Source organism: Anser brachyrhynchus, assembly GCF_964034855.1.
Source record: "Anser brachyrhynchus genome assembly, chromosome: 8".
Lineage (NCBI taxonomy): Eukaryota > Metazoa > Chordata > Aves > Anseriformes > Anatidae > Anser > Anser brachyrhynchus.
In genome coordinates this window covers 27,544,534-27,832,891 of record NC_137702.1, presented here as the reverse complement: position 1 = coordinate 27,832,891, position 288,358 = coordinate 27,544,534, and the positions used below count along the sequence as shown (strand labels likewise).

Here is a 288,358-nt window from a genome sequence, read left to right as displayed (position 1 = left end):
GAAATGGGATCTTATTTTATGACCATAGAACTATGGACTGTCTCTTTTATTATTTAAGGGGTCTTGCTTTTCTGTTCTGTTAAGAAGACTTCAAGGTCAAACTGTCTGTGTGTTTAATGCCACTTTAGATGCCAATGAAGGGAGATTACAAGAAAAATGAGAACCCTGGGGCTTGCCAGGCCTTTCTGGGATAAATGCACCTGGTAAAGGCAAGGTTATATAAATGAAGAGAATCGATCATCTGATATTGCTGTGGTGGATTTATTTACATTTAAAGAAAAAAAAAGAATAATATAAAGAAGTGAAAGTTTGAAGATAGTCTGTACTGAAAAAGAATTTAACAGCAAAGAAAATTAATCTGTATAAGTGACTAATTCTTCCCTCATATCAAGGGGTGAGATGGGGCAATTTTTAGAACAGAGGAAGGCATAGTTTTGATAGAGAACTTCAAGCGAGGGTAAACCTTTTTCAAATTGGCATAGTCTGTTCCCTGGAAACATAAAGACCTGCGGAAGAGAACTTGGTTGGAATCCAAGAATGTAGAAGAAATCCATCTGAAAACCATAGTTTTAAATCTATTAGTACCGGAAAAATTTACCATAGTGTACAATCCAAGGAATTATTTTGAGCATATTTCCAGTGTTTGCCATCAAGGCAGACACAGATGTGGAGAGATGCTTCCCTGCCCATGGAACTGCAGCATTTTATAATGATCAGAAGTCTTGTCCAGAAAGGTACAGTAAGAGCCACCTCTCTTGCCTTATTGTAGAAAAGCCAAATGGATCTCCCAGGTCTCCACAAGGTCCAATTTTCCTCAAGGATAAAGGCTTTTTTTCCCCCATCTCAATCCTATTAAGCTGTTGGAGATGAAGCCTCACGTCTAATTGGTCATTGTCCTATCTTTTTATAACCAGAAGCCCAACATACTGCAGCATAGACAATTTATTCTGTTAGGTATAAATGCTGCATTAAACTCAGCAACTACAGTTCAGTAAAGAGAGTACAGATGTTAAGCCATTTAATTTCCTTTTCTCAATACCCTGATGGAAGTAAAAGATGGTTCCCTGGGAAGTTCAAGGTCCAGCGGGCATACTTTCCATCCATTTAGTATCCGTCATGTTCAGATTTGGAGCAACGTCCCCCTCTGGTACACTGAGCTAACTGAGGCTGACATCAACTACATCAAAGAGGGAATTATTCCTCTAGAATTTATAGCAAATTTCACTGTCACTTGAAAAGATTATGCCTTTGCTTAGGAACTATAGCCTGCTATAGTGGGGGTTATACATTTAGCAACGCAAAGAAAGAGCTGGTGCAGGTGTCAGGAAACAGTTTGTACACAGCTTCAAGGAGTAAGAGGTGTCAGGGAAGGAAGAGGAGCCTTTGGGGGGGGGGGGTGTTAAATGAGGAAAGAGACTAAGATCAGTAAGAAAGACAGACATAGTGCAGACAGAGGGGCTGGACAGAAGATTAAGGGATCAGAGTTTGACTGCTGGTTCAGTGGGAACAAATGGCTTTAGTTACAAAACTTTTCTCTGCTAAGAGAAAACCCGCCACACTAATGGAAATTTAGACTTTTACAAGCACATGCAAAAAAAAATGAAACAAAGCTAATTTCTTATAAGCTACTGTGGTATCCATCTTCCACTACAGGAACACAGCAGCTCTTGTCCATAAAACCTCCCTTGAAATCTTTTCACCCTGGTGCATCTTTCATGGAGGAAGTATGGGCAGAGTATTTTCTGCCAGAATACTGTCCACCAAAAGTCCACAAAAAGACTTTAAAAACCACAGGATTTTGTTTTGAACTTCAAACCAAGTTCTCTGATTCAGCCTTAGGGATATCTGATATGATTCATTATATAAAGGCAGACATAGAACATGTTTGTTCTACAAGTTTCTGCAATAAGGAGGAAGGTACCCTTCGCTGAAATCTGCTGTCTTACTATCAGTTCTGGGGATACAGCAGAGACAATGGTTCCCTGTCCTGTCTGTGGTTTGCTCCTGGCTATATCTTCATTTATATCAATACTCTTATTGTGAATGTCACAAGAGGCAGAACTGTCAACTGGAATAAGACTCTTAGCAAATTTTCTCCCACCTACTTTCATTTTCAGGTTCATCAGATATGGCATTTACTTCTGTCATTACCCAGCTGTACATATGAAACAGGAAAAAAACACATTCCCATTAATTACAGAGGCAAAATGAGAATATTTAAACTGAAGGAGGCTGGGTACTTCTACTGTACTCTTTTTTCAACTCCAAACACAGCTGAAACCAGTTTGCAGTGCTTTTGAATTACGTTGAAAAGGCAAATTTATTAGCAGAGTATTATTGTAGCTTAACATTATTCCCTCTGAAAAATCAATATTCCCATATATGGCTTCCTATAGCATCCACAGAGGAGACAGACAGTCCTGCAAGGTAAGCTAGACACATGCAGTACCATTTGCAAAGTCAAGACCCTGCTCTATTCATGCATTCCACCAAGGTGAAGCTGCTCTTGTATGAGAGCTAGGACAAGGCCTACAAATTGCTGGAATCCTTCCCAAACCTCAGCTGCACAGAAAACATTTAATGCCATAGATGCAAAAACTGGCTATGGTAATATATCTGTTGGCACCAGGAACAGAAATGCCCGTGATTTTTTTTTTTTTTTGATTTCTTTTTTTGATGGTTGAAAGCTCAAATCCGTACGCACCTTCAAGAAACTGACAAGTGCTGCATTTGAGAAAGAGCAAAAAAATCTGAACTTACATTGATGCATAGCGATAAAATATCTGATTTTAGAGACAAAGCCACTTGCTGTTGATTTCTCTGACACCCTGAGCTTCTATAAAGCTATTTTGCTAAGTGAGATGTTGCTTTCTATTCTTTGTAGTTGCTTCCCTTTGAAAACCTTAAAGGAAAATAAGTCAATTGAATTTCACAGCACTGCAATTAGATATTGGATTATTGGCACTCAAGGGTTGTTACACACCTGATATTTAGAAAACATCTTTCCATGTGACTAAATTCAAGCAGTAAGACTACGACCTAGAAATAATCCAGATCCTGTGACATGGAAACCTATGCCTAACCTTTTGGAAGGTTTAGATATGAACAAGATAGAAGTTCTGGATTTTATCATCTTCATTTTGGTATAGAGAGACCTTGCACACAGTTCTCTATAAGAGAAGAAAAAAAAAATAGAGGAAAAGTCAATGAGTCATGAGGGCATGATTTAGTTTGGAAGGGGTCACGTAAGATTAGTACCCTGGGTTGCCCAAAGCAAAAATTTAACTATCATTAACTGTGAGCATCAGATTTGAAAAGGATGAATGGGTGAGAGAGCTCAGGAGGGGGGTTTCTTTCATTTTCCCTGCTTTTGGGAAGAGGGATATGTGAGAAGAATATAAAATGTACTGATTCATACCTATCTATTAGTCATACCTCTGTTGTGCTGGTTGCTTATTCTGTAGCCATTCTCTGTTGTGTAAATAAGGTGCATTGCCTCAGGGCTTAATATAGTATGTCTTTATACCTTTATTTTCTAGTTTTCTTTCTAACTTCTGATCATTTTGCACTTTCTTTCACACATTTTATAATTCTCGGCTGAAACAAAATTCTTTAGCAAGAATTTTAACACAAAAAGTTTGTACCACTCACTAGTACTTTCTAACAAAATATTACTGAATTTTTCAACAGTGGATGACCATGACCTAAATAAAAATGTTTCTTTTATGAGTTTTTAGAGGAAAAAAAAAAAAAAAAAACTTTCACCTAATGTAACCATACAAGAAATGGTGATATTATCTTCTTTAAAATACATTATGAGGAAAAAATAAAAAATAAACTGTTGTTTTTATGGTTTTGTTTTTGTTTGGTTTTGTTCTTGTTATAAAGCAAGCCTTACACCTGGACCAACATGAAACAATATGTTTTTAAACAACAAATTTTTAACAATTTTTTCCCTTCTGAAAAACAACAACAAAAAAAAATAAGGAAAATACATTGGCTTGGCTACAATTTTTGAAGTAAAAATCTATTTTGCATTAGGCTAAAGGATATGCCATGATATAATCTAACCACTCTTCAAAGAAAATATTGGGGAGGGGTATATAGGACAGAATTCAGAACTGTCTTGCCAGGGATTTCTAATCTCTCTGCATATATTATTTAAGGCCTTGCAAAAGACTGGTCTGCAGTGCTGAATAATTATTTTGCATGTACTAGTTCAAATATTCCATCTTCTGTTTGCTTGTGGATTTGTGGGGTTTTTGTGTTTTTTTTTTTTATTATTATTATTTAATAGCACTTTTAAGTAAAAAGGAAAGTTTTATGCATTTATTTAACCTAAAGCACAGAAATCATCATAACACTGGTATTTTAACCTCAATACCTGTTCATCCTTGATGAATGTAGAAATCACAAAATTTACATAATCAAACTTGCAGTCACAAACTCATTAGTGATATGTGATTTGACAAGGAAGAGCTTTAACAGTGTTAAGTGATTGTTTCTACATTAACCTTTATGTTTCAAGTCAAGGGTACAAAAAATGTAGCTGATGCATTTTTAAACTTATTAGTTGTGATTGGTGCAGAGACGTAATGGTGGTGTACTTTACCTCATGCTGACACTGAGGTTTCCTAACTAGTATGCTCTGTCCTTTCAGCCCTGACATGAAAGTAGGTAAACAAAAGAGTTAACACAGCAATTTCCTTTTGGAATTTTTTCTGATAAAAACATGGGGGAAAGACACTCCTTTTTTCCCTGACTTGAATGAAACCTCAAAATTTCTCTTGTATAAATGTTGTCAAATAAATATTTATCCAAAGCAAAACAGACTAAATTCAGAGTGATTATTCAAGGGAAATATGCCCTAGCCGCATTTGCAGATTAGTCCAAGTACAATTCTACCAGCTTTCTTTAGGGCTCTAGCTTAGTGAACATTCATCCACACAAGAGCTTCCCAATGACCAGGCAGACCAGTTTCATGTGCCATGTTTATGGACTGAAGCATTTAGAAACATATTGATAATAGCATAATTACGTGCTTGGTTCTACCTAATTTAAAGGAAAAATTAAGACAACACTAATCTGAAAGTACGCTCCCTGGGTGGGAGATCTATGTTTAAATCCTCCTCTCTCCTATGAGTACTGCACAGTTGAATTCTCCTGGAGATTTCAAGCAAGAGTAACCATCTAAACATCTATAGCATTCAATACAGACCCTGACTGTGACTAATTCTAACTTCAGGTGAAGCAGATCTGAAGCCAACAAAGCTTCCAACATTATCCCTTAGGGAGGGGGACATCACATATTTGGCCAGACCATTACTGCATCAGCAGCACTGAAGTCAATGGGAGTTTTTCCACTAACTTCGATAGACACCAGATCAATCAAATAGACTCTATGAAAGCCTAAATCTCAAGCTTCAAGAAACCATCCTCTCTCTTCATCTGGTTACTTTTTGCTTTCACTCTTTGCCAGGCAGCAAGCTGCTGTTTCCAGATTCTCTTTATGTAGAAGACATCTCTGTTGAGGTCGATTGTCTTCTTTGATGTGTTTGATTAATTATCGTTACAGAAATTGCCTGCACATTCATCCCTCATGTCTTGGACAGATTACGTCCATTGTATATAAGCCTAGTCATCCTTTACTGCAGTTCCCATTCTTGAGGGGGAGGGGAATTGTCATTTTCAGTTTAGTTTTCTCAGCCTTATTCATAGAGTTTTTTCCAAATCAATTCCTCTCCCTCATGGCAAGAACACCCGATCTTTGGGTCTAGCCTAAAGAACATTCTTTGATATATTAATTGTCTTGGCTAGAGGTATCAAAATCCTTGCCTGTTTTGCATCCTGAGTTTAAAGAGAAAAGATTTGCCTATTCTTTTAATTCTCTTAACATTAATTCACGTCTGTGTCAAACATGAATCATTGACAGATTAAAGTAAATCTGTCACAGTGAGATTACCACGAACACAAAAAGTTGCTCAGCATGTGCCATTTTCCTTTGCTGTGGGCTCAGATGAAAGTATAGAAATCATGAAGATCGGTTTGACTTGATACAAAACATAGGACCTCTTATTTATCCAATGCAAATTAACAGGGAAAAAAAGAAGTCAGATTTAATATTTTCTGTAATTCACAGTTTAAATTCCTGAGTATTCTATATTAAAATAATAATAATAATCTTATGTCTTTGCCAAGGTTTATGAGTTTTAGTTTGAGAGGGTTGTATGTACAGGATAGGAAGGCTTAAGGAAGGTTTCTATAACACTTTAAACAGAACTGAAATGCACCAATAGAATACTGGGATATTTCCCAGTACATATTTTAACTTAATGAAAGTGAGTGGCAATGCTTTGCATTTATCTGGCAGAATACATGAATAAAATTTGAATAAAAGAAAAATGAAACTGGTATTAAGTAATATTTAACCAGGCATTAAATAGAAATTCTAAGTTTAAGTCTTGCAGCAGAAAAGTTACAAAATAAATATTGAATCAAGAAAAGAGAACGATGATGAAACACCTTAACATTATTTTTATTTAATAAATACCTAGGTTTCCTTTTAAGTCTTTGCAGACCGTATGGTCTCCTCTTAGTGCCTTTATTAAGAATTCTTGGCTAAAATTATTGAAATTATCAAAATTATTCCCCATAGTTACAATGAGTTTGGAATTAATTTGATCAGCTGGGATTTCAGAGTAACCAAACTAGTCAATAAAGTCCTGAAAATGACACTTTACTGCACTGGAGCAGCCACATATTATAGACCCTTTACTCATCTATACTCAAACTGTTTGCCTCTTGACAAAATCACTTTCATGGAGAGGAATCATCAATAGAGATAGAGCAAGAAACCTCTCTGACAAGCAGTAATTTCCATTATCAGCTGATCCTATTTCATACTGCCAGTGACATGTCAGGTCATTTTGACACATACTGTAAACTACCAGTCCAGGGATAATAGCTGTTAATGCTGGACCTATGAGTCAGGATGATAAGGTTTTTGGTGTCACTCATTTACATCTGCATTTCACTCTGTGGTACCTTGTTTCCACAGAGAAAACATTACTGGATACATTTGACCTTCTTCCATTCCTAATGGACAGAAATCAGAGACATTATAATCCAATCTGGCTGTAATCCATAAACAATGAGGAGAAAAAAATCCATTACAATTACAACCTATACAAGGCAGTTTTCACTGCTCTGAATTTGCAAAGCAAATGATATGATAAGGAAGAAAAAAACAGTTCGTACCATCATCAGAATATGCACTGGTAAGAAGTGTGCTGTTAGACAAAGAATCATCCGTGCATCTGTGACTTTGAACTTTGTCATTTACATGACTAAGTTTTCTTGCAGTTTAGTATGTTAGCAAAATGCCTGAGCCTTTGAAAGTAAGCATATCAGAACACAGAAGCACACTGAAGGGGAAGATGAAAGTTTTCCATAAAATGTTTTGCCACATGCAAGGAGATACTGGGTAACCCCATACTGTGACTTGGTACATTGCATGAAGGAATTTGAAAATATCCCCAGGCCATCTGCAGAAAACAACAGAAAAGTATGATTATAAGAATTCATTCTAGACCTCCCATTTTGGATCAAATCCTCCCTCAGCATAACAACTGATTCTTTAACACCAACATTGACTACATGAGAAGCTTGAGTCAGTTTTCTGGTCACTACATGATGTTGTTCCATTCTGCACAGAGACAGCTAATGAAGAATGACCAGTCATATCCCTGTACTTGTGCTTCACTTTTATCCTTTAAAATTTTTCCTAATTGGTTTCGGTACAAGACAAGATGGGTCCTGGGAAGGAATGACCTTATGTCACAAGAGACTGACGGCTCATTATGGAGGATTCCCTGTGCTGCCAAAAAATAAATCTATGTAGACTAATCTGCTTTTTTTGATTAACTATGGGAAAGAGGAAATTCAATTTAACACCTAATTTTGAAAAACTACTTTCTTTTAAAAAATGTATTTTCCCCTATTTTATTTGCATTCAGGGATGAAGAACAGTTTTAATTTATTAGAAATATGCAGTTAGAATTAGAAAGGGCAGGTTTGTTGTGTTTTTTTTTTTCCCTAACGGTTATGAGGCATAATGTATTGTACTACTGACACCACTTAAGACTAAGGCGATTGAAAGAACTACTAACACCACAAAAAGATGAACCATAATCATTGGCTGTAAATACTGGCATTTTCCCTATTGCCCTTAGAGACTCCTCTAGCATTGTTTTTTGATGTTGTTATTGTTGAGTTTTGTTGGTTTTGTATTTTTGTGGTGGTGGTGGTTTTTTTGGGGGGAGGGATTTTTTTTCATCTTTATTCTCTCAAATTTATATATATTTTTACTTATCTAAGTATAGAGGTCAACTCTCAGCATGGCATCTCACAAAATACTGAAGCTTTGTGAAAAGTGTTAGGCAGAGAGCAAAGGTCCTATTTTATTTTATTTTTTCTAATGTAACTCAGTGACAGATCTCTCACTGACTTCAAATGATCAAGCTCCATTTCCTTACTTGTTAGTCCACCTGAGTCCTAGACTGATCCAAGCAATAAAGGAACCATATAGTTCCCTGAATAATACAAGCACACAAGTTTGGTATTTCCAACAACATGTTTAGGCCCCATTTCTTGGACAAATAAGACCCAAATGCTTAAACAAATATTCATAGGCTGCGTTCATCCCACCATTGTGTCAATTTTTTTTGCTTATTCTTCCATTAGTTGTTTGCAACATAAGTTTCTGCAGGACTTATTTCTCTAGACAAAAATTTGAACTTATTGCAACCCATGTTTTTAGGGCTTGGAATTCTGAATTTGTGAAAATGAGTTCTAATAAAAAAATATGCTGAGCTACACTACTAGAATTAGGAAACAAATATATCAAGTGACCTTGATGCTTAATAAAAGAAAGGTGTAAAGATTGGTTTCTAAATGCCAAATATTGGTGATATTCATTACTGCTTCGTATTTTATTGCCCATATCAACTCACATCAGTATAAGATTCAGTACTTAAAGTATTGTACAATCCGAGCAAAGGCTATACATAGGAAGATGAAAGTATTACTGTACTCAGTATTTTTTCTTGTACAAAATTTGATCAAATAAAATATTCCTATTTTGATTTTTTTCCTTAATAACTTAATATATTCTGAATTACTCCATTGCTTCAACACTGAAATATTTATAGACTTTCAGAGAGGAAGAACAACCTACTACATAGGGCATCAAACTGCTATGTCTGCAAACTTGATTTTTTTTTTTATAGCATTTTTCTACCCCAAGCTTGGAGAAAGGATGGACCTTTGAGGCAATTTCCCTAAAAGAATATGTTTCAGTGAGACAGCAGGGAAAAGGTAGGTATTCTCTGGATAACATTGTCTTACGCTACAGTGAAAAAATAAGAACTACTGTATATGTGCAAATGTGTAAACACAAAGGAACATTCTTCTAGGTAAATTCAAATCACTACTGCCTGAAAACATAGAAGACATAAAAGGTCAAAGAATGGTGACAAAGCCTGCATACATATTTATTAGACAATTTCTTGCTTACTTTGTCTTATTTAAGATCAAATCAAATACTGAATACTAACTTTAAATAAAAATGAAATATCACAAGTGATGACAAATGCAGAAGCATTATCATATGACCCAATAACACCTATCATCATTTTAACTATTCAAATAGCTCAGTTATAATCTGGATGTAAAAATACAATCTTCACCTCAGGTGACCACAAAAGCCCTGGTTAATTCACAAGAATGAGCCCTTGTTCCTGGTCAACTGTTCCATCTACCTGGGGTCAGCTGGGGTTGTATAGCATAAGAAGGGTACTGGTTGGTGAAGAGTAACCAGGCTATGCTGAGCATGCTTCAGAAATCTCTGCTTCCTTGGCTGAAGAAAGAGCACTGCAAGTCTGACTGACAGCAAGCCCCTACCAACAAGGGCTATTTCTTTCACGGTATTTAAGAAGTGAAAAGTTTTGAAGGAAAGTAGAGGATAGCAAATTCATAGAAATTAATAATTTAAAACCTAGGATGCTGGGAATTCTCTTCTTCAACTGCTGAATGTTATAGCTCTCTGTATACTCAGAGCAATTCTTTTTAAATTCAGATTACATATTTCCACTAGGGTCCAGATTCTGAAGTGCTTATTCAGAAATTGGTTTAGGTAAAAGTCCTACTGAAACTGCTGGGAATTTTATTTCGATTGAGACTGCATAAATATTGAGTGCGGCTTTCTGGATTTCACCCCCTAGAGTAATAAACAGTGTAAACTAGAAAGAACTACTGTAGACTCCAGTAAGCAAGCAGGCTCTTAAGTAATTAATATTATTCTTAAGAAAATACTTATCATTGTGCTTCCTAGGAAAATTACTGTCAGGAATAAAAAACAATATATTTTTAATTTCTAGATACCTTGAAATTGAAATCTTAACTCATAAGACTGTCTTCTTGTTGTATCAGCATCTGTCCATTAAATAGGTAAGCAATCCAATTTAGTATATTTCTCTGCTCCTGTAATTCATGTATATTTGTGTATTGACCATAGTACTAGAAATTTCAGATTAAAATGCAATTTCACTAATGATTAATGTACAGAACCCAGTCTGTTTCTCTAGAAATAACGTACAACAAAACAAAAACACACCACGCAAAACTCAGCATTGACTGAGACAGGACCCAAACCCAAGAGTTGTTGATCCCTACTGTATGTTGTTTTTCACAACAATCAACAAGCAGACAGATGTATATTTGTACATAAACCAACACTCCCCCCCCCCCCCGGATTTGTGCTTGTGAAATATGACCTCCTGCTACTCAGACATATTCCATACTAACTGTGAAAGCACGAGAAAGGCCAGGTTATATATATCTTATTCAAATGGACAGTAACTGCAAACACCATGTCTAGGTTTATTAGTATGAAATATTGATCAAGGCTACAAAATATTTTGGCCCTCTGCATATCCTACTATCCACACATTAAGATGTGTTATAATATATTCACATAAAACATTGTAGCTCTGGCAAGAGTAGGCAATAAGTGGAAGGGTGATTATCCTCAATATACAAAGGTATGAAACTCAGGAACATACGTCATACATGCTTCAATAAAACATGGTGAGGTCAACAGTTTATAGAATGAGCTCTTGAACGTAACTATTTCTTTTTAATGTTCAAAATAGCCATCATAAGTTTTTCCCTTCAATTTTTTCCGTATAAGTTACTACCTTGTCTCTCATTCTATCTCTATATATAGCAAACTGAAATTAATTAATTAATTAATTAATTAGAAGCTTGTTTCCATTTATTTCCACAACAGAATGTTGACATTCATTTCAAATTATTTGAATTTCCTATTTGCTTATCAGCTATGGAAATATTGTTGAAATTTACATATATTATTATATAATTATAAATATATATAATATAATATAATATATAAATATATTATATAATATATTTTAAACCAGTTCACCACTTTAAATTTAGTCACGGAGTAGCATGCTATCTTCATACTAGCTATATAAAAATACATCATATAAATTCTTCTTTTCATGCAGTCCACTAATCATTGCTTTAGGATTCCCAAAATTAGTTCTTCTCAATGAATAATTTTAACTTCAAGGAAAATCACTTGGTGGGAACCAGGCAATATCACAGATAATGAATTTCCTTTGCTTTCATTAGATTCTCAGGAATCCTTTTTTCCTATTGAAAGATTTGCCCCAAGAGGAGTGCAAAAGAAAAACAGGAACAAGAAACTCAAAGTTCCATCTGGAACCTTTTAGTTCACCGATGATAATCTTCTCACCTCTTCCATTACCATATATAGTCTATATACTCTCTATTCTGTTTTGTATCTATCCAGTTCATGAGAGCAGCACTCTGCCCATATCAAAAAGGATTTTATTCTTGCAGAGACCTGGGGCTGCTTTGGGCCTAGACACCTCTGATGAAAACTGTTTTCAAATTGAGCAACTCTGCTTGCCATAAGCAAAAATAAACTGCCACTTTCACATCCTTTTTTATTAAATATTATATCACAGAAGATTTTCCAAAGATATTGTAGGGTTTTGTTGGTTCCTCTCCTCCTCCACATAACTTATCATAAAATTTATCAAAATTAAAGTACATCTCAGCATAAGGCCAGAAATATAAATGTTCTTAAGTCAACTATTAGTGTGTCTTTTCTCAGCAGTGGCTTGACTGTCCACAATCACCAATCAGCCCAAGTAAGAGCGAAAAAAAAAAAAGATCCTCTGAAAAGCTTGGTATGAATGTTTGAGAAGTTCATAAACTTGTCATACAGAATTAAATTATTAGAAAGTGTAAGCAGTCAAATACAATCTACAATACAATCTTACAAGGAAAAAAAAAAAAAACATAATTCCCAGATCATTATAAGAGACAGCCTCTTTCACTTTTATCTTGAAGATTTTAGAATATAGATGAATGTATTTCTTCTCAATAACACAGTTAAATTTGGGATCAAACTTCAACAAAATGCAAAATACTGCAAAATGTTCCAAAATATTATGAAGTTTTCAAAGTCACTGATGTGTTAACATATGATTTTGTGGCATGCTATATATTTTAAAGATTATTTCATAGCCATAAGAAGTTGTTTTCTTACTCTGTGGAAGGGTTTAGTTTTAAAAGTCTCTCTGTAAGTAATATAAAGTAAGTAATATAAGTAATAGAAAGCTGTCTTAAAAAGTCAGGGTGCCCAAATATGTTTTTCTAATTTCAGCAATAAAACAAATCTAGTTTCAATAATTTTCATTAAGAGTAAGTAAATACTTTCCAGCAGAAAAGTTCTTCTACAGTTTAAGTTGCTCACCTCTAGCAAATACATATTTTTATACCTGTTTATTCATTCACTGACATGCTTACCAAATCAACGCTGAGCTTACCTATGTATGCATATTTGAGACCAAAGCCACTGTAAGTACCTTTTATTTAATAATACTTTGTTGGGGAGAACTAAGAACATTCTTCTCAGGTCTTTATGAAGGATTTATGTAGTAAAATACTACCCAAATTACTTCTACTACTCTTCAAATATGACTAAAACTTACTCTAAAAATATTATGCAAAAATTCTTCCCAGTGTTCAGATCCTCTCAGCAGAGAAACGGGAAGAGCCAACACCAATACATTCATGTGTTCACAATCAGCTGCGACCCATTTGTAGTCCAGAAAGTGCTTTTATGCCACCATTTTTTGAACTATCTATTTGTGGTATAGGCCAGAGAGCACCAGAAGGCCTTCTTTTTCCAGCCATCCTTATCTGCTCCTACCCAGCTCCATTTGCTCTAGGCTACCATCAGGATTTGCTATTAACTTTGTGACATGAAAGAAGAGAGATTATCATTAGCTTCTGTAAGTGAAGAAATACTAGCAGACTTGATTACTAGGCTGTTTTGATGTAGTATTTACTGAGTGTTAAAATATTGTTCACGGAATGAAACAGAGACGGCAATAAACTGCAACAAGTATTTGTTGCTTGGACATTCTTGTTATTTTTCAACAACACGCCTGTTTGTATTATCTTGAAAATAATGCAAATATTTGAAGGAAATTTAGCAGGAAAAAATACAGAACAAAGATATCTGATTCTAACTAAATCTAAACATCCCTAAAATCATGCCACATAGCCATATTTAAGCTACAGTTCTTCTTGAAGAAACTGCAGTCTTCTGATTTAGTTTAACTCCATTAGGCCTCTTCTGGTTCATTAAGCAGCAAAAGACTAATCACAGGCTGTCTAGATTTGAACTAAAGCTTCCCAAAATATGGAGGTTGTTTCAAAAACAGAACATAAACCCACTTAATCAGAGATGTCTTTTAGGTTACTTAGCATTAGCCTCCCCTACACATTCTTCAATTACTCGCATCAGCATCCTTGTTCATTTGAACTGAACAAAAGCTTAAGGGCATGAATGTTTGTGACAGGACCCCAGCTTAGCGCAAACTTTCAATTAGACCCACCTGGACTTTCTGCCTTTATAGTGGATGACCAAAACACTTTAAAATTCAGAATAGACAGATGTTTTTAGAATATAACTTTTTTAAATAGAGAAAAGCCAAAGCATCTGAATTAGACAGAATAAAGAAAGGGCAAAGTGACTGGACAGGACAAAATAGAAGCAGAAGGGGAGGGTGAACAGTTCTGTCCACTGCAGTTTCATGGCTCTGGGGTAGTTTCAGGTGCTCAGAGCTTCCTACTGTTAGAAGCTGCACAGACCTTCAGCACATCCCCACAGGAGATGCAGGTGCAGCTCCTCACCGCCACCTCCCCACTGATAACTGCGGGCTGAGAGCTTCCCCTGGCCAAGGCTGTTTCCTCCTCTGCAGGGCCTCACCTCAGTCACCCACGTCTCCTGAAATTAAGGCCACATCAAGGATTCGAAAACATACTCTGCCCATCACAGATGCTCTCACTTGGTTTACACTTGATAAAGACAAACATTGGAAGTGAAGCACATGGCCAAATGTCTGATTCTGCAGAAATGTTTGCAGAAAAAGAGAGGACAGTACAATGGTACCCCAGAGGTACTTCCAAAAACTTACTGCAAAATCAAAATGATACTAAAATCTTCCACAGAAATATAGTTTTTTCCTTATATTGTTCCATTTACAGTACACACGCATATGCTTTCCAGAAAGAGACTAATCATTTTATCCTTCAAATAAAGCTAGTCTTTGCCACCTAATTGCAATACTAAATTATAAATTACCTTTAGGTTGTGTGTCTATAATATCTGGTCTGAAATACTTGGTCTTGTTACCAGACTAGACAGGTGGATAATTTTTTTGTGCTGTATATTTTCAAGCATTAATAGTATCATTTGCATGCTAAAGAAATGAAATTTTGATTTTACAGAGGCCACTAAGGATTAATTTAATGATTTGGGTAGAGTTTAGATTGCTTCCCAGGAGAAGTGAAGGTTAAAAGTTACATCTTGTTAAATATTTAAAATCTTTAACCTTTTCATCGTAGAGCCAACTGATTTGAAGTCCACCATTCTGTTACTTACATAGCAAAGTTTTAGCTTGCTTTAAATTTATACTTCTGATCTATAAATCCTGAGGTTTTGTACATGATTGATTTTTTTATGTAGTGATTTATGATAACATTTTAATCCTTCATTTGAAGGATTTTCAATATCCTTACTAAATTCACTACTATGTTGTTCCCAATAAGAAGAGAGACAAGACTTCTCTCTCCAATAATATATTTTCCCTTGAAGTTCAAGATACAGCCCAAGTCATAACCAGTGTGGTTGTTGAATAGCCTATTCCAGCCGCTCACAGGAAGAAAAAGAAAAAAAAAAAAAAAGTAACTTCTTATTGGTAAATGTGTTCTTGGAGTTTCAGTATACATTGATTAGTTGACATCTGGTATCCCCTCACACACTGTCAAACAGAGAGCCAGTCCATATGCATGAAGTTTTTGGCAGCAAAAACACACTTTGTAGAGCATCAGATTTCTTTTCCTATCAGATGAATTCTCCTTTCACTATAAATGATACATAACAAGAAATCTGTCAAATATACAACTAAACTGAGTCATCTTTGTAAATATCTCCAGAGGACATCTTTAGATAGATTTATAAGGAATGTACAAGTTCCATGTATAAGCAAGAAATTATCTTCCTGAATATATGCAATGATCTCATAAAACAAGCAAGGAGAATATTTGGTTGTTCAACAAAAACATTAAAAGGACAATAGCTCAAAGAGAAAAGCTGCCTGCTGCAGCTGATTTGCACCACAGAAAGAGCTTACTTGTAATGCCTAGTATGGATGCTCATGTACTCCAGGTGCACAGATCGAGTGTTTGCTCAGTCAGTCTTAGCTCTTTCAAGTAATATTTTTCCTGACCCTGAGTCTCTCAGACACAGACAGTTCTTCCAGACTTTGAGGCTTTCAGGACTTCTTATTTAAATGCTGTTTTGATATTAAACTGAAATCTAAAATTTACTCTTCTATTTTTTAATCTTTGTGCAGATTTCAAGTTAATTCTCTTCTGACAACCTGCATCTCTGAAGTGCTTTAGAGTTACACCTATTGAAATCAGTGGGTGACTACATAAGGGCACCATGCTGAAAAATAATGAGCTATTTGTAAAGGAAAGTACCTCTTCAGCAATAACAACACAATCTGTCCCTTAGAACATATTACCTTAGGTATTTTAAAATATATTAAGGTATCCCCATGAGATTGCCAAAATCAAGCAAACTTGGTACAGTGCGAAGGTAAGGCTTGGTTCTTTTTCAGATGCCTTAGAATATCCAGCTGTATGCATATCTACCTCTTCAAAATATGTATACAAATATATATTTCTGCTCTTACTATCCCCAAAGTGACTCAAAAATATACTGCCATATGAAATTATAAGAGATTAAGAATAATATGAACATGTATAATGTTATATGTATTAAAATAAATCTAGTGTACTGATCTTAAATATTGATCAACAACACAAAACTAATATTTAAAATACAGATTGTTATTGAATACTGTGGAACAGTGAGTCCCTGTAAATTCCCAACTACTGAGTTCCATAAATATCTGCACACAGCAACAGGCAAAGATAAGGGTGGGGAACCATCCTTCTATGGCTGAAACACATGATGAACCATGCCTCTGGCGTAAGCTTAGCAGCAACAATCACGATAACTTTGAATTATCTTTAATTACCAGAGGTGAAGATGATTGAGTTTTAACATTTTGATTCTTACTAAGACTTCAATTTTAGTTCTGGAAATGTATTCTGGAAGTGACTTTTAAGAAAAAAGGCTTGGATAAAAGTTTTGCTTATCAATGAAGTTCTGGAAATAGTCACAGTAATTAAGAGAAATTCATTTAAAATACTCTAAGGCACTTTGGTAAATATATACTGTTAGCATACTACGTTTCCTCCAGCATTATTTTCCTGTTCTTGATCTTGTTATTAAAATGCATACTCCTAGGTTTTTTTGTTGTTTGTTTTTTTTTTTTTAAATCAAGATAATTCTTCTTTAAAAGGAAAAATACATACAACCATTCTGACTGCCAGAATTTGAGTCAGTGACAATATGCTTTATGTTATGCCTTGACAGAGTCCAAGAGCCAGAAGCTACAAGAAACAGAATCACAAGTTGAGTCATGAAAGACAGCTGAAGTAAGTGGTTTAAGAATCTTTTAGTTTCCAAAAAATTAAGCCTGCTTCTAATTTCCTGGCTGAAGTCATCATGATTGGTAGCTGGATGGCAGAACTGGTTGTAAAGCCATGGTGATTTGTAGATAGATAGCAGATCTGGCTTGATCTTAAATACAGCAGGAAGGAAATAAGTTTAGGAAAATTAATGGTAACTTATGGCTACTAAAATCAAATTATTTATTTATTTATTTATTTTAGGGAATAGAGACATGAGGCAAGCTTCTAAAACTGTCTTTCCAACACTGCCTTACTGAGAACTTGTGGACATAGAGTTACCTTTAAACAGCTGGAGAAATATGCCTGTTACTCTCTTTAGCAGAAGCAACTGCAAACCTGGTCATTTTAATTAATCCCAATTATGCAATCCCTTTAAAAAAATCACTTTAAAGAATTAAGAAATATAAACAAACTAGATCTGATTGCCTCCGTACTTATAGTAATGAAAACTAGTCTAGTAGTAGTTTTGTTAAATTATTATTTAGGTGGATTGTATAAAGTAGATTATGACAGACGAAAACCTGGCAGTCAAAATTACTATCTGATTGATAATACCGGGAAAAAAAGACCCTCCCCCAATAAGAAAAACATCTTCATGTGCACAAAAGTATTATGCCATTGTGTAGAGACTGCCAGAAATGCCTCTGCAAGCCTATAAATGTTGCAATGCTTGCTCTAATCTAACCATGCTTATGAGTACTTTGATTTTTTTAGTGTTGTTTGTGGTCAGCAACTGATAGAGCTCCACTCAACTATTCCTAAAAGGCAAACAGTACTCCATGAGCTGGAAGTATGACCAGTTCCAGGAGGTAAGGGGTCAGCTTTATTCCAAATCATCCTTACCTGCTTTCAGAAGTGAAGTAAAACCATCCTAACTGCTGGTAACTAATACCTGAGATATCAGGGTGTGGATAAGCCTCCAGCAGCAATCTAGACTCAGGATCAGTGGGGGGAAAAACCTCTCCCCTTCTTCCCTCTAAAGTGTTTTCCACAGAAACTGAAACTTTTCTATCTTAAACTATGTCTCTCTGGATGTACAGTAACTCCCTCCTAATTTTAATTCACCCAGCTCCAGATCTACTGAAGAGACGACCCTAAATTTAATCAACTTCTGATCACTTTCAGTATTTAGGGAACATAAAAGGAATCAAGAAATCAAATCAAGTTGAGCATTGCTCAACTTCTCTACAGGCAGAAGCAGGTAGGAGAAACTGTATGCCTCATGACAAGGATGTACACAGTTACATTAGAATTACAGAGAGCTCAGCCAGACATGACAACTAGTAATAACGTTAGCAACTGAGAATGGAAGGTGTAAGCTATCATCTTTGTAACACTGCGTCTATACTCACCATTTGCATTTTATTTCATTTACAAAACAATTCTTTGCAGACTTGCTTTTAAATGACTGTATACTGTGGGTATTTGTTAAAATGTGCTTAAAACAATCGTTTGTGATGAATACAATTCTGCCTCCGTGAGAACACAGAAGAATGCATGTTGTGAATGAATAAAAATACTAAGCAGTATTTAGAAAATTCAAATTAAATGTTCATTTGAAAAGCAAGTGAGAACGAAGTGTCATAAAGATCAAGACCTGATGCTTTTATGAAATAATCCTTCAATAAAAATGTGGATTTACTGCTCCGATTTCATCAGGACCTCCATACCAGACAACAGCTGTGCATTTAATATCACTTGTTTGTGTAAAGATTTCATCAGGCTTCTGAATACACTTGGCAGACTTATTGTCCAGTGATGCATTCTTTCAACAGAAATTGATTGTCAAGTATAGCAGAGATCTTCCCAGAGATCACAGACCATCATGTTTTGCCTCTCTTCGTGCAGATTACCTACAACTTGAACATTTTCAGCCAGTCCTTACCTAGCAGCTATAATCAAGGCTAGACAAGTCTCTCTCCCTAAATCTTTCTTCTCCCTTATGAAGTCAAAAAAAAAAAAAAATGTATCCTCTTTCCCTGCTCAGTTCAACCTCCCTGTTATCACAGTACCATGTCTCATGTTACTCTGTTCACAGCTCTTCACCAAGTGCTTCACCTGGATGAGCTCCCTGGTTTGGTGGCCCGCAGTGAGCCACCACTCCAGCAGTGCTCACGTTGCTCTTCCCTTTAGCTGTCACCCAAAGATCACTTTCAGCATGCCTATTGTCTTTTGCCCTCTTTGGTCTGTCTTACAACATGTGCACATGTTTGATGCACACAGCAATAGAGAACAGCTCTTTCCTCACAGGCTTTTTTTTTTTTTTTTTATAAACAGGGTTTATCTTTGTTGAACAAGCTCTCCAGTATGTCTGTCACAAATTACTCCATAAAACTAAATCTTCTGTACTTTCTATAGGTATAACAAAGACACAAAATGCAATTTGACTAACCTACTATTGTTCTCTGTCACTCCTTTAAGCTTGTTATAAAAAAAAAAAAAAATCTGATTTGTAGTTCTGGACCAGGGGCTCCTACTTGCCAAATCTTATCATCCTCGCTCCATAGATGCTAGATTAAAGCAATGCTCTGAAGACAGGATGCTCATGAACAGGGGTGTAATTTCCACACGGAACCAAGGGATGGTGCTCCAGCAGAAGAGCAAACAAAAATAAGGATTTACAGTGAAGCATTACCACTTTACCTGGTTATTCACCATCTGCTACTTCTTTCTGCTTTATCACACCTAACATATAAATGAAAGCAAAATGCAATAACACACAGAAAGGAGAGAAAATTAGAAGGATCTCAATGGTCACAACCCCTACTCTCACATGCCGTATAGAATTCCATTAAGATTACACTACCGTATTATTTATATCCCCTTTGCATTTAGTTAATCACTGTAGGAATATGGGGTTCACAATAATTTTCAGATTTGTGAGATTCCTTTCTATATTAATAGGGGGGGTGGGGGTGAGAAATTTTATATACAGGCAAATCATGCTAAGTCTGTATACATATTTATCTCATATAAATAGGTAGATATCTTCATATATAAGGTACGTCAAAGGATTTATTGGCACTAGGCATTAAAGACAAAACTGTACACCACAAGCAAGTTTGGCCTTCTACTGCATTATACTTCTGCATTGCCTGCAAAGGCATGAGTGATAAGTTCTGTACCCAAATTGTGATTGAAAATTGCAATGGTTCAATGTGTGGCTGAAATATTTGCACATAGTTTAGAGACTCCATAGATGGTGCCAAGACTTAAGGCAGCCTTTTGATAGAAACTCAGGGACAGAAAACCCCCTTTTGAGAGACCGCAAGCAGAAACTCCTCTTCCTTTTAGAAACTGTGAAGTTCAAGACAGGAGTACCACCCCCACACATATTTCCAGATCTCAAAGCATCAAAATAAGCTCATGCGTTAGCCTCCAAGTCTTGCAACAGAAAAACTTTAAAGTAAAATTCTTGTCTTTCATTAACTTGAATCAAAGAAAATTTCAAAGAGCCACAGCTTATTTAAATTTAGCTTCTGCCACACAATTCTCTAAGTCCATTAATGCCATGGGGTGGGGGGGGGGGGGGGGGGGGCAAAACAAGCAGCACTTAAAATGAAGGTGCAGATAAAAAAAAAATGTAGTAAACGAACGCTAGAAGTCTGCACACAGGCAGGGGAAATGGAAAAAACAGGAAACTCACTGTACGTCTATTTCCATTCCAGTCAGATTTTATTTTTCTTTTCTTTCTCTCTTTTTTTTTTTAAATAGGGTGAGCATTACCTTATATATTGCTTTTTCATCACAGAGGAAGCTAGCCTGGGGCTGACAGAGCCATTACTTATGCAGAAGGCAGAGGAGAGCAGGCAGCAACCCCCAGCCCTGCCTGCCCTGGCTGCCCGCAGCCCCCCAGAGCCTTCATCCTTGCCTCGGCGTCTCCATGCTGTGCGGGAGCAACTTGGGCAGTTTTCAAATTCTGTTTCTTGTGGAATTCTAATTGCTTGGCAACCAGGAGAGAACACGATCACCATCATCCTTTATGTGATCGTTTAGGTAATAATCATATTAAAAGCAAGCGAAAGGATTATTTAACAAACCCCTCCCTGCAGTAACCGCTCTGTGGCTACACCACACAAAGTCCACGTTAGTTTTCTGTTTCTTGTCCTGCTTGGATTAAAAACTACAGCCACTAAATCAGGTGATGAAAATCTGAGTAAAACAACATTGCCTATTTAAGCCAATTAAGCCAACCTAGTTTTCACCAGCTGAGGATACAGCCTCAATAATTTTATTCCCTGTAAGTATCAGTCAAGTAACTCATTTATATCCACATACTCATCACCCACTTTGTATTCCATGACCTCAGGCTGTTTTATGAGATCCAGTTTCTGATATTATTCTGGTACCATCACTAATGATGGAAAGTATGATCACTGTTTCCCTGTCTGCTTAAAAGCCCATTTACACAGGTAGTCCTCCTGAGTAGAAAAATCATTTATCTGGTAAAACTATTAATTTCTCTTCATCTTGCTCTACCTGTGAAAGACATGGTGCGAATCATATGTACAGGCAGAGTATTTCAGCACTATTACAGCTGGTGTTGCACTGCTTTAACCACACCCCTCCTGCGGTAGAGTTGTTTCCCAGCACGCTGTTATAAAATGAAGCAACATCATGTTACTGAAAGAAGTTTCTGTAAAACACAAACCATTTGGTATATCAGTGATCTGAAGAACATGGCAGTTTGTGCATGCTACATCCTGCTGTGTCTTGCTCTTTATCACTTCTTTAAAATTATAATTACTGCCCAACAAAACAGAAATTTGCAGGAGCCTACGGTCTGTATAATCTCTTCATTTGAAGTACTTTATGCAGGACTTCACGGTGCTTTGTATTTGATGTTATCTGAGTCAGGTGTTTGTGTCAGTAGTTTTGCCTTTTACTCAGTTCCCCTTGATGGGGCAGGTGGCAGGGGGCTTGTGACTATCTGTTCCTATCACAGGCCATTAGTTAGATCCTGAAACTGAGACAGGACAATCTTTACAAGAAATCTTGGTATTTTACAATAAGTGGATTTCTCTAGTTTAGAGGCACAGAGCAGCATCTAGAAGAAGAACAGAACTGGGAAGCTGTCATTCCTTTAGGTTTCATAGACAAACTACTTCCTTGATTTCCTACAGCACCAACTCCTCAGGGTGACTCGTCTTCCTGTCACCAGCCTGTTCCACTATCTCACCTTACCTATCTGAAAAAACACAGCATGACCCACCTGCTTTCAGCAGCATCCCTGGTGTCCCCAGTACAGAGTCAGTCATCTTTCAGTACATGATGCACGCTGGCACAAGCCCTGAGATTCACAAGAAAAGGATGCCACAGAAGGAGACGAGTCTCAAAGGTGTGCCTCAACGACAGCGAGAACTGAAGAGCCCACATGCAGAGGGTCACACTGCAGCTGAGAAAAGAAACCTGAATGCTCTATGACTCACTAAATGGAGGAACTTGACAAAAAAAAATGGAAGCAGGGCTTAAAAGGGTTACATTCAGGAAGAATTTTGTGTTGGGTCTTATATCTAAGATACCTGTTCCTCATGGCCAACAACATATCAGAGGTAAAGTATTAGATGGGCAAGTTACATTTCCGGTCTCTGAATCTGACACTTACTTTCCCCCTTCAGTCTTCTTATTCTGTGCTGGGTTATTTTTTTGCCTTTAATTCCTTTGGATTTCCATCTAACATTGCTCAGTCTCTCAGTTTTAGTATATTCAGTTTTTCTGGGCAAAGTTTTAATGTTTTAAAGTTTTAAATCTGGTGATTTTGTGAGAAGCTTGGCTTTTGGTTTACAGGAAAAAGGAAAAATCCTCATGACTACAGTGAGAAACTGAAAACACATCCCCTAAGAAGCTCAAAAGCTCCATTAGAAGGAACAGAAGTTTTCCAAAACATCCTTTAAATTACTGGCTCAATTTTGAGGCCCTTATTCATTTTTGAATGTTTGCCAATGGCTATATTTTGCCTGTATAGTTTTCTGGCTCATTTCTACCTCACCAACTCCATTCCAAAAAGGAAATGAAAAGCAGTGAAACTCAAGTTGTTTGTATTTTCTTTCCTATACTACCCTCTTGTCCAAATTAATTAATTATCCAAATTTCACTGCTTCAAATATACATTCGTGATAGTTTTGCACACTCCCCAGTACTATGAAAATAATTTAACGTAACATAAATCACAAATAATCTTATTTTGATCAGAAACAGACAAGATCCAGTCCTCTCCCCATTTTCTTTCAAAAGAAAAAAAAAAAGGGGGGGGGGGGCAGGGACAGACCTGACAATCAGAAGTGTTCAAGAAGAAGTGTTCTGATGTTTCTGTGGGGGGAGCACTGTCACAGGGATACTCATTTCACTAGAGAGTAGAGGGTACCTTCAGCTCAGAACTGCCACAATGGCTGGATTTCCTGTCACCTTTCATTTTATGATCTTTAGAGAATATAGGTTTTTAAGTGTTATAATAACCAGATTTCATGTATTAAAAATATGGATATTTTTTTTTTATTCCCCTATATAAAAGGAGACAGGATAAGTTACTGATACCACTTGTTAAAGCCAAGGGACTCCCTCTCTGTATATAAGAAACATTAATAGCCCTTTTCAAAATTATACTTTCACAGCAGAGTATACAATAAGTTTATGAATGAGGATGCTTTTTTGTTTTAAGCAGTTACTGTCAACTGCGAAGTTCCTGAAATTACAGATGACAACAATTATGCATTTTTATACCTAACATTTCATATTGTTTATATGTTGTTTTGGCAGTCATAAAGCATGTGTGCAAGTTCCATAATCTTTCTAAGTACTGACCATTGAAGTCATGATTGCGGTACTCAAAAGTCCATTCACATGGGCACTGAGTGCACAATCCTGCAAACTCTCTCCTTCGATATATTTGGGGAGACTGGTGTTTCTTTCTCTCCACCTTTGCGGAAGATGACTAGAGCTTCCAGAAGACACAAGCTCAAGTTAATACAAATGACATCACCTTGTAATGAGCTGGGGGGTCAGCCCTGTAACATCACCGTGCACCCTGCTACTTCACAGCACTAATGGATTCCACATAATAATTGTGGAGTCTTGGGGTTAAAAACTACTTATCAGTTTTCTTTCAGCTCATTCCCTCCTTACGCCTGGATCCGCTTTTGTGTGGAATGGGATCATTTGCATTGGAGTTCATTCCCCTTTGTTTTATTACCTACGTCTATAGCACCTGGGTCATTCTTGGTGCCATACAAATAAGAAATAATAACACATAATATTCTTTTTCTTTGGTAGAAGACATGATTCATCCCTCTCATCCCAGATGCAATGATGTGTCCCTGAACAGCTGAAATCATGAGATTTTTAGTTAGATAAGCTCTATCAGAGAAAACCAATTAGTTTAAGATATATTTGTGGGAAGAATGCTTTTAATCACAGCTTTTTAGAAGCATAAACTATGGTATTATAATAGACAGAAACAAAGCAATATTGATTGTGTGGTCTGATGTAAAAAAACATTAATCTATTAGAGAATCTGAAAGCCATTTTACATTGTTACATATTATACCCCTATATTCATGTTGTTTTGCACATTTAAAAGTTCCTTTCACAGCATCTGTCGATAGGTATTCTTCCATCAGTAAGTAGGATGATGTTTTAATAACTCAGATTGTCTACACTATGCATAGAATTTACATATATTTTTCTTTCATAATTCAATAACAGTTTGGTGTGATCCATGGGTTTTCAGTAACAGTAAAACAAAGAACAAGAGAAAATGAAAGAAAACTGAGCAAAACACATTCACATGGTGAAAATTACAGCAACTGATTCAGTGGAGTTCAGCGATTCTGCTGTACAGATACAATAAGAAAAACAATCAGGACAGGAGTAGTTGTATATGATCTACGATGCATAGCTCTTTTGAAGATATATTTTACTGGCCCATCTTCATAAATTCTGTCACAAATAATAGTGTCTTTGCTGAAATTTTCTCCAAATCCTGACTATGGTTAGTTAAAAATTAGCTTCTACTCTATAGCACCTACTGAAGTCTGGTTCTGTAATCAACTGATGCATGAAGATATCAGACCTATGCCATTTTACCTTTTTCTAAACATTTAATTTAGGTGTGACCACTTCAGTATTTGTTACAAAAGTAATCAAAGAGATAAAAGGAACCTGAAGAAGTCATCCCATTCATGCTCTGAAACTGATATAAGGTCAAGCATAGCTACGCTGTTCTGCGAGGTATTTGTCTAACCTATTATTAAAATACTACAGTAAAGGGTATTTCACAGCCTCCACAGGTAGCCTTTTATGGTTCTTACATATCCATATAATTAATACATTTATACTTAATCTAAATAAGTTTTTCTTAAAGTTAAGGCAATTATTCCATTTTTCAAAGCCTTTTAATTCTTAGAAATTAATCGACCTCTTCCTCCATCCTCTATCTTGGTTAAACAAATACAATATCTTAACACTGAGTTTTCAAGCATTTTATTAATCTTGCATATATTCAGTGCTGTTATCCTTATTTAGTAACAACCCTAAAATAATAACATTGCTATAATGTGTTTTGAACTTGCAGAAACAACATTTTTATAATATCTCATGAAAAAATGTATGGTTCATTCAAAAACCTACAAATAGTTGATGTTTGAGACAATATGTTCCAATGAAAAACAAAGCAACAGAAGAAAATAACTGACTTGCTCTATGGCCAGCATTAAAACCGTCCAAGCAATCCTAAGGTACAGATTACTTACTAGAACTAAGTATTATTTGTGACAAATGCTTTAAAAATCTGGGCTTGCATCAGGTAATTTTCTCAGATTCATATGTTGTTAAAACTCTTCATAATGACAGTCCCATGTCCTAGCTCCGGTAGTCCTAGATCCTATAGTACTTTCTAAAGGAAATTACCTTTTCCACCTTACCAGGTTCTTAATAGAAACAATATTGCTTAAAAAGCTTTGTAGAAATGCCCTCAGATCCAAATTATTTAGTCATTTCCTACATCAAAATTGAAGGTGTTTGCTGAAGGTGTTTGACTAAAACAACAGCAGTGTTCTGGACAGTTTTCTTTTACAAACCTCAGCTCCAGCTGATGAAGTTTTACCCAGACAAAAGCCAGCACTACTACAAACTTTTGGTCTATTATACCATATCACGTCATGCATACATTTAGATACCCTCTTTCTTGTGGGTCCACATCTGTTTATGAAGAGCAAAACAGAAATGAAAATTTTAGAGCAATTGGCCTAGCTTCTATACACAGAAAAAAACTGGAACTTTTATTAAAAAGTACTTATAAGCACAAGGACAATAACAAGGAGTTCAACAGCAGCTAGCATGTATGTCAAGAACAATTATCAAATCAGTTCAGTTTCCTTTCAAGACATGCTAAAAAGGAGTAGGTGTCATATACCTTGTTTTTAGCAAAGCTTTTGATGCAGTTTTGCATTACATTCTCATAGGGAAGCTTTAGACATGCAGTGCGAGTGAAAGTACCATTAGGTGGATGCAAAATTAACTAGATCAATGAGACCAAGTAGAGAGCTACTGCAGATAATATTAACAAGCAGGATCAGAGTTTGATAAAATCCTGACAAATTTTATGATTTTAAAAATAAGACACAATTCTAAAGTGACAAATACAAGTTGCTGCACTTCGGTGAGAAAAACGAGCTGCAAGAGTGGAAGCACCTGCCCAGAGAGCCGTGTTGCAGGGACGGGTCTCAGAGCTGCTGCACGCTCATAAACCAAAAGGGAGCCACCACCACCACATGTGCTGCTTTGGGCTGTAGTGGGATAAGCAAAGCATGCAAGACACACAGCCTGGGATTCCTCCCACCTAATCTGACATAATTAATAATTGGTTGCCTGCACTACTCACACAGGTTCTCAACATTTTGAAGACTCTGAAGAGATCATATAATGACAAGCCCTTTCTTTTATACCTCTGCAGCTGGCAGTTCCAATGGGGCAATTCTCTCTTCAGAGTCAAGGAAGAGAAACCAAGTGCTGCTGTTGCTTGGAAATGTATCACTTGTACGAGCAACTGAAAACCTTGCAGTAGTTATTCATTTGCCCTGCTTTTTATCATCACTAAAAAGTCTGGAGTAATAAAAAAAATGATCAGTGCGCTAATAAAATGAAATTACTGTGTGTTATTTGTCTAAGCAGATCATAAAATGTGATCAAGGGGATTAGGCCCCGATATGGAGCAATTTAAGTCAAAAATGGATGCCTTGTTTGGCATTAGAATTAACTGAGCAAGGTAAGAAGGAAAGCTCATGGCTAGTATAAGTTTATGGGGGAAAAAAAGGTTAAAATTCAAGTCTTTCTTGGAAAGATTATGTAGCTCCTTTGACCTATTGTGTAAAGCGAACTGATTTAAGTGAAAAAGCACTGAAAAATTTAGTTTAGGTTAGACTCTTAGCTCATTTTTTCTTCCCCTCATTTGCTGTATTTCAGTCATCTTCCTTTTAAATCTGATCTTTTCAAGCGGGTCAGATAGAGTATATCCATTGCACTGAAGTTCTTGTGGGCTGATCCTAAGTGACCCTAAATCAACAAGTCTGAGTCACTGCCTGTACAATCCTTTTAAATCTATATTTCAGTGCCAGCTTCACTGAAGCTGGTACAGAAAGTTAGAAACTGGAACTCCAATCTCTGTGGGTTGCATTTCTTTTCTCACCTACGCTATGGGGCTTCCCCTGAGGAAGAAAGACAGATCCCTTCCTTGGTGTGCTTGGGAGGGAAAGCTTGTGGGTTGGATGAGGTTTGCCCATGGCCACCAAAGGCTGCTGATGAACTGTGCTGTGTCTGCTGAAAAATAAGAGCTCTGAGTCAGCTTTCCTGTTTATGCTCATCTAGTCACCCAATTTATTGTTGTGTGACTTGAATTTGGCTGTTAGCTAAGGCAAGGAGGAAGAACAGTTCTAGACATGAAGCTCAAATACATGTGGTCCACACAGAAGTGAAGGCAATACAATCTTTTGTATTCCAATATTTTGTATTTTGTATTCTGTATTCCACTGAGCTGGAATAACCAGTGTTTCACTACATGCCAATGAACACAAAAAAAACCCTTGCCCCAAGCACCATGGGCTGTTGGAATAAGATACCTGGAGTTTGCTACTGTCCAGTCATCCTATCTCAGCTTAAAGCTTACTTGGGTTTAAGAATATATTTCCAAGAACCAGTTGGCTCCTTGCTGAATATTCCCAACACACACACAAAAAAAAATTCTTCAATAACATCTTAGTTTTTCCAGATGTGCAGATGAAATTGTATAGCATTAGATAAATATTGTATAGTATGACTGCCATCTTTTTTCACACCAAGTGATGCCTTATTCTTTAAACAAACACTGCTGATACCATGAATTCAACAGTCTTCAACATTGGTAAAGCAGCAGAATTTAGCTCTTAGTTAAGACACTTTCGAAAACATGCCAGACCAAAAATCAATCCTAGCATAGACAGTGGTTGAATACAATCCCAGTCACAGATACTCTGCTCCTCAGGAGTCACAGACTGTCAGGTCAAATAATTATTTAGCCAAATTATATGAGTGACTTGGTCTACAATAAAAGCAATACTCAGCAGCTCCGCAGTTATTTTCAGCTGCTGAAAAATCTGTCTGTCGGTGGCAGTTGTCTTACTCTGCCTCATTTGAAAGACGACCTTGGACAGTAAAAATAATTAAAAACTATACTGCATTATTTCCTCTGGAAAGCTCTGGAGTTTTAATGTTTGTTGATGTTATACATCTAATTGAATAAAATTCGGTGACAGAAAAGATGCAATATTTTGTAAACTGTGTTGACATTTTGCAGTTGGTAGGGAGGATACCTTCAATAAAACAGGATTTGAGCACTAGAATCAATAGAATAAAGAATGTGAGCAGAATGAAAATTCTGCATTGCAGAGAAGTACCTCTCATTTCTATTGAAAGTAGAAGAGGTATCATTATTCTGAACATGATATTGTTATTCCACAATTTCATCCACCCTAGTCTCCTCAAGGTGGCCTTTGACTTGCTTTGAGTTTGTGCAGGTAAAAAGACTTCCCTGCAAGGACCAAATGAGTGTCATAAAAGAGCTCACAAATGCAGAGTAGAAACATTTGGCAGATAAGAACAGAATACTGAAATGAAGTAAAAGATCTGTCCGAAAAAAGTTTTAGTATTTAACAAAGATACAGAATCAATTTCTTGAAGCAAAAAGGGATTTTTTTTTTTTTTTTTTTTTTTTTGCTATGACAGACAATCTTGCTGTTCCACTAGTGCAGCTGGATACCAGGGCAAAAATACCACCTCAACATTTCCAGAGTCCCTGGGACAAATGGATGAGTTGTCATACTTGTGATATGGCCATATATATGCAGTGACAGTGGAGAAAGTATGACAATCCTGTAGCTCCACATGTACTTCCTGATGCCCATTCCATAAGCAGCAACAAGAGCAGGAACTTCTGCCCTCTTCGCTGGAGGAGGGCAAGGTGCCACTGGGGTAACAGCTGGTTGAAGCTGGTTGAAAGAGGGCTACTAAATTTTACAAGTTAAGTGTGTCAGCATGTTTTGCTAAACCATAGCCTATGTGCATATTAAACTTCACATGCTTAAAACTTTGATTCAACTTACATAGTACAAATTTAGTCTGCATCTAACTGAACTGGATGAAGATCAACACCAAGTCAAGACTACTTGTAATCATGCAGGCGTCAGAAAGTATTTCCACAGACTTCATTTCTAGACAGATTACTGGCATAACTGTGAGGAAAAAAAAAAAGATGTGAGGTGGTTTAATAAAAAAAATGGGGGAAGACTGACAAATGGTGAAATTCAGGGTACAGTTTTTAAACAAGCAGTTTAAACTTAACTTTTAGTTGTCCAGAGACAACCTGCATCTTCTCACCTTTCAACACCACAGTCCTTTGGTTGTTCACATCCAGTTCCCTCCATGTGCATTAATGCCTGCAGAAATGGGTCTGGCCTATCCTTCATCATGTTGTATTCCTCCACCCACCCTTTGGGCCTCTTCAGAACAGTCTCACCTTCTCCACAGACCACTAATGACTACTCCCAAGTGCCACAAAGCCCTTAGGACTGTATTAACTCACTAGGAGGTGTAATACCTCTTCCCACAATGGAAATACTCAAAGCTCATGTAACGCAAGTTCCTTTCCAGATCCCCCTCCCCATGAAATTTACTGTGGCAATAGTACTTCAGTCAGATATTAAGTGTGCTCGTGACCTGTACTGACAGAGCAGCCGTGACAGTGACCTTGTCGTGATAATGGTCTCAAGCAAATGAATTTAGGAGTTAAATGGTGTTCTTACAGTTTCACATACTACTGTATTTACAGTTACTAACAACGGTTTTAAAACATAAGAGCTATGCACTTTCCGTTTGAGTGGAATCCAGCTAGTACCAAAATTACAGTATTAAGCTTTCATTGTTGAAACTGCACTGTCTTTAAAACTCTCACATGAAGAAGCCCTGAAAGCATTCCACTGAAACACGAGCCAAGCCCCAGAGCCACACGCTCTCCACTTCTGTTATCTTTCCAGCGGACATCAATGAGGAAATGGCAAGTTTCATACCAGTCATTTATAAAATACACACCACTTAGTAATACTTGACTGAGTCAGGTTCTATCAGTAAGTTTCATGCAACTCCACATAGACTTCACTGAAATAGTTGTTCTTGGATTTCTGGTAGTTCAGCTGAGAGCTAAATTTGACCAAATTCTCAGCAGGACTCTCAGCAGAATTGGACCCTTTTTGCTAGATGTAGGATCAAAAATGAATGTGTTAGAACATAATTCTGTAGGTTCAGAATCTCTATTTTCCCACTAAAATTAATCAAATATTGTATTATCTGCCCTGTATCCACTATAAATCACAAATCCTTCAGGCTTATCAAAAAGATTGGATAGATTCAAATCCATTCAGTGTCAGATAACATGCTTACCATATCCTTGTTCTCCAAGGATCTGTCAAATGATTCTTCGAGAATATTTTCTGAAGCCAAATTTACCTCAGGGATTACAGTTTTCTGTCAACACATTATGTAATTTGTTTTCAGAACTGTCCTATTCAAGGGCAGAACCAGAGCATATGTTGTAGCATACCTCCCCCATGTACTGCTTCTACTGCTCCTTCCAGTTGGTGGCTTTCACAGAGATTAATTTAGCAAGTATATAGTAAAAATCTGGATAAAATAAGATTTTACTGGATTTGGGCCAAATGACTAGATATAGCACTGTTTTGTCCATATTCAGTAACTAACATATATTTGACAATCAGATATTTATTTACTCCTGTCTAGAACTTCAGGAGGCCAAACCTTTAAAATAATTTGGATTTGAAATTTCCAACCTGAACCTCCCCTGGTGCAACCTGAGGCCATACCCTCTTGTCCTGCCACTAGTTACCTGTGAGGAGAGGCTGACCCCCAGCTCCCCACACCTTCCTCTCAGGTAGTTGTAGAGAGCAATAAGGTCCCCTGGGCCTCCTCTTCTCCAGACTAAACAACCCCAGTTCCCTCGGCCGCTCCTCACAGGACTTGTGTTCCAGAACCTTCACCAGCTTCGTAGCCCTCCTCTGGACACGCTCCAGGGCCTCGATGTCCTTCTTGTAGTGAGGAGCCCAAAGCTGAATACAGTACATATTCCCATGCATCTCTTTACAGTCAGACAGGGCTGCAGCAATCCTATCTGAGATTGGGGAAAAACTGGTGAAATTCCCATTAAGCAGGCACACCAATACCAGACTACTCTGCAATGCATTGAAGTATTGATAAAATAACAAAAATCTATGGAATTTCAGTTCTCATTGTAACAAGTCATGACATATTGCAACTTGATACATTGAAAGTTTTCTATTTGTTCTCTTAAATCTGTGTCTTGTTATGCTACCACTGCTTACTGCTATCAAGATCAAATATCAGAAAGTATTTTGGCAAATTTAATAAAGTCCTGGTGGCACCAGCTATCCTCTAACTGAGAGCCACCCTCTCCCTAAAGTCATTTCAATCAGTTTTGAACAGAGCCAGGTCCTCTCAATTTCCAGTCACTCTGACACCTTTTTCTCTGGGCTGGTATCCTAGTTGCACCGAGTCAGAAAACTGCTGTGAAAATAATTCCACATCTGCTGCTGTAACCATTGCTCTTTGCTCAGTAAGAACTCTCTCTCTACTCAGAAATAGATTTCAAAGCAACATATCTGGCAAGGCTATATAATTCATTTAGTGTCTGAGCTCTAATGAGTAATGTAATAGAGAAAGTCTGCGTATGAAACAGCAAGATCTAACTAGCTGATACCTAATCCTGCAAAAGCATAGGTCTTCCCTTCTAGCCCTCATCTATCATCCCAGACATACCTGGGCATTTCTCTTTTGGGGCTTTCTCTTTCACAGCAGGATCTAGATCATCCACCAACCAATCCCTCCTTCCTGGGCTCCAAGGATTATCTCCAGCTCTAATAGTCCATAGCAGATGTTTAATTCCATGAGATTGGTCCATCATATTTATCACCCACAATATCCTGTAGCAAGAATTAATTTATTTACGTTCATATTATATACTACTGATTTTAATTTTTTGAAACTCCCTCTTGATAGTGGCCTGTGGCTTTGCAGCAACCAGTAGCTCAAATAGGCAAGCAGAGTTTACACAGTAGGGTCTCTGTCCACGTAACAGCCCAGCACCAACATCTGGGACACAGCTTGTGTCTCTATATACTGCAATACATACTGTATGCTTTCCTGTTGGCTATGACCATCTGTGTTGACCAGTCCTTTCTTAACAATAATTACATTATCCACATTTTAAATTACCATCAAGTTCTAGTTTATGTCCTTGCCATCAGTTTGTTTGCTATGTATTTGCACATCCCCACACCATATTTCATGGTGCAATACCTTGGCCATGCAGTCACACAACCAGACCATACATGTCCTGACCCGTCACACGTACTGTGATTGTCACCAAAATGATCATTACTGAAGTTTTTACCTGCCTCCACTACAAGCTTATTTTGCAAGCCTATTAACATGATATCACCAGTTTCTTATTCCAATCTGTGCAACAAGCTAATTATCTCTAACTTTCTATGGCTAGTTTCAGAAACAACATTCCTGTCAGAATACAGAAACTTTTTTCATTAGAAAAACCTTGCTTTGGTATTTCTTCAAAAGTGATCACTCTATGCCCTGTTCGTTTCAGCTCCTCACTGTGGAAGCCTTAGGGGAGTACCTGTAGGCGTTACACCCATACACCCATAGGCAAACTTTGGTAACAGTTTAGGGGAATTTTTTTGTTTAGGACAGGGGGTTGTTTGCTGGTTTTAGAGGTTGTTTTTTGGTGGTGGTGGTGGTCTTTTTTTTTTTTTTTTTTTTTTTTTACATTTTTGGCTAATACAGTTAGGCACTGTATTTAATACTTAAATATCTCATTCGAAAATTGCAATAGCAAAACACAACTAGCTACCACTGAGTGAATTTGCCTTGAACTTTCCCTTAAGTCCTGGCCATAAATATTAGTTTGGAAGACTGCAGTGAGCATAGGATCTGCTTTCAGTCCCTGCCCTTTAAGACTTTCTAAACTGAAATTTGTTTTGAGCATTCCTTAGTCCCACTATAAGAACTTGTTTATAAACCACTGAACATTTGTAATTACTGGGATTTTATTCAGGTTTTTCTGTGAAGCAATCCTTCCTTTGAGATAACAGGACACTCAAAGAAATTCATTCTCTGCAGCTCAATAGGTGCAGCAGAGCGATCCTCTCTCTGATTTGCTTTAGCTTTGCATTTTAAACCACACAGTGTGAAGCAGGCTTAATTACCAGCTTGACAAGCCCTCTTCTCGCATTTCTTTTACAAAAGGAAATAGGTTGGAGGACAGTTGTCCTTGCAGTCCCACTAGGAAAAAGAGAGCAGTCTCTTGGTTCACTTTTTGAAAAGTGATGTTTGGTTAAGAGTAACTTTTTAGTTTCACTCACCCCTGACCCCTAACCCCAGAAATCTGGGCTTTATTTTGCATAAAAAGAAAAATCACCTTCAAATATAGTGTGTTTTATTTAGTTCATTAAAGAAATTAAAGTCAGTCGTGCTGTAAATTTTAGTAAAAATTAAACCTTTCAGTTATTAACTCAGCAACTTAAATTATTTCCACCAAGCTCTCAACTTCTACCTTAATAAACGTAGAAGAGTTTTCAAAAATCTTAACTAAGTCACAGTCAATATAGTCCTTGGACACCTTCTGCTTCAGATCCTCCACAATCCATTGACGCTCCTGTTGCTTCTGCACATTCCCAGTTTGATTCCCTCATATACACACCCACACTACCACTCCTTACAAATTCCTTACTTCCAGCCCTGCTTGGGGTGGCTGTCATGGTTAGGTGCTGTTAATGAAGCCCAAATCTGAATGGGTGTAAGGTGCCTTTATTTCCTTCACTCAGATTCTGCTCGGGGCAATTCTGATCAGGGTGAATTCATGAATAATGACTTGATTTATCACAACATTTATGTATCACACGGGAAAAACTGAATACAGCAGAAACATGCTAACTATTTTCGTATCAAACTCTAAGATGAAGATACTTAACGTTTTGCACTAATCTGTTGCTCTGAATTTTTCCTTCTTTTGTTGTGACCAGTAATGCCACCTTGCCTTAATATCACATTATTACTCCTCTTCTATCCTTGTATTCATTATAGATTTTAAGGTAATTTTTAAGACTTAACATGGGATTTTTGTTTTTGAATTAGCACTATTACTAGTATTTCTTTTATTTATACGTAATTCCAAAATTCTTTACAGAGCCTTCCCTTTTTAGCTTTTCATTGTCTGACTTAGAGGGACTATGGCTCTCTGAGTCTTATTCTGTAGTTTGGGTTAGAAAGGAGTTAATTCATTTCTTACTTTTTAAATGTAATCATTAAATCAATTTACACTACAAGCATTCCATCATTTGAGACTAATACATTCTCTTTGTTTTTGCCAATTTTCTCTCATCTCTTACTTTGCTTACCTTTGCATATTTAAATCTGCAGAGTCATGTATGGACTGCTGCCATATTCATCAGTCTCAGAATTCCCAAGGCCCCTGATGGTGTTAGTTCTTTATTCCATACAGGTTCTTTTTCAGTGATATACTGAAGATAATTATCAATGCTGCTAGGAGATTCAAGGCAATTCCACTGAAGAGGCACAAACATGATGTCCTAAAAACACCACGGCTATGTAAATATATAAATAGCTATATAAATATTCTGAGACTGACTTGTGCATATTCCACAGCCTAAAGAATTTATAATTTTCACTTCTCCTCTGTCAGCATGAATTTTTCAACAGTGGGGTTATGAAAGGGTCTTTAAAACCAGAAAAGAGTAGCAGACCATTTACATTTGAAATGATCTGAAACAGTCAATGCTAAAGAAACATGAAAAGTGGTAGTGTCAGAAAACCTTACGGGTGAAAATGGGGGAAAAAGTAGTAGGACTGCATATCTGAAAGAACACAATAAAGAAGAGACCACTGCTACTTTGGACTTTATACAGAAATAAAGCATCAAAAAGCACAGAGTTAATAGACAGTCCATTCCTTGATGACTAATGAGACTAGATAGACCAAAGTCAAAAAAAAAAAAGTGCTTTAACAAAAACAAAACAGAAAACAAGAACACCAAACCTCTAAATTACTAGTTGGGAACTTCTTAAAATAATTTAATAGCAAGTCTCTGAATAGCACAGTTAAGCACTGTTCATGGCAGAAGTACATCAGCGTGTTTCGGGGTTGTAATCCTAAGTGACTATCAACATATGGTGTTGTTCTTTCATTCTTTTTTCGTATCTCTTCTTAAGGGCTCTGTTTCCTGTTTCAAACCCAGTTCATTATTTTGAAATTCAAAGCTTATTAATAGGAGCCTAATGACTATGCTCAGATAATAAGATTTTTGTTGTATGTATAAACATACATTGTTGTATGTATAGACACCTAGAATACAGAAAAAGTTTCAGTGACTTGAATGTGACTTTTCCATACAATTTGATCTGTACACATTGGATCAAATTAAGAATACGATAAAAATTGGCAAAATAGCCTGAGACAGTTACAAAAAGTACTAGGTCATCTAGACCCCCTGTGTAAAACTAGACAGAATGAAGAGAAACAGAGATAGCAGGAGAGGGAAGAGAAACTGATTGACTTCTTAACACCCTCTTTTCATCTCTAATATTTTTAATTCAGCAGTTCCCACAGAAACAATCTCAAAATGGGTGTCCTGTTTCTGGTCAGTTAGTTATCTGACTGTATTTATTTCAACTGAAGCAAACTACTTGGAGTGAAACTGGAATCAGAGTGGGATTTCTAGAGTTATGAATTTAACGACTATTTCTCCCCTCTTGTCAATTTCAAGATTTATGACTTGGGCTTTAAAAAAGCTCAGAAATAGTGTACTGAAAGCAAATGAAAGCATTCTCATTAACAACAAACTTAAGCTACTCAAGATTTTTTTTATTAAGTTTTCTTAACAGTATTTGTCTTCTGTCTGTAGCTCTAATTTGCTAAAGCATGGTAGAAACAGGTTAATTCAGAATGACTGGAAGCAGTTCAAATCCCTTTCATTGAAGGAAGATTCAGGGAAGAAATGTACAAATTCATATCCTTGTGGTATGGAATTTATGTTTTATTTAATAGGGGTACTTGCTTATAAGTGTGTACATACAAAAAAACCTTGAAAAGTTCCCAAAAGCTTTTGTCATATTTGAGTAGAAAATTGAAGAACATTCTGTGATTGTATATGTATACCACAAAGTCTTTCTGAATGCAATTGCTCGTCATGCTTCCAAGGCATGGATCCAGTAAAAGATAAGTAATCAGAAATAGTAGCTATCAACAACTTTCTAGAAGCCCCATCTTGAGATTCTCTGGGAGTTACGTGACAGTGCCAGAAATTCTAATGGTCTGGCAAAAACAACTAATTAGTAGAGGAGCATTGCAGTAGTTCATAGTGTTAGAGCTTAATTTGGCCAAAAATATAGTGCATAAAGGGAAGAATTCAAAATGGATCTTCTGAGTAGGAGTAAGCAGCAACTTTTTATCATTACACTGGATTTCAAAACACATAGGTGTAAAAATATATATCTTATAAGGATTCTTGACTAGTAATATTATATAGAAGAAATCTATATTTTTATGCCATACCTTGAAAAGAAATATTTTGAATGTTTTTTAAATATATTGCCTTGATTTTTCGTTCCTAAAATCAAACATGCTACCAATGTACTTGTATACTTTCAAAAGTTTTACTTTGACAAAACCACTCCGATTATTAATAGCATGGTCTACACCTAATGTTCACCAAGATCTTATATTCATTGCTTTAGAGAGAATTTTAAATACAGATTATGTGGTTCCTGCCTTGTAATAGTTTCTGCGTAATGTCCTTGTACTGCAGGGAATTTCATTAGCATGTGCCCTGATCTTGTCCTCCAAAGCCTCATTGCTTTAGACAAGCATGGATTTAATTGAGAGAAAACCAAGCTGTGACTGTGGCTCAGGTGTGAAGGCTGTTTCCCTTGGCAAATTAAATCCAATGTAATGACTGAGCTTTCTTTTTCTTACTCTCCACTTATGAGAGATTTAATACTGCATATTAATTATTATGCTGGGCTTTCTTACTATGATGTTGTTTTTCCCATCATTTTGTGAAAGATTGATGCAGAGATAAAATTGACTGTTTAATGTACTGTGAGGATGATTAACATCCAGAGGATGGATCACAAGGTTATTATATGTCACTGATTTCTACTTGACTTCTACTTTAAACAAAGAAACTCAGCCAAATGATAACCCCTGCTGATACCATGTTATGTTTGGCTGAGCCCCAGAGCCCTCACCCATGAGGTTTCCACAGAAAGGCCTATCTCTGATCCTCCAGATTTGTGGGGAGCTGTTAAAGTACCATGAGCACCTACATTCATTTCAAACAACTAATGCCCATTTGTCAGCAGTACTGACCCAAATACTCTGAGCTAATAACCTCAATCAAAATGCAATTTATGATACCTCCAACCCCATAATAAAATATACACATACGAAAGAGCTGTCTAACTTTGAAAAACTGGGAAAGGATGTAGCCCACTGGAGTTATTGCCCCAGTGCACTGGATACGAGATGTCTGAAAAAGAGGGCCACTTCCTGTATGGAAAGTATTTCAGTAGCATGAAACTGAACTGCCAGGCCCAGCGTGCCAAGATACACATTACGTTTACTAAATGTGAACAAAGGAGCTAAACATCTCTAATATATGATAGGATGAGTATATTTCCATACATGCACACATGTACAGATGCACTAAACATGAATCTAAAAGGTGAAGTGCTTTATTTCTCAATTCCAATCATATGGAGTGAAGCAATATAATCTTTCTGCTGAGAATGTAAGCAGTAGCTATACCTGCATGCAAATCCTGTTTATCACTATTGTCATCAAGTTTATGGGCACATAAATTTCTTTCCATAATACTTTTTCATCACAGATCAATAAGCAGCCAGCAGCAAATCACCCAAAAAGAAATGAATATATATAATTAACTTGCTATATTACATTCTGGAAATCATTCTAAAGAGTTTGCTATACAGCATGCAAACTCTCAGTTCTAAGGAATTTAGTAAGCAGCACAGGAATTTAAGGAAGATCCGCTGTAGTAAATCTACTGAGCCTTTCATCTTTATGGATTGAATCCAAACTCATTATTTGTCTTACATTGTAAGATCTTTGGGTCTTGGACCGTATCATTAAGCATGTTAGAGTCCAGCAGATAGGGCCAGCTATTTAGGTTATTAAAAATGAAATGGAATTATAATCTTATAGGATATAACCCAGTATAGAGAATTTACCTAAGTTATAAGAAAAACAAAGCTCATTAGCAACTCTATCATCTTGGAGTCATTGCATTTAGACAATAAGGCATTTTTACCACTCTTGGTCAGCGATTCCCAGTCTGCAGGAAATAACAATACTGTTGGCTGGAAATAGAGACTTCTGTTCTGACCTGTGTGACCCCTTACCTTTCAACCATTCAGAAACAGCCAGAGGTGGTATTAAAATCTTACAGCTTATTTCACAGCCTTTGTGAAGAAGGCTAGTCCTATAAAAAGAGGTGGGACAGAAAAGTGCTGAGGCCTAGGAAAGAATGAGACTAGCAACTAGGAAAAGGCCTAGACTGAGTAGCTTCAAGCCAAGCCCTCATAAATCTGTTTCGGTCTTCACCTCAACCGCTCAAAGAATAACTTGTGCTGGGCAAAGATGCGCTGCTATAGGTGGAAGCTAAATATGCCCAACCTGTTCTAATGCAAGGCTTCAAAGGCCTTTGTTTTGTAGGGATGACTTAAGATGAAATGTAAAGATTAAAAGGTTACATATTTCCAGAAACCTGTATTAAAATAGAAGTCTTCCAATGGAAACAGAAAGAAGCTGAAAATGAATCGAGTGACTAAAATACCAAATGAAATACTATGTCTTCTCTCCTGAACCCAATGCTAAGAGGTAAATATAAACTATATATCCTTAAATGCTTGAATTGATAACAAAACTGATCACACACAGAAAAAGGCTGTTATAAACTGCATTCTTTCACTACCCATCTCTTCCAAACTCTTCCAATGCTCCTCACTTTTTCCCCATCTGTATCCCATTCTTGCTATCTTGGGACTTGGTCCTTTAGAAAAAATAAGAATTGATCATGTGGTTTAGAAGTCATTCAGCATTTGATTTGCCTCAATTTTCTCCATTCAAAAAACCAAGTGTTTGCAAACATCAGGTGACAGATTCCTGAAAACTCTTATAAATCCTTAAGGCTCTGATCTCAATGAATAAGCTCCCCAATGAATAGATCTGTTCCGCAAAAGAAAAAGACACTAGAAAACAGTTCATTAGTGGACAGCCTAAGTTTCTGATGACTTTAAAAAAAAAAAACACACAACTAAGCCTCTATTGGCCATGTGGTAGCAGCAGCCATATTTGTCTATTCTTTCTTCATAAGAATCAACTTGGAATACTCAGCTAACACCAACTGGCATAGGCTATTGCTTTCAAAAGGAATGAGACTACTTGCCTTAGCTGACAATCTAGCCTTAAGCATAAGGCAGACTTGCTATAGACACTTTATAGGACAACAGCATTTTTGCACACTACATTACTGGTGCTCCTCCTCTTGGGTTAATCCCCGAACTATGCAAAAAGCTGTTTGTAGTCCTACTAACAAGAACAGTACAGAAGTTGGCTAGAGTGACCTCAGCTGTGCACCTCCGTAAATCAGAATTCTCTGGTTTCATTGAAAATCTGCCTTGACAGTACATTTGGCAGCATTTTAAGCTTTGTGAGAATATTATTTATATACATACAAATAAAAATACTTCCATACACATATACAAAATTGAACAGTATCAATATGTACAATAAGTAAGCAATATTCTTTTGATGTTCTTCATCCTTAAATTACTCCTGTGTTCTCCAACTTCTTAGCACTTTAACAAGGTATGCTGCCTGGGAATAACAGCAATTGTAAAGCAAGAGATCAGACACTTCCTCTCTGAGATTTTCTGAAAAGCCCAAAATGACAGAACTGAAGGACAACAGAGAGGAAAGTAAAGACAAGGAAAGTGAGAAAGCCTGTTGAATCAATAATAGACTATTTCACTCAGAAGTACCCTGAAGAGACTGCTCTTGGGTCATGAGCCTGGGCAGGTTTTTGAACACCCTCCTCTTTGGAGGATTTAGCCTCTTGGCTTTCCTTGTTCAGTGTAAAAGTCATCTAGCTGCCAAGACTGTAAGATGGTATCTCAATCAATATCTGCTTTAAATATTTCTGGCAGCCACTCTCCTCTGGTTGACAACAATCTAATTTTTTGTGCTGATTTCAGCCAGAATTTTCTGGCTATTGAGTGTTTCATAAGGAAAAATACCTGTGGAAAGTAAGTATTCTGATTAGGCTTTAAAAAAAAAAAAAGATTTAAGACATTTTCATAGCATCAAGAAATTAGTTAGCTGAGAACAACCTGCTTCTTTTTTCACTGTTGTCAGTAAGAATAGCTTTTCAAAGTCAAATTTAATTTATATATGAAACTTAGTAAACTGTTTTACAATAAATAAGAATAGCATCTTTTAAAGAATTAGAATTATTATTAGTCACCCAAAACAGATATCAGCCCTTGTACAGTTCAAATTTACGAAGAGAAATTCAGACCTGCAGAATGCATGATTTAGGCTGTTCTTAACTGGCTAAGAATCCACCATATTGTTTCACAGAGCAGAACACCACCTCCTCACTTACAAAAAGCAACACGAGTTCTCTAACAGCTCCACATGCTGTCCAGGACTACAAGTTTACTTCCCATCTGAAAGAGATGGGTGACAACCAAAGTTCCTGAACTTGTTCCCAGAAGAATGTCCAGATGAGTAGAGCCAGTGGCCTTGCATTAATCCCTAGGAAAACATCCTACTTTTTTTTTTTTTTTTTTTTTTAAGTATTTACTTCATAAAATGCTTCATTTGTACTTATTTTTATTTCTACTCTTATCTCTAGGTAGCTAGAGAGCTTTAGACCATGATTTAGTAAAGCATTTAAATGGGTAAATGACTCCTAACGCATGTATCCAGTGAGAAGGCTTAAATGTGCTTCAAGTTACATATATATTTTCCAATAGCTGAATGTTTTCTCTCTTTTTTTTTTCAGTGCTCTTTATAGTTTGAGTCTCTGTTTTGCAATATTTTCATCAAGTAATTGTATAGCAGGCAAAGCAGACTAGCTTAATTAATCAGCATGTTCTATGATAATAGCTAATTTGGGATGTGTAGATGTTTACAGCTATACTCATTTTCAATCTATTCTCTTTATTCTGTCAATTATTTCTGTGTACAGTTTTCTTGACAGAGCATTTCTGATCTACAGGAAAATAATGTCAACAAATAATAACCACAGAAAAAACATGGTTAAGTGGCTAAAGTGGGGCCACTCTAAGCAATTGTAGTTTTAATATAGCCAGTAGCACTTCAAAAAAATGTTAGTATTTGCAGCTTTGTGTGCTTCCATCCTGTCCTGTCCAAGGAAAGCAACCTGCTCTGGGGAGTCTGGGACCAGCCATTTATTTTAGCCCACAGTCAGCCACCTTTCCAAAAACACCCTTTCTGAAGAATTACACCATCAGTTTAAAACTTGTGTCACAAAAGTTTGAGTACAAGTCATGTTTGGATCCTTAGGAAAGAAGGAACTACAGCAGGAGTCCTAAACAGTGCCAGTAAACAGGAAGCCGTGCAAAGTCTATGTTTTGAGGGCTTACTGCGCTTCATTACCACCAAAAATTGAATATGAGTTGCTTCACACTTTTGGGGAGCTGTAGGAACAACCCAAACTCCCAGGCAAGTGGGATTTCTCTCTTTTTTTTTTTTTTTTTTATTACAGGCATGACTTTATCACACTTTTATCCTGTCTGTTGCTCCCAAATGACTTCTTATTGCTTGAGTTTGTAAGTTTATACAACCTCAGGGATGCTGGCTAAAAACAAGTTGTTACACCAAATGTTTTGATGATGTGCTTGTGGCTCCAGAATCATCAACTTAACTGACCTAGTGAAAAGAGTTACAATTTCACTGTACTGACCAAAAAAAAAAAATTGGAATACAAGACTACATTGACTAGATTCACTGCCCAGTCAATCCCTCCCAGGTCCAGAATCACAATTAGCCTGCAGCCTCTCCACCACAGAGGAGAAGCCAACATCTCCACCAGGAAACAACAGCACCGGTACAGAAGCAGGTGGCTCCTGCTTGACCAAGACAGACACAATTCTGCACCTGCCCCTGGGCAGAGGCACCTCCCTTGGCAGTGCTGCAGCAGAGCCTTGAAGAGGCTTGTAAAGCCACGCTCCCATCAGAGAGCTGCTCCTCCGCAATGCAGCTGCTCTCCAAGGGTGCAAACTGGTGCCAAACTGCCTAAGGCCAGATTCATAGCTAAGATGCAGTTTACATTTGTTTGAATCACTTTGTTTTCCATTACACTCTTGTTACATTTTTCTCCAGACAGAAGCCCACTGATTTTAGTAAAAGATGCCTTGTTAAATACTGTTTAACACTATGATTGCACCCATAGGAGCTATTTTGCCTATTTTAAAGTGGTGCTAGAAAGCTTTTTTAAAAAGTCTTTCTTCACTTAATAGCTTACAGGTGAAATAGTCAGCCCAGGTTCCTGAAATACCTATAGGGAAATAGTGAACATGCCTTTATAAACACTTTTTTACAAATGAGTTGTTATGCGGGTATAGTCATGTTTCCACTACTGAAGTGTGTAAGTGACAGAAGTTCAAGAGCCTTCAGAACAGCGAAGCTCTTGAGGAACCAGTATGAGCAAGCCCGTTTCACAAGCCCCCCGGAACTCAATAGCATGCTGTGCAGATCTGCACGTGTGGACGTGACAAGGATTCAGATCTAGAGAAAACATGTTGCACAGCAAGGCACCAGATACACCCTAATACCATCTGACAACACCTATTGTTATTCCCTATTTCACTGGAGTCCTTGCCTCCTGCACAAAAGCACTTTGTGTGCCTACTAACCTTGAGTATAAGAGAAATATCCCCTGTTGCCACAGGTGTCTGCAGAATTCCACATTCCTCAAACCTGCTCCCCAGGACAGGGATAACTGCAGCTGCATGTACATTTTCTTCCTCCTCTCTCCATTTTTTCCCTACTCCATTCCCCTGAAGCAGTGAAAACAAGTCAGGACACACTGTACAAGGATTTGTCAATGTCCTCTGAAATTGTCAACTAGAAACAATTTGATGCAGAATTTTTATATATGAAACAATGGCCTTTTTTTTTTTTTTAAAGTGACTAAAATAATACTACGACAAGGCTGTAAGTCAAACACAACCTGCTCTAAAAGTCATAGAAGATGTTTCTCCAAACTAGCTGTAACCACCTAGGAAAAAAGTTAGGAATGGTATGGAAATGCTATGAAATGCAAAAGTAAATCCAAGAAGTTTCCATGGTGGTATCCCTCAAAAAGATATCCTGAATTACTGTGCAAAGAACAATACAGTACTATAGTAACATTTCGGTGGGGCACATCAAAATTATATGTAAAGGCAGTGGCAGAGAAAACGTATGTTTTGCATTTGAAATCAATCACCGTAACAAGCAAGGCAAGCCCTGGGATTAGATCCTCTCATTTCCAAGGCTGATTATGAATGAAATCATGGGTTTGTTTCTTGCCTGTCAGAAACACTTCTGCTTCTGTTTTGATTGGTATTTAGGTTTCCTTCACTTCTTGTTTTCTCTTTTTGAAAAGACACCGCATGGATTTACTGATTATTCTGTGCTAGGTCAATGAAAGCCTGAAGCTGCGCTGCACTCCAGGAATTGCACTGCCTTCTGCAAGTGCCCTGGGTTATGTCAACATTAAACCCATAACAGCATGTGAATCTCTTATCTTTGTGTAACACCCAATCCACACTACCCTTTTTAGTTTTTCTTCATATTTTGCTGCCTGAAAACTAAGACATAGCTTCTTGCTAACCTGCTTCTACAAAAAAAAAAAAAAAAAAAAACAGGAACCATTTACACATAGTCCCCAGCAACGATAGCCTATGAAAACTTTCAAATAGTGACCTACTCGCAAAGGAAGATTAGCCCAAGACCCAGACTAGACCCAGAAATGCATCAACTTGCAGGCAAGAGCATAAAACTGTATGGAATTTCCTGGAAAAGGTCATTTTCCATAACTTACAGCAAAACTAAGGTATTCAAACAGCAGAAGTTACTTTATAAAAAAGGTCATTGTTAACCTCTGCCATATTCACTGGTGTAAAAGAGAGTTAATAACACTGACCAGCATTTGCAAAGTACCTGAGGTTCCGAGAAAAAACGCTTTCCAAGTGCTAAGCAGAGCCAGGAATGCTGCTAAGTAACCAAGTCACCCCCTTTTACCACACTTACAGGCAGACTGCACTGGCTACATTCAGGCTGACTCTCCAACAACATAACAGAAACAGAGAAGTAATGCATACCATATAAGCAGTATGTGATGGTTTACATCCGAATTGTCAATCAGCATAATAAAAGCCTACAGAATGAAATTAAAAGTTTTGAAAGATTATAACTAAAGTCTTGAAAGTACAGGTTGAAAGTGTGTTATGGTTTCTAATGAGTTAAAACTCCATTTTAGCAAAACCACAGATTATTTATAACAACGAGCAAAGTGTATCATTAATAGCCACAATTGCACACACGGGTTGGACTCTTTCAGCCAGAGGATCACTGAGTGTTTTACAATCTGTATTTATGGAACGAACCCGCTGTCTGCATAAGTGGGTCTTCATTCTGGAAAATGTTGAAGAAATAATTGATTATAGAGCTCATCCTTATTCTCGCATCGATGACTTGTGCTTGACAACTGCTAAGCTATTAGCTTGTCTGCATTCCCCCAGTGCGGGCATTTGTTCTTAGGAACTCTTTGTGATATCCCAGAATTTTTGTGGTTACAATTGAAGTAACAAATTAAGTTAAATATAATAAATTGGGCAAAGGCAGACCACACACTGAAGAGAAACCTTGTACCCTGCAGTGACCTCCCAATCTGCTGAAGCTGAAAGGGAGTTCTGAGAAGTTTTTAAATCAACTTCACCAGAAATTAAACCAGGGACTGGATTTTTTTTTTTTTTTAAATGCTCTCAGGTGCAATCTACTTCTAACTGATTATCGCTTAAACTTTGCTGAAGTTCAACAAAATGGAAAGGTGTGGAACAGCCACTGTCTTAGTAAAATCTGTTCTGCTGACGGGGAGAAAAGTTCCTCTGAACATTTAATCAACTGAACTATTTGTTGTGAGACAGATGCTTCAAACAAAATATGAATGCTACAGAAAGCTCCAAAGATTTGTAATAGTGTGTTAACAGATTAATAATAGTTTTCTTCCTCCCCAAATGTATTTATGCTTCTAACATACACAGCATAATAGCAAAGTGTGATAACCAATTGTTAACGAATTCAGCAAGGAACACAAATCTGCACAGCAAGAGCTCACTCCCAGCACTTTCAGATCTAACAGATGCAAGACCAGGCTTTGGTAGGAGCCTAAGGGTCTGTTTTCAAGGGCTTGGCACCCTCAGCTGTGGGCAGTTTTTCAGTGTGCCACGGTTGCATTTAGACACTTCTGTGAGGGCTAGATCAGCACAAGTATCTCCCACCCAGCTGCCCCGACAGTGCTGCACATGACACTGAGCTCTCTCTGGAATATGATCACTTTGTTTTACAGCCTAAACTAGAGATGAGAAATTTTTTGAAGAAAGTCTGGCTCACATTGTGGACATTGACTTTTCCTTTTAAAAATCTGGTCCATGGAGCATTCTTTGGATTACTGACGAGAATCTTCTTTCTCATCTAAATCCAGCCAGACCAAGAGGATGACCTGCTGTGCACAGTTACATGGAAGCTGAAAGCTTATTGCTCTGAACTGTACACTGGCCGAGCAGCCTAACTGTAAATGAACACGAGTAGTAGGTTCTCCTCTTCAGTTTATTAGTAAAATTCTCATGTCTCCCCTCCTTCTAGAAGAGGTTACATGGTGCTACAGTGACACCTGACAAGCCTTTACAAACTGAAGACTAACCGGTATCAGGTCCTAACACACTAGTTGTCGCAGAAACGATGTTGAGAGGGGTTCATACAAAAACATTTATTAGTAGGGTCCATAGCTAATAGCATACATTGACTCTAATGGTCAAAAGGTCTTAGGAAAAAAAAAATGAAAGAAAAGGGCAACTAAAAAACTTCTCTACCATAGCCAGATGGGAAGAGAAGACAAGCATCCTACCCTGGGCATCGTCATGAGTGTAGCAGGTTGCCCACCCCCCCACAGTAACCACCCTGTTTTCATCAGGACCTTCTCAAACTCCCAACAGGTTGTTCCTGCTTACAATGCTGCTTGCACTGACTGGAGCGCATGTTAACCTGGACAGCTGCTGCACAGGCTAATTTTTTAATTTTTGTTTTTAGTCTTCATACGTGTCATCTGGGCCCTGTGCTGTAAATCAAATCCTACAGCCAACTGCCAGAAGCAGGGGATTGGGAGGTGAAGGTCAAAGAGACAAGCCTTTTGCTGACTGTGATCACTCACTTCCCATGAAACCAGACAGCCACCAGCAATGGAGTTTGCAGGTACAAAGCCAGCAAAAAGGCAGCACAAGAACAAGGGGAAAACTCTGCCACAGCAGCTCGGGGAAAGGTACAAAGTAGGCTGCAGGTGCAAGGCAGGCTGCAGCAGTGCACCAGGGGCCTTGGCAGGACAAAGGCTAAGGCACCTAATGCACAGTGCAGCATCACTGATGTTTGGTCACTGAGATGGACTTTCTTTTAGAACAGAAGACTCACTAGAAAAGGCCTTTAAAAAGTATGAATGGAAACAGAAACACAAGTACAATGTCCTGCCCAAAATGTCACCATCATTCAAGTACAGAGCTGGAAAGGGAATCGAAGCAACACTATCAGCTGAGCATCCCAGCTGAGATAGAGTATGCCTTCCAGGTCTTTTCAGATCTGTGTCACTTACATAGCAGTGACTCTATACAAATACTTTCCACACTCACAATATACTCTGCCTGCACTCCAAAATGAGCAGGAGCCTGGGGGCTGCAGTCAGTGCAGCACCAGTCTGAGCTAAAAAGATAGATGTGGCATCAGGCAGCCCAAATGCCTAGCTTCCAATTGGCTCACAGCATGAAGAGACCTCCTGCGCCTCCACTTGCACAGGAGCAGACTGAACTGACCTGTCTGAGAAAGACTGTGTCAACAGATCTACCATATCCCGAGGAGCAAGTGCAAACATTTGTTCTGATGCTACAGAAATTGCATACAGCAAGGGAGAAAGAATTGCCTATAACATTTATTTTGTGCTTTTCGTACATTCCATGAAAAGTTTCACAGCCTTCCAAGAGACTGAGAGGTAGAGGTATATCTGTCTCAAGGTGGTATAATTCATACACTTCCATCCCTCAGCACCACACCACACATAGACACTGAGAAGTTTTCAGATAGTAGGAGTCATTACATATAACATTTAACAGCATGATATTTTCAGCTACATGAAGTTATGTTTTCTTCTTGGAAACAATACTGTAAGGCAGCAAAATTCCCAATTAGCCAATAAAACAATGAATACCTTACCAAGAAGATATTTACAGATGCTAGATGTAAAGACCTTTCAAGACCTGATATTTTGTCAGGTCATTTCCTAATATGTTCTGTGAAATGGTATCTACCAAAGCCCTCACATATAGCAAATGGACTGTGAATAAGAAGCTATTAACAGTTACCAGACTCCATGAGGAAACAAGTACTATAAGTACTAGTGTAGTATGGGTGTTCTGCTGTCTAAGCTCATAAAGATTATCTATGCCAATTCAAACACCTTTGTTAGATCTTCACAAAATCCTCAACATAAGTCATTCATGGAAACCCCACAGGGCAAATAAACTCCACACAGCAGGAAACAACTGAGCAATTACATCATCACTAAAACTGGAAGCTGCAAGCTGTGTAAGGGGAACACATTGCATTTTAGACACGAACGTGACATTTTTACATGACGGCCTGCCCAGTGTGGATAGCCCACTATACTTCAAACTGCACAGAGAACCATACATTTAATTCTGTAAGGTATAGACACTTAAAATGTCATTCAGAACAAAGATTAGGTGAAATAGACCCTATTTTCATCCCCTCTTTGCACCAGACACTATGGAAAAGGCAGCAATAAATTGCTATTGTTGTAGTATGAGAAAAAATATATATAACTATATATACTAATGCTTTCTGCATCAAAAACTGTCACATTTTGAATAGCTGTGCATAATACTGGGATCTGTATTAAGTTATAAACTCTCTCATTCTCAGAGAATGCTTCGTTCAATTATTTGCTGTAAGTACACAGAAGCCTCAGATAAGCCCATTGGGTAAATCAACATAGAAAAAGGACACTGACCCCCTTGAGCATACATATAGTACACATATTTGGAGAAGACTGGGCAAGTCAGGTACTGCTTGCAAAACAATTTAAAAAAAAGAAACGGGCATCTCTTTCCCATTTTCATGGAAACAACCTTGTTTGATATGCAGGAAAGCCAGCTTGTCAAAATAAAAAAGAAGGGGTCTATACTCCCCAGCTTACACAGACAGCTCCCATTCAAAAGGGTTCACAGGTGCTCGGCTGTGTTTGTACTGCACTTGGCTACAACTGAGCTCAAGCCAATAACTACTGCTCCTCAGCAATATTGCAGTAAAAAAAAAAAAAATCTCTGCCATGTTACAGGATATGTCATGATGTACTTTCTTCACTCCTCCACTCATCTCTCCTGAGAGTGGTAAAACTCAGATTAAACAGTATTCACTCCCACTCTCCTGTTAAGGATGTTTTAAGCTTTAACTTTTCGACAGGCTGCTCCTGTTCCTCCTTCCCTGCTGCTCTCTGTGTAGGTGTGAAAGGCTCTTTGTGGACAAGCACTCCTCTCGCTTATGAGTCTGCTCCCTCACAGGCGGCTGGGCCCACCGCATGCCAGCCTCTTGGAGGGGTTTCTGAATTCAGCCTGCTAAATGGGACAGACAAAGCTAATCCTTCTGTCCACTGAGACACAGACGTGTTCAGAGCTTGCGCCTGTGACTAGATTAAATCCTACAGGCAAGGACACTTGGATCAACCCAGAGGCAGGCGCTCACAGTGGAGAGGCAGCTGCTTCTTGCCCTCAGGAAGGAGGGCTCAGGCCAGAAGCAGTTCTCTTCCTAGGCGTGTCCTCAGAGCCCTTTTCTGGATTTCTGGGCTAGTGGTTTCTTTCTGCCCTCCTTGCCGCATGGCCACACCCATCACACCCCTCTAGAAAACGGGGTCAAGGCAGAGGCGGTTCCACAAACTGTTCCCCAGCAGATGCTGCACGGCCCAGAAACTGGCCATGAAACTTCACAGAAACTTCCCCCTTACCGAGGGAAGCCACCTGAGCTGGGCAGCCCCTGTGGTTCAGCAATTTCTGTGGTGATGAGGCCTCAGTGTTTCCTGGGCTGAGATGAGGGCGGATCTCATTCTTCCTCAGCAAAGCTGGCTGAGTGCACAGCCCCGCATGCCACCTCAGTATCTCGGGACACAGGGCAATTCCACAGCCACCTCTCCCCCCTCAGCTAGCCCCAGCACTTCTCCTATATCTGCTAGGTTCATTAAAGTCACTAAAACACTGAGGGCAGAGAAGTGACATTTTCAGCTTAAGACAACCAAATCTTCCTTCCCACACTGAGACAAGACAGGAGGGAGAGGCAGGCCAGGCCCCTGGAAGGAAGGGGAAGCAGGCACAACATGGCAGCAGCATAAATCTCAAGGGCCCTTCCTCAAGGGCATACACCAGAAGCATGCCTCCACAACATCATCAAAACAACAGATCCTAGGCTTCTGAAGGTTTAACAAAAAAAAAAAAAAAAAACGGCACAGACTCCTGCATGATTTTGGAAAAATATCCTTGATCTTTGTTTTAAGTCCTCTTCATTAAAACATATATATCACATTGTTGTGTGGAGGGAGGATGTGAGGAAAATCAAGGCCTGTACTTGAATACTACCTCCCCAGCAGTGCTTGTAACAACTAATAAGGCAAATAATGCACTTCAGACAGTCAAGCTATTCACCCCCCAGAAGACAGGAGTCAGCTCACCAGACAGAGGCTCCAGAAGGATTGGTCCAGCTCTGGCCCCATCTGAGGGGGCTCAGTCAGGAGTGCCCCAAAACTAGTTGTATGGGTTGATATTTCCTGACCTAGGTTTCTCAGTCTTTTCAAAAAGTCTGTCATGATCTATTTGTGAAGTAACAAGGCTGGTATACCAAGAGGCCTGTTACACTAAGGGTGATGAAAGCCCAGGTTTCCACTGCTGATAAATCAGCCATGATCAGCAGAGATTTTTTTCATCCTATTGTAATGTTTTCAAATTACTTTAACACAATGACTAGCATGAAAATTTTCTTAAATTACCATAACTATTACTATAAAAACACTGAAAGATATCACTCCTTTACTATCGCTTTCCCTAAATAAAATTGGAAGCTACAAGCAATAGTGTTATAGAAAAAAAAAAAGAGAAAACAACTGTAAATTGACAAAAATATGAATATTTGAAAAGAAATTACTAAATCCCACTTTCATTTCTGTACTGATAAATACTTATTTCTTCTGGCAATGTAAGTGCTTAACAAATATAGTCAATGCCTTGGGGCTGCAAGAACCATATCTGCAGTACAGAGAAACACATTTTGATCCCCTTTCCCCCCATACAAAGCTGCAACAATGACTGACTTCTTTGGTGTTATTCTACATTTACCCTAATGCAACTAAGTCTAGACCCTGGCCCTTGAATTGTTCATTGTGGTATCAAGAATCAAATGCGGCCCTTATTACTCTTGAGAATGGTCATGTGTTAGTAAGTGGGTACTTGAAATCATGCAAAGTGCCTCTTCAGTAATGCTATTTGTGAAGCTACATTGTGTTTTTTCCATAATGGATAGCTTCAACCCTGGTTCAGCACTGGGGAAGAGTTCTTAGAGAATGCAACAAAGGCGATTCATGTAGCTGCGCTACCGGAAGAAATAGAATCATTTTGAAGAGAAACAGCCAGATGGACAAGAAGAGCCAGCAACAATTACACAGTGACCAGCAATTTTATGAGATACCCAAAACAAAAATCTCTACACACAAAAAAAAAAAAGACAAAAAAAAAAAAAAACTTATGTTGACAACGCTTTTAAGAAACTTTTCAGAAGATACTCTTTGTTCTAGGACCACAATGTTTTTCAGGGACATTACATCTTCTAGGCTCCTCATCCCCTTCATTTTTAATTAGCTTTTTTCTTAGCTGTGCTTGGTTCCATTTCCTCCATAATAGCTCTCTCTTTATTGCTGTCCTCATACTAAAAATGTTAGCAAGCAATCAGTGCTCTTGGAACAGGGACTTGGATTACACAGAAATAGAGAAACAGGTTTGTGGGCAAGGTTTGCCCTGCCTTTGGGCAATAAACTGATCTGAGTGGGGGATTTAGTCAAAAGTAATCAAACATCACACGAGGGTGTACCTAGATATCTCCCTACAGATCAAAGCAGAGCTTGTTCAGACAAATTATGACAAAATTACTTGAACATTTACTTCTTTAAGAGTAAACATAACTCTAAAAGTTGGACAGAGTCACCACAGCCACAAGGTTAGATTTCATTCTTAGTTGCACTGTTGAAATCCCGTTCATTTTTTAATGTGACTCCTGGCTTCTATCCCTGTATCTTAGTCCAGAACCTGATCTCTAACTTCCTCTGATAGAAAATATTTTTTGCACTCTTCTCCCTTCCCTTATTCTCCAAAAGAGTTAAACTTCTCAGAAGATTGATCCTGGGAATTTTGGTTTAATTTCTTCAAGTTCCCTGAAATATTCAGTAATTCTGTAGTTTTATACCCTCAGTTACAATTGTCTACTCTTTCCTAAATGGATTCTCAGCCACTAGCTAGCATTCTGCAGTAAGAAGAGTAAGGCAATATGGCAGACGTAGACTTTAATCAACATCCAGCAGCCATTTTTGCTGTTCTAATTGCACTTGAGCACAGAGTTGGTGTAAGCTAGATTTTGTGCTCTCCATCTCTCCATTTTCAGATTACTCAGTTCTGTTGTCACTTCTGGTAAGAAGCATACCAGAGGGAATGAAGAACCAGGATTTTTTTTTATTATTTTTTTTAAACACCACTGACAAAGTAGGTGGTGCACCATTCCCAGAGGCTGCTTGGTTTCATGAACACCTGCAGGCATTTCTTTCTCCAGGAGCTGCTGCTGGGATGGTGTTCTTCCATCATGTTTCCTACCATAGCAATTTGTCAACACAATAGCAGAAAAAAAAAACCACTGCATCCAGAAAGCCCAGTGCAAAGACTTGTTTCACGGTGTCCACACTCTACAGGTTTTTCCTCCCTTATGTGTTAGCAAGGAAAGGTGCAGTTTCTCTTTTATGCTGCTGAATTAATATACCGTTATTTTGTAAAAGATTTAACAGTAGTAACTTTGCCAAAATTATCTTGCAATTATGCAACTTAAGTTACAATGACAGATAACCATTTCTGTTACTGCAAAATTAACAATATGGGCATCAAAGGGCTGTCTTCCTGAGCCTGTTTATTCTCATCTACTGATCTTCTAGAATTCTTATCAAAAGCATGATAAATTATTAAGATGTATGACAACAAAGATTCCTCCTTGAATGATACTACAAAGACATTGTTCTAATGCTAAAATTCTGCTCGTTACCAAAGAAGCTGAAGGAGGTAGGAAGATGGAGGGTCCTGTGTAAGATTCATTTAAGGAGGATGTGTACTTAGGGTCCTTTAAGTAAAGAGAAGCCAGTCAAGGGAGAATGTTGATTCTAAAGCTTTTCAACCCCAACGCCATCCCCATCTTCCATTCAGACAGTGACTGTGGAATGTGCTGAAGGAAAATGGTCCAATATCCTGTTAGCAAAACAGAGTCACTGTCATTTGTTTTATCATAATAGCCCTTGGCAGGCTATCCTTCACAGTAATACAACAAACACTGTAAATGCCTTTTTAGCTAAGCAGTTTGGAGAACTGTACAAAAATAAACCACAGGTAGTTTCAACTCAAAAGTTAAAGCAACAGTAATTATTACTTAATTCGTACTCATTTGCAGCTCCTGTTGTGGCACAACAGAGGAAATAGCTAGTGGAGATTCATTGCTTAAGCACAGGTGACAAAAGCTATCAGCTGCTTAGTTGTCAACTAAAGTAATCAACAAATTTTCACTAAAGGGATGTATTTTCTTAGTAGAATAGAGCTGATAATCCCTTGAGATGCAAAGACAGTGATTGACAATGAATACTAATTGACTAATAAAAAGATCTGCAGATTGAGAGTAAACACGTTTGAGATCACTAGCACTAGTGTGTACTGTACCTCAATCAGCAAGGTTTCAGCCCACAATGTTTTCTTAACTTTCACTTTATACTTAAAACTTCAGTCTTCTACAATACAGTGCATATATTATCATTTTTTCAACAACATGTTCAAATCACTTACATTGAGGAGATATACCTTGTTGCTGTGTGTAGGAAAGAGAGGGTTTTCGTGGAGAGGTATCAAGGACAGGAGACATCACATTGCTCAGTTACAAGAGCTAGTAGCTTGGAGTAGAAGTGATTCCTCCACACACACAGACTGCACTCAGATCTTGGGCAAGTCACAGCTGCAGTCTCTGTTCCTGTCTGTAGCATTAATTTGATAAGCCTTCAAGACCCCTGTTCCAGATCAAGAGGTTAGTAACATTCAACTCTACCTTTCCTGCTGATTTAGTTGGGATAGGACTCAGCTATCAATGCATGTTGCATCCATAAGTAGGAAAGGAAGTCAAATCTATAGAGTTAGACAGTTCACCTGATAGGTAGTAACTGAATGCACAAACCTAGACCAAATTCCTCCACACCGCACATTCTCCAAATGCTACACTAATGCAGAAGAGGAGCTATGCTGAATGCAGAAGCAAAGACTTTGCCCTCCAGAGTATGACCAAATCCACTCAGACGCAAAATAGCAAGGAGAATAATGTGTTTGTTGGGATAAAAATTGCAGAGGACTGTAACGACTCAAACCTGGCCTAGTCCTGGCCCAAAATTACATGATTATCCTTCTAGCTGATTTCCAGTTTAAGATCAAGTTCACCTCCCCTTTTGACAGAAAGGTGCCACCATACCCACTAATAAGAGTGCAGAGCCACAGCCAAGCTTGGCTGCTTTCTAGTAGAGGCCAGAAGGAAATGCTTGCCTCCTCTTTCAGCCCCTCTCTGCTTTCACCTGCAACCATATGGATGCATCCCTCACTTGCTGGAAGGATGCCCCAGAGGTCCTTATCTCAGGAAGATCAGAAGCCTCTCTCTAAATCAATCTAAGCATTCAGTTTATTCATTTTTCTTTTCTTGACTTTTAATTAAACATGCATGATGTTTCCAGTCCTCATTTATTTGTGATTCTCCATTACCGTCTCCTTCATATACTCTTGAAGAATACCCAACAAAAATATTTTACTGCTGATCAAAGTGATGAAATACAGCAAATTCCCTTTGTCAGTCATCTTATCAATGTATGACAAAAGCTTGTTCTACTATCAATGCCCTAATGTTGATTTTATACTATTTATGCTCCTCTCACCTTCAGGTATTGCCATTTCACTCTTTCAAAAGGTTTTACAGAGAACTGTAAGCTATTCCAGGGCCAGACAAAGAAGACTGTACTAGTTAAGTTGCTAAAAACTATATTTTTCTAAAATGACTGAATTTAACTGATTAAGTGCCTGTTTTGTGCTGTAGTTAAATAGCCAGGTGACATTCTGAATATCAAAGTTAAAAAAAAAAAAGACTTCTAAATTTCATTCCTGAAAATATATTTCATTCCTGAAAATATTTCCTGACCCCTACCTCTAAAAGAAAGAGCTGTAGGAATGTTTGGGCTGCTTGAGAACAGGCCCCACAAGCATGATCTTGCAAGGTGATGAGTCATTAATTCTGACTGAAATTAATGGGATTTCAAGTTCTCAGCAAGTTTCCAGTTACAGCCCCAAGCTCAGAACCAAACACTTTGGTGAGATGTTTTCAGTGAACATCCACTGTGCAGAGCAGCCATAGAGAACAGGAAGATTGAGGAGTTTACAGAAAAGGCCTGGAAAACTGGAGAAAAATAATTTGAACATAAATCTTTAAACACCTAAAAAAACAAACTCGCAGCCAATGCATATGTTGAATAAATGAGCCATTTTTCTTACTCAAATAATCACAGCAGCATGCATTTGGGTGCCTGTTTGAAGAGATTAGAGCAGTGATAATATTAGAATCAGTAAACAACTAGTGTATGTATATTAGTATTCTGCATCTTATTTCTTAACCCTTTGGAATAGCAATTAGTCTTCAGTTTAATTGACCAAATAAAGCTGGTAGAAAATTTAAAATGTCTTTTGCAAATGACAAAACTGAGGCACTTTATTGATCATAAAGGTTTTTAATGCAAACTGAGGACTGCTGAGGTAGCAGAGCTGTCTACAATAGGTTACAGTGTACAGCGATAAACTTCCCATCTCCTATCAAGCCTTCAATGTGCTGTTCACTATGCAGTCTTTATCTTCACATGCTGACACACGTAATCTAACATTCTCACTTTGCCACAGTAGGAGCAATTGCTTGACAATTTGATTATGGTTTCCTGTCAGCTCATACACAGAATATTCTTTGAGCTTTCAAGAATTGCAAAATATTTTGATTTTACAATGATAATAATCTTCTGGGGAAAACATCATTTAAAATATTGATTTCCGATTGCAAACCTACTACAGATCTGCATACAGAAACCGCTCTGAACATCTAGAAGCTGATATGCTACATTCTAGGAGAGAGGCAGAAATGACAGTAATGTGCAAATAACAGGGGGGAGGGATGGTGAATGAAAGCAGTTACTGCCTGACAGCTGTTCTGTGCCCTGTGTGCAGTCAGTTGATAGTCCCAGTCCGGACCGCAGGAGACTGGCACCCTCCCCACAAAATTCCAGCTCAACCATTTGAGCACAGAGGCCAACTCCAGAAAGGATGACTATACCTTCATCTCTAAAAGTGACTTCAGCAAATACCAGGCAAATTTCATGGGCACAGGGAATGGAAGACTTGCCTGGGTGCTGCCTTTTTGTTTCCAGTAATGAGACAAATTGCTCATTTGCTCAATTGCTCAAATCCACAACAATTGCTGTCAGTCTAGTGCATTTGGTTTGTTTTTCAGGACAACATGTTATATAGCTCTTTATACGCGGGTTACAGACAGAGAGCTATTGCCTAACCCAGAGGTAGAGGTCAAAACTGAACTGACACCACCCCTGTATTCCTTCTGTTTTGGCTTGGTATTAAATGGCTCCCTTCAATTTGTTCCATTTTACATTAATTGTCAACCCCCCACAGCGAGCCAAGGCGGTATCTCATAGCACGCAGGAAAGTCTGTTAAACTGTTTGGTTCTGGCCGTGTCCTAGGAGCTTAGAGTGCTCACACTGATCTCTTTTGGTATGAGCCAGAGCAGCCAGGTAGACTAGCAAAATGGCAAGAGAAGCTGCAACACACTTTGTGAACCAACTCTGTGCAGTTATGTTTGCTGCCTTCAAGTAAGATTAAAAAAACTAATAATAATAAAAGTTTCAATGAATGTCAAGTGATATACGAATATTCATTCTGAGTAACAGATTGCGTGACCAGTTTAGAGACCACTGTTTTTCACCACATAGTCTCAACTTCTACCTCCCATTGGAGCAAATTGAATATAAACATCTAAATACTTGTATTTATGTGGCTACTGAGCATTTGTGAAAACATGATCCTAAATGCCAAATTGCCTTGTCACAAAGTCAAAGTAGACCTTTAACTCGCTTAAAAAGTTTTTTGTTGTTGCTGTTTTTGTTTAAATTGCTATTTCAATCAAAGCACCAAAATACATTCTCTTCATTCTTCTTCTTGTCATTGTCCCTGAGGTATAACAGTTACACGAAAGAACAAGGGAATTACTACAAAGGGAGTGATGCACGACAGGACAGTGTTGGATGTCTAGAATCACACTGAAAAGTGAAGACATTAAAATGGAGGAGCTATCACTGAAAATAATCGTATTACTGAAACTGCATGACTAACAATAATTTATATGCACCCAGGAACATATGTGCTCCCCCAGAACACAATCAATCACTTCACCTGGAATTCAGCCACTCAGCACTATAATATTCATACATACAAGCTGTTAGCTACCATTAATCAAAAAGCTTTTAACTAATTACTTAAACTTTTAAACAACAGTTTTGTGAATTTACCACTAAATCACCAAATTACCATTTTATCTCACTTTATCAGTAGGTATTCAGCTAATATCCCGCATTCTGCCAAATGGTAGATACAGTCTAGATGTGTCGTGAGAGACAAATATGTCACATTAGACAGCCAGTACTACAAAGACCTCTACAAGTCGGAAGAGCTGTGACATGCTGCAAAAAGGAGAAGCCCCAGTAGAGACTGAGCCACATGAACCTCAGCAGACAGAGCTCAGCTCACTCCCTACATCTAAAGGGATCACAAGAATTCTCCAAATACAAAACACCTAAAAGAATGTTAGTGTCTTCACTTGCACTGCTGTATATCGCAATCTAGTGAAGTCTGTTAATTTTTGAACAGGAGGAAGAGCTTAGGAAGCTATTTGCTTTATATTACACTGGAGAGTAACACTGAGGAAGTGTATCGTTTCTGTATACCAACAACTGCAGAGAAGAAAATCTTCTTTCGGCCTTGTTAGATGAAACTGTCTAACCTGCTGCACTATAATTTAAAGAGGAAAGATGAGTCGTAACCAGTTGATTCATTGGCTGCACTATAGCCAGGCTTGCCAAGTATGTGTTAAAATATCATCACTATTTCAAGATAGATTTTTGGTAAGAAAGAAAACGAGACGGCCTGCATGAGAAAAACTACTACAGAAGAATACTTTGACAAAAGGAATTTCAGATAAAATAAACATAATATTTGCAATTAATTTACATGTAATTATGTCTACATTTGTAAATAAAGCTGCATACAAATGGAATGGAAAAACAGAAAGCAACACTCAGCAAAATGCAGCTCAGGTTTTTGAATATGAAAATTCCCATCTTTAAAGTGATCAAAAATGTAAACTGAAATGCTTTTCTAGTTAATTTCTAAATGGCCTAAGGGGCTTCTTTTTCTGTCTTCTAACTTTTTCTGTCTTTTTTGATGAGCAATATAGTATTTTTCAGCAATCACCAAACTGTTCTTTTCAGAAGTGACCCAATGTCTGAGGCTGCACTGACCAGCTGTGTGCATAAGAGGCTGTCGTGAAACGTTCCTGTAGTATTTTTCTTCCATTATTCTGTTTTCAATACTACGAAGGCACCCTTCCCAGAAACTGCAGAGAAGCCATGACTCAAGTGGCCATCAAAACTGTATCACAAGTCCCTTGAGGTCAGATCTAATGAATGTGCAAAGTACGTAGAGCGTTAGCAAAGAACTGCCTCTGATCTCTTTGGTTGAATCCCTGAAGCACACGATTAGTTTTAAAAATGAAGAAAATAAATTTTTATAATTGCAGCAGGTGCGAAATATAGATGGCTCTTTATTTATGCTAATAATTAAAAATAAAAGTCAGGCCTACCACATCCCTGATCATTTAAGTCACTTTAATGATACATGAAATATAAAAGACGACTTCACTAAAGGTCTCTAAAGAGAAAAGGGCAACACCACTAAATAAGAAAGGATTATCACGCTGGGGCAAACTTGAAAGGAGATGGCATTCATACAAAATGCAATATACTTTGACAGTAATTTTCTGTATTTCTCCTGCCATTATTGAAGATGTGTGTTTGAATAAGAGCTTCACTCTTTGAAAAGCAAGCTGTTCACTCTCTTTGGTCTGCAGTTAAGTCGTAGTTCTGTTAATGACTTCACCATTCATTATCCAAAATGATTATGATGTCATCAATTCATCAGTTAGAGCCCTACTGGGTCAAGCAAGAAGGAATTGCCTTGAGAAAAAGCATTTCTATCAGAACTTTTGGGGGAGGTTTATTTTATTTAAATGTTGAGGGAAAAAAAAAAAGTGAAAAAATGTAAAAGCACTTCCTCAAAAGTACATGCTTGTACACGAATGCTACAGAGATATTTTAAATGCCCATTTTTCTTTCTCTCTGCCTTAATGTTCTTGAACACCCTGTTTTAAGTCAGGACAAATTCTTTCCTACCTCTTTATTCAGAGTGGTCAAATGTGATTACAAATGTCTTTATAGGGTTTTAATTCTGAAATTTTAATGAAATATTTGACCTGCAGCATTCCCCATAAATCAATTTGTTCTTTCTAAAAAGCTCTGTCCCCATACAGTGGAAGTTATCTAGCTTATTTCTCATGCCATACCAACAGTACATGCCAGTATTGTTCTGCCTAGAACAGCTGTCCTCATTGCCAGTGTTGTGGCATCGAAAAACTCTTCAAACTGTCTGCAAATACGCAAGTCACATTTCAGTGCCTTCTCAGTCAGTTCACTGTACAGAGAAGCCAATTGTCGGCTTCTAGACGTGGTTGTACTGAATGCTTCCCATGTGAAGTGTTAACTGACATTGTGGAGAAAAAAAACGCAGATCTAATTTAATTTGTCATCATTGAAATTCTTGAACTGATTTCAAATATGCAGTCTTAAAAGGGAAAAATAGTTGACCCCATTAACTGCACTGTCTTTGGATTCCATATATCCCCAACAGAGCAGATGAGATTTTACCTTAAACTCCTATCCAAAATAAGAGACTATGCACATACAAACAACTGAAAGGAATGAGTTCAGTCATGTAGTCTTTAAATGTGAATGGCAGATGCACAGCCATTTCAGAAGCCTTATTCTACCCCCAAAATTAATATGCTAAAGGCAGGTAATTAAGAAGCACATTTCCAGAGACTGCTTCTGAAGGATCATGGGTGATTATAAATACATGCTAGCTCCTGTATTTTTACTTTCAGGGACCTCAGATGACTCCAGGAGAACTTTAAGGATAAAACATTAATCTAATCACACTCATTTGTGAGCCCTTCCCAGAAAAAGTCACTGTTTGTCATTGATGGCAGCGTAGGAAGATAGACTTCTATGTCCACTCAAGCTCTAACCTGAAACTATTGCATATATACAGTGGATGTCAGCGTAGCTTGGAAAAATTATCTTATTTTCATCATCATATTTTCATCTGATTTACCGATTTGTGATACACTTGGAAGAGAAGTTCATGGGGATCAGTATGCTCCTGCCTTGTATAAGCCTCAGAGGAAAGCAAAGGCAGAAGTGTCCATCTTTCCCTTGGTCAACACAGTCCAAAACCAGACATGTCCCTCTTCTGGAGTCTGCACACTCCCCACCACCTCCTGGCCCTCTCAGTACAACTGGCCTGCTGCCATCAGTACCAGCTCCGTAGCCCTCTGCTAGCTGCAGCTTCTGGCCTTAGCGAGACCAGTGCTCTGCATTCAATTCCATTCACCCTGCTTTTAGACTAAATCCTCTTGGTGCAGTCCTCTGAACTGAGTTTCTCTTGATTTTTTTCCCCTCGCTGTTCACATTCACAAGATGTAGAAGATGCAGAAGATGTAGAACAGCCCTTTCAGGGAGTACTTTTAGCAACTGCACTGGCTCATGGTGTGCATATGCAAAAACCAGAAGCAGTAACACGTCTTTGTTTTAATGTTGTTGTTATTCTTTTCATAGCTTTTATAAATGACTTCCATCTATTGGCAACCATTTAAGTCCCAAAAAAAGCAGCTCCCAAACCATAGCACTGTTGACTTTGCTTTACCAGTGTGCTCTCATACTTCTGTTCTTACAAAGTAAAATTAGTACAAGTGGCAGCATGTTTTTACAAGGCATAGCAATGAAGTTGTCATATCAGAAAAGCTGGTTTGTCTCACAAAAAAAAACCACAGAGAATACAAGTCACAGAAGGCTTTTGCCAAGAAGCCATCTGCTTTAACAATCAGACCATTTCCTGCTCACTATCTTATGCTATCGCAGGGGTAAGGACTGCAAAGAATTTCTCCCCCTTGCCAAGCAGTCTCCTTGCACAAGAGCCTGAGCTGCAGACAGCTTAGGTATGACTCTTACAACATTCATGTTTTGCAGACTGTATTAAAAACTAGAAAGTGTCAGAGCACTGGTGAGGAGGAATTTTTCCCTTGGCACTAAAGAGAAGGTTGTGGTGTTTTCACCCTGATGGACATCTAAACTCCACCACAACCACCCCCCTCCACAAAGGAGGGCGGGGGGGAGTTATCAACAGATGGAGAAGGATGTCTGATCACCTACTGAATACATCTTGCCTGCAGAAACCCTTAGTGTAAAGCCAGTAATACCAGCAGTCTTGTACATTTATCAGAATAGCTAATATTGCTCACTGGAGTTGGTCTCCGTTTATCTGCAGTAAGACAGCCAAGCCAGAGCTGCATTTAAAGTAAGGATGTGCTGTGGTCGTACTGCTACTTCCCTGTGGAAGGGTTCCTGATGCAGAAAGAGCTAAACAACACGTCTGTCCCACCCTGCCACTTCCGCTAGTGCCAATATCAGCCCTGCTGCCATTAGATCACCCTTTCCCACACAGGAAGCACAGAAGGGACATGCACACTCTTTCCCTTGGATGCAAAAGCTCAGGAGTAACCTATATTCTCAGGACTTATTCTCAATCACTTTGGCCCATAACAAATAGAGGCCCAGGTCTCTCATGGTTAAAATGAAATACACACAGTGGGGAAAAATTAAAGCTGTTGAGCCATTAGATGACTCATAATTATGTGCATAAATGTTCAGATTTCAATCGTGAAAGGTGTGAGTGTTACTAATTAATATTAGATGTTGCCAGTAAAGATTAAGATTAGTTATCAGAACACAGGTTGACCTCTTGCAACTCCACATCATTGCAAAGGAGATCCTTTTTTCATTACAGTTAATTGTTCATAAACCGCATCCTATTTCTGATGAATATAGCAGGCAGAACAGGTATTTCTTACAGCAATTTCCCTACAGGTTTGAGAAGCCTGGAGTGGGAAAGAAAGAATTTAAACAACTAGCTGCTGACAAGTTGGTTTATACCATAATTACTACCATAAATTACTTTTACCTGAATATTCTGCTCTGTACTCGAGCTGTGAAACTGTTGTTTTTAACACTGTTTGGACTGAACATCTGAACTACGTAGCATATAATTTACATACTACGTGTTATAACTCTTGCTCTAGTTTTCTATAGGACATCTGCAGATTTAGGGAAAATACTTCATACCTTTTCCCCAAGTGACAATTTTGGGCTGCTGATCATACAGCCCACAGAAGCAGATCATATAGAACAGTCTCTGGAGCCAAGAGAAAGGTATCCTCCACTACACTCTGCTGCTAATGTAAAAGTAGCCGCTGTATTATTCTCCTGCTTGCCGTTTGTTTCTATTTTCTGCAGAAGGCAGTAGGCATATAGTATAATGTTTAATTCAGCACAGCAGCTAGTGGATGGATGGTCATTTCCTTCCTTCCTCATCTTCTTAGGGATATGATCTGCTCTGGATCCCATCAGACATGGGAGTGAGGGTTGTGCAGACCCCCACAACGGCACACACCCACCCTTCAGAGCCTCTGTGGCAGTGACTGGGGCAGCAACAGACATTCCCTTTTATCTGGCTCATGGTACCAGCACGCAGTGAAGGAGTGCTGTTCAGAAAAACAGCAAGGGCAGCAAACCAGGAGAAGCCAGTACAATCCATGGATGCCTCTACCCATCAGTACACCAGTACCTGGGAACTACTGCGACCTCATGCTGTGTATACAGCAACAAAGGAGGTGATCCCAGCCCAAGAAACACTGCTGGTGCCCACACAGACACAGCAAAACCCCAGAGAAAGCCGAGGGCTCTACTTCCCCAGCTGTCCTCATGTCTCAGTGTTATTTCCAGAGCAACCCTCTCCAGACTGACCTACCTACTTCCCATTTTTCCATGCCTCTGTCACCAAGTTTTGTTCAGTTCAAGTTATGGTGATATGCAGAGTACTTACAAAGATGTAAGCTATGAAAATCAGTTAATTTGCATTGCCCATTTCAAACCTGACAGCCATGCTTGAATGACCTGTCTGCTCAAGCCTTCTCACACAACTGTTGTTTTGCTGCAGCATTCAGTTCATTCTGAAGCTGGGGAAATAGGATTCATTCCACGAAAAAAATGGTTTTTTTTTTTTTTTTTTACATACCAGAACATTTTAAAGTGCAATAGGAGAAAACTGCATTAAACACTTCAATATATTTACTAAATAATTAATCTAACAAAAGCCAAGTAAAAACATACCACTTTTTTATTAATTACCTGAAAATAAGTCTCCTGTTAGCTTTCTGTAAGACTCACTATCGTTTAGAAATCCTCATTCTTAAGTAAGATAAATTGCTTTGTAATTAACATAACTTGTAATTCATCATGTATGCAAACTAACATGTATATTAATGACACTGTTTCTACGAATACTCCTTGTAAGAGCCCACCCATTGTATGCTATACAAGAAACCATGCTGGGCTTTATGCTATGCAAAATAGTCCCCGTGGCTGAAGTAGGTCCTGAGGTTCAGAAAATTTATGATTATGCTTGGCTCAGAGGGAATACAGTAGCTCCTCCTCACACGATAGCTTTGAAATGCTGTTTCTGGCTATCCTCCCTAACTACTTGTCTCAGAAATACAATACCAAAGCAAAACTTCCTATACCCTTGGATACAGAAAAAAGGGAATGGCTTTTACAGGCAGCTGTTCAGCATGCTTCACTGTACAGAAGTCAGCTACAGCCTCCTCAGAGGCTCCTCAGACTCCTGTACTGGGGAAAAGACTTGGCTCTTCAGCTACAGCACGCTCAAAGAATTTACCTTGGGGAGGCAGGCAAGGTCTTTCCAGGGTAGTGAGACAATACTTACCAGTATACATGACCAGGCCAAGAGTTTTCTTCCTACTACACAGTTACCTGTAAAAGGAAGTACTAAACCAAATGGGAAAGCCTTCCATCTACACGCTCTTGAGCAATTCCTCTTATTCCTACCATAGCCTTATAAACCTAGATTCTCCCTGTAGCTCTATCCTGGTCCTGTTTACTATACCTTCTCAGATAGCTTCCTACCCAATATTGCCGTTAAAAGAAGCAATATTAAAATAAACATGCAAACAAACTCTTCTATTCTTTCGTAATGAAAATCCATGTTCCAGAATACACTCCACCAGTCTTTGAAGATACTACTTTCTCAGTTTTTGTCTTGTAAAGTCTCAGATTTGGAAGAAAGTATAGTATAAACTAAGTAAGTTTCTGTAACACAGATATTTATCTACCATCATCCATGCCCTTGTTGGAGAGGAATCCCCAGGCTGGCGATGGAAGAGCAATGTTGCATTTGCAGCATTACTTACCTGAACTGTATGAAATCTGCACTATGCCCTGCAATACTCTTAGGAACAGTTATTTGGTAAGAATACCGTATTACTGTGTCAGTTACTAGATGTCAGTCAGTAGAAAGACATAATATTACATGCCTCAGCAAACTGAAATTCAAGAATTAGGTGTCTATTTGTACATGAAAGCACCCAGACAATAGATCACCTGATTCTCCTGTTAGATGCCATTTACGGCAGAACTTTTCTACTAGAATTTTTATTTATATTTTTCTTGGTTCTTCATTTTTCCTCCTATCATTACCAAACCCTTTTCCAGCTCAAAAGCACAGGCAGGACTTTCTGATAGAGACACAGCTGCTAATGACAGCAGAGACATCTGGTACTGCTCATACCAACCTCACTCCCTACAGACTGGCATGGCAGAAGGTTCAGATTATTTAGGACAAGTGGACATCAGCATCCTCTCTGCAGGGGTTTCTTACTTTGGCACTAGCAACCTGGAATCCAGCTCTGCACCCACGTTACTACACCATTAGTTCATCCAGCTATTAGAGAGGCACAAGAGTTGATGCTATGTCTAAGATGACAGGCTCTGCTACCTCTGCAGCAGATGCAACTAAGTCCTGCTCTCTCAACACCAACATCACTGCCCTGATTTCTACCAGAGCTGGGCATTGCTTTCACAACCACAAAAATACTTCAGATAAATAAACTAACTATCCTGTCTACATTGTTTTAAATAGCATACACTTTGCCCTGACCAATGCCTTCACAGTGTATGCAAATATTAGTTGATCTAAAATACAAAATTAACCAAATACTACCTGAAGACCAAACTCCTCAGTAGTTAAAGAAGGGGTGAAGAAGCAAGACTGACATGAGTTTTAGAATACCAGTTTTGAAGTGCCAGTTAGCAAGAGATAGCTTTCCTACAAATTTATTGTTGACTCTATTGATGCATAACTCATGCCTGTAAGGGTATAAGCTCGGATACCTCCAGGTTCAGGCCTAGAAATTATCTATTCAGTCCTCCCCCTCCTCCTCCCTTTATGGGAATTGCTACAGAAATGATCTAATAGAAGTCTTTGTTTTAAAAACCTTTTTTTCTCATTAGGGCCTGCTCTTAATTCTATAAATCACTGAGCTGCACACGCAATTGTGCCCTGCCATACAACTCCAAATACAGAAATAGACAAATGAAGCTGTTACCAACCAATACTATTTGACATTTTTAACCCATACATTCTGAGAACTTTTTAATTACATATTTACTATGACTTCTGATTAAACCAAAATTGCTTTCGGTGGCATGTAATAAATCACACCACAGAATTACTCACATTGTTCCAAAATATGGTGAAATTATTTGCCACATTTGTGATTGAAGCCCATCTTCCATCAAGAAAATAATAAATTAAAAGGAAGTACTTCTAGATAATCTGATAACTCCAGATTTTCCTATTTCTTGTTGTGCCCTATCTCTCTTGCCCTCCAAGGAAAGATTTCTTCATCTTCTGTAGGCAAAAGACGACTTAACAGCAGTTATGTTCAGCATCGCCTGCTAGTGAAGGTGGTCACGTCTGCTGCTTTGTACCATAGCCCAAGTACACCTAGAAAGATGTGGTTTGTGGTCAACTTTCATCCACATGAAAGTATTACAAAAAATAAAATTCAGAAATAATTCTGCTACAAAGTACAGATACTTCACAGCCAAATACTTTGAAAAACAGTGAAGCATAAAGTAGTCAGTAACTTATTTTGCTCATCTATCCAAGCCTTGTTTCTGGTAAGACTAACTTTCAGACTTTTCTCACTTGCCCAAGCTCCTAATTCTCTCTTATTATCGATAATCATTTCAATGAATCTGCAGCCAACTTCTAGAAATACTTAGATATGAAGAAAAATTGCTCAGAGTCTTTTATGGGAAAATACGGAATTAATGACCACAGCATTGAAAACTCCTTTTATACTGATCTGAAAGAAGTCTCTTTTGATCCTTTTATCATCTGGAATACACAAACAGCTGTATTAAATACAGCTGCAATCACTTTTGCCCTCATGGGTCTGTAGCCTTATATTTCATTGCAACAAAAAATACAGCCATCGACATCTAAAGAATAGGAACTACAGATACATGGAAAGAGGTGTAGTTTTCTTCAGCACTCTATATGTGCAACAGCTCTTTCTTCCTCCTGTGAGTGTCATATCTGTGTCTCAGAACTTCATAATATAACACTACTGAGCTGTTGTGCAATTCTTCAGTAGATACAGTTGAGTTCTGACTAGGAAGAGGTTTTATTTAGTGACTTAGAGAAGATTACAAAATGAACAATACAGACTGATAGGGGACAAAGGTGTGCATACTCAGCATTAATTTATGCTTTAGAAGCCCCCTTCACACTAAATATTTGGGATTTATCTACCTCTAAGACTGTCTAGTTACCATGGAAGACAGAAAAGCTGGGAAACAATTACTGTACACCCACCATAGAGAATATCGGCCACAAAATTTCTGACAGTCCAGTGCAAAATGGAGCAGCCACAACACAACCAAGCTATAACTTGCTGGCTTGTTGTGGAGTAGAGGAGGGGACTGGCAGTGCTTATTAACACTTCACAAATGCTGCTGTTCACACTACTGCTACAAGAGAAACAGCTGTCTCTCTATATCACAACATATATCCTTCAGTCTGCTACTACAGCTGAGCTCCTTCCCACTCCTGAGGTTATGGGTAAATTTCTGGGGAAGAAAAGGAGCCATCAACAATTCAAATTTTCTTCCTCAGCCAAAGCCAGAGTAAATTCCCTCAATTGCTTACTTCTTCTCCTTAGAGAAGGTCAGGTGTATCACTGCTCTTCGCTGCCACATTGTCATTAAGATACAAAGCCATTAGATAAAAGCCAGAAAGAGCAGAGCAGCATGCACCTACCCTGAAACTTCACAGGGCAGCTATGCCTAGGTAACTATATTGGAGGTCAAAACCCCAGAAATAAGTATCTTTAATTTGCCTTCACCAAATACATTAAGGTAGTCTAAATATCTCAAATATTCCAAAGCAGCATATCCTAAAGCTGCATATGTTACAAGCTTGAAAAACTTGTTTGAAAAATATTAAGTTTGGGAAAGAAGGAACAAAATACCAGACAAGACAGTCTGAAAACCTGGCAAGCAGAACTTTTAAACTCTCCTGCTCTTTCAAACGTTGGTTTAATGCTTTTTCATGAGAATCATGCCTCAAAGGAATTTTAATTTGATACTTCTCCTTTACTCCCACTACCTATTTTCAAGCTGAATGGCAGGAAACAATCAATGCCTTGATGAATAAACTGTCAATCAAAGCATATCCCTACAATTGGTTACTGTGATCTTCCTTAGCCAGAAGAGCACTGTGCAAAAATATGCCCATTATTAACCTTATCTGCAGTGTCAAGAATCTGACGATTAATCCATTTTCCATCTATCCTTAGCACCACTGATAAAATTCACTTCTCATAATAGTGATCGCTTCTGCTTTAGTCCCTCATCCTGTTACTTAAGACATGCTTACAAAAACATTTTTCAGATGATCTTTCTCTACTGATCCATTTCTAGCATGGTAAGTGTTAATCATACCGATCCACTTTGCAATATACACTATTCAATTAAGCAGTACATAACACTAATGGTGATTACTAGAGACCAAAACAAAGGGCAACCAGAAGTCACTTGTCAATGCTCAAGTCTAGCAACCCCTTCGTTCCTTGCCAGGGCATGTGAAGGAACAGATTAATCAAACACAATGGCCATATGTTTACAATTCTTTTATTCTATTTTTAAGCAGACTTCCACAGACAGAACAGCACTGACAAGTTGATGCCTGATTTTCTCAGCACCCAAGGCTCAGAAAATCTAGTTTGTAATCAAACTAGCAAACAGATGTAGCTCTACCAGTCACCACAGCTCAAGGATGGCATAAGCAATATGCAACTATTACTCCCACGATGTATTTCCGTGTGCTAGAAAGCCATTTGACTAAAACACACTCATTTATGGTTGCTGGACTCAGAGTGAGACAGAAAGGCAGATGGATGACCAAGACATCAGAGAACTACTCTAAGAGCATCAGTATCTGTCCTATATTTTCATGCGAAAAGTCACTAATGCAAGATATTCTTAAGACCTTTGACTGAAATACCTCTAACATTTCAGTAAGATTTATAACTTGAAAATGATTCTTCCCTGCACCCCCCAACTTCATTAATGGGGAGATGGGGCAGAATAAACACACTGATGAGCAGAACATTATATTAATGGATTGATAGAGACAGTTTGGTGGATGACGATACAACTGAACTTATTCATTTTTAATCTTAATGTATTAACCTGTGGTACAGAAGGCCAAAGTCAGCAATGCATTTAAGGAAGTCTTTAAATCAAAGCCAACAGCCACACTACTGGCTACTACCATCAGATCATTAAGATGCTTAGAATTGAGCGCAAGCTTAATATATTGCTGGGTTGGGACCATAATATTGGCAGAGCAGAATAGCAGAAAATCCAGAATATTTAACTCAAATTTTACAAATATGTTCTATCATTGCAGGATAGAGTTGTTCAAAAAAAGAGTTCCCATATCCCTCTGGAGTGAAGCTTGTGGGTTTAAGTTTCCGAATTTCACTTGCAGTGAGTGCCATTTGAGTAGGATGGTCAGACAGCATGCTTTACAGGAATACACCCCAGCTTCAACAGCTGCCACTGTGTCCAGGAGATTATCTAGAACAAGGGTTTTGGGCCAGGTCTGGCATGACCATTGTTAAAACCTCAACCTGCAGCTGACTGGCTCTCCTGTTTTTGCCTCTTTCTCTTTCCATTCTGTGTGTCTTTTCTATCTTTTTTTAAAAAACAGGAATTTTTGTTCCAGGCATGCTGCTAGGGACCCTTCCTGATGGAATGAATGCATTCATTGATGCCTGGTGCATTTTAAACCCTGGAATAGCCAGATGGTGAAAAGTCTGCCTCTCTGCAAATGCCATTATAGCAATGAAATCAATGTCCCTGCAGACAGGACCCATCGCTTGGGATATGAAAGCAGGAGAGAGAATAAGCTAATTGGGCCAGTTTTCCTAAGGGTCAACTGCTTATGCTGCTAGAAATCCAGCACACCATGCAGAGTGCACAAGCTGGAAATCAGCAGGTACGCAAATAAGTGAGCCTATTCACAATCCTACTACTGAACTGCCAAAGGATTGCCTCAAAAGCCATATTACACAGGGGCCCAAACAACAGGTGGTTTTGTGGAGCTTCAGGATTACCCACTTAATCTTCTTAAAGAATGAAATAGAACAGCCAGAGAGGGCTCTTACAGAGGAAGATCACAAAGTTCATCAGCTGAGATGTGATTATAAGAGAGCTAATCTGTTTAGCCACAAAGTAGATGATACTATTTGTTCTTTGGAAAGCTCCTCAGCTTCCTCTGAGAATCTCTTTTCTCCCCTTTTCTGTACTTGTCCGTCCTTGTCCCCTATTTACTCCCTTCTGTCCACATGCACAGACTAACACACTAGCTTAAATATTTCACATTAACCAAGGAAGATGAAGTGCATAGTAGGAATATTTTCTACATACTAGTGGCACTTCAATATACACAATAAAACCTTAAAAATCTAGGGAAGGATCACTGCAAAATCATCGCTTCCACTTGTAATTCTCACATCCATTTGCATCTATGTTCACTGTGCTGCTGCATTCAGTTTTCAACAGAGATCAGCTCCAGGGTTTGCACAGCAGGCAATGTCATGAAATTGCTGAGATACCATACATCTGCATGGCTAACCCAAAATCAGGCAGTCCACAGAAAACACTTATATTGTGGCAAAACAAAGGACTGTTAACATGTCATCTCCTAGCCCAGGGTTCTCCAGAAGCTTTGATCTCCTGCCAAGGTACAATTCTTCAAATGTCTAGCTGCTCATTTAAGTAAGAGCTTTCAGATGGTGCAGTAAAATGTTCCTCCACAGAATTTCAATTCCTGTGTCTTATTATAAGCAATCTTTAGCTATAAACAGAAATAGCACCAAAGGCAATAGCACCAATAGGTCAAATAAAATTGGAAGCTTTCTTGACAGAGTGATCACTACACTTCGCTTTCTTTTCTCCAGCCTCAATCAAAAGCTACACTATCAGGGAACTTCTTCTAAGATTAGCAGAACAAAAGGAATAATAATTGCAGGGTTTGTTATCTGCACGCTTATTGGTGGGGTTTGGATTAAAATCACAAGTTCTTTTCACTTACCACTCAGTGAAGAGTTTTCTGTAACTCTTCCAGCTGTTTAGGCATTGAGGCCACATCTGGAAGTTAAAACTGTTTATGATCCCAGGAACCAGCTAAACCTACCACTGTTTCAAATACTTTGCTTCCTAAAGCCTGTTCTTAAAAGCTCTTACCAATCAATGACTGACTAGAGGATTCCCTGATATCACTTAGGATTTGGTCTGATTGGCCACTGTAAAATCTTTACCACCTGCAGACTGATAAGGATGGGGTGACTCAGCTGCCAGACCTTGGATTTCATTTTGTCATCTCATGGGCTAAAGAAGAGCCCTTTACTACCTGGTATTATTTCCAAGTGAAAGTACTCATATTAAGCCCCTACTCTGGGGAACATCCTAAAAGTTCATTTTTGCTATGTTCTTATTTTCTGTTATTTTTATGCTTGCACTCACTGAACCAGTATCAAGAAGATCTGTAAGACAGCTGTAAAAATCATGGGATATACTGATAAGTCTGTATGTGTTAAAGAAAGAAAACGGTACAGAGTCTAAAGAGGAATTCTAAATTGGTATAACTTGCATAATAAAACTTTAGCTTCAATTCATTTTGACTCGATTTTCAGCCATCTGTGAGTTTGGTTTAGGTTTAAAGTTGCAGAACTCTCAGCTACTGTTTGCTACTTTACACTAGTCACCTTATATTAACTCTAAAACTGTTAATAATGTCTAACCACTGGGACCAATTTAAATCAATCTACGGACTCACTCAGCTGCTTTCCTAGGATCTATGAACTTCTTTGATAACATCTGTCCCAGCTCCCTGTGTAAGGTAGACAGCATGGGTTACCTACACACGTAACACAGCCAGAGAAGGGCAGAAGTAGGCAGCCTCTGGGTTGCAGAATGGTGAAAGGGCATCGCATCAGTCCTGGGGCGCTCTGTGCGCAATCAGATTTTGCATGCACGTCTATGCAGCAGATTAAGAAATTAACTGATGGAGGTTTTCATTTACACTTCTAGAGAGAAGACTAGTGGTAAAGCTACCTGTTTAAAAACTAAGAGAAATTTTTAGAAGGCCAACCTTTATAGCCATTCTTATCATCAGAGAAGGACTCTGTAAAGAGAGTCCTATTATATCTGTATCTTCCACAAAATGCAATACAAGACAATTTAAATCAGTTCCCCAGTTTCATGGTCCTACTTCTTAGCTGATACTATTTGTTGCACAGATCTAGCAGTACCGTCACTGAGCCACTACAAAAAATGACTAGTTTTTCAGGTTTCCTTGTTTTTCCTGTTCTAAGGAGATTTACAAGCAGTACTACACACATTCTCTTTGATCTTAGTTCAAGAAAGAACTCGCATGTTCTGAAGCCCACCTCCTTTCAGGGAAGCACTTAAGTATATGCTTTTTGTTTAAGTGCTCTCCTAAGGATATATCCTTGAGTCAGGACTTGAACTGAGATCCACAGCATGTGGTTTTCAATCATATATTTCTTCTACACACATTTATTTGTGGCTGAGTTGAAGTAATTTGACATTAACTCCCTGAGAAAAATCTGAGTACTAGCCCATCCCCCTAAAGTCACTGGGAAACTCAAACGAATTCTAAATAAGAGAATATTGTTTATGTAGAGCACTCTACATGCTGGTTATTATTTCTGAGATTAAATTAAAACCATAAAAAATTTTGTCATGCATTCCTATAGTCTCTTCAGGCAGGGCTTTATGATCAACTCTGATGGTGTTTTACTTGCATAGAAAAAATGCAAGTAAACTTGCCTAACTAGGCAGCCAGATTTATCCTAAAATGCATTTATTTTCAGTGAGCTGTTAAATAAAAAAGGCATGAGAAACTCTATCTGTAGTCTTTATTGAAAACAAAAATCAGTACATGTCTAAAAATGTTCAGTGTTACAGGAATTGTTAGAAGGGAACCAAAATCTGAATCCCAAACTACTTGTCTTTAATATACACTGTACTCTAGATTGCCTGTCAAGTTGGGGAACACTGCAGATATGAATGCAGCCAGTGCATATGCTGGCTTTCTAAATAAAACCTGTCAGCTTCATATTCAAGGGTCTGTTTTCCATGTCTGTCTTCTCAAGCTAACCTCTCTCAGAACTCTACTGTAAATTAAACAACTAAGTTCCCAGGAGTGTGGCTGCTGCTCAAGAGCAGAGGGAACACTACAGATTTTTGATGGCTTCCACTCTCTTGGGCATGAACCTATGTAGGCTTCTGGCATGAGCTGTGGGGACTTTGCTCTTCTGCCCCGTGGTGATGTGCTCTGCACCATTCCCCTCCATCTATTCACATCTGAGCTATTTCAGACCCTGCTACTGAACTCAAACTGTTTCTGAAAGGGTCTGTACTATAAATTATCTCTTGTGGCTGAAATTGTGGTCTCCTTGAAACCAATGATAAAAACCAATGAATTTTCAGAATTTTTGCTACTCAGCTAAGAAGGGTCAGTTTGCATTCATGAGTTACGTTGTTGTTGTTTTAACCAATTTATTGAAAACCCTTTTCTGTAGAGACTTATAAAGGAAGTTATTGATTAATTAAAGTAGCTAGGTACTACCAAAATAATAGTTTCTTTTATTTCAGAAAATATTTGAGTTCCTGCTGTTCCCAGATTGCCACCCACACTAGCTGATAGTCTCGGTATTTCTCTGAACTCCTCTAACTCCAGTGTCTCCCATCTCACAGAAGAAACCATTTCAGAAATCACTGAGGACAAGCTTTGCCTTTCTGTCCTGCGTGTACCTAACACACCAGGTCCAGTCTGTGCCTGGAGCTGCAGCTGCAACAATAATTCAGCCTGGAAATAATAACTGTGAAAGTGAACAGAGCCAAGGGTCATTTCTAACTCACAGGTGTGAGACCCGTGAGCTTGGTGCCAATAAAAGACCTAGCTTTTAGTGTCACGTGCCATCCTCTGCCAGTTGATAGTTGTGTACTCATTCAGTGTATTAGCGTTATAATCTCGTGGGCAGCTGGAGGTTCTACATAGAGGGCTCTGAACACAAGACAGAAATCATGAACCGGACCTCACTCAACAGGAGCCCAGACAGCACAGCGCAAGGTGATACATTGATGGTAATCTGCATTGCTAAGCCAGTAAATGGCTTGCAGCAGTTAGAGGGTTTTCAGAGTATTTATCTTAAGACCTTGATGTAATGAATTGCAATACTGAAAGTTAATAAGCTTATATACCCGGATCATGATTTCTAGACCTTTCTAATAAAAGGAGGTTCAATCTCCAATCTGATCACTGGCAAACAGAGATAAGTTGCTTTAAATATGACAGTACCTCTGGATGAACCTTCCGGATCATTCCCACCACAGAGACACTGCGGAAACAAGGCCTAAATTCATACCTTGAGAAGCCAAATGGTTAAATTACAGTATTACCCTCTTAAATGAAATACTTTGTTAAAGGAATAAAACAGGATAGAATCAATTTTTATTGCTCTATCATGCCTCTAAACCGATTGCAGCTGTAATAAAATTAGGGATTCCATTTCATTTAAAGCAAGGAAAGTAATTTTACTTACTTTTTTCAGTCACACCCCCACACAAGCACACACATACACAGAGCTATCAGCTGCTGCACTTGTTAGTTCGCTGATTAAATACTTTGTCACTTAACTCTGAACTAATTAAAGAGGATTGAAGCTGCCTGTGCATCAGCCAACATGGCATTCACTTTAACTGAAATTCCTATGCTTTACTCATCCCTTGCCTGCAGAACTGGGGGAGGGCCTCCTTTCTTGTTTTGCAGGCAGCATTTTTACTCACAGATCTATCCTCAGCTGCTGTGATTTCTCTGGTCAATTGTCCTGGTTTCAGTTAGGACAGAGTTAATTTTCCTCCTAGTACTAGCTGGTAGGGTGCTATGTTCTCTGATAACATGCTGATGTTTTAATTGTTGCAGAGCAGTGCTTACACCAGGCCAAGCACTTTTCAGCTTCTCGCTCTGTCCTGCCAGCGAGCAGGCTGGGGGTGCAGCAGGAGCTGGGAGGGGACAGACCCAGGACAGCTGACCCAAACTGGCCAAAGGGGTATTCCATACCATCTGGGGTCATGCTAAACAATATATAGGGGTGGCTGGCCGGGGTGGGGGGGCCGGCTGCTCGGGGATAGGCTGGGCATCGGTCAGCGGGTGGTGAGCAATTCCATTGTGCATCACTTGTTTCATACACGTTATTATTATTATTATGTTCCTGTCTTAATAAACTGTCTTTATCTCAACTCACAGGCTTCACTTTCCCGTTTCTCTCCCCCATCCCAGAGAGGGAGGGGGGAGGGTGAGCGAACGGCTGTGTGGTGTTTAGCTGCCAGCTGGGTTAAACCACAACGTCAATAACTTTTGATAGCTGTGCTAAACCAATAATGTTTCCTTGTGTCTGCAGTCCTATCAGCTGAGTGGCCCACACGTGCTCGGTGCGTGCGCGGTGGCAGCACAGCAGCGGGAGGCAGCTAACAGTTTGGTGCTGCAGGTCCAGCTAGTACAGCATACACGCTGGTGATGGTGGAAGGCATACAGACCCTGGTGTCCTAACTGCTGAAAATGCTTGTCGAGATCATTGCAAACTGTTAGAACTCGTTCAAGGTCTCAGCTCCTCAATATCGACTAATTTGTGAAAATCTTAGCTATGTTTTTAAGGTTTTTTTTGTTGTTGTTACATTTCAATTTTGAGACAAATCTTGAAGCCTCAATGTCTAGGATCTAATTAAAAAGTTTTCCAAATCTTAACATTTGAAAAGTCAATTTGCTAGCCAATGTCAGGATTGCTGACAGCTTGACTCATCTACTTGAAAATTTGTCACCGAAGTGGAATTACAGCCCAGCAAAAACAATATAGCCTCTTAATTCCAGCTTTAATTACCCTAAGCACATGCATTTCCCCCCTTCCCTCCAAATGAAATATGCTATTGATAAATGAAGTACAGATCAGTTAGCTACGTAGGTATGTGTCTGTGTTTGTAGTTTATGGAGCTGATAAACTAATCTAGACTGACACTTAGACTATACATATTTCACAATCACGTTTTTTGGAATATAATCAAACAGATGGTGCGTGAACATCATAAAATATATTCTCAGGTTCCCAGAAGGAGTTAACATTTCTTTTAGAATGGCAGCTCATGATATAATCAAAACTAAGGTTGTGTCACCCTTTTCCCTATAAACTATGATTTTCAAGGGTTTATGATGTAACTATAAAAAGTCACTCAAGCTAGAAAAATTGCCTGAAACCAAGATCTCAGCTCCTGTTGTGAAATGCCATGCCATCCTATCAGTTAAAGTTCTCATTTTTCAGATTTTTCCCACGTATTCAAGTAAACTGGGAAGGGGCAGGGGGAGAGAAAAAAGGAGAAGGTCCTAAAAATAAATAAGTTCTTTAAATAAGGTAAATACTCTGAATTTTTATGTCAATTTTTAAACAAGTATAGGACATGCCAAACAGGCTTTACTACAATTGTACATGTTAAAAGCCAGCAAAAGATGGAAAGCTCAAAATGAAGAACAATCCTTTTTCTAAGCCAAAGCATTTTTTAAGCCTTTGAATTAGAGAGACTTTAGAGTACAGAAATTCAGCTTTTAAAATATCTACATGGACTGCACATCCCAACATTTGTTTTCCCTCTGTCATCTCCCATTTTCAAATGCCCCTAGGCCATTTTAAAATGGTGGTAAAGTCCCCTAAGAGTGCATCAATACCAACCTTAGCCAGTGCCATGTCAGGCTGAAGCAGCAACACCTCGCTCCCACTACATGACGGGTCGACTCCACTTTTCTTTCACCTCCCTTTCACAGGTAAAAGCAGAAGCAGAATAAGGCCTGGAGAAGGAAGTAGGAGTTCTTCCTTGAGCTTTTAAATCTACAGTCACAATGACAAAATTTTATTTGGGATTTTATTTTGGCTAGGTTCAGGTCTGTGCATACACACAAATGCACGCATGCCTTTTGCTACAATACTTTGTTTTAAATTTGTCAAGCCTGCTCTGCTGAGCAGCTCTTGTTGCCTGTCTCAGTGTTTCATTCTGTTCTGTCAGCCCTGTGGCATACACCATTATCCTGAGATTTTCAGGGCCCTACGCAAAGTAAGATGCACAGGGCCATAAACACCTCAAAACTTGCTCTCCTTCATTCCACAAGCTAAGCTGTGTGTTACTTCTTTTTTTGAAGCACTGCAGGTTAGACAGCAGATGAGATGAGAGGGAAAACAAAAACATGCAGCATTTCAGAACTGCCTTCCTTGTCATTGCACTCTGCTGTCTCTCCAGTTTCCATCTCCCTGATGGTTTTTGTCATTTTTCCTTTTGTTGTTGTTGTTGTCTGAGTCTGCCAAATGGGTTTCTCTCTAAAATTCCTGACACCCATGTGAGAAGATCCCAATGCACACTATAAGATGTGGCTTGGTAGAAAGGCACATGGCACAACCACGCTGGCAGCGCACCAGTTCCTGGCGAGCACACCACACACAGCCCCCAAAGCTGCTCCTGGGCACTGCTGCGAGCGCCAGCCCAGGCCAGCCCGCACAACAGGATGGCACAGAGGGCCAAGGCAGCCTAGGGAAATGAGCAGATTCTCCCAACTGCAGAACAGAATTACCTGCAGTGGGAGGCCAGCGACACGTCACCAGCTCTGCTGAGATGCAGCTCAGCGCTGCCATGCAGGCTACAGCTTACTCACTTTGCTTTGCGGGGCTAAAACACAGGCTTGCCCCAAACAGCCTCTCTGCACATACCTGTCAGGAACACAAGTCATATAAAAGCAATAGTAGCATACAGGCCAGAACTGGCTGACCCAGAAACAGGCAAAACCAAGGAAAAACAATGATCGGTCTCCAGCCCTTTGCCTCCTGCTGTCCTAAGAGGCCAGGGGTTCACACAGCTAAATTAGTGCCACAAAAGTAATCACAGTGACTGGCTGTGAACTGGTGAATGCACTGCACACCCCATAGCAGCCTGGGGGCTTGGTCATGGTCCCCCAGTTTGTGGCTGTCTGCTCTGACTTCTGAGACCTGTACATCAGGATGATCCTTGGCTCTTCCCTTACAGCAAGTTCTGGCCAGGCTGCACCAAAGCAGAGGTCAAAAATGGGCTTCAAAGGACACGTTTAATCCAAGATAAAAGTTGTATGCACACGAGACTAGACACAGCTGTTGCAAAACAGGATTAATTAGGTATTACTTTAGATGACGAATCCTGGCCCATTCCCATGTGAACAGTTGGCAAATGTACTGTTCCCATCAGGCTGGCTTTGGGGGGGCTAGGGGTGGGGTTGTTTTTTTTGTTTGTTTTTGTTGTTGTTTTTTATGTTGTTTTGTTTTGTTTTTTAATAAAGATACTTATCGTATAATCACAGTTTATCAAGACTTTTTCATTAGTTCACTCAGATTTTTACTTGTTGTCCACATGAGCTATACTGGGTGCCTCATGTCCCTCTGAACAGTATGTATATTGAAAGTAAAACAATGGTACTAGGGGAAAAAAAGGCAGCTAAAATACAATTTAAAACCTGTTGAAAGTGTAGCCTTAATTTGCACTCTTGGTGATCATTTAAGTGATTAAAGACTTTTGTCCACAGCACCCTTGTTTTATCAGATGGTTGATTGCTCCATGATCATGATTTCTTTTGTTTTCCTCACACAGCATATGTTCCATGCCTTGTAAACCGCATACCTGTACGAAGCATCCTATCTTGTTTAGATTAAAGAGATTTGTACATACTGTGCTCTTTTTCTGAACAGATTTGCCTGGAACAATTTCAGGCTGACATTAACAAGGCAATATGCAATAAAAAGATGTGCTATACTACTTAAAATCATCTTTGAGCTTAGTTGTGTACAAATCTGGGTGGGTTTGGTTTGCGTGTTTGGTTTTTCCTCACTTAATGTAGTGAGACCCACACCTAGCAATGATGTTAGTGATGGTCAGTGATTCTTTTTATACACAAAATTTGATCAACTTTTACCTTGATCTGTCCCATGGCAGAGATAGTGAAATTTTTAGCCTTGGCATACTGAGGGAAAAACTTGGTTCAACAGTTACTAAATTATAATGTAGTAAAGTTACAGCAGGTCTTGGTGTTTTCTCGTATATATAGCTGTAATATACAATAAGATACTAAATGCTTATAGTTAAATGCTTATAAACTACTAAAATATTCACTTTGTATGTTCAGCACTTATCTAGTGACATCAGGAGAAAGTATTTGTACCATTGACAAAAGAATTTGTTCTTATATATAACACTCCAGAAAAATAAGTAAATAAATAAATAAAATCGGAATAAGACTGGCTTTGATGACAAACCCTTTGGGGCAAAGACTGTCTTCTCACACAGTACTTACACTCTGAACCCTGGTCGTGACTCCAACTTTTAAGAACTGGCACAAAAAGTAATAACACAACAATACTCATACTTCTTAAACTAAACCACCTTGTTCAAAGAAGGCATGTACTCTATCAACACAAGAATAAACTAAAATGTGTTGCAAATAGGAGTGATATCTTCTGGCAAAAGTTTTTATTTAATCTCTCTAACCATATTGCCCATCACAACCATTTTGTGACATCCTTTGGTGTCTTTGCTGACACCTTGCATATGGACTACATATTGCCTGGATGCCTTAGAAGACATGAAACTCTGCGATACCTGTTTTCACTGGCTTACCATGCACGTCATTTAATATTTTTAAAATCCTTACTTTGACAATTGCAATTTGTCACTGAGTAAAATATGGGAATGTAACTTATTTTAAAAGACTATATTTAACACACACAGAAATTGCGTTCAAATGCAGTTAAGGTTGTGACAAGCCATGAAATGTGTAAAATTACAAATAATGCAATTTAGGCTTCTTAGAGGAATTAAAGGTTTCAAAGCTCATGATACCTTTGCCTCGCTCCCATGTAACGCAGCAGTTTAGAGCTTGTGGCAGGCTGAACAGCTGGTAGTTTGCTATGCCATTGGTAAAGAAAAAATATTTCTTTTTATTCTCTTTCCATGGAAAATTATCTTCTATTTTATTATAATGCAATGCAAGTATCAAGTTTATTCTTAGCAGCACGTCTCTTCAGTCATGTTGTGAAAGTAATTGTAACAAAGGGAATATAAAATGTATTAGTAGTAATAATAACAGCTTACATCTATGCAGATCATTCCATCCAGAAGGGTTCCTAGTCACTCTTGCAAACCACTGGCAGCATCTTGTTTGCAGACCCTGAAGGCAGATCACAGCGCCAGTATTTGGTCTGACCACATGTGCAGAGCCCAGACAGAAGAATCTGGTGGCTCAGCACAGGGGAAGAAGTCAGCATGCTGAAAGTCACATCATTTCTGTGAATTTGAGATATTAAATTTGTTTTTACTTTTACCTCTGCAAAATGCTTTGTGTATCATCATACCTGTCTCCCACAGGCTCCCGAAAAAAAAAATAAAAATAAAAACCTCTATACTCTTATACTCTATGCCCTAAGAAAATGCAGTATTATGTGACAATTTAGCTTATTTACAGAAATTATTACATCTTGCTAAAAATTTGTGCAGTCACAAATGGATCTGTGTAACTATCTGCTTAGAAATCTTGAGAGGAAAAAACATAAATGAATAAATCCTTATGCAATCATAGTTTTCTGTCCCCTCCAAATGATGGTACCTTCAACAGGCTACAACACTGATTTTATAGCAAGTTCTTATTAAACTTATTTGGATGTTGGGGGGAGGAGTCTGGTAAATGTCCTCTGTAAGTAGGACTTCAGGTTTTAGACCACTCTGCCCTATCCAGTCAGGAGCGCCCTTCAGTCAGAAGCTGGAAAGTATATAAGAAGGGCAGAGAACTGAGATGTAAAATTGCCTGTGGATGACAGAGGACAGAAGGGGCCATCAGATCAAATACAGACAAAATGTTCAGAACTGGCCAAGAGGATTCCCCTGGAGCAGAACAGGGAGGACAGAGATAAACCATACTTCTGAGGATACAAGGAACAGAAAGAAGAGAGAAGAGCAAAAACGTAAACAAAGGAGTTCTAAGATAAGGAATGCAAGTGAAGAACAGGCAAATGCACCCTCAAGACTCAGCCTCCTGTGCAAGCAGTGGCATTTTGGGGAAGGGGGCTAAGTCTGCACTGACAAAAATATGTATCTTCCTCACTTTTGTTTTTTTATTATTTACTTAATTTTCTGGCTAGAAATAAATGGCTTGGCCACAATACATTGTCAGAAGAAGTAACATCTGTTATGGAAAAGCAAATTGGCAAGGACTACATTAAAGTGGGATTTGAATTATGGTTGTTTTCCTCAAAATTAAGACTAATTCCAATTTTATTTTTTTTTTTATAATTAATAAATTCATATAAAATCAGGCCACACTGTTTTTATTCCTGGACTCAGATTTCAGCTATAAACAGTTATATCTGAAAATACATTCTGATGAGAATCAAGCCTGAATTGCAGTCCCCAGAGTTCTTCTCCAAACTGGAGAGGGCTCAAAGTTGGGGCTTTATTTGCCTTCAGTCTACAATTTTTTTTCACCTGGAAAAATTCTGTGGAGTTGTTTCTGATTTATCCTTACACCCTTATGAAGAAAACCCTTGTAAAAAATTTAGTCCCGGATACCCGCTTGGTATCTTGTTCTAAACTTACTTGTTGCATTGACCTAGAGTTCATTGTCTTATTTCTCTTCCTGATTTTCATCAGCGGTATATCAGCCACAAATATGATAAATACACAGGCATATGCTGTATTTTTATTTATTGTATCATGGAAAAGTACTTTATGCTGTGATAAAAACAAGCATATGTATATCAGTAAGAATTAAAATGTTGGATTGTTTACAGTCACTGTATTTTGAAGAAACACTTCTTATTTCTGCTTGTGTGGACCTACACATATTATAATAATGACCACGTCAGAAAGTGATTCCAGTTGTATATATTCCTGATATCACCATCTTCGTTAAAACAGTGCAGTGCAAACAACGTACATGTCAATGCTAATGATCTTTTTTATGCATTCTACTATTATATAGGAATGTTATGTTTACATTTAATCCAGACACGTTTAAAACAATTTACAAGACCCAGGTAGGAATATGTGCTTGTGTCTGCAGAAGTTTCTAATCTGAGCCAGGATTCCGGTAAAAGCAGCAACTCTGGCGGTGATGCTCCAGAGTTTGGTTTGTGCTACCAAAACTCTACAATGAAATTACAGTCACAGCATACTTGCATACTGGGGAGAAACAATTTATTGGTACATAGTATAAAAGCTACTTTCGTCCTTCCCCTAATCGTTCTCTTGGCTTCCTCTTCTTCCCATTTTGTAAACTCCAAATAATAAATTGTCACAATGAATCTATCTTTTTTCACTAAATTAAAATTGGTTTGAATTTAGCTCCTGTTGTGCTTACCCAGGGGAGCTGCCATCTTCCAGTCCCTTTACACTCCTCAAGTGAGATTTTTGCCCAAGGGAGTCCTACCACTTGCTAAAATATAATTCAGATTTTTTTTTTTTTTGTCATAAGGAAGCAAGTCAGTGCTGCCTGTGGTAAACCGAAGTACAGAAATGCCAGTTGGTGCACTCTCCACTTTGCAAGAGGCTTTCCCCACCATGATTTGCTGGCAATTTAATAGGAAATATATAAAACATGTCAACCAAAACCTTTTGTTAATGAAAGAAAAACAAGATTCCCCAGGTCATATCAATATTTACCATGGGAATCTCAAGTCTGGGTAGGGAACATGCGACACCAGTCTCGCATGTGATGATAGAGCTGGCCAAACCTGCCCATACAGAACACAGCGAGGACAAACCCGGATGGAAATCCCCGCAGAGAGGGACAAGAGGGGCTGGAGCTGGGTAAGCTGAGGCTGCCATCTGAGGAAGTCTCTCTCATTTCAGCTGTACTCCAGTGCGGGTGCCACCAGCACGTGGCCCAGGTCAGGGACAGGGAATTGACTGAATAACATTGCCTCTGCCCCTGCGCCAGCTCCGGTCTCTGCATGCACCAGCCTCACTCTGCTAGCGGTGGTTTGCCAGTGCTACATTAAATTCTCAGAAAACGTGGCTAGACTGCAGCTTCAGCTTCAGTACGTGATCACTTTAAAATGTATTTTAACATGGTCTAGCAGTACAACTTTAATTCTTGTTCCAATTTCACATCTTTTTGGCTGAAAGATTCTTCCTTTCGAAAATACAGCATTGTCAATACACTATTTCCCTGCTGGAATAACTCAATTTTGCTTAAAGGTCTTTCATCATTCAGTCAGGACAACTGAATAATAATTGCTTCAAAGGAACACTTCAAAACAGTTATTATTTTAAATAAAATTTTAAATAATTATTTTATTTTTGCTTGCTGATTCTAACTGGGAAATTTGGTTTTGCGATGTGAGACTGCATCTGACCGATGGAGCAGTCAGCCCTCCTGCTTTGACATTTCTGATCTAAAACTTTTTGGAAGTTTTTCTCCCATGGAAAGATCAACTTTCACTCTAAATTGAATCTAAGGTAGCACCAAATTATAGCTATCTTCCCATATACGGATTTCAGGCTGGGGTGGGAGCAGGGACAGGGAATAGTAAATTGCTGTCATGAATGAAATCAGGAACTGTTAGTGCTTTTCTGATTTTTGCATTTTCCTACCGTCTGTGACCCATCTGTGACTTCACCTGAGCAGACTGTCTTTTTTAATGAGAACTATGTATGCAGTGTATCCCACAGTTTTAGTCTAACGCAGCTTTTATACTCAGCATTTAAAGGCACGAGTTTCCATTTTGCATCTAATTAGTTTAGGGAAATAAAGTGTAAGAGTTCGCAGCGCTCTCCAAGGCCGGAGAAGACACTTGCCCAGCCTGGCTATGAACCCTCTCCCGTTCAGCGCACGCCTGACAGCGCGGTTGGGCGAGCTGTGCCAGCAGTACGAGAGCTGGCAAGCCGCCCCCTCCGCTCGCGAAGCGCGCTGCGGTTCACTGACTCACAAGGCAGAGGGGAGGCCGTGTAAACATCTCCTGAAAACTGTGCCACTGAGCCACCAGGAAATTCAGCTTGTTCCAGGAACAGGATCCGAAACCAGAAGGTAACCTTGGAGCCCCGCCACAGCTTTGCTGTTTCCTCACGAACGCAGCCAGAGCATCGGGGAGGCAGGGCAAGGCCAGGCAGTTGGCACAGGGAGGCACGCAACCCCTTTTCCCTTCAAGCATCAGAAAGACATAGGAAGAGGGAAGGCGGTACCACTCAAACAGGCCCTCTGAGGGCTTACATGGCCTGCCCAGAGCACAGCGCAACGTTTGTATAAATGCCCCCAGGGCAGGGGATGCGGGCCCAGTGCAGGAGAGCAGCTGCCCCAGCCCCTGGCCGTGCCCCTCGGCCACCATCTCAAGGTAGAGACCTTGGCTGGCTCCGGTGCCAACAGCAGCACTATGAACAACAGCAATGACAAGAGGCCTCAGCTCTAGCAGGGAAGCTTCTGCTCCTGCCCCCCAGGAAAAGGGTCAGAGAGAGAAAGACCAGTGACTTACCAGGGTCCCTCAGGGGCAGCCACAGCGCCTGTGCCGCCCAGTACGCCAGCTTCTGGGGGCACAGACAGCCCAGGTCCCCGTGTAATGACTGTTGAAGAGCCTGGGGCATTTTTTGCAAGTGTGGGAGTGTTAAACATAACAGTATCTGGGAGGAATTTCAATTTGAATAAACTAAATTACTGCTGGATTTACAATGAGATGCAGCATTATTTTCCCTTTCCGTGCCAAACTGTACTGAAGTATTTCCAAGCTACTGTGGCCCAGACCAGAAGCAGGTGAAACGTTTCCCGCCTAAGAATGAAAAGTGTCTTTTTATTTTATTTTAGACTTAGAGATATGATTCCTATTCACTCTATTTTGTATACAATTAAAGAAATAATACATAAGACTGAAGTGCTGTTATGGTATGCTCAATTACTTCTAACAGTACTCCTGTGGGGGTGACTGTTAGCTCAGCTCCAGGATGAGCACATCCATTGTATTCTGAAAGGAACCAGAGAGAGGTTATTCTCCAACTGGAAACTTGTATCTGTGTTACTCAGGACTTTTATGGTTTCATTTATTGTTTCTTTTCTGGTAGATTTCCTACTGTAACCCTTGGCATTCAATGGATTAACACCAAGCAGGTAACCTAAAGGGTATGCTTATATTTATTTTAAAAGATGGTAACCTACTTATTGTCTGCACGAAATTGCTAGATATTATGTTTTGAAACGTGCTTACAATCTGTGTGCTTGATTTCTCTTTGCAAAACAAAACAGGTAAAAGCTTTAGAGATGGAAAATGCTTTCCAGCAAACTTGTGCTTGTGACTTCCAAACAGTTAGTTTGTTTTGCTCGTAATTATTTTTTGCTGTTGTTGTTTAGGTTGTATGGGAAGCTACTACATTGAATGAGCCATTTCAGATATTTTATGCATTGGACCAAAGTCTGATCATCTAAAAAAAAAAAGTGCTTCACTTCATATACTCATACAGATGGAATAATAATAAAGGGAACCTGAAACTTAATTTAAATATTTGTTAAGTCTTGTGGATTTCTCCTGTGAATACCCCTATGAAAGAAAAAAATATTTTATGCAGGAATACTAAATTGCAAACCATCCTATTCTGTGATGGAAAGCAACAGAGAATGTGACTGGCTGAGTTGTGCTTCTCATTGACTTCTGTATCACTGATTCCTTTTGGCACTTTCTATCTAGAACACAATTAAGTTGTTCAATCTTCATCATCACACTACCTGCCAAGCTTTGCACTGCCTGAATTGTGCTGCTCTGTTTGGAAAGAATTAAAAATTATGTACTACGAAGTGTGAAAGTGTTTGATGTTCAGGTATCGGAATGAGTGGCTGTTCTCATATTCATCCATCAAAGTATCAAAAACACATTATTGTTGCATGTGCTGTATATAAAAGAATTCACAAAAACTGTGGGAGAGCCAAAATAAAAAGTGTAGTTCATGAAATTTGCCTTTAAAGCCTGCACTCGTTTGAGAGATTTTTCATTACCATAGCATCACCCACCTGATTGTCTCATAATCATCAGATTGTTATCAAGACATTACCATATGGGAGGTGGAGCAATCCTAGCTCCTTTACTTTATAAAATCTTGCAGATATCAAAGTCAACAGGAGATTGTGGCCATGGCTCTTCTAAAAATTACTCAAAATCAGGTTACTTGCATTCACAGCAGATGAAGTCATTGCTCACCAGCAGAGGTACACGGACAGTAACAAACAGACTCTCTAACAAAAAACAGATCATCTAGTGATATAAAACACTGCCTGGGAATTACAGCATTTGCTACTGTCTTGATCCTATTGCATGAGTTGTGAGATGAGGAGTATTCTGCAAATCAATTTTAAGAAAAGAGCAGTATGCTTGAAAAATAACCAAGGAGAATTGTGGACAGTCATAAATAGGAAGTCTCTAAGCAACCTATACTGCGAGCACGCCTTTGGCGAGAAGGGCAGCTGTCAGAGTTTTACTCCCACAGATAATTACACAGAGGTGCAATTTGATGCAACAAAAATGGGCTTTTAATTGTTCATGATTAGAGGGGGAACCCAAGCAGTAGTGTAAATAAAAAAGAGCCAAAAGAGTGTGAGCATTGCACTGAAGAGGCATCAGTGTTACAAGGCAGATAGAGAATTGTGAGATGAAAGTTTGCTACTCTTCTCCACGTATAACCACTGATCTAATGAAAGACATTATCTTTCTGAAAACCTTGCCCATTTAAGTCCTTAGATCATCATCACCACAATAACAAAACCATTATGCTTTTATATATACACACATTATAAATATCTGTATCAATACACAAATAGTTTAGGACATTTATTCAGGTTTTTAGCATAGGCTCATCCATTATCAAGGAGGGGCAGGACAGAAAAGAATTTGTTTAGATCATTTATTATGAATAATCATCTATCCTTCTGAATTATGATTTATGACCAGTTTGGGAAAATGTTTGTTTAAATTTGAGCTGTAGCAGCTACCTCTCATCCAGGACTGATAAAACTACCAAATTCCTATATTTATCCACAGTTGAAACTACAGGAACAGCACCTTAAATGCAACTATCTGGTCTTCAAACCCAAGGAATGAAGGAAGCTTAAGGACTACTTAAACTGCAGACAGGTCCCACTTCTCAATTTCTGGATACCTACATGACCCAAAGGCTCATGGAAGAGAAGTGGGGGAATTCATACAGATGCTCCAGAGGAGAACATGAGCAACTGATCACCAGCAGGACCCCTCCTCTCTATCCCAGCTTCCCACAACACACCAGAGAGCAATAGGAACCAAGAGAGGACTTCTCTTCGCTCCCAAATATACTTACAGAGGGGAGGGATAACAGTAAGGGAAGAGAAAGCCAATTTTTTTACTCCCTCCCCCCAGTCTTTTAGGAGCACTCCTCCCTTGTACTCAGCTCTTCAGTCTCGTTAGCTGGAAAGTGCCAAGGCCTGTCCTACAGTCAGCATTCCAGTGTCCTTTAAGACAAACCCCCTTTAGAGCAGTTGAACAGCTGAGTTCACTTCACAAAAAACAAAACAAATGCCCCATTTGGAAGATTACTTTCAAGGGTTCCCCAAACACAGATGGTAAAATTTAACATGAGTACTGAGGTGTGTTTGTATGGCAATGAAGAAAAAGCATAGTTGCTCATAGAGAGCTAGCTTTTGCAAAGCAAAGTCATTTTTTTTCCTCTCCTTTTCTATCTCCCCAAGCCTTTTTTTTTTTTTTTTTTTGAGAGAGAGAGGATAACTGGAATTGTTTGCACTCACTTTGCAAAAGTTCAGTCTGCATTAAAGTAACAAGGAGCAAAGCCACTAAATCCCAGTGACAGCATTTGGCAGGAACAGCAGTGAGAACAGGGACCAGAACAGCAACAAACGCCCTCCCAGACAGCTCACGGGCAGAAGTCCGGCTTCCCAAGGCAAGGTGAGCACAGTGCTCTACCTTGGATCCTCCTTCCCGACCCAGCCCAGCAGGGCACAGGACTTTTGGAAGGATAAAGTTATGCCCAGCCTGTGGCACTCAGGTACAGGATTTGGGAACAGCGCTGAGCGAGGGCAGCTGCTGACTCAGTGTTTGTCAGTGCAGCAGGTCACTCCTGCACAGGAGCCAGCAGTGACCATGGGCTGCAGAACGACGATCTGACAGAGGAAGAACAAAGGTTATTAAAACACTTGCAGCTAAAAAAAAATAATAAAAATTCAGCTTGGCAAGCTTGGAAACTGCTGTCGTCAGTAGAAATTCATAAAATAAATCTTATTGTAAAATATATCTTCCTGGGGTTTTCTTTTTATAGCAAGCTTTATTTTTTGAAAATTGATATTCAGTCTTACGAGATATTTACAGCTCTTATGAGCACAGCGATTCCTGCTTTCCTTACTGTTTTGATGTTAGAATTTGATGAACACCTTCGGATGCGTCGATCTTTATCATCAGCCCCAGCTACATTAAAAACTCAAAGGGAAAAGATGTTGGCTCACCTGTCTGCTGGAGTCATTCATTAAAATATGTAGAGAACTGGGCTGCGCACAAACTCAAATCACGCTAAGTAGGAGGCTGGAGATATTTACCATTGCTAAAACAAAATAATCTCAAAATCAGAGACGCATTTTTATAATTTATTTATTTTAAAACAGCTGAGGTGATTCTGTTCTTCAGACACAGAGCTCTGTGCCCATGAAGCCAATTAGCATAGTCACTATTTGTTCATTACTCAAACCTATGTCCTCCAATTTACACTACCCATATGCTAGGCTAATTTTGTGTGGAACAGGATGCCAGAGAAAGGTGCCAGATCACTAATACATAAAAATTACAGATACTGCAGTGGCTCAGCTGACAGGCAGGAGTGGTTCCAGGACGTAGCTCTGGACCATTTTGTCACAAAATTTGCCCTGCCCATATGAATCCTTTAAATCATTTTTTCCCAGACTAAAATTGGATTTTAGCAATGTGAGGGGGCAGAAGGGGAAGGATTTTCCATGATAACTGATTTTGGTGGTGACTGCACAGAATTGTATGAGTGGTATTGCAGAGATTAAAAGAGATCATTCTCTAACAGTCTGACAGGGTGTGTATGTGTGTGTAAACATGCTTTTATCACAGCAATAAGTCTTAGAAAACAGAAATCTCTACTTTGTGCCACCGACCCAATTTACATAAAATAAGATAGCCATGTAACTAAACCTAGAAAACAAGGTGCTGCAGATGTGCAGTTCAGGTTAGGTCTGAAAAGGGAAGTCCAGGTCTTCCCAAGATCTTAGGAGGAAAACATCTTCATATTTTAAGACCCTTTGACACTGTCATGCACAGGAGAGTGTCACCAGCAGGAATTAGGACACGGAGGTTTTCATGGCTGATACAGAAGGCAACAGCAAGACCTTTCTGTGTCTGGAGGAAAGAATCTGTTGCCCCTGTCTAACCCCTTCAAGGCTTGCAGGAGCTCTCACCAAGGGAAGGGGATGTGGGCACCAGCAGAGTGGCCCAGCCTGGATGAGAGCTCAGCCTCCCCCCGGCAGCACACAGCCTGCCGCAGGACAGAACAGGGCACTGGGAGACTTCCCGGGGCTCCTCTCTTACCCAGCCCAGGGTCTGAGGCTGTAGCTGCTCCCTGCCCTCCTGCCCTTTCAGGTGAGCTCCGATCCCTCCCCACCCACTTTCCGCACACCTCTTACTGCAGACGTGCCAGTACAGTCCAGGGAAAAGCTCATTTCTGTCTACTACAGCAAAGATATCCAGCAAAATTTAAACTCTCAAGCTAAGTAGAATATAGAGAGAAATTTATGTAAATAAAAGCTGGATTGGTTTTTATTTTTTCTTTTCCTACTGAGGAAGACAAAGTAGTGGCACAGGGGCTACGTGAACTTCACATCATGCATTACTGCTCATTACAGAGTACAATCCAGCAGGGAACACCAATCAAGCAGACCATGTGAGAGGCAGAAGCACCATTAGCACCCGAACAACAGCTCACAAGGGTGAGCCTCGGGACTCTGCCAGGGCTGGAATTCAGGTGCGCAGCCTCCTTCATCTTCATTATCACATAGCACAACCACACACCGTTGTAAAAGGAAGATCCTCCTGCCGAGACAGACCGCAGATGCAAACATAACTGTCTACAGAAATTAGCAAGGCAAATAGATCAGCAGAGTCTTACACAGGCCTGTGACCGCTATTATATTTGGCTGCAGCAGCTTTCCTGGTGGATAGCAAACACTAAGTGAAGGGAAGAAAAAAATCTATTGCACCTTCCCTGTCAGTGAGCCATGTGCAATCTAGCCAGTAAATAGCTGAGCTAATTCACAGCTGTCACATTTTAAAATGCCACTGAAGTGCAGAAGAGAATGCAGAAATCCAGAGCCGTGCATTGTCCCTGATGTGCAAGAATACTACTACCAACCTCTGGTCCTCTTCTGCCAAATGTCACTGGGCTAATATGGCTGATAAGAGTAATTCAGAAGGCCAACTGTCATAGCAGATGAAATGCATGTTTTCTTCCAAGCCTTGTAATGCAAATCAGTATGTCCTGTTGAAAAATGACAATTTCAGGTTTCCTTCTTGTACTCGAATGAAAAAGGTGCTGGTTCTCAAGACTTGCAGAGTCATACTCTATGCACAGGCCAGCAAGGGCAGATAGCTACACTATGAGCCTTGCTAATTTACCTTGCCAACACTCTTCACGCCAGATGTAGAGCATGTGGGGAGAGGTTGCGTTGTGCTGAGCCTGTCAACCAAGGTGCCCACCGCAGGTCTGATACACAGTCATGTCCACTGGGAAGCAGCTGAAAGCACAAACCCCTTACACATATGTTGCTGAACAGCCTGCCGGAGAAAAATGAAAACCACCTGCTTGTTGCTAATTGGAATGCAATAAAAATCTACTCGGAAAAAAAAAAAAAAAGTATATTTTTGCTTCTTGTAACCTTGTCAAAAAGCAAATGTCATCTGCTTTTCCCCGCACACGAAAATGTTGGTTGTGTCTTGTCCCTCGTATGGCAATCTCTCAGAAAGCATATTTAACGATATAGGAGTTTAAACCTTTGCTGAAACCTTTTAAAAACGTCACATACGGCTCTTCAAAGTTCCAATCCCAGAGCCTTCCTAAGGATAATGGAGGAGAAGTTAAATCAACTTTATTCTGGGATTACCTTGCCCCTTCTCCCCTTGGTCAGAAGTAATTTATTAGAAGATTACCTCCATTAAAAACAATTCTCCATCTTCCTTGGAAGCATTTCCTTCCAAAGAGAAAAGAGATTATGCTAGACTTTGAGAAGCTGGTTAATCAAAAGGACATCTGAATTAATTTCTCTAATGTTCATTGCAAAGTGCTGGCATCACAGACAGTCTGTGCAGGTGTACAGACAACCATCCTGTCCATTATTCCTCTATTTATTACAGATACAAATTCACCTTCCACCAAAGCTTTGCACATCACGCTGCTGTTAATAATGTCTCTGAAGTTTCAGTGGTAGGTGAGCTGTCTCATAAACAGCAACTGCTTTCAGTTTGTGTATTAAAGTGATTTACAGTATAGCGGCTGGAGTTCTCTCCTGCATAGCTATATAGGATAGTAAATATTACGATATAGGAAAGTGTTAATGAATTCATAAAGTATGCTAGCAGACAGGGTCAATGATGTATTTATTATCTTAAAAAACAGATCAATCTGGCCTTGCTAGAGCAGAATAAAAGGTGGTTCTTCCAGTAGTAACACAGGAAATCTGTTAGCCTATGATATAGAGTACAAAAAGAGTTTAAATACCAAGTTTTCTGTGCCAAGGAAACCGTTTCACAGAATGTATAATTTAGTCCCTTAAAAGGGTGGAGATATCTTTCCTATCTATTTAAATTATATCTATTTCATACTCAAGAGCAATAAAACACTAAGTCCTTGGCCTGAAGGGAAGCAAAACAAGGAAATGCTTGCAGTCTTCCCTAATATATTATTAAGCACATACGTAGTGGTCATCTATTTCTAGGTACTTCATGCACTCTACCGCTGTTCTGCAGTCTGCTTTCTAGATCGCACTGCCTCTGCTAGCTGGGGAGGATCAGCGTGCCCATGCAGAAAGGAGCTGCTCTGCCCAACGGGAGCAGGCTCCCAGCCACCTGCCAAGCCCCACAGGTTCCCAACACATTCTGGCTCCAGTAAGATCTCTGAGACAATCAGAAACTTTGCATCAGCCACGAAAGCAAAATGTAGAATACTTTGAAGGTAAACAGACTGAATTTAGATGCATTGCCTTTTTTAAAAAATCAGACAATATTTAAAGGATGATAGAATTCTAAATTCAAATTTCCCACACATGTGCACTGAAATCAGTGCATCATTGCATCCAAATAGAAAATTCCCTATTTTCTTATATTCCTTTTTACTATTCTGCAGTATGAGCTGTATCAGCGCAGCATCTCTCTGGCATTTCAGATGCATGTTCTACCTGCCCTCCTCTCTCCCCACCCTCCAAATACACTGTCATTTACAAAAGGAAGGATTTTGATTAATGAGTTCTTCCTGCCAAAAAGATAGCCTTGCAAGCAGCAGAATGAAAATAAGTTAGATTGTATGAAGCCCATAAATACAATCCTTCTGCACAAAAATATCCAATTAGTAGCAAGACCTACTTGCTTATGAGTCACTAATGAATACTTCTATATGCTGAATATTCATATCTTTTTGTTTATGACACCGCCTCCAAGCTTGACCCCCTGTCATCATATCAGAAGGATCAAAGCTTTAAAAGAGGTATTAGCAATTTCTTCAATAGCTTTTTTTAAACAGCATGGAAAAACTATTGAACCATGACTGTTCGGTCAGAGACAAATATTGAAATTCCAACACATCATTTCTTTGGTCCTTCAGTGGCTGAACACATGAATGCCATGTGTTTAACCATATATGACATTCCTTTAGAAAAGTGCACAAATTGTTGGTTATTTAGGTCCTGGCCATGCAGTGAACTCTTTGTGGGCAGCTTCCCTGCACCCACGTGGAGATTTGTGGGTACAGACAGCAGAAAAGCCAGGTTCTTTCTTGTAATCAAGAATAATTTGCTTTTAATTCACTTCTAAAAGGCAGTTTGATTCCATACAGATTAAAGATAAACTTAATTAGCACATACATTATTTTTCTACTCTTACTAACCTTATAACTGCTTTTTAAATTATGTACAATCTACTCTGTTTTTTTAAAGTGAGGCAGTTACCAGAGTTGGGCAAATTGCAATTTTTTTTTTAACTTCTAGTGGCTGATACCATTTGGCTTCTGGACATCGCTACCAACAATACCACTGAGTACCACGCTAGCATCAAACAAGGGGTCTGTGGACTTTTGCAAGCAGGGAAGCAGTTTGGAAGCAGTTTCTTTCTGCTTCTTAGCCTTCCCCTGCATAGTCAGGATGAACTTTCCCCTGCCCATGAAGGCTGCAGTACCAGATGAACTCAGCTGCCTTGCCCTCCTGCCTGGAGTGCTCCACTATAACCCCTGTGGTTATAAGCTGCCACAAGAACAGACTGACTCTGACATGCAGCACCCTTGCTCTTCTCTGCCATTTCCCTGGGGCGAGAAGTACAGGCCATGGAAGAGAGGGTTGAAAGGAGAAGGGGCAATGTCTGTGCCAGTGCCAAGCAGAACAACCAGATAATGACCCAAGAAAGAGCCATAGTGAAACAGGACTGTGCCATACATACCCTAACATCAGCACCCACTTCTGTTATTGCTTGATATTGGATATGCTTAAAATCACCATATCACTATGGGATTAGCACACTCCCAGGTTTAGCAGAGCAGGGCTGGTCATGGTCACTAGCTTCGTCCCAGTGCTGCACACAATTCTTGTCCCATCCAGAAAGTTTCCAGGTTTGCAGATTTAAGTCCAGCACTTCAGCAGCTGTGACATAGCAGCGTGGCCATTCCTGGAGACATACACCACTGTTCACCTTCCCCTCAGCTGAATCAGAGGATTTTAGTGCAATCTGGTTCAACTGAAAGCACAGCAGTAAGATTCAGATGCTTTCAGCTGGCCTCACTGCCTAATAAATGAATGCTGTCAAAAGGAATCCAGTTCTTGTTATTTTGAGGCTTGCATAGGGTCATTGTATGATGATTGTTCCTTGGGGTGGGGGAAGCAATTTTTGTGGTAGATTGCTCCTTTTAGATATGAGAAGCTGTGTAAGGCAAAGGATGTTAAAAAAAATAAAAATAAATAAAATGTGCAGAAAAGACATTTTTTTTTAGGCTGGAGGAAATACTTTACAGTGAGAGAACTAAACAGTTCAATCTGTTTATCTTATCAAGAAGAAGATTGAGTGGTGAGTAGATTACAACAGATAAGCACCTCATGGGGAGAAAATACCAGGCACTAAAGGGATCTTTAATCTAGCAGGAAAAAAATATAACAAGAAGCAAGGGCTGAAAGCTGAAGGCAGATTAATTCAATCTGAAAATTAAGAACATATTTTTAACTACAATTTTGGTGAGTTATTGCACCAAATATATTGAACTGGGAGATACTGAATGGTCTGAGAGAAACAGCAGATTTGCCAGGCCAATACTTTCTGGCCCTACACTATGAATTTTGGAGTAGGGTGGGAGACTGGGAAGCATTCTGGTTTTAGAAAGTGCAGTTCATACTTCCCATCAAAATAAAACAACTTCACTTTCCTATGCTTGATTCCTTTCTTCCACTGGTCTGAGAAAAAAAGATATTGTTACGTTTACTAATTAAGAATGTTTCAATAGCTAAATCATTCAAGTATTTTCATGCACATCTGTATTATGACTCCTAATGAAGTAGCATTTAGATAATATTTTAGTAAGTATTGGGAAGTACAATTTTCTTCACATACTTTATTGGGGACTATTCTGTATCTACACACGTTTCATAGTAACAGCAGAAGGAAGGTGGAGAACTAAAGCTGGAACTAGACAATGGATGGTTGTAAAGATCCATGGGACAACTCAAGGGGCAAGAAGAGAGTGGAAACTTTATGAGGTTGGTGGCATGTTTTGGAGAAGCATGTTACATGGCTGTCACAGAAGCAATGGTAACAGAAGAACTAGGCAGAGATTAATTTCCTCAGATAGTTCTGACAAGTTTTCTCCTTTACCCTGACCTCAGCTAGTTCCCACTAAGCAGATTGCCCGTACAGGGTAGAAGCAGCAGAGCAGTGGCATTTTTTCCCCTCCAAGTGAGGTGTATTAAGGGGAAAGGCCACTATCTGAATTGTTCTTTAACTTGGGTTTCATTCAGAAAGACACCAAACCCTTGTCATCACAGCATAGGACCAAGTATAATTGCTCCCCTCTCCTACGTTGACATTTCGTGTTGGGTACCCTCACTTCCCGAGGGCAGGGCTACTCTGTCCTCTGCCATGTGCCCCTTGTGCCCTGGAGCAGAGACCTCAGGCGTTCATCTCTGGAAGTGGCTGAGATGCCCCACTTGGCCCCCACCGCATCCTGTAGGGATCCAGCCACCTTGCCCTGCCAACATGCCACCATGCCTGGGACGGGCAGGGTGTCTCACACCGCACCACAAAGCGTCACAAACACCTCATCCAGGTCCTCATCTCCACTGGGATAACAGAGTGATGGCTTGGGGATCTCCTATGTATCTCACCGGTCATCTCCTGATCAGGCACCTCAGCAAGACTGATGGAGAAAGCATTTTTCTGATGTGAAAGCAACTATCTTTGTGCATTTTCAGTTTCAGATCTCTATATTTACTGGAAAACCAGCACTGAAAAATAAAGCCTATATAGAAACTGACTGTAGCACTCCCTGTTATGCTATGGGTAAAAAGCTATGAAGCTACCAGTATTTACCTTGGGTTTTATTCTACTATTTACTGTAGATTTCAGTTAAAGCAATTGCTCTGAAAACCCGTGTGCCAATTAGTATGTTCTCAATATACTGTACATTTCTTTAAAATGCACATGTGCGACAAAGAATTCAGAGAATATCATAGGGAACTGCTACTTTTTAATTAGAAATTTCATTTAACTAAACAAAATATAATAAACTCAATTATCTTCATTTTTTACAAAATAAACTGATAGACACTGGTACTATTACATTCCTGTAAACGAGGGTAGGATTTTACCAAGCACAGCATAAAAAGTCTTAATATTTACTGAGGAAACAAGGAAAGGGCCCACAATGTGGTCGTCCATCACTACTCCATCAAACAAAACAGATACTTAGGATATTATCTGCAGTTTTGCCCAGTTAACCTGATGGGTGAAGGAGCTCAGTGCTTCAGAACAAAACACAGCAGTCTCTCAACTCTCCATTAAGATTTCTGATACTTCTCAAGAAGGAAATTGCATACACCAACAATACAGTTTAGGTAGCTAGCCTAGGCAACAGCCAGGAAGCCAGGAATCACCAGAAGACATTTGAACAACACTGGAAATTGTTCATGGTGAGAAGTGAAATTGTAAGACTTACTGTGAGATTTAATATTTCAGAGAAGACAAACATTTTAGATGCTGTATAATGGTGTGTGCAGTGTGAACAACTCTCAAGTGTTCTGGTTTTTAATATCTATAGTAAATGCCCTTTACTAATCAGCTTAAATAGTGATTTGAACGTCCTGTGGAATAAGAAGTCCTTTGAGGTCAGGCAGGACCAAGGACTTGCTCTGATAGACTACATCAACTGAAAGACAGCAACAGGAAGAGAAGCTTCTCTACCCTGATGACACATCAAAAAGTTCATCTGCAAAACAAGATTTAAAGAAAACAGGAAATCGGAAGTGTAGGCAAGTAAGCAGCTATGGGATGAGCACAGGTTTGACTAAACAGAAGTCCTGTGCATTGGTGAGGCTGAGGCAGAGCACTGGGCGTTCAGATCGTTCAGAACAGCAGGAGCAGGCTGAAGCAGAGCAGCCCATTTTCAAGGCCACTGTTACAGAAATGAAGAGCTTTACTAAACTGTGTACCGGAGACAACTCAAATTGTCTGCAATAATATCATCTCACATACTTGACACAGAAACCATGACATATTTAAGGAAAGCACAACGACGCAGAGCGCTGCGGCAGATGTGGGCTCACAGGCAGTGAAACTCTCAGACCCTAGTACAGCGTTAGGCAGAGAACTGGACAATGCTTCTGTTAGACTGTCTTGGACCCAGATGACAAGATGGGGGAAAAGGTCGCACCAATGAGAAATTAACCACAGGAAAATCATTACCAGCTTTCAGATATGTAAAACATAGGTAAAAGTCTGGAATAAATGATTTTGAGGATTACTCAGTTTAATTCCATCTGTAGCTCTGCCTGTCATCTGATTTCCATAGGTTAGAAAATATCAGAGAAAATTGAGCTAAAAGCTAGAACTGCAGAAAACCTGCCTTCAGCTTACTAGATATGAAGAGGAACTGCAGGAAGTAGACAGCCATTGTCCAGCAGGGAGAAGCTTCCAGGGACTTGAGCACGGTTCAGAAATTCTTTTCAGGGTAACACCTGACATAAAAGATGGGGATTAATCACAGTCGCAGAAAGTAGCATGACAAAAGATCGTGAACCTGCAAGGGGAGAATTTTCAGCTGGCTGATTTTTACCAGCAAAAGCAGTTGCGTGGTGAGCTGGGCTCCCAGCTGAGCAGAAGCAGTGCTGCTGCAGCCCAGAGGCAGGGTCGGCGTTACGGGAACCGGCACTGAGGCAGCCCGCAGGGAGGACGCAGGCTGGAGGCCCTGGGCAGCCCTCTGCAGCCATACCTGCTCCGATGCACTGTCTGCTGGAGCACCGAGGCTCCCAGGGAGGAGAGGGAAAGCAGGACATAAGCAGGCTATTGCTCAAGTTGTCATGGAGTTATTCTCTTAACTATCACTAAGGTGACTTCCTTATCACTACCTATGCAGCTATTTCTTATCAGACCCCTATTCTTAACAGTTTTCTCCATCTCCTCTCAACTTTAATTTCATTTGGCTAAAAAAAATAATAATTTGAAGCAGCAATATTCGTTTCAAGAACAGTTGCTCCTTGCCCATCTATACTTTTAATGTGTTACTGATGAGTAAGGCTGAGTCAGATTTACAGTTAAGATATTTGGTCATGCAATTAATGATGAAATTATCTGAAGCATGTGTTAGTAGTGCAATTTTGTTCCTATGGAAGCTGACAGGAGTTCTACTTTTGACTTCAGTGGCAGCAGAGCCAGCCTAACAGTGAGCAATTCAGGTTTTTACCTTAAAGCCTTTTTAATGCCATGAATAGCATGCTGTATCCTTGGTAGCATATCTTTGAGGCTATCTGTTGGCATGGCTTAATTATCCAGTATCAGTTTTCAATTACAAGTATATGAATTCTGACAAGGTTGTTAGAAGTCTAACAACTCTTCACCAAAAATGTATGAGCATTCTCTGGTGTCCTTAGGCACAATTTTTTCCTTCATCACAAGAAAATCTGACCTCTTTACTGGCATTAACAGTGACATTGTAGTTCCTAAACTATCATGTAATCATGTGATATATTTCCCTGGAAAAATAGATTCTGCTTGCTGAGGCATTGTCTGACAGTTCAACACTCAAGAATCAGAATGCTAAAGATATTTTAAGTCAAATAAAGCTTATGGTAATAAAGTACAGTCTGGTATATACAGAGAGGAGTCACTGTCTTAAGCGTGAAAATAGAAGTAGAAAAAGGACTATAATTTTCTCTTAGTCTTATCATGTATCTTATTACATCTTCCCTGAAAACACAGTGACAGCGAGACTGGTTTAGAGTAAGCCTTTTCCCTGACTGCAGTCCTGAAGTTCACAGCAAGTCCTGGTGTTTCCAAAGCCAGCACTCTTCTCTGCTTAACTACAATGAGAAAAATGGTACTGGTAGGAGCAGACTACAAAGAAAATCATTCTTCTAGAGAAAAGTTTCCTGATTTTATTATTATTTTCAGCATGTTTCTATTTTAAAACTCCCAAATGAGAAACTTATAAAATACACAATGAAAATTGTCAGACCATTAACTACACTCAAATGCAGTACCATTATATCAAGACTTGCAGATGCTCCTATAATCAGCAAAGTAACATGATTCAGATTAAACAAGGAAGAAGAGATTCTTTGAAATCTTTTGCTCCTGTTTCCAAATATTTAGCAAATGCAGTTTTAATGCTGCAAATTATGTTTCTTTATGTTGTTATTTGCCTGAATTGGATGCTGTGACAGCAGTCTGCATTTCATAAGGCATGGTTTCCAACCAGCAAAATCTATTCTCTACAGGAAATATGCTCCACTTATTCCAAATGTTCTGAGGACATCAAACATGTTTGTATAAACATGCTGGATCATAATTGAGAGACTTGCTAGTACTCAGAATTTAGACAGCACTTTACAGCTTCAAGGTGCTGTACAAACATTTAGCTGATTTATTAATTAAATTTTCTAACTAGGGACATAACCTAGATTTAGTTGGAAGAAAGCTGTGGATGTAAGGAAGTTGGGTAAACAGGTTTATCAGGTTTACGTAAAAAACATACCAAGTTTTCACAGAAGAACTTCCCTACAAAAACAAATAGGTAACACTTCTCAAAAGATATTCCAATACTAAAATCATTGCGCGAGTGTTATCTGAGCTTTACTGCATTTTCCTCCTGGAATCAGCTCTCTGCTTCTCTAGCACAGACGTGAGCTGACTCGAGCCACAGCAGTTTCTAATATAATATATTTTAAATTCAAAATTCAAGTTCAGAGGACAAACCATTGACTTAAGTGTACTGGACTGCACCATTAACATGGGAAAACTGCAGTTGTGTACATACATAGACAGCATCTGTCCTCTTCAAAGGGCTAATCAAAAGCTCAGATGTCCACCTGAGTTCTCCTCCTCAGTGACCAAAATGAGATTCCCATAATCTCTGATGCCCTGAGAAGCTTCTAATCCCCGCTTGGCAACCTAATGGGCAGCTGTACTGAAAGGTCAGCTCAGGCCACCAGGTTGAGGTTTCCAGAGGTATTTGGCATTGGTCTCACCAGTTTCTCCCAAAGCAGCAGAGAAGCTTACCACTGAATTCAGTAGAACCCAGATGAATTTTAGAAAATTTCTACCTGTCAGTCATGTCCTTCCCTACTCTACAGACTAGAACACTGTGAACCAGTAGCCTCAGTATTACAGGTCTGGCTTCTGGTTTTTATTATCACACTAGGGGATATTTTCAAAGACTCAGTTAGGAGTTATGACCTAGATTTGCAGAGATATTTAGATTTGTATTTCCTGCTTAATGCTGCTTAATGTTCAGCGACATCAAGAACCTCATTGCCCATCTCCAGCAGGGTTCTTGGTACAAGCTGTTTCCTTTACAACTGAATTTTGCCCAAACTCCAGAACTGCTCTGAGTCAAACACAGTACAGCTACAGTCATCTGTCCTCTATGGGTTTATGTTCTGAGTAGAGGTCTCTCATCTGATATAGGAGTGTCTCTGCACCTTATTATTCTTTCATTGGCACATAGTAAATTGAGCCTTGGCAATAGCAATACTATAGGGAAATAAAGATAATTAAGAAACATAAAGCATGTCAGTCTTCTTGAACCCAGTTGGAATCTTGGTTTTGTGTCTCTCTCTTGTAGGATTATGAGCCTAGTTTTAAGTCTGTATTCTCATAATTTTACATAATTGACCATTTGCAATCTTCTATAATCTAAAATGTCTAATAACTATGCACAGAAAGTGAGCCTTTTCCATAATATTTATAAATATTTCATATGAACTGGAGTTAATACAATTTATTTATAATGCATGGGAGTCTGCAGTGGGTTTATAAAAATAATGGGTGTTAACATGCAGTCATGATTTAATAATCAGAAACTAATTTCTAAAATACATACGGAGAGTGGCTGCTTCCAGTAATCGGTAATAGAATTGAGAGGTGCAGATATAGATGGATGACTGAAGTATGGTTAATATACCATACAGGGTAGAGCAAAGATGGCATTAACAAGAACTTCATCCTCTCTCTTCTCTTATTCTTTTCAGTATCTGCCAGGACAAAACTAGAATAGCTTCTCCAGAAACTCTTAGGCAACTGGATGCATTCCCTCCTCCTGCTGACAGCCACTGTGGTTGTGGATGATGTCACATGTATTACGTCACCGTGGTGCAGTAACACCAACCAAAGATTCTCACCTTCTCCAGAAGCTGCCCAGGGACCATCAAGCTACATAAACCATTAGCCATCTATGAACTAATTGATTCAAAATTGTTAAAAGGGAAGAAAAGATCTTTATCTGCTCCACAGTAAATGCCTCTCTCCCTCTCTCACCTGATACACCGATGTTGCTTAAGTGATTCCCATAACATTTTAGAGATCAGCATTACAGATGGAAGAGAAGAAATCTATGTGCAGGAGAAACCAGATGAAGTTATCAGATTGACTTAAGAGCATTAACACAACTGAAATGGACCTTCTGGTTTTCATTCGCTGTGAAAAAAGGATGCAGAAATAAGGAAGTGGATGCACCTGATGATGATAGGAAGACCACAGCTGCAGTGAGACAGCCATGCAAAAGTTATCCTGCAGAGCACCATAGCAAGGGAAGAGACCTCCCACGTTAATGTCACTTTTGACGCACATCTCGATTCCCTTCCCATACTCTTTTAGCAACCTGAATATGCAAGGTGATGGAGCAGCAATTATTCATGCTGCTAGATGCTAATTACTGTATTTGGGGAAGGGGGAAAGAACCTTAACATCAACAATTATCCCATGAGACCATTATTTCAGTCATGCATATGCTTCTACCCTGCAGTTCCAGCCAAACATTGCTTATTATTCATTACAAGACTAGCCACACTTTCTATGACGGTCCACTGACAAAATGACTTTAGATTTCTTCACAATTTTTGCACAGCTCAGCATCAATAAACTGTGAAATGTATTAGAAAACAATGTTTTTAATGGCTTTATTTTAAAATACGTTTCAGGTCATTCATGTCGAGAAATGCTTATCTTTTGAACTCTCAGATTGCTGGGCTGAGCAAAACAGGGCCTTAAAAAAAAAAAAAAACTATTTCAAATCCCCATTTTAATAGAACTTTATATACATATATATATATGTATGTAAGAATCTGAATGGAGTAAGCAGTTATTTCAGGGCAGCTGGACCAAGTTTCTCAGAAGTAAACGGGTGTTCAGGCAATGACTTGTGACATGCCAGGACTCTAAATACTTCAATTCCCTATTGAAAAGGACGTCGTATTTTCTGTTTGGTAAGATATCTTGCTTATTTATTTACAAGAGAATGTAATTACAAAGACAAAAGAACTCTTAAGAACTAATATAAAATTATTCCCCTAAGTAGAGTTACCTACAAGATTCAGCATCTGAAGTTATAAGCTGTACTGCCTCAACTCTCATAAAGTATTTACCGCATTCTTCCCTCTGGCTCCTGGTTTCCCCAGAACCATTTTGCCTGGTGCTGGTGCCCACTGTTTGTTGTTCCAACAGGGTCACTTTAGCTTCCAATCAGAGCAATGTGGTTTTATTTCTTGTAAAAATTTCATTTAGATCCATGCCACTAAATATCTACAAATCTAAAATAATATATTTATGATGCTATAAATAATATATATAAAATAGTTGTAATATATATTAGTTAAGCCCAGAATGTTTCTCATTCTGGATATTATCTGTGGTTACAGCTATCAGGTGAATACTATGAAAAATGAGAACAAATATTTTAGTTTATGTTCTTACATATGTTGACCAAGCTGTTTGTGCTCTACTGCTTCAACAACCAACTGTCTGTTCCTCACATCATTTTAATTACCATTTTTCTATTTACTTAGAGAGGCATGGCAAACTGGACAGTCAGGAGGATACACATGGTCAATATTTATTACAGTTATAGCTGATGTCAATTCTGGTCTGAGTTAGATGCTGGCCAGGACTGGAAAGCAGTGGCCAGACTACCCGGCATGACAGATCCTAAACGTCAAAATGGGTTCTCCAAGGTTTCAATCACTGTAAACCTAGCCCCAGTTTGTCAGCAAACAAGGCTGTGGATATCAGAGAGTGAGATAGGGTAGATGGCCTAAGTGGCCATCACATTACAGGCAATCTTCAGAAGATCCAAATCTGGGCTGTGCAGATGTTAAAAATAGTTATAGGCTTAGCATCAGCTACAAATGGATGCTAGATGCATCCCCTTGGCATTTAACTTCTGATTTCAGAAGCTTTTCTCTCTGAACTTTTCTGTGTTTGCGCATTAGTCTAAATATTAATAATATTTTAATTCTGTTAAAATATTTGCCTTTTGCAGATCCTTTGACCTTTCTCTTTTACCAGCAGACTGTGTCCATTACCCATCATTCCGCTATTAATAAACCCATTTCAGCTCGATCCAGTTTTGCTTTTATGGAATTACAAGTGAAACCTCCAGGTTCATGCCTTTTGTCCTCAATAAATGCTTTTTTGGAGCATGGTTTAGTGAGTACCCATCATCTCAGATCCTGAAATCAGTTCTTGAACCCCTCACAATGTCCGAACTCAGAGGATGGAAGGGCTTACATGCACCTCTCCACTTAGCCACAGAAACCTTACTCTTAAAAACCCTGGATCATTAACTTACTCTTAAACCTTACTCCTAAATATTGCTCTTAAAAACCCTGGAGAATTACAGATCTCTTAAAATAAGCAAAAGAAATCTCATGAGAGGCACTGCCCTGCTGTCCCATCTCACGAGCCAACACAAGTCCACGTTTAGATGGGTCAGACCTCCTCCTGCCTTCCCCATCCGCAAGATCTTATTCATGCCAATGGCCAAACTCCTCCCTGCAAACAGAAGCCACCTGCATGTGCAATCTTTTGTTTCTTGGCCTTCTCTGCTCAATTGATCTTGCTCAGGAAGAAAACCCTGTCCAAGCATGCTGGACTTCTCTCGCTCCAACTCCAGCAACAGCTGTTGGAGACATAACAGCACCTTCCAACACCAGGAACAGCCCCACCAGCTCTCCTTGGGCTTTCATACAAAATTCACGCTGGCCCTAATGAACCGATGCATCTGTATGGTATGATTTCACTTAGGGATTTTTTTTCCCTTTGCCTTTTTTTTTTTTTAAATGGAAACCAAAACAAGTGCAAAAAAGCAGAGCTCCTCAAGGCAGTTGAGCAACTACAGCACTTCAGGTAATCAGAGTTCAGGCTGAAATGCCAGTGATCTACACGGATAACCTAGCACACTTTTCAGACAAGAAAATACCACAATAATGGTGTATATGAGAATACATCTACAAATATTGCTGATCAAACTTCAGCTCAATAGATGTTTTACTTATCAGACTAAACATATAAACTTTAGCATCAGCTTAAAGTCTTTAATCATTTAATTCACTTGTTCATCCATTCATCTTTTCTCTAATCTGATCTATCAGTCTGGTTCTCCAACATAAAAACTATTATTGCAGCAAATATCACCATTTTAATTTGTAACCAGTGTCCTAGACACATCCCATAAAATATTATTTTAATCCCTTAAAAGGAAAAGAGGATTTTGTCATGAATAAATTGGACAGTCTTGCACATAAATATAGTGATAAATGTCTTGCAATGCAGGTGAAATGTAAAATATAAACAAATGTTGACTATAGGAATGTGAAAATACTGATATTTATGTTTAGTTAGTAGACAAGTCTGCTAAAGGAAGAAAACAGTCAGGGTCATCTTGGCCCTGACAACCTCTCTCTTCTAGCAGAAGGCTGAAGGATACACGTAAGTGTAAGTGAGAGGGGGAGGAAATAAAACCAGCACCTTTCTCAAAATGAGTTGAGAAGAGCTGTCTGGGCTACAGAGACAGTGCCCAGGGGACTGCTCACTTGGAGCCTACCCATAAGCTTAAAGGCTCCTGGTTAGGTTCTCTTTTTAATGAATTTTCCCTAATTTAGATCTCTCCTGTGGAATGAATCCTTTCAGTGCCTGCCTCATCTCCTCGCACTTAGGGAAGCATTTGCTTAGACTAAATGCCTACTTTTTTGTGCCTAAAGTGCCGTGAATGCAATATGTACATTCTGTTCTCCACAACTTGGACTTTTTTTTTTTTTTGGCAGAAAGGCCAGCTGTATGACAGAAAAAAAAATCTGTAAGGACACCTTTAAAAAACCTAAGCCATTCACATTATGCAAAACAGTGCAAAAAGTCGCAAGTGCACAATAGACACCGTGATCATAATTCACATTAGTACACTGACTGCTTCAAACCTTCAGAGCTGAAAACAAACAAACAAAAATCCCATGTCACATAAAGCAATAGGTTCTGTCCATTCTAACAACTGTTTTAAATCCAAATTTTCTCCCAAACTTGCTTTCTGCTTACAGTGGAGGCATTTATAACAGTTATTCATACATATGCCTCACACCAGAACTTCTGAGGTTAAAGTAGATGCTTTTGGATTAATAGGCAACAGCTTGACCTACAGCTGCACTTTGCTCTAATCTTTATCATGTGTCTAAAATGCTAATCTGCAGTGTACCACCCAAAGGGTCAGTGGGAGTTTCTTGCCTCAGACCCGGTTCTGGAGGCCCAAGACAGTTTTCCTTCTATCTTCAGCTTTGGGGCCCGCTCTGGGTCTGCAGGACCCCGCTGCAGAATCGCTGGGCAGCCAAGGCTCTAGCAGACGGTGTGAATATGAAGGAGAAAGTAAGGCTGAATGCACACGCTTGCTATTTACGAGCTGAGTCAAGACATTCTCTTTAGCACTAAAATATTCCTAGTATTAGAATAATGATTTTCTCTGTAAAAGGAACAATACTGAAAAATAATGTTGTTGGTAGTGATTTGAATATACATTGAGAGACCGTTCTTTACTATAACATCAAGCTGAAGATCTTTATGGGCTATGCAGTTAATCATCTAACAGGACTGATTCATCTGTTTTTCACAATCATGACACATCCTTCAAATTGAGCATGATGTGTAGCTTTGTTTTTTCAAGTAAACAGATGAACTATTGTTTGCATTAACTTATAGAGTAGCATTGCTCCCAATGGAAAGTCAAGATCTTTTCTTTGAGAAAAAAAAGCTGTTAAAGTGATTAAATGTTAAGCATGCACATGGACATAGAACATTTATAATGAGACGAAATAGCACAGTACCTTTTAATTTATTCCCACCCAAACACCATAGTAAATAAAAGCACAAATGCATTTTGAAAAAAACGTGTACGAGTTTATAGCTAAATTTTAGACATGAGGAAAAAAATAAAATTACCAATGAAAATTCTTTCCAATATTCTGTTGTGTTCAGTATCAATTTGTCTATCGACATCCAAATCATTATTTCCTATAAAACCAAGCTGATGCAAACTTCAGAAATAAATGAACCTATCTCATCTACCAATCCGTGTAGAAAACCATACCTCATGTTTTAAACTACAAAGATGTGTATATTGTTTACATATTTCTGCTATGAATTGTAATTCAATCTGCTAAAATCCATTTTGATGGGCAGATCCTATGCTATAAGCTACTAAAGCAATTGAACTGACCACACTCTTAGTAAGAGAATCAGCTTTTCCATAAGTGAAATGCCCTTGACCAAACTTCATTACAAGTTGTTAACCTGGAGCTGTGGAATTCTGATCTAACAATTATAGAATGCTCTTAGTTTCTGTTTTGCAGTAAAACAGCAAGACAACCAATTTAATATCAAATCCAGTCAAACAATTAATGTTTAGATCATTTTAAACTTGAAAATATAATTAGTGATCTTTTTCATTACCTAAAACAGTTGGTTAGTGCTGCCCTTTACTGGTTCGCAATGGTATACCACAAATCAAAACTAATGGTTACCTGACAAAATGTGGTTCAGCCACAAGGAAACTAAATGAGTATCCTTTACCTCTCTCTGCAGGAGTTCCACACTCCTATCAAATGAATACCCAAAAATACCACTTCATAATCCAGTATTTCCAAGCTACAAATGCTTTTATATACTTATTTCTTGTTTTCTTTTGGAGCACTAAGATAATTTCGAATACTATCATCTGCCAAATTCTCTTGAGTTTTTATCTCATGTCAGAGTGTGATTGTAATTCATTCCTGAATGCTAAATTATGCTCTTCCTCCGTGAAAGAAATTCATCAACAATAGAACAATGAAAATCATCTCTGGAGTGTTTATATTCAATATAAAAATACTGCTCTGATTAAAATTGTTACTAATAAGTAATGTCCATATTTATGCATAAACGCATGGGTGATTTGATAAAAAAATAAAATGCTAGTTTGCCAGACATAACTTTTGACCTGCTGAGTGAACAGAATACAGTTGGTTCTTTAAAATGGCAAATACAATTGTCATTGTATCCAAACATGAAGCCCGATTTGGAAACTGAATTCAGGAGTGGATGATTGCTTCAGCTAGCTATCACTGCCACAGCCTGTGACATACTATGAAAGCTACACATCTTTAAAAAGCTATTTTTGAAAAGGAAAGATGTTTAGGTTTGTATTAACAACTAGAGGATATCTGACAACAGACAATGAATTATTGTGAATTACCGTATGTATTACATTTACCAAATACAACCTTGGATGCATAAGTCTAATCAGAGCAGTAACAGGTTCTGTATGCAAATGTAAGAAGCAGTCCCTGACTCAAAGACCTGGCAACTCTATCTGTTAAAAAAAACAACAAGCACATGAAATATTTTCAAAGTACAGTGTTAGAAGATGGAACTCTTATTTCAAAAACAGGTTCAATATTTTTGAACAAATAATCCATTCCTTTTTATAAGATATTATGATTAATATTAAGTTTGAAAAATGCATGAAGCTTGCGTTGGTGCTGACTGCTCCTATAGAACATTTCCTAAAAGCCTGTTTATAATTGAAACAAACAAACAAACTAAAACAACTTTACTGTGCACATTCCTAATCAATTGTATTGACAGCTGTACCCTATGGTCATGCGCATAGGTGAGGAGGCTCACCCAGGACTGGGCTCAGGTGCAGTGGTGGGAGCCTCTGTGAAGCTCTGTGCCCCTGTGGATTTCCAGGAATAAAAGAGTGCCTAAGCAGAAGGTGAACTGAGCAGAGAGAAATTCAGAATACTGGAAAAAGCGAAGCTTTTCCTCCAAAGCACTTCGGACAATACTGTTTGGGGAGTTTGCCACTGTACAAATGGCTGAGTCTGAAACCATCTCTGGCAGGGTACTGCACTTTCAGGGCTTGGAGCCCTGAACAACAACTGGACTTTTACGATCCTTTTCTTCTACAGAATGCATAACGATAGCATGAAAATGCTTCAGACAATTCTGCTTCATCCTTTCTCTTATTTTATGCAGGAATATTAAGGTTTACCTTTTCTGGAAGGTTTGGACAATTTCTGAGGACACTCACATCATCCACACTGCTAACCACAACCAATGAAGTGAATAGTTAAACCTTCACCAAAGATGAGATTTATACAAATTTTTCATCACTAGCTTGATTAATGTTAATGAAGGCAAATATAAAAACTATCGAGTGCTTAAAAAGCAGACAGTAAAAGTCTTCCTTTTTCAGTGTTTCCTTTGGTGTTAGCATTTCCCTGGCTTTCCCCTCGTCGGCTCAGCCTGCCCTGGAAAGATGACTATTTCCAGTGACATTTTGTGAGCCACTGTTACATACAGCTTCACTGAAGATACAGACAAACTACATTGTGTCTTGTACCTGAAAGAAACGTTAAAATACGATCCAATATGTTATTGTGGGTTTGTTTGCACAACTACAGCTTTCGGAACAACCGGCTGTTGCCTGCTGTGCTAACATGGTAGCCAAGAGCAGTAATACCATAACTGAGGGCAGGGACACCGCCATCCTCCAGGTGGGCCAGCCATCACGAGCAATACAACCCCAAGGCTTTGTCAGTAGGTTTTTCAGCTACTGCTGGCTCCTAGGAAATGATGAAACCTAAAAATACTGGGCTCTGAAGGAACTAATCGATGAGGGAAGGGCATATCTAGGTCTGCTACCCTGCACCACTATGATATCCTTTTTCTACACCACGGGGAGTCACTCCCTGTCAAACTGTACAGGAGGAGTGACTTTGACCCCAAGGAGGTTGGTTCCTTCTTTCCGCTGTGGAGATGAGAATATATTCTCTTTTATCTCGTTTTCCTTTCCTTCTGCTGCTGGGATTTTCCACATTCTTGTCTATATTTTGATTTAGATACAGCTGAAAAGATTTTGGTATTAGCCACTTCCCTTTTTTAATAATTATCAATTATTCGTGTTTTGAAAAAGCAAAGTGTGAAGTATTTGTTATTTTCAAAGGAAAACATTTATTTTAATGGCATATCTGTTCACAAAACAAATCATCAGTGATTGAAAATAGAATGTAAGCTACCACTTTCTGAAAGTCATTTACAGCACAGAAAGACCACTTTGGCAGACACATTTATGTCTATACAAGATTAGATTTTGCATTTATTATGGGCATGTGGCATATTATTAATTATTAACACCAAAAATAAATGTTTATGTTTGCAGAAAAACAAGCTGCTAAATTCTGAGAAAATATTGTCAAGGATTTACACATTGTGTCACGTGTGTTGTGTAAATGGGAAGAGCAGAGTTTCAGTATTTATTATTAGAACAAAACATTTTTCATCCTGCAAAAGGAAATCCAGGCTGTAATTTACCTGCATCTCTAAATCAACAGGTCTGATACTTAAGAATAACCCCTTGTATATCAAATACTTGACTTTGCTTTCTCACCAAAAGCATAGCTCGTGGCACTCCTTTGCCCTCATTCCCTACTGAACTGCAAGCAAATTACAAAGATGCTTCTTCCAGAAGACCTGAAATGCTTCCTTTTCTATCCTAGACCCAAGGAATGAGTAATGGGGCTCCACACCCTGCCAGCAGGAAAACAATGATATTCCACTGAAAAAAATCGTGCTTATTAGATAGTCTCTCTCCTAGATTTCATGCATACCCAATTTCAGGATTTCAGACCAAGATGTCCTGTTCAGAGAAGCTCTTGAGTCTTGAAACATGATTGGGAAAGATCACCTTTCCCTCGAAGGAGAAAAAGTAATTATCAAAGCATATGGAAATAAAGGAAGGAGTAGGATGTCAGACTCGCATATCTGTTTATGTAGTGCGCATCAGTGCAACATCATACTCCCAGCTGGCCACACAGATTGCCTTACTCGTGGGCTGGAGGGCTTTGCAGAGCGCTGCATGCCTCGACCAGCCTTTTCCATTACAACATTGCAGTGCTGCTAGTTAGGTTTAGCTCTGGGTAAAGCCCTGTGATGGAAGCCCTGGTCTAGACAAAGCACTTGTAGCTGCCAGCATTTTTCTGTTCTGCCATCCATCCCGCTCAGAGAAAACCTTTTGCAGACCGTATTGTGATGGAGGTTTCAGAGCAAGGGGTGACACTGTTTTCAGTAGCCTCTCTGTCCCCTGCTCTCAAGCTGTGTTGAAGCTCAAGCGGTGCCAAAACTCTTCTTAGGGGATGTCTGTGTTTCTGCTGCTTCCCCAGACAGACTCAGGATTTGTCTCCCTGCCTGCACAAGTGCAGAAACCTCTTGATTTTGTCATTTATCTCAATACAGTTTTCCAATCGTTCTTCTGGAAGCGACGCTGCTGGAGGCACTGAAGGTGCAAGCCCAGATCAACATTCAAATCCTTGCCAAGCAATTGACTTTACAGGAGGTTAAACAACTGTGGGCAAAGCAGCAATAAAGTGGACGGACCAGCTCTGCCTTTGGGAGAGTTGCTCTGCTATTTCTACCTCAGCCTCAGCACAGCAGTGGTGGCAGGGAAGGGGCAGGTCCAAGCCAGCACTCCTCTTTCCCTTGTCTCATGCACTCTTGCCTGCTGCTTTGCAAAATCCCCTTCAGCTGTCTGAAAAGAGGTCAGAAACGTGCATGCAATGCACTGGAGGAGCAGACCAGCACGGGGAGCAGGCACAGCGGCACCAGGACGCTCTCCAAGGAGCAGGACCTTCCCTGCTGCTGCTCAGCCCCAGGCAGCTGCACCCACTCCCCACTGCCCTGCTCCCTGCTTCCCGCACGGCCCCATCAACCCCCTTGCTCTGGGCCAGGACTCACATCGTGCTATATCTGCAGGTGTCACTTCAGGCCTCAGATGCTGCCAGACAAAGGCTGCTTGCAGGCAGCGAAGCTCCCCGTGCCTCTGTTCACACTTACGGGGACACCTACCACTGCAGGCAAAGGCAGCGACTGCTGCTGCCCAGTGCAGCACGCCCGCGTTGTGGGGAAATGCATTAATAAAATAATTCTGCTGTATCATTAGAGGTCAACACAGCCTATAGCAGGTAATAAAAGATTCATAATGGCACATGAGGGGATGCACTGAATGTCCAAAACTCAGCTTGAAATCATGCAGAACTTGATTAGGTTTAGGGCTCGGTTTCAAACTCGCCGTTCAGCTGTTGTTTCACAGAAAAGTTTGCAATCAGCGATAACACCTCTGTACTAGCAATTTATGCTGCTTCTAGTAGAAATTATGCCTTGTAGCAAGCAGTATCCTAACATGCACAGAAGCTTCCACGCTCGGGCTGGGTAATCAAAAATTAATCCATTTCCCTGATTCCGTTAGGGGCCAATACCAGCTATTACCGAGAAGATGGAAGAAATACTGCTGGAAGCACTTTGAAGATAACGTGTTCCTAGTGCTGTAACTTTCCATCCTTTAGTGTTTAAGGACTGGCTAAACCTTAATTTTAGCCAATTTCTACCCCAGTAAAGCCGGTAGTGGGACCTGCAGTAGTTTATACTTTGGTATATATTCAAACTTTGGTTAACCTTCTGTTTTTGTCTAACCATCAAACCTCCTCTTGGAATCCTGCTAAAATCCAGTCCCAAGTTGCTGCAGCAGTGGGTCCCTCAGTCCATTTAGATATGAACAGTCATCACTCACTACCAAAGGGGCTTTTAGAAATTCAGTGCCAGGATTCATGCAAATATTTTTGATTATAAAGGCATCATCCTTTCTACATCTGACTCCAGCTTATGACGCTAACAAGTACAAAAACAACAGAGAAAAATCTCCTTGCTGCCGAATTTCATCTGCTTTTCCAACCTTGCAACAGCATTTGACAAAGAAATTAAATCAGACCAATTTTTCCTGATGAGCTTCACATTTGGCTGTGAATTCTGGCCACATTCTCTGACTGGATTTGATTTTTGGCCATGATTTTTACCAGTACAGCACATCTAATCTCAGACTTGGTGACAGTGCACTCAAAGCAGCTGCTCCAGCTTTGATATAGAAGAGGCTAATATCATTAGCAGAAGAATTTAACGTTGTTTGACATATCAAATGTCTTAGTCCTGCCTTAATTCTTTGTGGCCAGCCAGCCCCATCAGCCAAGCGATGGCGTCCGCAGACTGGCCAAAGACTCAACGTGGAGGACAGAAAGCTTCTAGTCCAGCAGGTGAGGTTTAGGACAGCAAAACGCGCAGAGCAGCTGCACAGAGCACACTAAGCTTCGGTCAATGGCAGCAGGCTACAGCACCAAGCGCACTACTACTGCTGGCTTTATTTTAAGGCAAAGAGATGCATGAGAAGGAGGCTTCTTCTCTCACTTCCCATATAAGACCAGCAAGCCCTCCTAGCATGCTCCCAAACCCTTCCCACTGCCGCATCCGCAGGCAGGCAGTCCCAGCCAGCAGCCAGAGGCACCCCAAGTGGGAGGCAGAGGCCCCCGTGAGCCATGGCAGGGCTGGCCCACCCCAACCTACCCCCTCAGGCACCCAGCCTGGCTTGTGCAGCGCCCTGTGCTTCACAGTACAGCTATCCACCTGTCCTGTAATTAGGGAACAACCCATTTCTCCTGGCTGCCCCTCTCCTTTACAGAACACCCCATGGAGCCCCAGTGCCTGACTTGCTTCCCTTTCAAGTGGAAAGAGAAAATTACTCATTTGCACCTTCTCTCCTTAAATACCAGCCCTCAGGGACGATTTCCATGCGCTGGAAGGCTGCAAACAGAGCAAGAACTGTTTTGAGGGCTGAGAAACACTGAGGGTGGATTTTCCCACCCCTCTGATCGTTCCTGGCTTGCCCATACAAACTGCTTACCCATGTGCATGGCTCCTGCCCTAACACAGCCACAGAAGTGCCAACAAAGCAATGGGAAGAGCGAAGCAATGCCACTGTCTGGCACGCAGAAAAGGAGGCTGGGAGGAACTGGAAGGGATTGTTTGGACTTTGCTGGTTTAGCTATCTGATAGGGAAAGAGGTAAAACACCCTCCCCGGTGGCTCCTGCCAGTTATTCACCATCTACCAAATCCCACAGCCCAAAACAAAAGCTGAGTTTCTCAACCCAACAGAAATCCACCGCCCCACTTCATTTGGTTACATCCCGGCAAAGCAAAAACGCAAAACTCCTAAGCTTGTCAAGCGAATACAACGGTACCGCTGCGTCCATAAACACGTCTACCAGCTCTCGCTAGGCACATCACGCGGACCACCAAACAAAGCCACCCCCGGAGCGCAGCCCGTGTCCGGCTGCCCAGAGGTCGGGCACCAGGCGCGGCCGGCAGCGAGCCCAAGTCCCACACGGGACAACAGCTTGCGATGTGCCGCACAGCCTGGGGAAGCCTAACGGGGAGAACCGCGTTCGCTTGAACGAGAGCAGGGGGGAAACCGCGCAGAGCGGGCACAGCACGGGCACCCGGGCAGAGTTTCCCCCGGAGCCCGGCGGGTCCGGTCCGAGGCGGGCGGCAGGAGCATCGCGGCAGCAGAGCCGGCGCTTTCCCTCCCCTCGCAGCACCCCGTGCCGCGCTCAGGCGGAGGAGCGGCGCTCCCCGGCCGCCTCCAGCCCCGCCGGTGCCCGCGCCCCGGTGCCGAGGCCGGGAGCCCCCCACCCTCCGTGCCCGGGGGCGGGGAGCTCGGCGGGCGGGGGGGCGGCGCGGCGGCGGCGCTAGGGCGGCGCGGCGGCGGGCCCGGAGGAGGGGAGGGAAGGCTGGCGCCGCCGCCCCGCTCGCCGCCAGTCGCGGGGAGGTCGCCCCGAAGTGAGGAGCCGCCGCCGCCGCCCCAACTTCGGCCGCAGCGCTCCCGGCTCCGCTCGCCCCGAGGCCCCGCGCCGCGGCCGCCCCGCCGGGGGCCGCCCCCGCCCCGAGCGGCGGTGACGGGCGGGGAGCCCCGCTGGGGAGCGCCTCGGCGATGAGCTGCCCGCCGGAGGACAGCGGCCGCCCGGCACCGCCCGGCACCGCCCGCCGCCCAGCGCCAAACTTTGCGGCCGCCCGGCGCCCCGGGCCAACTTCGGCAGAGGGAGGCAGGGAAGGAGGCGCCCCCCGGCTCCCCGATGCCGCCCCGGCGCGTCCCGGCGCCGCCCCGCGGTGAGGCGAGGGCGACCCGCGCGGTGAGTACGGCCCCGGGGGAGGGGGGGGCACCGGGCCTGGGGGGGCGCGGCCGGGGTCCCCCCCTTAAATCCCCCGGGGTCCCCCCCGAGCCCCCCCCTGCCCCCCGGGGTCCCCCCGGAGCGGAAGGGTGCGGGACGGGCGCCCCCTGCCGGCCGCGGAGCGCCGGGCTCGGAAGGGGCGAGGCAGCGGGGAGGGACGCGGAGGGGCCGGGGGGTGCCCGGCCGCCGCCCCCCGGCGAGCACTTGGCTGGCTTTTGGGGGAGAAGAAGACCCAAAGTCGGCTTCGCAGGAGGGTGGGGAGAGTAACCCCGATGGAGCGGACGGGGCGCTGGCGCTCAACCTGGAAACGGTTCCCTCGCGTCGGAAGCTGCAAGTGATTTTTCTAAGCGCTTACCCCCCAAAAATTTATCTAAAGGGACACCTAATGACGGTGAGCAGCGCAGATGAGCTAAATCTGATAAAGCAGATGCTTTTGTACTCTCAAAGTTGGTCCGTGTGCTTTTGTGGCCTCTACCGAATGCACTTTTATTGTTCCGCAATCAACTTTTCGATATTCTGGATTTGATGTGCTAGGAGCCAGCCTCGCTTCTGCAGAGATGTTAGCAGAGACAGTGAGTGAAACAAACGGTGGAGATGCTTTTAAAGAGGGAATAAATCACTGCCTTGCCTAAGGACAATGCGGCTCGGGATGAGCAGCTGGGGCCTAGGCAGCCAATCAAAACGAGGAAAACCCCAGCAGAACTTTCCCGGGTTTGATTTTGGTGGGTTTAGATGCTTTTTCTTTTTTTTTTTTTCTGGATTTGCAACGAAAAATAAAGGTTGATTTCAGGCATGTTTTTGGAGCTTTAAAGGACGTTTACCAGAGAGCTTCCAGCAATTAGCAGCATTTTTCCAATAGACCCATGGACTGCCGTCAAGCCTCAGCCCCGTGACGCTGATAAGAAGTGGCACCAACTTTCTAGCTACGTATGTAAAATCTGGCAATAGCACAGAACAAATTCAGGATCCGTTAGACTTCTGCTTTCGTTCCATTTTGACAGTAAGAACTTAGAATTTCATCAGGCTTTAGAAAGTCAGCAGCTCCCACCCTGCCTTGGAGGCTTGGTAGCCCGATACCCCCAGGTTCTGCTTTCTGAAGTGCGCATAATATTACCTGACCGGGTGAAAAATAACAACCAAAAAAGCCCCAGCCACCCCAAATGCTGACTTAAATTCAGAGAGGAAAAACTTGCACAACAGATTGAGTCTAGGTACAGAGATATTTAAGGCAATAAACCACAATTATAAAGATTCTAGAGGAAAACCTTAACGCAGCTACACATGAAGGCTTTAAAATTTAAATAGCTCAAGTGCCTTGGCTCCATATGCTGACTGCCGATGATACCCTGCAAGTAATGGCAGCGGTGGTGTGAGGTGTCACTCAGCAAAGAATGATGTGGGAAAACCCAAAATAATTCAAGTGCAGTGCCGAATCCCAGCTTTTTGGTAGCAGAACTCTGTATCTTATTTTCCTCAGCCAATAATTATTGACATTTTAAATTTCTCCTGAGACAAAGAAATCTTTTTCTGCTAGATAGTTGAATAAGCCTGATAAAAATAGAAGATAAACTTTGTTTGGAGCAGTGTTTGAGTCCACAGGCACTACAGCAATTGTTTGGAACATACTTGGATCTGAGTGTGATGGGAAGTGTGCATTAAATTGTTAAATATAGGTTCCATTTTTGTTTGCATAGATAACTAATTCTGCATAAGATGTTACTATTGTTACTATTTTTCACATTGGAGCTGTGTGTGTACTGGGCTGTCAAGTTTTCTGGGTGTACCAAGGTAAAAATGTTTGGTTTTGATTAAATGTTGTGACATGCGGGAATGAGGATTAGTTCTGTTTTGTAATACCTATTATTTCATCAATTATAATTAATAATTGGCGTGGACATAAAGGATCTTTTTACCTGGGCGTGATTAGATACACCCCTCTGCTGAAGCTGGGTTACAAACTTCCCACAGGAATACAAGCTGTTAGGGGTGCAAACTTTTTCCTTTGGAAAAAAGCGCTCTGCAGGCCCCCACACTGTCAGCTGACAGCCCCCATTCCATGCATCAGTTAGGGATTTTAACCAGTTCTCCTCACACTGGCGTAAATCATAGTAACTGAGTCGGGCTCTTGTTCTTACTCCAGTGTCGTGGCAGTGTATGGTTTATCAAATACCTGGACTGTAGGAGAAGCGATTGCTTGTTATTTTATTGCATTCTTCACATACCTGCTGTACGTCAGAACCGAAGGCCAGGAACCACCCTGTAACACTGTGCAGCAACTTTTCAGCAGGGACCTGATGCAGGAGGGGGACTGCAGACCTTCCAGCTGATGCCTTTTGCGCCGAGGGAATCATCTGGGGCCGGGGGTTGGATTTTCTCTGTGATGGAAGGAGGCAGAGGGGGGTGTGTTTGCTAACAACCCCTGACAAGAGCTGAAGTTCTTCACCAGCAGTAATTCTGCCGAGATGCATTTTAGCTGGTTTAGGGAGAAGGGGGTATCTGCTCAGGCTGCAAAATGGAAATGCTGCATGAGGTCTGACTGGCAGCCTCACCCACCTGGGAGGAGGCTGCATGCGCACCTTTACAGCCAGTTTTAGTCTGGGGGTCAGCTGTTTGCCTTCCTTAAATGTGTGATGCAGCCGATCTGTAACATGCTTATTGTAGCCTAAATGTCCTCCACTTTGCACAGAGAGGTGCTTTGGGGGAAGGCAGGGACAGCAGAGGCGGTGTTCAGCTCCCAGGTGCCTGGGGAATGCCTCCTGTTTTTCAGGTTGCAGAGGTTATGGCATGTGAAAATCCAAGGCCCCCGCTGCTCGGCAGTTCACACCGCTGTTGCCCCACAAGGCAGGGTGCCTTGAAGGTTTCTGGTGTGTTAGCTGTCCTCCAGCAGCGTGCTGCCACCTTGCCCTCAATCCATAGCTGTGTCACTCCCTCCCTCCGTCAGCCCCGTGGGCCCTGCGCCCCCAGAGCCTGGGACCAGCTGGCGGACAGGGAACCGGAGGTGCAGAGGGTAGGTGGGGGTGTCACTTACTGGTTATTCCTGATTTGTTGATTGCTTCTTGTAAGGTCAAATGTGCAGGTGTTAACTGAGGGGGTAAAAACTGCTGCTTTGTTACCCACAGCAAGAGGCTTAGTGCTACGGGGCGCGCGCAGCTATAAACTTCAGAAATGTTATTCTAAGTGTTTTTTACAAAATAATGCACATATTTTTAGAATTAGAGCACTGAAATGTAGAATGCATATAGCAAGTGACTCTGCAGGAATAAATATAAGCAAGACGAATTGTACGGCTCTGTTAGAAAAACCCCAATAGCGCTTAGCATATGATCCTTAATGTGCTTTGGTCAATATCTTTCTCTGTATCAATGGAAGCTCATTAAAAGAAGATATTGCAGACTAACTGAGCCATGCCGTATTAGTTCTTGCCAAAGCTTGACATTTTTAATACATTAATAATATGTCTGTAATGTAATGGAAAACTATTAATCAGAACTGGTTATATGCCAGAATTTTAAGCTATAATTGGCTGCTTCTTGTCAGGGATGTCTGTCGTACAGTTCTACATCTGCCTAATACTCAGATGTCTTGCACTCCTCTGCACTTTTTCCTTGTCAGTGCACTAAATTCGATCGATGTTATAGTCTATAATTCTGTGTAACGACTATCATTATGACTCTGGCTTACTTTAATGAGAATTCGTTATATGGGAAGTGTTTTAGCACAGTGTGTTAAGGTAGCGGCTTGCTTCCTATTATTTCAGTCCTATCCAGTCTTGTTTATTTGTAGATCTGCATCTCAGCAGTTATAAAAAGGTTATTGGAAACCGAAGAGCTGGCAAGGAAAATATTAAAGAAAACAAATCTATTTTTCCTGAATATAAAAGCTTGTAGACTAAGGATAATTAAACCTTGTAACTTCTTATTTCTACACAGAAACATGATGTTCACTGACTGTTCATTCCAGCTATGACCAAGCATTCTCTAATAGAGACTGTGTTCTGATTTCTGACAATAAATTTCAAATAATTTGCAGGTTTTGAGCCAGGTCAAGGGTCTCTCTTTTTTTTTTTTTTGGCTTTTATTTTAAGCAGAGAATGTTTTTCCCTTCTGTATAATGACTGTGCTAGGCTATGTGACTTTTTAATTTTTTTCCCTGCAAAATACATTAGAAAGGACTAGAGGAGACAAGTATGAGGGTGTCTTTAGAAGGATGTGGAAAAACTTCTCTGAATTATTAAAATCCAAGATAGTAAGTAAATGTTGCCATTGAAATCAAACAAAAAATAATGTAAGGCTGCTTATAAAGCTATGGTACTACCCAATGTGATTCTTAAGAAGATCTAATTTTAATTTAGTCTTAGATATTTCTTCTTTTATGTCAAATTCATATTTGAGGCTTAAATGTATTTGATCTAATAGAGAATTGTTATTGCATGAAATTTCAGATATTCTCTGCATATTCTGATAAAATATACCAGAGTTGTATGGTAACATTTGATAAAACGAATATAATGGAAAATTGCATTTACGTCCATACGGCAATTATTGTAAATTACTTTGCTATGGAAACACAATTCAACCATCTGTTGGCATTTCATAGTGTCTGCAGTTTAGCTCAGTTTAAGATGAAGCATTATTTAAATATAGGGATGCCGTTTGTGAATAGCTTTGAAGATAAGTTTTGAAAATGTGTATTACCAAAGCGACATACACAGGAGCTCAGCGAGTCATATGACACTTGCTGTGGTTTGGGGTAGAGGAGGGTTCATGGCACACAATTTAAGCATCAGAACAAGCAAAGTGGGTGACAGAACGTGATGACTTACGGTTGTTCCTTGACGTCTGCCTGAAGGGTTTGCTTAGATTTTAGCAGCATCCAGGCAAAAAGCGTGCAGAGGTGCTGTGGTGGCTGTCTGAAATCCTCCTCCTGCAGAGTCCAGTCCTATGGCCACAGAAAGCAGTGCACGAGCTCCTGTCCTCAGCTGGCACAGGCTGCCAACAGGCGCAGGCTGAAAGAGATGAGATGGAGTTTGTAGTCTGGTTTTTGCCTGTCCATGTTTAGAGAGCTTACCCCGTCTTTGCAGTTTCCCCCGCACACTGTTTGTATTTTTACCAAATACATATGTTGTCATTGTAATAACATCCTGGGATTTTCTGTGTGTAATAAAATGATTGACATGACATAAACTGAGCGAATTTCTAGTTAACGTTTTGAAGGGGGGAAAGAGGATATATCTGCTATGAAATAAATACCGAGTACACAGGGACCCCCACCCTCAAACCTAGGAAAATACAACATCCATCCTAGAAGGGGAGAGCATCCTGACAGTAAACGATAAATGAACTATTATCTTCATCAGTAGTTTATCAGCATGATCAGTTAAAGAAGAAAAAAAGGAGCAAAGCTCTTCCAATGCTAATGAGAAGTTTCAAGGAAACAGAAGTGCGTTTACAGTATCTTTGTTACTCTTACAAAAAAAAAGAGTGTAAGAACCATGTAAGGCTTTTGGAGCTTACTGAGGTCCTCTTGCCAAGAGACTATCAGACCTGGTACTCATCCCTTTGTCACCTCAATAGAAGAGCCTTCCTGCTGTTTCACCACAGAGTTAGGTTCCCTGCTCCCCTGCTTGCCTGGATAGACATGCACAATACTCAAGTTCTGTAGTTTGCTCTCTGGTGTTGCAAGGAATAAAGTACAGTTTTGGAAGCAGAAACATGTAACTCACCTGGAGTGTTATAGATCTGTGTTTGTTAGAGAAGAGTTCAATCCTTCATGTCAAAATACTTTTCACTCTGAATGATTTGGGTGGTTTGTCCGTTGTAGCACAGCACCCACAGTAAAGGTTATTCATATTATACCAATTTGCTTTATATTGCATCAAACCTCCAAAATGTCAACATGTAATATATTTTGTAATGCATTGATTCTTGGACAATAACTCTAACTTTTATTGTTTCTAAAAGGGTGCTGGTGCCAGAAGAAAAGAATGATTGATGGGAAACAGACACCAGCCTGTAGACACTCATCCTTCTGCTTCAGATACTGATTTATCAATGCATCTGGGCATCCCCTGTGAGCTGTGAACACGGAGGATCACTCAGGGTTATCGACAGTGTAGCTGAAGACCCGCAACTTCACAAAGTATTATCTGCTATTGGACATCTTTTACAAGAAGCCCTGACAGATAAGTTATAAGACAAAGGACAAGCTCTGCGTTTCTGTGAAAGGCTGTCACTGGGGTCTGTGTGGCTTCTACCAAAGTCTTCAACTTAGTAAAGCAAACACTGTATCCTAATGCTTCACGTTTGAGTTGGAACCTATTTTATAAAATACATACATGTATATGTATATATATGTATAACCTATATAGACTGCACGTACGCCAGTACTGAACATCCTTACAAAGGTGACATAAAAGGATTTAGAAATGTATTTGTCAAGATTCCTGTCACTTCACGCCCTCTGGGTTACCGTATCTTCCGTGATGCAGCATTATCCTTCTGTGTGGGGACATTATGATGTGTGTAAGACTCAGATTTACACAGAAGAAGGAAAAGTATGGGATTACATGGCCTGCCAGCCGGAAGCCAGAGACATGATCAAATACGTAAGAGTGACTCTGGATCCCCCAGACATAACGTGTGGAGATCCTCCTGAGACTTTCTGTGCAATGGTAAGGCAAGCTTTTAATTTTCATAACTAGCGGATATATCCTTGTGCTAGATTGCTGCAAAATGGAAGTCGTGTAGCGCACATATAAATATCCCGGAAAATCTGCCTCATGTTCCAAATGTGAGAGGGTTCTGCTAAACAAACGCCAAGCAGTACATGAAGCTAGGCAATGCGATGTTCTTATTATTGGGGCCTAGCTTGACTTTGTCTCGATTCAGTGTGTCTTTAGGTCAACTTTTAATGACTTAAAAGAAAGCAGCATAAAACTTGTAGTCCGTTAACCCCTAACCAGGGCACATTTGCCTCAATCACGAAAGTATTCAGTGAATTGGTTCTAATACAGTCACCTGAAAGCATCATAGCATTGTATAATTCAGCATCATTTCTCAAGGCTTGCTCAAGCTGCAGAAGCTCAAAAGTGGTGGTGGGAGCTGTGCTGCTGGAGCTTTTTGGGCAAGCCTGCACTGGCACAGACGTTATTGGAGCCTGGGTACCCCAGGCAGCACGTATTAACATTTGTGTGCACGGGAAGCATAAGAAAGCTCTTCATATAGGGGCTGGCTCTACGAACAGTTGAGAGCTTTTTTTTCTTTAAGCGAGACTGCAGGCATTCAGGTCAACTAAGAAAGACTAAAGTCAAGTTCCTTAATTTGGATGCTCCTAAAATTAGAAAACAATTTTGGAAATGCTGGGCTTGGTAAATAATTGTACAGGTATGAGAAATGAGGCAGACAGCATATATCAGCCTTTTACAGCTGTGCCGCTCCTGAGTATTTGACAGATTGTGCTCTGAGAGGTCAGTGAGATTGGAGGAAATCTTCAACTTGCAGATAACTTTTTTCTTCTCACAAATACTTAGTATTTTACAGAAATAAACATTTTACAGAAATAAATAAGTGGAAGATACGGTATTCCTTTACTACAGAATGTGAGTTTGAGGCACAAAACATATATATTAATAAAGCACTGGAAATTTACATCATGTTACCCAGATGATTTAGGTTTGAAAAAAACATGAGCTCTGGTAGGTGAGGGAACAGTCTACAAGACATTTGTTTGCCTGTGTACAAATCATCATCGCTGTGTGACAGAATCCCCACAGGAAGGAAATTTGCTTTTAAACGCCTTATGGTATCATTTGCAACCACTACTGTTCTGTAAGGAGTTCGGGTCCAACCACACATACATTTAAGGCATTATGCGCATGCATGCAGCTGCTTCCCACGTACATTATGGTAATAGCCACGTGATAAATTGCGGAGCTACGTGAATAAATTACATTCACTGTGATCCTTTGACTGCGCCACTTGCTCTCTGCCCACTAATCCATCTCTGCTGACATGACTTTGACACTCTAAACCTCCAAGCAGCTTCAAGCAGCCCCTGTTTAAAAACAAATAAACGCAACGTGCCTTGTGTAATATGGTTGTTTACTTTCTTCTTTATCATGATGTGTATTTCTCCCTCAAAATTGTAATGGATAGGATTGAGCCCTCAATCAGTGATGTTTGAACTTGTTCTTCTAACGCAGTACACTGCCCAAGAAAACCTGTTTCTTCCTTTCAGTGCAGATAAACATTGCAGCAGTTCCCATATTAAGCAATTTTTTTAATTTCTGAATGCCTTGGTTATCACCCCACTCTTTAGATAGAACAATGATGATAAAAAAATGACATTTTGATTAAATCTAAATATTAAAATGGTGGCAGAACTCCCCCTGTAAATATTTGACCCAGCAAGGTCTTTGCTGCAGTGATGGGGTATGAAAGTTTGCTCGGGAATCACCTGAGGTGACAGACGTAACTCACTTGCTGCATAAGCACTTGAGATGCAGAAGGCCACCAGAATCCTAACAAGAGGAATGGAAGAAGAGGAGGAACTGGAGGTAGAGTAGGGGGAAATGCAGAAAGGGAGCAACAGAGCACAATGAAAAAGTGTATTTAGTGATACGAGTTTATGTACTACATGATAAACAGTTGTATTTGCTTTCAGCATAGATGTATATTGTACATATGCTCTGTATTCACATATGTGTGGTTAATGGCATGACTTACTTGAAACATGAGGAAAATTACAGAAATAGTTGGTGTTCCTGAGGTATTCCAAAGCAGCAAAGCACTCCCTTCCCTAAAAAATGCTTCATGTCCACCTGTACTATATCTAATTACACGTCATTCAAAATGAGGTTTTACATATTTTTAGGGTTGAGCCTTTGACACTTGCCAATGAGCGGATCTGTTATTTTAGTGTTCATTTTTAGTTTTAGAAAATGAGTTAAGAAAATAGCACTGTCATAGTAGGAAGAGGTGGGCAGTGAAAGAGAGTGCGTTCCAGTTAGGCATGTTCTTGTACTTAAAACAATTCCTGAATTTGAAATGGCAGAGATATAAGCATTTCTTTTCAGCATAGCAAAGTGATGAACAGACTTATAAAAATGTTTGGTTTTATTACTGTGAATATTGTATTTTAGCGTACCAAACCTATGTAGCAGTTTTTTTGTTATTCAAATCAAGTTAATGCTCAGCTGCCTTCTCGTAATTCCTTGGAGATCAGGGTTCTTTCAGATACTCTAAGAAAAGTAACGGTACCAAAAAGCTAAGCCTCCTTCTGCAAGAGGAGGAAGAGGTTGCATTAATCTTCTGTTTTGTCTCCATATTCATTCTCCAGTCAGCCTAAATTTTCACCACAAACTATACAGGTAAATTATAGAGACTGAGGTACTAGCTATCTGTTGAGTCTATGTCAGTTATAAGCATGGCGTAGATAAGACCACTAAAGCACAACCAGACTGAGGAATTTCACCCAGTTTCTGTTGGGAGATGGCAGTAAAATCTAGGGAGTCAGTGAGAGCAACATAAGAGTATACAGTAACATACAATGTAATCACGCACTGAAATGCATGCAATCCTACAATAAAGAACTAATTTCGTCTCTGTATCTGCAGAAGACATTAAAAGTAAGGGCTCTAGATTCCAGCAGGGAAGGCTAGATACTGAGAAAACCTGGTAGTGGTCAGACTGGGCAGTACTGGAGTGAGTTGCCCCAGCAGAGCCCACCTACCTCTAGGTAGGGGCCTCACGGCACATCTTTAAGGGCTGGTTTAGCAGAGGGCTGGCAGGAGTGAGCAAGGCATCAAGCATGGAAAAGAGGCAGTCGATGGTAAAGTTTGTCTCCTACCTATTTCTGCATACTCCCCATGGAATTAAATGGTTTTATGAGTCCATTATGATTTTTTATTCAGTGAGCTTGCTTAGTTGATAAACCAAATAAGGTTCTGCACATGCAGATTTGTTACAAAATGCAAATGCACTCCTCCAGTCAGCAGCTAATCCAGCATGCGGCAGCTCACCATTCTTAAGTACCTTTGGGCCATCCCTCCAGGACAGCATCTGTAGGTATTCTGGGGAGCAGACAGCAGGAAAACTATCCTACAATTGCTTTCATGCAATCTGTTCTGAGAATAACATTATAGTTTCTGGTGACATTCAGTATTGACAACTCATGAGATTATTCTGAAACCTCAAACCCCTGGAGTCCTATGATTATAAGAGATCCACCACTTTCATTTAAAACACCATCTTCATTTTCTTAGTCCTGGTTGGAAAGAAAAGTTTGAAAATGAAACTAAGAAGCTCAAAAAGCAAAAGCCAAACAAATAGCCCACCAAATTATTATTTGTTTTAAAGCTCATCATTTTTAAAGTCGCTCAGGATTTTTAGGGCTTGGGAAAGGATTTTGCTTGAGAGGAGAGAAGCATGAAAAAAATTATAAACAAATAAATGTCATAGAGCAGTTAATGCTCACAGTCTCTGGCTATGGAGTTGTGTCTGTAAGGAACATGCGACTGCATCCTTCCCTAACAAGTAACTCCTTCCTCTGCAGAAGGGTTTGACTGGTAACTTCTGTCTTCCCTGTACATTTTAAAGCAATCTTTAGCCTCTTACGTGGGAGGCATGCATGGTGGCAGATGATGCATGTTTATTTTCAGTGGCCTTCCTGCAAGGAAATTTGACTGTCCTTGTCAGTCACAGTACTGGATGGTCATTGTGTTTGAGACAGTGTGGCCATCCTGCCTTTCTATAATTCATGAACTTTGAGCATTTGGCATTGGTAACAGTGTGTCTGGCACAGTACACTTATGCGTAGTTGGCCTGGGGGAAGAGGAAGCTAGAAAGGGGAAGAGAATAGAGAAAACAGCTACCTCACATTTTCAGAATTCACTTTGCAAAGATACCATAAGCACAATGTTAAGTATGTGAAGGTGCTAGTTATTGTGGCACTGCAGCATTTCAGTTTACAAAACATACCCGCTTTAAATCCCCAGGAATAAATAACAGCTGGTGAAATCTTTTACCTCCTTAATTGTAAGCACTTGTTAAAATTTCACAAAAAATCTGTACACTTACAAAAAGAAGCAAATTTGAATTTTCATGACTGCCACCGTCATTTGTCCTACAAAAATACTACATAGGTTGCATCTAACTTCCTTGTTTTTAAAAAATTTGTCAGCTGTACCCCCATGTGACTGCCAGGAGCCAGCTACAAAGATGAGCAGCACAATCAGGAGCAGGAGTGAGAGCCCCAGAACAAGCGTCCCTTCCTATGGCAAGCTCCTACATTCTGGCCACACACCTCGCATGGCTTTTGCAGGTGCCTTGTCCCCAGGGTCACAAGGCACAGCAGGAGCTGTAGCACAGCTCTCCGAGCTGCCAGCACTCAGCAGCTGTCTGCTGCCTCTTGCAAGGGCTGACTCCTTCGCTAAAATCTAGCCTTTGTCACCGGTTTTGCATTCAAACGTTTGCCAGTCTTAGTAATGTAAATTCTTCACAAACCTAACCAGGAGACTCCTAGTGGCTATCACTGTAATTTGCAGACTAGAGATGGATTTTATTGTGAACCTGCATTTAGAGCTGAAATGGCAACATAAAAATATACTTTTCTGCTTATGTGTAGATCACACCTAGCTATCATAACACAATCCAGCATTCCAGTAGCTAAAAAAATGATGAAATTATCTGTAATTAATCTGTTGCCTGCAGCTAACTTTCTTCATAGGTTAAACAGAATCTTGAAAAGAAGCCTACAGACGGAAGTCACATGTGTTTGTACAATTTATAGAGCAGAAATGCTGATGACAGTAGAAATTTGAGCCCTTGAGTGCTACTCTGTATTTCATCACCAATCAAAACTAAATTAAGAAACAAAGATTATTAAAAAGTCTTCTGTGAATGTAATTCTGGCATAATATTATGAGGTGGACATTAAATTATTCCCTCTGAGACTTTGAGCGTCATTAATATAGCATTTCTTTAATTACAAGTAGGCTTATATTCCTTAAAAAAACAAAATACTCTTGCATAGTTAGCGATACCATTATAACGTTTACTGAAATAATTAAATGAACAGATACTCTTCTGAGCAACATATAAATCAAAATGTGAAATAAAAATGTATTTTTGGAAGCATTTTGGCGTGCATGTAGTCTTGGGTAAGATATTTTTAGAATAACATTAAGCAATACTGTTAAGGGATGCCGATAAGAAAAAAGCCTTTTATTTGCTGAATATGGACAAGGAATCTTTCATTTTAGTTCCATCTGTGCAATCTGATGAGGTAGCGTGGGGGAGAATGGAAACACGGAGTTAAAGATGAGGCTATTATAATTTTTTTTTCTTTTTTAATGTCAGTTTTCGTAAGTGTATATTTAAAAATATGTACAGCCCTGAAAGTTATTACAGACCTGCATCCATCTATTTTGGACTTTTTTGAGTACATTTAATTAACAGAAATGTTACTTTGTTGTTGGGAAGACTCTCATCTTTCAGGGAGCAGAATTTTTATTTTGTCATTTTTTCTCAAGTTATTATTGCATTTAATTTCTGGTATAAGAATATGTATATGGGGAGCTAAAGGCTTTTTTGCTCCTTCTCTTCTGCTGAACCCCTCTGACATTGCTATTCCCATCAAAGGACCACCTCGGTCCTTGTATTGAAATTTTAGACCAATGCATCTGGAATGAATGAGAAGGCAAGAAGAAAGCACCATGCCCTTTGCTCCTTCTGTCTGTCCCGGGTTCCCTCCTGCCGGCCAGCACATAGAAATTACAACATACCTGTGCCTTCCGTAACACCATGTCTGCAGAAACTTCAAAGGCTTTTTGTTCCTCACGCCTCTTAGGACAGGAGTTCTTGGTTTCCTAAACAATGGAAAAATAAATAAATATATTTAATCACAGCAGAAATATAAAAAATGGATAGCTAAGACATGTTTTCTTTCAACTGGAACCAAACTAAAAATTAATAATTTATCATAAATCAAAACTAAAGATTGCAAAAAAAAATAAAAAAATCTGCATTTTATTCATTATCACACATCAAGATTCCCCAGTCAATTATTAACAAAATTCGGTCCAGTTTCCTCAGTTACACTTTGAAAATGGAAATGTTTTCAAACCTTAAGTGAAGGAAAAGCAAGCCCACAAAGTACTTAAGATCTTAAAAATATTTGGGGGTAAAACAGGGTCCCTAAACAAAGCCAAGGCGCTCTGTTTATTTTCAGTTACTAAGATTTAAGGCATATATCACTACAATACATAAGTGCTTCATTTTAACAAGATGTATGTTTTATATATGCACTTCATAGAAACTGTTTCATTGCTGCTTTTAACACTGTCCTTACTTCATTTGGTGGATTCTTTCATTTTTCTTTGTTTTCCTGAAGCTAGCTGAAAAAAATTAGACATTTGTAGCTAACTCAGTGATCAATAAATTATTATCGTAATAATACCTGATCTTAGAAAGCAAGGGATTATAATGTGTCAAGTAAAATTTCAGCAGTAACAGAGATTATTTTAGTGCTTCTGTCACCTGGTAACAGCTGTGCAACATGCATATTTGAAAGAAACAGCTGCTAAGACATAGCTTCTATTGGCTAGTTACTGAGGGCCATGGTACGACCAAACCAGTTGTGTTTCAATTCCAGATTTTTTTATTATATTTTTTTTTTTAACTATTCCAAAGAACTTTTTGTCTTAAACACTTCACTCCTGTTTGTCCAAAGCTGCAAATAAGCAATTCCTTGAGGGCTGGTGGCTGGAGAGGCCATCACCACTCCCACTACTCCAGCCTCCAGCTGCACTCTTGCCCGCAGCCACACGTCCTCAGGGGCAATGTTGGCTCTGGGGATTCCCAAAGGTACTCCAAAGGTTCTCCCAAATACCTGTGCTGGCATCGCCCCTGCCCCAAGCACCCAAAGCACGCAGCCTTCATGGCTCCATCCCTCCGGCTGAGGCAGGCGTTTGGGGGAGCTGCCTGACTGGACCCAAGTGCCATGTGGTGAACCTGCTTGGCCTTCTTTGGGTGCAGAGACAACAACAGCAATTTTATAAAGAAATAAACAGCTTCCACTGTAAAACTGACACCCTGCTATACACAGGAGAATGCGAATGGCTTGCTGTCTTGCGTCTGGATCAGAAATGTCCCCTCAGCAGGCAGCTTTAGTGCCAGCTTCTGCAGTAAAATAATACTACTACTTTCTAAATAAAATTTTCACTTAGCAATGTGTTGTTATTTGTACCTCTCTCAGTGAGGCAGAGGTGATCTCAAGCCTGCAGCTCGCTTCAGGAGGGACCGGTGCCCTGCACGGGCTGGGGCGAGGCTGCATAGGCACCACACACACACACACCCTGATTAGGCACCCCCCCACACACACACACACCCTGCTTGCTGTGTGCTGCAAACGCTGAACTGCCGTTTTCTTCAAGGTGGGTAAGCTGGAGCTGCCTGCCAGCACAGCAGCCTTGGCTCTCTAACAGGCCTGTGTGAGGAGTCCGTCAGGAGGAGTGGTGTGGGAAGGTGCTGGGGGGCTGTGAGGCCTCGCAGTAGCTGTGGGAGCACCAGGCTACCCAGGCCTAGTTCTGCTCTGAGGGGAGCGCACAGCCAGTGGGGTGGTGTGTGTCCTGCTGTGGTAGACAAGTCTCAGAGCGCACATTTTGGTTTTACTTGACAGAAGTGAAAACGGCTAGCTTTATGTTGTTCAGATTTGTCCAATATATCTGAACAAAACTATTTTTTCCCTCTTGTTTTAGTACTTGTACGTCTCCAAACCCCAGAGCTTTGCATTCCTTTCTTGCAGGGCTCATACTTTGTAACTACTAAGAACCACTGAAAACCAAATGCAAATTGCCAAGGCACTTCCATATATTAAATTTTCATTCGTTAAGCATCTTGGTTGAAACAATGCCAAGTGAACTCGGCTGAGAGTCCTGCAAAGCCTGTGTAAGGTTGGGACAATCGTCACCGTTAGTGTGCGCTCCAGTAGTCCTTGAAGAAGGCATAAGGCAGTAAGTCTTTTTCTAAATAATGATTTTAACTTTAGACTTTTATGTTATGAAACAGCTAGTCCTATGTACAGCCAAAGTTGCCCCATGCAAACGTGTAAGCACACAGTACTCTGTCAGAACATTCCAGAAAACAGGATTCACAGACTCAGACAATAATCAGGCCCTCTCATTCCCTCTGCTGTGTACCATGGAAGAAAGAAAGAAATCCAGACAAGCATTAGCAGTCCCTGTTGACAGAGTATGAAAATTACCCATCTCCTTGTGCAAGGAAGAAAACTGGTAATTTGTTTTTATCCACAGAGTTCAGAAAGTGCTGTTTTTGTGAGAGCTGCTGAATTTTAGTACAAGTATCTCTGCTGTGGTGTTTGTTTATTTGTTTTAAACAACACTGATACTGTTTTACCAAAGCTGAAATTTCCGATACAGAAAAGATGCATCCCTATTTAGGAATAACTACAAACAGGCACAAGGGCTGTTAAACCAAACATTTCCTGACTTTGCTCAAGGCCTATAAATACTATTTGGATCTGAAAACTCAGAAATAATCCCAGATACTTTTAACATCACTGACTGATGAGGTACAAGTCCCTTTATACACTGGAATGCCAATCTCACTAGCTGAAAAGTGGGAAGCAATTCTGTACCCAATTTACTCGTAGAAACAATGGCTATCAATATACATTTTACATAGGGAATTTTATGTTTTCATAGGTCATTTGCAGTGACATCATCTTGATCTACAAATAAAGGTGTAGCTAGAGACATGAAAATCCTCAGCATAGACAGGCAACGTGCATATGTGATTTCACATGGCTTTGACATTTGCTGTATATTTTTCTGTAAAATGGCTTTAGTTATTCTCATCCTTTAGGCAGATTTTTTTAAAATCCCTAGATTCCACATAAACAAAATGAAAGAAAAGGACCCAAATGGATTTTAATTATATTTATTACAAGGAAGAAATTTTACCATACCAGATATATTTTATGTCATTCTTCAGCCCAGAGAGAATTTTTTTATAGCTAAGTAGTTGTAAAACCTTTAAAAGAGGACACCGTTATGATGAAAGGAGCATTTTTTTTACATGTACATACTGTCTTTCCAGCATCCTGGTGCATTTTAGATTTTTATCTGTAAAACTGTCAGGAACCATCATTTTAACTCATCAGTTTGATTTTTACCATCTACACCTGCTCATAAGGCTCATTCCTCTAGTGAAAACTAGAAACAGAGCTGCTTGTGGGTGACATTTACAAATGACTGGAGGAAAAAAAAAAAGGAATAGCAAACAACTACACAAACATCCTCATCTTTTAAAGCAGCAATGTGTATAGCTATAGAAAAGAGTACAGACTAGTTTTCTGATTGCTAAAACAACTCTTTCTACATGTTCTATTTTAGCCATCTATTTTTATCACAGCCTTCCAGACTTTGATATGCCTCTTGGCTTCCTTGACCATATGGAACTGCCAAACAGTATGAATACTGTAGGGATAGCCTGCAGAAATATCCTAGCAAGGTGTCTCAGTCGCAAGAGTTTGCTCTAACTTCCAGAAGCATTAAGTAATAGGTTTAAGGGGTTCACACATTGTAGCTTTCCTTGCTCAAATTTTCGTATAAATTTATGCCAGCGCTTTACACAAAAAAAGAAAGGTTGAGAACACAAAAGTTTTTTGGTGTCTGAAGCACCATCTGATTTTTAAAAAAGGTATTCTTCAATAACTAAAAAGCGATTACAGGTGAATCATGATGTATAGGTCATGCTTAAGAATCAGTGTTTGATTATTCATAAACAGGACTTAAAATGTGATCTTCCGTTGAAATGGATACACTCTGTACAAATCAACAGAAGAACTAATACTGACAGCAGTGGATCATGCCCAAATATTGCTTCTTTAGTAGTGTCTTTAAATCCTTCATACTGGAAACTTTAAAACTTGGGTAAAACACAAAATTAGCAGTATGCCTTTATGCTTTTATCTCTTTATTGACAGAATCAATTTAAATAAAGTTCATTAATTTCACACGTTTTTCAGTTATAAAGCCTTCTTCACTCATTATATTAGTTCTTCATTTTGGATTACTTCACTCCTCCAAGTTTCAGTGCAAGGCTGATTTGTCTAGTGACAAGACAGGATTTAGCTAATGGGATACTTTTTTTTTCCTTGGGTACAGTTTTGGCAATTTGGGGTCATGCAAGAATGCTCAGAAGGCGTATTTTAGGTCTTCTAGCTGGTAAGTGCCTCATCATACATATCAGGGTTTATTTTAAATTTATTCATCTCATGGCTTATTTATAAATAAAAAAGGCAGAAGACTATTATTGAATAATCTTCCCATGATTCTTCATAATTGCACTGTTACTAGTTTTAGCACTCAGCAGTAGCAAAGTGTCATTGTTTATGAACTTCAGGTTTCATATGTTTAAAGGCAAGTCTCAGAACAAAAGTTCAACACTTTCTTTGTTAAAAACAAAAAGCAACTTTTTAAAGCAATAACATGACTTTTTTAAACGTTAAGCAGTGGGTAAACGATTGATGTCTGAAAATCTCAGGAATTTTATTTTTTTAAGCCATCTTCACGTTTGTTTCCCTTCCCTGGGGGCCAGCCCATCTCTCTGTACTTGCTGAAATGGAAGCTTTTGAAAACAATGGAGAAAAGTTAGACTGAGGAGAGAAATGGGGAGTTACTACAAAGAACACAATCGTCTCCCTTCGTCATGCTAGTGTGCCTGGATCCTTGTATCTTTACACATCATGGGCTCTAGAGCTTAAAACCAAGCCAGAGCTGATGGATTTGTTTTTACTTTGGCTTCTGCTGCCCTTGTTAGGCAATACAGCCTCTTACAACGGTAAAGATCCGTGCAGACTTCAGTTGTGGGCTTTAAATGAGTACAGGTGACATGTCTTTTGAAGTATTTTTTGAAGTCTTAAGGTTAATGAGTTCAGCAGTAGGATAGAGGGGAAGCATGTGCTGAAATGTGGATTGTTTTATGAAGACTCCCTCACAGTGCTGCTCATCCTAGGCACAGCCTCCAAGACTACATACATTGCAGGAGTACAGAAAAAGCAGGCACAGCCTGCTTTGAACACAGGTGGTGTTCAAATCTTCTGATCAATAATAATGTGACTAAGAATTTGGAGTAAATGTCATTTCGCTGATTGTATCTTGTCAAATGCCTAGTGCTGGTAAGCAATGGGTTTGGAATGATAAAATTGTGTATAAGATCAGAAACAAAAATCAGCAACAGCAGGGCCCCACTGAATTTAACCTTTGCCTCAGTTTTTTTTTCTCGTCAGTTCCCATCCTCAAGGTGATTGTGCCTATGCTAATGCCATTGTCAGTATCTTCCTCCTGTCAGACCAGTTCCTTCCAATACCCCCAAAAGAAAAATTACAGGAGCTGAATAAGGAAAACTGATGTTTTTTCACACACGTACAAAAAAAAAAGAATTAGAGACATATAGCAATTTAAAAAAAATGGCACCACGTTACACGAGGTGTCACATAACCAGTCGTAGTTGTTTTTTTCTGCTCTCAGCCTCCCCAAGGTCCAAGTCATTAGAAAGTAGAACTTCAGGAGTACAAGGGCAATGCTAAGCAATACTTTGCTGTCACTGGCTTTACTCTGGATTAGTAAGTGGCTTGCTTGTGATTATGAGCCCTATAAAACCTTGCAGGAAATGCAGAATATATTTATATGTTTACAGAGAATAAGTCATAAGTTGGAAGCATCTTTGGAATTCACAAAATGTCCCTCTGAACTGGTGATCAGATCCACAGCATTTTGCTGGGAAAGGTGCAAGTACATTGTACAGCAAAGGACTGCTGCTGGAGAACAGGGCAGTACCGTTCTCCAGCACCAGAACTGGAGCTGGTAATTGCTGTCTGCGAGGTAACGCTGGCCTCTGGCAGATGGGATGCTCGGAGGAATATAGGGAACACACAGAGTGCATCCCAGGAGATATTATAGCCCCTGAGCAACCTGTGCACTTGGAGAGAAGAATGCAACAGTATTGTCTTTGTTAGAAAACATTATCTGGCCCATAAACACATAAAGCAGAGAAATTTAATCAAGTCTACAGTATTTCTGTCTGATAATACTCATGTCTACTTAGGCCTTACACTTCATAGATCTGCACATGCCAGGTAGTTGGGTTCAGTTCCTGTTGTTCTTAATCATCTATAGTGTTCTAGTCTAAGTTTCTTAATGCTTTACACAGAAAAGTGATTTAGAAAGTAAAGATGTAACAAAATACGGGAAAACACTTTTCAAGTAAATTACAGAGCCTTAAGCTAATGAAGAATAAGAGACCTTGCCCGCAATAGCTGTGGCGAGTAGATGTGGCAACATCTTATTCTGCAGTCAGTGAATGTCACAGGTATTGAGCAATATTTGATTATTTTTTTTAGCAGAATGTTTTTATCTTCTCTTGGTTTAAATCAGCTTCCAACTTTTCTTTTAATTTTTCTTTTTGTTAATAGGATATGTAAAGGTCACAGAACTAACGTGGAAAAAAATCTAATCTTAACCTGCAGTTGATTTATGAAATGATACTCAATTCCCTGAGTTTGTGAAAGTAACATATACCACTAATAATCTCTTGGAATTGATTTAACACCATATTCTACTGGAGTGTTAGGAAGAAGCCAAGGACTTGTAACAATCAGTCATTTGCAGTGACATTTTTATTACTCTTGCAGAAATGCTGTGCTTTAATTGTCTCCCTGCTTCAAATCAACTGCTTAGTTTGCTTTAACACCAGGTTGGGGTTTTTGTTCCCCCATCTTCCCCCAAAAAGTTTTCATTGCCCTTGCTACCGGGATCCTATACTCTGTGTATTCCTGGCATGATAACTGCTAACAGGAACAGGACCAGCGAGCCTATCCATGTCCCTCTAATTTAAGAGTGAAAATGCTATATTGATTCTGAGTCACATTTTTATGGAGTTCACACTAAATTCTTCAAAGACTTGCATCCCAGGCAATTCCCCCTTGATTCACTAGGATTGAACTGAGAGAAAATCCATCCAAAAAAAAAATCTTTTTTCCTACTATTATGAAGTTTGCAACAGGCTGTCCAACAGAGAAACGGCTTTGCTTTCAACAATAAAAAAGAAACTGCAAGCTCTTAATTTAGTAGCAATGCTGCTGGCGCTTTAGCATCTCCTTCAGCGTGCCTCCAACTGATGAACTGAAGAACAACTATAAATAGCAATGATGTCTTTGTCAGCTTGTGATAAAAAGGTTTCTTCTTCACATTTCCTGAAAGGACATATAGTAAAACATCTCTCATCTCATTTTTGCTTCATACATAGATCTATCTGTTTGGTGGGTTACTGAATCAGACCACTGATTTGTTGCCAGCTGGGTCACAAAATAGCTCGGTGAACAGCAGGAACACGGCCCTGAGATTGTATCATGTATGACTGGCACCCCAAAGCTGAGCTTTACAGTTGTGTTAAGTTCTCAGGTTTAAGGTTCAGGACTTTGTGATGATCTTCTCTTTTGACGCCAGAAAAAGTGATTTTTCAATCATTGCTTTCTGGGGAACACGCAGTGATTGAAATGACTTTCCACATTTTCACTGTGACACTGCATGCCAGGGTTAGGTGCAGGGGACAGTGCAGAAGGGCACAAGGCAGGCGTACAGCATGCTCCTGCCTGCTCTCAGATGGCCACGGTCACAGCCAGAGGGGCTCAGCTCTCAGTCCGGTCCCTTACTGCCAAACCACAGCGTGCAAATTCACATGCTCTGCACTAAATACATGTCTAAATGACAAGGGCAGCCTCTCTCTGCATCGCAAATCCTTGGGAGTTCCCTTCTGCAGCTGGGCTGCTCCTTCACCACCCTGTGTCTGATAACTGGGAAGCTGCCCAGGGAGCAAATGGCTTTGTTAGGCTACCTGCTGTGTATTTTAAGAGAGTTCCTGCCAGGAAAGCGTTAAGTTCCACAAGTCCCCACTTTTGGGATCTGATGCAATGACAAAGAGGAGGGACGTGACAGCGGCTGAGGTCTGCCTGCTACGGCGTTTTAATGGAACAGATGGAGTCTGTCCTGAATTGTGAATCAGGAGTTCATTCAGGCAAAATAACAATTGGAAAAAAAGAGTTAATTTTCACGGCTTGCATGCCTTCAGGTTTGTTTGCTGCAGAATATTTTTGGAAGGTAATATTAGGTGCTAAGGGAAAGTTACAGGGAGGCTTGTGACTAATGGATAAGATGCACTGTGCTCTGTGATGCTGTTAGAAAAATGCTGATGCAGTTAACTTAGAGAGATAAAATAATAGCAGCAGTGATTTTTTAAGAAAAAGGCAAAAAAGAAAAGATTCCATAAAGTTTTCAGAGATCCTGCCTTGCTATCATTTTGGAAGATGTTTCTAACTAATAGTCACACAAATAATTGCAGATTACAATGTCGTACAACTCCATTAACTAGGTGAAGGAAAAATAGCAATATTTTCATTTTAATGAGATGTCAACTCTTTCCTTCTCTGTACCATGCATCTTAATGTACCTTGCTGTCTGCACTGAATGGGGGCTCCGAGGCTTTGTCATTTCTTGGCAATTCCTTTCTCTAATTTCTTCTGACACATGGTGCTTAAATCCACAAGAAATGTGAGGTGAGGCAGAGAGGATTCCTGCAGACTGCCGTGCCATAAGACGAACACTCATTTGCATTATTCATTAGATAAAGGCACTGATTTGCATCTCATTTTGGTCGTCTCCATTTCCAGGCAGAGGATATAGAGAATTCTCAGAGTTGCTAAATTTTTTTATGATATTAATAGCATTCATTTGAGATTAAGTCTCCATTTTCTGCTGCCCCGTATTGTCCCACACTTACCTTAAATACCTACAGAACTGACATGCTTTTGTTCCTTTGGTAAGGAACTGTAGTTATTCACTGCATAGTGAAAATGTGCTAGTTTATCATCACAATTTTATAAGTATTTTTATGAAAGGCATAATTCTTTACTTGGTCACTATTTGTAATTTTATTATGATCCGTATTCTGGTTTTCTAAGGTTATGGTTCAAACAAACGCCTGTAAAGCAGCTGCAATTATTGTGTACAATCTGACAGCATCTGATTTTTACTATTTGGTATTCTTAAGCACTAAGCTTTTAAGAACTGTATCACCTCTTTTAAATAAAACGTTAAGACAAAGTTAAGGAATAGAGTGGCCCCAGATAACTTTCAGTGACGTTTTCATCTTTTCTAAGCTTTATGAACTAGTTTACATCATGCTTAGCATTAATATTTGATTCAGAAATCTGTACCATAAAAAGGAGGAGATACCACTCTTCTGTCCACAGTGCATTGTATGTGCGGGTTTTTTTGGTTTGTAAATTGTTGGGTTGGTTGGTTTGTTTTCTGATGGGGGGGGGGTTGTCTTTTATCCTGTTATTAAACATACACAGACAATCTTTCTGGGGAAGTTAGAAATTCTAGAAGACAAATAGGTATCATTATTTGGTATATGCTTAATGATAAGCAACATCTGAAGATGCTTACGAAATCAAGAACTACTCCCTTAGCTGTCATTTACCTCCTAGGACAGCAAATGACTGAAATAAATGGGGGATTATTCAGATTGTCAATGCCCTCGGTTAAGCTTGGTGCTTCGCTGGGCTAGATACTGTACAAAAATAAAGGAAGACACGGTCCCTGCTCTAAATAACTTACAGTATAATTGAAATAAATGTAAAAAACAATAAAAAAGCAAGAATCATAACACTGACTATAGCAAGATGAGGTCTTGAGTTTGATTGGGTGCTTTGTTTTGATTTTATTTACAACGTGGCTGTATGACTGGCATTCCCTCTGCTTTCTGTAGTTCTCTGGCTTCTTAGGATGTCACAGTAGACAGATGCATTTCGGGACGGGCTTAGAAGCTGGAAAAAGCTATGGCCATGAGAAGCAGTTGGTCAAGTCCCTTCACGTGTAAGCAGGTTTATGGCAAAAGATACAATGCAATGGCACATAAAGAACAAACTGGTTTATATTATGACCCTGACTAATATGCAACTTAATTACAATTGAGTTTGCCACAAGTTAGTGACACACTTGAATCTCAACGAATCACCTAGGTAATGCACTGATGGTACTAACAGCAGTTGTCAGTGGCAGAAGATGCCATATGGCTCTTTCTCTCTACCCAGGTCAAAATATTGTTGGGAAGAGGCTTAAAAACATAGACATAAATGAGGAATTAGCTGATCTGGCTTTCCTCCAGCCCCCAGCGTTCATACACGTCCTATGGTCTGTCCACTTTCTGGCACTGTGGGGTAGCTAGCCAGATTTTTCCAGAACATACAGAGTCGAGAATTGTTGTACTTGAGGACAAACAAAGGCAGCTGGCACTTGTTCACACTGCACAGACACTGCCCAGCTCTGTGAAACATGCCTGGATTATGTCCGGGCACTTCGTGAAAAGAATAAAGTTACCTTGAACACAAAACAGGTAGAGAAGGTAAGGGGCAAATGAAACAAGATCCACTTCTGCACAGGGGAATGTCAGGTTCAGCCGCACACGGGGTTTTCACATGAATGGGGGACAGGTATTGAACTTCCACTAAATACAGAGAATTTGGTGAAAGTCTTCTAAAGTCTGTGCAGCCTTTTTGTTTTCTTATTTTGGGGAACAGACAAAGCTACAGTATAAATTTTGTAGTCCCACAATCACGATGTTACCTCACATTTCCTTACAATTTCAGAATCCCATCCCTCTACCATTAGTCTGAAACCAGTCACCAACAACATTGCAGAAGCTACTGCTGTTCTTTACTACAGGGTCTGGTGGTATGGCTACTTTTAAAGATCTTCAGCATTCCTATTCCAAACTGCGTGTGTGAGAGATGCTTTTCTAGGCTGCATCAGGCTGAACCATAAATTCCATTTTTGGTGTGCTATGTTAAATTATTATTAACTTGAAAAAACTCCAAAATACAGGGTTCTGCCAATTTGGCTTATATATTTGTTATGTATTTTTCAAAGCAGAAAGCCTACTTCAAGTTTTTAAGTGTGCCAAGTAGGACAGATGCTGCCCTTCAGAAATAAAAATTGTCTAAACTGATGCCGTGATGATTTGGGTTGTAGAAGAGCAGTAAAGTTTCTGCCAGACTTAAAATATCTTTCCTTGAACACTGGTCCCGCTGCGCTGATCTTGCTGTCAGCGAGGGTTTGCAGATCCTCAGTTATGAAACACCTTGTCACCACTCATCCAGTAGCTTGCTCCTGCTCTGCTGTTGCATTTGTTGAAGTACTTTGTTTAGATTTTGAAATATAAAATGGGTTTCCTAATGATTTCCTTAGCAAAAAGGCTGCGGACAGTCCTTTGGTACAACTCAGGGCAGCTATTACAAAGCATGTTATGGGAGCAGGGGATAATCCAAAGGCTTCTGAACAATGGATTATGCTAAACAATATTTACCCTTAAAAATGTCCTTGTCTAGTGCAAAGGGAGTGGAGCAGCTGTTCAACATTTATTTTTAATCTTCATTTTTCAATAGATATTAGACCTCTGCCTCTTTCGGGGCTCTCTCCTGTATCCCTAAAGATTTTACTGTGTAACTGCCTCATTCATTACAAACACCCTATTTTGTCAGTCATGGGTCCCTCTGTGCCCTCACCCACACCTATGGCAATTTGGAGGTAAATCCACTGGCCCCTGGCTTGGATGGCCATGCAAAGTAGCTGAAGAGCAAGCTCAGAGAAGGAGCAGAGGATGTTTACTGGCATAGAAAATTTCCTCCAGTGGCAAAGGATTGGCAAAGCCAGCTCAGTGCCATCTGCTCTTTGATCCTCCCCCTGTTTCAGAAGCACGTTCAGGAGGCAGACCATGCCAGCAGCAGGAGGATGTGGAGTGGACCAAAGAAAAACCATTCCAGATGGTCAGGACAGCCAGTACGCTGGGGCCTGTGTAACCAACATGAGCTGGAGCAACAATTAGGATGCTCTGAATTATGCCAAGACTTGTTCCAAATCTTAAACAGGATGAAATGTTTTTTTAGGACTACTTTTCTCCCTCTCCATTTGTGATGATTATGAACTGGAAGCCAAAACAGACAAATTTGTTCCACATAGTGGGTAACAATTTTTACAATACATTCATCATTAATAACATGAATCTGTGGTTCATACAAGCTTTAAGAATGCCAATGGAAAGAAAAAAATGCCAGTCTAGTGGGTCATGCAACAGCATATTTTAGGTGCTTCTTGGCAGCACTGAAAACACTTTTTTCCTGCAGAAATGACCTTACAGGATAAAGCTCTCCTAATGTGCCTCACTCTAATTACAGAAAACTGATCCTCATGTGTTCATCCCACATGTGTGAAATCTGAAAGCTGAATCAAATTAAGTTCCAAACATTTTCAGTTTATGCTGAGAGATGCTGCTATTTCAGCAACTCCAAGAAAAAACGAATATTGCTTTCCTTCGAACATTACGAACAACACTGCAGGGAGATTACATCTGTTACAAGAGGAAAATGCTATATTTATGCCTTTTTGTAAACCAGCCAATGGCTAATGGACAGGAAGTCTTTCAGAAAGTTTTGCAAATCCACATAATGTTCCCTGAGTACAAGAGAGCGCGTTCGAACCTCAGATTTATCAGAGAGAAGAGAGCAGGGGGGGGTCGTGCAGACAGATAGCTCGCTGTTCAGTAGGTATCCAAGAAGGATCAAAACCACAGGCTTTCCAGCTAAGATTAGCGTTATCTGAAGCTTAAAACACTCTCTTCTGATGTTCATTTTCAGTTCATAGCATGTAAATCAGTGTTGCTTCTTGCACTTTGGAAGAGACCAAAGCATTCGTAGATATTTTGCTGTGATAAACATGAGGAACCGTAAGCGCATGGAATCAGTCCCTTCTCCAGGGCAAAGACTCGTGTGCATTTGGAAAAGCTGACAGAAATCCTGTAGATGTGTGAACTAATCTAAATTAGAAGGGCCAGAAATGAAGATGTACAGCGATAGCTGATCATGCTGCACTTTATCATGAACTGAAGCACAGAGCAAAGCTGGAAGAATACTTCTGATAAACGCACACGTCGTTTCCGATAACTTTCATTACACTTTTTGTGTATTTGTGTATTTGTGTAATGGTTTAAATCCACGATAAGGGAACTCGCTAAACCTTGGAAACCTCTGACTCAAGTACCATGGTTTATACTGCAACCTTTCAGTTCCTTTGAGGTGTCCATGAGAACCCCCGTGGTTTTCAGGAATGTGCAATGAACTTGAGTGAACGCCTGCACTCATGCCAGCTCCGTGGCTGCGGTGGTGACCTTCCCATGGTACTTGGTTGCTCCCGAACGCCTCAGTATGCAAGCTCCTAATGAACAGAGTGATTAAGGAATCTCTTGGAGGGAAATTAATAGGAGAAAATGGGAAACCACTATTCATATTCTTTTCTGTCCCACTGTTCTCTGTAGGTACCTTCAAAGCAATTAAATGTGGTACTAAGATCTGTAGAGGCTTCACTTTATGTCTCAGAGCATGAAAGTTCCTGCTTTTGTACAGAATTCTTGAAAATCGGTGTCACAGTGATAGGTTTCAAGGAATAGCTCTCAAGTTTGCCACACCAGAAAAATATAAAAGATTGCTGTTACAACTCAGGCATTCCAATAAGTCAAAAAGCATTGATGGTGCTGTTTTAACAACTTAATGTACTTCCTATGTGTCTTTGTTGCTTATCATTTCCCTCACGTCTCCTTGTTCAGCTAAGCAGCCCACCCTTTTCAGATTCTCTTTGTCTAAAAATCTTTCCATGCCTCTCATCCCTTTTCTGTCACAAGGGAATCAGAGTTCTCTGAACATAAAAATAGTGTGAGAATAACGGGTAGTAACAAAGTCTAAAACATTGTAGGAGTCTGCAGGGGAAGGCAGACCGAGGGTTACAATCTGCCAGTGGGCCATTAAAGATGCATGTTTGCCATAAACCCCAGTGTTTAACTGGTTCATTCCTGAGCAAGCAGTTTCTACTTGGCCACTACAATAATTATTTGTACAACCCCACTCTTTAAGAGCACTTGTGTTTATGAGCCCTTATCATGCTAGGTTCTGTCCAAACACCTACATGTCCCTTCTCCCCAAAAGCAAGCTCTAATTTTAAGGAAACAACAGGTATGGAGAAATTGTCACACACAAGAAGTAAGGAGTCAACACTAGTCAGCATGATAGACAGTCGTAACACAGCACAATTAATATTTAGCATCACACTTTTACTAGACATCACTGCAAAAGAGGTGCTTTTAAGGTGATAAACCTTATGGAGATTAATGATCTGGTTTCACTAACATTTATGGAGGACTCCTCCCAAGGGCGAAAGGCAGCACAAGGAGACAGCACAAGGGTGCCTATGTAATAAATAAATAAAAATCAAACAATTAACAAGTGAAGGCTTTTACCACCAAGGAGCAATACAAAACAGGAGTTGGTTTCCTGATACTGAATGGGAGATGAGGAGCGGAGTGGGAATAGGCTGTGAAGGGCTTTAAAAATGAGGGCAAACAGCCTGTGTCTGATGAAATGGAGAAGGGGGAGCTGGTGCTGGAGTGCAATGGAAGTGCCTGATGGTCAAAGCAATGAGCTAAAAAATAAATAAATACAAGGGTCTCTGCAGCAGTATTCTGGATGATAATCATCAACAGGGCAAGACAGCATTTGTCAAGGCCAGAGAAAAGGTTGTTGCTGTAATCAAGACACGGGATGGTGAGAGCCTGAATGAGAGTTTAACTGGGAAGATGGATAGGAAAAACCATATCACAAAGATATGATAGTGATATAGCACAGAAACCATAAATCATCTGGTAGAGGCAGTGCACTCTCAGCAAGGTCAATTAGCCCATGATGAGCACTGTGCTGCCAAAGCTAGGCTGCTGCTAGTACCCAAGCTATCGAGTTTGCAACTATCTCAGGAGCATCTGAACAACAGATTTATAGCTAGCTCAGATCTCTGCTGTGTGGAACTAAATACAGTGTAAACATATTTAGCCTAAGTGTGACTTTCCAAATTAATCCACCTGACAGGCAGAAGGTGCAGCAGATCTGCTCGCTTTTAAGACACTCTCTGCAGAATGTGTCCTGTAATTTTAAATTTCTTTCTTCACTTGCAGAGCTTTCAGTTCCTGACATTACAGCCTCTCTTATTGCTGATCAACCACCCTACAACAATCCTTTTTCTTCTCCCCCACTACCTTGCATTTTAAACTGAGGGTCAAGTTCTACTTTGTCTTCCACCTTGTTAAGGAACAGTGGTTTGTTCTGATAAAAAACGGATAGCGATGGGTGGTGGTGACAGAGATCCACGTGCAGCAAGACAAGTGACATACTGGAGGAATAGGCGTATCTTACAGGTCCATTGTTTTGCTGCATTTCTGAATGGAGACATTGTGATTTCGCTTGCCTTATTGTGGCAGATTTTCCATGGCTTTGTTCAAGGCAATTAACACGCGAGGGTTTCTGGTACCTACTTCTCAAGGGACATACTAGTCCCTTCCTCACACGTAAGACGCGCAGCAGGCTCCTTGGTACCTGGCTGGCAGCACTGGGCTGCCCCTAGCTGTCCTCAGAGCGAGTGTCCGAGCAGCAGGGCGGGGTATTTGTTCCTCTGTGATGGGAAATGCATGTGTTTGTATCAAAGCACAACTGCAGAGCCCAGCAAGATTCTTCACTGTCACATCAGTAGAAAACTCAGCTGAGGTCAGATGGGGATTTCAGAAGAGCAGGGATTTTTACATGTATTCATAAACAAGCCAGGATGAGCACCTGGCACAAGGGCTGCTGACTTCGCAGCAGCAGATAAACAGATTGTGGCAAAAGTAATGGGGGATGGTGCGGTGCATTACACAGCCCCTGATGCTTCGGTTCAAACTGGTGCAGTCAGCTACCACCAGCAGCACTTCAGCGGTGCCCATCTTGGAGCTGCTTGGCAGTCTCGGTCTGCACTGGTGCAAGCTCCTTACTTCCCATCACAGGACCAGGCCATTGAATGTGCTTGCAATAAGTAATTTTATATGCATAGAAATGTTTGAGAGCTTTCCAGTGATGCTAATTGGTAAGCACAGGGAATATGAATAGAGAGAAACATGAAATCCAAAACGCTCGTAAGTATTATGACAAAAACCTTTCAAATTCTTGCTGTAGTATTTTATTGCATCTGATAACTGTCACATTGGATTTTTGTGAATGGCCAGGTTAAAAAATTATCTTTAAAATTATTTTATATACTTGTGATAGCATTTTTAGTGAGTTAATTTTGTAACTTCCAGATGTTAAGTCTTTGAAGCAAAAAATTAAAACAAGTGTAATGTGCTTGATTGCATAAAATAAGACCCATCTAAATGCCTATATAAACTTGCTAACATTAACAGTCAGTGAGTTTATGAGGGACTGGAGCTACATTTACTGCGCAGTATTTGTCCACAGAATGAGGGATTTAATGAGAGTAAAGTAAAATTTCGTAACTATCTTCAAACCATTCCCCGCCAGCTCTGAAAGTTTCTATTGTTACAGCTTGGACCCATGGAAAATATTCTAATCAGCATTACCTGAGCCAGGGATTTGCATGGTATTAATTTGCAGTACTGTAGAGCAGTTAGAGGTAAAGTAATGTGGGGAGAAAGAACAGGAGATGCGCACACACTCGCTGTACTTGCATTTACCGTGTCCTTCACTCAGGGGGCCTCCGATGGCCACACACAGACCGTGTCCCTGCACTGAAACCGAGAGGGAAGGGACAGTCCTCCTGCCACCGTTTCCAGTCACCCCTTTCAGGGCTCACGAGATCAGCAGTCACTTTTTCTCTGTCTGCCTACAGTCCCGCCTCCAAGATACTTGCTGTGATGGGGTGGGACATGTTTTAGGCCAGAGCCACCATTATTTTTCCCCATTTCATCTATATGGATTGCACACACACACACACACACCCTTGCAACCCCCCAGTGCACTTGCTTTCCTTTCTACAGTAACTCCACAGGCTAAAATACAAACATAGTGAAAGAAAACACAGCTGCAGAAGGGTTACCTGCACCAAATGACTTGCAAGCATTAGAGTAGAACATTAGATTTCTATCTAAAATTTGTATTTGGGATTTTATCTCCGTTTTATCTGCTTTAGACCAGCTTGAGCATGACTCCTCTCTAGAGCAATGCAGATGAGGGAACACACAAGGTTCCTCTTCCTTAAGCTTAGGCACATACTCAGGATGCGTTTGACACAACAGCAACTCCTACCAAGCATCCCTGAGGAATGCAAGCAAGCCTGGTTCCCTCTGCCCTCCCAAAAAAGGAGGTGAGAAAGAACTGCGCTCCCTTTGTTTTTCTGCAGAGCTAGCATTTTATAAACATGCCACTAATTGCTCAGCATCCTAAACATCATTATAAAAAGCGTGTTTTTCAGCAGAATAAATTCAAGGGTCTCACTCATCAATTTTAAATGAGCACTGCAGGACTGCGAGGTCAAAGGTGTAAGCTTATGCTGTTGCTGCTTTGAAAATGCCAAGAGTGGGATTTTCACCATAACACCGCTTTGCCCCAGAGAAAAGCCTACTGTGTTATCTTTCCAAATTAAAATGGACACCGTGAAAAGCGTTGTTTTATGAATTAAGAGAAGGAAGTTTGCACTGTGGCTTTATTTGGAATAATTACAGGGAAGTATTTTTCCACGTACGCTCTTTCCCTAATTAAACCCATGGAAATGCCTCATTTTCTGGTTATTGCCAAAGTGTTTCAAACTCCCGTAGAAATGCTTGATTGTAATTTCATTAGAATTCCATTTCTCCAGGCTATACAGGTGCAATGAAAGAAGCAGTAAAATTAATTAAAACTGTGGACATGTTTATACCCACCAGGTGTCATAAAAGGTAGTGGCTGAGACATTTTTCAAGTAATTAAGCAGACAGTTCTGCATTTTCTGATGAGTTATTGCCCTTCCCTCTTTAATCTGGGTAACAGATTTCATCAGAGCACTGTTGTCAGGTGATGGGATTACTCTTTGCAATCAGCATTCCCCTCGCACCGCCGCGCGCTAATCAAAATCACATCATCACTGCAAAGAGGCAGTGACGTGCAGTCGGCACATTTCCAAAGTCAGGCTTTGTATGCCAAGGTCTACCCATAATTTAGGCTAAAAAGGGGATAACACAATTCTCAGTTTAACCATGTCTTGCTTAAATAGCTCAAATTGTTTATTTGAGGCATGACAACTTCTGCATGTAAAGCTCAGCTCTCCTCAGTGAGGGCAGCATTTCATCAGGTTCATGCATGGCGGTGGTGGCTGTGTTACAGGGGGTTTGTTGGTTTGTTTGCTGTTTTTTCTTTTTTTTTTTTTTTTTTACATTTTGTTTCTGTTTTATCAGAAGCTTGTCTTCCAGTCAGGTTGAAATAATCACTGTTTTTCCTGAGGAAGCACAAATTGGCATGGTCACATCCTCAGGCAATATTGTACGTAGGGTTATAATGATGGCAGCCCCTGAGTTTGCAGTGCAAGCTAGGAGCCACAATTTGGCACATTTTGTTTCTTCGCACTGGAAGGGGATGTAAAAAAAACAAAAAACATCTCTCTGCTCTTCTCTTTTGGCTTCCAATACCATTAAGTACTGCCCATATATAACTGCGGCTGTATCATAAGTACTCAGCACTGAGGCTAGGAAAGGAGCAGGGAGTCACAGCACCCACGGTGCTCCCTGTGCTCAGACATGGCAGTGCACATCTTTGCAGCATTCAGCAGAGCTAGGCTGGTTTTATCAGCTCATAGAGGGGATATGGCAAGCCTGGCGTGCTCCCAGGGCAAAACAGCAATGCCATTTCCCCTCATGATGGGCTTGTGGAAGAGCCAAGCTAACCCAGCGTTCTTCAGGACACCACCACCACCCAGCTCTGTTCAGCATTATCGCTAACCACAGCTGCTCTGCACCTCTGATCATGTCATTGTCACATGACAGTTGTTTTCCATCCCACACCCAAGAGAACAGGCTAGCTCCTAGATTTTCTTGTGAACTTACACAGCAAGTCATACCTTTTCTGCATTTTGGTGTTTTATATGCCTCTTGCAGTCCTACAACATCAGTACTATAAAAGAACTATAAATATTCCAGAATACTGGATGCTATGCTTTCTTAGTTAGAAAATAATGAAAAATTAGTTTTCCTTTCTTACTTGGGTTGGTTTGTGTTTTTCAATTGCTATTGATTAAGTATTTCCTAACATGCCCTTATTTTTAAATATTTAAATGAAACAAGTCACTATAAAATTGTTAACTACAGAGCAATCTAAGTGGAACACGCTAACTATGTTTAGTTGCAAATACCTTTAGCAATGAACATACTTGCAGAAAAAGTAATTCAAAACATTTGCGTCAGAATGACAGCATTCATCGCACAGTGCCATTTTGAGCTAGTGCCCTCTCTGAGCGTATGTTTTTCTTGGTTTTTACTTAATGCTCTGTCTTTATTAACTTGCTATCATTTTAATTAGATTTCCTTTCATAATATTGTAATATTCTCCTGCTCTGAAAGTTATGCCTTGCAAGGTCATCCCTGATACATGACTAATGCATTTGACTAAAATGCACAAATAAAATACGATAGTCACATTAAAGCATATGGGACTGTGTTGAGAATAACAACTCAGTCCAAGCTTTAAAAAAAAGTGAAGTAAAAAACCTTGGAGATGAAAGATAAAGTCATATACTTCTAGAACCAAATTCAGCTCATGTGTACTTTGTACCTGCTGTTCTGGGGCTGAATTTGACCTTTTGAGAGTTGAAAATGGCTTTTGAAACAGTTGTTACTTTTTTTTTCTTTTCAAGTTTTAAAGAGCTATTTTACACTTTTTCAGTACTAAATTCTGCTTTTTGCAACAACCAACATAAATCTAGAATTTGCTTTGACCTAAATGGAGCTCTCTTCCATTACATATCCAAACATTTTACAAATTTGTCACCTCTTTTGCAATGCTCAGGCTTTCAGTTAAATATCACAGGAGTAAGTTCCATAGGTAATAGACTTGAAATATATTACCCTTTTGTTTTAGTGATTTGTATTACTTCATTATGTAAAAGAAAAAATAGAGCACTTCATTTACTGCTTTTGTGCAAGTCATACTATGCTGTTGTATTTCTTCCAAACTCATTAATTCCTCCTGTAGAAGTCAGTCCAGGTATCCAGTCATTTCCATCACCTGATTTTAAGTCTTTTCTATTTCTGCTGTGTCTTATTTCAGGTGAAGTAAGCAAAAGTATATTTTAAGAGAGGGTACAGCAATGATTAACGGAGCGGTATCTCAATATTTCCAGTGTTACTTTATATCCTATTATTTTGCATCTTAAATTTTCTGTCTCCTCCCTCTCCACAAGTTTCTGCTCAATATACATTGTGCTGTTTCTGTAGTACTTTTATTGAATTGATGGGATCTGGGTTTAGCATAGAAAATAATTTTAAAATAGTTTAGTAGCCACTGAAACACCTCAAAGTTTATGCAAAGATACTCAGAAGTCACTGAAAACTGTTAGAAAGGTACTCAGTTTTAAATAAGATACAGTGTGGACATCTGCAATTTATCTAGGAAAAAGTTATTCTCAGGAAAGTGAAACAATCGATATTTTACATTGATTACTAGAAAAAAAGTGGGCTCGTAACATCTTGGAAAACAGTTAGTATGGCAGCCACGTGCTTCTAGGGCATCTGATGTCTATTGCAGTCTTTTGCCATTCCTTTATGGAGTGGGCTAACTTGTGATTAAGTAATTAAGGATTTTGTATTAAATTACTAACAAAAGATTTGAAACATATGTTGTTAGACATTCTTTTTCCTCCATGGTGCATAGCACCTTTTAAATTGGGGGTGGGGGGGGGAGGTGGGAAGCAGATTGTAAATACTTCAGTGACGTTGCCCCATGAGCTAGGCTTGCTCTTTGTGTGTCTCACAATACATTGCAGCCTTCCCAGGCGAGCTAAGGGGGCACAGCATGCAACCTGATGAGCCTTCAGCACTGAGATCTTTACAACCAACACTGTTGGGTAACTGAGACAAAGCATTTGCACCAGGGGCATTCAGAACCAACCCACAGCTTTGATACCAGCTCCAGCAGCAACGCAGCAGGAGACAAGCAGCATCTCTCCTACAAACTTTCTCCTCTGGCCTCCCACGTAACCACCTGCCGAGAGCACTCCCAGAAGGAACCTATACTCCAATACATGCAGCAGAAACCAACATACACCAATTTTCACGAGTAGCTGCAAGGTCAGAAATAAACATACCAGCTATGCATGAAGTAATATCGGTAAAATTCTAGAAAAATCTAGAAGCACCAAAAAATAATAACAAAACTTCTATTTCTACTCAAGTCATTTGTAACTTACCTTGCTGAGAAATAACCACACACCATTCCACTCTTCAGCAAACCCAAGACTGAGCTTGACATGCTCACTTAAGCGCTTAGTTGACAGCTGATCACCATCACTGACCTTAATTGGGTGAAGTTGTGGTGAGTGTCAAATAGAACAATCATCCACACCCAATTACCACCTCGTGTCCAAAAGCTGAGTTGTAGTAAGGAAAAGCTTGCACTACTATAATCAGAACACAAGGGGACCTGAAAAAAACAAACAAAAAAAAAAGAGTTGAAAAAAAAGAAATGCACGTTATGCTACTCACAATTTCCACCAGGTTATTTAGAAATTGAGCATTAAATGAGTATTGTGCTTTTATGTTGGGAGGAATACATTTGTGCACGGCATTTTCAGACATCATTTTTTAGAAGTAACAGTCTGGTGTTGAGATTACATATGATTTGAAGAATATCTCTTTTTAGAAGTACAATGCCTCCTTAAAACTTGAATCTAGAAGCCAAGTGGTGGCACCTGAGAAAGATGTAGGTGGGAAAAAACTTCAAGAAGTAAATCAAGCATAGCAAATCCATTGTCATCCTTGGGTATCTGAAGTAGGATTTCTGATGTTTTCTCAGTTAGAAGATACTTAAAATTTGTAAAAACAAAAAAAAGCATACTTTACAAAATAAGAATCCAAAACCATAAATAAATTAGGTATCTTAGAATAATACTCTGAAGCTTAATATTCAGACAAGCTAACTAAGCCATACTATTCATACCTGTCCTCAGCCCACTCTTTCTCCAGCCTGCATACATTTGTTTTTCTAGGTATAGAGTCACTGAATTTCTATATAGCATGTAGGCAGTTATGTATGTAATTGCTAGTGTGCCAGAAACAAGTTAGTTCTGATTAAGTTTTTCCACTGTAATTTGCAAACTGAGAATAAAAGAAAACAGAAAAGAATTGTAACCCGCCTGTGACTAAATCTGACAAAGCTGAGCTATACCAGCACATACTGGAAAACACCCGGTAGTTTGCATTTCTGTACGTGTCCTATCTTCTTTTCTCCTGGGACCACCGTCCTTTTTCATTGCTTATTAAGGTGAGATAGGCTCTGTTACTTCCAGGAAAGGCTGAAGCGGCACAAACATTTCAATAAAGTGAAAGTGGATCTGATGAAGTAATGGGAGGAGAGGCGGTCGTCTGTTCCTCATTTATTGCTATTGTCCTCTCTGCTGGCTGTCATCTCTGGAGGATTTATAGCTTCCCAGAACCCGGTTTTTCAGGTGTCTTTTAAAACCTTGACACCTTCACCACGTGATTGGAGATACCACTTCTTTTACCGCCGACTCTTCCTCCCCCTCCTCACTGCTTATTGCCCATTTCCCTTCAGCCTCTGCTGAAGAGACTTCTCCAGCCAGCCCAGTCTCCAGGTTTAGCTTAAACCGCAGCTAACCTGGGCTGATGAAGTTTGCAGTCAAGCGAGCAGTTGGTCTAGCCTGCCAGCTCTGCTGTGGGTCACAAACCTCCAGGGAGGGGCCATGACTTAAATCCCTCCAGCAGAGTCCCTGGAGAATAGATGTCAAAGTCCTTCATGAGCTGAAAGTGTCACTGTGTCTGGCTCTAGCAGCATTTCATGTCTGTTGGTTTTGGATGGGTGCATTTATCTGAACATAGCTCCTTCTCTGGCTTTTTGTTTGCTTGTTGTTTTGGTATTTACAAGAAGAGGGATCAAATTCCTTCAGCATCAGTTCTACTCAGTATCAAATATTAGTTTTGGACAGATTAACCATGAAATATTAAACTTGTGCTTTGTTATATCAAGCTCTGATCCGCACTCATTTTATCTCAGCCTTGTGGGAACATCCAGCTGGCCCTTTCAGCTATACCCACATGAAGATGTGAGATCTTTTATTTTCCTTTTCCTGGGTTCCTTCAGCAGCTGTGTTGATTTAAATCCATACAGCCTTACATTGCCACAAGCCGTAGCCTTGTTTGTCCCACCCGTGGCAGAATATAGTGTTTCACTAGCTGCAGCAACAACTCCACATCTTTCTTCTGGACATCTTGCTAACCACTGTCAAAATTGTTTTGTAACCCCGTCTCCTGCCAAGTCTCTTTCCCATTCAGGCGATGACTTACTTGTTTGTTCCTCGGGAGGACCAAAGGCTAGCAATGAGTCCTTGTTTTCTGCAGCACTGCACGGTTCCTGAAGCAGCCTGGGATGCCCATTTTGTGCACTTGCAACTTAATCCTTTTTTAGGACCTTTCACATCGGCAGCAACTCCTCTGCATCCAAACTGCTGACCCCACAGCCACCTCTCCCCAAAGACACTATGGCTGTGCACTGTGGGCACCATCTACCACGGTTAATGTCAGGTGGTCTCTGCAACACAAGGATGTCTTCTGGAGACGTCCTTATGGCACGGGAGCCCCAGCACCCTGATAACTTCCAGTTGTACACCCAACGCTGCAGCCAGCTGGTTTGGCACTTTAAATAAACTACAAACTTGCATGTTTAAGGACCACAGTAAAAAGACTTTACACTGGAAGACAAAATGATCACGTTTCTTTTCTACCTGGTTGGTCTTGTCCTGTTTTTCCTAATAGAATGGAGCTTTTTAATGGAGGCAGTAGCAGCTTGTGCTCCTGGGGAGGCCTTGTCTTGGTCGCACGACGAGTTTGATCTCGGGTTGTGCATGGCCTTTCGATGCTGACCTTAATGTGCTGTTAGTTACTTGAAACAGGCAACATGCGGAAATCTTTTCTTCCTCACCGTCACTACTTTTAACTAAAATGGATTTTTGTAGTAAAGAATTCATGGCTTTTTTGGTATATCGTACCCCTGATAGAGCTGTTTTAGGATTGCATTTTTACAGTCTTCAGAAATTACACTTTGGTCCAGAAGATTCCGTTGATGAAGCTTCTGGTTATTAGTTAACAGGCTAGAAATCTGACCTAAAGGATTTATATATTCAATTTTATTAAAGCCATCAGTATTTGGGCAACTCAGGATTACTGTGATTGGCAGTTCAAAAATACAATGATCTTTTGTGTCTAGCGCATGTAATGCTGGAGAATATTTAAATCAATAATAGTGCTATCAGAACTGGAAATCAAATGCAAAATAATTCCCTGGGCTTCCCATTTCTAATGGCATTTGCTCTTTTGATGAATTGCTAATGCATTTTTGGACAGAAGAGCTGGCAGACCAGCCAACTCGACTATATAAATGGCAGAGCTGGGAGAGCGGTATTGTATTTACCACTATTTACTGCTAATGAACAATGCTCCATTCAGCACATTATCTCTCCACTATGAATCCTTCCATTTCTGAACAAGCAACATCTAAATAAACTTTAAAACTACTCTTTTAAGAAATTACTGTTTTCTTCAATGAAATGTTAGCTTCTTTTGTTTGTTTTGAAGTGACAGTATCAAGTCGAAACATAATTATATTTGTAAAAAGGCAAAAATGGTTTCAGCTATGGTGCCTGCCTAATCCTCCTGGCAATTTCCATGATTCAAACTGTAATGCATTTTTTCTGCTTTCATTTCTCCTGTGTCATTTCTGACAACCCCTGAAAGAGAAGCAATCTGAGTAACTGGCCATCAGACCTGCTCTGGCAGCAGTGAAATGAACTATATCCAACGTACTGTCCTATGGATAGATGGGGAATGGGGGAGAAAACAGAAAAAAAAATCCTCTAATCTTTCCATTTTATACAGGCAGTAATTTTGTTTTTTATATTCAGCAGTAATTGGCTAAAACTCACTCAAGTAATCAAGCACAGATAAAACTGTGAGGTGTTTTACTTATTTGTTTAATAATGTCACCGTAGGGACCCAAAAAAACGTGCACTGAATGTTTTATTACCATGAATTACAAATTTTGTCAGTGTTTTAAAAAGAGCAGTAGTTTTGAGATGTTTCTAAGCATGCTGCTGTGCTATGATTTCTTTTCATAGTGAATTCAAAAGGATTTTAAAAGCATGAAGTATTTCTGATTCCCAAAGGACTCTGGCTTTGCTGGAAGGTGACAGCAATAAGACTGTAAAGAAAACTTTATATTAGTGTACTCTCTAGGAATTTTTAACAGATGTATCTTTTGATCTTGAGGTATTCAAATAATATTAATTCTTTACTTAATTAACTATGCTCAGCACCTTAATTAAAATCATCATATCCTCTACACTGTATTTAATACATGTATATATAGATGTATTTAATAGGCATGGTGTAGAAAGAGCTGAAATCTTACTAGCCCTTTTCCAAAGTAGTTTCTACCTGCAGAAATGTTTTAATGATATATAAAAATATATCCCTAAAGACTATCTTGAAGAAAATCTTATATTTTTCCCCATATTTATGTGTTGGTTCTTCTTCATGAGCTTTCCATGTCAACATTGTTACACACCTACCAGACATTCCAGTAGTATCACACTGAAATTGCTTAGAGGGATTGAGAGAACAAATTAAATATGCATTTCAAAAACAGAAACATACTTTTTGGCTTTATGCATTTTCGAATGAACATGAATTTTCAAATTACTATGCTTTATTCATTATGAGCGATTGAATGGCTGTGACACAATTAACAGAAACCTCGCAAGGTAGAATATAATCTTACAGTGAGAAGGTAACAATTCACAAGACAATAGATTCAGGTAATACCTTGCTTTTCATCACTTTAAAATTTCCTGAGTCGCTTGGTTTCAGTCTCACTACTGAAATCCAGCATCACTGGGTGGCTAGAAATTTATTTATTTTTTTTCTTAGTTCTTCTTAGATTGCAAACTGCTTTCAAAAAACCACAGCGTATTTCCCTGTCTCCCAGTTATGACTGCATCTGGCGAATTTCTCATCACTGCTATATGACTGTCTCTGCAGTGCTAAATGGACCCATGTGATTTCTGCCATAATAAGGCTTCAGCCTTAACTGAGACTTCCAAGCAGAAAAACAGAAATCATGAATAATAGTAACAGTGATTATCCGTATGGAAATTGCATCCATTTGAGGAAAAAACACAGATCTGGGCTGAAATGAAAGGCAAAATTCCCAGGGGGAATTGGATTCTCTTGTTGTGAAGGACAGAACAGAAAGTAGAACACTCTCAATTGCATTCATCTGTAGATTAGGAGAATAAGTCACACGGGGTGTAGGACAAAGGGCTGTAGCTGAGTCCTTTGATACATGATGCACCTGCATCTTAACAGAACTTCTTTCCCAAATAATCTCAGTACCAAAAGAGTGATAGGAGAAGCCCCTTTATGCCCCAAACATAACAGCAACTCAAACCTAATGGTGAGGTTGGAGGTGCTTTGCTGGGTAAAGAGCAGGCTCTGGCGCTTTCTTTTTCTGAGCTCAGGCTGCTCAGGAGGGAAGCAGAGCAATGATTTTGAAGTCGATGCTTACCTGAGAGGCATGCTTGCTACATCCCTGTTGTCAAGGCTCAGACTGTCCCATCAGTCAAATAATGTTTTTACAGTTGTTTATTCTCTGTACCTGTAATAGGTACAAGTTTTACGAACCTAACTCTTAAGGTTTTGATGCAATCATACAACTAATACCTGCAGTCCAAAGCATGCTGCATCAATGCCCCTCTGGTTACCTTTGGTGTTTCTGCTAACTCCCACTAAATTACATAAACCATGCTCTAAAATCCTCATCTCTCATATATATATTTTCCAAAACGTCTCAAACTGAGCTACAAGGTCAGAGAGGAACAAGCACAGGTTTTCTTAATGACCATCAGATTCTCTCACTTGGCCAAAAACCAGAGAAGCAGCACTGCGGTGACTCCAGCAAGCCCACAGCACCACAGCCTGGCCTGCACATGCTCAGCACCAGCCCTCTCCTCCTCACCCTTTAAAGCTCCTTTGCTCTTATTTGCACCTCCAGTCATTGTAACAGGCCCCGAGGTTCGTTCCTGTTCACTGCTGCACAGGTGCAGACAGAACAAAACATGAGCAGAAAAGCACATGGCCATCGTCAAGTCACACAGGCAAGAACAGCACTTATGCACTATTACAGTGCTAGTGGAATACAATTAACAAACCGCTCTTTGCGTGTGCTGGCTTACTTCACGTTTAAAATATATTCAATTTACTTCTATTTCCTTCAGGAGACCAGGGGAACAGTGGTGGTTAGGTGATTTCTTCTTTTGCTTCCTTGCTTTCTGCACTGCTCTGTATGCAAAGAATTAGACTCTTAGGTAAATTGTGGGGATCAAAATACCCCAAGCGGTGTGTCCCCAGTACAAACTCCAGGACGCGCTACTGTCACATTCTCACCACAGAATGATAACTAATTTATTCTCTAATGCAACAAGTGCGTTTTTTTTTTCAGAGTGACAGATTATGTAAGAGAGTTTTTCACTTAAATTCTGTTTCAGTTTCACCCATTGATTCATTGTTTCAAAGGATCCATTATCTCTCCAATTTTCCATACTACTCCACAAAAGGTCATGTTACTGTTTCTGGAACTTTTTGAGGAAAAATAAAACTGTGCTTCTCTTCAGATCTGAAAAAATATTCTCACAGCTGCTACTGAAAAGGTTAAGACTGTGCCAGCAGCTCTGATGATTAGCGCAGGCTACTTGTTTGATTGTTTGCAGAGAGCTGGGACGCAGCCCTGCACGTTTTTCAAGTTTTCATTGTAGAGCCTGGCAGAACCAGTGAGTATTTATCTGTGAGAAAAGCAGCTTGGTGTCAAAGAAGTTCTGCTGATAAGATTGTCTCTTTTGCTGCTGGTGCTGATAGAGCTTTAGGTGGGTTGTAAATAATAGATATATTTGTACTGCATGCGTTAGCTGCTGTTACACATATAAGGAATGCAATCTCTCTGGCTCTTGGCTTTTTGTAATCAAGTGTTTATCAAAAATAAATTCTCCAATAGAAAACCTTCACTGATCTTCATTTTAGGTGTCTAAACATTATGTGAACTACTCATTTTAAAAGATACTTACGTACTGACGTTTTGGAATATTGACAGGTCTGTGATACGCACTCGCATTCCCACGTTGAGAACATTAAGCCACCCTTAGATATAACCGTAACTAGATCAGCTGAACAGAGGTGATTTGCAAGGGAATGTACATTTTCCTAGCTTTAGGAAATACATTTCTCTGAATTGTGGGGAAAATATCTTGAACATAGAACTAATAGGGTAGGTTCAGCCATATTTATTTAAAAAAAAAAATCTTTTCTGTCTTTAGGTGTGATTAGTGAGCGTCTTTCATTCTAATCTAATATGGTTTCCACTGATACATTTCTTTTTGAGGTAATTGCATTAGAACTCAGTTCTCAGTACTTTTCAGATAAATACCTAGACCTTTTGTTTGCTATTTCAATCAAAAGATGAATTGTTAATGCCTGTGCAAAGAAGAAAAGCAATGTTGAGCACAAAATAACAGGGCAAAATGCTGAAGTTCAAAACTTGCCTTTATTGCAATCGATTTCTTTCTAACCATTTGGATTTTCCAACAGAAACATTTCAGCATAAGTGAAGGGTAGGGGTTGACCTTGCAAAGTTTGTGGAAGGCCTAGGAGGGCGTCCTTTCAGAGGGGGAACATCATCTGATGCAGAAGCCCCCTTGTCCCCATGCTGCTGGCACACATTGCTGGGCAGTGGGGATGTGGTGCCCTCTTCACGTGGAATAGGGCTGGGGCAAAGGGCTCAGAGAGAGGCAGGGGCTGTGCCTCTGCCAGCCCTTGCGTGCATGCTGGGGATGAGCAGGCACACCGCTCCTCCTGCCCACCAGCAGAATGGGAAGAGGCAGTAGTACAAGCACAGGGGCAGCTGCCCCGAAGCCCCCATGAATCCACCAGCACACACACCACAGGAGCGTTAACGTATTTCTGAGCAGTCAGTGAAACTGCACAGGCAACATTTCCTTCTCATTGCATTTGACATCAGTGCCTTTGCTGAGTGTCTCTTCCCTGACCATCAGTGTCATTCTTCATGGCAGGTTCTGCGCTAGATTTAGAGATAAAACCAAACCCTGGTGTAAAACGGGCACTCTCCTGAGAGAGAGACGAAGAAGCTGCCAACTGTTCAGTGCCAACTGCTGTGGGCATCAAGCAGCCTTCCACATCTTCCCCAGAAACACAGGCACACACTTAAAATACCCAGGCTTTCTCACTGGAGACCATATCAGTTATACATTAGATATTCATCTTTCATTCTTGCATATTACTAATTGATAGCTAAGGTCTTTAGCACACATCATATTTCATTTTCTATTGTAGTTGTAACTAGATTCAACATACAACGAAAAATTCCTTAGAGCTAAAGATTTCAATGAAGAGACTTTATAGATCTCAGTTTTACGCGACGCTTCCTTTTTGTACCAAAATTACTGTTCTCTAGCTGTTCAGGTCCACGCTCTGCTCCAATTTGCATGAGTTAAATCCAGACTAGCATCAGTGGCTTTAGCAGAATTAGTACAGGTGTGTTGACATTTTTTCTAACAACATTAGTATTTTCCAGAAACCACTAATGGTCCTAGTGATCCAGGCCCCAACCATACTATTACCTAGACATTGGGACACAATTTCAGCTTCAGAAAGTGCTGGGAGAGCAGGAAGGAGTGGATGGGAAGGGGGTGAACTTTGTGCTTCCTCTCCTTCCTTCTGTGCCTTGCACCTCGCCCATCATCTGTATGGGAGCTCTCATTTGATAACAAGTCTAGAGAAAGCAATCCATTCTTTAGAGGGAAGACTATTAGTCTAGTTAGTGTGATTTTCCACTAATTTTCCTTAATTAATAAACCATTTCTAATTAGGAAAGCTGCAAAAAGAGAAAATCTAAGCTATTTGAATATCTCTTCCAGCAAAGCTGAGCCACAGAGTAGACTAAATGCCCAAAGGAAGCTTGAAAGCTTTCTTCCAGTTATATTGCCTTCTTTCTTACCTTTCTTTCCAAATCCCCTGCAGAAAATTCACTTGATATGCTGATCCATTTGAACTTTAAGTTGACATCTGCATGAACTCGTTACCTGAAGTTTTGGGTCAGTTTCCTGACTGCTGCATATACTTCAATGTTTTTAATCTTTTATTTTTCTAGCCTTTGCTATTGCAAGATTTCAGCAGTTTTGAAATAGCAAGAAGAGGTGTAAAAAAATACACCATTTTTTTCTTTTATCAATCAAGGGAAAGCTGAGAGAAAAAGGAAATTAGAAGAAAAAAGGAGAAAAAAAAGAAGAGAAAAAGAAAAAGAAACTTGAGCAAAAGAGCAAGCACTATTATTTTTAGAATAGGCAGCTGCTTCTGACAGTTCACCTAAGGTAGTTTTCTATTTCTCCACAGGACTTGAATTCATTCCTCTCAAGACTTTTATATTGATCCTTTTTCTTTCCAGGGTTCCTGACCTTCCTCTTCTCCTGTCCCAGCCCAGATGGCAGGCTTTCATATGGCTTGGCTAGCTTGCCTGTGCTTGCATTTTACATTTCAGCAGGGATACCTTGAAGATATTTAATCTCTTCACTTAAACCATTGCAGCTGAACTGGTCAGTGATATTTTGTAGATTTTTTTTTAAATAGAAGTTATCTATTGAAATAAAAAGTCAGGTTGATTTTTCCACTACTACAAAAATCTTAGAAAAGTTGTTTAGTACCTTCTGTGTATTTTCAGAATGATTTTGAAAAATAAAGTTTTGAAAGGTTTTTGTCAACATTTTTGACAATTCAAATGCTAGATACAGAAATGTGCTTTCAAGTAAAATTTTCAACTTCTCTGTTTAACATCCAGCCCAGAGATCAGACTTTGAATTCTCATATTCCTTCACTAGCTGCAATTTCTGTCCTCCACAAAGCACGACTGGAAGCTGCCTGACCCTCCTTTCACAGTCTGTTCCTGTTCACTGTCTACAAGGGATGTTTCTGCACATCCTGTGCCTCACTGTCCCCATCACCATCTGAGAGCCCATCTGCTGCCTTCTGCCTCTGAGCAAGGAGGAGAGGAGCCCGGGGGCTGTCTGAGGACAGCGCGGATGCAGGGGCTCAAAGTGGCAGCAGGACCCGGATGCGAACCCTGCCCCTGGGAGACTGCAGGCAAAAAGAGCTCTTGCTGGTACCGGCAGATAAGAGGTCGATAAAGAAATACGAAGGAAATGACTAGGTGTTGTGAGAACATGAGGAGAAGGGCGACGAGGAGGCTTGCTTTCTAGAAATTGCATTCAAAACTAAAATTGAATTTGGGAGTTGCTGATTCTTTCTTTGGTAACAGGAAGGAAAATTTAGGCCACAGTGGAAATGGCAACAGGTGCTCTTGCGATGGCTGCGGAATTAGGAACAGAATTTTTTGCTTTTATGCTGTATGGAGAAGAAAAAGAAGTGTTTTGAAGGCTGGGAGAAGTGAAAACAAGAGATGTCTATGTAGACACCATAGGGAAGAGCAGAAAATAATTATCAAAGGAAAAATCTTCAATAAAATGCATGTTTTATTACTTGTGCTAGGGTATTTCTTGAACCATACCAGCACATTCCTGTTCTTGGATTCCTCTGCTGCCTCCCCCAGCTCCATTCATTCTCTAATTTTTTCCCCTTCTTTTTTCCATTACTCCTCATACTCTGTGAGTAAGGGAGGTTATTATCAATTACTGATTTTTCTCTTGATGTGTAATTGTTCAATGCTTACCTGTCAGGTTTCTTCATCCTTTGGCCGGGCCTGCATTGTCATATACCTGGTGTAATGTGTGTAATGCATAGTTAAATTTAAGTAATGGATATAATGACTCACAAGAAACCAATTTCAGTAGAATACGAAAGAAAAACGATGAGAGCTTCCTGACGTTCCCTGGGGAATGTCTGTCCAACCTCAACTAGTTTGAACCACCACTAGGGAACAGACAGAAAATTCCTTTTTTTTTTCCTCCATTCTGAAATGGCAACCAAGTTAAATAAATAAGATAAATGAAGTAAATTCCATCCGTAATTATACCTAGTACTGAAAGTCAGAAAGAATTGCCTATGTATTTCAAAGAAGGAGCTTATTTTTGGCCACATTTTTTTTAGGGATTTCAGACATTAATTTTGGTGGTTAGGATTTCTAAAGAGCTGTATAAAAGAAAAGATCATTAGAAGTGTGCCTGTAGGATACAGGCATTATTGTAATCCTTAAGGAAAAGACGTCTGTTCTTATTTAAAAACCTCTCAGCAGTAGCACCATATAAACATTGCAGTGCTGCCTCCAGCCTGCTGCTGGTAATGAAACCTGCCTGCCTGCCTCCATTGCCCAACATGAACATGAAGTAAACGAGACATTCAAAATTCACTCATTTTGGTGTTTTTTTGTTGTTTTTTTTTTTAAGTATTATTAGTTCAGAAAAAGAAATGTACTGTCACTTCTCAAAAAATTATGTTGCCTACCTTCAACCGGAATAAATCAGTAAAACGACACCAGGATGACTTATACTGGCTGAGCACCATCCTATGGCTTTCAGAACAACTTACCTCCTGATGAATAAACGAGAGATAAGTTTACATTGCCTACGCTGAACCTGTGCCCAAGCACATCACTTCCTCCACCACTTAATGTTCACAGACCACAATTGCTCGTCTGAGAGTTTGTGGTTAGAAGTCTGGGTTTTTGTTTGGCTTGGTGGTTGTTTTTTTTGTTGGTGGTGGTGGGTTTTTTTTTTCCTAGTTTCTGTGTGTATATATCCTTTTTATCTACTTTGACATTGACATTGTGTTTTGCTTTAGTCTGAGCACACTGGAACAAACAACCCGATCTGCATAAAACGTGTCATCTTTCCCTCCTGAAAGCAGTATTCTTCAAAACAAACCAATATGTTTATATTGCATATAACATCCTAACTATGACAGCCAAAAATGAGTACAGTAGGCACACCTTTTAAAGCTGATTATATTAATTGCTATTCAGGTCATAGCTTAGATTAATTGTTGTGTTTGTGTAGGATGTTTGTTAAGAGGTTTCCTGATTGCTGTTCAGAAGATTGATTACTTGTTACATTTACCGTGTGGTTTCTGTGGGGAAAACATCTTTTAGGCTTCAACATTTGCAAACATACTGAGGCCAGGCAGGGCCATTGAGAAGTGAGGATATGTACACCTGCCACACTGAGACGCCACAACGTACTTCTGTGTTAATATCAAGCTAGAAAATGGAAGACACAAACAGATATGTATTTTAAAGTGTCTGAATCTAGAGATAATAACATAGCCTTAGGCACTGATGTACCTCTAGTAATTACATTGAAGGGAAATTTAAAAACATGCAGAACAACATCAGTTGGCAGATTTGTGTAGAAGAGGCAAATAATTTACAAAAGAACCCACCTGAATCATTGCTGTACCCTTTGCACAATGTGCAAAAAAACAAGTTTCCGTTCCTTGAATCTCATCATTTGACAATGGTGTGACAGGCTTTGCAGGCAAACATTGTGTGAGGTTTCTCCTAGAAATTTGCTGCTTTGGGCAGAAGTGGGAATATTAGGCTTCCTGTGGGGAAAAGAAAAAAGCACCAAGTTCCATTTAGTATCTGGGAGATTTTACAGGCATTCATGGGTACATGAGCTTTAAAGGAATTCAAGAATAAATTCAAGTATCTCTGTATTCACTCTATTTCATACTTCTACTTCTCCATATACCCATACTTTTATTTTTTAAAATGGCACATCAAGTAAAATTACTTAATATCCCAAGACAAAAATAAATCACAGCCAAGTTCCATTAAGAGCCTGCTTCTGGTTCACAAACACGCACTCTTTGCAAGAGCATCTTTAGACTTTTGGGAAGAAGAGAGGGGAGGAAAAAAGTTTTACTTTTGGCTGTTCTTCATGAGAAGTTCTTGTTCTGGTCTTTACTGCTTGTTTTGTCATTTAGCATAATGGCTAGGAAGATGAAGGAATGAGAGGAAATTATACAGTAGGGAAAATGACTTAATAGTAATTCATTTTTTGTAATCTTGCATTTTTCCACCCCATTTTCTTTACCCATCTTAAGACACTGACCTTCTATTTTCTCATGCTTTTCTTCTTGTGTGCAGAAGTCCTCATTGTAGGTAGGCTGCTATCTTCAGACCAGACAGTCGATTCCTTGCCTCATACACAGCAAAATGAAGGTGTGATTTTATGTGCATGAATCTAGTTATGCTATTTGGATTGTGCTAACACATGTAGAAAAAAAAGCTAACAAGGACCAAGACCTCTGGGAACTCCAAGTAATGCGTGATCCTATTACCCTACACTTTCAGTGCTAATGCTACCAACATGAGATAAATCACACTGGCACAGATAGGCATTTTTGTGTAGTAGTTATTCCCTGATTTTTCCTTGTGAACATATCCATTGTGCTGTGACTAAGGAGGGGTGAAATGCTGGGCAGGTTGCTGATTATAATGGTTGCCTTTCTCTGAGGGCATTAGCTTCTGGAATAAAGAAATTGGGACCATGACTAAAACATTGACTATAGGTGTGACTGATCAGAGGAGTTAGGAGGACAGAAGAGTTGACACATGTACTTTTTGCTAGAATAATGTTCTAGGAGAAAGGAACTGTAGCTAAGTATCTGAAAATCAGGAAGAGGGCTGAAAAGCAAAAAGGGGAAGGTATTTCTTAACCTTGTCTGGAGAAATGCTTGGGCCCAACGAATGAACTGCCTCTGGTTCATAATGCCTGTCAAGTGGGACTTTCTGCATATTCATACTGGATAAGTAGGATTGTGTTAACAGATTTTCTTCTCCATCATCAATTTTTCAAATAAAACAACAGGGCTCCCAGTATTGCCTTACCATTTAGAAAAAAGACCCAGCTGTGGTTTCCTGAGGAATGACCTGAAATAAATGAGGATTAAGGAGGAAAAAAGCAGTAACAAAAAGCAGGGTTTCTTAAGCTTCAATTATTTTTTGCCCTTTTTTTCTGATGACCGCAGTTCACACTCCTCCTTTCCTGTTTCATACCATTATCACCTCTCTATTTTAGTTTTACCTAGTGTTGCCGACAGTTAGTGATAACTTGTTTCAGAATTTGATTCTGCTCTTTTCCCCAGTGACTTCCCTTTCAGGCTGCTTTCTTGACCAAGGACACAGCCCACAGTCTACCTGTAAAAATACACAAGTAAGGGTAGCACCGTCTTATAGCAGAACTGCTGTAAGCAAGCACTCCTACAACACTCCAGTCACTGATCACATTTATACAGTATCACGTTATTCACACAATTAGCTCTCAGAAATAGTTGCAGTGCCTTCAGGGAGGCTGCTTTGGGTAGTAAGTGCTCTCAGCTGTGAATAAAGCATTTTATTCTTTGACCAGAAGGGTTGGAACAACATGTGTCAATGTGTCAATACTTCCTGTGAAAAGTGTTGCCTGAGTGTTGCTCCTCTGTCCATGAAACTTTACACTTCTGAGGCAGTTAGCCATGCTGTGGTACTTTTACAAGTAAAAAATCGGTATCGGTATCAATTGTGATTGGTCAGAGAACCAAAACTTAATTTACTTTGCATGCACTTGAGTGTCAAAATCTTCAGCTTCTGCAGTCTTAACACTTCTTTTTCCCCAAAGAAAAAATATTTTAAAGATACTTCAGGAAAAACTAAATATATTTGAGGATATAATTTCTTAACTCTTTGGTCTACTGCAGCTTTAATGAAGTCACAAGTTATTCCTGCTTTATCCTAACCTAGACTTTCCCATAGCATTTCATTAGAGATGAGAAAGTAAGCAGCATAGTCTAGATTTTATCTAGGTTTTCAGAGCACTAAAGAGTAAATGTATATTTCTATGGAGATTTTATTCAGCCACTATTGATATGATCCAGGCAGCTAAAGATGATCTCCCCTTAGGCTCTGGAATAGTCTAGGGATGTAGCACAGAATCTGCTTTGCATGCAACTTCTTTTGCATTATGTCATGCAACAGTAGAAAAACATGAGTTTCTTCTAAAACTGATATAGAAACTGTACTGACATAGGGAAGTTGTCCTTATGAGTGCTTGGTTTGTCTTGGATCATTGCAAAAAATTAAGTAAGCCTTTCCCAGCCCTTCTTATTTGTCTAACATCTCAAAAGCCAAAATAAATCCTTTATGCACTTTCTCAAAATTTGACACATACTACAATTGCCCTTTAAAATATCATAAAGATAAAGCATGAAACCACCAAAGAGACTGGAGTCTGGGGTGCTGCTTTTATAGATTAATGATATATTTTCTTACAAGATCACTCGCACACTTAATTGTTATTCCTGGTGTCTCACTGGTTCAGAAAAGTTCTGTTCCCAAAGCATCACATGCGCATGCATCACTGCTGCCTGTTCTGCTAACACCATGCAGGCAACATACTGCAGCCTGCTCTCAAAGTACTAGTTCCACTTGCAGAACATTTGGTCTATTCCTAATTTAATTAAATTCATTTGGTGAATTATTTTAAATGTCATACTTCATAATCGGTGTTTTTTAAATGCTGATATAATAGGGAAAAATTAATTCTACATGTAGTCCAGTAATACAATAACTCCAAACAATAAAACAGTGGGAGAGAAATCTTCATCTGAGATGACTGGGGGAGTACATCTCTTATCACTGTGATCTCATTCTTTTTACCTTCATGATCATTCATCAAGGGATTGATTCTATTCACAGTATCCTGATTTAACGCAGTGTATCCCTTCATTATTATTTTCAACATCATAGACTCTTGCTGCTGTTTGCATACCTCAGTGTCTTGGAGCAAATCTGCTTCACTTAAAACTTCTGAAAATATTTCCACAGTCTTTTGTGGGAATTAAGAGCAGCACATGAAGGACCAGTCCATCCCACGTGGAAGAGTAAAAGCACCAAATACCTGTAAGGCCTAACCTTATGCCTTGGGCTTCTCCTTGGAGCATTCCTACTCCTGAGGTACTCCCAAGCACAGGATGCGGCTGCTCTGCTGCCTGAGCAGAAATCTTCTCCATGGCACGACAGCAGGCGAGCACCTGAGCTTCACAGACCAGTGCATGACAGCGTGTCATCATGACAGCAACAAAAGAGCAACTGTCTCTCCGCAAAATAATAAAACTGACAATCAGATGTATCAAAATGCTATCGAGATTGGGAATGCCTCATGGCAGAGATCGTCTTCGTGTGTTTGAGCAGAGCCTCTCAGCAGGCTGTTGGTCTAGGACTGCTCTGTGACTTGTTACTGCAGTAGCAATGTGTAAACAAACATTAATAGTTAATATGTACAACAGCCCAGCAGAAAGATTTTCTCCCTGCTTAGCTTAGGCCATTATATTAATTTTGTTATTGTAACTGAACCATAAACATTTTACAGAGACTTACGGTATTCAATGTAATTGTGTTTCTGGAATCAAAAGGCTGGACTTGGCCCGGCAGTCTTCTGAACTACAAAAGTGAACAGCAGGATCAGGAATACCGAGCTGAGAATCTTTGACATAATTCACTTGTTAACGACAAATGTGTGCACTCTATCAGGTGCAAAATCAGAACTTGAGCACCATTATTAGATTTTATCCTAAACTCTTCTGCAGAATGATGAGCACCATTATTGTAGAAAAAGCTAGTAGGACTGTTTTTTTAGTCCATTTATCTCATATCAGCCCAAGCCTGACTTCACCCTACTACTGTAGACTCTGCTAAAAAAGCCATGCATTTGTAGGTGGCATTGAAAAAATAATAACCCATTCACAATGGTGACTGACAAATATCAAGCATCTTAAAGGTGCCCTGAAGGACTTCTGGCCCGCCGTGTAATTTAATTAAGATATCAAAGTGATAGCAATTATCATCTATGACAGCTATTCTATTATAAAGCATTTCTTTAATTAACAAAAGGTGATACCTGCAAAGGCAGCACTGCTATGAAACATGGTTTACACTCATAAACACAATCGTTATTCACATTTACTCATGTCACACATTTGTTTTACTGCCTTTTTATCTGCTTTTCTGTCTAGCCCATGTTGAAAGCATTGCAGGCAAAGCATATGCAGTCGGCCTGCTCATTCAAACCATGTTTCTTTTTCTATGGCTTTCTGTATATCCATAATAAACTAAAGCCTAGTCTGTTAACGTAACAGGGATTTCTTGTAAACTATATGGCTCATGTTTAGTTCTTCTGTTTGGGAATGAGTGGACAATTAGGACAGCCCAAGCTGAAAACAGCCAGTGCTGTTCTCCTGGCTGTGGGAATACCTCACTCAAACTGAGTCCCCTGCACTGGCATCAGGGGGAGATCAGCTGTGGCAAATGAGGCCAGCTTCAGAGAAGCTGGATGTATGTGGAGCTAAAAGCTGCTGGGGAGTGACAGGATGATCTGGGACCTCATAAATACTAGGATACCTCCTGGAGCTTTTATTCAATTGCCACTCAGGTTTTATTCAGTGAGAACATCTGTTGATTTCAATGAATTCTTGACTAGGAATTAATTTAATTTAATCTCTGGATAGGATTTGCCTCATTGAAAGGAACTTCAGAATTTGAATAAAATCATAAAGTTCTAACAAAAAACTTCTTGTAGCATAAGGTTATTTTATAACATAATAAATATTTAAATATCTTTTCATATATTCAACGTACTCAGTTTGAAATAGTTTTCTTCTTACATGCTCACATATACCAAAGCACTCTGATTTTTTTTTTTTGTTTTTGAGCATCATAGCCAAAATTTTGGATTTAGCCAGGTTTCCTGTCATCCAGATATATATATAGAGGCAGTTGCTCCGGTCTGGGGAACAGAGAGGACAGACACAGGACAGGACCCTGCACGAAAATGTTAAGTCAGCGCTAAAGCTGCTTGCAAACCTGAATATTTGTTGTTGTTCTTCTAAGTTTCCAACTTCTAAATCTGCAAAATAATGTTTACAAAATTAAGTCTAGAAAAGCAGCCTAAGAAATATTGGCACTGTAGAAAGCTTTACTAGGCATAAAGTCAGATGGAGAAATTGATTTTATAATCTAAAGCTAGTCAGTACTGTGTTCCAAAATACATACAGATAAGTATAGAGATATAGATGGTGATAGTCACAAATGTTTGCAAGGAGGCAGAAGATAAACAGATTTTTTAAATAGCTTCTATGACAAAGACAAGTAACTCTCAGCTTGCTCATCAAATAAATTACAGTAATAAGTCATTTAAAATAGCTTATGGTGACATACTAAAGTTAGTAAAAATCAAGCAATTTAACAGGCTTGTTTTCTTATGTACATTTTAATTGTTGGCCAACTTGTGAATTCACAAGGGCCAACGTAAAGCATCATTTATTGAACTAACATATGCAAATGCTGCGTAACAAAATTTACAACAGTTATCTCAAATCCATTTAAAATTTAGAGCCCTGTGCTGACTTGAGATATCAGCTAAAATTTAGAGGTCTTCCATTGATTTCGCTGCAGTACTTCCAGTAGATGCCCAATCAAAAATTAGGAGAAATGAAAGTAAAGAAATCTAAGGGCATAAATCTTTTGAAGTTGCTTTTTTTTTTTTTTTTTTTGCATTAGCATATCACAGATGGCCATGCTGAACAGGGTGATCTTATATGCCGTCTTAAAGGTCATCATTACAAGGATAACTGTGCCACTTCCTACCCTTTAACATACTTTTATTTGGGCCTGAATGTACTCACATGGTATGCACAAGGTGTTTTTTATATAAAGCATAATCAACAAGACTTAAATGCTGCATATCTTTAAAGAGACATATTGATTTGTTCATGACATAGTACAGCCCTGTGTCTGAGGAAGGAATACCTCCCCTTCTCTGAGGGCTTTTATTTTTGCACCCTTATAAATAGCGACTCATTTTATAGACAGCTATTTTTCATTCTAATAAGTGTACTTCACAGAGCTCCTCTAGTACAAACTGGGAGCTAAAACTCCCTTTAAAGATAAATGCTGTAAGGCACTATATTGCTTAAATTGCAGAGTAACTGTAGGAATACACCGAGGCATATCCATCATCGTGGTCAGGCAACTCCATGCCTTTCTGGCTCTGGGTGCTGCGGTACCCAGCCACAAGAGCATCTCACCTCAGAGAGGCATCTGAGCCCCATGGAGCTGACGTAGGCACCGTGCCCTCGCCAAGGGGCTGCAGGAGATGGAGCTGGGCTGCCCTGGGGCATTCCTACACTGGGCAACCCTGATCTAGGGCTGCACAGCCGGGGTGCTGACAGCTGCTTCAAGCTTTTGACCTTTCCTTTACAACGCTAGGCTGCAAATCACCTCACCTGCTGGAAAGCAGTGCTACAGCCAACCAGCAAGTCGTTAAGCAGCATTTTTACTCAAAAACAGTAAAAGAGCCAGATGGGCTGGGAATGAAGAAATATAATTTTTCAGATTTCAAATGGCAGCAGTTAATTGCATTACTTTATCTGAGGTGTTCTCTTTATCACGTCTTCTGCAAGACAAGCCTGTGATGGGTAGAACTGATAGGGAACGTAATATGCTGTAATTTATTACTTCCCATGGTGGTTCACTGAGAGGAGCACACTCAGAGCTTCTTTTTATCAACTTACTCTTTAATGGATTGAAATGTATTAAGATAAAAGGAATCCCTGCCCTTAAACTGTACCTTCAGGCATCCTAGCAGGCAATTGTAGAAAGTCTGTTTTTCCATTATAGAAAAAACACATTTAGTCTCTTCTCATGTAGAACTTCCCACACCTACCACAGGTCAATTTTTTTAGGGTGTATTTGTACTACATTTGTCTGGAGTCACAATACTCTCATCGTGCCCTATGCAGCCAGGCTTTATCTTGGCAGAGAACGCCACCACAGGTATAGAGGTGGCAGCACCACATCCATTCAGGGCAAGAGCACTGCAGTACCAAGCACCACTGCGGGCTGTACTCAGCCCAGGCTGGCAGGGATACCTGAGCTGGCAAATTAACGCAGGTGCCACATGTGGCTCCACCTTGTTACAGTAGAGGCTGCAGAGGTTGAAAACACAACCTCATATTGCAGCAGCCTTACCAAAGCTCTATGGTGAAAAAAGGCTCTTCATTTCCAGATACAAATTACTTCACAGCCAACTCGATAAGCAAGCTAGACTCAATTCAAGGAAGTTGTGAAGTTGTGTGCAATGCATACAATGATGAAAACATACAACTGAAAGTATTACATACATTTTCCTAGGCATTTCGTGCCTTAGAGATAGATGCCCTTGTATTTCAGGTAGAAGATTCTTGTTCAGGCTTGGGAGGTCTCTGTCATTTGGGACAGTAACTGAAGCCATGAAATATTACTGACAACCTGGCTTTATCTCCACTTTCCACTGCTCTGAGTTTTCTGCTTGAGGCAGCCGAGCCTGAGGGGCAACAGCAGAGATAACACAGGTTCTACACCCCTATCTCTTCATGGGGCAGGAGCAGCTGCTTTTGTTTCTCTTACCCTGAGATCCAGCCAGTTGGAATTTGCATAATGAAATGTTTTGAAAAGTGGCAGGCTGTTAGGAGTCAGTGCAACCACATAACATCTGCAAATTTATACTTCTGGTAACAGCCTGAGTACACATCACCTTAGGAAATTGTATGTTCTTCAGAGATGTGCCGTTATTTCTTATTATGGATATAGGTAATAAGGGAAATAACACAAAAATCCCCAACACATAACCGAATAAGTTAGCAGCTTATCACAAAGTTTGCTACCTGTCCTCAAAAGATACCGTACATTTGATTGGATTACTTATATCAGTGCAGTATTCTAATGTGGACTTGATGAGTGCCTTCATTCTCTTCCAAAGTACTATGCGCTATAATCCGAATGCACAATTCATTGTGTGTACTAATACAACATCTCTTCACTGTATAATGAAATTCAACATCTAAATTTGTTTCTCTAAGAATTCCACATTATGTGGGAATACACTGTGATTCATTAGAAACATTTATTTTACCGTCTTGATAAACAAAGGAAGGCAAAACAACGTAGCCCACCTTTTAAGAGAAATGAGATGAAATTGAATTTCACTTACAATTGTCATCTTTGTTTATGTTATTTTTCCTTCATCATTTTCATGGTTCACATACACACAAGGGTCCTCCGAGTCTGGGAATTCTGTGAAAAAATGATAAAATACAACAAAAATGAGTGCAGATTCTATTGCAATAGAAAGAGGGTGGGGTTTTTTAATATATTAAAACCAGTGTTTCTGCATAACATCAGGAATTCTAATTGTGGTGTTTGACATTCAGCGTTAATCTACTGGCTCTAAAGCTTATTAAAATGGCAGTAGACACAGTGGTAATACAGAAGCAGGTCAGAAATTCTTAAGAATAATACTGACATTAAGAATCAGAAATAAAATTACAGTTAATATAGAAATACAATTTTGCATTAAATCCACAGGCATAGAATCAATAATACTCAGGAACAGAACGAATAGTGCCTACAGATGCAGACAGTTCCAGAAGTGCAGCTGAGACATTTCCAATGAGAATTTCTCTTTAGTTCCCTTTATTTGTTGTCTGGCTCTGCATTTTATTTTCTCTATGGCATTAGCCAGAAAATTAGTACAAAGACAAAAATTCTCTTTGCAAAAAGAGATCCACGGGGCAAAGGAAAATAGTTTGTTCCTGGCCTAGCCACCACTCAAGTGAGTGCTCATTACTCACCTCTGTGACTGATCTTTACCAGCTGTAACTTTGCAGGCAGCTCAAGTGCAAATCATTGAGATCTACAGCTAAAAATATGCAAAACTAATTATCATATTACTTGAACATGGGTTTTAAAACTTTTGCAACTTTAGGTGACACAGTTTTGCTATCCTTATTTATAGCAAATACACTACATTACTCCATACTGGTGCATGAACAACCCACTGAAATCCCTATCAGTATGTAAAATAGGGGCAATCTATGGAGAAAGACAACTTGCCTCGGCTTAGCAAAGCCACCTACTTTCAATGATAGCCAAGTAAAAGATTATGATAATTTGGAGAATTTACTATTGAATTGCACTGAACTCTTGTCTCATCATGAAGATTAATAAAATACCAATTTATTTTGGTAGCGCTCTCATGAACGCACATATTATTCAGTGTAGCCTTTGCAGGCGTTTGATTAGACCATCTCTGAGAGGATAACTGTCTTTTTGAAAGAAAGCCAAATGACATACCTACACCACCACCACCCACCTATGTTTTGCATCACATTTGACAAACAAGTTATTTAACTATTGCTACTACTCAGGAATGGTCTACAGTAGTCAAGCATCCCACAGAGTAAGTGAAAATGATCCCATGAAAATTATTAAAGCAAACAGTGGTTTGTGACAGGCAACCATTAAGGAATACCATGGAGGATTTGCTACTCCTCTGCTCATTGTCTCACCATGTTATATAGTCAATATCCTACAGATTATGAAGACTAGACACATGACTATTTGTTCTAGTTGTACATTTAGGGAAGAAGATAGCATTTAAGTTGGAAGTAAAATCTTTTCCCCAAGGGTGAATACTTCAATAAGAAATGTGTCTTTACAAAGCCAGTTATGTTTGGATTTCATTTCCTCCCCCCCCCCCCCCCCCTTTTCTTTTTAGTACAGGGACTTGTGTTTCAGTGCATGAAAATGGTTTTGTATGAAGTCTGTGTAAATCAGTATAGCTTGATACAACATATTTTGTAATATCACTCTTCATCATGACAGTTTGCCAGTATTCAGAGTAAAATGTAAAACCTGCAGTCACAATGAAATAATGTAACTTGCCTTCCACCAAAATCAGCTGTACTCTCAAGGTATAGCATATCCCACAGTTCTAGTATTCTTCCACTTACAGGAAAGAATAAAATTTTCAGGTAAAGCAAAGAATCTGAAGCACGTTCAGACACCTGCATGCATACAGAGAGGGAAAAGTAATGCATATAGAAAAAACAGAATCCTTTACACTGGAATTTATATCAAAGAATTTGCAAAAGAAACATCCTCAGTGCAGGCCTCAGTAGCATTTGCTGGTACTGTTTACACGTGCAGGAAAGAACCCAAATTTGCTGTCCTAAATCCTGCTGTCCTTTGGAATAATAAAATCCTAATGATGCCTTGAGGCAACAAGTAATGAAAGTAATTTTGTTGGGACAGAACTGGTTGTGCCCAAGTCCAATACACATTTATGCCCCAGGAATAGTTTTTTACATCATAAATAACACTCACACATCCAAGTACCTATTTGTATATATAAATGATCTTTTTACAGATAAGCACAAATGTGACAGATTAGGCATAATTTAGCTCTTTGTTCACAATTTAGGGTGCATTTTCACATTGCCCTTAAGCCATTCAATCTACACCACTTCACTTCTGTCCCCAGCTGTTGTATCCCTTCTGGCACTCAAGTAGGCAAGCAGTACACCAGATCAGACTTGAATCAATGGAAAACAGACTGAGAAAATAAATCCTTGCTTTCCAGACACTTCAGCCCTCTCATCTTGTTCACCACACAGTAGTATAATTGCTAGGTATAGAGGTGGCACAATTGGTGGTAAAAAAAAAAAAGTGGGAGTCTCCAAGTTTGCAAGAAACCTGTCTCTGGAGACAAACTGAGATCTGCCAGCTTGGAGCCCCTCAGCTCACCAGCGGGAGCACAGGAAGAGAGACTGACTGAGCAAACAGCACTCTGTTAAGATTGCAGGCTGATGCTGGCTAGAGGCAGGGGTGGGCCCACAGCAAAGATACTGCTCTGAAAGATTTTCCAGTGGGTCCACTGCAAGGTGCTGGACCAGAAAAATGGCACGGTAGGAAATTTTCAAGGCTTCCTGTAGCCCCCAACCCTGCAACTTAGAATAGCTAGCCAAGCTTGTGCTACTTTAAAGAATAGCCTTGTTCTTATTTAGTGTGAAATTTGCTGTAGCATCTGGAAGCCCTTGGTCTGTTCTACAGCAAGGGAAAGGTAGGGCTGCAAGCAAGCACCTGCAGCACAGGTTCCTCCCTGTGCACGTCTGCATGTGTACAGCCCTATGCCAGCCTTGCAAATGTGGCCTTCAAAGCTTCTGATGTGCAAAACATTATTTTTAAAGATACAGTAGGGCTCTAACTGCAATTTGAGCTTTGCTGAATCTGAAAACTGCCAAAGTATTAAGCATTAATTATAAATTATTACCTTTCACGTTATTCAGCCAGCCAAGTCAAACATGCAACTTGAGCTATTGTATGAACCACATGAATAAATTTTTGAATAAGTTTTAAGTTACTTTTACACCTTCCTAGTAGGACATCAGCATTTCAGGCTTTCATTACCTAGTTAGAACCTGCACAGAAGTCAGAAGTATAGAGCTTAAGTGGGTGTCATTTTACATTTGTTTTTTTCATCTTTATAGCAACTGCCTGTACTTTTCTTGTTACTCAATATTCAGGTATAGTAGGAATAAGCAAAAAGCCTTGATAATTTACAAATTATTTTCTGTTTTGCATTATACATTATTGCATCCTGCCTATGTAAAATACTTTTGAAATTTTAATCCAATATGGTAGCCTTCAGTTTCACTCTAAATAGTTGGATACTGTAGAACAGCTGTTTGCTATGAAATAGCTCTAACAGTCAGCTTTGGTGGACTGTCAGCTAATTCTTGAAGCTACATTAATGGGTTACATAGTATTTTAGAAGCCTTCTGGATTGAAAAATACCATGGCAAAGAGAAAAAGTGCAGGTTTTGTGCATCTTTCTCAGTAATCAAATATATGCAACATTTAACTAGTTGTGTGACAATTTCAGTATGGCAAGTTTTTGTCCAGCTGTATTATCAACTGCATGGAAGCCTATCCTATTATATACAAAAACCTTGGCATAATATAGATTACCAGTGAGACCTTGGTGAAAAACAGTTTTTAGTGTAACTCCCTTTAAAATAGAGACACAAAAGTCATGATAATTCTCTGCTTTTATGACCCATGTAGTTTTCATTTAACTCATTACAAAACATCATGCTTATTTCTCAATAACTAATGATTTTAATTGTGTTTCTGTACTGCTTATTTTCAACCTCCTACAGTAGTTAATATATACGTGACTGTTTTTAAGAGCTGTGATGGATGGTCTATAACAAGAACTGACCGAGGTGCAATTGCTGAAAGCAGTTCAGGGGAATGTTGCACCAAACATTGCATAGTAGCTCTTCCGATAAACACCACATCAGCTCTCTCTTCTGCTAGCTTCATTTGATGTACACAGAGGTCAAGTTGAAATTCTTGGCCTGTATCTGAAGGTACTCAGTTGCTAGGACCTATGACATCAATGAGTCTTCACAGATGTTGCTTGAGAGCTGTCGTCCTGAAGAAGGAGGAAACCCTACCACACAAGATGGAGCTTCCTCAGGAACCCATAAGAAATCTCAGAGCAACCTTCCACAGAAGTCACAGCCACCACATCCCACCTGCCTCCATGACTTGCGAGGCACATTTCATCATTTGTCTGAGTGAAATAAAAACAGAGTAGTTATTTATGCTATCTACCAGAAAAGAACCGCATGGTACTCACAAACGTCTGGCACAGAGAGAAGCACCAGCTGAGCACAGCTTGCAGTAATCACCCACCCTACCCAAGAGGGTTTGGTAGTCCACCCTCACCAGCAGGGTGCAACAGCCCACACAGACTACAATGCAATGCTCCAGTTTGCTCACTCTGTAACATTTCCTGAAATTTTTCCCAAGACAAGATTTCTACATCTCATACTCAACTAGTTGAAACCTGCTCCACTGTTGCCTAGGGCAAGCTAGGGATCTTTGTGCTATTTCCAGCTCCTCACTCAGAGCATATCTCCACACAATTGCTCAGAAGCAGAGTGGCCCCACAGTGGGGAAGAGGACCACCTTCACCAGTTGTGCCCTTACTGATGGGGGGTGGCAGGGGAGGGACACATCCTGCATGGCCAGGAGTCCCAGCAAGCCCACTGACAGCCCCAGGCACAGCAAGGGCTGGAGCAGGGTCATCCATAGAGCCCCATCAGGAGCAGCAGGAGATGTGGCTATAACACAAACCTGAAGTCCCCCCCCAGGAGAAAAAATCAGATAGGTGCCCTGGCTTGAGTTTAAGTAGGGCCTGGCCAGGGGGTCCATGTGGGGCTGGTCAGGGTCGTAAGGCCTGGTGGGGCACACCCTGCCCTCACAGCACATTTCGCAGTCTTTTTGCCATCCACGGATATCCCTTGTGAACCAAAAATCTGAATGCAGTTATTTCTAGCCCAAACGAAATAAAATGAAATAAAATGAAATAAAATGAAATAAAATAAAATAAAATAAAATAAAATAAAATAAAATAAAATAAAATACTGAGATTTTCTTCGTGTTCCCAGCACCCTAATTCCCTCTGCCATCACAGAGACGATTTAATGTCTCAGTTGTCACAATGCCCCTGTTCCCTTTCTGATCCACCACGGTAACTGAGACCATCCCTCAGTAAGGCCACACCAGCTTGCCCTTGCATGGCCTTTTCCTTGCACAGAGATGGCACGTTTCAACTGTCATATTTTAGACATTTCCTTTTTTGACTCCCTCCCTCAGTAGCTCCCATTCTAAATTCATGGATAATGGAAAATAATCAAAAAGAGCAAGGAAGATGAGATCTGTATCCGACCACTCAATGTAACGTGAGTGGCACCCTTTCCTGCTGGGGACCCTGCAGGGTGGCAGCATGGCTGTATGAGCTGATCTAACAAAACTGCACAGAAAACCGCTGAGCAGGACCGTGGCAATCTATCTCCTCTGCTGCTACGTCTGAGGAGGCCTCTAATAGATGGGCTGGCTTTGCCAGGACAAGTGCCAGTATGCTGACAGGAATGGATGTTATGTCCCCTGTGATTTCAGCTGCTCAAACCCAAATATGCGTCCAGCATATAAAGAAACTTAGATTTTCTTGGAATTGTTGCCATATTGTTTAGCCAGAGCTTAGCACAATGGGGTCCCAGTGGTATGCACCTCATGATATTACAAAAGCTATAAATAGGAAAGTGATTATATTGCCAGATACCTGCTGACACAAGAGGAAAACGCCAATATTGAGTTTCTCAAACAACAAAAATACACTTGGGTCAGTGTCAGTAGATCTGCCATAAAGTATCATTAATGCCAGAGTCACCAAGTGGTCAAAATAACATCAGCAAGTTTGCCAAGTCAAAGATCGCCTCAGAAGCATAAAATTGTCAACTGGGAATGAGCAGGCTTTTCCCCAGAAAAAGTGGGCAGAGTTAATTCAGAGGAAACAAAAATCCATTAGACTAGTGAAGTAATTTGAAAAGCATTTAGAAAAATAAGTATCTTGAGTAACTAAAAAGAAATAATGTTCTGATAGGAATTAAGTGCCTTGGCAAATGTGATCATATTATACCAATGGTGATATGGTAATAGTTCTGCTAAATCTCTCAGTAACTCTCCTGTGAACTAGAAAATTCCAGAAGCCCGAACAGATTTAGATGATATAATTTAATTCCCTCTTTTCACCAAGCAAATTATGCCCTGTGTTCCTGTTACACAGTGAAGAAGGGCCATGGAAAGAGGGAAATACAGTCTTCCCGTAATGGTGATGCAAATTTTAAAATGTTTTTCCTATGATACATTTTCAGCTACTAGTATTAGAGAGAGGGATGATCTAATAACAATAATCTGAGGACTACTCTGGGTACCAGGAATGCCTTGAGGTGATCTGCCATAAGGCTTTAGAAGAAACAGTGCAATATATTCAGGGATTACAGAGTTCATCATGCAACGGCATTTCTCTCTATTCTGAGATATATGTAAATTTGGGATAGGATCCCTACCTCATGGAGCTATTGTCATGAAGATTAATTAGTTAAGCCTACGTTCCACAAGACAAAGTGCCAGATCTTTAGAGACTTAAATATCTTTAAAAAAAAAAATCTGACTTTTAAGGACCTGCTTGCACTGCATTTGTTTCAGGATCAGGACAATAATCTGCAATGTATTTTCAAGCTTAGAAGTGCACAAAGTTGTTAAGTATTATTATTTATTTTTGGTCAGTCACATCCTCCCTGCTTTAATCTTTTTAAGTCTCTCCAGAAGTTATTGATTTAAACATTCCTTTACTTTCTTTTTACTGTTTTTGGTGAATTCACAGTGTGCAGCCTGCAGCTCAGAGTTCAAAGTGCTTGTCTGACCATCCAAATGCCTCTCACTTGGGAGCTCTGTGAGAGCATCGAATCTTCCACTGAGATTTTAGCACTTTTTCTTTTTTAACTGAAATCACTTTAACTTAAATGCTGTCACTGCAGTGATGCAAGGTTATTGATGGTGAATTGTTCTCGTCTACAGCCATCCCTGTATTCATCACAACAATAATTCTACAGACATTGACCAAGATACTCTCCAACTGGCTAATGGATGTAGTGATAACATGAATTATTATGCGACGGATTCTGTGTCTTGCCAATCGACTACACTGACTATGTGCCCTTAGACAGAGGACTCCTAATGAGTAGTATCTCCCAGTTAATGGTTTCATAGTCTGGCTGTGTAATAGTAAACACATGACTAGAAATCACATGGAAAACATAAGCATTAGGGCAATTTTTGCTATCACTTGTTACTGTCCAATTAGTCATCTGCAACGTACAGCGTGGTACCAAGTGGAAAACTTGAAATGCTCTTTTGGAAAGGAAAACAGAAATATTCTATTATTTCCGAAAGTGTGACTTGAATGCAGTAACTTACTGCACAGCCTCACTCCACGTTTGATTCAGACTATATTTATTTATTGTCTAGCACATCTGAGCTAACTACCTTGAGGCAGCAGTATAAAAATCGGTTGCTGTGACTTGCTTCTTGAAAATTTATTTTGCTCCTTCTTAAAATCTTGGCCTGCTTGACCTCAGCAGCCTTCACCAGTTTGAAAATGCAAGTTATAATCCTCTGCAGGGATTTAGCCAGGTGTCTATTACAGCATGTAATCTGTGATACAGCTTCCAATATTCACGCTGAAGAAAGGTTAAGCCCCCCTGTCTTTGTTCCCGAGTAAAAAGGTCCATAAGGTGTTAGTGTGGACAGGAAGCAGATTGAAAGAAGCAACATCTTCAATCAAGCCCTAAGCCTGTGTATATGCCACTGAAGGGTCTCCGGGATGGAGGCTTTGCCTGAGAGGCAGCAATCGTATTTTAACCCTTGAATAGTAGCTGCAGCACTGCTGCTGGCTGCCCTGGTGACGTTCAAAGATCACACTACTACTGCTAGATGTCTGTTTTTATCCTAAATCCTTAGTCAGGGGTCACCGTCACCAAGTTGTGCCCATGGGTACACTTGGTAAGACACCGTAAGGCCTGGCAGGGAGACAGGACGGTGCCAGCATCAGCCCGGCCCTCAGCGCCCAGGGGCCTGCAGGCCCCTTGCACAACACCGAGTACCTCCGACAGACTTCCGAGCTCACTGACACAGACACTGTGTGCGAACACAAACCAAATTCAGCTTCTTGAGGGGAAACCCTCCTGCGACCAGTCGGTCCTAGTCAGCAGCTTCTTAGATAACTCTGCCTTTTCCATTTGTGGCTGAACAGGATCAAAACGTGTGGTACAGCTGTAGGCCCCTGGGACGCAGGGTAGCACCTGCAAACAGTCACTTTCCAAAGTCCAGACTTCTGAACTACAACAGCAGCAGTTTTGGTAATATTTTGAATTCCATGGGTGACAAAAAATAATAGCAACTTAACTTGACTGCCTGCAAGGAGCTATTTAATACCAATCTCCAATTACTGTACAGCAAAATAGTGGGTTTCTTCTAGATGGTAGTGGTGTTGGGAAGGCCTCAGCAACCTTTTATGCTAATTGGCAGTAAAGTGTTTAGAAGTATTTATTAGTGTTTAATTATTTAGAAATCTCTTAATGGCATAAATATCATTTTTTAAAGTTATAAATATTTTCCACCTTGTCCAGCTGAAAAGCTGTTGCTCCGAGGACTTAAATTAAGATGTATTTATGGCAGCCTGCTGGTCACAAAATTACTTACCGCTGCTAATGCTCTGGTCTTTTAGATATCTCCAACACAGAATGTGCTTAGTTTTGACAAATCAGGGGATAGTTTCTCTTTGTTGTATTCATTTTACTGAGATAGAGGTCTTAAAGAGGATTATCACAGAGATGAAGACATTAAAATACATAACTAATCCCAGTTAAATTAATTGTTTTCATACTAATATGTACTGAGGGACTTTTATGTACAGTAAGACATCTTTATGCTGTTTTGATAATGTAAATATGACTTAACATGTAAATTATGTTTAAGATTAAATAGAAACAATTTAAAGCCAAGTTATTGGTAGAGAAAATGGGATCTGACTCTAAGCCTCTGAACCAATAGTCACGTTAAATATTTCAAAATTACATCAATGACCGACATGCCAGGAGGCAGAGGGGAAACTTACCTATCAATACCATTTGTCTCCCCCTCCCTGTACTAGAATTCAGGACATTTATTTTTTTGAGCTTGCATTTGCTTATTATTTTTCCTAATTTCCTCTTCAGGACACTGAACTCCACATTGGTTATTTTGGTGTCATCAAATTATTCGTACCTTAAAAGACAATTGAGTGGTATAAGATTAAAAGAATAATTCAGTTTATTGGGGAGGATATGCCAAAAGCTTTTTACTAGGAGTCTCATTTGCAGTGCTTTTCTTACACCAGGGTTTCGGCAGAGTTGTGCCACTGATGTTATTGCTGGTAATGGTTTAGGTGCAGGAGAGCACTGTCATTCTGACCTATGTCTCATTATACTCTGCCATTAACTGGAGTAGTGCCATCTTTCCCAAAAAGCTGTGTGCCCACAGAGATGTAGAGCACCATTCAGTAGCAAGCAAATGCTAATTTTTAGCATTCGCTATATCCATACAATCTGGGTTACCTGCTCAGAGTCATAAAACATCCCTCCTCCTGTACCCAGGGGCTAGTGGATCAGAGTAGCTTTTAGTTTATAACATGAATCACAGCAGCCTCACTGTCTGCTTGCGCTGTAAGAAACCAAAGCCATCCCTCAGCAATGCTTAACACATGTCTGCAATCCAATTTATTTGCTATGTTTCAATACCCATGACCTCTCAATGAAGTGGCTTTTGCCAAAAAGATGGCAGAAGCATATACATCATAGGTATGCAACAGTTTCATGGTGACTGAAGTGACCATGAAGTTTTTCTAGGAAACTTCAGAGAGGTATGGCTTATGTAATTGTGAGCATTTACTGCAAAATCAGATTTACACTATTCAAAGTGTATGGAACCCTGCAGATCTCACAGCACATAGAATTTTCCTAAGGAAAGGAAAAGGTCTAAGTAAGGTGGTAAGTCCTTGTGTTTGTGTCTGGTACATTAAATCGAGCTTAAGTAATAAAAAATTCAGTCTTTTATCTATTCTGCTTAAGACTTATTTTTATTTTGATTTTCACTGTTTTATTCAAAAGGAAGGAATAGAAATAGTAACTGTGAGCTTGAAATCAGGAAAACTGTAACAGGAACTTATTATAGACATGTTTTACATCATATTTTCAGTTACAGCTACATGTTTTGAATCTTTCAGTTTAATGAGCACTGTTCTGCTTTTCAAATAATGCTTTTTTTCCTTAACTTCAAGTCTCAGTGAATTGATCTTGGAGGTCTCTTCCGACCTAGATGATTCTGTGATTCTGTGTTGTAAGTTTTAGGATTCAGCGGTATTAATAGGAAAGAGAGAGTGACAGGTAAAAAAGTATTTCCCTGTGCAGGTTAGAGGAAGTGGGAGAGGTCAAAGCAAGTGCTTAAGTCCTTTTAAGGACTTAAGGTCCTTTTAAGCACTTAGTGCTTTAAGGCCTTTTAAGCCTGTGGGGAGGTCAAAGCAAGTGCTTAAGTCCTTTTTCTTTTGTTTCATGGGAGTATGCCATGGAGCAGAGCAGTGAGCAAGGTGGAAACACGTTTGAAGCTCATTTCACACAGTGAGGCACTGAAGAGCCTCATTGCCCTGAGGCCTTGAGATGGAGAGGAGCAATAACTGTAATTATAAGAAAAGAAAAGGTTGATTATCATACCAGGGCTTGTTCCATTATCGGGGTAGGTGAGGAGAAGTCTGATTAATGACAATCACAGCTACAGTTAAGCCTATATTCAGTGCTGCTAGATACAGACATGTGCAACTTTTTCCCCAGCAGTTCTGACCATCAGTGAAAAAAGGCATAGCTTCTTCCGTACTGAACGCACAGAGAAACATACAGAGCAGCAATTGTTCTCCGAAACAAATGTAGAATGAACAAGTAGCAAAATATTAATCTACTGTTGAAAGCCTAAATTAGATGGACATGATTCAGTGCAGCCTACAGGGTCTGATATCTTGGCGACTGATGCAAGATATTCCCGATCTGCAGACAAAGTAGCCTTTGTGAAGAAGCAGAAGATTGTAGTGTGCAAGTTAATGCATCAAAAGGCCAGGAAGAGAATAATTCACTTTCACCTTGCTACAGAGGACAAGTAGCAGTAAAAGCTGTGCGTTATTGGCAAGCTCTTTTTGTTGCTGTTTTTAACTCAGCCCACAGTTCAGACCTCCAGCCACCTTGGCAGCGTTCCAGCTGGAGCTGCTGACATCTCCCACCTAATCAAGTGGTGGATTATCTTGTCCTGATAAATTGGAGCCTGTGCCTCATGAAAAGTCTTTCCTGAAGTAGTTTGCTACCCTGTAATAAGATGGCAGAAGTCTGAATGAAGCCCCAGAGCTTGTGGTGCACTGTTTTCTAATGACTTTTGGTGAAGAGTGTCAATGTTTTAAGGGAACACAGTGTTAGGCTGGGAACAGAGTTAAGCATGCTTAATTTCACACCCAGGTGAAAGGAAACACGAAGCTGTACTGGGTGTTGTTTCTTATACAGTACATAGGGACTATACTGCTGCCTTCAAAACATTTGACCTAATATTACTTCTTTTATTAACTGAGCTCTTGAGGAACTTTCTTAATTTAAAAAGAAATTCTTTCTGGTTGTTGCATCTTTCTAAGAGTCAGAGTTACTGAACTATAACACTTTCTTACTCTTCCTGGTCTTTGTGACTAGATTGCTGGTCCAAGTCACCCACACACACTACCAAAACCTTGCCATGTAAGCTCGATACAGGAGTAAATAAGCTATTTTCTTTCTCTAAAACATACTGAGGAAAATGTTTACATTACAGAAGCAAAGGTGCTGTATATGTGTGTTTTTGCATGTATGTTTAATTTAACAGGTCAAAAGTCAGAATAAATCTAGTTAAGATAAAGATTTAAGATAAATCCTTGCAAGCATTCATTTCTTCTTTCTGGGTTTCAATCCTGAAGAAAAAGCAGCAATTCTCATGCGCCACGCACAAAACATCTTCATGTGTCACAGTGACTGTACTGTGCCTCTTGTAATGCTGTTTTGCTCTTTTCTAGGGGAATCCCTACATGTGCAATAATGAATGTGATGCGAGTACCCAAGAACTGGCTCATCCTCCGGAACTGATGTTTGATCTTGAAGGAAGGCATCCCTCCACATTTTGGCAGTCCACAACTTGGAAGGATTATCCAAAGCCTCTTCATGTTAATATTACACTCTCCTGGAACAAAACCATTGAGCTGACAGATAACATAGTTATCACCTTCGAATCTGGCCGTCCAGACCAAATGATCCTGGAGAAATCCCTCGACTATGGACGAACATGGCAGCCCTACCAATATTATGCCACAGACTGCTTAGATGCTTTCCACATGGATCCAAAATCAGTGAGGGATTTATCACAGCACACAGTCCTAGAAATCATTTGCACAGAAGAATACTCTACTGGGTATATGACAAATAGTAAAATAATCCACTTTGAAATCAAAGATAGATTTGCTTTTTTTGCTGGACCTCGGCTTCATAACATGGCTTCTCTTTATGGCCAGCTTGACACAACCAAGAAGTTACGAGATTTCTTTACCATCACGGATCTGAGGATAAGATTGCTTAGGCCAGCAACTGGAGAAATATACGTAGATGAGCAACACCTGGCACGCTACTTTTATGCAATTTCAGACATAAGGGTATATGGAAGGTAAGAGAATAAAAACCTTTAGGAACAGGCACATGTGTTTGTTTTCAGAGGTTATGCAAAACTGTTTATTTCCCCAGATGTGACAACAGTATCTACCGTAACATGTTCATTGGCAATCAGGCTCAGTTGGTGTGTTTCTGATAGTACTAGAAGATTCTGACTCAGTGGTACTAAATCATGGGGGTTTGATGTCACTAGCCTGGGAAGCCCTAGATGTTGGGAAGAGAACAGTGTTCACAGTTTCTTACATCGGCTTAGGAATTCACCTTGACATTAGGACACTTTTCAGGACCTCTCTTTCTGTTTTTATACAGTTGGCACCTAATCTAGTGGCAGTTAACTAAAAAGAGATATTCCATTCTACAATTTTTTTCAGGCCTTTAATGCAAGATATGATTGATACAATAGCCCTTGCGTGGACTAGGGCAAACTGTGTACAAACAACAATGGCAGCAGAAATGAGAGTCCATTCCTTGTACTTTAATTAGCTCTGAAATGCAGTGAAGCTGAAGTAGAATGTAAAAACGAACAGTGTTTTTGAGAGCATAAGACTGATTTGAATATAACAAAGATTATTACTCATCCGGGTTTAAGACAGATAATCCCTCTGTGGCAAGCAGTGGCTGGTATCAGGTGTCATAGACCCAAAAATAATATCAATGCAATGACATCCCTATCGGGAAATTTTCTTCCCAACTCAAACTAACAATTGACTGATGACCTCAGGCAGGAGGGTGATATCCTTAGCATGTCTTGGATGACAATTTTTTCAGAAGAAACAAATGGGACCTGCTCTATTAGTAATTCACCCAACTCTCAAACATACTTTTTCCCTTTTCTGTGTACCTTTTATAGAATATTTCAAATCTTCCTTTTTAAAAGCTTTATTTTTTTAAGAGAAGCTAGATATCAAAACAAACAGACAAGCTAATGTATCCTGAAAGGCCATAGTATTTTTTCCAGACACACAAATGATAGAAAATTAATAGAGACAGTGATTATTTAAAACACTAGTGGTTTTATTTCTATTACTCCCATAGTGAATTTGCCATTTTCTACCTTTTTTATACAAGCCTTTCAGGTTCCTAGGCATTTCCATGATATACAAATAGATATCTAAAATCAAAATAGAATCAAATTACTGTGAGGTAATCTATTGAAAAAATATTCCTCTAAGTTTATACAAAAGAATTGCTGCCACATACAGACTTGAATGTGTAAACATTTTTGCACAACCAGAGATTTTGCGTGTAGTTACAATGTTTTGTCCACACCAAATACATATGCATACATACTGTCATTAATTCAAAGTGTAAAATTACAAGATAAATATTCCTGTTTTAAGAATTCTTACTGTACTGATTAGTTATACTGTAAATCTATTATTTTTTAGAAGTCTCTTGGCAGGACTAAGTAGATCATGGACAGCTTAAGATAGTGTTTAAAATAGTTTAGTAGTACTAAGTATACTTTACTAATACTAAGTATGCCCAGTATATCCAAATTAACATGTATGTTCTAGTTGATGTGTATCCTTTCTCCGTGTAGCTCCAAATAGGTTACACGTACAGAGGGATTATATCAGAGCTCAGGATTTTAGGTTCCTTACACTTTAAGAAAATGCTGTTCCCCATTTGAAAACCCCAGAATGCTGGAACTTGGTCTGACCTCAATTAGACCATCAGTGCCTTGTCAAGAAAGCATTTGAGGTGCATAAAGGGTGCATTGCATGCAAATTAGAAACAGAAACCTTTCAAACACATTTAGGGTACAGATATCTCGTGAAAAATTACCTATAAAAATGAAACATAACTGTACAGAGAACTTATCTTTTGCTGATGCTTGTTGTTTAAATGCTACAGTAATTGGATACGCATTAAAAGAATCATCTGATATGTAATACTATCTCGCAAGATTAGATCCATGTGGATTCTTATCACTCTTCTGCTAGTGAGAACAGCTCTTTAGGGATTTGGGGTACTTTCCTTCAATATATAGTGAGCCCTTCTCATTAAATAATTTATGGGCTTGCTTATTGCTAAGTACGCATGCTCTGATTAGTTGTTTGCACCAAAGGCAACGTACAGTAGGCCATTGTCAGCCAGTTCGGGTTATTTTTGGTCTCCTTCCAGAGGCTTTATAGGGTCCCCCTGAAGAGTCTCCAAACCAGCATTGCAGTCCATGCCCTCCCTGGTGTGCCCTGGGCAGTAGCGGTGGGCGTGGGAACGTGACTGAAGGGAGGGGGCAAGGGTTACAAGTGGTTTTGTGCCCATTTCTGATTCAGCTGAACTTTCCAGCCCTCGCACATTAATCTAGGATGTTAACTGGAAACCAAGGTATAATAATTTTTTGCCACGGTGGTTCATATTCAAGGCTTTGAGACGTAGGTATTTATGTGCATTTAATAAAGCTGGACCAGACAGGATTCCACAAGGAGGGGATACAAAGAGACGATGCCAAAGGGCTTGATGTGGTGGATGAGCGATGCTAGCAGACGCATTTTGAAGCTAGTCCTTTTGCTGGAGAAACATAACCTGTAAGTTAAATATAGTTAAAATCACCAAAGTTCATAATAGCACATTTCTAAAGGCAGCATAAAATTTAACTTGTTTCACACTGCATTTTAAGGATGAATGCCAGTGAAAAACATCTACCTTAAAGCTGTCATATTTAAAGTACAAGATGCTGGGGTAGTTAACACTTCACAATGAATTAAAGGTAGGACATTTGCCCCACTTAATATATGTTTTGTTTTGTCATTGCTTTGCACTTTGGTGTGAAATAATCCTGATGTATGCAGCATTAGAGATGAAAATCTGTGCGCTCTTGATGAACGCTTCACCTCCTCTATTACTACTTGTTTATTCATCTTCAATTTACCACTTTCATTGTGTGTTTATTAAGATGATGAGAAAAGGGAAACCTGGTTGTTAGCAATTTCAGCAAGCCCATTGTGCTCACATTATTCAAGAAACCTAATAATCCACGTGAACTAATTCTGACTTACTGATGGTCTGCTTTACTAAATCAGGGTGATTTTTTCCAGTGAATAACGGATGATGTAGTGTGCCAGTACCTTAATTAAAGAGAGCCTCTCTTAGTCTTGATCTCATTTTAATTTACAGGGTAATACTACAATAATATCACTAATGGAAGGTACATTAAAGGGCATCAAGTAGCATTAACTGTATTAAATTATGGCACTTGTGTTAATTAACTGCTGAAGCAAGATGGGCCTAATGGCTAGAAAGGTCGACTAATGCATAAATAAAGTCTTCTGGGATGGGAAACTAGGAATGAGTAGACATTTCCCCCCTCGCCTCGTCTCGCAGCAGAGACTCAGAGGGCACCCCATGTGGTAACCCCAGGAAGGTTCCTCTCCTCTCACTGCGTGAGGTGGCGGACGTTTTGCGGGCGCCGCGTATCCCAGATGCCATGCGAAGGACAGTGCTGACAGTAAGCTGCAAGGCACAGCGATCTTATTTTATTTTGTAGGAGAAGTTCACTAAAATGCTGATAATAATTCCTTTGAAGTCAAGCAAAAGATTCCTAGCAGATTTTGGATCAGGCTGCTAACGGTTTAACCGCATTCATTCCAAAATATTTTTGGTTTAACTGTTACGTTGTCAATAACATGCACATCTATGCACCATAAATTAACTATGATTTGGGATGACAGTTTAAAAAAAAAATGCCTCAGTGGGTTACAGAATGAGTAGCTAGCTAAACCAAAGAAAGATATCCTCCCATATTGTTCTTTCATGATTAGTTTTTGATCTAAGAGCCAACAGTTTCTTTTTGACACTAGAAGACCCAGCCTCTATACAATGTTATTAAGCCCTTTGGAATTTATTTTTATACTCTTCTCGCCTTGAAGCTTCTGTATTTAAGCTCCAGGGTTTTCTGACCCTGTCTCAGCTACGCTTGCAGTTCCAGCAGTAATAGAAACCTCTAACTCACAGTACATACGTGAAAAATATCCTCAGTTTTAACAGTTTCTTGCTCTCACATTATCTCTTCTAAATTTAATCCGCCTCAGAATCTGAAAAAATTACTCCCAGGGAAAGCATATTTGCTACTTCAGGGCTTGTTTTTTGTTTTGTTTTGGTTTTTTTTTTGGCCTGTTTAGTCAGCCTGCCCTGCAGTCCCCTGTGACGGAGGGGCCCGCTGCCTGCAGGCACGCGGCCTCGTGCCCCGGCCAAGCTGTCGTGGCCCACCGAGGCCACCCTTAGCCTGTGCCCAGAGCTGTACCACGCCACCCCTCCATGGCTGGATCAGTTGGGTTCAAGCTGGTACGCTCTTCTGGCACTCTTTTGATAACGCTGAAGTAACGCCCTTTTGTAACATACCCAAAAGCAGACCTTTGCCCTGTGGAAACTATAATACATAGCAGTGCTTTAGCTTTATCTATAACAGAAAACATTTTCATTAACACCCAGCTCAAAAACAAACCATCATAGGAAGAAATGTCAGCATCATGCTTTCAGCTTTGTTTTGTTTTTTTTAATCAAACCAGATACCATTCACGTTTCAAGTATATACTTACTGTACTTGAATACTCCTTTGTTTTACAAGAACAGTTGCATAAGCAGCTTGTTCTCCTTTGAGATTTTCACTAGTATTTGGAGTGAATCTAGCAATTTCTCCAATTAAATTATAAACTCATTAGAGAATAGGGAAGAAAAAGAAACTTGTGTATTTAAGAGCATGTCAATTTATCTTTAACTCCCAAGTGCAATTAGCTTTTTTAATATATCTACTGTGATATGTCACTAAGGAAAATGGTCCTTCACTTTCTGTAAACAAATCTTGGATCATCAGGAATTGAAATAATTAAATGGTTACTGTGTTTATTCACACATTAGCAGTCTCCAATGGTTTACTCAGTACTGGTGTCCAGGAAAGGTTTTGCTCCTGCCCATGTTCAAATAATATTAAATAATACTTGGTTCCCCCTGCCATCTTGGTGACATAAGTCCTGGCAATCAGCCCAGTCTTGTGGTGACCTGAAGGGGAGTGGAGGATTAGAGTCTGGAAGGCTGACAAGGCCCTTAACTCTGCTATACACTTTTGAAACTAGTGGATTTACATCACCAGATTTCACTTGCCACCTTTCCTCATTTGCATTTGATCATCTTTTTTTGGCCTGTTTTGCAAGATGTCAAGTATTTCTGTACTGATCTCCCTCATCTGTCTTTCAAGGAAGCCCCATATCCTGCAGAATCAGTGTGTCTGAGGAGAGGAACCAAGCTTTTTTGTAGTATAATTCATTTTGCCATTGAACATTAAAGAAGTAGAGATGAAACTCTTGATGAAAGAAATGAGAATTATTTCTATATTACTTTGTATGCTGAAAAGATATCCAAAGAGCCTTTCTGCCTAAATTTGGTGATTCCAAAATCTTGCATAAACTTTCTTCCCTTTAAGCTTTTCATTTCAAACGATTTCAATTTAATGCAAACACTGAAATAAGCTTAAAGATCTCCTGGATCACATATACAAATGGTCCCTGGCACTGGGATGTCCTTCAGCTTGAACGTAAAGCTGGAGTGGTGCAACATATCATCATGTTAAAAGTTTTAAATTTCTCAACTATCCCACAAGTAACAGGAACTACCAACTTGTTTTGTTTTTTTTGGTTGGTTGGTTGGTTGGTTGGGTTGTTTAATTTAGCATTCTGTTCCCTTCTGCCAGTATCACCAAGGTGAGATTTCCTGCAGTTATTTTTGTCTATTTTTGTACTTAATTACACATGCTTAGGAGCTGATTTTTCCTGGACACTGATCAGCTTATGAAGCGTCTTTGAAGGTAGTAGCTGAACCCAGAATAACCATGTGCTTCTTCTTGACACAGATGATATTTCTCTTTCTCTGCCAATCTCAGAAATAAGACATCATTCACCTATGATTTAGGGAAATGTTTGAAACTATGAGAGTCAATGTGTCTGCCTTTTCACTTCTTTTCCTCTAGTACAGCTCCATAGTAGATGTACTGTACATTATGTGAAGCTCAATATTGAACTAAGAGACCAGTCCTGATACTAGTTTCAGATGCCATCCTGCAAATTAGGAGTAATTTCCATGAAGCTATGTGTATTTAACAGAAGAGTTTCAAATGAGTTTCCAATGAGTTTCACATAGGAGGAGTGAGAGAAAACAAGTGAAGTAAAGGAAGGGAGGAAAGAAAGAAGGAAAGAAAGGGGGAGGACAACGGTGAGGAGGCTGTCATGGCTTCTATTTAAAAGAAAAAGGAAAAAACAGACCTCATTTTTTTTCATTCTCTGCCATCTTTAGCTAATAAGGCAGGACAGTTCTGCTTATTTCAAGGGAAGTCTAGTGATACGGTCACACGGAGACACTTATTCAGAAGACTGGAAAACTAATAATAAAGGCCAAGGTCTTGTAGTCTTGTTCATCTGAACTGTTACATGGGGTCTGTGAACACCCTTCCTCTCCTTCACTCTCGAGTCCTTCTCTAGGATTAGTGTACCCCAGCAGTACCAGTGAACCATGCGTAAAGGGAATCATCATGATTCCTACACGATCTCTGAGGGCTGTAACGCAAATGAGTCAGCACCAAAAAGCCTCAATAAAACAGATAAAACACCTTGTTAACTGGGCTGAACACCACAGGAAGCTTTTAACACCACTGTAATTCTGATTTCATAGAACATAATATCAATCATGCAAAAGTATGAACAGAGCTACAGAAAAAGAAAAAAAAAAAAAAGCAAAGCTATGAATTTAGCAGGCAGCGGTATGGTAGGGGAAAAGGAGACAAAGGGTTACACTGCAGGTAGAGTTCCCAAGAGAAAGTCTGACTGCTGACGCATCAGGAAAGCATAATGTTAGCTGCAGCCCTTTGCAGGAGAGCAGGCTGTGTTCTGGTTAGCTTTGTGGGATGTGGTAAAAATGAAAGGATGCTGAAAGGCAGAAGGCATCCTAATGACATTAGGAGGGAGCAGGAGCTGGAGAACATCTTGATGTACTACCACTCCCATATGAGACCACTCAAAACCAGACTTCTAATTTCTGCAGTCCATGGAGTTTTTGGAGCTTTCGAGTCAGTCCATTAACAGTACCTGGTTATTCACACAGCATTACAGCCCAACTTCTGGCAAGTAACAGTAGCAATTAATAAAAGGAAATATCTTGTTGGTATGATCTTTATGTTGGAAATGCAGCCATACTCAGGAGTAACAGAGTTCTAATTCACTGATGATTATTTTGACATTTCTCAGGTGATGACCGCTATTTTTACATAAGCTTCAAAAGAACCAAAAACATTCCAGGAAGAGGCTGATAATCCATTGCCTAATGCTATGGATTAAGGCTGAGCAGGCCTTGGGACATTCTATGGACAATGCAACGCACATGGTACATACACATGGTACATACACATGCCCATATCCCAGCACTGGAGAGCATTTTTCTGAAGTTACACTCTTTCTTTGAACCATTTAGTGTTTCCTCCAACTTGATGGTTATGCAGATATCAATAGTGGTCTGCTTCTTCCTTGTAAACCTCCTGGAAGACCTTGTGATCAAGATCTCAATTGCTTTCATTTTCACCCTTAAATCCATTTCAGTCTTTATATGTGCTGTGCAGTGTCTTTCTTCTCTACCGTGCGGAATTCCCACTTCCACCTATGCAGGCACGCATTGAGCTGTAAATGAGCCAGTAGTTGATGTACCAAGATTTATAAAGTACTTGGAAATACACTTAAGAAAGATGGGTAGAGAAGCACAATGGATTGTTATAATCTGTCCTCCCTGTCCCATCACTCATAAAACAGCATAACAGGAGTACCAGTGTAAGTGTTAGTGATAACAACGCTGACCTGATGACGGAGGGACACCGTGGTTCATGTCTAACTGACATCAGTATTTCTGTTATGTTGCATATTAAACCTATTAACAACCAAAAAGATAAAATCTGATTACAATAAGGATATATACATTGAGATATGCGTCTTCACACTCAGCTAATTAGTTGGCACCGACTGTTTTCACTTTGCTCGGTGACATGTGGTATATAAATCATTACAATATGTTAAATGCAAATGGCTGGTAATAGGATAACCATCTGCTCACTGTTGGGAAGTTTGCAAAGGAATATAGTAAGCTGTACTTCTAATAACGATGCTAAACTCACATCCCTGAAATACCAAATATCTAAAAACAGCTGCCTCCGCTGATGCCAACATTACTAATACATCTCTTGCCCTTTTCATTTTCAGAAGTAAACTACATATTGTAAGAGGTAATTTTGCTCTTCAGCATGAACTTGACTTCAAGGCTAGTGCCTGTAACATTAATGTGAACCACCATATCTCAGAGCCTCATCTTTTTCTTAGATTGCGTTGAGTGCTTTTGAGCATCCAATAAATAATCAGGCTGCCCACTCTTCTCAGGACACCTTTTCTTCCACAAATATAATTAAACTTTCTTCCTCCCCTAACCCCTTCTGCCAGGCCCTTTTCCAGGGATGACATGATTTTGTAAGTGATAGATTGTTGGCACATTGCTGTCTGATAACGTATTACTCTAGAGACCATCAAAGAGTGCCTTCCATCTAATAATCTACCATGCCCTACGAGTGTTAAAGATCACCACTGCAAAGAGGGATCAATTATTTTACCACAGACATGTATTATCAGAGGCTGTCACAAACCTTCTTAATGAGCATTTCTGGATACCCAAGTGACAAAGTAATGCATCGGAAAATTAGTAGTGGGACAAGAGTGAAGGACTGCCTGCCAAAGTGGAGGCTGTGCCTTCAAGCTAGAGCAGCTCCTTCTCTCCTTACCCGCTCAGTCATCTTCTGGTCAGGGTCACTATCACAGTGCTAATGTGCTGGCTCCCCCATCAGTAATGTATTGCATTATCGCCTATCAGAGAGATTAATATGTTCACGTACTGAATTCCCAAGACATGGCTCCCAGCATTAAAGAAGCCGAGGAATTAATTCAGCTCCCACTGACTGAATGGAAAAGAAGTTTGTGCTTTCATCGTAGTCAGATGCTAGTGCTGCCGTGGCTTTCTTAAGCCACTTTGGGAGGGAGGGGTTGCTGTTTGTTCGGGGGTTACGTCTGGCATGGAGGTGTCTGATTTAAGATAGTGCTTCTAGGGAAGCACCTGCAGGGGAAGAGGCTGCAGGAGAGCTCATTAGCCCGGCAGTTTCTCAGCCCCTGGATGAATTACACAATAAGATGCTTGCTCTACAGGGTCTCAGAAACCTGCGGCTTTGTGTAGGTATGCTGTCCTGCAAAGCTATCCAAGTTTAAAAAAATGTTAAAGGGAGATGTTTTTGTGCTAACACATTTTCCTTTGTTGCCTCGCAGAAAAAAGGAGCTGTCTGAAGGCAGCACAAATTTGGTGACTCCATTTTGATTCACAATGAACACTTGCCTGTTTCAAAATGGGGTGTCTGCGCTTTAAAGTTATCTAGAGCATTTATAGACAGAGCTGGTGGGATGAGTAGCACTTTATAATACCTCAAAGGCATGGTGCCAGCACTGGGAATTTGATAAGCTGGGGTCCTCAATTGGATTCCAGCAATGGTCACAAGTTTTAGGAAGCTCTCATTTTAAATTGCAAGCAGGAGAAAAACAGGATTCTTTCTCTTTAATTGCATTAGTTTTATTGAACTGAAGCATTGCTTCAGTTCCCAGAATGCTTTATATATATTTTAACGCAAGTTACCAGAGACAGAACAGTAGCAGGACTGTTTATTGTTTCTGACTTTTATATTTGGTAAAACTGATGTTATTCATTTTCCCATTTAACTCTCTCGTGCATTAAGAATCTTTAGTTTTGGGGATGGTGTTTATCAAAGTCATTATAAATATATTAATTTCAACTTCTTTGATTTGGTAATACTTCTACATCGTTTTTGTTTAGTCCTGTTCAGAACAGCCAGGCCAAGCCAGGCAAACACGAACTGGACTCCAGGAACCTTCTGGTAGCCCTCTGCACAGGAGAGGGAACATTAAATTCACGCCCTCGGTAGACGAGCCTTTAGGTTTCATTTGACGTATGCTGCTAGCATTCACTGTGACACAAATGTCCTGGCAATCGGATGCTTTCCATCTGTTGTTTTGGGGGAAGAGGGAGGGTCATTTGAGAGGTTTGAGGTTTTTTTAGCCTCGCATACCTTGGCTGCATTTCTATAGCCTCATCACATTTTAATTGGCTCTAGATCTTCTCATTATACTTATTGAACTGTGGGGCAATTCTCCCTTGCTTAGAGCTAGGGTTGTGGATTTTGCCACATAAGCACAATCAGGAATTGACTTGAAAGAACATTTCAAAACGTTATCATCTCCCCCCATCAGAGCACAGCACAGCAGTTCCCTTGACCTTCAGCACAGCAGGGGGAGAGGAGCGGGCAGGAACAAGGTGCAGAGAGGGCAGGTGGGACAGGGGACAGAGCTGCAATATGAGAAGGCATCTGTTTTGTCAGTGACCCACTTTGGGAAACCCTCCTTCCACACCGTACATACCTCCAGCTGCTCATTTCTAACCGTTTTCACTTCTCTTTTTGGTGATCATCACTCCTTCAGTGGTATCACATGGGAAATCGCTGCCCGTGTGGCTCAAAAGAGGCGTGGAAACCTTCATCAGGAGAAGTAAAAATGAGATGTGAGGAGCAGGGGAGAGGGAAAGACAGGAACGTCTCAATTTTCAGTGATAAATAAACCTTTTATTCTTTGTCAATGCAGAAAATTGCTTGTCATTTAACAGGCATCATTAAAGACACTGTGCTTATGGAACCATGCCTTCCTTCCTTTGAATGCTCCTAAAATAATTCTTCCAGCAGGACAGCAAAACAGCAAGGAGCCAGTTACATTTTTAATCACTCATGTCCCATAGGAATTGCAGTCTGCCAGCAAGGGCAGCTCTTTCCCCTTTGCAACACAGGAAAAGAATAGAAAGATGGGAAGCTGGGTTCCAGAATGGTTTGTTACAGTTATTAATGAGCTACAGATCAAAAAATCTGAGCGTCATTAACTGCTAATATTCTGCCACTGAAAATGTTTAACCCAATCCACAAGCTAGATCTGAAAAAGTGGATTTCATCCCTTTTTTCCATTTTTTTTCCTTCAGAATCACGAATGGGGAGTAGAGAAACAGTTGAATGAAGAGAACAGAGAAAAGTATAACAACTTTGTATTTCTCTTCCACTGTACATATCTCAAAAGAAAAGGAGTTTTAATACTGCAGAGTCCTTCCCCACCCAGACCAGATAGCAATATTTTACCTCCCCATCAGTTAGTCACTGCAGAATTAACCTTCAACGTGGTGATTCTTTCCTGGATTCATTCTTTCATGTGAATGACATGTACAAACATCACATTTCAGATTTGGTATCTTAAAATATACCTCTAGAATTTTTGTGTTTGTTTGTTTTTACAGATACAGAGTCACTATATTGAGAGATCAGATCTTGCAATTTCTCTTCATTTCAATGGCTACTTTTTGAGAATAGTGCAGGCTTTGGATTTTGTGGTCTATTTTTTTGCTTGTCTGTTAATGCTTCATAAAATATACATGCTTTAAACAGGAGAGATGCAGCAGAGTGATACCACCAGAATGACAAACGGTTGCAAGTCAATTCCAGAAGAATACACTTTTAACATAGTTCATAGTTTCCTCACTGTGTGGTCATACGCAGGTTTTGACTAACAAATGCACAGTTAATGTATAACTGACATTCAGCCTATCTGTGAGTTGTGGAGAGGAGAGATTTATGCTCTGCTTACTCCCAGAGAACAGGTTCTGCAATTTAACGCGGACTGACTGTGCTGTAACAGAAGAGAAACCTTTTTGAGAATTGTGCAGGTATTGCTGCAATACCATCATAATTAATAGAACATAAAGCCCAGTCTCGATGCCCCATGTCCAGAAGCTTCACCATAATTCATAACACACAACATGTGTACTTCTTTATATCCTCATACGCTTAGCACATTAAAAAAATAAAATAAAATTGAAATTTAAGCTGCTATAATTGCATTAGGCAAGCAGGGCAGGAAAAGAATTGCTGTGAGGAGCAGGTGAGGCTTCATCCTAAGAAACTCATAGGCAGCAGCCTAGAGCATTTGTCCGGCCTCGCATCCACACGAGCAGGTGCCAATAAAACAGAGAGGAGGTGATGGGCGATGGCTGTTCTGTCACGGGTGTTACCGGGGTTCTCAATCTACAGAGCATTTAACTTGAGAGGAGCCTGTTACAAAATAAGACCATTTGAAAAAAAAATAATAATAATAGTTCTTAATATTCAGGGGTAGGCTCAGCACCCAAAAACCCAGAGATTATCATGGAGGAGTAAAACTGAAACGAAACACAGGAGTGTTTTCCATAGAAAAAGAATGGAATTAAAATGTATTCTGAAAGATACAGTCAGCTTCTGTTACATCAAGTTTGGACAGATGCCAGAAGCTTGTTCCCTTTGTGATATGATTATATGGCCACTAAGTCATTTGGTTCAGCCAATTTGCTGTATATCATGATAAAACCGTGTATAGCATAAAATCCACAAAGTTCTGCCCTTTTCCTCTCCCGAGGTTTTCTGCGCAACATGAAAGCAGAGAACAGCTTTAACAAGATCTGGGTGTACTCTTGAGTCCTGTGTAATCCTCCCCTCCTGGCTTGTGTAGGTCACTAGGCGGAGATGCTGAGCACATATAAGAATAGATGAGGAAAGACGATGAGCAGTAATGGTGGTGACAGGAGGTCATGACTGCTGTGAGCACCATCCTAAATCCCAGTGGAACTGTCTCCTTCCTCCTCCGTTGCAGCTCTCAGTGTTTGGCAGAGAGAACACTAGCACTGGAATATATCAGACACAAACACTAACTCCTTCATCCCCAGAAGGATTGCTTATGAAAATATTTCCTAATAATGTGGCTATTATTCTTTTCTTTTTCTTTGTTTTTATTGGCATAATTCAGAAGCTTTCTGATAATTATGCCCACATTCATTAAGGATAAAGCTCTGCAATGCAAGAGTTGTTGTTAGGGTCCTCACGATGCACCTTGTCTCTTCCTGCTAGTCAGGTCTTCAGGGAAAATCCCTCTTCTGCTTTTCACTGGATGGCAGCTTTCTGCCAGCGTGCAAACAAAAGATGAACAGCGGTCTTCTTAACTCCACAGTCTGAAGAAAGCCTTAATGCCAGAAGCTATCATTCACTATTTGACCATGCCCCAACAGGATCCTGTCCTTAGTGCATCTTTCTAGATCTACTCCTCACAATATACTGCTGCTTTACAAATGGGTGCAGGTAGGCATCCCTGTATTAATAACAATTATTTTTTTCTTCATATCTAGGTTCTTCCTCTGCTTACATCTACTAGTTCTCTGGTACTGTTCATTAGAGTATTGTTGAGTATGTATTGTTTTTGTTTGTGTGTTTGTTTGTTTGTTTTGGTTTTGGTTTTTGTTTTATTATGTGTATATATACACACACACATTTTTCTTCCAGTTTAGCTCAAATATACTGTGAGAACAGAAACAGCCAATACGTTTTCCACTGGAGTTTGAGGCTGAGGAAGCCTGCATAACATTTCAGGGAAAAGGATAAAGTTTGTGTAGGATTTTAAAAGCTGTGTTGGGCAAGATAAAAATGCAATGGTTGATTCTTCAGTATAAATATACACTGATTGTTTTTTGTCAGTAGTATTTCATTTTGCCCTATGACAAATTTACATTACTCATAACTCGCAATCTATTCCTTAACTTTTCAGTTTTAATTGTTTCCTGGGGAGAGGGGGGAAGAGAGAGAATGTACAGTATGTGAGGGGAAGTATTGATTTGAGATATTTGAAATATAAATTAAGTTTATTAGTTCTTCTACTATATCAAATATTGTAGTCATTGGATCGAATTCAAATTTCTCTGTCCAGAACGTACTCCTGACCCCTCTGTGGACAGTGCAGTTTAGCTCCAGCTTCTTTCTTAACATTCTTTGATTTACCCAATATTTATTAAAACAAACATGGATAATAAATATTTCAGCACACTTGAAGGCCAAAAACAATATCTGTTTTATTCTAATCTGACATTAGGTCACAGCCTTAAGTCCTTGGTTTGAAACTACAGGTCCTTTGTCACTTAAAGTTGGGGAATAATATCAAAGCAGTATCATTAACCCCAGTTCACACAGACCTGCACTGTCTCCTGTCCCATAGCACGTGAATCTGGGGCGAGGGCAAGTTCTAAACCCACGGGCAGAACTGTTCTGGCACTGGAGGAAAAGCCGTCAGCATTGGTGGTGGTACTGCAACCAGCAGGCGTACATGTGTGTCCGTGCAAGTCTCCTGCTCACTGCTCCAAGGCCAACGCCAGAAGCCAGGTCTCCTCTCCCATTCCCTACCTGAGGTCTGTGCGCTCCTTTCCAGCTGCATCTGATAAATGAACGGGACTGCCTAGCGCTGGCCACCCACCTGTGAGGAGACCAGGTTATCCATTAGGAGCTGTACTCAGACCACCTCTTACACTACTACATTCACATTTATCGTTGGTAAAAAGCCATTAAATTTCACCCATGGTACCATCTATCTCAATCTTTCTAACGCTAAAGAGCATTTGTAGTTTTCTCACTGACTTTAATAACACGTAATAAAATGTTTGCAGAATCTAGACAATGTAATGACTTCACGACAACACTAAGTACTGTCTATAATTAAGTAGTAATCATAGGGTATTTTTGAAAAAGAAAACAAGCTTTCAGCTATATAGAGTTTGCAACTGAAACACAGTAGGTGAAATAATTGTTTTCCAAAATCAAAAAGAGAAGATGCAGTTAGAACTTTTATTTCCTAAATAGTTTAAAATTAGTTCCATTAAATTAGGTTGACTGTGCTGTATTGTTATACTAACAGGGCTAGAGATAAGATGGCCCAGTAGCTCTTTTTCAGTAAGTTAGCCGTGGGAGACTGAGTTGCTTTTGGCATACTTCAAGCACTATGCACAGACACAAACCACTCACTTCTCATCTAGTTTTCTTCAGCAGCAGAAAGAACAGGTATTTTGAAGTATAAATTATTCGCAAGAGCAACTTCTGTCAGGGATGGCTAAAAGTATCTTCAGAATTCAACCCACATTAATAAATAGTTTTTACTAATTTTTTTTTGAAACCTCAAAAAAGGCACAATTTTTCCTTTAGAAATGTTTTTGTTCAAAAAAAAGTCAAAAATAATTTCTGAAAAGAGATTTTAAACCTGAAAATAAAACCACACATTTCATTTGACACAAGTGATTTTTTCCCCCATTTTTTTTTTCAGTTCAGCCAGTGAACTGAATAATCAATTATTCGCACAGCCCTACTGGCAAATAATTCTTATCACAATAATTCCAGAGGGAATTATACTGTGACAAGGAGCTTATACTGTATGGAATTTAAAAGTTTAAAAACGGAGGCTAGCATGATAAACAAGGAGAAATGTTCTGTTCTGTTTGGGCACTTTTCTCTTTCAAATTATGACCTCCAATCGAGATGAAACTAAGAAGAAGGGGGAAAAAAAAGAGAAACAAAATAGTTCTCTATATTTTCAAGTGGATTTGGAGTGTCCATTTTGGAAATAGTAAGAAGCATCCACTTCACATTTATTTTAAATGGGGCGCGAGTCCCAAGCATTTTGAAAGTCAACCCTAATGTAACTCAAGAAAACACCAGAACAAAACCACTTTTGAAATATGTAGTCAGGTTCATGTGCTCTGAACAGTTAGTTTTACAGCCTGCTGCTTTGATAGTTTATTCATGAATATCTCAGAACACACTCTACAGAGGAGCATAGGTACTTTGAAAAAGAATAGGTGCTTTTGAAAAGAATATAGGTGCCTTATAATTATCCCTAAAGTTAAAGTTCAGCAACGTGATTTTTCAAAAAGAGATCAATTAACCTGCCCATGTAGCAAGTTCTTTCTTCTCCTTACCCTTTATGAGAAACATCAGAATGAGCTTCCATCAGAACACGGCAGAGAACAATAGCTGGGATGCTGCAGCTCTCGCGCGGAGCAACCTGCAGGTACTTTTCTCTTTCTGGTAACGCACAGCAATGGCAGCACTGCAGAGGGAGAGATGCAATTCTAAGTCCTTAAATGCAACTAACACCTAGCAGTAACATCAATGACCAGAAGCAGAACAGCAAAACTCTGGGGCAGGGGAGCCAGCAGGACAAATTTTACCTGTGTAAGAAGGTGCGCTTCAGAGTGATTGCAGTGATGTGTCTTGGCCAGTGGTTTCTGTACAGAGGAAGAGAAGGTGTAAGCCTAAGAAGAGAAATATGAAGCTACTTCTCAGGTTCAAGTGTTAGTTTTAGGCTAGGCTGTGTATTTATGATACAAAAATAGTTTACATATTTATCATTTTAAAATATCTACCAAGAGTGCAGGTCGCCCAGTCATATTCCAAAAGTGTCATGTCAGGACTCTGAGGAGTCTCAGAAGAGAACAAAATAATTTCCATCGCTGCTAAGCTCTCAGTTATCCTGGTGGTTTTCCCAAATGTCCTGTCAGTGCACAGACATCTCATAGTGACACTGAAAATTAGTCTGCTTTTAGCACTATTTCTTTACCTTCCCCCCCCACACCTCCTTTAAAAAGATAAAAGAATGAAGTCTGATTTTGATGTACATTTCTTTTCAAAGCACTGGACTTCTAAGCTTTTTAAGGACTTTTAGGTTATGCATTACTGTATTTATTACCAGGACTTAATTGGAACGAGAACATGGCCTTTGCTCTTTACATGTGTTTTATTGCTAGTTTGTGCGCATCGTTGGTAAACGCGGAGCAAATTTGGCCAGAACATTTAGAAAAAGAAAAATAAGAAACAAGGCTATGTTGCTTTCTTTTTCTTTTTGGAGAAGAGTCTGACTTCTTTCTGGTAGCTTTCAAAAAGAGATGAGTGGGGTCTCCTGATCAAGCTCTAAGCTTCACCGCAGTCCCCCAGCCCTCTCTCCAGCTCCGCTTTCCTGCCCCAGCCAGGCAGACGCAGCGCGGGCACCACTGTGAGCTCCGTTGGCAGGATTAGTCACCCTCAGCAAATGATGCTACTTTGCAGTTGCTTTTCTCTGAATTAGGACTCATTTTCTTCATATAAACACAGCTTTCCCTGTTCTCTGTGTTGGTTTTGAAATGGAGGCAGAAGTCTCCTGAGGGTTTTGTTGCTTGAGTAAAATTCTCTCTCCTCCGCACATGAACTTGAAATAAGAGCTCGGAAGTGGAGCTGGTCACAGCAGGAGCCTGTCAGAGAAAGTCCGGGGAGAACATCCCTCCCAAAACCCTGATACCGGGACCAGCAGGAAGGCCTTTTCTCTTGCTGACCATGGTGCAATACAGACCGAGCTGCTCCTTGCAGCAAAGCTCTCCGAGGGGTCTCATTTTGTCAAGTGAAACCTAGCATTCGATGGCACGAGTGCGTGGGGTGGGTTTGACACCCTGTAGGCGCCTCTGTGTCCCTGCACGCAGGGCCCCTGCCCTAATTGCTGCTGCCCCTGCAGGGGGGCAGCCTGAGCCCCGCCAGCCCTTGCTCCTGCAGGGGACACCCAGCAAGGGACAGCAATCCCCAGGGTCGCTGATTTAGGGATTGCGTTGATGGCTCCTCCCTCAGGAGTGCCTCGAGGCATGTTTTCTCTCCCTCGGAGGCAATCCGTTCCAGCCCATACGCCGCTCTTCTATATATACCATTCCTGCGGCACTAACTACCGGGGGCATATTCGAGCCTTTAAATGAGTTCATAGGAGGTCTCTTAAACAGAAATGCTTTAAAATCTTTTGAAAAGAGCAACAGATGTACTGCTTCACAGAACTGGTTTCCCTGGTGTGGAATTCTGCGCACACCACAGATATTTTTATGCTGCTTTTCTCTATTATAGTCCTCAAAAAGTTACAGCAATCAGTATGAAATTAACCTTGCTTGTTTCTCATGTAGCAGAAATGCTGCTCCCTGACAATGGTTCGTGAAAATACTTTATTCCCTACTGTTACACAATAGGTGCTACACCATGAGTCTTTCCTTATGCTAAAGAAAGTAAAGGTATTTCTTCTTCTCAGATGTCTGTCCAACATAAATTGGTCACAGAAATTTGTAACAGCTCGCTTTGCGTAATTCTGCCTGTGAGAACAAAGGTTTTTTTTTCCCCCACTGCAGAGTTAAGTAACATTTTTGAATGGTATCGTAAGCACGTCTACTTGGACAGTAATTTAATGTCCACAATTTTAGACCTCCTACACAACAAATTGTTCCTTTTCAGTGGTGCGCTGGGAAAAAAAATCAGGGTACCAGCTGGCAGCTGATCCTGTGAAATCCTACTTCCAAATAAAGACAGGAAGTTTGGTATAATCGCTAGCATCCTAGAGCAGCTTTCTTGGGATTGCTGCTGAGCAGATGTAAGACTGGTATTAACTAAATTAAAACAAAAACAAAAAGTGGTTTCTTAAGAAAGTTAAAAGTGGTGATACACGTTAATGCAATGCCAGGAATTTCAAATCTAATGTTCAGATTTGTATCAGGATAAATGGGAAAAGAGGAGAAACAGTGACTCCTAAAGACTTTTGAACTTTTGCTTTTAAGTCTGTTAAGCTATAAAACTTTGTAGTGTTACATTACTGAACCTTTCGTCTGAGGTTTTTGTGTTGCATTCATAACAAGTTAGCGGGTTATGGAACAAACCTGCTATGGGTAACATAACAATTGGTACGATATAGTGCTTAAATTCTGCCTGGAATAGGTGGAATGTGTTCCACTTATTATAGAGATTAACAGAGAAGCTGTGTTTAGAATATCTATTCGTCTGTATTGACTGGTTGATAATGACTTTCTGCCCAGTGGATGGATGGCAAACTAAGGCTGGCTAAGCACAGTGTTGGACAGCAGGAAAAAAAAGGCAAATCTCATTCAGCACGATACCGAACATTTTTGCATGATCAGACAGACAATGACAAGGTACTGCCAAGCAGATTACATTATTCCCGCTGGTGAAGACAGAGCTGCATTCTTGTCCCAATAGCCCTTCTCCACTAACACGATTCATTAACAGTTACTTAACAGTACTGAGGAAAGTTACTTTACATTAACAGTTACTGAGGAAAGTTTCAGTTGTTTTTTCCCTCTCCTAGTTATTCTTGATAATTAGAACAAATCAATTAAAACCTTTGTGAGACATCATGACAACTCAGAACATCTAGGCTGTGTAGTACCTCTGCAACAGATGTGCTTCCCCCGCTCCCATCCCATCCTATCAACGCAGGCAAGAGAGAGATTGCTGTGTGAAGTACAGGAACTTTGTAGATGAGGCCAAAGTGATTCCAGCGAGAAAGAAGGAAAATTTGTAGAGAGAGAAAAGGAAAAAGAGGGACTAATTGTAACACTGATTACAACTGAAAACAACAGTTTACGTCCGCTGTTTTTTCTCCCTTCTTCAGCAGTAGTCTGGGAACCTACCAAAACAATCACTCGCATTAAATGTTTACTTGGCAGCACTGCATGAAACTGTCATTATTCATCTTCATCTTCGTGAGAGATTTTGCTTCCTCTCCAGGAGAGGCATGACTGCAATGCACCCCAGTTTTGGCATCCTCCAAGCAGATAATAAAAACTTCCTCTTTCTGAGGCTAAAGGTTAGAGCACAACAGATGCATGGAAAAAGTGTAAAATACCAGCATCCTACCTTCTCCTCAGCTGCATCCTTACAAGCATGTCGCACCTGGGCTTCTTATCTTCCATTCACCCCCAGTTTCCATCCCATGCTCTCAGATCTGCCATTCAAAATAAAAAGATTATCTGCCATTATTTTGTACTCAACTCTAAAAATACAGCCACTGAGCCTAGAATAATATGAATGAAAGCTGGAAACAATTTAGAGCACATTTCAGACAATGTGAACTAACATAATTTCATTGATTCTAGTGGAGCCAGATGGATTTACATCAGCTAAGAATGTGTTCACGGGTGAAATTATTCGTGGAACATGCTGCTGGCAAACTCGTGCAGATTTTATAGCCACTCTCTTTATTGACACATTTACATGAAAACTAATATCTCCAAAGAAAAAGAAAAAATGAATATTTGGGAAGGGGATGGAATTTAGTTCCCTGTAACAGCTAACAACAGCTATATTTGCAGGCAGATGTATTTCAGCTTTAGCACTTAGACACTATAATGAGTGTTTTCGTACAGACTCACAAAGAGACATAGGAATAGCATTGCTGTTGTTCTACTGCTGGAAAAATTTCTTACAGATTAAGATCAACAAGGTCCTAAAGCACATTTGTGGGTTCTCAGCCTTACTAAGGTGTTTGGTTAGGGCTAAATTAAATAGTGTCTAACTCCCTTTCCTGAATTGCATTGCTTTATGAAACAGATGCCTTAAATTTTTTTTATTTTTTTTTTTTGCAACTGTTTACAAGAGAATTTTAAATGAAAATTAGAAAAATCATTTGGCCATTCCACTAGGCTAGGTGTATCTAAGTATCTAATGTTAAATATAGGTATTTTTAATGCAGTAAACTGAAATAACTTAGAATTAATTGTTCTGTTCTATTGGGTACAAGCATCATTGAATTATTTTTACACTGTGTACCTACAAAACTGAAGGAGCCGAGCATTTTCACATCTGTTGGTCTTTAGGTTTTTGTGTTTTTTTTTTTTTAATCTAGAATCAGAAGTTTGAAATGCTTAAATTCTTAGTTGTTTTTAAGACATTTAATAGATTACTATTACTGCCTCCACCTTTCTGTATTTGCATTCTGAGTGTTGTTGATCCAGCTTGTAAACATTTTTAGTTGCCGCTTTCTGTTTTGAAGGATGTCATCTAGTAAACTAATGCATTTCAAGAACACTTAGTTTATTTTGTGGCATAAGATTAAATATCACGAGAATAACTTCTCTATTCTACAGCGGATACAGGGGAGAACATAGCGACGAACAGGAGGGTGACCATATTTGAGTGTTTGGACCACTTTTTTAATCTGTGTAAAAGTGTTTTCTGAGGATGACACTGAAATAATCCAAAAAAAAATTAAAAAAAACTTTTAAATTTACTGTCATAGAAACCAAATGTTCCAGCCTCTGATCTTTCTAAATTGCTGCTCATTTTTTATTTTAGTTTAATAATTGAATTGATCAGCTGCTGGAGCTGCAGATTTAATTCTGTTATCACATGATAACATTACATAAAGCAAAATCTACTGGATTGTGGTTCGATGAAAGAGGCAAAATTGTCTCTCAGGCCAACACTTTGTATGCTGAATGTAATGCCAGATATAAACTTCTGAAAGCAGAGAAATAAAAGAAAATGACAGCATATTGCCAAATAACTACCTTATTTATATAGTAAAAATACTCTGGGGGAAAAAGCAAATGACAAAGGCAAGCTTTTCATTGCAATCCTTACTGCTATATAAAATCTGTTCAACATACAAGTGTATTAAAACATAACATGAACTCTTTAATGCATTAGGAAATGACATTTTTTTATGCCTAAAAGATATTATTTAGTATGATGTCCAGGGGCTTTTACTGCATGCACTTGAGTTCTGTGAATGAGATACACCTTTTCAAGATACACCATGAATTAAAAAATGCATTTGGTGATATATCTGCTATTCATAGTCCTTTAGAAATACCAATTCTGATTTTGTTTTACTGCAATCTTGTTGTTTTTTTTCTGCAAGATAACTTTGATTTACAATAACAGTAAACTCCAAAAAAAGATAGCACCAAAGAATGCTCTGTGTAAAGCTATACGACTCTGTCAACCATAAATCTTAAACATTTTCTAAAAGCCAGTATATTTCCTTAACCATACTTACCAGACTGAGTAAATGGTCTATGAGAGAAATGAAATGATTTTTTTCAGTAAGTGCTTGGCAAAAGTACGCCTAACATTTCTGTAAGTTCAATCCTGTGTCCTTACTGTTGCCCTAAATAAAGTCTCTGTATTGTACGTTATCTGAGTTAGGAGGAAGATTGTGCCAAAGCCAGGCGTTGGACTCAAGTTTTGGCAGCAGGCTTTGTATTTCTAGCAGTGAAAATCCCAGAGTTCTGAGGTTAGGGGATTAGTTCCTCAGCTACTATAGTTAATGAAGTTATACTTTGCAATAGTAGCAGAAAATATGCTATCTTTGATTATAAGATTATCGTAAGCACCTGGAGAATAAGTGTACAGCAGGAGAACCCTCAGCTGACATTAGAGCCTCTCTGTTCAGAAGAGCAGGGCTCCGGTGCTTGGGGCCGTCTGTCTGCAAGGGGCCGGCGGAAGGAGCGGCGAGACCAGAAGCACTGGCCCCGCTAGCATTGGCCTTCAAAAGGAAAGCAGCGAGTATCCACCAGGCGTGTACTCATCAGTTACAGGCTGAGGCGTGGATCGATCAGAAGTGATCATGCAGTTCGTGTTCGTATTGACCAGCATTTAACTTGACGGTAGCTCCCATTTAAATAATCAGAACTTACCAAAACGTTCACTAGCGTGTGAACACAACAAATCATATAAAGGCGTAAATATTTAAATTCAGCACTTGCGTGCTCTTATTGTTGGGCTGGCTCAGCGCAAACAGTGGGCAATTCCATGCCCTGAATGTTATATTTTCTGTATGAGTCTTAGGAAGTTCTCACTCCTATGGGAAAGGGAATTATGCTGCTCTTTTGGACTTTGTTTTCTTTTTTAATTTCAAGCTCTCTAAACTGCTTGGAAGTAGGCCACTGAGAAAGCAAAGCAAAGCAAACATGCTCTCTGAGTCTGGGTTTTGCTGCTCCCCACTAGATACATTAAACTCATCTGAGGGAGAATAAGAAGCTATTTTCCCCAATTTTCCATACTGCCTGTGGGAATCTAATTCAATTTCCTCCCAAATTTAGCAAAGAAAACAGTAAAGAACAAAGTTGAAGAGGCTTCTGTAAATCTCTGGATTCTAAGGTACTGAGGTGCTGTAGGATTACTGAGCACAGGTTAAACTTCTTTTCCAGACACAAAGCTACTTAGAGATTTAAGAAGCTTAAAAACCTGATCCAACATTAGTCCTTGATTTGCAAATGAAAAAGTAGTATATCTACCTATACAAAGTTATATTTGTTATTATTGAATTTTTTTATCCCTTATTATTGATGTAGCCCCATTCCACAAAGGAATCTTACTTTCAGTGGGAGATTATGACGTATTAGATAAATTCATGGAAAAAGACTGGCAACCAAATGCCTTTCCAAAAATAAACAAGTGAAACAAAGGACACACATTTCATTACTCTCGTTAAGCATCTACAGTATAGCAGCAGACTACAGAGGCCTTATCCATAACTTCCAGAAAAAAAGATGTAGTTCCTTTTTTGGTCTTTTATTCTGCAGAGCATCATGGACCTGACATATTCATATGGCTCAAAAACACTGAATAAAAACCAGGATTGACTTTTCTGCTTCACACGAGTTGGAACATTTGTTCAGCAGACCTACTTAAAGCCAGCAACCCAGGCCATTTTCTGATTGCCACCTGGCCTTCCTTGTTTTGACCCTTTTAGCTCAGAACTCCCTGAGATGGCTAGTCCCCGCAGAGAGCACTGGTAGCCTAGATTGCAGTAATTATCTGTTACCTCTTTTATGTGTGTGTTCTCAGTGTCTATTCCTCCATCCTCACAGAAATAAATTGGCCAGCAATCATTGTATTTCTTCACAATAGCACCCTTTATACTTGTTTTCATCCCCACAAAAATCTGCTTCAATAGTAAAGCCGTGTAGACTTTTATTAAGCTTTGGAAATCAGGATAAGGACTGCCATGCTTTGTGTTTTTTTTTGACATGACATGGAAAAATCCTATGATGTAATGGGTGATAATGAATAACAGTATTCAAAAGACATATGAGGTTTCCGAGACTAAGTGATCCCTCTATGAAAAGATGTTCCATTTGTTATGAGAGATTTAAAGGGAAAACAGTTTTATGTATGTATTTTCATGTTGCTTTCCTTCTACGTTCAACAGTACAAAAATTTTGACACTTACCTGTACAGACAGTTTCTCAAGTTATGACAAGTTTGCCTCATAAAGTGACAAAGAAAATATTTAAATAAAAAAACACCCTAGATGTAAATCTCAAAAGAAAAATAATTCAGATCCAAAGCTGTCTTTATCCCAACTATTTCATGATGTTTTAGAGGTGCATATATTTTAACTTCTGCTTTCTTAATCTATCAAGAGGACAATATCTCTCTTCCTCTTTCTTTGCTGAGGCATCACTTAAAATGCATTTACAACATAGAATTTCTGTCTTTGGCTAAACCATATTAGAAAGCTGGATCCCACTGGTGAAGCTGCTTCAAGGTCATTAGTAACCTTGAGAGGGATAATGTAGGCGACAGCATTAACACCTTTGATGTCATGCTCGAAACAGCCTGGTCCTTTAGGACAACCAACAAGGTGCTGGAAGTAGCTGCTAGCACTGAGGAGCTCACTAAGGTGACTTCATTGCTAAAACTGTTTTCATATGCCTACTGTAGGCAGTGCCTCCCAGTACTAAGCCTGTGGGGATGGTATTTCATGTCATGTGCACACCACCCTGCGTGGGCAGTCATGAAGAGCAAACACGCCAAATCTTGTGCAAGTTCTTAAATTGGTGCAGAGAGCTGACCCATGGCATGTAACAATTAAGAATCCATATAGAGGGCTTGCAAGTGTGTTTTAAGACTATTTTTTAAACTTTAGCTATGACCTAGAATGATCCAAAAATGTATCTAAGTGAGGAACATATGGGTAGCTGTAAAAAAAAAATAAAAATTGTATCAGAGCTTCTCTTGTCTTTCTTTCTCATGAATGATCCCTTCAACACAAACGATCCCCTCATGTGCCCCCCAGTCTGTTGGTTGGCACTCACATGCAAGTGAATCAGCACACTATTAGCAATTACCTTGGCGATATTTACAGCATTTTAATGTCAGTTGTCTATATGTAAATAGAATCTGTGAGGAACGCAGCGCACCCAGGGCTCCTGCTCCCACTAAAACAGAACTGTTCCTTGAACACGCCAGAATGCTTCCTACACCTTATATAACTGCCAAAAATATCATTTAAATTGCTTTATGACAAAATAATGAGTCTGTCAAAGATGAGTGGTCAGAAAAACAAATTTGTTCTCCTACACAATTAGAGTTTATAGTGTTGGACAGCAATATCAATCTCCAGTGATTCAAAATTGGATTTGCACGTTGGAGGGAAATGTGTTCTTGTGTGTGCTGTAACCAGGCTGCCTAGGCAGGAAACATGCTCACAGGTTGAACTGGAAAGATGGAAATCAGATGAGTAGTAGAAACATCAGGATGAAAGTTTCCAAACAGAGAAGTGTTGTGGGGACTTGGTGTTCACTTTCACAAGCTCAGCACAAAGCAGCTCACACAAATATTAAAAAAAAAAAAAAAAAAAGTCTAGAAAAAACTCACCAGACTTAACAAACAGCCACCAGTCCCTTCAGGCAGACAGCTGTCCCGAGGCCTGTATCCCCCCACAGGTAACCTAGCTGCTCAAGGGTAGTAGGGTCAGCTCCTCAGGAACAAAGTAGAAGCAGAGCAAACAGACTTTGTATAGGATTTTCTGATACAATTTACTTTCACGTGCTTGTTAAAAGAGCCATGTACATTGACACCAGTTAGCAGATGTATCTACACTTATTTTCCCCCACCTCAATTTCCTTACCAGTATGCAGCAGTCTTCCAGAGCCCTAGGAACTTCAGCTTTCCCTCAGCATTTCTGTCTGCCTAGATCAGTTTGCGGTCTCAGAGCGATGTCCCTCCAACAAACCAGAAATCCCCCCCTGCAAGAAAGCAAATTGGTTCCTGTCTCTCACTTATTTCAGTGGTTACACATTCACTGCTTTTTTCTCCTCTGACCCCTTAGGTCATTTTGTGTTATCATGATTGTGTGTATCTTCGGTTTAGGAGTCTTCTGTTGTCATCTTCCTATGCACAGAAAAACAACCCATCACTTTTCTTAATAGCAGTGCCATTTAACAAAAACTTAGATCTCTATGTAACAGGGCATATCTCATGCACTGATTTCCGGACAGGTATCTTTTGTTCTGCAGTGGCTAATCATGGAAAATTTACTTCACAATTGATGCAAGTCTTTAAACAACAGCATTTTGGAAACAATATAAAAATGAAGCACACTCTTTTGTCTGGTGTGTCTGATATGTTTTGCTAATTTCCATTTGAATGGTGCCAATCCTGTTTTTCTTTAGAATGAGTGTTGCTCAAATAGGAGCAGTTCCATCTGCCTCATTCCTAGCACCGAAGAGAATACTACACCATCTACTGTATTACAGAGTCGTGTAGATTTTCTTCAGCAGCCACTTATGACAACTGCAAGTTTGTTTTACCCTGGGGATATATATGTATGTGACCAGTTGCTTCAGGTCATATTCCTTGCAAATGGAAGTCAGCTTGACAGCTGTTAATTTGCACTTGGCCATTCCATGTGTTGTTTTGCTCTAATTATTGGTCAGTGTACGGAACAGGTGACAAATGCCCACACGAGAACCCTTTAAATCACTACATGTACAATCATTAGGAAAACAAACAGCCAGAGTCATTAAATACCAGTTTTCTCTCCAGCCCCAAACAGAAACAGATTTTAGCCATTGCTGACACTTATTGGAAAGGTACGGGAAAAAAAAAGTAACAAAACCTTGCTGTTTATGAAGCTAGTTTTCCCATTCTGTACGTGTCCTATTTTCAGGCAAAGAGAGGAATGTAAGGAAATACAGTTGTTCAAGGAACAGATGCAGAATCTCATTTATCTAATGATTTTGCACAAGGTTTGATTAGGTGTTATTTCCTGAGTTAAACTAAAACAATACACCTACTAAAATATTTCCTCCGACCTTCAGCTACTACAATTATACCAAATTAGAACAGGGAAAAAAAAATGCTTTCTGAGCAAGACATTCTTGTCCAGCAAGTGCTGGCAAAACACCATTACACTGAGCTTAGATTTCTCAAGGTTCCCTTCTACTGAAGTGCGCCGTTGTAGAGGATATTTAATTCAAGTCTGTTTTCTCAGACTCCCAGGGCCTAATTCAGATCTTAATTTGGGCCAGAGTCTCTATGGACACAAACAGAGAACTTGTTTTTATCCATGAGTAGCAAGTAACGCCTGAATTTTTGCAAGATTGTAGACCTGTCTGTAGTGAAAATTATGAATAATTTAGTTGATCTCAGTGGAGCTGCGTTAGTGAAAACAAGAAAAGATTCAGCATCTTGGAGTCTTGGTGAAATTAGTGCTGTTAGACCTGTGTGAGTTGAAGATAATATAACATGCTGTTTGAGCAATGTGTTGTGAAACAAGCTAATACAATCATAAGTCGCTATGCCGAGAAGCAGAGTGGTTGCCATAGAATGTGCTTTAGTAAAACTTAATCTCAACTTAAACACAGCTCTAAATAATATCCTACATCTAAACCCAGCTCTAAATAATATCCTACTTCTTTTATTTTGCCTTTTAAAATTAGGTGTAAGTGCAACCTTCACGCTACTGGCTGTAAAGAAGAAAACAAAAGACTACTTTGTGAATGTGAGCATAACACAACTGGCCCAGACTGTGGAAAATGCAAGAAGAATTACCAGGGCCGACCGTGGAGCCCTGGTTCTTATCTGCCTATACCTAAGGGCACTGCTAATATCTGTAAGTAGCTTTGTAGAATAAGAATATTTCATTATTAAAGTTCTGCCCATATCATGACTCTGAAGGAAGATTAATTTTGGGAAATGTTTGTCCTTCTTTTATGACACAATACATATAATTTGACAAGGTTAAGAGCACATTAATTGTAAGCATGCATCATCTGTGCTATTACGTGCTTGTAAATATTTGGCATGAGAACTGCATGCTTACATCCATGGACAAATCCCTGGACACTGCATGGAAAGGGCTAAGGAATGAAAAATGGTACCCTTCACATAAAGAGCACACATACAGGGGAGGGAAAACAGTGGGAATATCTGCCGTACTGCTCCAGCTGAGAGCTCACCAGCTCTCCACCCATAGATCCTTATTGCCTCTGGATTCAAAACAACCTCAGCTCAATGAATCAGACGAGGTCATTACTGAAATTTTGTCCATTTAAGAAAATTAAAAAAAAAAATCAGACTAAATCCTTGCTATCAGTAACTAGATCTAACGGTTGATAAGGAAGTTTGTACCTGATGTTGACCTGCAGTCCAGATTCACATGCAATCTTGTTAATCTCTGTGTTTAATGGGGAAAGTGAGGGCAAAAACTGGATTTTTATATCTGCCTGTTTCCAACTAATACCCATTAAACAATGTGCATACTCACCATTCCACACATACTATTCCAGAACTCTTTCATATCGTCCAAAGGAAGTTATTGGCAGCTGCATTTCCTCGTCCTGGACAAGATTAAGTCAAACAGAACACGATGCTGAAAGAGAGGTTGTGAAGACAAGTATCAGCATCAGTTCTTCCCTTCGTGCATGTATGATATACACAATGATTCAGATCCTCCTAGCCTGAGTAAGACTCAAATTCCTTTGAAGAAAGCATTAAAGAAGATGAGGATAAATCATCAAATCTTTTGACAGAACTTAATAGCTTTTTTAAGAAAAAAGTCCAGATTTTTGCTCTGATTAAAAGCAAAACATTCATTTCTAGAATATTAGAATATAAAAATTTACAGAAAAGTTACGTAGGAGAAAGAGATACGTACTGCACTGAATGAAATCTTTAAAACCAGAAGCAATGTGCAGTGCTCAGAATGTTATCTAAGACTTCAAAGCAGCAGCTGTGAGGAAATCAAGACTCAAAAATGAGTATCACAGGAAGCAGGACCTCATAAAGTTAAATGTGAGAGTAATAAACCAAGTAACAAACCGTGAAGTGTGGGGGTATGAAATTAAGATAAAATTCCTACTGAGTAGAAAAAATGAAATTTCAAAAGCAGAGGAAAAACATTTTGTAAGAGAATTTACTTTTCCCCATGCTATAAAAAGTGAACATTGCCCACAGAATTAATCCTTTAAAGTTATGTTTGGAAAATATGGGGAGATTTACCAGCTTGAATTTATTTTTATATATATTTGTATACATACACATGTTTATGTACATATACATAGCATATATAAGCATACATGCACATACATGTATATATCATGCAGTTGCTACCCAGAAATCATCTAAACAGGGCACAAAATACATCTGAACATGAAAATGACGATCTTTCTAAATGCAGCTTGCTATGTCAGTTACATCATTTTAAATCAGCTGAGATTATACCAAAAGAAAGAGTAGGATTAGAGCACATTGAAAGGCTGCCTGACACTTTTTAAAAAAACTTTCAACTCTATTGAGTTCCATCAAAATCCAAACCTGTTGCAAATAAAAGGAAGTTTGTTTTTTTCTGTTGAATATTATCATTATTATTATTAATATAGCATCATGAAAGTGTAACCTTATTTGGGCTGACCAAAGTGCTCCTCAGGCCTCAAATACTGACTTCAGCAGTGCTCACCAGTAGCAATTTATGGAAAACTGGAAGAAGCAGGTGAAGATAGAAGGATTTCCTGTTTGCCTTCCCAGTTCTGAGCTGTAACGTGGCTTTCTGAGCTGGAGCCTCCTGTGGTGCTGAGGAGAGAGAGACAGCCGTCATAAGTTTGATCTCGGTGACATCTTATGGCAACACACTTCACATTTTAAAGACACGAGTGAAGTGTATTTCCTTTTGTTTGCTTTCAATGTTTTTATTTGGTTAAGCCTGTACCTCCCTAGGAAGAAACAGGGAATAATACAACCATTTTTACATCCATTATACCATTTACAGCTATATAGACTTGGCAAAGTCTGATCTTCCCACATATAAAAGCCACGCCACATCTCTGGTTACCTGTGTTGTTACTGAACTCTTCTGATTCTATGATGTCATTTTTGGAATTGGCAAGGCTAAAACTGCACACCATGTTCTAGACATGAGCACAACATGGATCTTTTACAGTGGCATAAAAATGCGTGTGCTTTGTATTTTGTTATTACACGGATCAGCCCTTGAGTCCTTTTTAAGAACTGGTGTCATGGCGACAACATTTCTTTTGGCATCAATGCTGACATAAGTGACAGGTTGTGTTACAGTTGTTCATTCAGAAATGTCATATTTGAGTTCCTTCAAATCACTGTTTGGGTGAATACTACCACATACCAATTCTTATTTTCCAATATTACTCTTGTCTTCTAAAACACCTTCAGGTGATGGGAGACGTTTGGAATCTTCCTCAGTTTGTGACAATCTCTCTAACCTTCTTTGTTGTGAACATCAATGCACACAATTAATTTTGCATTCAGTATTTTTATACCTTGATTGCCTATCTACCCAGTCATCTCTTTGTGAAGCCTCCTACTTCTGATGTGTTTATTTTAACACACACAAAAAAAACCACTTTTATGTCTGCAGCAAGTTTATTCTTAAAACACTGTGGTTTATATTTAACTTGACATAATTTTATGCTTTTTTTCCCTATCTTTCTCAATTGATCTAACTTACACTTTTGAGGTGTGTCTTTCTGAAGTCTTCTACATCCCGCCAGTTAGGTTGGGTTTGCTTTGTTTTTAGTATAGTTCATTTTTATAAATTCTTTTTTTTTAATTGGTTATACATAATTATTCTGAGTCTGGCAATGTAATTTCACTTACGCTGTTGGGTTTATGTCACCACCCCTATCATGTCATCAGTAATGTAGCCCTAGCACTACACTCTCCCTAGTTAGCCACAACTTCTGTAAACATTTTTGAAAACATACCGGTAGAATTAACTTCCTTATCTGTCTTGACTCTAAAGTTCCCTTGATATTGTACTTCAGTTCCCTGGGGACACTGTATAATTGGTGCTCCAGTACTACAGTACTACCTTTGATTCTTTTCCTTCCTCCAAATTTCAGAGTCAACCTTTTCCATCTAAGACCAAAATATTTTTAATTTTGAATGGATTTAAAGATGGGTTGTTGTTTCTTTGTTTGTTTTGGTTTGTTTTCTGTATGAGCAATTACATAAGATACAGTTAAAATGTAGGTATATAAATGAAACAGTCAGAAAACTCTGTTTTCACAAAATAAAAAGATCATTTCTCTGGAGGTTTGCTGATTTGGAGGAATTTGCTCACATTCAACAGGAAGCCTAATGACTGTTGCAAAATCTTTCCAAATTGGATCTTTTTTCCACTGTTCTACTTCTGCCAATAAGAGTTCATCATACCTCTTCAAGCTACAGCTCTTGAAATACAAGATCATTCTAGATTATATTCTAGTCATAGTCTAAACCTTGATATAAAGCTGTTATCTATATCCTTCTCATCTTCAGTCAACATAAGTTATACAGGAGAATGCAAAGCATTTTTTCTCTGCTTTGCTTGTGAAAGACATCAAATACTCTGTTGTTTACTGGTACTAACAATATTTCCACATTTGTCTACTGCATAGCATTTATTTTATATTTTTCACTCTATCTTATTGACTATTTTGTGATTACATTTATTCCCTTGTGCTGCCACATTCTACGGATAGTTTGTTCGGCAATATGTTTTGACACTTATTGAATTTCTCTGTACTTGGTATTACAAGATAGCTTTTCTCCTCAGCAGTCATATGTGTCTGACAGCACTAGCCCTTTTCTTCCTCCTGTTGTTTAGATCATCTCTGGCACTTATGTTCTTTGCTCCATCAGACAGAGCTGTCCAAGACCGCGCTGGGCTCACATCCATCAATGCCTGCTCGCTTTTTGTCAGTCCCTCCACAACCAATAACCTGCACCAGAAGTGTCTGACACTGAGCTAAAAAATGCCTCCCAGCTGCTACATGACTTTCCTAATACATAGTTCAACATGAAACAAAGGATTGACCAGGACATAAGGAACATTGGTGGGTTTTTTTCAGTCAACAGTTAGGCAGATAGTCTCAATCAGATAGATAACTGAATTTCTCCTGCAGCAAGTCCCCCTCTGATAGCACAGCCGCTGTCTCAGCAGCACGGCCTTAATCCTCCCTGAATGGGAAGAGACTTACAAGGCACCACTGCAGCACAGCTGCCACAGAAACAGTTTATGGCCAAAAAAAAAAGGCACTTGAATTATTGCACTGATTACCCTCATCTGTGTTTGTAGTTCTCTCCATGAATATTCGATGACACAAAGCCATCTTGAAGGACCAGCATAAATGAAGTTGGCGAGGAGATTGTGTGATGGCAGGCTTGCTAATCAGAAGTCTCCATAACATGTATCCCTATAACTGAAAAGTTCATGCATCCAGCTGTCTTTTGAAAGCAGACTCACAATGTAGATCAGTCCCGTTTTCTAAGCATCCCATTCTCTCAAGCAACTGGCAGCACCCTTCCAGTGCCTACTTTCATGAAAGAGGGAAAGGAGGTGGTCCCATGCAATCTCAATTTAGAGGAATGGGACATACTTAAGAGGTAAAATGTTGCTCCTTGACAATTTTGATAACATCTTTCAGACAGAAGATGGAAGTCAGGAATGTAATAAGTTTCAAAACAGCAAAGCCTTTTGCTATTCTCATATTGCTTATTAATTTTGGCTCATGAAGCTTATAGACGGTGTAAAGCCACAGGAGGATGTCACACACAAGCTGTATGAGGCTGGGAAATTTGCTAGTGGGGGCAAAACTGTAGTATGTTTGGGTAGGAAAACTGAGGAAGACAGAAGTGTCAAGAAAACCTGCAACTGATAAAATGACTTGCCTCGTACAATGCATCCACTGCAACAGTCAGCAGCACATTGCAGGTATATACCTAAAACACAATGCACAACAAAAATTCATGCAAAATTTCCTAAGAATTGTGTCTATCACTGTGTACAGCCCTTTGCCTGAATACAAGTTTGACAGCACGCAAGAAGTTTACTCCTGTGATCATAATCACTCCCTTTGAGGGATTACAAGATGCTAGGTTCCTCCAGCTGCTCAGGGCTTTAAATTGCTACAGAATTCAGAACTTCTAAAATTGATGCTGACGATCTACTATTGCAATCATGCCTCAGTGGAGGATTTGCAAAGGGAAGGAAGACTCACTGCAGGGAGTGCTGTCATGTGGCAGCACAGACAGATATTCCAGCAAAAAGAATCGGAGATGGCATTAACAGCCCTGCTCTAACTCTTTCCTATGGAATCCAACTCTGGATTTTGCTCCTGTTTAAGAGTCAAAATGTGTGATTGTAGAATGCATTTACAAGAACATCTCTTTTGTCAGAAAAGCTCTTACACAGCTTTGATCAGCTGTGAGTCCAGTTAATAAGTCCAAGCTTGCACTGCATTATCTACTATTGTATCCTGCCATGCCCCCATAACAGGCAGCCTTAATTCTCAGTCTCCAGGCTGTGTTCACCTAGCCTGGATAATTCACTGAGCTCTTGGTGACACTCATTCCCTGCAAACATGAGCTGCAAGCCAGGTGTAGTGCTTTGATAGCAGCAAGAGCCTGTCCCTGGCTCCCTGTCGTACAGCAGGTGCACATACAGCTTGTGATGAAGAAGAGGCAGAGGAGCCCATGGGAAAGACAGTAGCCAAGATCGAGTTCCCAGAATAATTCCATCCCAAACACTCTCTGTGCCCAGGAAGACATGCAGCCTGGCTGCATTAACTGCTCCACTGGCAGGAAGCATGCACACACGTTGAAGACCGAGGAGATAGGAGGAGCTGCAGCACATGACCTGCCATCGAACAGAAAGCAGCGTGGCCCTTCTCACTGACACCATTCCTTTGTGTTATGCATTTCATACTGACGTGATCTGCACAAGAAATCAAAAACCTGCTTTCTTTGCAAGCATCCAATTTGTGGTGGTTTTTTTTTCCTCCTTTCTCAATAGAGTCATCTACATGGTGACAAATAGTTAAAACAACCCCTCTCTTGAAAAAGGGGAAACAAGAAAATTACAAGGCAGACGCAGAAGACCATATGCAAGGAAAACACCATTTTTTTTTCTCTCAAGTAAAGCGAACATATTTAGATGCACTTACTGTGAACATGTAATATACCGAACTACCACCCCCAAATCAAGTTAAAAATAATAAATAGTACTGAAGACACGTTCGCCCTGAAATGTTTGCCATTTCAGGGGCAGGAGCTACCCCTGAACTTAGCATGCTTTACTCACTCTCTCCTCAGTATAGGACTCCATTACAATTAATAACCATCCTGGTAATTCCACGTGGAAGAAAATTTAGATGGAACATTGCTTTCGTTTGGGTATACTCAAGATACGTAAATGCAGTCACTCAGTTTTATTTATTTAGCGGTATGTGCCCGGTTCAGCTCTCTCTGTAATGTGCTCCCACCATGAAGCAGCATGCTATTCAAGGTTAGTCTCCACAGGGAAGGGTAACTGGTATTAACAAAAATCAAGCTGGTTACAGAAGATCACACAAACATGGAAACTCTGTACGGAAATAGCAAAAGAGCTTTTCAAACAGAACCTGAAGACAACGTAGCAAGGTTAATGCAGAGCCCTTCAGGCAAGCAGGCTTCTTATTCTCATTTTTCTCTGCCCAGGAAGCATTTACCACTATGAATTCATTGAAAATTTTCAAATAGAGTAAAAGGAGGAGAGCAGACTTGCAGGAAAACCTCTCCTTTTGCTACAGTCTGTTCAGGACAGAAAGGAAAGTGTATTTGTGTATGTGTGTAGGCGAGAAAGAGGTTTGAGGCGGGGGAGTATACCCGAAGGAAATACAAATACAAATTCACAGTGGAAGTGGAAGTGTGAGAACACAGGATCTGTACTTCATCTAATATTTTTGCACTTTCCGTCAGTGTATAAAGGAAAACGAATCCTGCTAATTTAAAACAGCTACAATGACTTGTAAAAAAATGAAACAAGTTGCTGTTGAAACTTTGGAGAAAAATGTTTGAAAATTGATTGTCTTTCTGACAATTAGGGCAAAGGGACAGAAGTTCTCTCACATTAATCTAACTGAAAATGACAATAATGAAATAAGCAATTTTTGTTGCGTTTAGAAAAAAAAACATGTTGTTCTATTATGATGGCATCCTTATTTAGCTTCTAATACTTACCGCATGATTCTAAAATTCTGCAAAATACAAGTTAATCTCAGCAGAAATAGACAAAGTTTAGAAACAGCCTCTGAATGTGGGGCTCAGCCAGCCAGCACTAGGTGCTACCCCCAGTCCAGTGCCTGGGTGTAAAACCAAGGCGCTGCCATTCCAACACATGCCCCAGGACTGATGTGGTGAAACACCAAAGATCTATTTATGTCCACCATTCTGCATATGCAATTGCTTCAGCCTTGTCCTTGCCAAGCCACAGTTTCAAAATGATCCCAACTTGACTCCACCACCTTGCTTACACTGAGTATCATTTATCCGTAAGACATGGCTTTGCTCCAGCATGCTTAACTGCAGAACAAGGTCCATACCATCTCTAAGACAGAACTAAGATAGATTTTGAAAGAAGTATAGCAGATGTTTAATGGAGAAACACACAGATTTCTGCAGTAAAATGCATATCATTAAAGTCAGTAAAACTTACAAAAGGAAAACTGTATTTAACTGAGAGGATGTAAACATCCAGGGCTTAAGTACTGGTTTGCAATTTAACCCTGGAAACTAGGAACAGCACCAGTAGCAATATCATTTAATCTAAAGAAAATAGCATTTCAGGAAATATTTCATGTCCACATTTTTGAACATGAAGCTAGACACCTTTCAGGGCAGACATGACCTCAAGCTACGCATCTGGACTACTGAGAGATCCCATATTGCTAATTTAGCAGAGGAGTTTTACTCCTAAGCAGTCCCACCTCTTCTGGTAAATCTCACCTGCCTCTGGAATGGTTTCCTTGCATTAATTCAGCTTAGGAATTGAAATGAAAGCAGGGAAAAAAAAATCAATGATAGGTTTAGTCAATATGACCAACCTAATGCATTAGATTGTTTTGCTCAATTACATTTCTTTTCCATAACTTAAGTAACCATCAGGTAAAAGATGAAAAAAATAGCTATATACAGTTAATGCAACAGAAGGTATCAACTGATTTAAGCAGCTGGCCAAAGCAGTTAGCAATGCATTTATCCCTTGGTTAAATTATTTTCCTAGATCTGCATAATACATGCATGACTGATATTTTTATCTAAAGCATTAAACCTAATGCCTGGTTAGTTCAAATACAAAACTGTTCTGAACACATTCATGAAGTTCAGAGAGCTGGTATAGGTCCCAGAAATATCCATCTGTCAAGACATTTTAGTGGTCCCTGCAGTCTCATACTGAAAAATCTAAAGACCCTGCATTTTGAAAGGGCTGGATGCATATTGGTAATTGCTTGGTTTTAACTATCCATTGATAAAATACTCTGAAAGTTAGGAGAAAACTGTTTTCAGAATTTTAGGTGCAATAGTGTTGCTGACTACAGCAAAAAGCTAACAACACCTTTTCATTGTTTCTTTTTCTCTACAGGTATACCCAGTATTTCCAGTATTGGTAGTAAGTAATAAAAACAGTATCGTTTTGCATTGTCATTCAGCTTCTTGGATCTTATTTCCCAACATCCATTTCTGTTGTAGATAATGTTTCTCCGAAATGTGCTCTACAGTGAAGGGGCTATGTATTGGTTTACATTAACACATAACCATATTATGTGGTCAGAGAGAATGTCACTCCTGACAACACATATGCTTTCAGCCACAGATTTTCTGATCTGTTCTGATAAGCAGATGAAAGTTGAGAACTATAAAGCTGAGTGCTATACAGAGAATTAAGACCCTATTCTACAGAAAATATTTGTTGAATATATTTTGTATTTAAAAAAAAAAAAAGTGCTTGCTAATAACAGAAGTATAGGACCATTAATTGTCATGTATATATGCATGCTTAAATTCAAAGAGCAAATGGAAGAATTTATAAAAACACTTCTAATTTTTATGCAGTAGCTTAGCAGTTGTAGTGTACCTGTTGGAATCTTTGCATTACCTCCAGTGGCCTTTGAACCGAGCTTTCCTGCACAGAGCAAATAGAAGTGCAGAAAAAACACTTGCAATAACACTGCTTTTCTGTATGTTTTTAAAGCAATAAAATATTACACTTCAACTATGACAAAACCATAATGCTGTAAAGAACTGGTATATCAATGAAATAGATTATTCATTATGCAAGAACACTTAAAGGAAGAGCATGGTAACTCAGCTCTGAGTCTCAGCTGAGTTCCACAGCAGAGAAGTGCACATAGCGTGTTAGCTGCTTACAAATAAAGCACGGAGGTAAAAATGGTATCCTGGTGATGCTGACAGAATATTCCCCTCAGCTTTGCAGAGACTTCAGATAGAACTTGTGTGATGCAGGACTATCACAATGATAAAATACCACAATAGTAAAATACAATTTGCCATACCTGATATCCAGCTGAAAAATCTTCCACTAATTTGGGTGAAAGTGCCTTGCTTCTTATGATGCACGGTCAGGTCTGTCAATTTATAAATCAACTCAGTTTACTGAAGCTCATGAACAGCACTGATTTTTTAAACTCTAGACAGCAAGTTAAAGGTCATCAAAACTATCCTGCTTATAAATAAGAACAGTGCTAACAGCTGAATGCCATGACATGTGTTTTGTAGCTTTAAATAGCAAAACAGCATCAATGACAAGGACCTGCAAATGAAAGCCTTCAATTTTAATAATTTTCCTCCTTTAGTATCTCCTTTGACATTAGCATGAATGCAAATGCATAAAGATATGCTATTTTCAAAACCTTGAGTTTATATACATATTTTACAACCCAAAACAATGAACTAAATGAAAGAGAAAAGCTTATGTCAGTGTTATCAGGAATATCCTGCTATGAATAACAGAAATGGGATGAATGGGAAAATAGGTCTTTGAAGTATGGTTGTGCTATAGTTTCTTAGTATCTTGTTGCATGGACTATATGGTTGTTTTCACTTCACACTCCATACAGCCTTTGTCACCACATTTACCATTTCTGAGCATCAGCAGATGTTGGCCTTTGAAAACTTAATAGGGAAACTCAAATGCCTTTTAAACAATGGTGACCTGAAAGGATGCAATGTTGACCTCTTTGTGTTTTACACTGGGGTGATTAGTACCGTTTATCTATTAATAATGGAGAAAATCCTGTTTAACATGCCATAGGAAATACAAGAATTACTTCAAGTCTATGCTTTATCTTAAATACTCTGTAAACATCTTGGAGTAACATGTGGTAGAATTCAACAAATTTATTTGCCTACCTGGAAAGGATGAAGCATGAGCATCTCTTCATGAGCACAAGTAAATACTGATAATCTGCTTGTTTTTTTCATGCTTTCTTTCTTAAATAGCTCAGGGGAAAAATAGCTCTTCTTGCACAATGTTTTGAACATCTTTCCTGTAGGATAGAAATAGCAGAATTATCAGTTAAACAAGGATAGAAACCATGAATTTATCCTGGTCTCTAAAAGAATTTAACAAAAGTACAATTAATACATAAAACCAAACAAGATTAATTAGTTGTGGCTGCTTTAATGGATTCTGCATGATTTTTTCTTTTGTCTATATTAATACAATATTTGTGTTCATATCAGCAGTGCTCCTCCCCACCTGAGGACAGGAAGTTATTCTCAGGAGATACAGTTGAGGTTTTATTTTGCCTGACAGCGAACAGTACTATGGGGGTATTGGCTTTTGTGTGCTTCGAGCTTTTCCTCTTATGTAAGACAAGGACAGGAAGGAGGGAAGGAATAAACACTAAACTGCCAGCATACAAATAACATGCCACTGCAACCAATGTTCATTAGACACTCTTAAGACTGCAATGAAAGCATGCCCAAGAGAAATAAAATATATTTAACTGCGTGCATATATACGTATCATTCTGGATCAAAAAATCATTCTGAATACAAAGGATCTCATCATTAAAGCAGCTCATCATTAAAGTCTGAGCACAAAGAAAGAGTGGTCATTAAGTAAACATCCTTTCTGATCATCTAGACAAAAATAAATCAGAGCTTTCCCATTAAGGTCATTTGTACCTGCTGTTGTCTATCAATTGAGTAATAGGTTCTCCTGTCATTTCCAGCATTCTTGATTCTAGCACTGGCCCTTTCAACATTTTTCAGCCATGTTTGAAAAAATACTGTTGAGAGTGTTAGCAATTAATGAGTCCCAAAACCATTTCATAATTTAAGCTTTTATGATCAACAGTGCTTACATACAGTCTTTTAATATTCTGAGAACTGCATTGTTTTACTTGCTAAAATAATCATTGTATAATTTCACATAGACCAACACACCAAAGTATTCGTTATTGTGACCACATACCAAAGTAACTAATTTGTACATGTATGCCTTCAAAAACTTGAATCTTCTAACCTATAGCTTCTATCTTTATTCCTGTAAAGCATAACTCCACTAATTATGCTAAACAGTTTGTTATAAAGGGTATAATTAGATAGAGGATAAGATAGACATGATGTGCAAATAGCTCTGTGTGGGTGATTATCACCTTAAAGCCTGCTGGTGGCAGATGAGTCAGAATTTAGAGACAGACCATGCACCCCAGTGCAAGGTGCAATCAAGACAATCAGATGGTATTCTCAGCTTTGTTCGCTATATTTTTGTTCTTCTTTATAGCCGATTTCAAATTAAGAGAACTTTTTTGAACTTTTTTTTTTTTGAATGATAATGAACGCGAGACACAAAAGTAAAATAGAGATTGAATGGGCACTCTTATTTTACTGGTTTCTTAACCCTGAAAGATCTGGTAGATATGTTTCTGTAGTTAAAATAGCACTAATATGAATGTAGTTTTGTTTGTTTTACATCTTTGTTATGAAGTTTTAAAGTGGTAAATATAAATATTAAAAGGTTTTGAGAGCAAATACTAGAGGGGTTTTTTGTCTGTTTTTTTTTTTTTTTTTTTAACCATACTGGAAGTATTGTGGACATGATTTTGCCCCCTGGCAGCAACTGAAAAGTTCTCTCGTTAAATTTACTGTCACGAGATCAAAACCATTACAGTGCCAAACTCTGGACTAGAGTATATACGTAGCACACTGACATACATATATGTCAGTAGGATATGAACATGCATAACTAGGCTGTAGTTATTTCTCTGTTACCTGAGGTCAAGTTTTACAGAGATAACTCTATAGTTAAGAGACCCATTAAGATGTTTATCTCCTTCAGAACATGTAAATATTGTCTTCAGACTGTGTGTATATTATTTTGGACATACTAGCAAAATTGTCTTTCAATTCAATTTTATGCAAATCCAACTTTTTAATAAATATTAGTGTTAATCAGACACCTAGCCTAAGGCAATCACCTTATCTGAGTAACAGATTATGTCAAGGCAGTATCACTGTCTTTTTTTCCCTTCTTTACTTCAGTACCTCCAAGAATCCAGAATTTTCCACTTCAACAATTAAGTTTCTATGATAGTAAAATATTATGAGGCTGGCAAAAAGATACTGACAGCCTGTGTGGTATAATGCATTAATTTGAACACCAAATCTGAAAGAGAATTTAACATTCCAAATAGAGAAAAAAAAAAAAAAGTGAGTAGTTTATTTACCTGATAGGATTCACAACAAAGCTATTTTTCCTTCTGTATAAGTAGGATATTAGCCTTGGAGTTCTCTAAGCAGAATGCCTTTGCTGACCCCAGCACTGAACAGAAACCCACTCTTTGTGGAGTGATTTCTAGTGCCACGTCAGAAACTACCAACACTCCTCGAGGAAGCACCGATGAATTGTTGTGTTGGGATTTGGGGGAGCCTTTGTTTTAGTTTGTTTTGTTTTGCCAGATCCACCAATTTTAACAGATAAGAAGAGCCATTCTCTCTAGTTTAGTAGCCATGGCCAGTTTAGAGGCAGTTCTGTATTGTTTCTCATTCTTCATCCTGATTTACATTCATTGTTCTGAGTTAGTTAAAAGTCAGCGTATCAAATTGTCTTTTCAGGGCTTTTATGATTTGCTGTAATATGCAGGAGATTATTCATTTTCCTGCTATATTTGTTTTAGCTGTTAATGAACAATCAAGTGATAGGGCTATATGGAGACGCTAGAGATAGCAACATTTCAACAAGAACCATAGTACCTGTGGAAGAAACATTGCACTTGCAATATGCAAGTTTTGCTGCAGTTACTCAGAAAACTTTATGGAGAGAAAACAAGATCCATAAAGATATTTAAAAATACAATATCATTAAAGCTTAGGAAGAAATTACCGTGGAAAAAAATGCATCTCTGTATCTTTTCTACTCTTTTTCTTTTTGTCCCTTAGACATGTAATCAGTTTATTTTGTAGAGTATAAGGGAAGAATGAGTCTTGAAATCAGCATTGTGATTTTTAAAACAGGTCTTGATTTACTGTTCTTCATCAGTTGTGAATTACAGTACAATAGTCCCAGTCCAACAGTGAATTCCAGCACCTTTGTAGGAAAAAAGCAGAACCATTCAAAATTTAAAAAGAACCACTCCCACAAACTATCAACAGAATTAGTTCTTTTTTCATGAGAAATTACATAAAATATTGCATTTAAAAATACCTGAATTCGTTGTGCATTTGTAATACTTCACTGGAAATACTTACAATTGAAGAATACTCCTTCACACCTCATTAGAGTGAGAACTAGCCAATGCTTTTGTTAAAAAGCAATGGATTTTTTTTCTGATAGCAGCTATAAGAATTTCCAGAACTGAATCACTGGATTTTTAAAGACTCAAAAAAGATCGCTTTCTTTTAGTCTAAGACAACAACTGGACACGTAAAGGACTAATTGCATTTAAATTCTTCCAACAGTTATAAAAGATGTTATGGCTGAGGAGCTGCCATAAAACAACCACATCTTCACATTTATGCAGAATTCTCCTTTCTTCAAAGGAACAGGTATGAAACTTCCTACATTGCTCCAAAAGGCCTAACATTGGCCCAGTATTTTTTTTAAATTTAATATTGGGTGATTTAAAAAAATAGTATCAGCATTTCTTCCCTTTTGAGGAGATAGATTTTCAGTATTATAGAAGTGCTGAAAGGCAAATTCTCATGAGGTATGTTATCATGACTTCAAACAGACCTAGAAATTCTGTAATAACGATCGTGTGATCTCTGCAAGAAGTGATGGCATGCCATCTGTCTAAACACATTCAATTATTCCAGCAGTTACTAAATTGCCACTGCCACAGATTTGAATGAGCTTTTTTATTATTTTTATTGTTTGTTTGTTTGTTTTGTTTAATATGAAACCTAAAACTGCTGTCATACATCTAATTCCACTGTGCTCAACAGACATGTATACTGTGGAAGAAACAATCTTTACTTTGTTACTCATTGTTTAAAACAGGCAGTGGCAAGGTCAGTTTTCAATGACTTGGACTTCTACTAGAATCATTAAACTTACATTGACAAGTTTTTAGTACTTTTTTGTGTTTTAAGTAAAAGTTTCACAACCATTAATAAACATCTTAAAGTCTCTCTCACTAAGGTTCCTAATGATAATGTAAATAAGTAATGATAGTAGTGAACACAAGTCAACACAAGTGCTCACTGTCTACAATTTGAGTGAGTATTACTTAAGACTTACTGATTTAATAACAGTAATTTTCAGCAAATGCATTGCTTGTGGACAGGTCAGCTTAAACAGTATAGGAGGTGAAAACATCCTAGTCTGCTGCAGAGCAGATGCCCAGGTAGCAGGGTCATCTTCACATGCTGCATCACCTGTCCTCTTTCTCCATCCCCTAGGAAGGATAAGTCCCTCTCAGTGGGAGGGCTTAAAATACATTTTAATTTTATTTTCAGCTCAGTACTTGGTTGAAGTGAGAAACAAGCAAAATGCTGATTAATTTCTGCCAACATCATGACAAGTTTTTTCATGTGCAGCCGTCTGGCTGGAATAAGGTTGAAATGACCTGTTTCATTTCTGTTATTTCCCCAATTCAAAACCATGATGTGGCATGTGGTGCAGATTGCATTTCCAGGGAATATTTGAAACATATTTCCTTTATTTAATATCACGGGTAATTCTAATACTATATATCCAAAACAGGCATTTGAGTTTGGGAGGCAGGAAATGATCATACACCTAGTAAATAGACAACCAGCTTTTCCTTACTTCATGAAAATAAGATTTTTCCATGAGTTATTTTCTGCATATAATTGTCTTTTAAACAATAGGAACTAAAACCACAGAATTTTCCAATGCAAATTTAAAATGACATGGCTGATTTTCTGCTCTCTCATATATCTCACATACCTTTACTCTTAAAGGTGCCTACAGTATCTTTAAATAATACACTAAAATGGATTTTTAGAAGCTCTTTTTCACATATCTGTAGCCTTGTTTACCCAGAATGATTATCTTAGAACATATTGCAATAGGGTAATATCCTAGATTTATCCAGTGCATGTTCTAGAATACCTATGCCAAAATTAATTATTCCAGAAAATAAGTACTTGAGTAACAGAATAGAGCATGCAAACACAAAACTGTTCTGGAAGAGCTTAGTTTATCTAGTCAACTTCTCTCTAAATAGGATGTTTTGTGGTGATCACTGAGGACTAGAAATATTTTCACAAATTGCTATAAAAGAATGACTAGCTGCTAAATGAATCGTACTGATGTCTGTTCAAAAAATGACTCTTCTGCTCCAATATACTTGTGGGAATGATCGTCAACCTTCTTTGACTTGGAAGTTTCACATATGTTTTTAGATAAAGCATTGAAAATCATCTCCATTGGAAAAAAAAATCAAAGATAAGACAACTGACTTTTATCAGAAAACATAATCTCGGTGATAATACATTTCATGCGTAAGGACATAGGAAAAAATTATCTTTACCAAAGATTAAAAAAAAATGAAGTGAGTAATAGAGTGAGTAATAGAAGCATTAAGCCTCCTGGAGCATTACCAAGCAGCCCAGAGCCACTGAAGAAAGCATCTGGTTTCTACTGGATATGACCCTGAACCGTATCATCTGACTTTGAAGTTGACCCTGCTGTGAGCACAGGAACAAATGACCTCCACAAGTCCCTTCTAAGATGGTTATAATTATCACTAATAACTAGTAATAATCACTTGTAAAAAATCTTAGTTGTTCATCTTCAGACACAGTAAATATGCTCTTAATTATTTTGGATGCCCATTAAGAAACTCAGCTGAATATAATCTAATTTAAAGGATCAGGGAAGTTTTAATTATTTTGTAGCAAATCACAATCTCCATTTTAAGTCAGTTTGCTAAAATGAGCACAGATCTATAGCATTTATAGGATTACTTAGAAATATGTAACACTGATTCTCTGTCACACAAGTAATGATATCATTTGTACAAGACAAGAGATTCCTTGGGGAAATCATTATCAGAATAAAAGCTTATCTGATTTCATATATAGGACCTACAGTTTATTAAGTGACAGATATACCAGAGGGTTAGTCCTAAGGCATTACAAAGCTTTGATGCTATTACTTTTATAACTGTTACTATCTAGGCCAATTCGCATGTGAATTTTTGAAGTAGGGATGCCACTCAACGTTCAGCAACCGAAGTAGGGTATTATAAGTTCCTGTCTGAAATGTGATGGGTTTTCTGCAACAACTGTGATGTTGGATGATGGTTAAAAGACAAAAAGGCTCAGGGGACAGAAAGAAAATGTAATCAAAGATTCTTTTTCCTTTTTAGCTCACGATTTTCATGCATATTCCTTAATATCCAGTCTCTTCAAACACTTTGGTCAAGCCTAAGTGTTCCTAAAATTTTACCAAAACTTTAACGGTGAATTAACTGTGCAAGCAATTTGTCAGCATTTCAAACTTATTTACCATAACTAGTCAGCCAGTGTTTCAGGAGGAGGAGGAAGGTATGTGGAATCAGAATCATTTAGTGTACCAGGGTTATCATGCCACCTCAGTAAGTATGGCTTTTAGATAGCTTTTTTCATGCACTGACTACTCTGTTTGCACTTCCTATGTGTGTGAATTGGTGGATCTGATTAGTATAGGCAGGTTATTTTTAATCAAGACATAGACTGTTCGAGAATCTACTAAACCAACTTGGTTTCCCTTTCTTCTGTTTTCTTGAGTGATAAGGAAAAAGCACAAAAATGTAAGATTAAGATGTAGATATATATAGAGAGATCATATAGATGATGCAGATATATAATTAGATCAACACTTGACTGATTCAATTGCAGAAGACTACCTAACAGTAAATGGCACAGTACAGGCCATTGTCCTTTCCTTGAATTGCTCTCTCCTGGAGGACTTTTGGGACATTCATCCACACCCAGCCAAATTCTCTTCACCTTTGACATATGGGTCAGAAGATACAATAGAAAACAAATATAGTCCTCCTTCCACATCAGATGTTGAAGCACCAGTCTTTTTCTCTTAGCTTCCCTGAAGGTCTTCCACTAAGACTGACATACCAGTGAATCACACCTGCTTCAAAAAGACCTACAAGCATAGACCCTTGATGCCAAAAAGATGTAATGACTGCAATCCATTCACTACTCAAGTGAATTCCTTGTATGTAGAAATAAAATAGCCATCTCCCCATTTTTATCACTGCTATGTAGGCTGATGTGACCATTAAGAAGTTTTCTATTCAGCTCAGAAAGGAAGTAACAGCTGCAGTACTCACAGAAGACAAAAATGTCCAAATCTGATATCCAAAGCTAGGCAGATGGGAGCTGCTAATGAAGACAGAGAACAGAAAAAGAAGTAGAACATAAATATCATGTCCCACATCAGAACCAAAGAGGCTTTCAACCACCCAGCTCACACCCTTTACTTGCTCCCAGCTCCTGCAGCCAGCACCATTCCTGTTAAGGGTTACCACTCTGCCCTAAGCCAGCCCCAAAACACATTGAACTAAAGGAAATGAAACTCTGAAAAGACATACCTAATACTTTTGTTCAGAAGCAAAATGCCACTATATGGAGATAACATCTTATTTAGGGCCCTTAAGAAATGTATACACTTTGTTTTTACCAAAAAAAAAAAAAAAATCAATCTGGGAAATAGATTAGTAGAGGTGATAGGAAACAGATACAATACACAAAAATGTGAGAGCAAAGAAAAGGTTCGCTCTACTGGTGAATATGTTTCGATAGCAAAAGTATAATTCACTCAATAAGGCCTTAAACCAGGATGCTACGGTAAGATATGTGTCTTTGGTAAGAAATTCGTATTTGTCTGATATTGTCATTTTATCTCTACAGAGCAGATTAACAGAACACATTTCTATTTTGTTCCTGGTGTTAGAACCAAATATATTGGTCTTGGGTATCTTCTCATCAAGAACAATATTTTAAACCATGGAAGATAAATTGTTATGCACAGTATTTTATGTCCATTTGGTGTTTTGGGAATCATCAATTGCTTGTTTTCTTGTTTAATGTGGAGTCATGTACTGTTCAAGTGCAACTTAGACTAGTACAGAAATGGATGTTTGTAGTCTATGTCTTTGTCCATATGCTTGCCTGTTTAGCACAATATCACATATGTAAATAACAAAACCTGATTTTTCCTGATGCATGCAGATCCTCCAAAGTTTGATAGGATATGGCCGAATATTTCTTCCCTTGAGGTTTCTAAACCAAATCAAGGTAGGATGCTGTAAAATTCCTAGTGGTCTAAAATTACTGAAATTGCTTCCTAAGAGTCCCACATGGCAACAAAAGTAGTAACAATGATAATCCAACTCATTTTTCTTTCAGTGCTGAGTAATGTTATTCTGTGAGAAAAATATCTGCAGAATTTAAACATAAAGCAAACCTTACCTGAAAAGAGCATTTTTCAAAACTAAGATCACACACAACATCACTGCATAAAGTCTGGAAAAGTAGAAACACAGGTTTATAAGTACCGATATACATTAATTTGAACAGAAGTCCCAGGATAATGTTGGACTTGTATAAACTATAGTCTATATTATGAGTAAGTTTTGAGATTTTTGAGTGCGAAAGATTGTCATCGTCTACATCAAACCCATGTGTTAATGTCCTATTTCCACGTGTTTTTTTTTCCCAAGTGAGCTGGGAATTCTTAGCTTGTGTGACATCCCCAATACAAGTACATTCTCTGCAGAATAGACTCTCAGTTCTCTGCAATTCAAGTGCCACACAAAATATTATTTGCAGACTTTGGTACGATGATTAGCATTGAAAGTGACAGAACAACTTTTAAAGATTAGTAATAAAACAGAAGTACGATTCTTTGTTATTTGAAGTTGTATTCAGCTATATACAATACATTTCATAATTATTGTTCGATGTAAAAAACAATGTCCTTTTGTTCTCCTTATTTACTGTCCCAGTAGCCATTCACTCCCAAGAAATCCCTGTAAAAATTTGGCCTGTGGCTTGCTCTGACAGTTCAGAGTGTCTTTTCTTGCCTATAACACATACAGATGGAGAATGAAAAGGTGATGTAGAAAATAGCTACTAATCTGAACAAAATGTATTAGGAATTTGTTGGGAAGTTACTTTAGAAGGGCTGTAGCTTTATATCCGTTGATCAGTGACCAAACTGACACATAAGTATGTATAAAACCTAATGTACTACATGTGCTTCCCACAAAAAAATAGAAAATCCCAATTCACCTGTACTCTCTGTAAGGATTAGCAATATATTTCAGTTTGCATTATTCACATGTTTTGAATTAAATAAACATGATGAAGTGATACTTAGCATTCTAATAATTTCATTTGGCCATTTTTTTGTTGTTGTTTTTTTCTTTTTTTTTTTTTTCAAAATTTTGTCTGTGTTCCTTAAACAAACAAAATACAGAGTACATCTCTGCTCCTCTGCTCTCTGCAAGGATTAGTCTACATTATTCACAGGAATTTTAAATCTAAATATTCCTGATAAAATGACACTCAGCATTTATAATGAATTTCACAGCTTAATCAATTACACTGCTTGTGTTCTAAGACTTAACTTCATTGCACAATACGTCTTGAACAGAACAAAATTACTCATTGTTTCTTCCCTAGTAAATAAGAGCCAGCTTTAGTAAATATAATTTTGACATTTTGTTATGGAGCAGAAAACACAAAAAATTATAAGTATTTATATTCCAATTATGTGTTTGCAGCATATTGTTACAGTGTTTCACAATTATTTTAAATTAATACTTCAGTCAAGTATAGCATATAATGAGAATAATTACAAAAATCTGCCTACAGTTTATATTATTTTATTGTGTTTTCTTTGTTTATATTATTAGGCCAGAGTAAATTTAATAAAACCATTCGCAGCCCACAGCGGTTACCATACAGTCATTGGTCACGGATTGAGAGAAATTATCATATAATCACTAACACAAAATTGCCAAAGTGTGCAGATGTGAATAACTTTCCCCTTATCTTGGATCAAAAGCTCAAATGACTCAGTAGTTGGTACCTATAATTCATTTTCACCAAGTTTCACCCTTTCCTAACAAAACAGTGACCATTGTTAAAGTTAAATTTAACACTGTAAAAGTTAATTTAAAAAAGGAAAATAAAGAAGTATATTTTAGTCTTTTGATTTGTTCCTATACAAAATCTTTTCTAATTTACTGTTCATTTTATTACCTGTACAGTTGCTCCCAAATTAACTATGACAACTGTTTCTTCTGTTCAAGTTGCAAACCACAACAGAGGTAGGAATTCTTGGATTCATACAGTGATTTCATAGTGCTATGTGTTGTGAAAACATTGCACTGTATGAATCTGGAATATCTGTGAAGTGTACCCATCAGCTTACTGGTGAGGCATCTTTGTTGATGACAAGAGAAACATTAAGTCACATAAATATAAACCATACAGAGAAAAAATAAATATGCTTCTGTGGCACTGTGGCATATAAGGTTACATGTCATTTGTTTTTAAAGGAATTAAAAATAAGAATATTACCATTCAGATTATTGCCTAGAGAGCAAATTGTTGGTAGAGATTTCTTTTCCTCACCAATCTGCATAAATTGTGAAAAGGAAACAAATAGATTAGTTGAGGTCATACAATACATAAAAATGTCAATTGTCCATATCATCAAGACGTATCTGTAAATGCCATGGAGTGTAGTACATACTTATGTCTTCTAATGCATTGTAAGTGTGCCTTACATCTTCATTTTATTGTAACAGTGCACAAACTGAGAGTGTAGGCATTACATTTTGAACTGATATTTAAATGTTTTATCAAAATAACGGAATTATACAGACATTATGAAAGATGCCAATATTCTCTCAGTAACGTCCAGGCAACCTGTTTTGTTTGCATCTCTGTCATTTATAGTCAACTCTGAGATCTTCTCATTGGTTTTCCTCATCAATTTATCTGTAAAGAGTACATATAAAGATGCTTTGTCTTTCTGTAGCTTCTGTGCATATCTCATTAATCATGAAATGCACATTAGTAAGGATTTGAGAAATCAACAAGCGTTTGAACTTAGGTTTGATCCATTTGATGAGATCATAACTGTTACAAAGCAGGTAATTTCTAAGGTTACAAGGAAATCTCCTTCGTATTTCATAGCATACAAAGGATGAGCTCAGTTACGGGAAAACGAAGAAGAAAAAATATTTAAATGATTTCTGAAAGCACTTTTCTTGAAATACTTTTTGTTCTTTTGGTTAGAAAATGACACTGATAGCTGTCTCATGCATTACCAGTCTTCATTTTAAAATTGTGCTTACTTTCCATGTGTGTTTACCGTTGTTTCATGTGATGACATCTCATGTTTTACCAGTCCCAGCTGAACCTTGAGCTGAACCTAGTCCTGATAGCACAACAATATATCATCTCAAAGATGTAAAACCATAGCATTATAACAGGGAAGAAAAAAGATCATTCAGTTTATAGAAACAAAACAATTAAATGATCAACCTTTTCATGAGCTTCCTTCAATAGGTAATTTTATTATGTTTTATACAACAGGAGCGGGGTTGTCACAATAGAATCATTCCATTGGGAATCATCTTTAAAGGTTCATACAGTCAATTCTTTTATGAGATGGCAAGGAATTTGACAATTCTGAATCATCCAAAGATAATTATCAAATCTAACATGGCTATCTCATCTCCCATCTCCCTTTTTCCTTCACATTGAACACACCTAGCTAGCTTTACCTCTCTGAGGTTTTATTTTCCAAACCATTTACTCCTTGTTGTTATTCAGCTTTATACTATCTCTAATCTTACATGTCTTTTCTGACATATGGTGCTCAGAACTGAATGCAGCATTTTCTAGCACAGTCAGCTCGTGTCATTTCAATGTTGTTAAACCATTTGCAGCCTGATTTTGGTACATTCCCCCTTATCTCTTTCAGTGACTGTGTGGCTTGGCCAGTGCATGAAAGTCATGATGCTGCTAGCCAGACGCTTGCTAAAAACCTTAAATTGTGCTTCTGACACTTCTAATATGCTGGCTACTTTCTGGTCTTTGTGCTGGTTTAGGTGAATCACATGATAAGCTAGAAGGCCATACAGCACTGACAGCTATCAGACTCCCAGCTGCCATGATGCTGAGTGCAATTATACGTTTTGTGTGAGTAATTCAGGGTAGTACCTCATGAAACTCATGGAGAAATCACTTCCCTTTCAATCATATGCAGACCCTTTACATAGCTTGTTATTACTATTATTTATTTTTAATAAACCTAAAGATGTATAAATGATCACTGATCAGGCCAACAGCAATAAAAGAATAAGTTCGTATGATTGCATTAGCAAAATAGAAACAACCAAAAATCATAAAAAATTGGCTATAATAATAAAGTGACTTTAGTTACCTTGTCCTGGCTTTTTATTTTTTTCTCCTCTGCCATTACTAATCTTTGATCAGATGTTAGACCATTTCAGTTAACCCAGATTTTTTTAGTATATCATATGGCATTTACCAGTGTAAAGATGAAGATTCCTAGAGCTTTTCAGCACAATTGTTACAAAACAGAGTATCCACTAAAATCATAGAATAACATGAATTGGAAAAGACCCACAAGGATCACCATGCCCAACTCCTGACTCTACACAGAGCAACCTAAGAGTTAAATCATATCTAAGAGCATTTTCAAAAAGTTTCTTTAACACCGACAGGCTTGGGGCCATAACCACTTACCAGGAGAGCTTGTTCCAGGGGCTAACCACCCTCTCGGTAAAAACTTTTTTCCTAATATTCAGTCTGAACTTCCCCTGATGCAGCCTTTACCATTCCCTCCATTCTGTCACTGGTCACCAGAGAAGAAATCAGCACTTCCCTCTCCCCCACTGATGAGGAAGTTGGAGACTGCAATGAAGTCAAGAATTGGTCTCATTAATTACCCTTAATATTGATAAGACACATCTGAACTTTTGTAGTCCCTCTGAATATATTGAAGAGTGTATGTGTACATCAAACTGAGCCTTTCATAACTATTTAATGCTTCTTTAGTCAAGTTCATAACTTGTAGCAAGCCCTGTTAAAGCAGTGAATTATTTTATGTGCAGCTTTGTTTCCTGTGCTTTTGTAATAGCCAATTATGTGTTGTAGTAGTATTACTAAAGGTCATATCACAGTTTCAGAGTGGAAGTAGCACAGTCATTCATTCACAGAATGCTATTTTAAACACACAAGATGAGGTAGTATAGTCTGATTTACTGTCACTTATTTACAGCCTGCATATTTTTGTAACATAAAAATGTATTATTATTCTGCTGCCCATTACTGTTTCAAAAAGCAATGTAAATTCTTTCCTCTAAATTCACCTGCAGTGTGATTACATTTAGCCACAAGTCTAAGGAACATAACAGCATAGTATCTTCTTGCCAAAACAAGTTATGTAATGGGGGCAGAAGACAGGTTCTTTCTCAAAGCAGAGACTAAGACAGCATTGCTTCTTAATCTGAACTTCAGAAGGATCATAATGCCTATCTCCAACCAATCTTTCTTATTTTAGAAATAAAATATTAAAATTTAGCATTGTAACAATTTTCACTGTGATCCTTTTTGCTAGCACTAGCTTCTACTTTTAGGTCTGTTGCCCCTTCCCTGTGCAGTTTTTACTCAGGTAAGATGGATATGCTAGTGGAGAAATAGTGCTGGGCAGCTGGCTAAAACGCTGAATCTCACTGACCAGTTGCAAAAGAGAAACATTAACACTTTTTTCCTCCCTACTCAAATATGTCAAGTGGTAGCATATTGAGACTGAAAAACCAAGTGTTTTACCATACTCAGCAGTTAGAGGCATCAAAATTATTAGACTGACATGAACTGTGAACATTACTTCATCAATGTAATATCAAAGAGAATGAGAGTGTGTATATGTTAACTATGAATATGTAAATTGAATTAATGTTTCCTGGCAGCCAAAAGACAGCTCTCAGGATTGAAACTTATGTTATGTTAAGCAATATAGATAAAAGAAAAGATGCAATCTATTTATAGTCTGCTAGATCAGACAACAGCAAAAGTATATATGTATTTTTACATAACATACTCATGAATATGTACTTTTTTTTTTTTAATAAAAATATAAACAGGAACAAAGTTTGTATCTGACGCCCTACATCAACAACCAGTGGGCTCACTGGGTGCCCCACCACAATCAGCAGTGTACTTTAGAAAATACAGAAGGGACTTGGTCCCTGCCATGTATTTCCAAAATTTACATTTTACATCCTCTGCTACAGCTTTATCTAATTATAGCCTAAGTTAACTTTAAGATCTCAAAGCCCTCAAGTCACTGCATTCCATTACTGCAGGGAACATATCATAATCTCTTTCACCACGTTTATACACTGCAACTCTAAAGCATGAGTTGCTACAAGTTGGAAGTGTGTTTGAGAACCTCAGTGCCCTAAACGGCTAGACACCATCTCCTAATTTGCAGCTGAAATTTCTCAATGAGCAGTTAACACCCACTTGTTCTTGTGCCAGTGTTGTCCATTAGCGCAGATACTCACTTAGGATGGCACAAGGCTATTTCCTTGATGTATTTATAGCCCGGTGATATCCCTTCTTCAGTTTCCTAGACTAAACAGGCCAAATTATCATAGTACACTTTTTAAATTGGCTCTCTACTTCTTTGATCATCCTAATAACCTTTCCTGCATTCATTCTGGGCTCAGTCTCAGAGCTGAGCAGTCAGACCTACACAAGCTTTCTCCACAAAGCATAGCTGTGCCTTGTATAATGATATTGATGCTTTCCTAGTTTCTACATTTTTCTGGATAAAACCACATAGTCCTTGTCATTAAGTACTCAGAGGCAATAGGATTCTATGTTTAACAAGGGTGTTTTTTTAAGAAGTTGTTGTCGTGTCAGCTGCAGTTCAGATGGCTGCAATAAGCATGTTTTCTATTCAGTGTACATTTCCAGAGTTTTCAAGGTGTATTCTGGCCTAATAGTTTTTCATCTCAGATTTTAAAAATAGGTTAATGCTTACCTCAGAAATGTACTAGAAATAGCTCTTAAATAGTAATCTCTCTTCCTTCCACTTCTCTGTTAATTGTTTTAGGAGGTGCTGGCCAAAATTGTCAAACTGGAGATTTATTTGGTCTTGAATTAAAATAGTCCATTTCCCAAGGTGCCTACGAGTTACAGTACCCTGAGCCAAGTTCAGAAGTAATTTTAAATACTCACTACTTACAGCAGAACAAAGCTTTTTTTATTTTATCTTATCTTTCATTGTGGATTTAAGCATGCTTAAGTTTGACAATTTTGTCCACTGTATTTAATATTTTTAATATGAGGAAGTTTTTCCTGTGTCTTTATCTATACTCATCTCGAATATGAAAAAAAAAAAATACATGCATTTCTATAAGCAGAAACTGAGCCTCCAGTACCCCTGAAAGGTTTACAACTGCAAATGCTTCAGTTCCATCAGGTCTGCCAACAGCAGTCAGTCTTTGACATCATGCCATGGTGGTCGGGTCACACTAACCTGCCTGAAACAACCCTCACTTTCATTGCAGATAAACATCTGCTGTTGTCCATGTTACATTGATTAACATGTATGTGCCATTCATTCATATTTCTTTCCATAGTTCATTTTTACTAAGCATGTAATGTGCTATTACTCTGCTGCTGTATACATTTTGTATACATTTCTGTTCTTCCTTGAAAGACTGTGAATGCTTCGGGCACTCCAACCGGTGCAGTTACATCGAGCTGCTCAATACGGTCATTTGCGTGAGCTGTAAGCACAACACTAGAGGTCAGCACTGTGAGTTATGCAGGCTGGGCTACTTCAGAAATGCTTCTGCAGAGCTGGACGATGAAAATGTATGCATAGGTCAGTCCCGGGGTAACTGCGGCTTTTTTTCTGTGCCTTTTAAGCTACCGGCAGCTGCTAGGGACCACTGCTGCTTACTTGCCAGATGAGCCAGAATGAGCTTTTTCAATGGATAAGAACATCTGTGTAGACTTTCCATCTTGTTGCCATAGTTGCCATTGTAGCCCCAAGGAAGTATTTTGAATCTGTACATGATGAAGAACCTCCTGGCTAAGAGTCCAGGGAAGACTTTCCCAGGAAGCCCCTGAGAAATTGACTGTGCTGTCCTGCGGGTGGGAGCTACACTGGAGTTGCACACACGTAAACATGGTAGGGTTGAGTCTTAAATCCCTGTTCCCAGTCTAACTTTTGGAATTATTAGTACGCTATTGAATACTGGCCTGTAGACCTATGAAAGTTGCCAGGTGTATGAATAGAACATGGGAACTGGTGTTTATTAACTCCTTTTAACTCATTCCAATTTTAAAATTAAATGTAGCACCAAATTCTACTCTCAGGCACAGGCGGTAAAATGCAGTCTTAACTCCTCTCTTCCTCAGAGAGGAAACTGAAATTTTGCCCGTGTGATTAGGAGTAGCATTTGTAAAAGCTGTTTGGCATTATGTAAATTTAGAAGTAGGACTCCTAGATGAAAACAGTGCTTTAAACCTAGCATCTGATATAAATATCCAAAATGCAGAAGTCAAGAAAATTTCAAGAAAATATCAGAACACAAACAATAGAAAAAATGTCACACTAGAAGATGCATTATTCTCTTATCACCACAGACAGAACACAGCAAAAGGCAGAGGGCCCTAGGTGAAGACTGAGGATACTCAGTAAAAGGTAGCTTCATACAATGGCCAGTAGTTAACAGGTAGCCATAAAAGGCACTATTCAAACAACGATTTCATTATGTATTGTTGCTCATAGACATAAGCATCAGAAGAACATTGCCTGGATTTCCACTGTGATTGTTTTTTCTTTCCAAGAAGGAAAAGAAAAAGGAAAGAAAGAAGTAACTAAGATTTTCATGCCAAAATGGACTACGGGTGAATAGGTTATATTTTAATATTTTTTTTATAATTCATTCCTGAAATTCAAGCCAGAAATTATTTACTTTGCTATTATTTGTTTCAGTTTACAGCTTGTCAGATTTACATTCTATTTCGTGATAAACACCCAGATCCATCCACGCACTGCATTTTACATGTCCTTCTTTTAACTTTGCTTGGCAACACATTCAGAAAATGCATGATTTCCTTCGACATTAATTAGTCTGAGCTAATAGGAACTTTAATAGGCAAGTCATGATTTCTTATGAGGAGGTTAACCCAATTCAGTGTTCTCAGTAAGAAGTACTGTCCCTCATATTTGTTTGATGTAGATGAAGGACATCATTGGTGTGACCACCAGGGCTATATAATTTCAGCTGTCTAAACAGGCCTAATGAGTGTGATACTAAATTACTCTATTTGGGATTTTTCACCAGCTTCTGCAGTAAATTGTTTTCCCATGTACACTGAAATGCTAAGACAGCATCTGTAGCCATGTCATTAAGACCAGGAAGTTAATAAGCCGGGAGTCAAAAATAAGTAGATTTTTAATTAATATGCAAGTGATACATTTAGAATGTCTTAGTAAAACAACTGTGTACTTCATAATTGCTCAGACACTACAGAAATAAAATAAACTTTCATTTAACAAGAGTCTTCAAAAAAAAAAAAAAGCACAAAGTGGTGGTCCATTTGCAGGCTTTCCCACCTCAATGCAAGCAGAATTCTCATGGACTCCCATGAGAACCGTACTATGTGAGATGACTATAGGATCAACCTTGTTTTGCTACATATAAGGTAATTTATTTAAATAATATTCTCATTGGACTGGATTTTGAGGATTACAGTGATCATACTGCGTACAAAATCTGTGATATCGCAGCTGATTCACCAACTTAAGACTGAAGACCAGAAGTAACTTTTGTAATACTTCTGGTTTAGAGCCAGTGGAGTGCAGTAGATACCTAAGACCTTCTCAGAGGGGAAAAAAAAAAAAAAAAAAAAAAATTGTGCTTAAAGTGCTTTCCTGAACTGGGGCTGCTCAGATTTAATCCTGCAAAGTGTGGTGTATTTGCATCTCAGAGAGTAAATGGATTCACCATCCTTCTGGGTCAAGCACAAGGACTCTTGCTCTATTGGAAACGCTCATTTCTCTTTTCTCTAAGAGCAGTGTTTTGGATTTTAAGTATGAGTGGAATTTTGGCATTAACATTTTAATAAGCAGATTTCCAGTGACACATGCAAATCTTATTCCCGTATGAAAGTCTTACTTTTCCAGGTTAATTCTTTCCTCTTCAGCCACATACTTAAAGTCAAAAATGTTTGGATAAGCTAGTTTAATGGCAGCAAACAAGGGTTTGTCTCTGATTTATCAAAACTACTTACACAATCTTAAAAAATATATATGGTAAGTATATGGATAACATGAATCTTAACTAATGAAAATGTTTCATTTTTAAAACTGACAAAGTTAAAAAGGATTTAAATATTGAGAGGGTTGTGGTTTTTTTGTTTTGTTTTTGGAGGGGGTGGTTTTTTTGTTGTTTTGTTTTTAACAGTGAAGCACAGTGTAACACTCTATACAGTGGGCTAAAATCTATTTCATTATGTCTTAAAATTTATTTTGCTTCTAAAGAAATTCATTTCCTAAAATGAATCATCAAAGATTTGTGGATTTGTCAATTGACTGCAAAATTACCTCCAATGGGCAACAGCAATTTCTAAATAAATCAAGGTAGTTTAAAGAAAAAAAATGCACTTGACATGCTTGCAGTGAAAAAGAATTGAACAGAATTTGAAGAGCATTTTTATTTTTTACAAGCTCTTGATAAAGTCCTAATAATTGTTTCTTTCAGTGAATACGTACACCGGCAAGCACAAATAGCATTGAAACCACCAAGTAGACCCAGAGTAATAAATCATTTCTTCCTTTGCCTTATGACATAAACATTAAAATAGTCATTACTGTCTCACCTATAACAAAGCCAACCTTGCAGTCACTTGGGCTTAAGCTTCGGTTATCAACCGTGAGAACTTTTCATAAACTCTAATGGTAACTAATTAAGTGAACCGTAAGGGTTGTCCTGTAGCCACTGTCAACCCAGACTGACAGTGGCAAGTCTTCAAGCTTCAGCCTATTTTCCCAACCTTCTTTTTCATTTATTTTCATTGTATTTTATTTACAGCAGCTTTATATTAATACATCGCACCTCAGTGAAAAGATTACTACTACTGTCATATTCCCAGCCACTACAGTCACCAGATTCAGGTCAGGAGGAAAATTCCTACCCAGTTAAATCAGCAGAGACTAGTTTTTCCCTACCTTGGAACCTGGTGTGTGGTCTACTTGCTAGGATGATCTGGAAATGTTATTTAATGCCTTGCTGTTGCAAGGCCAGTAATGTTAACCACTGTCTTATAACCACAGTAACATACTGGAATCATAGCTTTTGATCTTTCTGATGTCTTAGGTATTTGACAGGTGTTGGGAAGTGTTCTATAGCCTGACATAGTGTGTTGGACAATGAGCTTGGATGCTCTGTTGGCTTGTCTAGGTTATATGGCTGTGGTATCAACTGTGCACTGGGAAAGATGGAGGCTAGATTCAGTTACTAAAGGTTACCAGGTCTGTGTTGTGTCCTGGTTTGATCTACCACTTTTAGAGAAAGGGTTTTACTTAAAGTATCTATGTTCCCTTAAACAGCACACTAGGGGCCTGGTACTTGCAACGTTTTTAGATGACAGAGTTCAGTAGGAAAGTTCTCACTGACTCAGGGTCAGGTTCTTGTTCTGTGACCAACATAACATCATGCTTCTATAGCATTCAATGCCACAGGCCATACATTTCTTCATAAACACTTGTTTAAATCACTGTAGGTCTATTATATCCAATTAGTTTTGATGTATAAGAACTAGCTGTTTCTAATGCAATTCTAGACTTTTTGCCTTTCAAGATTTTCTATAAACACTCTAAACAAATTTGACTTCCTGCATTCAGTACATATCTCTGCTCTGTGCATATTTACATAAACATTTCATATATCCGATTCACGTCTGAATTGCCAGCTTTTCAAATGGCACTCACTGTGGTATAATCATGCTCAATTTTGCACAGTCTTTTTGGCATGTCAACGTTCAACTTCATTAATGAATGTTGCTATCTAATTGACTATTATTATTGTGGAACTCTGTTTGCCAAAGGTAACTACTCTTCGTCAGCATGCCAAATGTTCAAAGTGTCATCTGTAATTTATGGGTAATAAACACTGATACAACAGATGACAAATGTCTTTCTGATAATGTTTTTTCCTGTTACAGTTTTTCCATTGTATTTTTTAATATTTTACTTCCAAGTTGAACAACATTTTGTCATTTACAATATCACTGAATTTTAACCTAATGCTATGGAACAATTTCCAAAGGTAGTCAAAGCAGCACCAATTCACAGACACACAAAGCCAGATTCTCAGCAGGTTGCCCAGATTCAGGAACTGATTTATCTATCTTTTGCCTTCAACAACAGCAGAGATCAGACGCTGCCAAAATGTGTGTCTGCAGTCTCAGTTGACAGTGGAGTTACTCTGGGTCTACATGGGTCTACATACAAATAAGATATGGCCACTTAAATTAAAAAAATGAATAGCAATGCCAGAAATTAACTCTGCTTGCTACTGTCTTGTCTTCTTTGTTTAATTAGCCAAAACTGAACACGAATATTATAATCATGTTAAAGAAAAGGGTTGTGATTGAAGAAGACTACACATTCCCCTGCAGTACTTGTTCTGGGAGGAAATGGGTTACCCTAGTCATTCTTTAATTAGGTCAACACACACGTGGAAATAAGTATCAGGGAAAGAGCCTCATTACATCTTCCATCTGCCCACTGGGAGGTGAGAGAAATGAAAATGGCAACATAAAGCGAGTTCTGATAAGTTTTGCATTACTGCTCACCTCAAGTTTATCATTGTGGAATATGCAAAAGGTTTATTAATGTCACTGCTAAATACAATCTCATCAGTTTAATGGCAAATATCCACATACATGGTTATACTTCTCCACACTATAAAGGAAGACTATCTTGGAAATAAGTAAAGTGCATTTATATAGCCCTCTAAAGCAATTCAGCACTCAGAAAAATATTGAGTAATATAAATAAGCCTATTTTAATGATGTGAGACATTTCACCCTAATGATGTATTGATATACAAACCTTTCCTAACATTCACTAAATTGTCAAAAACATTCTTACCAGAACAGAATCTGGTACAATCACTTATTCTCAAAGAACATGGTATCTTCTGCCTTTACATCTTTTGTGTTTACTTTCTCTCTTCGTATCATAAAACGTCTCTTCCTGAAATGACATATGCAAACAAATAAATGGACTATAGTAACTATATTCACTACTTTAGATATCATTAATAGACAGTCTTCCTTTACCTTTAACACTGGAAATGCAGCCTTTATTGGTATTAAATGAATTATCACCTTATGTAGACCTGAATCCAGTGTGTGTGTGTTGTCTTGTTTCTGCAGACTGTTATTGTAACCCTTTTGGTTCAGTCCATGATCGCTGTAATGACAGAGGATTTTGTGAGTGTAAGGAGGGAACATCAGGGCCTAAATGTGATAAATGTCTGCCGGGATATATCTGGCACAGCTTGGGCTGTCAACGTAAGTAACTCAGAGTTGCCCCTTTCCTGCAGCTTTGCTGCATCTGCGTCTGTATGCTATCATGTGCAGCTACTTAAGGGCAGAAAATGAGCAAAACCTCTACAAGCTGTAAGAATGCCACACTGCCGATCTTTATGGAGATTCCCAGATGAGGACAGTGGATTGACTGTTCCATCCATTAATTTTAATGTACTTTCAGTGTCCTCTCTCTTGCTCGCTCCTGATAACACCTGCGGAAGCTCCCACTGAAATACATAAATATGCGTGCCTTGCCAAACGTGAAGTAGGTTTTGTGTACTAAAACATCAGCATATTAACTCTAACTTTAAAATTCTTACTGAAAGACAAAAGGTAATTTCTCTGCATGTTTCCTTTTTTCTATACTCAACTTCAGCCTATTTGAGTAACTGAACTATGCTTTCATACATTAGGACTATGTCTCTGAACAATAAAACTGCAACACACTACCTCATTACTTGTTATAATTAATGAAAATCACATAAAAGCTGAAGATAATTTTTAAAAAGTATACTTCTTTAAAAATAGGTGCTAAAATTTGGTATAAGTATTATTAGAAGCAGATGTTTCAATGCTTAGTTGTATATTTAGATCCTTTTCTGGTTAACAGGTCTTGTAAATGAGTGGAAATAGCACACCAGTACATATAGGATTAGGCTTTTATTGCCAATTTCTTTTGTAATAGATTCTGAAGATTTATTCTTTATAACTGTTTTGATCACCTACTTGGAGAAACTCTGAAGAGTCCTCTCACGTTCTTCTTTCACCTTTTCTCCCTGCCTCTCTGCATGCTTCCACATAGACACATTAAACAGAGATTCCTCTAACAGCTTGCTTTTGATTTGTAAGGCTGAAAAACACAAGAGAATGTAATTACTGACACTGATTAGCCAAACATAAAATTGACCAGAGAGCCACGCAAATTCTCTAAATGCTCTAAAACAAACATAAATTTTAAATCATAAGTTAAAGGAACAATAAAGATGGAGATTACCCCTTCCTCTCTAAACAATGAATAGTCTGAAATAGAAAACCTAGGCTTGTGACAGTTCAGTAAATGTGTCTGAAAACCAGCAAATGCAGAATTTCAAGACAGACTGTAATAATTAATCAATTATCATTAAATTCATACACAAATAGAAAGGAAGGTTGCATTTGCAAGGCAGCTAAATGTTACCTGAGAAAATTGGACTCTCTCTGCCTCTGCCAGAAAGCTCCTGTCTGTATTTGGGCAGGTTGTTTAAACCGTATTTTTTGTGTGTGGTTGCTAACTTCATTCCCATTTGCTGGGTGCCTGCCCTTGAGTTCTGTTTGACAAAACATGGAGCACATACAGTTCCAACAGAAAGCAGGTGAAGTACTTTTCAAATCTCCAAGTCCTCTATCATTAATATTTTGAAAAATCAGATCCTAGGTATCTCAAAACCAGCATTTGAAATCACAGGATCTTGCTTTGCCTGTGCACCCCTTATGTAGGAGGAGGTTGTCACCTCCCCTGCACCTTACCCTAGGTACCAGCAAAATAAGCATTAGAATTTGCGAAGCATCGAGATATGGTAGTAACAGGAAGGAAAAAGAAAAAAAAAAACTGAAAAGAAGGAAATCGATATGATTCTCTGAAGCAGAATTTGAATAAAACATAGCAAACATTTATGTCTGTATCATGGGTTTAAATAAAATATTAAGTAGCTGAGATATTGAACAGGGCTGGAGATCTGTGGAGTGAATTGTACGGTCATATTATATATACACACACACCAAGTTGTTAAATCTGTAAAAGTAATTACTTATTAACTATTTCCTGTCTTCTCAGGTTTGGACATTATAAGCTCAATAATGTTTTCCTAATTAGGATTTTTTGAGCCCAACATATAAAAAGCCTGATTTTAGCTGAATCAGAGTATTTGTAAAACCTTTAGACAGTTTCTGGAAATGCAAGCTAGTGCCTTTTTATTTGCTGACAAAACTAATTAAGTGTCCCTGTGTTGTTATTTTATGAACAAATCTCCATGTGATTCTGTAACTATCAGATATTCTCCAAGTTCCATCAAAGTATCTGATCAAATTTAGAAGAAAAACAACTAGATGCAGTTGTCAGTTCTATGGAACAGACACCAAATTGCCATGTTTTACCAAGCACACACTGATTTAAATCTTGCTTCAAGTCTTTTCATGGAGGAACAGAATTCCAATTCATTTAATTTTGTAGCACAGCAATTTTACCTCTGTTATCTTTTCATTGAAATCTAAACAAATGACTGGACAAACAAGCAAACCCTGAAATATACAGGAAAAATAGGAACTTCTTCTTCTGCCTTAGCAAAGCACAAAAGGATTATTTGTCTGGACATGTAGTGTATGGTTGTGATTTGTTTCCCTTGAGCTTGCGCTGTCCAGAAATATACATATGCAAAGATAGATACTCATAAAGCACATCAACGTGTGGTTGTTTACTTTTGGTCATACAAAGCCTATCGGCATTATTAAGAAAATCTATTTTTATGGAGCTTTGTTGCTATACATCATTGACCTAGGGCGACCAGAAGCATGACCTATAAATAAGTAAGTTAAATCTATACCATAGCTAGTTTAATTACTTGTATGATTGCATAAGTAAATGGAGTGGCTTAGTTTAAAATATTAGTAATCCTATTTGGGAAAAACAATGCTGGAAGTCCGGTTGTGTTCTAAGGCTCACAATATATCATTTGATAAATTACTGTTCAAAGTCTACCTTGTACCACACTTGGGTGAAAGAGACAGAAGCTATTATCCTCAGAAGTATTCATTTAGGTACTGCACTCGTACCGATTTCATCTAAAACCTTTGAGGATCTAGGCAGAGCGCTCATCACTTGCGTCTCTGTGCATTCAGAGGTCAGATGCAATTTTAGACTTCGCCTCCCAGATAAAAAGCACCATGATAACAGCTGTTATCTTACTGAATTCAGGGTTTGTGCTGCACAGACATAGTGGTCAGCAGGGTCTGGTTGGTACAGGAAGGTTTGCTGCCCTCAGGAAAAAGAGGCAGAATAGATGCAACTGTGCCTCTAAGCCCTCCCCCTGGACCCATCCATGCCGCAGGCACCAGGCACGCAGGGGAAGCAGCTGGGGTTTAGCTCTCCACCGCTCTTCCAGATACGCACAATGGTTTTCTCACCAGCACACATACAGAGATCAAAGCATAAGGAGCGTATTACGAACTGAGCAGTCTGGTCCTGAAACTCTTTTAGAATTCCAGAAACAGGAGGAACTGCATAGCTATATTTCATTTTTCTACGCTATAGTAATTAAACAATTTCCTTTAAAAATGAATGTAGAAACAGAAGAAAACAAAGCTCCAAACCCAGAAAGAGACTTAACCAGTAACTACAGCTGTTCTGGGCCAGTCCTGAACTGAACACAGTGCTCTGTGATAAGGGGAACCTGTAAAAAAAATTAGAAGCATCTACACAGAAGAACTGCTTGAGTTTGAAAAATGAATGAAGATAAAATATTATGCAAGAGCATTCATTCGATTTTCTAAGCTTACAACTCAAAGTATTGTATCTTTCATATTTCTTGTCCACGACATTTCAGGTGACTGTTCTATACGCTCAGGAGTGTTTGAAAATAACACCTTTTAATTTCACTTGCGCAACAGTTGATTCCAAAAACAGCCACATATTTACCCAATCTGACAAAGAACAAGTGCCACTCTTGCCAAACTCAGCTTAGCAGCACAGCTCTAATTTTCATTATGCATGATTATCCAATGGGGAAAAAGGTGAGGGAAAGTCCAATGATTACCATGACTCACTAGCTCCCTTCATATAGCTAATGAGCAAATACAGAGCTTGAACCTTCAGTCCTGCAGCCCCACAAAGCCTAGACTGAGAACAAGAGTTACCAACAGTAGCTTGCACCCCAGTTAAATTCAGCACGTTATTTCTTGTGAATCATTGTTTTAAATCATCTTGTTTCAATGGTGTAAATGTTAAACAATTAGCAAGTAAGTTTTCAGTCAGATGCCTTATGTCAAGCTCTGAATAGTTTCTTTTATTTTACCCTCTTTTTTTCTCCTATTTTATTTTTTTTGTTAAAGCAGGCAGAGGATTACAATTACACTCTTATCTTCAATGCTCAAGCTGCACTCAGTGCTTGTATCTGGACTGAACTTTTATCGCTCTGCAGCCTGTTAGATAGTTCATATTCTGTTACAGCGTGCATTTGACTTGTATGATTAAATACATTTTTCTGCATTTTATGATGTTACAAATGTGAGAGCCCAAGGCATTTGATCAAAATCATGCAGATTGAATTTCCAAAGAAAATCAAACCTGAAATTGTGATCCTGCAAATTAAAGTAACGTTTGCTTGTGGAAGTTTGCATTCACAGTTCAACAAGAAAAGGTGCATTACCTTCCATTTCTTAAAATACATCATATTCTTCTTTCTAGATAGATTAAGTATGTAAATGTAATGTTCTCTTCCCATTGCCTCTCCCCTGGAAGCTTAGTGAGCTTTTAGACTTGTTTGTACGCAGGTGCATCTGTCCTTCGATACCTGCACATTGAATTTGTGTGTGGGGAACTATATTCTGTAAAAAGAAACAAATTCAAAACCAGAAAGCCCTGCTTTCTGGTTCACCTTTTTCCATCCTTTTACCAGGGGCAAGGCCACAAAAGGAATTTCCCCTCTGCACAGGTGCAGTATAGACTTCTACTTCTGGTCTGTTTTGGTGCCAGGACTGGTGCTAGCAAGTGCACTGCCACCCTTGGAGCCAGAGGGACATAAAACAAAAAGAATTTATTGAAAAATATGAAGTTCTGATGGGGTTGAACATGGCGGTCCCTAAGGAACAATTTGCCCTTGGACTCGACACATAAAATGCTGCTTTCCCAATACCTCTTTTACATGATTGTTATGCAGACTAAAGAAATTGTGTGTGTATAGGGATTTGGATGTCAGAGGAACAGACTCTGCTTCAAACTACTCCCAATTTAAATGCAGAATAATTCTCCTTAAACCAATTCAGAATCCCTCTGCTTCAGCTCAAGGCAAAGTACAGCTCACGGGTGTAAGGACAAGCAAGGCAAAATTACAAACAAAATTACAGTGTTATCAAGCCTGATTCTCAGATGATTCAAAATACCGATTCCATTAGCCTCAGTGGAAGCATGCTGACTTACTATACATGTAATGCCATACTGATAGCCTGAGCCTTCTAAACCTGAGGAAACAATGTGTTAATAAGCACGTTTACATTAATTCCAAAACACACGGCCCAAAGAATAACCATACAGATAAACTGATACATAGAAAATATTTTTACTATCCAAGTATGAATATCATGGAGTTATATTTTTTTAATGAGATACTGGACTTGGAGAAAAAGAAGGCTGATATCTCCCTGCAGAGAGGATATTTAAAAATAAATGCCACACCATAAATACTGTATTTAACAAAAAAAACTTAAATGAAACACCTTTCCTCTATGAAGAGCATAGAGAAGAAAATAAAAGCATGGGATGCTGTCTACATATAGGTATTTTAAAGATCTACATAGTTACCATAAAATGGCTAGACTGGGGATCAAGCCTCAAGCTCCTCTTAGTACTGCTGCTTCAAAACCTGTCAAATGTTGTGAAAAGAGAGCAGCCTACAAAGGGAATAGGCTAGAGTGACATCGTGAATGCTCAAGCAGGTTATCTCGGTGCCTCTGAGCTGGCAGGAAGGCTTCTACAAAAAGGATCAGGATTGTGAGCTAGGTAACACCTGTGTGTGGGGAAGCCCCTAGGGATAACAGATCATAAAACAAACAGAATGAGGCATAGGGTAGGGGGTTAGCTAGCCTAAGTTAGCATCTTATTAAGAGGCACTAGGTTCTTAACAGACTCCAGCTCTTCAATTCGGGAGATTTATTCTGATATAACCTGGTGATCAGATTTGCTTTCTCCAACGTGAAAATGAATTGTACAGAAGCAACATTGACACACGTAACCCTTAATAGAACAATTCTTCCCCGGCAAGGTAAAGGCTTGGATTGGAGCAAAGAGGTTGTTCTCCTAGTGATCTGGCCAAGGTATCAGCTTCAAAGGTGCTATTCCACAGCTGCCTAAGTTGCTTGAATTGCAGGTGCTGCAATCCCCCTTCTCCCAGTTACCAGCTATCTAATCCCCCATCCCCAGTAACATCTCAGGCACTTGTTGGACCCATCCCTGAACCATCTCAGAACTAACTCAGCAGGACACTAAAGAGACAAGAAAATTTTCCTCTGCTTTAGTTCTGTGATACGACTCAGCCAGGGGTTGGACAAGCAGGAGCACCCAGGGAGGGCATCGCCCCATGGGCTGGGGCATGATGTGACCCAGGCAACCGGCAGTGAGGCTGCACTATGCAGCCCTGCAATACAGCACGTGCTGGGGAAATGGGGGATCAGCATCTCCTCTTTCCCTCATTAGACCATTCACGTTATACTCTAGCAAGCTGTTGGCATTTGTACCAGACAAAGCTACACAATTTAAGAACAAGCAGGTGGATAATTAGGGAGACTTCCTAAAAAAAATTCAAAACTGTTCTGTATTCACCCCCACTCCTCCCAGAAAAACACCTAACCTATAGAATAACACAAAACTCTAAGATCTGCTTGTACTGAGGTGGTACAGTAACTTTTTGCAGACTGAAGAACTGTTTTTCAATGTGCATAGCCAAAATGAACGATAGTGATAGACATGATCAGAGTCCATTTCACAACAGTCCAGTCTAGGAAGAAGGAATGTGATTTGAAGATACTTCAGTATTTTTGGTGCTGTGTCACGGGAGCATTCTGGATAACTAAATACTAGGAAATTCATAAAAAGTCAAACAAGTAGCATTATTTGTTTTCTTTAGTCAGATGATTTTAAAATGGTTAATATTTGATAGCACAATGATAAATATTTTAATACAGTATATTGCACTCAGTTAGGAGTAGATCAAAAATATACAAAGTAAGTTCCATGAGATAAACTTTTATTAGGAACATGAAATAGAACATAAAGCTTGATAGCAATTACTGTTTAATCTATTCACATTTGGAAACGTATTGAAGAGGAAATTTATAAAGCAGTTAATTGTTATGAATTATTAAGTGTTCATTTGAACAGTGATGAGCAGGACTACTTCTCCTCTGAAAATGTCATGCTTTCCTTTCAAGCCTGCTCACTGGCCATAACTATAATTTGCCTGCTCACTACCTTTTTATGAGAACTGAAATAAAAAGATCTATACCACCACAGACACGCCCAAATGGGACATTTTTATAAAGGGGCCTTAAAAGGATCATTTAGGAGTACGTAAAATAATCTCTATTCTACTTAACTGGAGATAAAAACTACTGACCTGATGCAATTAAAGATAGTTGACACTTGCTATCTTGCCATCAGTATAACTGATAGCAATGCTGACAGCACGTGCTAATTATTAAGGCTTCAGGATTTAGAGCTTTAACTTCGTTTACACATGTCCAATTACAACTCCTCCAAGAGATCTTTCTGTTCATGCTGATAGCAATATGAAAATCACAGTTCAGTTTAGAAAGAGCTGATAGGTGTGAACTTGCAAGGTATTGACTGCCTTCCACAACAGGAGCTAGCCTCCCTCAGTGCTATTATGCTATTAAAGGTAAATAATAATAAATAAATCTTGCCTAGCTTCCACCTTCAATGGATTTCAGAGTTCTTCTAGGTACAGGGGGCACACCTGCTGTTAAGGTGCATTTCTGCCCTGAATTTTAATATGCTGAAAGGATTTAATCCTAAAGTAATCAGCAATTTCTGTCTTCAGGTTTCATAGAATCATAGAATACCCTGAGTTGGAAGGGACCCACAAGGATCATCAAGTCCAACTCCTAGGTTTGTATTTCTACAGAGCTGAGTACTGTAGTATCTAACAGCTGATGACATGCGTTTAATGACATAGTGCAACTATTTGAGGTACTTTCAAAAAGATTTTGGCTTTTGTCATTGACAGTATTTTTAATGAGTAATCTATACAGGTGAAATAAACTCTCATCAGACAACATTTTAAAGAAATTTAGTTGAGCTAAAAGAGTTTAGTACCAACAGGTTGAGTACTTCAGCAATGAATTTCTGAAAAATAATCAGGACCTTTCAAGATCTGAGCTTTTAACTCAAATGCTTAACAGAAGTGCTTTTTTTTTTTTTTTTTAATATTATTCCCACTTCACTCTATTGTTTTCTGAGCATCTTACCTTGTCTATGGTAAAGCTGGTCTTTAAAACCTCTCACTCCTGTGAGTCATGTGTTTATCTTCACGTTTGCATGCTTATAGCCACTAGAACACCTTACAGTAGAAACCTGAGAAAGTCTGCACTGAAGTCTGCACAGGGATCAATTTAATCCAGTTTTCTGTATTTGACAGTAGTAATGAGTGGTATTTCATTCACCACAAGTATCCAAACTCTAGAAAGCTACTGCTTAGGTACTTTCTTAGCCAAAGAATTCATCAATATCTTCATACTTAGTTGGTCTCAATGTGACTTTTATCCACTGATTTGTCTAATCACTTCTGGAGACATTCATTCATTCCAAACATCCTGTTTGGATAACAAAATTCACTGTTCCATTATACAAAATAGCCATAAAATTCATCGTTTCATTATACCAAGTGTCTTTGTTTTAACCAGCTGACTGACAATTTCATTTGGTATTTCTTAGTTCTTGGGCAGAAGAGGTAAGAGGTAATAAGAATAAATGAATGATCATGTCCAGTTCACCTTTGCCAGAGCATTTATGATTTTATAGATGTCTGTTGTATTTTTCTTCAATCTATCTTCCCTTTTTTATGCAGAGGAATACTAATCTGTTTAATCCCCCCTTTACCTGCAACAGTTTATATCTATGATCAGACTTCACCCTACCGTTTTTGGTAGTACTATATACTTTCTCAATATGCAGGACTTTAGACTTAAAGAGATCGGTGCATCCTGAACTCATATGGTCGCATTGTGGTGTTTTCTGTTTCATTCTTTTTTCCTGTCCTAAAAATTTCAAGATTCTATTCGCCTTTTTGACTGATACAGAGCATTAAGTCAAAATTGTCAGTAAATTACACGGAACTACTCTTAAAGTCTCTTTCTTAAATGGTAAAAAGCCAAATATCTATAGAGATAGAAGATTTTGCTATACATTACTTGTCAAAAACCAATTTCATCTACCGTTTTATTGTACTATAACCCAGCATCTTAGAAATTCTTCTGAAGATCTTTACAGCCCCAATACTTTTGTAATACGAACAAACTTTATTATGTTACTTTTCACTCACTTTTCTAGCACAGTTCTGCACGTATAATTCCTGACATGATTCTTACAGGACTAAGTAGTAGTCTCTTTTCAGTTGAAATAATTGACATTTATTCTTACCCCTTTTCCCATTATTTAATCCATGATTATACCATGAAAAAAAATACGCTTATTGCATGACTGCCTGGTTTCTTTGAAAAATGTTACTGAGGGATCTCATGAAGTGCTTTTGGAGATTCATGTTATCAACTTGATCACCTGTGTCCACATGCTGCTTACCAATTCCTTCAAAAAATTATCTACTAGATTTGTGCACAACTATTTCCTATGATTTCCCTCTACTAAAAAAAAAAAATTTGCTCTTCCCTGCTTATCATGCTTACTCATCTATTTGCTAATTCTGTTCTTCATTACAGTTCCCATCAATTTGCTTGCTGCAGAAGTACTTACTAGTCTGTAGTTCCTCTAACTCTCCTTGGGGCTCTTTCTAAAAATCCTGTCTGTAAAAGTCCCTTCTTGTAGTTAAGGAAGCCAGTCTTGGCAATTAAATTAGTAAAACCACAGGTAAGAGAAATTTGTTTGTTTGTTGGTTTTTTTGTTTTGTTTTGTTTTTTTAAATTGGGTCAATATTACTTGTTTCCTGTCATCTGATAGAACACACTGTTCTCCATTTTTTAAGAATGGTTTGTATATAATTTGAGGTGCCTCCAGAATTTGTTCCCATCAAGAGAGGCAGTGACATAGTAATTTCCTGAAGCTCTTCCACATACTGAATACTTGACAGACTTTTTTTCCATGAACGTATCTTGTACACCATTCATTTGCTCTAGAGACTTCCTGGGAAGCTTCTACTTCTGCTGTGTTTCAAAAATAATAATAATTAAAAAAGAACTACTAATTTTGTGAATTTAATGCATCACTTCAAATTCTTTCTGGCCTTCCTTGGTACCTTAACATGTTCTTAGAGCTGAAGTACTAGTGTTGATACTCTTTTCTTTTTTCCTTCACTTCATTATAATTTCAGAATTGTTATTCTTTCTTTACTGTTTGTAAATAAATCTCTTTATAAAGTTTTCCTTTACTCTGCTGCTAACAAGGCAATTTTTATAACTATACTTTTCAATAGTGGTATTGGTTTTGATACTCACTTTATGCTGCGTCTATAATATGACTGGCTCACCAAATCATCTGCAAGCATTATGCCCCTTTAGCTTCTCCTAGCATTTATTTCTAATAAGTACATGCATGATGATATCTTCTTACCCTGGATCTTTACCCTTGAGACATGTAACCTTGCAGTGACTTCATATTGTTGTGGTTTAACCCGGCTGGCAGCTAAACACCACACAGCCGTTCGCTCACCCTCCCCCCTCCCTCTCTGGGATGGGGGAGAGAAACGGGAAAGTGAAGCCTGTGAGTTGAGATAAAGACAGTTTATTAAGACAGGAATATAATAATAACAATAATAATAATAATAGTGATAATGGTAATAGTATTAATAATAATAATGTGTAAGAAAACAAGTGATGCACAATGCAATTGCTCACCACCCGCTGACCGATGCCCAGCCTATCCCCGAGCAGCCGGCCCCCCACCCCGGCCAGCCACCCCTATATATTGTTTAGCATGACCCCAGATGGTATGGAATACCCCTTTGGCCAGTTTGGGTCAGCTGTCCTGGCTCTGTCCCCTCCCAGCTCCTGCTGCACCCCCAGCCTGCTCGCTGGCAGGACAGAGCAAGAAGCCGAAAAGTCCTTGGCCTGGTGTAAACACTGCTCTGCAACAATTAAAACATCAGCATGTTATCAGCGCTCTTCTCATCCTAATCCAAAACATAGCACCCTACCAGCTGCTAGGAGGAAAAATTAACTCTGTCCTAACTGGAACCAGGACACATATTCACCTTGAAGTTAAACATGCAAGTAAATATTTTGACAAGGAACACGAGAATGATAAAATTAGAAACGAAAGCTTGGTCTCATAAACATCAGTCCAGCTTTTTAGTCACAACTCTTTAGTCAGAACTTCTTAGACTATTCCTCTTTACTGCAGATGATTTAGTCAAGCTGTTCATACGAATAAGAACCTTGAAAGTGAATGAAGTTTTGCAGGATTTACCCAATATGTATTTAGACGGGGCTGATAGCCCCTACACAAGTACTGTGATGTTCTGTAAAATGTTAATGGTATTACTCCTTTCAATCTCTTTCATCACTGCAATTTTGAAGCACGATTTTGTTGATTTCAAACTGCTCTTCTCTCACACTGGACTACATCTAATGGCAAAATCATTTAAAAAGACTTTTAATGGGAGCGGAGTCAAGCCCACTGTAATTATGTTGGCTTCTAAAGAGAATAATTAAATTGTTAATAAAACTTTTACCTATAATCATCAAGTGAGAAGAGAAAGCTGTGACAGTGCTGGAAGTTTAAAGATTTCTACAGAGAATAGGAATGAGTATGATCATAATTCAGATGCCGGTAATTAACATATGTAGAAAGTCTATCAACTTGGCAAATTACATTAAAGGGGCCGTGTTCGTTCATATGACGATTAAAGCATTACGCCCAAAACTATTTTGTGTTTTTTACAACTGCAGCTAACAAGTACTTCTTTATATGCTATTTTCTTCCTTTTTTTTTTCTTTCTAACAACTATGTCTTTTTGTTCAGATAGAAGTGGAAAGCTACATAAAAACAACTGCGCTGATGCCATTGGCTGAATCTAAAGGCAATATATTGATTTGTACTTGTCTTTGCCCATTACTTTACCAATTCCATTCCCTTTCTAGAGTTAGTGGAGTAACTTTGCAAATCTTTCATGCTTTTTAGACATACACAGATAGCATGTGTTTTCCAGATGTAGAAAGAAAAGTATAAGAAAATATGTCTGCTGATAAACCAAAATATTGCTCCAGCTTATGAACCCAGTGGTGGAGCTGTGTACTGAGTATCTCTGAATTGCTGAACAGAAAGCCATCATTATCTTTCTAGGACTCTTAGCTGCTAGCCCCATTTCTAACTGTAGTTCATACTTAAATTTAAAGGCTTTTCCAATGGACCCCAAAATCTATTCTTGCACTTCAAAACTGCTAGGCCACTTTTACCCATATACACTAACCATTTTCAGCTCCCATACACACTGACAGGCGTGGGAGCAACCAACATCTCCAGTATTCTCTGTACAGAAATAGCTGTCTATTGCAGACAATTTAGTTGGGTGTCCTGTTAATGAGATGCTTCACCATTGAGCTCTGAATATTATACATACTTTAAATGGGAAATGAACTTCCCTTTAAAGTGAGAATATCTTGAAATAGGACTCCTACTTTGAAGAGTTGAAAATTTCATTTCCAAAGAGAGTAAAGAGTTTCACCACATGTAGCTCTTTCTTTCAAGAACTGAAGCTGCATTTTGATAGTGAGGCAATAAGCACTGACTAGAATCCAGAAAGAACAAGTTACTCTCACAAGGTTCAGAAAACTGGCTTACTTCCTACTGATTTCAAGAACAGGAAAATCCCACAATAAGATTTAAACTGGGGCCATTAGTGCAAGGAAATTCATATTGAGGGCAAACATAGCATCCTTAAATCAGCCCCATTGTGTCGACATTATGCAGCAAACTGCAGCTCTCTGCAAGAAGACTTCAGTTCTCAGAAAAAAAAATCATTCCATGTATCTTTACAGACAGATTACAAAATTGCATTGCAATGGAAATGTCTTTAAAAAGAGCCAGGTGTTTTGAAATGACTCAAATTACATACGCACACATGCCAGTTGGTACACTGGGAAGACATCATGAAACACAGGCATGTACACAGCATAATTTCTGCAAGGGTTTGGAAATTTGGATCCAGATTTACACCACCTATCAGAGTAAAGCCATATAGTGCTATAATTTTTGTGCAATGACCTGCTAGTTCATGCAAAACCCTTACTGATTTAAAACACAAATTAAAAGATGCTTAGAGAAGCGCACTCTGTTTTTATCTTTTCTTTTATTCAGTGGCACTATGACGACTTAACGATGCTGCAGCCCACGCCTGCTCTGCAGCATTAGAAGACCTTGACTGTGTTGCATATAGAAAACACTGAGCCAGCCAAGATGTGTTGTGCACCTCCCTCACCTTCTCCCACCCATCCTGGCTTTGGCCCAAATACCTCTCTTCCAGTTCCAGCCCCTTCCTTTCAGCATTCATCTTTCTTTGAGTCTAGCAGATACTCATTCCATAGCTTTCTTGCAGTCTTCAGAAAGCCATCATCCCACTCAGATCTGCCATGTTACCACTTAAAAAACGCTGTCTCACACAGGCAACATAAAACCTCTGCATTTCACACTCCACTCATGCGCTTACTTCACTGTGCCTGTCTTTCAAACCTGATCAGGAAACCGTGCTGGAGTCTCTCCTGCCCCAAGACCATATATCTATGCAAAGGTTGGCATTACCTGTGACATGATGGCTAGCTGTGCTTGCCACGTACCTCCATGGAGCAGGAGGGAACTCAGTGTTCAGCCTCAGTGTTTGATCCTTCATAAGAGTCCCGGCATAGAGCAGTCCTACAAAAAGTCATCCTACCTGGAATTACAGCCTTTTCTCATCTTCCAACATCATGTGTATGCATGCATCCATCACCTGGGACTCTACAAAGGCATGCCATAAACACTGGTTCTCACCATAAGAGGGGGGTGTAATACAGTTCTGGAGGAGATTTGTGAGCAGAGGAGGCAGATTTCCATTGCAGTCCTTGCCAAATCTGCTGAAAGAGAAGGATGAACATGTGATAGGAGCTATGGGCATGAGAGGATGGCTTGGGACACAGGACAAGACTGGACTGGAGGAGATAAACTTGTCAGGAAATACAGCTTCATTATCCAAATAGTATTTAGCAGAACTCTTCCTTTTCTCTAAAAGTCCCTCAAGGAAAAATACTCAGACTCTTTTAAATAATCTACATTTTAGAAGTACATTTTCATTGTGTGTAACTCTTCCTTAAGGTGAGCGTATGAGTTAGTAACATTGTTATATGCACAACATGAGAAAGAAGACTAAGTTCTTGGCTGTTCAGTCTCACATACGAGTGGAAGACTTGTTGAGTAAAGCAGTTATTCCTTTTCAACATGAAGCTTGAATGTATTGATACAATATATGTATCGAAATATGTAACACTGATTATAAAGCAACTTATTTTACCTGTGTCCAGAATAATGGAGTCTCCTATTATTTTTCAATTCTAGCCTAGTAAACTAAATAATAGCACAATAAACTAGCACATTCTAGCACAATAAACTAAAAAATGGAGAAAATTTTAAATACAATAAAGCAATTGCTTCTAAGTGAAATCATACTTTGCAGTTCTCTGTTCCTTGAGGATCTCAGGTTATTTCAGTCTTCACTAATAATTAAATTCTAACTCATTTGTGCATCAAAAGTTATACAAGAACTTTCCCCTCTGTTAAGCACAGAAGTAAAGAGTTTTTACAGTTACAGAATTTTAACTCAAAACTTTTTTATGTGTGAATTATCTTAACATTTTGTCATAGTAAGCACTATCAATACACATGTTTAAACACACTATCTTTAGTTCATTTGAGCATATAATGAACTTTTCTGACATTAACTAAACATATATGCATTGAGTGCTCTCTTTCCAAGTCTAAGCCAGGCCTGTTGTTACTCAGATGTTTTCTAAACTGTAGTGAAACTCTGTAGTTGATAAAAAAAGAGATTGGTGCCATTGTTTAAATATTGCAATAACTTATTAATAACAGCCTGCATAATAATATTGTGAAAAATATATAGATCAGCCTGTCTGTTTTATCAATCAATCTGTCAAAATGAACTGTGCATTTTAACTGTGTAGTTACCAAAACATCACTTTTGGAAAGACAAATAAATAACAGGGGCCTTTGAAATTTTAAAAGGCAGTATAATCAAAGACAGTTATTTTGTAGTGTGCTTTAGTACAGGAGTCCTTTGGACTTCACATTAAATGATGTGATAATGTAAGTCATTTAAGAAAAATAAAAGGTGTTTTCAACAACACTAGCTAAGCTGATCACGTTGTTTACACCTGCACAGCATATTGCAGAAAAACTAGTGTGCCTGAAAAGGACTGTCTTGGAATGCAAATGTCTATTATCCATGCTTTCCCGTCTAGTGGCTGCTCTGTCATGAAGATAAATGCACACTGATACCTAGAGCAAGTCTGTGTGTAACAATAAATATTGTTGATGAAAACTATCATGAAGCAGCTAATAGTTTTAATTATTTGATGCATTAATTTATTAGTTCTCATTTCTGCTGAGTGCTACATGCCAGCTGTTTAAGCCAGTGAAAAGAGTAGGAAAGTAAATCATTACACCAATTAAAATCCCACTTACAGGACAGCATATTATCATCCAGTATATTTCAGAAGGAAATTATGACGTAAGAATCTGCCTGTTCAGTCTCATTTTTCAATTTCACTGCAATTAAAAAAAAAAAATGAATAACATAAGATTTTTTTAAATGCCAAGATAAAGCACAGGAGACAAAAAAAAGGATTTGCAAATCTTTACCATGTTTCTGATATATGAATATGAAGTTTCTAAAGCTCTGACCAGTCAGATTAAAAGAAGGTACATACATGACATCAGTATTTCTAACTAAGAATATTTAAACATCTTATGCAATTGCACATGCCACTTGTAAATGGAATAGATTGCATATTCCTTTTTTAACTTGATAGCTTGTAAGCATTTCTCAACCTGAAACTCTCCAAATTCCCTTGGAAATAGTAAACAACTCTGTTGTTGCATTTATCTAAAAAACAGTGCAATGTAGTAAACAGAACTGGAATTCACAGGACCTATGTTTTTACCCTTCTTTTGTTAGCACAGGCAAATCATTTGGCTTTCCTTGGCATCAACCTCTCCATTGTTCACTGGCAGTAATAACTCTTACTCATTCTGAAGAGCTTTGTGAGACCTACGGGGCCATGTTTTTATCCCCATTCCAGAGCTATCTCAACAAAAGCACTCTGAAGCCTTTCATCTACATTCAACACAGTATGTCAACGTAGATGCAGATTATCTCCTGATAATTGTTGCTTTAACAAATATATATATATATATTATCCCTCAAATTTCCTATGTTTTGTAAGAACTTTATAAATGTTTTACCTTTACATTGTAACTAATCGTCACATAAACTCTGAATGTTCATCTGCTGAGAGATCCTAGGCCATTTACGTTGCACACTTGTGTTTTGATCTTCTATAGTAGGATATTTTGCTTGTGTCTTAAATGCCTCTGTTTTGAAAAATACATTTAAGAGGAACATATAGCAATCATAAATATAAACTTGGCTTTATTCTTACCTATGGTCACCATAACATAGCTGATAAATCACACTTAATACAGAACTATTTATTTATCTATCAATTACCTCAGAGCTTCCTTTCCCTTTAATATTTACATATGCATCCCATGTTAATATCTTTGTTATTTATGACAGTGTAATTTAAAATTATTGATGTTTCCATTACAAACTCTATTTTATGTAGTTTACTTCATCATAACGTATCTTTCCATTAGATTGTTACTAATTTTTCAAAATGCTCTATGCAATTGCCTTTATTCCAAAGAAGTAAAAATAAGAAAGTTGAAACAGATTATAGATGACAAAAAACTTTAGAATAGCAGTATTTAAAATTTAATTTAGCGTTTATATAACACCTCTTTTGTGTAAAAAATGCATAAATTCAACTAGATTATTTAAAAAGAAAAAACACCCACTGAAATGCAAAATTATTATTTTTATCTCAAAGAATTTTCCTACACCATTTTTCCCATATGCTGCAAGTGGCATAAAAAAAAATAGGAAGAACCAACCTTATTGCATCTGAGTGATACTAACCTCATTAATAAAAACGTAGTTGTCAAAACAAAAAACAGGATATGCACATGCACCCATCTATCATATACTTGGGAAGCAAAAAAAAAAAAAACTATGAGAGAATACAACAAAAATACTATCATTAAATGACATAATCTTATAATTTAATATTAAACTTCTTACCAAGGAACACTGAAAGCATTTTAAGTTTTGTCTACTAAGAACATCAGGATCCAAGGCCATGCAGCTGTTTTGAGGAATACCAATACAAGTATGTATCTTCAGATAAGTACTATTGGGGAATTCATGTCATTATTAGAAAAAGCCACCAACTTTGTCTTTCTTTCTCTATTCTTCCATTAAAAAAATAGGAAAATAATTATTAGAATACTCGTCTCCTAAAACATTAGGAAATATTTTAAGTTGTGATTGTCTTCTCTGATTTTACTGCCAAAAAGGATTAAGTGTGTAGGGACATTCCATGGGTTTTGAAAGCCTTCAATCCAGCATTCTCTGCGATGGACAGCAGGAAGAGAAGCTTTTGCCTTTGTAAGCAAATTAGAGTTCTGTTTGTGTTCAAAACATTCTTGCAAGTCAAAAACCCTAGCGAGTAAACCTGAGGAATATTTATAATCACGTATTCGAATTGCTGACCTTTGGATGCTTCTGCCTTGGTTTGCTCTTCAGGCCGCCTTCTGCTTTTTTGTACTCTGTAGAAGTGATCCTTGTTGTATTTTAAGGAAATACTGTTGTTGTGTATGAAGCTGAAAATATACAGCAAAGCCATCCTGCTAGCTTTCCAGACAGGACTGAATTAATTGCCTGACTTAAGATGTCTGATGGCACTGCTCAGGTGCAGGGGAAGTGGGCAGCTCCACAATGCTGGAAAGCCAGAACTTGGGGAGACCAAGGAGGGAAGCTCCCCAGCATGAGGTCCTGCTGCAGTGCCTGAGCAAGGTGAGCAGAGCAGCTTCAGTGGCAGCAAGGCCACTGGCTGCAGGTTGCCAGACATGTCCCTTGTAGTGGGTTGGGTCTGGGATCATGCTGGGAAGTCAGACGTAACAGGCAGGGGCAGAATCAACCGGGAGCAGCTGAGCCTGCCAGGTCATGCAGATGAAGACCAAGGCAAGGGTCTGAGTTCAAATGCACTGGTGGGCAGAGGGCACTTGGGTGGAGGCCACAGGTAAAACTTTCCACAGCTCTTACTCACAACTTCGGAATTTCTATAGCAGTAGCCTTTAGTGTTTCTTGCATAGCAGCACTGTATCAGAGCAGATGTCAAACACAGGCAGGGGAGCCACAGAGAGCTTTCAGGTAAGAGGGTTGCAGGCTACCCAGGAAAGTCACAGCCTGTTGGCACACCAAAATACCTAACGGCCACTAGAGACCCACAGGCATATCCTGACCCAGCTGGTCTCCTGGCACCGTTCCCACAAGCTTGAAACTCTCATAGCTCTCACTACATATCTACCAGCCCTGTGCAAGCACCTGAAATAGCCTCTGGCACCTCTAATGGCAGTATCTGCATGTATTTGGAGAACCATATCCCACCTACCAGCTGTTCAGGGCCTTTTGATGACCAGTGCATCTTCTGTATCTGAGGGGTTATTGCACTTAGCCAATTTTTATTGATAGTGGTTATATCCAAACCCTGACCCTGCTGTTGGCACTAGAAAAAAAAAAAAAAAAAAAAGAAAAAAAAGTGGATTCTATTGCTTCTCTTCCCACTTAAGGAAAGAGAAGACAGATGGTTTAAGAATGTTCTAAGATAGAAATAATGGCACCACTGCTTACAACTTTTTAAGTGGAATATGAATGATAGGGGCATGTAGTGTCCCTGTTGAGTAACTAAAGTTATGCTGAAGCTTATTGCTCTCCTGAGATTATCTTAAAATATGGTGAGGGTCATACCAAGTCAGCGGTAGTCCTCCATTAGCAAAGCAATAAAAAGCATGAGGATTTTTTTCCCCCTTTGAGAATCATCCTCTTTTGGAGAAGTATAAAATCAAAACTATCTAAATCATACAACTGAAAGGTTAACTAACCATTTCCTAAAACCAAGGAAGATGGAGAGGTTTATCTCAACAGTAATTCTTATATGATGAAATCTGCATTTGTTTTCAGCCATTTTAACAAGCTATTTGGTGTTGTTTCAGACAAGGCTATTATGACTTCTCTATCATGCAAGAGTATGAAATCCAAAATTCATCTTTCTCCTCATCCTTTTGACAGATTTGATGCATTTCTTCTCAATATCTTTTATCACTTAAATCCAAGAATTTTAGATTAAAAATACAGATGGAAAATGAGAAAGCACAGACATAGCCTGTGAAATAGAGTAACTTTCTATCTCCGCTGTCTTTGTACCATGCTTAAAATTAAGTTTGTTCTGTAGAGGATTTTGCATTTTCCGTAGCAAAGCAATCAACTATGGTTACCCATGTGAATGCCAGGATAAATCAGTACCTATTTACAGGAGAGAGGAATCGCCATCCATTCTGTGGCTGTACACAGGAGACAGCTCTGAATAGAAGCTGCATCTTCTAAGTAGAAACTCTGAAGATGTTTCCTGCAATTTGATTAGAAATAGTTTTGTAGTGAAAATTGTGCACAGAGACCAGAAATTCCATGTAGAAAAACAATCCAAAAACTCTACCAGAAACTTTCAGCAAACACAGTTTCTTCATTACCCACCTATCATTCTCCTATGACTTAATAAAATGGGTTTTATTTTAAAAAGTGTCATTTCAATTGTGCCTCTAATTGGCATTTCTAAGACAATTCAAGATGGAGATGTCTTCCTTTAGAAACTATTCTCACTTGGTCAATGTTGATTTCCTTGTATTGTTTACAATTTAATTAAACACAACATTGTTTCAAATTTGCACCAGAGATCTTTGTATTAATGTCTGTCATTTTAAGACAATAATTGTGACACAGTAAGATATGCCTTAGGCTTGTACTTGTCTACGCTAATTTATTTTGTCTCAACTTCAGATTGCACCTTGGTGGATAAGTACAAACCATTTCTCTTCCCATGCTATCAAAGCGATTTGGCGGTGTCATAAGGTAGTTTTACTAATCCCACTGCAGCAAATGGTTAGTTAGTATCACTTTACAAAAATATATCATTATGGATATCTTTGGTTTAAAACAGCAATAGCTGTTTTTCATATCAGGTATCTCTGGTTCAGAAACAATAAGTCTGATCAACACTTTGACATATATTCATAGTAGCTCAACATTTAAAAACCATTTAGAAGTAAATGTAACTGGTAACAATAAAATAAAATAAAAACCAATAAATTCTAATAATAATCTAGTAGTAGACCTAATTGGCAGAAAAGTAGGGGGAGAAATCTTAGTGACAAAATCTTTAAGTAATTACTAGACACTGGTTATTCAAATTAGTAAGATGCTTAAGTTATACAAGTTTGAGGTTTTTGTCATGCAGTGTGCAACAGTAATTGTAACAGCAATTGTGAATATTTCAGAAGAAGCCTGACTACTTAAAATTTTCCCATGCCCTTATGCCCTCATTCCTAATATTTACTTTGTATGTGTGAAATCTCATTAGTGTCACTAGAGCTCCACATAGAAATCCTTGAAACATAACAATAGCAGAATTGAGGTCCTTTTATATTGCACAAAAACAACACTTAGGATTGTTTCCAAATAATGGGGAAAGTTGTTGTTGCTAACTTTGGCAGGCTGAAAATATTTTGATTGTGGTCACCTGTTCTGAAACCATTGGAAACAATTTTAAACCTCTGCATTTGAATGAGACTGTTTTGCATGCCCCAGCTTCATTAATGTCTATTTAACAAATACTAGGAAAATATTATTCATACCTTTCCTTGGTGACTGCGGAGGTTTTGTATTGCACATTTGCTATATGTATGCCTAGATGGCTGTACCCTTAGTAGGCATACACACAAACTTCCTTATTTGTTGCAATTTCTTTTATATTCTATGCTTGCTTGCTTTTTTTTTTTTTTTTGGGGGGGGGGGCAGGGGTTGGGGGGGGGAGTTGCTTTCATGGAATAGAATGGTTTTGTTTTAAACCATTTAAGTGATTACATTTTTACAAAATAATGCCAACTAGTTACAGAATTTTTATAACATTCATAGGAAGTAATTCTGTACTTGACAAGAAATCACTTGTGCTTGGCCTCAATTTACTGAACTTATGTAGCAAGATGAAATCTCCCAGTTTTTCCAGAGCATTTCAATTCAATGTGCTGTTCACAGATCTCTCTATATAGACAACCACTGCATATATTGAAACTTCCTATGAACGTAATTACCAAAAACATGGGTTCATTGTTCTGAAACAGTATTTGGTTAGCATGTGTGCTAAAAATCTATCCATAAATGAATTCATATAACATTCTTTGCTAGATAGGAAGCAGCAAGGAAACAGATGCATTAGAAAAAAATCAGCCAAAAATAATTTCTTTAGCCACTAGACCTGTGACCTGCATGCTTTCAAAGCTACTAACAATGGCTGGAATCCAAGGTCAAAAATTCTCATTATTTCAGTAGTGTCATTCATACAAACTACTGAGGAACAGTACGGAAATTTCACTGCAGCAGAAATAGGGCCAGAACTTGCTTCAGTCCTTTAGAATAGACCAAAATGGTGTGTAACATATTCAGAGCTGTCAACCCACCAAACTGTCCAAGGACTATAATACTCAGGATCTGGGAGACAAAAAAGAGATAAGGGAAGAAACAGTCGTGAGAGAGCGAGCTATAACAAATATTATCACAAAAAGACCACATGGAAGAAAAATAGCGATGGGAGAGATCATACAAAACTTTGCTTGAAATGAAAGGCTTAAGAATTCAAGAAAGAAAAAAAAAAAGGCCCTAATAAAAAGTTTGTTTTTATTTTTTCTGTGACTTCATTGTTAATGATCTTTCTGCTGTTTCCATAAATAATGAACATTTCAAAATCAACACAGATTTTGATGCGGAAAGGGAAAACCACCTCTCAGATCACAAAAAAAAAAAAAAAAGTAAAAGATATTTGGGTTTTGTTTGTTTGATTTTATAAGTTAATTGCCCATCCTTTCTCACGTTCATGTGGCTAACCCAGCTGAATAAGAAGCTTCTGTAGGCAAGCTGTACAAAAATGAAGGTAGTATGAAGAAAGGTACATGTATTTTCTCCCCTCTTGGATGGCCCTCAGGAAGGATAGGAGGCTAAAAGAAATTGGGTTTAAATCCAATATGATATTTCCTGTCTGAGCAGTAGACAGACCAAAAGCTCTTTGCATATTCTTTGAAGATGCCCAGACACAGTAGCCAGAAAGAACATAAGCCAATAGCACAGTGCTGTGTCTGAGGTGATCAAAAAGAACAAGACTTGCATTTGTGTTAATGTGTCTAGATTTCTGCTTCATAGCTAAAGCCACCCCTAATATAATCTCTATTTTTTTTCAAGAAGCTGCAAAAGTATTAAGGATGCGTTTTGGACAGACTCAGAAATTTCCATGTATTATTCAGGCTTGAACAGTTAAGAAGAAAGTAGACATTTGTCAAACATCTACACTACTCTCAATATAGTTCATTAAATACCTAATATAAATTCTGTGAAACACTCACATATCACTTACCCCTTGAACTGCTTGAGCTGGTTGAAAGACTAGATTTTTTTTTCCCCTTGTTTTCCTTTTATATTCCATTTACAAATTTAATGACAATGGAATTACAAACCAAATAGTTACTTGTGAATATTTTTGTATTTTGAAGCAAGGTATCGTTTGGTATTTAAAAAGGTCTTATCCTGTAAAAAGAGGCTTCAATATCTTAGTAATGATTACTTTTGAAAACACGCTTAAGTTTTAATTTAAAAATAATAACAATCTCTTACTAATTGCAAGCACTTGTTAGTTTACAGGCATTTTCCCCCCGGAAGAGAAAAGCTTCAAATGGCTACCCATCTTTACACATAGCTTTTTTCTTTCTCATTTGTATAGTGTTTTTAAAGATCCCATAATCAAACTACAGCTTAGATCATAAATTGATTATTTATGAAAAAAATAAAATTTTCCTTTATTTTACATTAAATATTTCACTTCCCACAGTAGCACTAGAAGATCTGGAGACTGTGCTCAGAAATACCCCTCAAAAAACCTATGAAACTCTCCACAACAAGTCAGATGTCTGTTTTGTTCCTTAAATAATCGATTTGATGCATTGTCTTCTAATTCATGAAGATCTGCCAGCAAACTCACAGCTAGTTTAGCCACACAAGTCTTAGGAGTCAAGTATGACTAATTCAAAATTAGTTTTTATTTTCATTGTTTCTTCAGTGTTTCATTCTTTGATCAGAATTTGATACCTGACACCTTTCCGATTACAAAAAAAATAGAAAAAATGGATTGTCCAAGCATAGTTTTGGACACCAAATGCTGAACATGAATAATGAAGATGTAGGTCTTCTGTGATTCACAGCTGGTTATCAGAGTCCTGCCAATAACATGAAGAGCAGGAGGATGGCAGAGCTGACCTTTGTTCCTAGCTATGCTCACAATGTAGTAGTTCAAAGAAAAAAAAAAAAGACAATTCACTCCTGCCTATAAAAAGCAACCTAGGCATCTTTACACTAGAATGCAGTTCAAAATACATCGGTTAATCCTCTTGCCTAAACAGGCAACAGACAGCAATTCTTTCACAGTTAATTCAGAGGCACTAAGCAGATGATGCAAATGCTCCCTTTCTACTTGCATTTATTTTGATATGCTGAAAAAAGGGCTTTTCTTTAATTGTTAACTTTTAATAGCCAATGACAGAGCTAAGGCAAAGCTAGTTCGACATCTCTCTGCAGTGGAGGCAGTATTTCACTGTTCGGTGTATAAGAGTAGGCCAGAGTAAAGTAGGTAGAAGGCAGAAAGGGTGCAATGGGCAGGAAACCCTACCAGGCATGTGCTGGACTCCACCAGTCCTACCTGCACGCTCCAGCATGAGTTACAACAGTTGTCCTTGGACTTCAACACAGAGCAAGGGGTCTCCAACTTCCTGGCCCTCCTGGCCCCATTCAGCAGCTGTCTTCTCAGAGTAAAACAGAGAAGCCACTTCTAAAATGTGTTATAATATGTATCCTAGCAAAATAACACATTAACATCAGAAACATTACTAATTTTCAAAACACCAATCAATATACTTGCCTTTCTTATGTCTTGGCAGAATGTTGACTAGTTTTCTTTAAGGAATAAATTTTGTTCTAAACTTCAGTGAAAACACTCCAGTGAACACACATTTCTATGTTGCTGATGTGCTACACTCATTAGCTACAGCAAATCCAAATCCAAACTGAAAAAACTTAATAATGGTTAGCTAACAATTAGTTAATATTTAAATTTTAAAAGTCATCCTTGCCATGCCCTCTGAAAGTTGGGAATGGTATTAGAGTTGGTCAGAATAAAATTAAAACAAAAGTGACAAAAAATAAAGGGATTTCATTTCACAACTGTTTTACTTCCAAATCACCACAATTGCTATCTACATAATACATACATGTGTGTACGTGTGTGGGTGCAAAAGAAACACAGGATTAAACTAAGGGAAAAAAAGCTTTGATAACACCAAATTAACAATTCAATAATTTCCAGCTGCAAGTACTTTGCTAAGAATATTAAACTCTACTGTATTTACTTTTCTGCATTTCTGTGGGCAAAAACAGTACACAAGAAATACTGGAGAGAAGCTTTTGATCCATCCCTTAAGTACCTTAAAGAAAAACTTGAAGTAAGAAATAAACAGTCTGATTTAAAACTTCAGTATCTGTAACATTATATCCAAAATTTTGTATACAACGATAACTAGAGGCATTTGATAGCAGCCTGCATCAGTGTGTCAGACAGCACCGTCACCCATATCCAGCAATCTGTAACAACATAATCAGCATCTGGGTTGACGTCCTCCTAAAATAACAGGCTATCGTTGTCAATATAAGTTTAAAAATGGTACAGCTATTGGAAAACAAATTTGTGTTACTAAATACTTGGAAAATTTGGGACAATATATTCAGGGCCAAACATGAAGTGAAATATCTCATCTGCTGTTTAAAAAGTAGTACTTAATTCACTATTGATTTCCACCCAATTATTCGAGGCAAACAGTCAGTATTGATGGGACACATATTTCACCATTTTCATTGCCTGAATTGTAGGAAGCATCCCAGCAATGAGTAGTCCAGAACAAATAGGTACAGTGGCGGTACCATCTGGCAAATTGTTTTGATTTTACATTTGATATGGCTAAATATATACAATATGAATAATAAGGTCAGCTTTAATTATCTGTTATAACTGAGGCTATGTAACTCAAATATTGACTTAAAATCCACTTCATTTTTTCAGCCTGTTGCCATTATACTTTTCTGGGCTGTTAAGCTCACCACATTTATTTGGTTGTGATTTACTGTTCCTTGTGCATAATAAAGACTTTGTTATAGTGAATATACAGAACATCAAATTCAGATGTATGGATGCCACCCATGTATTGTCTGTTGCACCTTAATATTCAAGTTTTGATGTCACAGTTCATAAACTGGACAACTCCAACTCCAGAGCACTTAGTATGGAGCTTTGATTACTGAAGTTATCACTAAAAAAAAGGTATTCAGTTGTTCTCTCTCAAGTACATCTGTGTAACACACTGCATTAGTATTTGGCCCACTTGGATGCATAACATTAGAAAGCAGTTGTCAGAGCCCTTCCAAAATGAGAAAATGTCTTTTCTGAAAGCAAGCCAGGACAGATAAGATTGCCAGTAACATTCTTGGTACACAAAATTGTATAGATTTATGTAGACCTCTGTCTCTTAAGGACATAGGCTGTTTGGATTTTAGTTTTCATAATATTTGGGTTGGTTTTAAGAACAAGTTAACACTTATAAAACTGTACTTTTTGTAGAACTAAATAGCAATATGTTTAAAGTAAAAGGAAGAATATTTTCTCCTATTCTGAATTAATAAGGTTATTTCCAGGCTAATATTTGTATAAACAGCATATAATGTTAAGTTTATCTCAACCAAACCATTCCTTAATTCCTTAAGGGAAAATTTTTACTGTTACATCCTGCCTAAACAGTAGGTGCAAAATATTTATTAAAATCACCACTCCCATGTAAGACAGAGCTGTAAGCTAGCACATATTCTACTAGTGTTTTTCTCTGGAATAAAACACAGATTGACACGTTCAAGTAGTACGTTCCTCTTGTTTTTATATAGTTACCGAGTGAAATATTTTGACTGATATTTAGTAGTTAAAAAATAAAAAGCTGCCAAATTTTCATATACAAAGTGTGATGCAACTCTCTAAAACCACTGCTTGTGTTACTTTCTCTCAATTCTTTTGTCAAATCTGATTTCTGAAGTTGTTATATCAGGCTACAACGTCTAACTAGGATAGTTTTGTCAGATACCCTTGTACCAAAGCAACAAACTTAGTTAAGAATAAATATTTGATCTGTAATGGAAATTACAACTTGATCTTTTATTTCCATATGTACATAGCATAAAATCCCCATCAAATAGCATGCTGGTATTCCTGCCTGTGCTTGCCTTATTTTTTGCATATTTTTTCAGATCACTGATATGTGCAATTCTTGATTACAAAATCCTGTCTTCTCATACAGATCTTTTTACTTCAGCAAAGCCACATTGCATTTTTAACCACTGCTCATGTTGTCCAAAAGCCTTAAGCACCTTGCCTCTTTCAAGTAACAACAAACTCACCTATAGTTCCAGTTCAGTAGTAACTATAAAATAGCAGCCAATGGCACAAAGCAGGTATTAATCTTCATATTTCATTATTAATTCATTACTAATATTAATTTGTTAGTTAATATTCAGCAGTCTGAAGTGGATAAGATTCTCCAAGACTACAGCTTAAAAAAAATGAAGAGAAAATAGCAAATAAACCAAATTCAGACTTGAAGTTTTTAAAAACTAGAACATGTCCCCTGCTTACACGTCTCAGGAAGAGGAGGGAAGCATGAGATGAGCCACTAGTGTTTTAGTTCTGATTTTAGTGCAGAATTTCTCCTGTAGCTGAACTTATATTTACTCTGCTTTTCTCTCCCTCCCTCCCTCCCCTGCTATCTTGCAGCAAATGTATGTGACAATGAGCTCCTGCATTGCCAGAATGGAGGAACGTGCATCAACAACGTGCGATGCCAGTGCCCTCCAGCCTACACTGGCATTTTGTGTGAGAAGCTGAAGTGCGAAAGGGATCCAGGAGGCTGCAGCCAAAACTCCGGCCAGGGGGCAATATCTCACGGTCCCCTATTACTGCTGACTGCCCTACTAGGAGCAACTGGGCTTTGCACATGCTAGGCTCCGTATGGTTGATGGCATCATATTCGGACTGCTTCAAAAGAATGTGCCACATGAAAACAAAACACAACCCAAGCGTTTGCTACTGAAATTTAAAAAAAGGAAAAAGAGAAAAAATACTACATACAAACTAGGAAGGCCTAACTGAACTAAGCCATATTAATCAGTTACGGACAGTGCTCTGAGTCAAGACTGTTCCCCGCGACCCGAGACGGGTTGGCAGCAGCCTATTCTGTCAAATCAGCACTAGCTGCCGAGCTCACACAGGACAAAGGGCTTCGACAGCCCCAGAAATGGAAACAGAATTCAAAAATGTTTGCTACTCCTCTCTGGTGCGCTACTGTACCTCCGCCCGGTGTGTGGACCGACCAAATAAAGGCATTCTTTGCTGTCAGTGCATTGTGGGTATAAGGAAATCTGTAAAAGCTGCCATATTGGCCTGCTTCAGTCCCTGAATCCTTTCCTACCTGTGCTTTAGTGAACGTTGCTCTGTAACCCTTGTTGGTTGAAAGATTTCTTTGTCTGATGTTAGTGATGCACATGTGTAACAGCCCCCTCAATAAAACTCAAGCCAGTCATTTCCTTGTATAACTTAGCAGCACTGCATCAGTAAGATGCTGTGTTCACCTACTGTACAAGAGTGGCTATAGGACAAAGTGTATTTATCCTTTTGTATTCAAATGAAGTTATTTTTCTTGAAATAATGTACAATGTAGATTTTTTGTATTATTGCCTATTTGTGTTACCAGACAATTTGTTAACGTATTTAATTCTAATCAGATAAGAGAAAAATATTACTTTTTATTTAGTCCTTTTCTTTTACCTTTCATTTAATTGTGCAGAGATTTCTCTGTATGGGCAACGTGCTGGCATCAAAGAATATCAGTTTACATATATAACAAGTGTAATAAGATTCCACCAAAGGACGTTCTAAATGTTTTCTTGTTGCTTTAACACTGGAAGAGTTCAAAGAATAAAAATTCCTGCATAAATAATTCCAGGATTATGTATTGCTATTTCTTAAGACATTTTAGGGAAAAAAAATAAATCATTGTACCACCTCGTATGTGAAAGAACAGATTCAACAGTAGAAATTACATCATAACAATCTAACCTACTTATATATTTTACTACTGTCAGTGTTTTTCCAAACAATTTGAAACAAAGCACATCATTTCCTTGAGGAAATCGAAATCTTAATCATCAAATCCTAAGCATGGAAGAGGTGTGAAAAGTTGAATAGTTCTCATCTTTCTTCTCTCAAGTCATCACAGAAATTATTCCAAACTAATTCACAAGGTATTTCGGAAACCAGTCTTTAAATCACACAATTTGTGTGGATTTGGGCAGTAATGAAGTAGATATAGCCACAGCTTAAACCGTTTCTCCAAAAGCATCATTAAAATGATGTTTGTATGTGTACTAGTCTGCCTAAGAAACTGCAAAAACAGCAGCAATCAAAAAAATAAGATTTAACTTTTAATAAAGTCAAATTTAATATTTAGAAGGAGTGTCAAAATATACAGCAGCAAGTAGATAAAAAGTGCTGCTCCAGCAAATAAAGTTTGTTTTAAGTATTGCCCAAGGTGTAATAAATTCTTGTTTCTGCCTTTTATTAGGCCAATTACTGAGTGTGACAGAAATGAATAGCAAGAATAGAGAGGCAAGGCAAAACCACAGCAGCATTTCAAAGTCCGGGGGGGGAAGTGGGGGGTTGGATCAAAAGGTAGCAAGACTGTATGAATTCATTTCCTGGCAATTTTCATCATAATGGCTGTAAATATTTTACCAACATAATAGCCTACTATGGAAAACTGTTAATCAGCAAAAGAAAAATTCCTGAGAGAAATAAATTCTACCTGGCTGCCTCTTCCAAATGGTGAACAGAGCACAATTTAGGGCACTGCCTTCATGGCTAAGCTCTTTCTGCTGAGGGAAGTTTTGCGTGCCCACCCTCCAGAAACAGGTAGGCACACCAGGTCTTCATTTCTTTAAAGATTCATGTGAAGATGACAATGAAGATAACACGCTGGTATTTCTTCAGGCTGTCAACCTGGGCCCTTCACGTAGAATATCTGCTATTTACATCAGCACTTTGTTTCACTGGGCTAAGATAAGGCAAAGAAAAATTTAGAGCTTGGGTGGTTACCAGTGATGGTCTACATTAGATTGAAGGTATACATTAAAAGAACATTCATGACAATAAACAGAAACTTATACTGCAGACTTAATGAGGAATATAAACGCTAATATAGGTGACATGCAAAGCCAGACACTTATAATTAAGCGGATTTCTGATATTAAGATGTGGAATTTAAGTTTCCTTAATGCTTATTAGCACAGACTAAACTCAGATTGTGCAATTATTGGAAAAGATGCACTTAAGCTGTCATAAACTTAAGGCTTTATGAAAGTGCTAAGAAAGCATGTTATGCACATTTTGTTAGAAGATATTCTGCCAGCAGTACTGAAGTATAATGAATATCAGAACATAATCAATTCAGCTGCATTCCAATTTCATGTGGTTATGATCTTCTAAACCAGTGCAGAGTATACGTCTTTCCACATTAATTAGCTACCTTTTTGTTTGTTTTATCCTCCCTCACCTATTAATAAAATCATGATTTTAGGAGTACATTCACTGGCAAGTTTTCATATCAATCGTCGTTTTCTTCAGCTTCATTATTTTTTCCTCTGAACTTCACAAAACTTCACTAAGTGAAATTTTTGAATGCAAGTTTCTGCTATTTTATGCCAAATACAGTTGCAAAAATTTGTACATCTGTAGAGAGAGGAGTTTTACACTGCATGGCATTGCTTTACCTGCTTCTTCATTGAATTCAGTGGAAAATGAAGACAGAACCTGTTTCCCATTTCAGAAAAACTGTAAAAGAAACAAGATTCCTGTTGCTGAAGATATAGTGGGATCTTCCCATGATAATGTGGAATGTTGCTTTATTTTTCAGCTGAAAACATACACCCTTTCAAACATATTATGGGTTTCTTGGAAGGGGGGTAATCTTGTCCCTGCGACTGCCTGTAAAATAGTAAACACACACAACACCAAAAAAAAAAAAAAAAAAACCACAAACAAACAAACTAAAAAAACACCTTGATCACTAACCTGGGATTTTGGTTCTGTATCAGAAAGCAGCAAAAGGACCCTACCATAGAGTTATAATTCTCTGTCCTGGAAGACTTACCATCCAAAAACTCCACATCATTTAGTTGTCTAGATCATGGTTCAGAGTACAATGACCTTAAACCTAACATTCATAATTAAACTTAGGCAGTTAAATTGGTTTCAGTTATTTTGATAAATCTGTCAATCCTAGTCCACTTGCAATTGCTGTGTTTCTAGCCATAGAATTCATTCTGATCTGGGATCCCCATGTTTAACATCTGAAGACAGTGCAGCTTAAGACAAGGTCTTGCTCCTTGATGAGGGAGCAGCAGAAATGTCCACATGAAGCTATAGCCATCTTTCTCGAAAGGACTTTAAGATAAAGACATCTATCACAGTGCTGCATAACCGTTTCAAAAACAAACTATTCAAAGAAAGAAAATCTAGTTGGACTCACATTAAACTGAGATATTGCCCTCAAACAATAATTGATCTAATATTTTATCATGACTTAGCCACAGATAAGAAGTTATTTCATGTTGTGAATAGAAGAAAAAAATAATGTGCAAAAGACTCCTCATATTTAGAAAGAGCTCTTCTGCTTCCATATAATTTTATACATCTTTTTCATAACTCCAAGACACCAGGGGGATTTGTTATAGCCTCATTGGGATTCTAGGTTTATTAAACTATTGAATTAACTAGATTCATTCATGCATGCAGTTTATTCACCTGTGAGAAATTTGAGTAATATTTTTCATAAAATATGCAAGACCAGATTTTCAGCCAGCCTCCAGCCCTGCCTTCATGTTTGTCCTTAGAAATGCAAAGTTACAGACGTAAATATTAAGACACGGTCAATCAATTTATTGCTAAGAAAAATCGTATGTTTAATTATTTAAGAATGCAAATATTTATCCACCAAAACCCAAATCTGACATGATAAAACAGAAATGCTTATATTAACCAACTTACTACCTTTCCTACCATCATCCAATATCAGAAAAATGTAAAAAGTGTATGCAAAACAGACAAGCAGAACAGCAGCATTTTGCACCATATGGTGCATTTCATTTAATGAAATGAAGGTTCATCACCAGTACAGCATGTTCACTAAGACGCACCATTTTTGCCACAATGTGCAACAGACAAAATTCCAGTACAAAGCATATGTTTCCCTTCATGGTTTTTCTGACCATTATTATGTGTGCAGAACCAAACATACACATGATGAAATAGCACTTGAGAAATTGTACAGTCTCAGAGAATACAGCAAAGACTAATATTATGCAATCTGCAGAACTAACAGACTCTGAGGGCTTCAGGATTGAATTTGTGCAAGTGTTGCTGGCATTTCTGAGAAGGACCAGGATAAAAATCACATCATGGAAGCGCACTGAATCAGAGTTCACAGCAGTCAGCAGAACTAAGCGACAGTCTAGCTACAGAAAGCACAACAGGATGACATCAGCCCTGCATCCATCAGAGGGACAGCCACATCTCACCCAAGGTCATCATTCCCCTGTCAAAACCTTTGTACGTGCAAGCGCGTGTGTGCACGTGCCCGTTACATTTACTAAGTTACCCGCACTATGCTGCTGAATGGAGTTGCTACACATGTGTTCAAGTTTACTGTTAGCACTGGTAATACAATTCTTATACTACAGGTGAACCATTGTTGAGAAACTGAAGTAATAACAGTTATTCTGGGGAAAGAGAATGATGAGTGTGTTTTGAGGTATGTTTGTTTTGAGAAAATGAAACCAAATTCAGATGAGTACTGTTTCTCACATTATGTCATTTTCACTTGAGTTCTCTGTGCAGGTCTTTGTGACATCCAAGAAATCCATTACTAAGAATTTAATTCTGACATTTGTATGTCTGAACAAGACCTTCCAAGAATAATGATGTCAGTGCAATACTGTATACTGACAGCCTTTACAGTTCAAGACTGCAGGAGAGGCTCAAGATGGAGTACCGGAGTACTCTTCTTCAAAGACAAGAAATAGAGGCATTGATTAGGGTGAAAAGAACTTGTGTATTCCTACATGTAAGTGTTTAAAGTTTAAGAAAAATATGTTACACGGAAGACAAAACCTCAATAATTTGGATAGCTTTGCATTCTAAATAGAAACTGCCTGATTTTCACGAGTCTGTCCCTTACTGTTTATTGCAATAAATGTACAGTGAAGTGGACTTTCCTCTATTCTTGTGGAACAGGAAACGAAAGTCTTTCTATATCATTCAACTGTAATTTACAAAGCCACATATATAATGATTTATATATCATTGCAATGTTTAATATATAGTCGAGTTATGCAAAGCTTAAATTCAAAGGAGGGAAAAAGGCCAAAAAATCCACTGTTTTCAAGAGTTACAATATTTGGAGAAAACACAGCACTTGCAGAGTAAAAAGAAAGAATTTAAGTTGCCCCCAGAAAAGAAGTGTGCTAGGATCTCAGGAAAAAGACAAATTTAGATACTATACAGACTTAATAGTTCCACAGACACAGCATTTGTCATTCTAATCCCTCATTTGGATACTGCAGGACTTGAGCCTCGCTTAGACGAGATACTCTTCACTTAAGGCTTTCACCTCCTGGTCTAGGTGAAACACTGCCGACTTATCTGCTGGCAGACCCTAGGCCCATCCACGCTACCTCTCCTTTGTCTTTGACTTTTTGCTGGCACCAGCTGTGAATTTAGCAGCTCTAGTCTGGTCATCTAGTACAGATGTTCACGAAGAAGCTGGCCTTCTGCACCTTTCAAGAAACCAAGTCACAAGTCTCCCTGAGGGCAAAGCACAGCAGCAGTTACATCTGCTTTTTGTCAGGTACCTCCAAAACCATGGAATGTAATTCTTAGAAGTATACAGAAAATGAAATGTGTTCAGAAGAGAACGTGGTCCCTCCAGGCCTTCTTTTGGCATCTGCTGTCACCATGTTCAACACTGGACTGAACTAGGCTCTGAACGGCTACACTGACTCATTCAATCCATTTCTCGTTAACATCTCTTACCTCTAATTACTGTTGCTTGGTAGGATGAGAGAACTGGCAGGTAGAACGCTCCAGTAATTACATTTATTATACTGCTTTCTTTTGCCATCCTACAGCTTGCTTTCCTCCTTAATTTCAGTTTTTTTTTCTATGCCCTCATAAAATATATTTATTACTTTGCTCTAGAGATCTCCCACAGGCAAAAAGTAGGTGGATTGGTACTTATGAATTAGTCTTGGCAGTGCTCTTTTGCCTCCCTAGATCTGGTACCGAGTCACAACTACTTTTACAGTCCTCTCATGGAGTAGGATGTAAGGAATGATGACTAAACTATGTAGATTTACTGGTGAACAATTTTTTGACAGGTTTCTCATTTACTGACGATATCTAGCATCTGAGTATCTCCCAGACTTCACTGAGGTTAGCCTCATGACACTACTGCAAAGCAGGGAGGCATAGTCTTTCCATTTTATTCATGCAGACTGAAGCTTTAAGATGCTGAGAGACTTACAAAGTCAATTACAGCATGAGAGATTAATTCTGACACCTCGTCCACCGCATTAAGTACTAAGACCTACAATTTCCTGCTCCATCCAAATTATACAAGCCTGAAGTTAAATAGTCTTCCATCTGCATGTATTTGCCACCCACTTATTTCAAATTATCTTATCTAAGTCTATTTTACATTACACTTCCCAAAACATTGTCTTTGCCTTCCACGCTTGGAGTTTGAATATTGTGCTACATACCTTACACATTCGATTGCGCTGTGTTGGGTTTTTCTCTTTTGCAACTCCAGTCTAAAGCTAGAAGGAACAGCCACAGTTTTTTGAAGGGATGTTATATATGAGTCAAAATAATTGGAGGCATCATAACAGTTTGAGAAATTAGAAGACATGCATAAACAAAAAAACAGTAAAACACTAAAATCCTCTTCCAAAAGGAAGACATTGGCTATCTGTTTTTCCCCCCTCCTTGTCTGAATTTTACTTTATTGGATTTATTAAGGCACATATAATAATTCTATTATGACTTTATAAATTATTATACAATATTTTTAATAGCTGGAAATGCCTATAACTTAGGCATTTAATTTCCTCCATAAATGCCTAGATACTGACACAATTAGGTTGTGATGCATGGGTATTTCTGTTTACTGGAAATCTGGTAGCAAAACGACTCTACATTTTGAATGGGCTCATAAATATATATTGAATTTAATTTTTTAATACACAAAATCCATTTTCCTTTTGTTTGGCTGGTTTGGTGGCTGCTTGAGAGAAATATTTTCTATAAATATTTTTGTTTTGTACAACTAATTAGTCCATAAATCAGTACATTGTAATATGACAGAGATTACCCTCAAGCCAATAGAGAGCAACTGATTGAATATACTTACCTTCTTCATAACTCATCTATCTCTAATGTCTCTGCATTTTCTTCTGCTGCTTTCAAATGTTGTCTTTTTTTCCTCTTCCCATTCTTCAAATATAAACACCAGCTTAACCAATATGCACACTATTAAACACCAGATTTTTCCTGTGTTTTGTATCAAGTGCAGTGGGTTGACAAAGTACATAAATAAACAATAACCAGATAATCATAGATTAATCATTGTGATTCTGTAGTAGGAATTCTTACATGCTTTACATCTTCACATTACTTATTAAGGCCATTTACTGATATTAAAAATGTGCCAACTCTCAAGCACAAACACGTCTCTAAGAGTAAAGAGTAAAACTACAAATGTCAAATTCCTGTAACAGATGTCAAAGACTAATTTAGAATTCAATTCAGGATAGTAAATATTACAAAAAAAAGTAAGAAAAAACTATTTGCTGAACTTGAAGAATCTATTTCAATAACATTGAAGCTCTTTTTCTTCCTAGCATATATGCCTATTTTATTTTTTTAAATGGCTTGTAATGGCTAAGACAATGTAGGTAGTTCTGAGGAAGTAGTCATTCAGCCCTCCACAACTGTAAAGTTTAAAAAAAAAAAAACAGTAAAAGAGACATGGCTTTGTCATTATTTCTGCTGACTTAAGCTCCTAAGTGGTAACTCTCGTGAGGCAATTAGTACATTGACTAATGGAGATGTACAACAAAAGCTATCAGTCCTCTCTCACTACCTGTCAATCTTTGCAAAGGAAGCCTAATCGAACTGGAATGAAGATAAGCTAACCTTGTATCCTTAACCAGGCCTCAAATAAGGAAACAGGCTGAGGAAATAGCATTAGAACGTGTAGAACTTCAGTGGACACAATGCACCTGTTCTGTGGACAATTCAGATTCATTCTCCATAGACTGACCATCTGCATTCACTAATGACCTAGTCCAGATCCACTAAATGCAAAGGAAAGCCTTAACTTGATTTCAACAAAACAGAGTCAGGTTTTAAATCATCTTGAAAAACAATTTCAGTAAAGGAAAAGGTAATCTCTCAGGCATTATCTCAGTGATCCCAACATAATCTGCAACATTCGTACAATTCCTTGCACTATTTGTTGTGCATTATTCTATTGCAGCACTTAAGTTATTCTCATTTGAATTTTTCCACAGACCCAGCAATTCATGACAAACATCTTAATTTTAAAAGCTGGTCTGCATGGCATGCACTATGTCTATCCAACTGAGAAAGGAACTCCCTAGCTGAAGCTGTTTTCACCAACAATTTGTTTGCCAGCAGCATGTTTTCCTGTTTAATCCGTGTTAACATTTTGTTCAGAGTTATCCTAACTGGCATGTATTCTATCTGATAAACATCTCTTCTTTTCCCTCACAGAAACATTATTTATTTATGACATTATTGTTACAGACAACTAAACAGCCAAGAGGGAAACACATTTGCTTTTCTACAAATACCTGCACATGCTGTTAAACCTGCATCATTTTTCTTACAGAAACATCTAAAACTTGGTAAAAGGCTTCCTAGCATGTCTTTGGTATCCACTGAGAACAAGGAACAGACACCGACACATGCAGCAATACAAAATCAGCAAGAGTTCAGGAGAACAGGAGAAAAATAATGACATTTCAGGTTGTTAGGTTGATAGATGAAACTTTCTCCCTTCTGGCCCAATTTGTCATGACTATGACTAAATGAACTAAATGGGCCCAATTTAAAATGACTCAAATCAAGAGCTGCTTTCATTCACATTCTCTGTATCTTTGCCAATGCAGGAACTAACTACTCCATTATTAGGAAACCAGTGCCCAGCAAACAAAGCGAGTTAACACCAAATAATTTGTGTTTTTGGTCACAGTGCCCCCCAGGCTGCTTCACGACTGAGAATGAATTAAGGAGGAAGAGATAGCATAATTCAGAATTTCTAAAGTGCCTGAGAAGCAAATGCCCTCAAGTAAATTCACTCTCACTTCAACAACTGGTACCACACGTTGGATCTCTGGTGACAGAAATGCACATCCATTTACAAAAGAACAGAAAGTTCTACATCTTTCTCATGAATGCCATGGAAATTGTGATTGGTCATCAATTTGAATCACAGCTCTGCCCCAGATAGACACTGGCAATCTCCCACATCTGTGAAGACCCTGGTCCATCCAGGATCTGTACTTTTATCCACATGTAAAGATTTTAGTGTGCCTACCTTTAGGTTTCCCACTCTTGGTTCTTTATGATCTTTGTCAAGTGCAAGTTTCTTTAGCACATCCATGTCTTCAAACTATGTGACACAGCTGAAGACATAGCACTTATCCTCAATTATTATTAACTGACATTCTTGAATCTTCTAACACTGGGCTCAGACAAAGAATGGTTTCTGCAAAAAGGTTCACATTAAAGGAGCAGGAGCAAAGAGGCAACTGGAAGAGATAGAATGCTTTGACTATTGACAGCAGGACAAAGGTAACAAAGATGGACTAAACTCTATGAGTATTATTTATATAAGCTTAGATGCACTGAAATTATATAGACAATATTACTTATATTATATAGATATACATACATATTCTTATTTTAGTTTTATTTGCTACCTGAAGATTTTATAGGGTTTATCAAATATTTCAATTTTGTTATGTAGGAAAGTATCTCCATATTATGTGAACATACACAAATAATAACTGTGTTTGAGCATCTACCCACCTGCTCATTTGCAATTTGCTTTCTAAGTTATATCATCCTTTTTCTCTATACTTTTTCTCAACTAAAGGACATTTTTCAGCCCATTATTGGTTTATTAGCACAGAAGATTTAGAGACCCTCTGGAATCCCTCATCAACAGAATCTATTTCATTGAACTAGTCCTTAGCAATGAAAAAGCAACACAACCTGGTAATATTAAATATGAAAGAAATCATATACTCTACTATACTCAAGATGATAGCCACAGTTTACAGAAGGCATGATGAAATTAAGCAGAACATGAAACTCTGTGCAGGCCCTAAACCGGTGCATATACTCACTGTCTGTGGCAGGTCTATTACCTGATGTCTCTCACTGTGAGCCTGTGCTTTGACTGTAGTTGCTCACATTTATTAAAACAGAGAAAGAAGGGAGTGCTGGTCTGTACAACCAAGGATGCACTCCTCAGGGGCTGAGCTTGTATAGTGCAAAGCACCCGTCACATCACCTCTCAGCCATGGACCACAGGAGGGATCGCCACCAGCTGTGAGGCAGAGAACACAGCACAGAGAGTGATCATGCAGACAGAGAGCAGGTGAAAGGGTCAGTAACATGGACAGCAGAAATAATGGTTATTGGCAGGTCAAGGGGAGGAACTGGTATGTTTTTCAAAAACATCAGAACATTGACTAATGTAGAAATATTTTAGCTTAGTCCCTATTTTTTTTAATTTATTTTTTTTATTATTTTTTGCTGCACACCACTACTTCAAGGAGATCAGGTTGCTGATTATCGAGTCTCACCTGCCTAACGTTTCTCCACTAAATTGGAAGATGTGTGGAGCGGGTATTAAAAAGAAAAGCTCCCCACAGCACAATCTTGAAAAACACATCTTGTTTCTAACGCACACCACAACTTTCTCTGTTTCTAACAACGATGAGCAAGTAAGGAAGTAGTGTTTATAAAACCTTCTTAAAGCCACGTGTTGGTAGCATTTTCAGAGTTATTATTCGCATAACTCCATTCCCACTGAAGTCACTGAGGCCAATGACTCATTAGACAAGAGGCCAAACTCAGAAAACTTGAACTTAGAGTGCACAGAACTTGATTGTATGAAGACTTTCTACCTAATTGTATCTTACGACAAAACAGCAAGGGCTGAGAGTTTCAAATCATTTTAAGAAACTGAGTGCAAAAATCTTTGGGCTTTAGAAGGAAGTGATTGTTGGGCTTCTTTAGACTTCTTTGAAAATCTACAGTTTAATCATTACACTCTTTATCACTTTTATTTCTACGTACACACATATATGCGTAAGTATAAATATATATACACACAGACAAACTGTACTCATAACCCTGATGTGTTCCTCCATATTCAGATTAGCCTGCCATCTTGTGTCTATAAGGAACATAACATCCCATTTAACCAAGCACCTATGTATCAACCTCATGCACACATGCATGCTGTCTTTATTACAATTTAGGCAAATACAAAACAGCTCTTGAGCAATGCAAGATGATTACTTCATTTAATTAGATATGGTGGGATCTCCATGTTGTATGCTGATGAGACAAGCTGGTATAGCATGGTAAAGGCCAACTACTGTTACAAAAAATGCAGAGCTTTGGTTAAAAGAGACCAGACTACAGTAGATAATATTTTGCTCAAAACTATATATCTATCTAATCTGACATAAGAATTGCAAGGATATCTTAGTTGTTTTCTGATATTTTCATGTTAACTATTAGTTGGATTTTTGCCACTGAGACACAACCATCCCTGCTGCAAGACCAGAACTTCCATGCAGCAGACTACAAGAGAAAAGTCTTCCCAGACAGGAAGATGAATGACTAAAAGGGAAAGTGGTTTTGCCTACACACTTGGGATTAGCAAGGGCGTGTGAGTGACAGGGGGAAGGGGGAGAAAATCAACCAACCTACGAAGGGTAGCTGCTTTTGCTTTTCCTAAAAAGGTGTTTTATTGATTCCTGTTAAAGAAAAATAATTGAACTCTCAGGGGAAGAAAAAGAAGATTTCTTTTAGGAGCATTTGCTGCACTGTCTAAAGGGGCTTGACACTTACCTCCTGTTCTCCTTTTTGGCACAGAGAAGAACAATCGAGCAATAGTGCAGAGAAAATAATTTGTGCAGTTTGATTAGTTTCCACACCAGATGTTCCCACATATATTCACGTCTCCCCAACTCTCTCTCTCTAGCCAAAAGTGTGCGCAGCTGGTGCTTCTATAGTCAACACCAAAGCTATTTCACAGAGCTATTAGCAGGGGGTTACATTACGGATCCCACCACTTCTCTGGGGGCCTGCTCCCGTTTCCAGTGAAATTAAGGCATCATTGTGCTCATTGTCTTCAGGGAGTGCCAGAAAAGGTTGCTGGAAAAACTTTTGCTGCTGATATGCACCTGCACTTTCAACTCTTCCAGCCTGTGATTTCCATTTCACTCTCATTCCCTCAGCTTTCTTGCTGGCACCACAAAGCACTGCAGCTGTTCTGCTGACCAGCTCTAGGTTTTCATTCTTTGTAAAGTAGGTTCCAATGACAAACTATTTTAAAAAGAATCACAAAGCATAAGAACTTTTGCTTGTTTGTTAATTTAAAGTTTTAATGTCCATGGATTTAAAGAAACAGCAACTACAAAGTTGCTGAACATGAACATACTGGTGACTGAATAAATCTTAAAAAATGGTAAAAGTGCTACCACATGAAAACATTCACAGTTTCTGGCAAACTCTGCTAGGGCAAGTACTAGCTGGGAACCCATCACCAAGAAATTGGCCACATTATGAGAAATTCTAAATTCTTAAAAATTTATTTTTTTTTAAGTTTCTTACTTAATACCGACAGAAATGTTTCTATAGCCTTGGAGCTTTGGGTTTGGTTCAAATTGCTCTGGATGCAAGTGGGAGGTTTTCTGCTGATGCAGAAGGAACTAAGGTTATGCACCTTTTAATTTCTAGGAACTCAGGATCTGTGCAAATTTTGCAGTCAGTTTGTCTTCATAACTGCTGCATCTTGTTGCAGAAGACATACACATGGGATTCTTTCATGAAGGATTTATGCTTTCTTGATGTGAACTGAAGGTGATCTGAAGCAGAAACATGCTGGTGAAAGCACTGCAATAACAAGTGGGAAGAAATCATCCTGTATACCAACAGTGATGTCCATGAGGATTTTTTGCCAGTAGGTTCTCAGTGCATGCATCTGACAACTAGTCTTGTCCATGTGGATGATCACTTGGGAGATAACATTAAAGGTGATGGAAGGTGTCTGGTTATCAGCTGGACGCCGCTACTCTCCAAAAGGGGCATTTTAAATGTTTAGATGCCAGGTTAGCTAGATGACCTTAGCTACCTAAAAGCATAAACTCATGCAGCTTTCAGGAGGCAAGGGACTGCAGGAACTGGTCAGTACAATGTGATTTGGGAAGAAAGAATGGACCGTACCCACCAGTGAAGTCCCTGTAAAGAGACAACATGTGGTACTGCATTATGCCAATACAGCAAGATTGGGTGAACACGGCCAAAAGATTGGCAAAGGACAGCATGGCACAGGCAAGTATCACTGGTAGTGGGACAGCACATACAAAAGGACGCAAGGATAAAAAAGCCAGTTGTACTCTGAAAGGGCCAGGCTAATAAGCAGAGGATCTCTTCAGAACAAAGAGGGCAGTGGGCATCATTCAGGTCTCCTAAAGATTTGGAGTTGTACTGATACCTTGCACAGAAAATTAGATGTAAATGATCAGTGTTCATTGTCATTTTGGACTTGAGATGTCACTAAATTTAAACACACTCTTGTGGTGGCTGCTACTGTAGCACAGAAGACTTGTGTAATCTCAGGGAGAAAATAAAAAAGGGGCCACAAAGTAAAGTAAAAGAATTCACTGTCTTCCTTCTTGTTGAATGAGGTGAAGGCAAAAGCAGCACAGAATTAAAGGCAAATTACATGTCTAATATGATTCTGATCATTGAAAGTAAAATTAACAGACATCTGGATCTAGTATGCGAAACTTTGCTTCCTGAACTTTGCTGGAGTTGTGCCACTGACTGCAACGTAGCCACAATTCTATCCTGAAAATGTCTTGAGTCAAACTCTGTGAGAAAATGGAGGCTTACCAGTGTATCAAGACTTGAGGATATTGCATACCTGCCTGGGGGAGTGGGGGGCACTTTGCTGTAAGACTGTTTCTATTCATAGGGAAATAGAACATATTTGCATCATTTTATCATACCAGCATAGTAGCCATGTTCCCCTCCCACACACACAGCTGATGCAAACTCCCACTGTTTTTATTATAACAGAGAAAGCACCCAGGCCTGTTTCAGCTGTATTAACAGAACCTGATTTTTAAAACCCTAAAGATGAAGATATGACAAGGGATTTTCAAATGCATCTGAACACCCTAAAATCTGTCCCGCAGGTCCACTGACATTGAAACAAGGCACAGGATATTTTTATCATTTTCCAATACATCCTTGAGAGGTGACAAATGAAAGCAAACGTAATAGAGCAAGATAGCATGGTCTAGTAAAGGATATCTTGCACAAGCTGAAACAGTACACAAAAATATCATTTGGACCCTTCCTCCCCATAATCAGAAAGCTTTGTCATCACAAATGCTTAGACAGACTATATGGCAACCAAATGCTTCCCCCATCCCCTTCAGCAAGCTCATTTCAGTTGCAGTTATAAACACAAAGATTTCTTCAATGAACCCGGGAGACAGCAGATGTTAATTATAGCAAAATGGTATCAAAGCCAAACAAAAATTTGTTTTGGTTTGGTTTTGCATGATTAGTTCAGCAGCACTCCCAAATAGCATAAACTGCAGGGTATGCAAACCCTGATCACTTGACAAAGATGTATGTAGACTTGCCCATCCTATATAACCAAATGTCACCTACATAGTTATTAGCAATTGCCCTTAAGCTAATGCATCATGTGTCTTTTTGACAAGAGGAATGGCCGGGTTCTGACAAAGAATAATTGTCATTTCAATTGAAAAACGGTAAAATATAACCAAAATCAAACATGAAATTATTACTGAAAAATGTAAGGGAGCAGACAGAACTGTATAACTTGGCTGGAATTAGCAGCAGCTTAATTTAGGCAAATACAGATTGACCTTAAATTAGCTCTAATAAGCATTCAATGCAGTACAAACTACAAAAGTAAATGAAAATGGTAGTTATGGCACTTCAAGATTAGGGTGCCCTCAGTGCCCAAGGAGCTTCAGCACTAACCAAAGAGGAAGAGGAGTGCTTCTAGGGAGTTCCAGTTTCCACCTAACCTAAGGTTTAATGACCGAATTCTTCAGCTGTACACTAATTTTCAACTCTGAAGCTACTGAAAACAATGAAGCTATACAGTGTACCTAAATGAGGGTTAAGGCACATCCTCCAGCATCAGCTGCTCTGCTGCTCCAGCACACCCTTTCTGGGAAGCAATGAAGAGGACTGAACAGTAAGTACTGCAAATCTCTCCTTCCAGATCTCAGACTTCTGCAGTATGCTATTGTCACACTTTCAGCATTATAAATTAGGCTCACTAAATATTCCAATCAATTACTTTTTGATTTACTGCCTTCCATGGCATTTTCCTCTTTCATTTATTGGTACACTTGACTTGCATTTCCTAAGGGGACGTCGTGTGCTAAAATTATATGGCAAAGAACATGTCATTCTTTTAAAATGTCTTCTTTCCTTCCACTGCAAGTTTAGGCTGTACCCTGTAGGGTGCCCCCAAACTAATCTCTTCTCTCCTCAGTCCTTGCAGGGATCTCTGCTTCGCTGGCTAGCAGCTTTTCCCATCACAACGATTAGAATATTGATTAAAAGCTTCCCCTGAATCCTGTCTCCATAGGACTGCACTAACAAGCTAACAGACTTAAAACATCTTCCAGCATACATCTATAACATAGCACTGTGTGATTTCCTACCTTCAAATGCGCTGGTTGTAGTGCTTGTCTCCCTCTGAGGAATAACGGACACAAATCAGGAGTGGGTTTTACCCACATATCTGTGCTGCCAGGCAGTCCAGACTTTGGGATTATTCTTTTTGTACTGGCCACTAATCATTGCCAGCCATGTGGGTAACCAAGTCAGAAGATCCTTGCACTAGCCAATACTAGAGCAGCTCCTCACAACTCACTAACTTAAGCACTTACTGATCAACTACAACTTGTTTTGCAGGAGGTGGAATCTTAAGTGTTTGTGTTTTTTTTTCCGTGAAGTGAATTTAAAATATCACTTTGCTTTCTACCAAGCCTCCAAAATATTCTGTCATTCAGGTCCACTGCTTTGTCATGGTTATTCACATATAACATTTTTCTCGCACACACAACCCTCACCTACCCTTCACAAACATTCTTTGCTTGAGAAAAGGAAGGAAAAGGAAAAAAAGGAAAGATCCCTTGGGATGGTAATCTCCTTCTTACAAGTATATTGTTTTCCCAGTATAAATATTGCAGAATATATCCTTAAGTCTGATGTTACTTGCTCTTAAAGTATCAAAAACTAACAAGGAAATCATGCCTACACAGTATTGATAATTCACAAGGCCACAGAAAGAGGCTGGGTGGGGATTCTTTGAAATTTTAATTAACCCTGGGAGAATCAATAAAACCATTTGTTTAGTTCTAGCACCTGTTTTTAGGCAATAATATCTTCATGCTACTGCTTGCTTAGTTATATTAGAAATTACACTATCTCTTCGGCTGCAAAAAGATTATTGATTTGTATGTAAAGTCAGGCACAAAATACTGGCTGTTTACAGTGATTCAGAGTTGCTGTGAGCACTGTCTGTAAAGTCACCCAACTCCACTGCAACATACCAGCATGCCTCAAAGCAAGCAAGCTTAACAAATCAACAGTTCACATCACGTAAGGAGCCGCTAAGCCACCTTCTTTGTCAGGTAAGAAACTTTCCAAGTCTGATGATATAAACAACACAAACAAACTCATGCTTTTCAACAGCTCCAAAGAGGAAGATAATGGTAGGAGAAAATGTGAAAAATATGACTATTTACTATTCAGGCAGCTTTCCACTACTTTTCCCTTTCTTTATACCTACTTCATATATACATACAGAATTTAAAAAATATGAAAGCCTATCTAGCTAGTAATGACTAATTACTAACCAGTGAGCACTCACTGGTCCAAAGCACTGCAATGAGCAGCATTCCCTGGTCAAAAGGGTTTTGCCACTACAGCACAAATAATCTGCCCTTCAACATTGCCACTCACGCTAGCCGAAAGTTGAACAGCTCTGAATAGTTTACAATTTTCTTTTATCCATGGGATTTAGACAGAATCCCTGTTGACCATTTCTGTAATACCCATAAATTATAAGTACCCCACAACATTTATTATCTTTAAAAATGAACATCA

At 39.0% G+C, this 288,358-nt stretch overlaps 2 protein-coding genes and 1 long non-coding RNA gene across 15 annotated transcripts; 1 reads left to right on the top strand and 2 right to left on the bottom strand.

The window, feature by feature from the left end:
• Positions 1 to 114,566: 114,566 nt before the first annotated feature.
• NTNG1 (netrin G1) lies at positions 114,567 to 271,745 on the top strand. 12 transcript variants are annotated; one of them, XM_080603593.1, is made up of 10 exons: positions 114,567 to 114,922; positions 120,922 to 121,631; positions 182,616 to 183,256; positions 210,745 to 210,917; positions 219,720 to 219,746; positions 229,802 to 229,867; positions 231,847 to 231,906; positions 237,348 to 237,515; positions 243,086 to 243,223; positions 270,524 to 271,745. In XM_080603593.1, exons 2-10 carry the CDS (start codon positions 121,386 to 121,388, stop codon positions 270,748 to 270,750), a joined length of 1,746 nt encoding a protein of 581 aa, XP_080459719.1. In that variant the 5' UTR covers positions 114,567 to 114,922; positions 120,922 to 121,385; the 3' UTR covers positions 270,751 to 271,745. The 12 variants fall into 12 exon arrangements, with proteins under 12 accessions (XP_080459719.1, XP_080459728.1, XP_080459725.1 ...); XM_080603602.1 differs by lacking the exon at positions 270,524 to 271,745 and adding an exon at positions 251,047 to 251,078 and having other exon boundaries at positions 114,626 to 114,922; XM_080603597.1 differs by lacking the exon at positions 114,567 to 114,922 and adding an exon at positions 115,026 to 115,888.
• On the bottom strand, positions 159,901 to 182,572 carry LOC308199453. Its single transcript, XR_013954663.1, has 4 exons — positions 170,881 to 182,572; positions 170,241 to 170,323; positions 167,075 to 167,117; positions 159,901 to 165,655 (listed from the first exon to the last, which is right to left on the bottom strand). It is a non-coding gene; the product is annotated as an uncharacterized lncRNA (long non-coding RNA).
• On the bottom strand, positions 183,263 to 271,705 carry LOC308199451 (uncharacterized protein). Of its 2 annotated transcripts, XR_013954655.1 has the most exons (19): positions 262,870 to 264,404; positions 261,959 to 262,072; positions 259,689 to 259,817; positions 258,909 to 258,992; positions 254,175 to 257,281; positions 253,788 to 253,935; positions 243,968 to 244,091; positions 242,799 to 243,122; positions 232,160 to 234,529; positions 230,042 to 230,095; positions 228,901 to 228,952; positions 224,487 to 224,690; positions 220,651 to 221,643; positions 212,763 to 212,875; positions 211,572 to 211,676; positions 202,928 to 209,049; positions 199,447 to 199,503; positions 199,195 to 199,325; positions 183,263 to 197,702 (listed from the first exon to the last, which is right to left on the bottom strand). XR_013954655.1 is itself a non-coding variant. In XM_080603632.1 (10 exons), exons 5-10 carry the CDS (start codon positions 258,916 to 258,918, stop codon positions 242,829 to 242,831), a joined length of 573 nt encoding a protein of 190 aa, XP_080459758.1. In that variant the 5' UTR covers positions 258,919 to 258,992; positions 259,689 to 259,817; positions 262,870 to 262,972; positions 267,359 to 267,511; positions 271,574 to 271,705; the 3' UTR covers positions 239,136 to 242,828. The 2 variants fall into 2 exon arrangements, 1 of the variants encoding a protein (XP_080459758.1); XM_080603632.1 differs by lacking the exons at positions 183,263 to 197,702; positions 199,195 to 199,325; positions 199,447 to 199,503; ... (7 more) ...; positions 232,160 to 234,529; positions 261,959 to 262,072 and adding exons at positions 267,359 to 267,511; positions 271,574 to 271,705 and having other exon boundaries at positions 239,136 to 242,903; positions 242,990 to 243,122; positions 257,202 to 257,284; positions 262,870 to 262,972.
• Positions 271,746 to 288,358: the final 16,613 nt, after the last annotated feature.

Excerpts from the sequence above, each read along its gene's own strand:
- NTNG1 (XM_080603593.1), top strand. The coding sequence starts at position 121,386 with ATGTATTTGTCAAGATTCCTGTCACTTCACGCCCTCTGGGTTACCGTA. Across the intron at positions 183,257-210,744 it reads GACATAAGGGTATATGGAAG|GTGTAAGTGCAACCTTCACG; the intron begins GTAAGAGAATAA and ends TTTTAAAATTAG. Across the intron at positions 237,516-243,085 it reads CGATGAAAATGTATGCATAG|ACTGTTATTGTAACCCTTTT; the intron begins GTCAGTCCCGGG and ends TTGTTTCTGCAG.
- LOC308199451 (XM_080603632.1), bottom strand. Across the intron at positions 244,092-253,787 it reads CTCAAGGGTAAAGATCCAGG|CCTTACAAATCAAAAGCAAG; the intron begins GTAAGAAGATAT and ends TGTGTTTTTCAG. Across the intron at positions 242,904-242,989 it reads CTGCATTTCCAGTGTTAAAG|GAAGAGACGTTTTATGATAC; the intron begins GTAAAGGAAGAC and ends ATGTCATTTCAG.